The following is a 234,468-nucleotide window of genomic DNA, read 5'->3' as shown; positions in this document are numbered from 1 at the left end:
GGATTCACAAAGGGCAAGTCGTGCCTGACCAATCTGATTAGCTTCTATGAAGAGGTAACTGGCTCGGTGGACATGGGGAAGTCAGTGGATGTTATATACCTTAACTTTAGCAAGGCTTTTGATACGGTCTCCCATAATATTCTTGCCAGCAAGTTAAGGGATTGTGGATTGGATAAATGGACGGTAAGATGGATAGAAAGATGGCTAGAAGGCTGGGCCCAGCAGGTAGTGATCAATGGCTCGATGTCAGGATGGCAGTCGGTTTCTAGCGGAGTGCCCCAAGGTTCAGTTCTAGGACCAGTTTTGTTCAATATCTTTATTAATGATCTGGATGAGGGGATGGATTGCACCCTCAGCAAGTTTGCGGATGACACTAAGCTGGGGGGAGAGGTAGATACACTTAAGGGCAGAGATAGGGTACAGAATGCCTTAGACAAACTGGAGGATTGGGCCACAAGAAATCTGATGAAGTTCAACAAGGACAAGTGTAGAGTCCTGCACTTGGGATGGAAGAATCCCAAGCATTGTTACAAGCTGGGGACCAACCAGCTAAGTAGTAGTTCTGCAGAAAAGGACCTGGGGGTTACAGTGGATGAGAAGCTAGATATGAGTCAACAGTGTGCCCTTGTAGCCAAGAAGGCTGATGGCATATTAGGTTGCATTAAGAGGAGCATTGCCAGCAGATCCAGAGATGTCATCATTCCCCTTTATTCGGCTTTGGTGAGGCCGCATCTGGAGTATTGTGTCCAGTTCTGGGCCCCCCACTACAAAAAGGATGTGGACGCATTGGAGAGGGTCCAGCGGAGGGCAACCAAAATGATTAGGGGGCTGGAGCATATGACTTATGAAGAGAGGCTGAGGGACTTGGGTCTGTTTAGTCTGCAGAAGCAAAGAGTGAGGGGGGATTTGATAGCAGCCTTCAACTTCCTGAAGGGAGGTTCCAAAGAGGCTGGAGAGAGGCTGTTCTCAGTAGTTACAGATGGCAGAACAAGGAGCAATGGTCTCAAGTTGTGGTGGGAGAGGTCCAGGTTGGATATTAGGAAAAACTATTTCACTAGGTGTCAGCCGACGGTCAGGGCAGTAAGTCCCTTATGACCGGCTGAAGTTCTTTTAAATTGTGCTTGGTTCTGTTACAGCAACTGAAGGAGTCAGGTTAAAGCTTAAACAGTTACTATTTTATTGTTACAGGGTAAACTTAGTTGTTAAATGCTACTACTGTGTTACAGATAACACAGACACTACAAAGGACAGGACAGAAATTACACTAATAAGTCACTTACAGGTACCATGAAACCCTTTGGTTCTCTGAGCTCTTATTAAATGCATGCAAAATAGACACATAGCAGGTATATATTCTCACCCCTGCGTTCCAGACTTGGCGTGGCCAGCGTCTTTCTCTCAATCCCTCGGGAAGAAGTAGGGCGAGGTTGGGCGTCCCACAGACCTCGGGAGACAATCAATACCTGCCAGCAGGTATAGATGATTGGAGCTCCAATGGGGTGGGCTGCTGAACCTCTTTTATACCCCTTGGGTCATGTAGGCTTCTTCCTGGTTTCAAGTGGCCAATTAGGAAAAATGGCTTTGAACACCAAGTTTCCCACGAAGGGTGCAAAGCATAATTTACACCTGGGAAAAATGCAGACAATGGGCACCTCTGGTATGTGATGGGCGAAGATTCCTCTCCTGGGACAGTGCAGGCGTGTCAATTACTGGTACTAGCCATCAGGGCGACGGGAGGCCCCGGGTCGTCAGCTAGCCCATTTACTGTCTGGTTTCTGTTTATGGTAGAGTCAGGGACAGGCAGCACACCTGCGTTCCCAGGGCATCAAAGGCTGACTGCCTTTCTCTTGCTCTCTGGGGAGGGGGGGAACAAGATGGGGTTTGTGGAAAAACAAGATGGGGTTTGTGTCTGGCTACACTAGGAGGGTGGTGAAGCACTGGGATGGGTTACCTAGGGAAGTAGTGGAGTCTCCATCCCTAGAGGTGTTTAAGTCTCGGCTTGACAAAGCCCTGGCCGCGTTGATTTAGTTGGAATTGGTCCTGCCTAGAGCAGGGGGCTGGACTTGATGACCTTCTGAGGTCTCTTCCAGTTCTATGATTCTATGATACACTACTCCACCCTCACTTGTACGCCCATGAACGCCAAAGTCGGCCGACCCTGGAACTCAAGGCAAGTAAACGCCACCCCTAGGAGGGGCTATCCCCAAGGGGAGAGGACCCCATAACCCTGCCATAGACCTGATGGTGGGTCTGCTGAACCCCCCTGCTCGGCCGAGAGGGGGTGCTCGCACCCAGAAAACCCATCACAATGGCATATTTGTTCTGTTCTAAAAGCTTCTTCTGCAATCCTTGATAACGCCCTTACATGTTGGCAGCATTGTCATAAGACTGACCTCTGCATTTTGAGAAATCTATTTTGCAAACTTGGCACAGATAATGCAGTACTTGATTTGCCATTTCTTCACCCCTGTGGCTTTTCAAATTGAGGAATGTTATAAATTGGTCAACTGGTTTTCCATCTGTGGGAGACACATATCTTAGTACTCAATTGATCAATATGTGAAAGATCAGGTGTAGAGTGGACAGATAAACTGAAGTACCCAGCAGTACTTATTTCATCCACAATAGCTGAACGAAATTTGTCACTCATTAGACCAATGAGTTCATCACATACTGTCTTGGATAAGTATGATGGCTTATCTTTGCCAGCATTCCCATATTTTGAGATATAGCCCGCTAAAAATGGGTCAAACTGAGCCACAAGCTCCAACAATCCCAAGAACAGAAAAACGGGGGAAGAGTGTGTAGTGGAGCGTAAGGAAGTCTAACAAAGTTCTGATTTTTCCCATGATGACTACTTCGATCCTTTTTTTGAAATATCAAATACCACATTATTTCCCAAAAAACCCCGCATTAGTCTGCCTATTGGGTAATCCAGCCTTCGTGTCAGTATCTGTGAGTGTCTGTGTCCGGGGTGTCAGTGTCTGTGGGTGTCAGACCATGTCCGGGGATGTCAGTATCTTTGGGTGTCAGTCAGTCTGTGTCCAGGTGTGTCAGTGTCTGTGGGTGTCTGTGTCTGGGGTATTAGTGTGGGGGGGGTGTCAGTCCGTATCCGGGGGTGTCAGTGTCTGTCAGTCAGTCCATGTCCGGGTGTCAGTGTCTATGTGTGTGTGTCAGTCTGTATCCAGGGGTGCCTGTATCCAGGGGAGTCAGTGTCCGGGTGTGTCAGTGTCTGTGGGTGTGAGTGTCAGTGTCTGTCAGTCAGTCTGTATCTGGGTGTGTCAGTGTCTGTGGGTGTCAGCCTGTGTCTGGGAGTGTCAGTGTCTGTGGGTGTCAGTCAGTCTGTATCCGGGGGTGTCAGTGTCTGTCAGTCCACCCGTGTCCGGGTGTGTCAGTGTCTGTGGGTGCCAGTCAGTCTGTATCCGGGGGTGTCAGTGTCAGTGTCTGTCAGTCAGCCCGTGTCCGGGTGTGTCAGTGTCTGTGGGTGTCAGTCAGTCTGTAGCTGGGGGTGTCAGTGTCTGTCAGTCAGCCCGTGTCCGGGTGTCAGTGTCTGTGGGTGTCAGTCAGCCAGTGTCCGGGTGTGTCAGTGTCTGTGGGTGCCAGTCAGTCTGTATCCGGGGGTGTCAGTGTCAGTGTCTGTCAGTCAGCCCGTGTCCGGGTGTGTCAGTGTCTGTGGGTGCCAGTCAGTCTGTATCCGGGGGTGTCAGTGTCAGTGTCTGTCAGTCAGCCCATGTCCGGGTGTGTCAGTGTCTGTGGGTGCCAGTCAGTCTGTATCCGGGGGTGTCAGTGTCAATGTCTGTCAGTCAGCCCGTGTCCGGGTGTGTCAGTGTCTGTGGGTGCCAGTCAGTCTGTATCCGGGGGTGTCAGTGTCAGTGTCTGTCAGTCAGCCCGTGTCCAGGTGTGTCAGTGTCTGTGGGTGTCAGTCAGTCTGTATCCGGGGGTGTCAGTGTCAGTGTCTGTCAGTCAGCCCGTATCCGGGTGTCAGTGTCTGTGGGTGTCAGTCAGTCTGTATCCGGGGGTGTCAGTGTCCAGGTGTCGGTGTCAGTGTCTGTCAGTCAGCCCGTGTCCGGGTGTGTCAGTGTCTGTGGGTGCCAGTCAGTCTGTATCCGGGGGTGTCAGTGTCAGTGTCTGTCAGTCAGCCCGTGTCTGGGGGTGTCAGTGTCTGTGGGTGTCAGTCAGTCTGTATCCGGGGGTGTCAGTGTCAGTGTCTGTCAGTCAGCCCGTATCCGGGTGTCAGTGTCTGTGGGTGTCAGTCAGTCTGTATCCGGGGGTGTCAGTGTCTGTCAGTCAGCCTGTGTCCGGGTGTGTCAGTGTCTGTGGGTGCCAGTCAGTCTGTATCCGGGGGTGTCAGTGTCAGTGTCTGTCAGTCAGCCCGTGTCTGGGGGTGTCAGTGTCTGTGGGTGTCAGTCAGTCTGTATCCGGGGGTGTGAGTGTCCGGGTGTCAGTGTCTGTCAGTCAGCCTGTGTCTGGGGATGTCAGTGTCTGTGGGTGTCAGTCAGTCTGTATCCGGGGGTGTCAGTGTCTGGGTGTCAGTGTCTGTCAGTCAGCCCGTGTCTGGGGATGTCAGTGTCTGTGGGTGTCAGTCAGTCTGTATCTGGGGGTGTCAGTGTCTGGGTGTCAGTGTCTGTGGGTGTGAGTGTCAGTGTCAGTCAGCCCGTGTCCGGGTGTGTCAGTGTCTGTGGGTGCCAGTCAGTCTGTATCCGGGGGTGTCAGTGTCAGTGTCTGTCAGTCAGCCCGTGTCCGGGTGTGTCAGTGTCTGTGGGTGCCAGTCAGTCTGTATCCGGGGGTGTCAGTGTCAGTGTCTGTCAGTCAGCCCGTGTCTGGGGGTGTCAGTGTCTGTGGGTGTCAGTCAGTCTGTATCCGGGGGTGTGAGTGTCCGGGTGTCAGTGTCTGTCAGTCAGCCTGTGTCTGGGGATGTCAGTGTCTGTGGGTGTCAGTCAGTCTGTATCCGGGGGTGTCAGTGTCTGGGTGTCAGTGTCTGTGGGTGTGAGTGTCAGTGTCTGTCAGCCCGTGTCTGGGGGTGTCAGTGTCTGGGGGTGTCAGTGTCAGTGTCTGTCAGTCAGCCCGTGTCCGGGTGTGTCAGTGTCTGTGGGTGCCAGTCAGTCTGTATCCGGGGGTGTCAGTGTCAGTGTCTGTCAGTCAGCCCGTGTCCGGGTGTGTCAGTGTCTGTGGGTGCCAGTCAGTCTGTATCCGGGGGTGTCAGTGTCAGTGTCTGTCAGTCAGTCCGTGTCTGGGGGTGTCAGTGTCTGTGGGTGTCAGTCAGTCTGTATCCGGGCGTGTCAGTGTCTGGGTGTCAGTGTCTGTCAGTCAGCCCGTGTCTGGGGATGTCAGTGTCTGTGGGTGCCAGTCAGTCTGTATCCGGGGGTGTCAGTGTCAGTGTCTGTCAGTCAGCCCGTGTCCGGGTGTGTCAGTGTCTGTGGGTGCCAGTCAGTCTGTATCCGGGGGTGTCAGTGTCAGTGTCTGTCAGTCAGCCCGTATCCGGGTGTCAGTGTCTGTGGGTGTCAGTCAGTCTGTATCCGGGGGTGTCAGTGTCCGGGTGTCAGTGTCAGTGTCTGTCAGTCAGCCCTTGTCCGGGTGTATCAGTGTCTGTGGGTGCCAGTCAGTCTGTATCCGGGGGTGTCAGTGTCAGTGTCTGTCAGTCAGCCCGTGTCTGGGGGTGTCAGTGTCTGTGGGTGTCAGTCAGTCTGTCTCCGGGGGTGTGAGTGTCCGGGTGTCAGTGTCTGTCAGTCAGCCTGTGTCTGGGGATGTCAGTGTCTGTGGGTGTCAGTCAGTCTGTATCCGGGCGTGTCAGTGTCTGGGTGTCAGTGTCTGTCAGTCAGCCCGTGTCTGGGGATGTCAGTGTCTGTGGGTGTCAGTCAGTCTGTATCCGGGGGTGTCAGTGTCTGGGTGTCAGTGTCTGTGGGTGTGAGTGTCAGTGTCTGTCAGCCCCTGTCTGGGGGTGTCAGTGTCTGAGGGTGTCAGTGTCTGGGGGTGTCAGTCAGCCCGTGTCCGGGTGTGTCAGTGTCTGTGGGTGTCAGTCAGTCTGTATCCGGGGGTGTCAGTGTCAGTGTCTGTCAGTCAGCCCGTGTCCGGGTGTGTCAGTGTCTGTGGGTGCCAGTCAGTCTGTATCCGAGGGTGTCAGTGTCAGTGTCTGTCAGTCAGTCCGTGTCTGGGGGTGTCAGTGTCTGTGGGTGTCAGTCAGTCTGTATCCGGGGGTGTGAGTGTCCGGGTGTCAGTGTCTGTCAGTCAGCCTGTGTCTGGGGATGTCAGTGTCTGTGGGTGTCAGTCAGTCTGTATCCGGGGGTGTCAGTGTCTGGGTGTCAGTGTCTGTGGGTGTGAGTGTCAGTGTCTGTCAGCCCGTGTCTGGGGGTGTCAGTGTCTGGGGGTGTCAGTGTCAGTGTCTGTCAGTCAGCCCGTGTCCGGGTGTGTCAGTGTCTGTGGGTGCCAGTCAGTCTGTATCCGGGGGTGTCAGTGTCAGTGTCTGTCAGTCAGCCCGTGTCCGGGTGTGTCAGTGTCTGTGGGTGCCAGTCAGTCTGTATCCGGGGGTGTCAGTGTCAGTGTCTGTCAGTCAGTCCGTGTCTGGGGGTGTCAGTGTCTGTGGGTGTCAGTCAGTCTGTATCCGGGCGTGTCAGTGTCTGGGTGTCAGTGTCTGTCAGTCAGCCCGTGTCTGGGGATGTCAGTGTCTGTGGGTGCCAGTCAGTCTGTATCCGGGGGTGTCAGTGTCAGTGTCTGTCAGTCAGCCCGTGTCCGGGTGTGTCAGTGTCTGTGGGTGCCAGTCAGTCTGTATCCGGGGGTGTCAGTGTCAGTGTCTGTCAGTCAGCCCGTATCCGGGTGTCAGTGTCTGTGGGTGTCAGTCAGTCTGTATCCGGGGGTGTCAGTGTCCGGGTGTCAGTGTCAGTGTCTGTCAGTCAGCCCTTGTCCGGGTGTGTCAGTGTCTGTGGGTGCCAGTCAGTCTGTATCCGGGGGTGTCAGTGTCAGTGTCTGTCAGTCAGCCCGTGTCTGGGGGTGTCAGTGTCTGTGGGTGTCAGTCAGTCTGTCTCCGGGGGTGTGAGTGTCCGGGTGTCAGTGTCTGTCAGTCAGCCTGTGTCTGGGGATGTCAGTGTCTGTGGGTGTCAGTCAGTCTGTATCCGGGGGTGTCAGTGTCTGGGTGTCAGTGTCTGTCAGTCAGCCCGTGTCTGGGGATGTCAGTGTCTGTGGGTGTCAGTCAGTCTGTATCTGGGGGTGTCAGTGTCTGCGTGTCAGTGTCTGTGGGTGTGAGTGTCAGTGTCTGTCAGCCCGTGTCTGGGGGTGTCAGTGTCTGGGGGTGTCAGTGTCAGTGTCTGTCAGTCAGCCCGTGTCCGGGTGTGTCAGTGTCTGTGGGTGCCAGTCAGTCTGTATCCGGGGGTGTCAGTGTCAGTGTCTGTCAGTCATCCCGTGTCCGGGTGTGTCAGTGTCTGTGGGTGCCAGTCAGTCTGTATCCGGGGGTGTCAGTGTCAGTGTCTGTCAGTCAGTCCGTGTCTGGGGGTGTCAGTGTCTGTGGGTGTCAGTCAGTCTGTATCCGGGCGTGTCAGTGTCTGGGTGTCAGTGTCTGTCAGTCAGCCCGTGTCTGGGGATGTCAGTGTCTGTGGGTGTCAGTCAGTCTGTATCCGGGGGTGTCAGTGTCTGGGTGTCAGTGTCTGTGGGTGTGAGTGTCAGTGTCTGTCAGCCCCTGTCTGGGGGTGTCAGTGTCTGGGGGTGTCAGTGTCTGGGGGTGTCAGTCAGCCCGTGTCCGGGTGTGTCAGTGTCTGTGGGTGTCAGTCAGTCTGTATCCGGGGGTGTCAGTGTCAGTGTCTGTCAGTCAGCCCGTGTCCGGGTGTGTCAGTGTCTGTGGGTGCCAGTCAGTCTGTATCCGAGGGTGTCAGTGTCAGTGTCTGTCAGTCAGCCCGTGTCTGGGGATGTCAGTGTCTGTGGGTGCCAGTCAGTCTGTATCCGGGGGTGTCAGTGTCTGGGTGTCAGTGTCTGTGGGTGTGAGTGTCAGTGTCTGTCAGCCCGTGTCTGGGGGTGTCAGTGTCTGGGGGTGTCAGTCAGCCCGTGTCCGGGTGTGTCAGTGTCTGTGGGTGTCAGTCAGTCTGTATCCGGGGGTGTCAGTGTCAGTCTCTGTCAGTCAGCCCGTGTCCGGGTGTGTCAGTGTCTGTGGGTGCCAGTCAGTCTGTATCCGGGGGTGTCAGTGTCAGTGTCTGTCAGTCAGTCCGTGTCTGGGGGTGTCAGTGTCTGTGGGTGTCAGTCAGTCTGTATCCGGGCGTGTCAGTGTCTGGGTGTCAGTGTCTGTCAGTCAGCCGTGTCTGGGGATGTCAGTGTCTGTGGGTGCCAGTCAGTCTGTATCCGGGGGTGTCAGTGTCTGGGTGTCAGTGTCTGTGGGTGTGAGTGTCAGTGTCTGTCAGCCCGTGTCTGGGGGTGTCAGTGTCTGTGGGTGTCAGTCAGTCTGTATCCGGGGGTGTGAGTGTCCGGGTGTCAGTGTCTGTCAGTCAGCCCGTGTCCGGTGTCAGTGTCTGTGGGTGCCAGTCAGTCTGTAGCCGGGGGTGTCAGTGTCTGTCAGTCAGCCCGTGTCTGGTGTCAGTGTCTGTGGGTGCCAGTCAGTCTGTAGCCGGGGGTGTCAGTGTCTGTCAGTCAGCCCGTGCCCGGTGTCAGTGTCTGTGGGTGCCAGTCAGTCTGTAGCCGGGGGTGTCAGTGTCTGTCAGTCAGCCCGTGTCCGGTGTCAGTGTCTGTGGGTGCCAGTCAGTCTGTAGCCGGGGGTGTCAGTGTCTGTCAGTCAGCCCGTGTCCGGTGTCAGTGTCTGTGGGTGCCAGTCAGTCTGTAGCCGGGGGTGTCAGTGTCTGTCAGTCAGCCCGTGTCCGGTGTCAGTGTCTGTGGGTGCCAGTCAGTCTGTAGCCGGGGGTGTCAGTGTCTGTCAGTCAGCCCGTGTCCGGTGTCAGTGTCTGTGGGTGCCAGTCAGTCTGTAGCCGGGGGTGTCAGTGTCTGTCAGTCAGCCCGTGTCCGGTGTCAGTGTCTGTGGGTGCCAGTCAGTCTGTAGCCGGGGGTGTCAGTGTCTGTCAGTCAGCCCGTGCCCGGTGTCAGTGTCTGTGGGTGCCAGTCAGTCAGTAGCCGGGGGTGTCAGTGTCTGTCAGTCAGCCCGTGCCCGGTGTCAGTGTCTGTGGGTGCCAGTCAGTCTGTAGCCGGGGGTGTCAGTGTCTGTCAGTCAGCCCGTGTCCGGTGTCAGTGTCTGTGGGTGCCAGTCAGTCTGTAGCCGGGGGTGTCAGTGTCTGTCAGTCAGCCCGTGCCCGGGTGTCAGTGTCTGTGGGTGCCAGTCAGTCTGTAGCCGGGGGTGTCAGTGTCTGTCAGTCAGCCCGTGCCCGGGTGTCAGTGTCTGTGGGTGCCAGTCAGTCTGTAGCCGGGGGTGTCAGTGTCTGTCAGTCAGCCCGTGTCCGGGTGTCAGTGTCTGTGGGTGCCAGTCAGTCTGTAGCCGGGGCTGTCAGTGTCTGTCAGTCAGCCCGTGCCCGGGTGTCAGTGTCTGTGGGTGCCAGTCAGTCTGTAGCCGGGGGTGTCAGTGTCTGTCAGTCAGCCCGTGTCCGGGTGTCAGTGTCTGTGGGTGCCAGTCAGTCTGTAGCCGGGGCTGTCAGTGTCTGTCAGTCAGCCCATGCCCGGGTGTCAGTGTCTCTGGGTGCCAGTCAGTCTGTAGCCGGGGGTGTCAGTGTCTGTCAGTCAGCCCGTGTCCGGGTGTCAGTGTCTGTGGGTGCCAGTCAGTCTGTAGCCGGGGGTGTCAGTGTCTGTCAGTCAGCCCGTGCCGGGTGTCAGTGTCTGTGGGTGCCAGTCAGTCTGTAGCCGGGGGTGTCAGTGTCTGTCAGTCAGCCCGTGCCCGGTGTCAGTGTCTGTGGGTGCCAGTCAGTCTGTAGCCGGGGGTGTCAGTGTCTGTCAGTCAGCCCGTGCCGGGTGTCAGTGTCTGTGGGTGCCAGTCAGTCTGTAGCCGGGGGTGTCAGTGTCTGTCAGTCAGCCCGTGCCCGGTGTCAGTGTCTGTGGGTGCCAGTCAGTCTGTAGCCGGGGGTGTCAGTGTCTGTCAGTCAGCCCGTGTCCGGGTGTCAGTGTCTGTGGGTGCCAGTCAGTCTGTAGCCGGGGCTGTCAGTGTCTGTCAGTCAGCCCGTGCCTGGGTGTCAGTGTCTGTGGGTGCCAGTCAGTCTGTAGCCGGGGGTGTCAGTGTCTGTCAGTCAGCCCGTGTCCGGGTGTCAGTGTCTGTGGGTGCCAGTCAGTCTGTAGCCGGGGGTGTCAGTGTCTGTCAGTCAGCCCGTGCCGGGTGTCAGTATCTGTGGGTGCCAGTCAGTCTGTAGCCGGGGGTGTCAGTGTCTGTCAGTCAGCCCGTGCCCGGTGTCAGTGTCTGTGGGTGCCAGTCAGTCTGTAGCTGGGGGTGTCAGTGTCTGTCAGTCAGCCCGTGCCGGGTGTCAGTGTCTGTGGGTGCCAGTCAGTCTGTAGCCGGGGGTGTCAGTGTCTGTCAGTCAGCCCGTGCCGGGTGTCAGTGTCTGTGGGTGCCAGTCAGTCTGTAGCCGGGGGTGTCAGTGTCTGTCAGTCAGCCCGTGCCGGGTGTCAGTGTCTGTGGGTGCCAGTCAGTCTGTAGCCGGGGGTGTCAGTGTCTGTCAGTCAGCCCGTGCCGGGTGTCAGTGTCTGTGGGTGCCAGTCAGTCTGTAGCCGGGGGTGTCAGTGTCTGTCAGTCAGCCCGTTCCCGGTGTCAGTGTCTGTGGGTGCCAGTCAGTCTGTAGCCGGGGGTGTCAGTGTCTGTCAGTCAGCCCGTGCCGGGTGTCAGTGTCTGTGGGTGCCAGTCAGTCTGTAGCCGGGGGTGTCAGTGTCTGTCAGCCAGCCCGTGCCCGGTGTCAGTGTCTGTGGGTGCCAGTCAGTCTGTAGCCGGGGGTGTCAGTGTCTGTCAGTCAGCCCGTGTCCGGGTGTCAGTGTCTGTGGGTGCCAGTCAGTCTGTAGCCGGGGGTGTCAGTGTCTGTCAGTCAGCCCGTGCTCGGTGTCAGTGTCTGTGGGTGCCAGTCAGTCAGTAGCCGGGGGTGTCAGTGTCTGTCAGTCAGCCCGTGCCGGGTGTCAGTGTCTGTGGGTGCCAGTCAGTCTGTAGCCGGGGGTGTCAGTGTCTGTCAGTCAGCCCGTGCCCGGTGTCAGTGTCTGTGGGTGCCAGTCAGTCTGTAGCCGGGGGTGTCAGTGTCTGTCAGTCAGCCCGTGTCCGGGTGTCAGTGTCTGTGGGTGCCAGTCAGTCTGTAGCCGGGGGTGTCAGTGTCTGTCAGTCAGCCCGTGCTCGGTGTCAGTGTCTGTGGGTGCCAGTCAGTCAGTAGCCGGGGGTGTCAGTGTCTGTCAGTCAGCCCGTGCCCGGTGTCAGTGTCTGTGGGTGCCAGTCAGTCTGTAGCCGGGGGTGTCAGTGTCTGTCAGTCAGCCCGTGTCCGGGTGTCAGTGTCTGTGGGTGCCAGTCAGTCAGTAGCCGGGGGTGTCAGTGTCTGTCAGTCAGCCCGTGCCGGGTGTCAGTGTCTGTGGGTGCCAGTCAGTCTGTAGCCGGGGGTGTCAGTGTCTGTCAGTCAGCCCGTGCCCGGTGTCAGTGTCTGTGGGTGCCAGTCAGTCTGTAGCCGGGGGTGTCAGTGTCTGTCAGTCAGCCCGTGTCCGGGTGTCAGTGTCTGTGGGTGCCAGTCAGTCTGTAGCCGGGGGTGTCAGTGTCTGTCAGTCAGCCCGTGCTCGGTGTCAGTGTCTGTGGGTGCCAGTCAGTCAGTAGCCGGGGGTGTCAGTGTCTGTCAGTCAGCCCGTGCCGGGTGTCAGTGTCTGTGGGTGCCAGTCAGTCAGTAGCCGGGGGTGTCAGTGTCTGTCAGTCAGCCCGTGCTCGGTGTCAGTGTCTGTGGGTGCCAGTCAGTCAGTAGCCGGGGGTGTCAGTGTCTGTCAGTCAGCCCGTGCCGGGTGTCAGTGTCTGTGGGTGCCAGTCAGTCAGTAGCCGGGGGTGTCAGTGTCTGTCAGTCAGCCCGTGCCGGGTGTCAGTGTCTGTGGGTGCCAGTCAGTCTGTAGCCGGGGGTGTCAGTGTCTGTCAGTCAGCCCGTGTCCGGGTGTCAGTGTCTGTGGGTGCCAGTCAGTCTGGGTACGTCTACACTACAGCGCTAGTTCGAACTAACTTAGTTCGAATTAGTTAATTCGAACTAAGCTAGTTCGAACTAGCGCATCTAGAACTAAAAACTAGTTCGAACTAGCGTTTTGCTAGTTCGAACTAGCGCGTCCACACTGATTGGACGCAGGGGGGCATTTAAGGGCAGCTGAAACCGGTTCTGGCAGGGCATCAGGTCAGCAGTTGCTTTGTGTGGCTGCTGTCTGAGGCTATCTGAGGCTCGTGCTTAAAGGGACCCCCCCTGGACAGCCGGTTCTCAGCTTTTCCTGCTTGCTTGCCAACCTCGCCGAGGGACAGCAAAGCGTCGGTCTCTGTGCCCGTCTGTGTCGGTGCTTCCCTTCGGGGGGGACTGCCGCAGGTGGCAACATGGAGCCACGGCTCGCCCTGCACCTTCTGGTGCACGTTCTGGACTTGCTACTGCAAGCCTGCCAGCAATGGCTCGAGGCTGCCTGGCACCACCTGGGGAACGTCAGCCCCCTGCCTCTCCGCCTGGCCGCCCTGGGGGCCGTGGAGGAGCCGCGGCGGCGCCCCGGCACCGGCGTGCCCCGCCGCATCTGGCGTCTGGACACCAGCAGCGACTGGTGGGACCGCATCGTCCTGGAGCGCTGGGACGACCGACAGTGGACCCAGAACTTTAGGATGAGGAGGGACACCTTCCTGGAGCTCTGCGAGTGGCTCGCCCCTGCCCTGCAAAGAAGGGACACTCGCATGAGGCCCGCCATCCCCCTCCAGAAGCGGGTGGCCATCGCCCTCTGGAAGCTCTCCACGCCGGACAGCTACCGATCCGTCGGGAACCAGTTCGGCGTGGGGAGATCCACTGTCGGAGCAGTGCTCATGCAGGTACGGCGCTCGTCGGCCACCGAGCCGGGGGGGAGGGGGGCTGCGAGGAGGGGATGGGCCGCCCCAGGGACAAAGGGGGGGGCGGGAGGAGGCGAAGGCGCCCCGCACCGGAGGGGTCGGGCTGTCCCGGCCGTACTACACGCCGCCAGGGGGGTTGCTTCCGGGAGTGGGGCGCGGGGCACTGCCAGGGCATGAATGCTCCCAGCCACCCGGGCGCCCCACTGATTGACGCTTTGCTGTGTCTCTCTCCGCAGGTGGTCAAGGCCATCAACCGGGTGCTGCTCCGCAGGGTGGTCCGCCTCGCCGACCCGGATGCCGTCATCCGGGGATTCGGCGCCCTCGGCTTCCCCAACTGCGGGGGGGCCATCGACGGGACGCACATCCCCATCCGTGCCCCGGAACACCAGGCGTCCCGGTACGTGAACCGCAAGGGGTACTTCTCCGTCATCCTGCAGGCCGTGTGTGACCACCGGGGACAGTTCACGGACATAAATGTGGGCTGGTCCGGCAAAGCACACGACGCCCGGGTGTACCGGAACTCATCCGTGTGCCAGCGGCTGCAGGACGGGACCTTCTTCCCCGACCGCCACATCAGGGTCGGGGACGTGGACATGCCCGTCTGCCTGGTGGGGGATGCCGCCTACCCACTGCAGCCCTGGCTCATGAAGCCCTACACGGGGCACCTCAATCCCTCCCGCCAGGCCTTCAATAACAGGCTGAGCAGGGCCCGCATCGTGGTGGAGGGGGCCTTCGGGCGACTGAAAGCCCGCTTTCGATGCCTCCTCACCCGTCTGGACCTGGCCGAGCACAACATCCCTCCCGTGGTGGCGGCATGTTGTGTGCTCCACAATTTGTGTGAGCGGAAGGGGGAGGCTTTCTTGCCAGCCTGGATGGCTGAGGCTGACCGCATGGCTGGACACTACGGTCAGCCCCGCACCGCCGCCGTCCGGGAAGCCCAGCGGGGGGCCATCCGGATCCGGGAAGCCCTGCGGGAGAGCTTCCAGGTGGAGGAGGAGGAGGACTGACCTCTCCCTGCATGCCCCACCGGGGCCTTCTTCCACCCTACCCCCCCCTTCCCCTTTCCCCTCCCTATCTACTGTACAATAAAGACACCTGTTTTTCAAACAAAAACGTCTGTTTATTTCAGAGAACTGGGGTGGGGGAGGGAGGAATGAAGGTGGGAGAAGGGAGGGGGAAACCTGGGACGAGGGAGCTGGAAGGGGAGGGGAGGGAAGGGAGGAAGGGAAAGGAAAGCTCAGGGGTGGGAGTCTGGGTGCCTCTCCCGTCTCGCCACACTGCGGGTCCGGGGGCGTCGGTGGGGAATGGTTGTGGAGGGGGGGGCAGAGAGGACAGGGGGTGTGGAGGAAGCAGGAGCGGAAGCAGGAGCGGAAGCAGGAGGAACAGGAGGAGCAGGGGGAGCAGGGGGAGCAAGAGGGGGAGCAAGAGGGGGAGCAGGGGGAGCAAGAGGGGGAGCAAGAGGGGGAGCAGGGGGAGGAGGAAATGGAAAGCGGTCTAGCAGGCTCTGGAGGTGGCCTCGCAGGGCACGGCCCTGCTCCTCCAGGGCCTCCAGACTCCTCTGGCGCAGCCTGAGGTCCTCCTGGACCCAGTGGTCCTGGAGACGGAGCTGTCGGTCCAGGAACCGGAGATGCCGCCTCTGGTAGTCCTCCTGGTTCCTGGCTGTCCTGCTTGCCCGGGCGCGGGTGGCTGCTGCAGGCGGTGTGGTGCGCCCTGCAGTCCCCGGTGCTGCAGCTGTGGTGCAAGAAGACCAGCGGTCAATTACCCCAGGGGCCCAGGTGTGTGAAACCCAGCTCCCCTCTGCAAGGCCAGGGCCCCTGCAGGATCCCCAGCTGCTGCTCCGTAGTGGGCAAGGCCCAGGCGCACGGTCCCGGGGCTCCCTCTCGCCCCAGCCCCCCGTACACATAAGGGGAACACGAGGGTACTCACAGGTGGACGCCTCCCCGGCCTCTGATGATGCAGGCGAGCGGCTCTGTGGGGTGCCTCGGGGGTCCCGGGTCCTGGGAAGGCTGGCGGCAGGCTCCTGGCTCTCAGAGCCCTCTTCCTCCTCCTAGGTGTCCAGGAGCGGTCCCTCTGCCCCGGGGTCAATCACGTCCCGGGGGGCAGGGACGGCATGAGGCCCCAGGATGCGGTCCAGGGCATGGAAGTGGGGGCAGGCCTCCGGGTCAGCCTCTGGCAGGCAGGCCCGGGAGTAGGACTGCCGCAAGTCTTTAATCTTGCAGCGCACCTGCTCCCGGCTGCGCTGGTGGCCCCTGGCGGCCAGGCTGGCAGCCATGCGTCCATAGACGGCCGCGTTCCGGTGGCTAGTGCGGAGATCGTGGACATTTGAGGCTTCCCCCCAAACCTCGATGAGGTCCACGATCTCCGCACTTGACCAGGCGGGCGCCCGCCTTTTGCGCCCCCGGGCAGGCTCCCGGGAGCCGCCAGGCTGGTCGTGGGGAGCAGTGGAGGGCTGGGAGCCCTCGGATGGCTGGCTCATTGTGTGGCAGGTGCAGGCTGTGCAGGCACGGGTGCTGGCAGCCTTGCAACTGGCACAAAGTGAGTAGCCAGCCCGTGGCCCTTTAAGGGCTCCGGGGCCGGGAGGGGGGCAATAGAGTTTCCCTGGTGTTGGCCAGAGTGGCCACCAGGGAAACCTGGGAAGCCTTAGCCTCCCACTAGTTCGAACTAAAGGGCTACACAGCCCTTAGTTCGAACTAGCTAGTTCGAACTAGGCGTTAGTCCTCGTAAAATGAGGTTTACCTAGTTCGAACTAAGCGCTCCGTTAGTTCGAATTAAGTTCGAACTAACGGAGCGCTAGTGTAGCGCATAGGAAAGTTAGTTCGAACTAACGTCCGTTAGTTCGAACTAACTTTCTAGTGTAGACATACCCTCAGTAGCCGGGGGTGTCAGTGTCTGTCAGTCAGCCCGTGCCGGGTGTCAGTGTCTGTGGGTGCCAGTCAGTCTGTAGCCGGGGGTGTCAGTGTCTGTCAGTCAGCCCGTGCCCGGTGTCAGTGTCTGTGGGTGCCAGTCAGTCTGTAGCCGGGGGTGTCAGTGTCTGTCAGTCAGCCCGTGCCGGGTGTCAGTGTCTGTGGGTGCCAGTCAGTCTGTAGCCGGGGGTGTCAGTGTCTGTCAGTCAGCCCGTGCCCGGTGTCAGTGTCTGTGGGTGCCAGTCAGTCTGTAGCCGGGGGTGTCAGTGTCTGTCAGTCAGCCCGTGTCCGGGTGTCAGTGTCTGTGGGTGCCAGTCAGTCTGTAGCCGGGGCTGTCAGTGTCTGTCAGGGTACGTCTACACTACAGCGCTAGTTCGAACTAACTTAGTTCGAATTAGTTAATTCGAACTAAGCTAGTTCGAACTAACGCGTCTAGAACTAAAAACTAGTTCGAACTAGCGTTTTGCTAGTTCGAACTAGTAAGTCCACATTGAGTGGACTCTGAACAGGGCTTAAGGATGGCCGGAAGCAGTGCCGGCAGGGCATAAAAGGAGGACTTAGAGCATGGAGATGCTGTCTCAGGCTAGCCGAGGGCTGCGCTTAAAGGGTCCCGACCCCCACCCCGGACACACAGTTCTAAGGGGTGCCCCGCTTCCAAAGAAGTTCTGGCTTGGAGTGCCCACACTGGGCACATCACACCACTCGGCCATCAGCCCGGCTGCACTTGCCGCAGGCTGCCATCTGGGGAGAGGGAGTAATTGGGGGGCTGCAGGAGAGCTTCCACCCCCAGAAGCCCGCAGAGCCAGCCCAGTCCTCCCCATCGGGGGCTCGTACCCCATTCCTCCCTCACCTCCTTCCACTTGCCCTTCCCTAGCCCCCCTTCTTCTTGATGTACAAAATAAAGATAACGTTTCTTCCAACATTGACTCTGTCTTTATTGAAAAAAACTGGGGGAGACTGGGAAAAGGAGGTGGGAGAGGGGAAGAGAAAGGCTGGGAGAGGGGAGGGCAACTAACATGATCAGGGGTTGGGAACAGGTCCCAGATGAAGAGAGGCTACAGAGACTGGGACTGTTCAGCTTAGAAAAGAGGAGACGGAGGGGGGACAGGATAGAGGTCTGTAAAAGCAGGGGTTGGGTGGAGAGGGTGCATTCAGAAAAGTTCTTCATGAGTTCCCATAAAGAAGGACTAGAGGACACCAAAGGAAAGGAATGGGTAGCAGGCTTGAAACTAGTAAGAGAAAGTTGTTGTTGTTGACAAAGCAAATAGTTAACCTGTGGAACTCCTTGCTGCAGGAGGCTGTGAAGGCTACAACTAGAACAGAGTTTAAAGGGAAGTGAGATCAAGTCATGGAGGTTGGGTCCATGGAGTCCTATTAGCCAGAGGGTAGGAGTGGTGTCCCTGCCCAAAGTTTGTGGAAGGCTGGAGAGGGATGGCACGAGACAAATGGCTTGGTCATTGTCTTCGGTCCATCCCCTCCAGGGTCCCTAGGGTTGGCCGCTGTGGGCAGACAGGCTACTGGGCTAGATGGACCTTTGGTCTGACCCAGGACGGCCATTGTAAGCTCAGGGCTCAGTGTCGGGGGTCTCAGTGGACCCCCTTGATTTTCATGCACACCTGGTCCTGGGTGGCCAGGCTGGCAGCTCTCCTGCCCTAGACGGCCACTTTCCTGTGCCTAGTGCGGAGATCGTGGACGAGGTCCACGATGTCCACACTAGCCCAGGAAGGTGCCCGCCTCTTGCGGTCCAGGGCAAGCTCCCGGGAGCCGCCAGCCTGGTCCCGGCAAGAGGGGGTGGGCTGGGGGGCATCGGGTGGGTGGCTCTGTGCCGTGCCAGGTGCAGGGTCTGCTAGCTGGGTGCTGGCAGGCTTGCACCTGGCACGGGCACCGTAGCCAGCCCGAGCCCCTTTAAGGGGTCCGGGGCCGGGAGGGGGGCATAGAGTTTCCCTGGTGTTGGCCAGAGTGGCCACCAGGGAAACCTGGGGAGGGCTAGCCTCCCACTAGTTCGAACTAAAGGGCTACACAGCCCTTAGTTCGAACTAGCTAGTTCGAACTAGGCGTTAGTCCTCGTAAAATGAGGTTTACCTAGTTCGAACTAAGCGCTCCGCTAGTTCGATTCAAATTCGAACTAGCGGAGCGCTAGTGTAGCGCATAGGAAAGTTAGTTCGAACTAACGTCCGTTAGTTCGAACTAACTTTCTAGTGTAGACATACCCCCAGTCAGCCCGTGCCTGGGTGTCAGTGTCTGTGGGTGCCAGTCAGTCTGTAGCCGGGGGTGTCAGTGTCTGTCAGTCAGCCCGTGTCCGGGTGTCAGTGTCTGTGGGTGCCAGTCAGTCTGTAGCCGGGGGTGTCAGTGTCTGTCAGTCAGCCCGTGCCGGGTGTCAGTATCTGTGGGTGCCAGTCAGTCTGTAGCCGGGGGTGTCAGTGTCTGTCAGTCAGCCCGTGCCCGGTGTCAGTGTCTGTGGGTGCCAGTCAGTCTGTAGCTGGGGGTGTCAGTGTCTGTCAGTCAGCCCGTGTCCGGGTGTGTCAGTGTCTGTGGGTGCCAGTCAGTCTGTAGCCGGGGGTGTCAGTGTCTGTCAGTCAGCCCGTGCCGGGTGTCAGTGTCTGTGGGTGCCAGTCAGTCTGTAGCCGGGGGTGTCAGTGTCTGTCAGTCAGCCCGTGCCGGGTGTCAGTGTCTGTGGGTGCCAGTCAGTCTGTAGCCGGGGGTGTCAGTGTCTGTCAGTCAGCCCGTGCCGGGTGTCAGTGTCTGTGGGTGCCAGTCAGTCTGTAGCCGGGGGTGTCAGTGTCTGTCAGTCAGCCCGTGTCCGGTGTCAGTGTCTGTGGGTGCCAGTCAGTCTGTAGCCGGGGGTGTCAGTGTCTGTCAGTCAGCCCGTGCCGGGTGTCAGTGTCTGTGGGTGCCAGTCAGTCTGTAGCCGGGGGTGTCAGTGTCTGTCAGTCAGCCCGTGCCCGGTGTCAGTGTCTGTGGGTGCCAGTCAGTCTGTAGCCGGGGGTGTCAGTGTCTGTCAGTCAGCCCGTGTCCGGGTGTCAGTGTCTGTGGGTGCCAGTCAGTCTGTAGCCGGGGGTGTCAGTGTCTGTCAGTCAGCCCGTGCTCGGTGTCAGTGTCTGTGGGTGCCAGTCAGTCAGTAGCCGGGGGTGTCAGTGTCTGTCAGTCAGCCCGTGCCGGGTGTCAGTGTCTGTGGGTGCCAGTCAGTCTGTAGCCGGGGGTGTCAGTGTCTGTCAGTCAGCCCGTGCCCGGTGTCAGTGTCTGTGGGTGCCAGTCAGTCTGTAGCCGGGGGTGTCAGTGTCTGTCAGTCAGCCCGTGTCCGGGTGTCAGTGTCTGTGGGTGCCAGTCAGTCTGTAGCCGGGGGTGTCAGTGTCTGTCAGTCAGCCCGTGCTCGGTGTCAGTGTCTGTGGGTGCCAGTCAGTCAGTAGCCGGGGGTGTCAGTGTCTGTCAGTCAGCCCGTGCCCGGTGTCAGTGTCTGTGGGTGCCAGTCAGTCAGTAGCCGGGGGTGTCAGTGTCTGTCAGTCAGCCCGTGTCCGGGTGTCAGTGTCTGTGGGTGCCAGTCAGTCAGTAGCCGGGGGTGTCAGTGTCTGTCAGTCAGCCCGTGCCGGGTGTCAGTGTCTGTGGGTGCCAGTCAGTCTGTAGCTGGGGGTGTCAGTGTCTGTCAGTCAGCCCGTGTCCGGGTGTGTCAGTGTCTGTGGGTGCCAGTCAGTCTGTAGCCGGGGGTGTCAGTGTCTGTCAGTCAGCCCGTGCCGGGTGTCAGTGTCTGTGGGTGCCAGTCAGTCTGTAGCCGGGGGTGTCAGTGTCTGTCAGTCAGCCCGTGTCCGGGTGTCAGTGTCTGTGGGTGCCAGTCAGTCTGTAGCCGGGGGTGTCAGTGTCTGTCAGTCAGCCCGTGCTCGGTGTCAGTGTCTGTGGGTGCCAGTCAGTCAGTAGCCGGGGGTGTCAGTGTCTGTCAGTCAGCCCGTGCCGGGTGTCAGTGTCTGTGGGTGCCAGTCAGTCAGTAGCCGGGGGTGTCAGTGTCTGTCAGTCAGCCCGTGCCGGGTGTCAGTGTCTGTGGGTGCCAGTCAGTCAGTAGCCGGGGGTGTCAGTGTCTGTCAGTCAGCCCGTGCTCGGTGTCAGTGTCTGTGGGTGCCAGTCAGTCAGTAGCCGGGGGTGTCAGTGTCTGTCAGTCAGCCCGTGCCGGGTGTCAGTGTCTGTGGGTGCCAGTCAGTCTGTAGCCGGGGGTGTCAGTGTCTGTCAGTCAGCCCGTGCCCGGTGTCAGTGTCTGTGGGTGCCAATCAGTCTGTAGCCGGGGGTGTCAGTGTCTGTCAGTCAGCCCGTGTCCGGGTGTCAGTGTCTGTGGGTGCCAGTCAGTCTGTAGCCGGGGGTGTCAGTGTCTGTCAGTCAGCCCGTGCTCGGTGTCAGTGTCTGTGGGTGCCAGTCAGTCAGTAGCCGGGGGTGTCAGTGTCTGTCAGTCAGCCCGTGCCGGGTGTCAGTGTCTGTGGGTGCCAGTCAGTCAGTAGCCGGGGGTGTCAGTGTCTGTCAGTCAGCCCGTGCCGGGTGTCAGTGTCTGTGGGTGCCAGTCAGTCAGTAGCCGGGGGTGTCAGTGTCTGTCAGTCAGCCCGTGCTCGGTGTCAGTGTCTGTGGGTGCCAGTCAGTCAGTAGCCGGGGGTGTCAGTGTCTGTCAGTCAGCCCGTGCCGGGTGTCAGTGTCTGTGGGTGCCAGTCAGTCTGTAGCCGGGGGTGTCAGTGTCTGTCAGTCAGCCCGTGTCTGGGGGTGCCAGTCAGTCTGTAGCCGGGGGTGTCAGTGTCTGTCAGTCAGCCCGTGTCTGGGGGTGTCAGTGTCTGTGGGTGCCAGTCAGTCTGTAGCCGGGGGTGTCAGTGTCCGGGTGTCAGTGTCAGTGTCTGTCAGTCAGCCCGTGCCCGGTGTCAGTGTCTGGGGCCGGTCAGCCGCCAGGCCCCGCCCCGTCCCGCCCTCCCGGCCCGGCGCGAGGCGGCGCTGAGCGGGCGGAAGATGGCGGCGGCGGCGGCGGTGACTCTGGCCCGGCGGCTGCTCCGCTCAGGTGCGGCCCGGCCCGTTCCCGCCCCTCCCCCCTCGGGCCGGGCCGCCGCTGACTCGTGTGTGTCTTGCAGGGCCGCGTGCGGGGCTGCGCGGGGCCGGGGGCCGGGAGCCTGGGGCCGCCCCGCGCAGAGCGATCGGCCACGGCCGGGTGGCGGTGGAGCTGGACGGCAGCACCGGTGAGGGGGGCCTGCGTGCGCGTGTACAGCGTGTGTGTGTGTGTGTGTGTGTGTGCGCGCATGCGTGTACAGCGTGTGTGTACGTGTACAGTGTGTGCGCATGCGTGTACAGTGTGTGTGTACATGTACAGTGTGTGCGTACATGCATGTACAGCGTGTGTGTATGTGTACAGCATGTGCCGTGTGTGTGTGTACCGCGTGCCGTGTGTATGTGCACACCGTGTCACATGTGTGTACAATGTGATGTGTGTCACGTGTACAGCGTGTTGTGTGTGTACATTTACAGCATGTCACGTGTATGTACACAGCCTGCTGGTGTATGTACTACCTGCTGGTGTGTTTGTGTGTGTACAACATGCTGGGCTTTGTGTGTGTGTGACTGTGTACAGCATGCTAGTGTGTGTGTGTACATGTATGCTGCACGCCTGCCTGTGTGTGTGTATGTGTACATCATACTGGGCTCTGTGTGTGTATGTGTGCAGTGTATATATGTACAGCCTGCTGGCGTTGCATGTGTGTATACAGCATGCTGGGCTCTGTGTGTGTACAGCCGTGTGTATGGGGTATATACTGGGTGCAGGCTTTGTATGCATGTGTACAGTATTCTGCAGTGTGTGTATGTGCACAGCACACTGGGGGTGTAGAGATGTGTGTACAGTTTGTCATGTGTGTACAGTATATACAGCATCCTGCTGTGGGTGTATATACAGTGTGCTGGGCTCTGCGTGTATGTGTACTGTATGTGTGCATATCTGTGTCTGTATGGTATGCTAGGGTGTGCTTCTTTACATATATGGTACTGTGGGATATGGTTTTGTACATGTACAATACTGGGTTCTGTGTGTGTGTATGGCACGCAGGAGTGTGTGTATGTGTGCGCATGCATACAGTGCTCTGGGGTCTGTCTGTGTGTGTATACAGTGTGCTAGGGTTGGTGTTACAGAGCCATGCATGATACCTGCAGTAGAAGGTGGGGACACTTGGAAAAGCTGCTGTGATTGTTTTAACATTCATGTGACTTTGTCTCCTGCAGTGACTTAGGCCTAGAGGCTTCTGCATGAACACGTATCTGGTTGCAGGAATAGACCTTCAGTCCTATCACAGCTTGCCATAGTGGTCTTCACAAACACACCCCAAACAATCTAACGTACACAGTGCCTGTCCCTTCCCTATGTGCACACCACCAGTCCCACTCGGATACCTCTGTCAGTGGAATGGGACTGTGATCAAGGGAACAATATTTACAAGAAAAAGCTAGCCTCTCCGCTCCAGCCCCCGCCGGATCTGTGCTAGCCCTCTCGAATCAGCCACACCAGTCTCGGTGACATAGGGGCCTTGATCCTGCTCCCCGATTCCACTGATGTCAGTGGGGAGCTAGTGGTACAGGCAGAATATTCAGTAGGTGTTTTAGGGTGGGCTGTTGCTAGTTTCACCTGCTTGAAACAACAGGATGCACTGTTTACTCCTTTTGGCGGTAGCTGCCAGAGTATGAGCCATTTAAAAACACCCTATTTCTCCTCTTGTTAGTGTGATTCAGCTGTATTGCAGGGGGTTCTTCCAGAGGCAATCGGGAACAAGGTTTTGCCACACTGACTAGGGCTTTCTGTCTTTCTGTGTCCCAGCTCCCCATCTGCAGGCAGGGAACAATGTTTCACAGGGTGTTGGGAGGCTAAAATAATATTAGTGGCATGCACAGATCTTTACATGGAAGCAGCTAGAGGGATGCCAGATACCCTCACAGGCATGATGTGGATGGAGAAAATCCAGTGACGTAGTTACGTAAACTGGCATGGTCCAAGGTACAAAATGACTTTACAGCCAGAAGGGACCATCACAATCATCTAGCACCGCGATGGGCAACCTGGGCTAGTGAACGAGCCGCGTGGGTGGCCCTCCTTCATCTCAGTGGGCCCCAAGATTGTCATACCCAAGACAGTCTCTAGGGATGGAGTAGTTTTGCCAACTGTGCTGGTGTACCTAGAATTTGCAGGGTGTCTCGATTGAACTGTTAGCAGTGCTTTGACTGGATGCAGAGGGAGCGCATGGCTCTCTCAGTCAATGCTGTGTGCAATCACCATTCCACAGGCCCTGGCTTTACGTGTGTGTCACTTTAGCAATACCAGTAGGGAAAAAACTCGGCTGCCGGAAACCAGTGGAATTTGGCAACCCTGCACATGGGCAACAGGAAACAAAATGCCTCGCAGGCCACACACAGAACCCCGAGGGGGTTGCCCCAGAACCTCACCCACCCGCTCTGACAATAGATCCCTGAAGTCCTCAAATCAGACTTCAAATTCCAGAGAATCCACCATTCTCACTAACTGAAACCTGCAAGTGACCCAGGCTGCAGAGAAAGGCAAACCCCACACCCAAAGACTCAGCTAATCTGATGGGGGAAATTCCCACTCCAGCGTTGAGACCTGATCTAGTCTGGTCTCGGGAACGTTCCGAGATCTGGAGTGTGCTAATCAGCAGCCTGGCAGACACGGTCGGCTCGGGTGGGTTCTAACTCCTCTGCTTTCCACGGCGCAGGGGTGGCTGTGATGAAGATGGAGAACCCTCCTGTGAACAGCCTGAGCCTGGACTTCCTGACAGAGTTCGTAATCAGCCTGGAGAAACTGGAGAATGACCGAAGCTGCAGAGGCGTCATTTTGACGTCGGTATGTGTTGCACTGAAAGGAGGATACGTTTTACGGGGCTGTCTCGGGGGTGCAATGGATAGGCGGCGAGTGCTGGACCCGGTGTGTTCCTTTGCTGCATGCTTAGCCACACTGCTCTCTAGCAACCAGACCAGGGGGGATCAGAGCATGGCGTGGGGACACCCCCTCTCAGATCATTGCTACAGGGCCCTCAGGGATGGAAGGAAATATAACAGGCGCCAAAACCAGCTGATCTGGGAGGGGAATGTTCTTTCCTCTCTCTTGAGAAATCCCTTGGCATTTTCTGGCATCAAATTAGAAATAAGCCACAAGTGTTGCTAAGTAAAAAATAATGATTACAAAGAAATGCATTTCCTTTTCCTTTCCCCCTTTGTTGTTTTACTTGCTGGTAATAGCCTTTGAGTTATCCATTAACGTACCTCTTAGGACTTTTGTAAAAATATTTGCATGCACAGTCTTTACACACATGATCAGGTCAGGTTCTGCCTAACTAGCTGTTCTAGATTTGATCCTAACAAATAGGGAGGTACTAGTTGAGAATTTGAAAGTGGAAGGCAGCTTGGGTGAAAGTGATCATGAAATCATAGAGTTCACAATTCTAAGGAAGGGTAGAAAGGAGAACAGCATAATAGAGACAATGGATTTCAGGAAGGCAGATTTTGGTAAGCTCAGAGAGCTGATAGGTAAGGTCCCATGGGAATCGAGACCGAGGGGAAAAACAACTGAGGAGAGTTGGCAGTTTTTCAAAAGGACATTGTTAAGGGCCCAAAAACAAACTATTCCGCTGTGTCGGAAAGATAGAAAATATGGCAAAAGACCACCTTGGCTTAACCACGAGATCTTGCATGATCTAAAAATAAAAAAGGAGTCCTATAAAAAATGGAAAGTAGGACAAATTACAAAGGATGAATATAGGGAAACAGCACAGGAATGCAGGGGCAAGATTAGAAAGGCAAAGGCACAGAATGAGCTCAAACAAGCTACGGGAATAAAGGGAAACAAAAGAACAAAGAACAAATCATGTCAAACCAATCTGATAGCTTTCTTTAATAGGATAACGAGTCTTGTGGATAAAGGAGAAGCGGTGGATGACTTTAGTACCTAGACTTTAGTAAGGTGTTTGATACGGTCTCGCATGATATTCTTATCAATAAACTAGGTAATTACAACTTAGATGGGGCTACTATCAGGTGGTGCATAACTGGCTGGATAACCGTACTCAGAGAGTAGTTATTAATGGTTCACAGTCCTGCTGGAAAGGCATAACAAGTGGGGTTCCGCAGGGGTCTGTTTTGGGACCGGCTCTGTTCAATATCTTCATCAACGATTTAGATATTGGCATAGAAAGTACGCTTATTAAGTTTGCAGATGATACCAAGCTGGGAGGGGTTGCGACTAATCTGGAGGATAAGGTCATAATACAAAATGACCTGGACAAATTTGAGAAATGGTCTGAGGTAAATAGGATGAAGTTTAATAAAGACAAATGCAAAGTGCTCCACTTAGGAAGGAACAATCAGTTTCATACATACAGAATGAGAAGCGACTGTCTGGGAAGGAGTACGGCAGAAAGGGATCTAGGGGTCATAGTGGACCACAAGTTGAATATGAGTCAGCAGTGTGATGCTGTTGCTAAGAAAGCAAACATGATTCTGGGATGCATTAACAGGTGTGTTGTGAGCAAGACACGGGAAGTCATTCTTCTGCTCTACTCTGCACTGGTTAGGCTTCAATTGGAGTATTGTGTCCAGTTCTGGGCACCGCATTTCAAGAAAGATGTGGAGAAATTGGAGAAGGTCCAGAGAAGAGCAACGAGAATGATGAAAGGTCTAGAGAACATGACCTATGAGGGAAGGCTGAAAGAATTAGGTTTGTTTAGTTTAGAAAAGAGAAGATTGAGGGGGGACATGAGAGCTGTTTTCAGATATCTAAAAGGGTATCATAAGGAGGAGGGAGAAAACTTGTTCATCTTGGCCTCTGGGGATAGAACAAGAAGCAATGGGCTTAAACTGCAGCAAGGGAGGTTTAGGTTGGACATTAGGAAAAAGTTCCTAACTGTCAGGGTGGTCAAACACTGGAATAAATTGCCCAGGGAGGTTGTGGAATCCCCATCTCTGGAGATATTTAAGAGCAGGTTAGATAAATGTCTAGCAGGGATGGTCTGGACAGTAGTTGGTCCTGCCATGAGGGCAGGGGACTGGACTCGATGACCTCTCGAGGTCCCTTCCAGTCCTAGTATTCTATGATTCTATGACTATGTGGGTCACAGGTTGAAAGGTCAGTTGTTACATATTAATTGTCTATTCCCTCCCATCTTAGGGTGCCCCTAAAATCTTCTCAGCTGGTCTGGATATTATGGAGATGTACGGGAAGAGCACGGAGCACTATGCGGAGTTCTGGAGAGCTGTTCAGGAGATGTGGCTCAGGCTGTACCAATCCAACCTGGTGACAATAGCGGCTATCAATGCAAGTCAGCTTCATACCTGACTTCGTAGGAGGCTCTCGGTTGTCAGTCACTTCCCGGGGTACTGTGGGGGCAGGGACGAGACTGGAATAAGGTGTTGTGTGCAAACACTAGGATGAGTCCGGGGGGCGAGAGTGTATTTCAGTCTCCACACAAAAATGTGAAGGGGTCCCTAGTGAGATGTAGACTCACCTGATTGCCCATGCACCCCACTAGCCTTCTTAGCAGCCTCTTTATTTCAAGCTCCTTAGCAGCCTCGGTAGCTGGAGAGAATGAACTCAAGGGCAGGCGTTGTGGGGGGAAGAGAGCAGAAAGCCATCGCGTTAGACCCACAGCAGGGGCAGTTAAGATGTCTGCTAGTGTTGGCAGTAATTTATGCATAGGAATTGGCTGTTGTTTCTTGGCCCATCTGGTGATTCTTGGCCAAGGGGGAAATGCAGCCTGAATGTGTGTCATTGAACAGGCGATTTCTGTGTATTGGTTGGACACTCGCTTTGATTTGTCCACAAAAGAACTGCTGACACTGGCAGGAGCGCTCGACTTTCTGAGATTGAAGGTACGAGGAAAAGAGGCGGCTAGGACTTTTTAAAAGGGACACAGTTGGGTCAAGTATGTTCTCAAGGGCAGGTTTTACATATAGATTCCATTAGGAAAAACAGTTTGGGTTTAAAAACAACAACAACCCACCCCCCATGCAGAGTTTGTAACCCCAACAGGACAGCCTGGTTGGAGCTGGAGAAGCTGACAGTGACGCTGATGACGAAGAGGCATGAAATTGACCGGCCCACGCTGGGAAAGTTCAAACAGCATAAATGGAGTGAGGAGGAGGGAAGAATTGAAATGGAAGGAATTGTTTGAATGGCTTTTTCTCTGACCATGCTCCCTGACAATGTACAGGGACATGTCTTTAAAGCCGTATCCCCGATGCTGTTACCCATCTCCTCTCGCAGTATTTTAGAACTGGATGCACGTTGCGGAGACTTAGCTAGACCTGATCTCTTCCTTCCTGTGGCAGGGGTCCAGCCCGGCAGGGGGCTGTCTGATGGCCATGTCCTGTGACTACAGAATCTTGGCTGAGAACCCAAAGTACAGCATTGGTCTGAACGAAACCCAGCTGGGGATTGTTGCACCTTTCTGGTAAGCAGGTGGTTACGCTGTTATCAGACAGGTGTATCTGGGGGTGGAGGGAGCAATGCTGCTATGAAAGGTGTCTTCAGAGCCACTAGCGTCTCTGACAGGACAGAGTTCATGTGTGTGGGGGTAGCACCTGGAGGTCCCAGGCCCATTGTGTGAGGTGTTGTATGTACATGTAACAGACAGTCGCTGCCCTGCAGAGCATACAGTGAAAGTACAAGCTGAGAGAATGGGTGGCTATGGACAGTTGAACCACAAGGTGACACACAAGGTACCAGTCAATCTGCAAAGCAGCCCTGAGGCTTGCCTGCCAGTTGCAGAGCGGTCTGAAGGCGTCCCAGCGGAGGTGGGTTCTGAGAAGGGACTGGAAGGAGGACAGGGCCGTTCCTGGTCATCAGCTCTTTGCTTTGAGGTCTAAATGCTTCTCTCCACGCTGGCTGGTTGTTCAGCGTTTCCCCTGGCTGAGAGTTTCTCCTCTCCCATAGGTTTAAGGATACAATAGTGAACACAATTGGAAACCGGGCCACGGAGCGCTCCCTCCAGCTGGGGCTCTTGTACTCCCCAGCGGAGGCCCACAGAATAGGCCTGGTAGATCAGCTGGTACCGGAGGAGAAGATCCAGAGCACGGCTGCTGCCGTGATGTCTCAGTGGTTAGCTATTCCAGGTAAGAGATAACTGGCTGCGGGACGTTGCTGCTGCTCTCTGCGCCTGTCCAAGAGCAGGGAGCCCGTGGAGGGGAATGAGATGGAATCGGAGAGGGAGGCTTAACAGTCCCCTGTTCATCTGAACACCATGATGTGGATGCTAGATGGGTAAAAAATGAGGCCGAAGAGTATTGGACTAGATCCACTAGCATACCCTGGGGGGAGGGATAGCTCAGTGGTTTGAGCATGGGTTGTGAGTTCAATCCTTGAGTGGGCCACTTAGGGATCTGGGGCAGATCTGTCAGGGATGATACTTGGTCCTGCCGTGAGGGCAGGGGACTGGACGCGATGACCTCTCAAGGTCCCTTCCAGCTCTGTGAGATGGTATAGCTCCATATCTGGCAAAGAGATGCAGGGAATTGGCCTGTAATGCTTCACTGCAGCCCTGGGAGAATCCAGTGCCAAATACCCACAGGATTTGGCACTCGTGGGCCCCACCCCAAGTCTGTCTTTGGACCAAGCTCATGGCCTGAGCCAGCCCCCACTGAAATGAGTGGCAAAGCTGCTGTTGGCTCCCATGGGATCAGGAAGAAAGGCAGTGCAGGGGGCATATTGGGCTTGAGATGCCCCGGGTGGTGGCCAGCAGGCCATCTCCCCTGGCTAGCATGGGGTTCACACACGCAGCTGGCCCTGCCGCGAGGCCAGTGAGCCGCAGCCGGGCTAGGGCAGTGGGCGGGGGAGGGGGAAGAAATTCCAAGTGCTGTGTGACGGGGCGCGTGCGTTGGTGGCAGTTTGCAACTCAGCGCGTGGTGAGCCTGTGAGAGGAGCGTGTGCTGTGCTGTGGTGAGCCTGTGAGAGGAGCGTGTGCTGTGCTGTGGTGAGCCTGTGAGAGGAGCGTGTGCTGTGCTGTGGTGAGCCTGTGAGAGGAGCGTGTGCTGTGCTGTGGTGAGCCTGTGAGAGGAGCGTGTGCTGTGCTGTGGTGAGCCTGTGAGAGGAGCGTGTGCTGTGCTGTGGTGAGCCTGTGAGAGGAGCGTGTGCTGTGCAGTGGTGAGCCTGTGAGAGGAGCGTGTGCTGTGCTGTGGTGAGCCTGTGAGAGGAGCGTGTGCTGTGCTGTGGTGAGCCTGTGAGAGGAGCGTGTGCTGTGCAGTGGTGAGCCTGTGAGAGGAGCGTGTGCTGTGCTGTGGTGAGCCTGTGAGAGGAGCGTGTGCTGTGCTGTGGTGAGCCTGTGAGAGGAGCGTGTGCTGGGCTGTGGTGAGCCTGTGAGAGGAGCGTGTGCTGTGCTGTGGTGAGCCTGTGAGAGAAGCGTGTGCTGTGGTGAGCCTGTGAGAGGAGCGTGTGCTGTGCTGTGGTGAGCCTGTGAGAGAAGCGTGTGCTGTGGTGAGCCTGTGAGAGGAGCGTGTGCTGTGCTGTGGTGAGCCTGTGAGAGAAGCGTGTGCTGTGCTGTGGTGAGCCTGTGAGAGGAGCGTGTGCTGTGCTGTGGTGAGCCTGTGAGAGGAGCGTGTGCTGTGCTGTGGTGAGCCTGTGAGAGAAGCGTGTGCTGTGCTGTGGTGAGCCTGTGAGAGGAGCGTGTGCTGTGCTGTGGTGAGCCTGTGAGAGGAGCGTGTGCTGTGCTGTGGTGAGCCTGTGAGAGAAGCGTGTGCTGTGGTGAGCCTGTGAGAGGAGCGTGTGCTGTGCTGTGGTGAGCCTGTGAGAGGCGCGTGTGCTGTGCTGTGGTGAGCCTGTGAGAGGAGCGTGTGCTGTGGTGAGCCTGTGAGAGGAGCGTGTGCTGTGCTGTGGTGAGCCTGTGAGAGAAGCGTGTGCTGTGCTGTGGTGAGCCTGTGAGAGAAGCGTGTGCTGTGGTGAGCCTGTGAGAGGAGCGTGTGCTGTGCTGTGGTGAGCCTGTGAGAGGAGCGTGTGCTGTGCTGTGGTGAGCCTGTGAGAGGAGCGTGTGCTGTGCTGTGGTGAGCCTGTGAGAGGAGCGTGTGCTGTGCTGTGGTGAGCCTGTGAGAGGAGCGTGTGCTGTGCTGTGGTGAGCCTGTGAGAGGAGCGTGTGCTGTGCAGTGGTGAGCCTGTGAGAGGAGCGTGTGCTGTGCTGTGGTGAGCCTGTGAGAGGAGCGTGTGCTGTGCTGTGGTGAGCCTGTGAGAGGAGCGTGTGCTGTGCTGTGGTGAGCCTGTGAGAGGAGCGTGTGCTGTGCTGTGGTGAGCCTGTGAGAGGAGCGTGTGCTGTGCTGTGGTGAGCCTGTGAGAGGAGCGTGTGCTGTGCTGTGGTGAGCCTGTGAGAGGAGCGTGTGCTGTGCTGTCTTGGGTCTGAATGCTACGGTGGGGATTTGACACAGAGCTGAGCCCAGCCCCTGGGAGACGCGTGCTGCCTATGCCTGACACTTGGGAATGGGCTGAGAGAAACTAACCAAGGCTGGGCCCCTCAGCCCCTCTCCCCTTCCATGCAAGAGCTGGGTGTAACATACCGTTGGGTCTCACTTTCCATCCTCATTCCTTTGCCTGCTAGGACATTAGGACATTGCAATGTGGAACTGACAGGCAGGTTCCCTGGCCCCTTCACCCTGCACGCCCAGCGTGGGGAGGGTGTCGGGATGCCCATCAGTCCCCAGCCACTCATCCCAGAGAGGAGCAAGTCCCCAGGCCCCGTTTGTCTGGCTTCCTGGAGGCTCCTGTGCACATCTCACAGTCCCCACACGAGGGCACTGTCCCGGTACCCGCTCCGCACCTTGACATGCATGTGCGGGGTGGTGCTCAGCTGTCCACGGTCCCTTCAGGAGTTTGATTTGTACCCCCACACCCCAGTTTTGCCTTGCTTGAAAAAAGTTCTTGCTTACAAACGTGTGTCAGCCCACGACTACTGCAACGTTGCTCCTGCTCTCGTTTTTACCACGGAATAGAAACACTGCACCTACATGTCAGTGTGCAGCATCTACGGCGGTCGAAACAAGGCCTGGTCTATATGAAATTTCAGTGTGTACTGACTTTGCTGGGGCTTGTTTGGCGCCTGTTGTAAAAGCAGGCAGATATCTAGATGGGTTGATGTAATCCGGAAGACCACTGTGTACTAAGGTTCCCTCTAATCTTTTCCAGCCATGTGTGGATTTTTTCTGTTCACGTGCAGAATAAATGTTTATGTGCACCAAGGCATGTGGGCATGTGCACCACCAGTAGAAACACAAACCTGGCTTTGGGTGCCCTGCTAATCATCTGGGCAGCATTAGAATCTCTCTTGAGCGGTGGCACCAGTGCCCAGTTTATAGGGAACGCTGGCTGTCAGAACCTGTGCAATGGGATGTGCCTGGAATGGGACTGTGTCTCAAAATCAAGCAGATAAGAGAGAGATATCTAGATGGGTTGATGAAATCCGGAAGACCACTGTGTACTAAGGTTCCCTCTAATCTTTTCCATCCATGTGTGGATTTTTTCTATTCATGTGCAGAATAAATGTTTATGTGCACTAAGGCATGTGGGCATGTGCACCACCAGTAGAAACACAAACCTAGCTGTGGCCACCCTACTGATGAGCTGGGCAGCATTAGAATCTCTCTTGAGCGGCCACAGAAGTGTCCAGCTTACAGGGAACCCTACCCTACACCCCTCCCGGGTACACGTATCCCTATTGAGAACCACAGGCCTAGAGTATGTGCTACACAGGGGCACTGGTGGGTTATCACGTCTCCAGTGTAGGTGAGGGCAGCTGATCTGTTTCTTTTCCATTTTTGTTCTTGGACAAGCCCCTAGAAAATGAACCGCATGTTGCACAAATGCAATCTCTAGCCGACCACGCTAGAACGACGGTGCTTGCTCAGCTGGTCGAGCTAATTAGCATGGACTGACTTTAAGAGAACCATCAGACCCTTGTGCGAACACTGATTTCATTACCGTCTCCTAATTGCTGTGCATTCCCGCAGCCTGACACCGGGGCTGGGAAGGGGGACATTTGGGGAGGCGTAGCCAGTGCAGCACAAGCTAGTTCCACTCTGGTTTGGGGAGCCAATCGCGTTCCAGTCACGTCGGACCATAGGAGAGGGGTCAGTGCGGGGGAAGGCTGGCGGAAGAATGGCTTGGAAGCTTGAGCAGAATGTGGCGTCTAGAGGGCAGAGCAGGGAGGACAGAGGGGATGGGCCGCCATGTGGCCGCTGCTGCAGGGTTTGGTTTATGCACAGGTGGCAGGCAAGCTTTGCACTCTGACTGTTTGATCTCTGCCCCCCCGAGCGCTCACTCCCTCGCTCCATACTCCCGAGGATCTCCCCCGACCGGGATGTGGGCGGTAGCGTCGTGGTGAATGTCTGTGACCTGGGATCAGCTTCGGGGAGTTTCTGTGACTGTAACGACTTGTTCATTAGGGCTGTTCAAATGCGTGTAATTAAGATACAGTGTAACTGCTGAAAAATTCAGGGCAGGGCAGCAGTCGGCTCTCTGGGAGCTGGTGCGTGCGGGGAGCCTGTGTGAACGTTAACTGCCGAGCTCATGCCCATTGGTTAGCCGGTTACACTGTCACATCCCTAATGTTCCCAACAGCGCCTGCCAGCCCAGGTCTCACAGCGAGCATGGCAGCGGCTGATGCGAGAAACCGGCTGTGCTGGAAGGAGGTGTCCTTAGCGTGACAGGGACGGGCCTCGGACCTACATAATGGCATTCTCCGTGGTCGAAACCGCGTCCTCCCGCACCTGGTGCAGATGCCTTGACGTCCACGGAGCAGTGCTGACTTTCCCCAGCTGGGAAACTGGCTTGACCGCTGATCTGGAAGCAGATCCCGGAGACTGGCCCCTGGGGGTGGGGTAGTTAACGCTTGTTCTTGATGGTGCCACTTGGGTCAAATAGCGTTGACAGAGGGCATTGATTTTTAAGGCCGAAAGGGACCACTGTGATTGTCTAGGCTGATATCCTGTATGGAACAGGCCAGAGAATTTCACCCGGTTTCCCCTGCCCTGAGTCCGGCACGTGGTTGACAGAAGCGTCTCCCTGAAAGGACTCCAGCCCAGCGTCGGGGCACCGAGAGACAGAGAATCCACCACTTCTCTGGGGAGGCTGCCATGGGGCTTAGTCACCCTCACTGTTAAACATTTGTGCCTTGTTTCCATTTGCCTTTGTCTGGCTTCCGCTTCCAGCTATTAGTTCTTGTCCTGCCTTTCCCCATTAGAATCAAGAGGGTGATAGGACCCACTTTGTTTTTACCCAGGAAGGTAATTACGCCCGGGGGTCCTCTGGCTGACAGGCAGACCTCGGGCAGTAACGTACACTGACCCCCGCACGACCAACAGTCTAACTCTCTGTTTCACAGACCACGCCCGTCAGATCACCAAGTCCATGATGAGGAAGCCGACGGTGGACCGCCTGCTCGCCCACCGCGAATCTGACATTCAGAACTTTGTCAGTTTCATCTCCAAGGACTCTATTCAAAAGTCTCTCCAAATGTACATGGAGATGCTAAAACAGAGAAGAGGCTGAGGAAGCGGCCTGCCCCGCTATAGGTCGCTGGCCTAAAATATTGAAGAGCCATATGCGAATCTCTGATCACCCAGCAATAACTTTAGATTGTTAAGATGACATATTTTTCAGTGTAATTGATCTGATTTTTCCTCGCCATCCCCTTAGCCTTCTGTCTCTAGCTCTCTTGCACGAGTGCCCTGCCGTATGGTGCCTAATACTGATTCCTTCTTCCGGAGGGGCTGCAGGAAACGCTTGATTAGATGATCCAAGTAGATAAACGAGTGGTCAGCCTGTCGTTACTGTGAAATGTTGTCAGATGGCATGGCTAGGGCCTCTTGGCTCTTAGCTTCCGAAAAGAGTGACTGTTAAAAATGTGAATTGTCAATAAAATGCCTTGAAAGGAGGATGGTTGAGAAGGAAGCTTTGTTTTCCGTGTGGGCTGTGTCCCTCCACACCGAGCATTAACTAAACACTGCAGCTCCCCCAGGCCGAGGAGTGTGACTGTAACAGCCAGACAGCTACAGGCAAAGGGGTCACTTCCCTTCACTTGCCAACACGAATTACAGCGTTGACACAGTGATTTTGGATGAGGGCCACGTGGTCCCTTCCAGGCAGAACTGATAGGAACTCAAGTCGCAGTTGGAATCCAGCCCTGGTTCATGAAGGTCGTTATGCGCTGATAGAGGGAGGGGGCTGCTGAGGGTTGGTGTCCCGAAGGGCTGAATGAGCCTGGTAGATTGAAGCCCTCGGGCTGCCCCAGTGCCGGCTGTGATGGGTGGCAGATGACCCTGCCAGCTGCTGGTGCTGGCTGTCCCGTGGCTACGTGTGGCTCCCCAGACACCAGGGCGGACATGCCCGCGTCTTTCACCAACGTGTCATTGACTTACCCCGGCTGCATGAGCAGGGCTGGTTCGGCCAGGGCTGCTGTCCTGCGGGGATGGCAGATGCTGGTGCTGAGTGTTCTTTCAGGCGGAGGGTCACAGCTGGGGAGGCTGGGAGCCGGGTTCCACTGCTGCGGAGGGAGAGGGGTCTAAGCGGGTGTAGGTGAAGGCAGCCTGGAGCATCAGGGAGCCTTCAGGGTCACCTCCACGGGGAAATGGTCGCTGACAGCCAGGGCCTGCATGGGAACAGCAAGTGGGGACACAGTGTAACAGCTCTGCCAGAGGCCTGGTCCCCCTAGAATGCCTGTCCCCCGGGGAGGGAGTGTCAGCGGAAGGAAGAGCTCCGCTGTCTAAAGGAATTAAATATTTGCTCTCGGGGGCCTGGCCAACCGACCTCGTCTTCATCCAGCTTGAAAACGCGTTGGAAATTGTAGACAGTGGCCGACTTGGGCACGATGCTTTTCTTCAGCTTAGGGCCACACACCACAATCCTGCAACACAACAACCCCCCCTCGGGTCAAGGCCCTGCGCTTCCCAGGGGCTCTCGTTTCACAGTCAGACACAGCGAGGAACAGCCCCGACTCCAGGGAGCTGGGGATGGCGTCGGCAGGGCTGAGACACAGCGAGGTGCCAGGCTATCCTCCGCTCTTCTTCCTGGCCCCACGTACCGCCTGCTCTGGCCCGCCTCCGAGAGCGGCTCTCTGGTGAGAGGCTGGAGCTAAGACCTATGCCGAGAAGCCCCCTCCCCAGGCTCCCGCTGAGCTCTCCTGGCTCGGCCACGGGAGGGAACGCAGGCAGGGGCAGCCAGCAAAGGCTGAGTCCTGTCTGCGGAGCTGCTAGGTCAGAGGTGCTCAAACCGTGGCCTGTGGACCACCAGTGGTCTGCAAGCTCCAGTCAGGTGGTCCATGGAGCAGGCAGAGCTGCCCACGTAATTAGTGGCTCCCAGATGTGGCTCCACTAGTTAAGTTTCTGGACCCTCACATGTAAGGAGAGGGGGTGGCCTGGGGGAATAAGGGGTGGGTAGGAGGGGGCTGTGAGGTGAGGTGGGGGAAATAGAGGGAGGTGGGAGGGCAGTGGGGGCAAGAAGGGGGGATTTGGGAAGTGCAGGGCTGAGGCAGCCAGAGAAAGAGGTGACTCCCCCCATCTCCAGGGCTGTGAGTGGGGAGAGATGGCCTGTCCTGCCGAGCCCCAGTTCTGTGGCTGCTGTTGGGGAGAGAGACCCAATAGTAAAATATGAGCTTTTACTTGTAGGCCACAAAGGGGTTTTAGATGGCGTCTCCGTGCTGGGAGCCAGGCGGGAGGAACGTTAAGGCCCCCGGGCTGCGCGGAAAGGCGGCGTCTCACCTGTCGTAGGCGCAGTCCGACTTCCCGACCGTGGTGTCCATGGTGTCGGGGATGAGCCACTCAAACACCTCGCTGGTGCGCAGGCGGATAGACTCCCAGTCCCCTTTCCTGACGTAGGAGCAGTCGGCGTTGAAGTCTCCCAGGAATATGATGTTCTGTGGAAGAACAGCCTGAGTGGGCTGGGTGTTGGGTGCCGGCAGACACTGGGACAGGGCTGAGAGCTGGGCCGAGCTCCCTTACGCTTTCAGTGTCGGGGCCTGGGTGCTGGGCCCCCTGGTCTGCACCACGAGGGCTCGGTGAAAGGCAGAACTTCCCTCCCAGCGATTGGGTGGCCAGATGGTTTAACAAACGATACTGAACACCCCTCTGCCCCCCCCCCCCCCAAAAAAAAAACACTGGGAAAAAATTCTGTTGAGCGAAAAAAAAGGGGGCGGAAGACCAAAGTTGCTGAGAAAAAAGAAAGGGGGCGCTGCTCCTTTAAATGGCCCCACGCTCATCACGCCCCCGCCAGACACAGCAGGGGAAAATTGTCCCCGCCGGGCTTCCATCCGAGGGGAACAGGACATACCAGACATTTCACACGACCAGTATTTTCTGTTTTTTTATGGACAGGGAACCCGAATAATGGACAGTCCAGGCAAAAACCGGACACCTGGCAACCCTACCCAGGGAAGGGCCGAAATCCCATTGATTTTGTCTCGAATTGGGATGAAAAGTCAAAATGTCAAAGTTTAACCTGGAATGGAAAGTTTTGATTTGGAAAAGTCCATTTTGGGGGAGGGGAGGCAGATTTTAAAAGGCTGCCACAGTGCCTCATGGGAGCTGTAGTTCAGGTGCTTTTTCCCCCCTCCCGTACCCCCCCCCAGCCATCACATCATGGTTTGGCCAGAGGAGAGGCTGTGGTGTATCATGGGAGATGTAGTCCATCTGGAGATCCCCTCGGGGAGAATGCGTAATGAGGTACCGGAACTACCACTCCCATGAGGCACTGCAGCAGAGCCTGCAGATGCAGCTTCATGCCAAACCTCAAACTGAAACGTGTTGATGCCGTTTGACAGCCCAGACCCCTGCATTTCGGGCCAGCGGGATCCTGTATCAGCCAGTCCCTCTCTATTTTCCTGCAGGAGAGCCCATGTTTTTCCCACAAAGACTTCCCCTGAGGAAAATGTTGATTCAGAGAGGGGCTGCCGATACAGGCCAGGCCCTAAGCCCAGAGCTCGGCCATTGACAGGCTCTCCAGGTGGGATCCCGGGGCCCTTAGAGTCTGTATGTAAATGGCCCGGTCCGTGCCCCATGGAACCAGGCCTGCTGGAGACGGTAACGGCCGTGGTCTGCCTCAGAGAGACGGGTGCATTTTCTGGCATTTATCCGCCATGGAGCCGGACACGAGGAGGCCAGCGTGGTGGCCCAGAGGCAGCAGCTGATGGGACTCTGGGGGTTCCAGCCTAGCTCTAGGCAAGGGGGAGAGGGAGCGCCAGGCTTGGCCCAGGACCCTGGGGCTGGGTTCTCTGCCCTGGGCGATGCAGGACCTCAGATGAGAAGTTCGGAACAGCACTTCTGGCCTCATTAGCTGTGGATCTAAAGCCCCCTTGTACGTTCACACGGTGGTGGATTTGCACCGGATGCAGCGGCTTACGTCAGTCCCCCACTTGTTGATGACGGCCCGGTGGACATCGTAGAGGGCATCGATCTCGGCCACAGCCTCTTTGGGGGGCGTATGCAGGGGAACCAGCACGAACTCCCGCACCTCTGCCGGAGACACCAGGTAGGGTCATCCCACGGACACGTCCCCAGCCATCGCACGCATGCGTGCACACAGAAAGCCATCATGCTCATACAGAGCCAGCTCACTCACGGACTCATACCCGGCCATAGCACGCGTGCACACAGTGCCATATCGCACACATACAGAGCTAGCTCACTGAAACCGACACTTCCTCAGCCATCGCACACACATGAAGAGCTAGCTCACTGACATGGACACGTCCCCGGCCATCCCACGCGTGCACACAGAGAGCCATCGCACGCTCACGGAGAGTTAGCTCACTTGACATGGGCACGTCCCCGGCCATCGCACGTGTGCACACAGAGAGCCATCACGCACACACGCAGAGCTCACTCATGGACACATCCCTGACCATCGCACGCACGCATGCACACAGAAAGCCATTGCACACATACACAGAGACAGCTCACTGACACGTCCCCACCCATTGCATGCATGCACACAGAGCCATCGCACGCACACACCGACATTTCACACATGCACACCCAGAGCCATCACACACACACAGCCATCATGCACATGCATGTGAACACACGCCCAGCACCATAATATACACTCACACACACAGAGCCATCATACGTGTACATATGAACACGTGCTATCCTGTGCCATAAGGTTTGTGCACCAGCTCCAGTAACGCCCCCAACAGCGCTCCCCTAGGGTGTCCTGGCCTAGTGGGGACACTCCCGGCTTTCTCCTTTCGTCTACACCTGCAGGTGCCTGTCCCCTATTGGCCAACGCGGCCAGAGAGCTCCCCGCCCCAGCGGCTGGGCGAGAGCCGGAGCTGAGGTCCTGGCATCTCACGATGTCCCCCAGTGCCTCTCGCTCTGCAAATATGCCAGGTCGCAGCAGAACGTGACTGCAAGGTCCAGTCCTCTCCGTACCCGTGGCTGGGGGAGTGGACCCCCCGGCACATTTCCCAGCCCTGGAAGAGTCTCCCTGCCCTCCGGCAGCAGGGCTTGAGCCTCGAGGAGGCTTTACCCTCGAGGAGGCGGCCCGCCATCCTCGCTGGTGGTACAAACTGGGGGCTGGCCCCTGCGTGGGGCTGGGTCACCCCTGCCAGCGGGCTCAGCTTACTCGAGTACGGGGACGAGAACTTCACGATGAATGGCTCACGGCTGAAGGTGTCGTTTGGGTCTGGGTACTGGTACGTAGCCTCTACGGACACCGACAGCGTCCTGCATGGAAACGGGGAGGGGGAGATGAAGAGGGTGGGAAGGAGGCTCCAACTATTTGTGTCAGAGGGTTTGGCTTGTAGGGGCTCCCCACTACCCCTCAGTCCTGACTCCCAGCCCCCTGGCTCCCGCCACACCCGCTCTGCCAGCTAGGGTTGCCAGATGGTGGAAACAAAAATACTGAACATCCTTCCCTCCCGCTCCCCCAAAAAAAATGCCGGGAAAAAATTCGGTTGAAGAAAAAAAAGGGGGAGACCAAAGTTGTTGAGCAAAGAAAAAAAAGGACTCCAAGACTTATTAAGCAAAAAATATATATATTAAAATAAAACAGCATTAAAACAGCATGTCCCCTTTAAGAGTGAGTGCAGGGATAGGAACAGGGGAGCGGTTGAGCACTAAGACCCAGGGGAGTCATTGCTTCCCCTTGGTCTTTTTGCCAGGCTGCCATTTTGTGCCAGCAGCTTTGCGGACCCAAGTAAGCATGGAGACTGGGGTTGGGAGTGTTGGGGGCCAGAGGAGGCCAGGTGCTGAGTGTTTGTAGGGTTGCCAGGTGCCTGGCATTTTTGCCTCTTGGCCAGGGAAAAAAATCAGAAAATACTGGACATCTTAGGTGTCTGTTATTTTCTGATTTTTTTTTACCAGACAGGAGGTGAAAATACCAGACTGTCCGTGTGAATACCAGACACCTGGCAACCCTACTGCCAGCACCCCTCAGTCCTCCCGACCAGCCCCCTGATAGCCCAGCCTAGGGCTCCCCACCAGCACCCCTCAGTCCTCCCCACCAGCCCCCTGATAGCCCAGCCTAGGGCTCCCCACCAGCACCCCTCAGTCCTCCCCTCCAGCCCCCTGATAGCCCAGCCTAGGGCTCCCCACCAACACCCCTCAGTCCTCCCCACCAGCCCCCTGATAGCCCAGCCTAGGGCTCCCCACCAGCACCCCTCAGTCCTCCCCACCAGCCCCCTGATAGCCCAGCCTAGGGCTCCCCACCAACACCCCTCAGTCCTCCCCACCAGCCCATTCAGGGTGGACCCCTGAGGAGGGAGGTTGTGTGTTGCAGGTGCCAGCCTGGGAATGGCTGAGGTCCAGGTGGAGGCCCAGGAGGGGGAGAGCTGCGTGGGCTGAGGGGCCCAAATGCCACGGAGATGCCAGGGTTGCTGCGCCTGGGACAGGGTAGGAAGGGGCTCGGGGGCAGCTAGTGTGCTGGGTGGTGTCAGGTGTTTTGGACAGATGCTCTGCTGACCCAGCGGTGAGCAAGCTTGCCCTGAGCTGGGACCCAGTGGAGCAGGGAGGGACTGGACCCCCGGCCTGGCCACCCCCCAATGCTAGGGGGCGGGGAACTAATAACCCTCAGCCTGCCCCAAGAGCAGCTGGGACGTGCTTGTCCCATGACCCCCCGCCTCAGTGGCTGTTGCCCAGGCAGGAAATGCTGCGTCGGGGACACGCTGCCCAGCGCGAGTGTTCAGCCGCACAGAAACAGGCAGCAAAGGGCCTGAGCACTGACCCCCCAGCCCAGCCCGCCGATGGCGGGCACAACCAGACTCCAGCGGCCTTGTTCTCATGGAAATCAGGGCCCCTCTGCGCAGTACTGCCCGCTTGCAGGGGCCCAAAGGGAGCGCTGAGGGGACTGCTCTGTGTGGGGCCGGTCCCCCAGGTCCCAACTCCACAGACTCCCCCGGAGTCACTGCTGAGGTGGGCAGCGGGAGCCGGGCCTGGCTCCGGGCTGGCAGCTGCCGAGCCGGCTCTCCGGGAGCCCTGTTACCTGTAGATGAAGACATACATCTCCTTGTAGTTCTCCCGGCCCAGGGGCTCGCTGTTCTCGTAGCTGTACTCGTACTTCGACGCGCTGGGGGGACCCAAAGGAGAACAGCGCTGACCTCCCAGGCTGGCCTCAGCTCCAAGCCTCACACGCTCCGGGCATCAGTAGGGTGCCCCTGGCCATGCCAGGAGAGCCAAAGCCGTGGGTGCAGGCCTCAGACAAACCCTGCCAGTCCCCCACCAGCCATGCCCTGCCCCGTGCTCCTCGTGTGGGGCTGAGGAGGGGCCTGGCCCTAGGCACACAGATCTCCCTACGGACGCCAGCTAACTAGCCAGCCACAAAGCTCTTTCGCCCGTGCTCGCCCCTTTCACCTTCTGGTCTCAGCCTGCCCTGTCAGCTGGGCCTTCTGTGCCCCCCCAATGACCGCTGAAGGAGGGTCTCACTATTGGACCCGAGTCCCAGCCTGACTTGACCCACCCTCGGCAGGGATAGGCGGCCCGGATCCAGCCTCCCAGCCGCAGAGCCAGGTGGCTACTCGGTCTCTGCTTGTGTGGCCTTGTTAATCACTAATGGGGGCTGAGACGGGGGACCCCTCCCCCCCGCCCGCCGGCTGTTACCTGTTGAGCTGCTCCAGGAGGTTGTCCACGGCGCTGAGATCGGCGTCCCGCACCTCCTGCAGCAGGATGATGTCGTACCGCGACAGGATCTGCGGGGGCACGCGGGAGGCTGTCAGGGCGCGGGCGGCAGGGCCTTGGGAGGGCCGGCTGGGCTGGGGAACAGAGCGCTGGGCTCTGCAGCCGAGGGCGCCGGCCTGGTACATCGTGCAGCTCCCTGGCAGCCAAAGCGAGCGGGGGCAGCCCCAGAGAGGGGCGAAGGCGGCTCCTGCTCCATTCGAATCGCCCCGCCCAAGGAGGGAGCCCCACTGGGGATGGACTGAGCCCCCCGCTGCAGGCTACGGAGCTGAGGCAGTAGCCGGCGCCTGGGCCCTGCCGCTGGGGCATGGATGTCACCGCCGTAGCGGGGGAACCCCGGGGAGGGAAAGGGGCTTGCCAGGCCTCTCGGAGCAGCGAGGAGCCAGGCCGCCTGTCGCACAGCCCAGAGCCCTGGCCGTGCCCCCTCGGAGCTCAGACAAGGAGCCGCACCGAGCAGCAAACCGGGGCCTGCCCTGGGGCCCGTCCCTGCCTGGGTGGGCGCGCAGAGCACAGCAGTGAGGAGGCTGCGTCTGCCCAGCCCAGGCCCAGGTTTGGGTGGGGTTGGGCCCAGCTCTCTGGCTCCCCCTGCCTCTCTTCTGGCTCCAGGCTGCTTCCTTGCCTGTTCCTCTGCAGAGCGCCCAGTGGGCCGGCAGCCCGGGCACCTCCTGGCTCGGTGCTATTGGCTTGCCGGGGTCGCCTGGCGGGTGGGACCTGAGGGGACGTAGAGGGGCTGTGGCCGGGGCTGGGCTCAGCACCAGAGGAATGGCCGGGGCCAGACCCCACAGCTGTGGAGCTGTCTGAGCTGAGGGGCAATGGGGGAAGGGTGCGCTGGGCTCCAGGAGGTGCCAGTGTCCTTGGCTGTGGACCCCTGCTCCCCCAGCCCCTCCTCTTCCTGCCACTGGCCCCTCCCGAGGGAGGCTGGAGGGGCTGTCAGTGTGGGGCCTGGCTCTGCGGCTGGCGGGGTGACCCCAGGGATGGGTACGGCCCGGCCTTTCCCAGCCGTTTTCTGCCCACTGCCCTGGGAACCAAGCAAGGCCCTGGGACATCCGCACCCTGGCCTCAGCGGCCGCTCTGCCTCCCCCCCACATTGTCCACCAGCAGAGCCTGTCCAGAGTAGCTGGGGGGGCCCCTTGGCCTGGCCTGGCAGGGGGCGCCCCTTGTTCTCTAGCAGCGATAATAGCTGGTGTCAATGGCAACAAGCGGGGCAGGGCCGGGGCTGCCCGCTCCAGATACTAACCGAAATAACGTGTCCGCCCTGCGGCCCCCTGGCTACCGGAGAGGTTCCTGAGCTAGGCCTAGAGCCAGCGCCGCTCCGTCCCACTCTTGACCCCCGACAAGCCGGGATCTCGGGCAGCCTGGCGTACTCACTTTCACGATGATGCCCGCCGTGATCTCGTCGGACAGCTTTTTGTCTCCAAAGGCCCTGATGTTGAAAGCGCCGATTTTCAGGGTGGCAGCCGAGCCCAGCAGGTGGGCCACGGCCAGAAGGGCCAGTGCCGGACTCATGGCTCCCATCCTGCAGGCAAGAAGGGACACGGAGTCTAAATTACACTCCACCTATTACAGCTCTCCAGAAAAGCAGACCGTGACGTTATCCCTCATTTGCACAGAAGGAAACTGAGGCACGGTGCTGTCACCCAGTGGATCAGTGACAGAACTGGGAGAAAAACCCAGGAGTCCTGGCTTCTAGTCACCTGTTTTAGCCCCCAGGCAATAGTCTCAAAAGCTACCACGGGTATGGGGCGTCCTTTCTGTATGTCAGTGCTTATCTTGTGTGCAGACAGGGTTGTAAGAAGGGCGGGGCAAGCTGCGTGCTTGCCCCAGGCATATCATAATCCAAGGCGCAAAGACGCAATAAGTAAAAATAATAAGCTGCAAAAGTAAAAAGTGAACATGCTAACCTCAGGCGAGGGGGCGCAAAAATACCTCGTTCCGGACTGGCTACAGGTTCACACTAATCCTAAAGGTTGGGAACTCCCACTTCCTCCCCACCCAATGTTCTTGCTAATCTTGTACCATCCGTGTGTGGAATAAATTTTTCTATGTGCACCAAGTAATGTGCACCACCTGTAGAAACAAAAACCTAGCTGTGGGCACTGTCTGCTAGTAGGGTTGCCATAGTTATATGGCCCCGTGTGTATAGGATTAATTGCTAAACCGTGAGGGGAGGGAGAGAATTTGACAGTAAAGACAAGGGTACTCATATTATAAATGAGAAAATGTATTGCTTTTTCCTCTAACCCCTCTGTTTTAATGAGAAAATTAGATACAGAGTTTTCCCCAAGCTTTTTAGAGTGAAGGTGTATGCTGTACCTGTGACATTGTGTACCCCGTGTTCCTCATTTATATAGAACCGTGTCAGTGCATCCAAAGCAGGGCATATGTGGTGTCGGGACAGGTTATGAGCCGCTGAAAGTCGCTGTTCTCCCTGGAGCTGGATCACGCTAGTGCACGTGAAGTTCTGAGAATGTGTTGTCAGGTTGTCACTTAAATGTGCTGTGGGTTTGGGATGCGCCCTGACACGAGCTCTCCAGAGACGGTGACCAGGGAGGTACCCAAGGCCTGCGGGAGGGTGCCGAACAGGCATTGCCAGCTGTTGTCCAGCACAGGCGTTACAGTCAGTGACTCACTCCCAGCAGGGTGTTGCTGCGTCCCAAAGTGAAGCCATGCCCAGTCCCACCAGACAGGCCTGGACGTGTGCTCCCCAAGCACTGGACTAAGGCAATAAAACAACACACGGGCCCATGCCTGGCCCTTCCTCTTGCCCCCACCTATGCTGCAAGCAACAAGGACGCTCGGAAAACCTGAACAGCGGTGACTGGCCCCGGTTTCAAGGGTGAATCCTGGGTACTATGAACTGCAGTAGCCAGTGGGGGAGGCAAACGGTTTGCTCAGGCTAAAGGCTGAGTGGTTAGGGTGAGTGCTTATGTTTTATTTTGGTGACCACTGTGACTTTTTGTCCATGCGTTACAATCACTGCATAGCTGTCTTTGGTTCAGCCGTTTCTTTCCCCCGTGAGTTTGACTGACGTGGTTGGTACATCGGCTCAGGCTACAAAGGCTGGTACATGCCCACTTTCCGTTGACGAGAGGGGGCAGCAATTAAAGCAGGTGCCTTATTGAAGTGCAAGGCTGGGAGGATTTGGCTGGTGCCTTTTCTCCCTGTGATTCAGGAGAGGCGTCGGGAGCAGGCCTCCACTTTCGCTGGGCGTGGGGCTCCCTGTGAGGTTGTGCTGAGTGATCGCAACGCCTGGAGGGGTTTGCTGCTTGTCACTAGCCAAACATTGTGGGAAACAGTCTGGACTGGAGAATTGGGGGCGGGGGGCACAGCGGTCCCGTAGTCCCAGGCTACACCCTGGGGGTCCCATCACAATGCCAGGCAAACTTTTGCCAGTGTTGAAACACAACAGGCTTTCTAATGGCCAGCACATTTTAAGCACAGCAGAGAGGGAAATAATATAAAATAGAGCCCCCTTGAGTTTATAGAAACCCGCTGCGGATAATACACGTGTAATGACAGCGTATCCTAGGGAGATACAGGCAGAAACCTTTTGAATGTTTGGGGTTTTTTTCAGCCGTGGAAGAAAACATTGTCCTCACTCTGCATTTGTAAGCAACAAGTAGCCAGAGGCAGTTTTATTACGAGCTGCAGCAAGGGAAAAACTGATTCGGATGGAGGGGGGAGCCCCCCCGAGGCAGATCTTCAAATACAAGCAGCTATGAAGCAGTTTATATACTGTCCATTAAATAAAATAACAAAAAATTAGTCTCCTTCCCATGACAAACGCCAGTGGCTAAAGCAAAATGCCAGTGGCTAAGTTATTTTAAGTCCACCCAGATGCTCCTTATCCCAAGGTCCCTGCCAGAGTCAGCGTTCTATCCTTATCTCCGTATGGAGGCGAGAGGTGAAGGCAGCGTCTTATCGTCTTACTACAGCTCTCGCGTTGGCAAGAATCAGAATTGGCCTTGCTCTCTTGCTAACAAGACTAAGATGACTGCACACAAATTCCCTTCTTCCCTTTTTCCTGCCTCCACTTAGCTTTAACACTTTGCAACATTGTTTCAGGTCTGAGGTTTGCCCACAATAAAGGAGGAGCAGGCCTGTGCCTCTCAAGAGACACAGGATCCAAGGACACTCAGGTGTAGAAAGGGATTTCTGCATTCAGCCAGGTCTGATTGGTGTATGGATGCTTAGGTCCTGGAACAGTAACCATGCCAGGCGTTCTTTTGCAGTCAGGCTGAGGCTCTTGCTGCAACCCCAGCTTGCACAATATCCCGAAAAGAGTGAGTTTCATAAAGACCTGACACATGATAATGGGCAGGCTTTTTAACTGCTGCAAGCACATGGCAATCGGTTATTGCTCCAGGTTCCCTGCCGAGAGACTGTCCACTGGCTGCACACAGAACAGTGAGCTAACTTAACCCTGCTGCACTAGTAGACTGTACAGTCAGACCCCAGCACAGTCGGTGGTTGTGATAACAGGTTTTCACAAAGCAGTGTGCAAAGTCCCCGTTCCTAGGAACGCTGGCAGCAGATCAGAAAAGGGAAGAGGATTACTTACAAAAGTTTCAGAAGAGAGGTGGGGAGAAAGGAGAGTTGTCTTCACAGCAGATAAAAATAACAACTCCTGTATCTGTTCACTTATTAAACCAACAGCCTGTAGTGAGTAACCCATATGACTAATATGCAAGCAACAAAGTATTCTAGACATATTCCGAACACTTCAATTCACTTCCATTTACTTTTTCTCCTTCCCTGCCCTCCCTGCACTTATTTTGCAGGTTTGAAGGGTGGCGAGTAGAGTTTGTTTCCACCTAATTGAATTTACTAACTTCATTTTGACACATCAGGCCTTGCCTTGTGTAAAGGGGCATCTGTTTCAAAGGCAGGGTGTCATCGACATGTGAGCGAGTAGGTTTTATCCACAAAAGCTCCTGATCCTATTGTTAGTCTCAGGTGCCATAGGACTAGTCATTGTTTTTTATTAGTTACTTTGGTTTCCAAGATCCATTGCTTAAATATAAAACAAAAGTTTGAGGACTTCAGAAATGAATGGCTTTGGTTTATATTTGTCATGTTTTAGGAATGGCGTCTGTGTATAACAAGTCTTAATGCCCATTAGAGTGAACCCTGGGTTAAAACCAATTCTGTTTGTCTAGATTTTTTTTTCCCACAGACAAAACCATTTAACGGTGCCTCCCAAGAAAGGCCAGTCCTCTTTATCTTCCTACAACATGTTGGCTGCTGTCCCCAAAGTCCCAGTGATGCTGCTGCCTTTTGCTTTCCAGAGTCCCTTGTCAGCTTTCTTTCTTGGAACCAAAATTCACACAAGAATCGCAACTTAAAGACACCTCAACAATTGAGGCCTTTAACCATAAATTAAGGTACTACCCTGGGAATTGCTTGAATAATACTTTAACGAGGCTAACTTGTCTCATCTATACCATTGCATCTTCAAAATAAAAAAAGTTAGCACTTTAATTATTGAAGAAAGTTGATTTGTAGCAGAATTCTTTGAAAGCCAATTTACTTAGCACACAAAATGCACATGCACCTTCCTTTTTAAATAGAGCTATATGATCAGGGAGGCTTCATTTCGGTCCTTTAAATCTTTCACAATTGTGCAACTTTATTGCCTCCTTTTGATTAAAATCTGAATTAATTAATGGAGCCTTTTGTTCCCCCCATGCCTTTATTTCAGGCTTGTGATTCCATGAACATGCACACCCATGGCTTCAGGGTGTGGGGCGAGGGGCATGAATCACGCTAATATACCAATTTCCAAAACCATTTGATGGCAAAATCAATTTTCCAAGCCATATAGTTGCCCACCAGGAATTTCTACCTGCTTTGCAGCCAATAGCAAATATATCTTTTGCGTCAGTCTAAGAATGTGCTAAGATCATAGAGCTTTTCTTTTTAAGCTAGTCATTTTGGTTGGTTTAGGGTTTCCTTTTAGGGGTGTTTGTCGGGATCCATCCATGATTTGATCTTTATTTCAAGCTGGTAGAAATGACCAAACTGGTTTAAAAAAAAAACAAGATGGAGACAGTACCAGGTAGGTGGTTCTTTCTCAATTTCTCCTTCATGACAGCTACCCAGAGTTACCTTGTAGATCACTGGTGTTTCTTGGAGTTGCATAACTGCATTTTCTTTCTTCCAACGAGCTCCTAAGAGTCTATGGTTATGTAAGTGGGGTCAGGGTAAACTCTGGTGGTGAACTGTGACAAGTGGTGCAGAGACTTCAGGGGCTGATCCCAATTTGCATAGACACACCCACCCTGTCTAGTATGTGCTCACAGCAGCCCAAATGGTCCCTTTGGCCACTGTGGGATCCCCAGTCTCTCTGTTACTGAGGCAGGGGGGATAAAATCTTGTTACCCTGATTATGCGAATCAAGGACAATGGAATGGTGGAACTGTTTATGACAGAGGGATTTGCCATAAACTAAGTAGCACTCGCTAGACAAGGCTCACGGGTTCCAAGCTCAGGAAAGGTCTTTGTACCTGGGGGTAGGGCCCTGTCTAAGGGCCTAAACAACACCAATTGCATTCCCTTCTCTCTCTCCACTGTGGAATATCAGAATTAATTTGTGATAGAAATGTAGCCATGTTAGCCTGTTGTAGCTGAAACAAAATACAGGATTATATAGCACTTTAAAGATTAACAAGATGGTTCATTACAGTGGTCTCCAACCTTTTTACACCCAAGATCACTTTTTAAATCTCAGAACAGGTGAAGATCTACTGCCCCGCCTCTTCCTTGAAGCCCTGCCCTCTCTATTCTCCTCCTGTCCATCACTTGCTCTCCCCAGCCCTTACTTACACACTCTGATAAACAGTTTATTTTTAAATTATGCGATACATACAATTAAAATCAGGTGTTTATAGTTATGAAATAAATGGTCTGTTTTTTATTCATGCTACTTAAATCTAAATAAAGCATTTACAATTATACATTTTGTGGGGACAGAGTTCTGCGGCGGGGGGCAGGGAAGAGGGAACAGGGTGCTGGGAGGGCAGAAGACAAGGTTCTGCAGCAGGGGACAGAGTGCCAGTGGGGACAGAGTTCGGGGAGTGGGGACGGGAATGGGGACAGAGTTCTGTGGCTGGGGCCATGGGTGTGGGGACAGCGTTCTGTGGCTGGGGACTGGGGTGCCAGTGGAGGGGAGAGTCCCCTGCATCTCCCTCCTCCCAGGATTCTCCCCTCCCCCCAGGGAAACCAGCCCGTGCCTACCCTGGGGACGCGCAGGGATGCCCCCCCTGAATAGGGAAGCCCTCCCCCCCCCACATAGGGAAGCCCCGCGCCCATGCCTGCCCCAGGGCCAACCCCTCCCCACACGCGCACCGGGAAACCCCCTGCGTGCCTCCCACAGGGCTGACTAACCCCTCCTTGAGGTAAGTAGTGGGGCTTCTCGGGGGTGGGAGGGAAATGGGGGCGGGGCAGACAGGATGCCTCGCGAGCGACTGGTCGAGGCCTCGCGATCGACCTGTTGGTGACCACGGGTTTATTAGATGCTGAGCTTTTGTGGACCAGACCCACTGCCTCAGATCAAATAGTGGAAGAAAATTGTCACAACCATATATACCAAAGGATACAGTTAAAAAAATGATGATCACATATGACAAGAACAAATCAAATTTCAGAACAGGAGGGGGGATGCGGGGGGGGGGGGAGGTAGATGTCTGTGAGTTAATGGTATTAGAGGTATCACTCTGCTGATACCCTTATTGGACCTAACCAAGTGAGTTATAAGATCAAGAACACATATTCCTGCGCATCCAGAAATATAATTTATGCTATCATGTGCCGAAAGTGTCCGTCTGCTTCGTATATTGGACAAATGTCTCAGACATTTCGCCAAAGGATCAATGCCCACAAAACAGATATTAGACAGGCTCACAAAGAAAAAACAGTTTCTTGCCATTTCAACCAGAAAGGACACTCTCTCAACGACTTAATCACCTGCATCCTGCTTCAAAAGCCTTTTAAATCTGCACTTGAAAGGGAATCCTCTGAACTGTCATTCATGCTAAAATTTGACACTCTACGCTTGAGTCTCAACAAAGACTCTGGCTATCTCACCCAAAGACTCTGGCTATCTCACCCAAAGACTCTGGCTATCTCACCCATTACGAAGATAGCTTCCGCAATTTTCACCTCTAATACCATTAACTCACAGACATTTACCTGTGCGGGCAGACAGCAGAGCGGCTGGCGGGGACGACCTGCGGGTGCGGGCAGACAGCAGAGCGGCTGGCGGGGACGACCTGCGGGTGCGGGCAGACAGCAGAGCGGCTGGCGGGGACGACCTGCGGCTGATAGGAGCGGCAGCAGACAGCCGGTGGAGCAGCGGCAGGAGCAGCCAGCTGGCAGCCAGGGGCGTGGACCGAGACGGCTGGCGGAGCCGGACAGTGGAGGCGGCTCACTGGATGACAGGTGGACTGTGGCAGAGTGACTCTCGGCGGCGGTGGCAGTAGAACCCCACGGAGAGGCGGAGTCATCGGCAGACCATGTAAGGTGCATCGATCCCCGCCCCTCCAGGTTGGGATGGTGAAACCCCGCCGGGTGAACTTTTGAACCCTGGGACGGCACTGACCCGGGGCAGAGACTTTTGGGCTGTGTCTACATTCCTGATTTTAAGAGGAATAAGGGATCTTCCAGAAAAGCCTTTATTTTCCGAAAGATCCCGTCTAGACTAGCGCTTTTCTCCGGCAAAGCCCCGAGCCGGAAAAAAGCGGCAGCCATGTTCATGCAAATGCCGCGGGGGATATTTAAATCCCCCGCAGCATTTGCAATTCTGACTTGTCTCATTAGCATCCCTTTTCCGGAAAAGGGTGCCAATGTAGACACAGCCTTGGGGTGTTGGACTTTTGGGACTTTGGGGGCATTTGTGGCTGGGGAGAGGGCCTTTGCTCATGTTTGGTCTGTAAATCCGAGTTGTGGTGTGTTCCCAATTTAATGCTGATGTCGGTTACCTCATGTTATTAAAAGTTTGCTGCTATACTGAAGCTCTGTGCTTGCGAGAGGGGAAGAATTGCCTCTTTGAGGCACCCAGAGGTGTATGTAAGATTTCCCAGGTCACTGGTTGGGGGCTCGAGCCGGTGTTGTATTACCTTGTTGGGAGGAGACCCCTAGATTCTGAACCTGGCCCTTGCTGCTATTTACTCGGCCTGGCAGAAGGGTTACAGTTAATTCCTGTGTCTTTTCCCTCCCTTGATCATTGAATTTTCTCTGCTTTCTACACTCTTCAGCTCTCTCGCTTAACACTGCAGGTTATCCCCTTCCATCGCAAACCTCTCCTCTCAACTCCTCAGGTTCCTCCCAGCACTTAACACACTTCCCCTGCTCGGGCACCCTGCTTTGCCACCGTTAATTGCTCTTGCAAAAGCTGGTGCAAAGACCCGACCTTCCTTCCCTTTTGCTCACTGACATTCCGAGAGCCGTCCTCGCGGCTGTGCTGAGCCAGAGTCTCAATTCAGCAACTCCTGTTCTCAAGTGGCATTTTCTGTTCCTTGTTTTTTGCCTCCTTTCCAACTGCTTAATCTTAGGTGTCTTCTCAGAAAGCCATGAACACACCCACACACACCCACACACACACACACACACCCACACACACACACACGGAACGGTCTTTAAGAATACAAGAAGGGCCATACGGGGTCAGACCAAAGGTCCATCCAGCCCATTATCCTGTCTGCCAACGGTGGCCAAAGCCAGGTGCTCCAGAGGGAGGGATCACAACAGGTAATCCTCACGCAATCCCTCCCCTGTCACCCATTTCCAGAGAAACAGAGGTCAGGGACACCATTCCTACCCATCCTAGCTAATAGCCATTGATGACCCTAACCTCCATCTTTTTTGAACCCTGTTAAAGTGCTAGCCTTCACCACATCCTCTGGCAAGGAGTTCCACAGGTCGACTGTGCGCTCAGTGAAGAAAAACTTCCTTTTGTTCGTTTTAAACCTGCTGCCTGTTCATTTCATTGGGTGACCCCTAGTTTTTATATTGTGGGAATAAGTAAATTACTTTTCCTTATTCACTTTTTCCACACCAGGCATGATTTTATAATCAGATCAGATTAGGTGTGCCACTCATCAGAACCAGGCATTCTGTTGTCTCTGTGCTGCTAGGCTGGCAACCCTGATTTGTCAGACCAAACCCTGCTGCCTACCAAGGTGCCCATACAGGCCCCCTGTTCATTACCAACAATGGGGTTAGTAAGATTTGAATTTATTCTGTGATTAAAGAGACCTCCACATGAGTCGGGTCAGCTCAATCAGGTTTATTACGTAATTCGCTAACTAGACTGTTCCACTCTGTCCAGCTTATCACCTTTGTTGGGGCTCATGTTGCCTTCAGCACCCGCCTGCCTCATCTCCGTTCACCCTTGGCATCCCCCAGAGCTCTGCGCCAGGCAGCCCTGCCCAGCTGTGGAGGGCTAGGCCTGGTCCCCTTCCTCCCCCTCCCCCCAGAGCACCGGCTTAGCGTGGGCCCTTCCTTCGACACATGGTACCTACACAAAGATGCCCTGCACAGCTACGCTACTCGGGGCATAATGCTAATGATGCGACCACGTGCTTCCTCTGCATCCGGCAAGATCCGAGGCGACCTCTCTCTCTGCTCTTGGGTTTTACTCTCAGCCAGTCTGTCTGCAGCAGGGACATGGGAAGGGGACCTCTAGGCAGCTTCTGTCTTCTCTCTTGCTAATGTCTCCAGCTGCATCTGTCTTAGCTCCCAATGCTGCCACATTTTAAGTTTATGATCCCAACTCCCACCTGTGGGTTGGTTTTTGAAAGTCGGTTTTTTGGTTTTTTGAGTGATTATTTCAAATCCCACTGCTTGGGTCTCAGCCTTAATCTAGAGTAATTCTGCCTCGCTTGTATCTCCCCCCAAACTTTCATCCTCTCCGACTCCAAATCTTTTCTAGCTGATCCCTCCCAGCACTTGCTGGCCCTGCCGTGAGGCCAGTGAGCTGTGGGCAGCGGGGGGGAAGAAATTCCAAACTCTGTGTGACGTGGCGTTTGCGTTGGTGGCAGTTTGCAACTCAGCGCATGGTGAGCCTGTGAGAGGAGCGTGTGCTGTGCTGTCTTGGGTCTGAACGCCATGGTGGGGATTTGACACAGAGCTGAGCCCAGCCCCTGGGAGATGCGCTCTGCATGGGCCTGACACTCGGGAATGGGCCGAGAGAAACTAAGCAAGGCTGGGCCCCTCTCCCCTTCCATGCAAGAGCTGGGTGTAATGTACCGTTGGGTCTCACTTTCCATCCTCATTCCTTTGCCTGCAAGGACGTTGCAATGTGGGTGGGACTGGGACTGACAGGCAGGTCCCCCAGCACCTTCACCCTGCACGCCCAGCGTGGGGAGGGTGTCGGGATGCCCATCAGTCCCCAGCCACTCATCCCAGAGAGGAGCAAGTCCCCAGGCCCCGTTTGTCTGGCTTCCTGGAGGCTCCGGTGCACATCTCACAGTCCCCACACGAGGGCACTGTCCCGGTACCCGCTCCGCTCCTTGACATGCAGGCCGAGGAGTGTGACTGTAACAGCCAGACAGCTACAGGCAAAGGGGTCACTTCCCTTCGCTTGCCACCACGAATTACAGCGTTGACACAGTGATTTTGGATGAGGGCCACGTGGTCCCTTCCAGGCAGAACTGATAGGAACTCAAGTCGCAGTTGGAATCCAGCCCTGGTTCATGAAGGTCATTATGCGCTGATAGAGGGAGGGGGCTGCTGAGGGTTGGTGTCCCGAAGGGCTGAATGAGCCCGGTAGATTGAAGCCCTCGGGCTGCCCCAGAGCCGGCTGTGATGGGTGGCAGATGACCCTGCCAGCTGCTGGTGCTGGCTGTCCCGTGGCTACGTGTGGCTCCCCAGACACCAGGGCGGACATGCCCGCGTCTTTCACCAACGTGTCATTGACTTACCCCGGCTGCATGAGCAGGGCTGGTTCGGCCAGGGCTGCTGTCCTGCGGGGATGGCAGATGCTGGTGCTGAGTGTTCTTTCAGGCGGAGGGTCACAGCTGGGGAGGCTGGGAGCCGGGTTCCACTGCTGCGGAGGGAGAGGGGTCCAAGCGGGTGTAGGTGAAGGCAGCCTGGAGCGTCAGGGAGCCTTCAGGGTCACCTCCACGGGGAAATGGTCGCTGACAGCCAGGGCCTGCATGGGAACAGCAAGTGGGGACACAGTGTAACAGCTCTGCCAGCTTAGCTCCACCTGGGGCTATTCAGCAGCGTGTAGCAGGCACCTCTCCCTTCTCCAGCCTCGAGACTGGCAGACAGGGCTGTAAAATCCTGTTAAACATTAGAGTTACCGGCTTAAACGGGGTCCCACGGGCAGGGGCAGTTCCAGCCTGGCCAGGCTGCTAGGTAACCGGTAATCGATAAGCATCACACGATACGGCTGATGCTTGCCGGTTAACCGCTGACATCCTCACGGCCAGCACCCCCGGCTGGGCCTCATTCATGGTGAAGATCTCCTAGCTGCTGAGAATTCCCAAGCAGCGGTTCCCGGGGGAGCCCTGACGCCCCGGCTTTCAAGCTGTTGGTTTCGAGGTAGAGAAGGTTCTAAATGCACTAGTCAGTGCTGGGTCTCTTGGTCCTCACCGGGCCTGTCACTGCTGCAGCACCCGGCATTGGCCACTGTCGGCAGACAGGACACGGGGCTGGACGGACCTTTGGGCTGACCCCGCCTGATGTTTTCCTTTTCCTTGGGGTCCTGCAGAGTCAGAGACTCCTGGCCACTAGAGACACCTGGTTTTACCCCTGCAAAAGGACATGAAAAATAGTCTCCCCCCATCCCCCCCACACACAGACATCTGCCACCCTTAGATGCTGCCGGCCTAGCGTGTGTCACACACAGAGAACAGGCGGGGAGCTGGGGTGGACAGAGGTCATTGGTGACCTGCAGGCATCTGAAACTCCCCGTGATGAAGCCCCGAGACTCCCCCTTTCCCGGGAGCGGCGGACATCCCTGTCCTTCCAAAATGTTGTCTAAACAAGAACACATGGGCCTGGCCAGAGGCCGGGTCCCCCTAGAATGCCTGTCCCCCGGGGAGGGAGCGTCAGCGGAAGGAAGAGCTCCGCTGTCTAAAGGAATTAAATATTTGCTCTCGGGGGCCTGGCCAACCGACCTCGTCTTCATCCAGCTTGAAAACGCGTTGGAAATTGTAGACAGCGGCCGACTTGGGCACGATGCTTTTCTTCAGCTTAGGGCCACACACCACAATCCTGCAACACAACAACCCCCCCTCGGGTCAAGGCCCTGCGCTTCCCAGGGGCTCTCGTTTCACAGTCGGACACAGCGAGGAACAGCCCCGACTCCAGTGAGCTGGGGATGGCGTCGGCAGGGCTGAGACACAGCGAGGTGCCAGGCTATCCTCCGCTCTTCTTCCTGGCCCCACGTGCCGCCTGCTCTGGCCCGCCTCCGAGAGCGGCTCTCTGGTGAGAGGCTGGAGCTAAGACCTATGCCGAGAAACCCCCTCCCCAGGCTCCCGCTGAGCTCTCCTGGCTCGGCCACGGGAGGGAACGCAGGCAGGGGCAGCCAGCAAAGGCTGAGTCCTCTCTGCGGAGCTGCTAGGTCAAAGGTGCTCAGACCGTGGCCTGTGGACCACCAGTGGTCTGCAAGCTCCAGTCAGGTGGTCCATGGACCAGGCAGAGCTGCCCACGTAATTAGTGGCTCCCAGATGTGGCTCCACTAGTTAAGTTTCTGGACCCTCACATGTAAGGAGAGGGGGTGGCCTGGGGGAATAAGGGGAGGATGGAAGGGGGCTGTGAGGTGAGGTGGGGGAAATAGAGGGAGGTGGGAGGGCAGTGGGGGCAAGAAGGGGGGATTTGGGAAGTGCAGGGCTGCGGCAGCCAGAGAAAGAGGTGACTCCCCCCATCTCCAGGGCTGTGAGTGGGGAGAGATGGCCTGTCCTGCCGAGCCCCAGTTCTGTGGCTGCTGTTGGGGAGAGAGACTCCTCCTGATAGTAAAATATGAGCTTTTATTTGTAGGCCACAAAGGGGTTTTAGATGGCGTCTCCGTGCTGGGAGCCAGGCGGGAGGAACGTTAAGGCCCCCGGGCTGCGCGGAAAGGCGGCGTCTCACCTGTCGTAGGCGCAGTCCGACTTCCCGACCGTGGTGTCCATGGTGTCGGGGATGAGCCACTCAAACACCTCGCTGGTGCGCAGGCGGATAGACTCCCAGTCCCCTTTCCTGACGTAGGAGCAGTCGGCGTTGAAGTCTCCCAGGAATATGATGTTCTGTGGAAGAACAGCCTGAGTGGGCTGGGTGTTGGGTGCCGGCAGACACTGGGACAGGGCTGAGAGCTGGGCCGAGCTCCCTTACGCTTTCAGTGTCGGGGCCTGGGTGCTGGGCCCTCTGGTCTGCACCACGAGGGCTCGGTGAAAGGCAGAACTTCCCTCCCAGCGATTGGGTGGCCAGATGGTTTAACAAACGATACTGAACACCCCTCTGCCCCCCCCCCCCCAAAAAAAAAAACCACTGGGAAAAAATTCTGTTGAGCGAAAAAAAAGGGGGCGGAAGACCAAAGTTGCTGAGAAAAAAGAAAGGGGGCGCTGCTCCTTTAAATGGCCCCACGCTCATCACGCCCCCGCCAGACACGGCAGGGGAAAATTGTCCCCGCCGGGCTTCCATCCTAGGGGAACAGGACATACCAGACATTTCACACGACCAGTATTTTCTGTTTTTTTACTGGACTGGGAACCCGAATAATGGACAATCCAGGCAAAAACCGGACACCTGGCAACCCTACCCAGGGAAGGGCCGAAATCCCATTGATTTTGTCTCGAATTGGGATGAAAAGTCAAAATGTCAAAGTTTTACCTGGAATGGAAAGTTTTGATTTGGAAAAGTCCATTTTGGGGGAGGGGAGGCAGATTTTAAAAGGCTGCCACAGTGCCTCATGGGAGCTGTAGTTCAGGTGCTTTTTCCCCCCTCCCGTACCCTCCCAGCCATCACATCATGGTTTGGCCAGAGGAGAGGCTGTGGTGTATCATGGGAGATGTAGTCCATCTGGAGATCCCCTCGGGGAGAATTGGTAATGAGGTACCGGAACTACCACTCCCATGAGGCACTGCAGCAGAGCCTGCAGATGCAGCTTCATGCCAAACCTCAAACTGAAACGTGTTGATGCCGTTCGACAGCCCAGACCCCTGCATTTCGGGCCAGCGGGATCCTGTATCAGCCAGTCCCTCTCCATTTTCCTGCAGGAGAGCCCATGTTTTTCCCACAAAGACTTCCCCTGAGGAAAATGTTGATTCAGAGAGGGGCTGCCGATACAGGCCAGGCCCTAAGCCCAGAGCTCGGCCATTGACAGGCTCTCCAGGCGGGATCCCGGGGCCCTTAGAGTCTGTATGTAAATGGCCCGGTCCGTGCCCCACGGAACCAGGCCTGCTGGAGATGGGAACGGCCGTGGTCTGCCTCAGAGAGACGGGTGCATTTTCTGGCATTTATGCGCCATGGAGCCGGACACGAGGAGGCTGTTTCCATGGGGGGCGAGTCACCCTGCCGCTGTCAGGCCATGCGGCATGAGGGCCAGCTCCTCTGGGAACCAGATCTCGCTTGAGCACGGCGGGCTCGTTCCTCGCCAGCGTGGTGGCCCAGAGGCAGCAGCTGATGGGACTCTGGGGGTTCCAGCCTAGCTCTAGGCAAGGGGGAGAGGGAGCGCCAGGCTTGGCCCAGGACCCTGGGGCTGGGTTCTCTGCCCTGGGCAATGCAGGACCTCAGATGAGAAGTTCGGAACAGCACTTCTGGCCTCATTAGCTGTGGATCTAAAGCCCCCTTGTACGTTCACACGGTGGTGGATTTGCACCGGATGCAGCAGCTTACGTCAGTCCCCCACTTGTTGATGACGTCCAGGTAGACATCGTAGAGGGCGTCGATCTCGGCCACAGCCTCTTTGGGGGGCGTGTGCAGGGGAACCAGCACGAACTCCCGCACCTCTGCCGGAGACATCAGGTAGGGTCATCCCACGGACACATCCCCAGCCATCGCACGCATGCGTGCACACAGAAAGCCATCATGCTCATACAGAGCCAGCTCACTCACGGACTCATACCCGGCCATAGCACGCGTGCACACAGTGCCATATCGCACACATACAGAGCTAGCTCACTGAAACCGACACTTCCTCAGCCATCGCACACACATGAAGAGCTAGCTCACTGACATGGACACGTCCCCGGCCATCGCACGCGTGCACACAGAGAGCCATCGCACGCTCATGGAGAGTTAGCTCACTTGACATGGGCACGTCCCCGGCCATCGCACGTGTGCACACAGAGAGCCATCGCACGCTCACGGAGAGTTAGCTCACTTGACATGGGCACGTCCCCGGCCATCGCACGTGTGCACACAGAGAGCCATCACGCACACACGCAGAGCTCACTCATGGACACATCCCTGACCATCGCACGCACGCATGCACACAGAAAGTCATTTCACACATACACAGAGACAGCTCACTGACACATCCCCACCCATTGCATGCATGCACACAGAGCCATCGCGCACACACACCGACATTTCACACATGCACAGACAGAGCCATCACACACACACACAGCCATCATGCACATGCATGTGAACACACGCCCAGCATCATAATATACACTCACACACACAGAGCCATCATACGTGTACATATGAACACATGCTATCCTGTGCCATAAGGTTTGTGCACCAGCTCCAGTAACGCCCCCAACAGCGCTCCCCCAGGGTGTCCTGGCCTAGTGGGGACACTCCCGGCTTTCTCCCTTCGTCTACACCTGCAAGTGCCCTGTCCCCTATTGGCCAACGCGGCCAGAGAGCTCCCCGCCCCAGCGGCTGGGCGAGAGCCGGAGCTGAGGTCCAGCCATTTCACGATGTCCCCCAGTGCCTCTCGCTCTGCAAATATGCCAAATCGCAGCAGAACGTGACTGCAAGGTCCAGTCCTCTCTGTACCCGTGGCTGGGGGAGTGGACCCCCCGGCACATTTCCCAGCCCTGGAAGAGTCTCCCTGCCCTCCGGCAGCAGGGCTTGAGCCTGGAGCAGGGGCCCTGGGGCCCTCCCTGCGGGAGGCCATGACAATGCACCTGTCCTGGGGTCATTCATCTGCCACCCCCTCAGCTCCATGTCTGAGCCAGTGCATGGCTCCCCTCAAGGAGGCGGCCTGTCAGCCTGGCTAGTGGTACAAACTGGGGGACGGGCCCTGCGTGGGGCTGGGCAGAGCTGGGTCGCCCCTGCCAGCAGGCTCAGCTTACTTGAGTTGGGGGACGAGAACTTCACGATGAACGGCTCCCGGCTGAAGCTGTTGCTTGGGTCTGGGTACTGGTACGTAGCCACTACAGACACCGACTGCGTCCTGCATGGAAACGGGGAGGGGAAGATGAAGAGGGTGGGAAGGGGGCTCCAACTATTTGTGTCAGAGGGTTTGGCTTGTAGGGGCTCCCCACTACCCCTCAGTCCTGACTCCAGCCCCCTGGCTCCCGCCACACCCGCTCTGCCAGCTAGGGTTGCCAGAAGGTTGAAACAAAAATACTGAACATCCTTCCCTCCCCCTCCCCCAAAAAAAACACCGGAAAAAAATTGTTGAAGAAAAAAAAGGGGGAGACCAAAGTTGTTGAGCAAAAAAAAAAGGACTCTAAGACTTATTAAGCAAAATATATATATATTAAAATAAAACAGCATTAAAACAGCATGTCCCCTTTAAGAGTGAGTGCAGGGATAGGCAAGGAGAGTGGTTGAGCACTAAGACCCAGGGGAGTCATTGCTTCCCCTTGGTCTTTTTGCCGGCTGCCATTTTGTGCCAGCAGCTTTGCGGAACCAGGTAAGCATGGGGCCTGGGGTTGGGGGCCAGGGGAAGCCAGGCGCTGAGTGTTTGTAGGGTTGCAAGGTGCCCGGCATTTTTGCCTCCTGGCCAGGGAAAAATCAGAAAATACTGGACATCTTAGGTGTCTGGTATTTTCTGAATTTTTTTACCAGACAGAAGGTGAAAATACCAGACTGTCCGTGTGAATACCAGACACCTGGCAACCCTACTGCCAGCACCCCTCAGTCCTCCCGACCAGCCCCCTGATAGCCCAACCTAGGGCTCCCCACCAGCACCCCTCAGTCCTCTTCACCAGCCCCCTGATAGCCCAACCTAGGGCTCCCAACCAGCACCCCTCAGTCCTCCCTACCAGCCCCCCGCTAGCCCAGCCCGGGGCTCCCCTCGCAGCTCTGCTCCCCCACTGTCAGCAGCGTTGCTCCCATTAACACCGGCTCCGGGCTGGCAGCTGCCGAGCCGGCTCTCCGGGAGCCCTGTTACCTGTAGATGAAGAGGTACATCTCCTTGTAGTTCTCCGGGCCCAGGGGCTCGCTGTTCTTGTAGCTGTACTCGTACTTCGACGCGCTGGGGGGACGCAAAGGAGAACAGCGCTGACCTCCCAGGCTGGCCTCGGCTCCAAGCCTCACGCACTCCCGGCGTCAATGTGGTGCCCCTGGCCATGCCAGGAGAGCCAAGGCTGTGGGTGCAGGCCTCAGACAAACCCTGCCAGTCCCCTGCCAGCCATGCTCTGCCCCGTGCTCCTCGTGTGGGGCTGAGGAGCGGCCTGGCCCTAGGCACGCAGATCTCCCTTCGGACACCAGCTAACTAGCCAGCCACAAAGCTCTTTTGCCCGCGTTTGCCCCTTTCACCTGCTGGTCTCAGCCTGCCCTGTCAGCTGGGCCTTCTGTGCCCCCCCAATGACTGCGGGGGCTGAAGGAGGGTCTCACTATTGGACCCGAGTCCCAGCCTGACTTGACCCACCCTCGGCAGGGATAGGCGGCCCTGATCCAGCCTCCCAGCTGCAGAGCCAGGTGGCTACTCGGTCTCTGCTTGTGCGGCCTTGTTAATCACTAATGGGGGCTGAGACGGGGGACCCCTCCCCCCCGCCCGCCGGCTGTTACCTGTTGAGCTGCTCCAGGAGGTTGTCCACGGCGCTGAGATCGGTGTCCCGCACCTCCTGCACCAGGATGATGTCGTACCGCGACAGGATCTGCGGGAGCACGTGGGCGTCTGTCAGGGCACGGGCGGCAGGGCCTAGGGAGGGCCGGCTGTGGCCGGGGAACAGAGCGCTGGGCTCTGCGGCCGAGGACGCCGGCCTGGTACATCGTGCAGCTCCCTGGCAGGCTACGGAGCTGAGGCAGTAGCCGGCGCCTGGGCCCTGCCGCTGGGGCATGGATGTCACCGCCGTGGCGGGGGAGCCCCGGGGAGGGGAAGGGGTTTGCCAGGCCTCTCGGAGCAGCGAGGAGCCAGGCCGCCTGTCGCAAAGCCCAGAGCCCTGGCCGTGCCCCCTTGGAGCTCAGACAAGGAGCCGCACCGAGCAGCAAACCGGGGCCTGCCCTGGGGCCCGTCCCTGCCTGGATGGGTGCGCAGAGCACAGCAGTGAGGAGGCTGCTTCTGCCCAGCCGAGGCCCAGGTTTGGGTGGGGTTGGGCCCAGCTCTCTGGCTCCCCCTGCCTCTCTTCTGGCTCTGCGCTGCTCCCTTGCCTGTTCCACTGCAGAGCGCCCAGCGGGCCGGCAGCCCGGGCACCTCCTGGCTCGGTGCTATTGGCTTGCCGGGGGTCAGAGCCGGGGTCGCCTGGCGGGTGGGACCTGAGGGGACGCAGAGGGGCTGTGGCCGGGGCTGGGCTCAGCACCAGAGGAATGGCCGGGGCCAGACCCCACAGCTGCGGAGCTGTCTGGGCTGAGGGGAAATGGGGGAGGGGTGCGCTGGGCTCCAGGAGGTGCCAGTGTCCATGGCTGTGGACCCCTGCTCCCCCAGCCCCTCCTCTTCCTGCCACTGGCCCCTCCCAAGGGAGGCTGGAGGGGCTGTCAGTGTGGGGCCTGGCTCTGCGGCTGGCGGGGTGACCCCAGGGATGGGTACGGCCCGGCCTTTCCCAGCCGTTTTCTGCCCACTGCCCTGGGAACCAAGCAAGGCCCTGGGACATCCGCTCCCTGGCTGCCTCCAGCAGGACACCCTGGCCTCAGCGGCCGCTCTGCCTCCCCCCCACATTGTCCACCAGCAGAGCCTGTCCAGAGTAGCTGGGGGGGCCCCTTGGCCTGGCCTGGCAGGGGGCGCCCCTTGTTCCCTAGCAGCGATAATAGCTGGTGTCAATGGCAACAAGCGGGGCAGGGCCGGGGCTGCCCGCTCCAGATACTAACCGAAATAACGTGTCCTCCCTGCGGCCCCCTGGCTACCGGAGAGTTTCCTGAGCTAGGCCTAGAGCCAGCGCTGCTCCGTCCCAGTCTTGACCCCCGACAAGCCGGGATCTCGGGCAGCCTGGCATACTCACTTTCACAATGATGCCCGCTGTGGTCTCGTCGGACAGCTTTTTGTCTCCAAAGGCCCTGATGTTGAAAGCGCCGATTTTCAGGGTGGCAGCCGAGCCCAGCAGGTGGGCCAGGGCCAGAAGGGCCAGCGCCGGACTCATGGCTCCCATCCTGCAGGCAAGAAGGGACACAGAGTCTAAATTACACTCCACCTATTACAGCTCTCCAGAAAAGCAGACCGTGACGTTATCCCTCATTTGTACAGAAGGAAACTGAGGCACGGTGCTGTCACCCAGTGGATCAGTGACAGAACTGGGAGAAAAACCCAGGAGTCCTGGATTCTAGTCACCTGTTTTAGCCCCCAGGCAATAGTCTCAAAAGCTACCACGGGTATGGGGCGTCCTTTCTGTATGTCAGTGTTTACCTTGGCTGCAGACAGGGTTGTAACAAGGGCGGGGCAAGCTGCGTGCTTGCCCCAGGCATATCATAATCCAAGGTGCAAAGACTCAATAAGTAAAAATAATAAGCTGCAAAAGTAAAAAGTGAACATGCTAACCTCAGGCGAGGGGGCGCAAAAATACCTCGTTCTGGACTGGCTACAGGTTCACACTAATCCTAAAGGTTGGGAACTCCCACTTCCTCCCCACTCAATGTTCTTGCTAATCTTGTACCATCCATGTTCGGAATAAATTTTTCTATGTGCACCACGTAATGTGCACCACCTGTAGAAACAAAAACCTAGCTGTGGGCACTGTCTGCTAGTAGGGTTGCCATGGTTATATGGCCCCATGTGTATAGGATTAATTGCTAAACCGTGAGGGGAGGGAGAGAATTTGACAGTAAAGACAAGGGTACTCATATTATAAATGAGAAAATGTATTGCTTTTTCCTCTAACCCCTGTTTTAATGAGAAAATTAGTTACAGAGTTTTCCCCAAGCTTTTTAGAGTGAAGGTGTATGCTGTACCTGTGACATTGTGTACCCCGTGTTCCTCATTTATATAGAACCGTGTCAGTGCATCCAAAGCAGGGCATATGTTGTGTCGGGACAGGTTATGAGCTGCTGTAAGTTGCTGTTCTCCCTGGCGCTGGATCACGCTAGTGCACGTGAAGTTCTGAGAATGTGTTGTCAGGTTGTCACTTAAAGGTGCTGTGGGTTTGGGATGCGCCCTGACACGAGCTCTCCAGAGACGGTGACCAGGGAGGTACCCAAGACCTGCGGGGGGGTGCCGAACAGGCATTGCCAGCGGTTGTCCAGCACAGGCGTTGCAGTCAGTGACTCACTCCCAGTAGGGTGTTGCTGAGTCCCAAAGTGAAGCCATGCCCAGTCCCACCAGACAGGCCTGGACGTGTGCTCCCCAAGCACTGGACTAAGGCAATAAAACAACACACAGGCCCATGCCTGGCCCTTCCTCTTGCCCCCACCTATGCTGCAAGCAACAAGGACGCTCGGAAAACCTGAACAGCGGTGACTGGCCCCGGTTTCAAGGGTGAATCCTGGGTACTATGAACTGCAGTAGCCAGTGGGGGAGGCAAACGGTTTGCTCAGGCTAAAGGCTGAGTGGTTAGGGTGAGTGCTTATGTTTTATTCTGGTGACCACTGTGACTTTTTGTCCATGCGTTACAATCACTGCATAGCTGTCTTTGGTTCAGCCGTTTCTTTCCCCCGTGAGTTTGACTGACGTGGTTGGTACATCGGCTCAGGCTACAAAGGCTGGTACATGCCCACTTTCCGTTGACGAGAGGGGGCAGCAATTAAAGCAGGTGCCTTATTGAAGTGCAAGGCTGGGAGGGTTTGGCTGGTGCCTTTTCTCCCTGTGATTCAGGAGAGGCGTCGGGAGCAGGCCTCCACTTTCGCTGGGCGTGGGGCTCCCTGTGAGGTTGTGCTGAGTGATCGCAACGCCTGGAGGGGTTTGCTGCTTGTCACTAGCCAAACATTGTGGGAAACAGTCTGGACTGGAGAATTGGGGGCGGGGGGCACAGCGGTCCCGTAATCTCAGGCTACACCCTGGGGATCCCATCACAATGCCAGGCAAACTTTTGCCAGTGTTGAAACACAACAGGCTTTCTAATGGCCAGCACATTTTAAGCACAGCAGAGAGGGAAATAATATAAAATAGAGCCCCCTTGAGTTTATAGAAACCCGCTGCAGATAATACACGTGTAATGACAGCGTATCCTAGGGAGATACAGGCAGAAACCTTTTGAATGTTTGGGGTTTTTTTCAGCCTTGGAAGAAAACATTGTCCTCACTCTGCATTTGTAAGCAACAAGTAGCCAGAGGCAGTTTTATTACGAGCTGCAGCAAGGGAAAAACTGGTTCGGATGGAGGGGGGAGCCCCCCCGAGGCAGATCTTCAAATACAAGCAGCTATGAAGCAGTTTATATACTGTCCATTAAATAAAATAATAATAAAAATTAGTCTCCTTCCCATTACAAACACCAATGGCTAACAGTGATAGAGATGCAGCCGTGTTAGTCTGGTGTAGCTGAAACAAAATGCAGGACTATGTAGCACTTTAAAGACTAACAAGATGGTTTATTAGATGATGAGCTTTCGTGGGCCAGACCCACTTCCTCAGATCCAATAGTGGAAGAAAATAGTCACAACCATATATACCAATGGCTAACAGTTATTTTAGTTCCACCCAGATGCTCCTTATCCCAAGGTCCCTGCCAGAGTCAGCGTTCTATCCTTATCTCCGTATGGAGGCGAGAGGTGAAGGCAGCGTCTTATCGTCTTCTTACAGCTCTCGCGTTGGCAAGAATCAGAATTGGCCTTGCTCTCTTGCTAACAAGACTAAGATGACTGCACACAAATTCCCTTCTTCCCTTTTTCTTGCCTCCACTTAGCTTTAACACTTTGCAACATTGTTTCAGGTCTGGGGTATGCCCACAATAAAGGAGGGGCAGGCCTCTGTGTCTCAAGAGACACAGGATCCAAGGACACTCAGGTGTAGAAAGGGATTTCTGCATTCAGCCAGGTCTGATTGGTGTATGGATGCTTAGGTCCTGGAACAGTAACCATGCCAGGCGTTCTTTTGCAGTCAGGCTGAGGCTCTTGCTGCAACCCTAACTTGCACAATATCCCGAAAAGGGTGAGTTTCATAAAGACCTGACACATGATAATGGGCAGGCTTTTTAACTGCTGCAAGCACATGGCAATCGGTTATTGCTCCAGGTTCCCTGCCGAGAGACTGTCCACTGGCTGCACACAGAACAGTGAGCTAACTTAACCCTGCTGCACTAGTGGACTGTACAGTCGGACCCCAGCACAGTCGATGGTTGTGATAACAGGTTTGCACAAAGCAGTGTGCAAAGTCCCCGTTCCTAGGAACGCTGGCAGCAGATCAGAAAAGGGAAGAGGATTACTTACAAAAGTTTCAGAAATGTTTTCCGGAGAGGTGGGGAGAAAGGAGAGTTGTCTTCACAGCAGATAAAAATAACAACTCCTGTATCTGTTCACTTATTAAACCAACAGCCTGTAGTGAGTAACCCATATGAGTAATATGCAAGCAACAAAGTATTCTAGACATATTCCGAACACTTCAATTCACTTCCATTTACTTTTTCTCCTTCCTGCCCTCCCTGCACTTATTTTGCAGGTTTGAAGGGTGGCGAGTAGAGTTTGTTTCCACCTAATTGAATTTACTAACTTCATTTTGACACATCAGGCCTTGCTTTGTGTAAAAGGGCATCTGTTTCAAAGGCAGGCTGTCATTGACATGTGAGCGAGTAGGTTTTATCCACAAAAGCTCCTGATCCTATTGTTAGTCTCAGGTGCCATAGGACTAGTCATTGTTTTTTATTAGTTACTTTGGTTTCCAAGATCCATTGCTTAAATATAAAACAAAAGTTTGAGGACTTCAGAAATGAATGGCTTTGGTTTATATTTGTCATGTTTTAGGAATGGCGTCTGTGTATAACAAGTCTTAATGCCCATTAGAGCGAACCCTGTTTGTCTAGATTTTTTTTCCCACAGACAAAACCATTTAACGGTGCCTCCCAAGAAAGGCCAGTCCTCTTTATCTTCCTACAACATGTTGGCTGCTGTCCCCAAAGTCCAAGTGATGCTGCTGCCTTTTGCTTTCCAGAGTCCCTTGTCAGCTTTCTTTCTTGGAACCAAAATTCACACAAGAATCGCAACTTAAAGATATCTCAACAACTGAGGCCTTTCACCTTAAATTAAAGTACTACCCTGGGAATTGCTTGAATAATACTTTAACGAGGCTAACTTGTCTCATCTATACCATTGCATCTTCAAAATAAAAAATGTTAGCTCCTTAATTATTAAAGAAAGTTGATTTGTAGCAGAATTCTTTGAAAGCCAATTTACTTGGCACACAAAATGCACATGCACCTTCCTTTTTAAATAGAGCTATATGATCAGGGAGGCTTCATTTCGGTCCTTTAAATCTTTCACAATTGTGCAACTTTATTGCCTCCTTTTGATTAAAATCTGAATTAATTAATGGAGCCTTTTGTTCCCCCCACGCCCTTATTTCAGGCTTGTGATTCCATGAACACGCACACCCATGGCCTCAGGGTGTGGGGCGAGGGGCATGAATCACGCCAATATACCAGTTTCCAAAACCATTTGATGGCAAAATCAATTTTCCAAGCCATATAGTTGCCTACCAGGAATTTCTACCTGCTTTGCAGCCAATAGCCAAATATATCTTTCGGGTCGGTCTAAAAATGTGCTAACATCATAGAGCTTTTCTTTTTAAGCTAGTCATTTTGGTTGGTTTAGGGTTTCCTTTTAGGGGTGTTTGTCGGGATCCATCATCAGGCTGATTTGATCTTTATTTCAAGCTGGTAGAAATGACCAAACTGGTTTTAAAAAAAAACAAGATGGAGACAGTACCAGGTAGGTGGTTCTTTCTCAATTTCTCCTTCATGACAGCTACCCAGAGTTACCTTGTAGATCACTGGTGTTTCTTGGAGTTGCATAACTGCATTTTCTTTCTTCTAAGGAGCTCCTGAGAGTCTATGGTTAATTCCTGTGTCTTTTCCCTCCCTTGATCATTGAATTTTCTCTGCTTTCTACACTGTTCAGCTCTCTCGCTTAACACTGCAGGTTATCCCCTTCCATCACAAACCTCTCCTCTCAAATCCTCAGGTTCCTTCCAGCACTTAACACACTTCCCCTGCTCGGGCACCCTGCTTTGCCACCGTTAGTTGCTCTTGCAAAAGCTGGTGCAAAGACCCGACCTTCCTTTTCTTCCGCTCACTGACATTCTGTGAACCGTCCTCGCAGCTGTGCTGAGCCTGAGTCTCAATTCAGCAACTCCTGTTCTCAAGTGGCATTTTTTGTTCCTCGTTTTTTGCTCCCTCTCTTAACTGCTTAATCTTAGGTGTCTTCTCAGCAAGCCATGAACACACACACACACACACACACACACACACACACACACACACACACACACACGGAACAGACTTTAAGAACACAAGAAGGGCCATATTGGGTCAGACCAAAGGTCCATCCACCCCAGTATCCTGTCTGCCAATGGTGGCCAAAGCCAGGTGCTCCAGAGGGAGGGATCACAACAGGTAATCCTCACGTGATCCCTCCCCTGTCACCCATTTCCAGAGAAACAGAGATCAGGGACACCATTCCTATCCATCCTAGCTAATAGCCATTGATGGACCTAACCTCCATCTTTTTTGAACCCTGTTAAAGTCCTAGCCTTCACCACATCCTCTGGCAAGGAGTTCCACAGGTCGACTGTGCGCTCAGTGAAGAAAAACTTCCTTTTGTTCGTTTTAAACCTGCTGCCTGTTCATTTCATTTGGTGACCCCTAGTTTTTATATTGTGGGAATAAGTAAATTACTTTTCCTTATTCACTTTTTCCACACCAGGCATGATTTTATAATCAGATCAGATTATACCAGACATTCTGTTGTCTCTGTGCTGCTAGGCTGGCAACCCTGATTTGTCAGACCAAACTCTGCTGCCTACCAAGGTGCCCATACAGGCCCCCTGTTCATTACCAACAATAGGGTTAGTAAGATTTGAATTTATTCTGTGATTAAAGAGACCTCCGCATGGGTCGGGTCAGCTCAATCAGATTTATTACATAATTAGCTAACTAGAAGGGTATAGTTACCACAAGTCTGTGAGCCCGATGCTACAGCCGCCAACAGGTACCTCGCCCTCTGGGTCTGGGTCTGCGCGGTGCTTATGCCTGACTTGTACTTCTAGGCCGGCTGTTTATAATTCTCTTGGTTCCCCTTTTCATAGGAAACCACATTTTGTTTCTGGGACATTGCACAAAGTTCCGAGCACCTGATGTGGACACCTGCCCCTTCCCGCCCGCCAAGGGCATTTACGGTATAGACGGTACTGCTGGCGGTGGGGAAACCCTGCTTGCGAAATCAAGCCTGCAGCCTCTTTCTCCTCTTTTCAGCCAGCTGGTCTTTTCCCTCCTCAGGAGTGTAGCTCTCGAGGCGCCGGGGGAGGGTAACCTCAGCCCAGCAACCGGCCCAGTTCACTGGCCAGCGGGCAGGATGCTTGTGTGCACTTGCTCCCAGAATGGAAAGTGAAACTGGGACGGGAGCAAAGCTGCCCGGTTCCAGGCAGGCCCCTGGACCAAACTCTGCATGGCTGAGCGTCGCAGCCTGGACTCATCTCCACAGCCTGCCCTGGTCCAGCTAGTCACCTTTGTTGGGGTTCATGTTGCCTTCAGCACCCGCCTGCCTCATCTCCGTTCACCCTTGGCATCCCCCAGAGCTCTGCGCCAGGCAGCCCTGCCCAGCTGCGGAGGGCTAGGCCTGGTCCCCTTCCTCCCCCTCTCCCCAGAGCACCGGCTTAGCATGGGCCCTTCCTTCGACACATGGTACCTACACAAAGATGCCCTGCACAGCTACGCTACTCTGGGCATAATGCTAATGATGCGACCACGTGCTTCCTCTGCAACCGGCAAGATCCAAGGCGACCTCTCTCTCTGCTCTTGGGTTTTACTCTCAGCCAGTCTGTTTGCAGCAGGGACATGGGAAGGGGACCTCTGGGCAGCTTCTGTCTCCTCTCTTGCTAATTTCTCCAGCTGCATCTGTCTTAGCTCCCAATGCTGCCACATTTTAAGTTTATGATCCCAACTCCCATCTGTGGGTTGGTTTTTCAAAAGTTGGTTTTTTGGGTTTTTGAGTGATTATTTCAAATCCCACAGCTTGGGTCTCACCCTTAATCTAGAGTAATTCTGCCTCGCTTGTATCTCCCCCCAAACTTTCATCCTCTCCGACGCCAAATCTTTTCTAGCTGATCCCTCCCAGCACTTGCTCCAGGCTCATTTCTCGCATATCTGTCCTTGCCCACCTGGATTCAGTCCCGGCCCAAGCTGACATGTAGAAGCCAACCTTCCGTCTAGATATTTCCATTTCTTCCAGCGGCTCAGCAGGTCTGTCTAGCTGCTGCGAAAACACCTGCCCTTCAAGAGCGCAGCCAAACCTCTGCATTCATAACAGCCCAGCCTAAAGCTACAGAGACCCCGGGACCTGCGAAAAGGAAAAAGATGCTGCAAGCGAGAGGCTAGCGCTTACTGTGTATGCAGCTCCCAGGCGTGGATCTGGAGGGAGAATTAGCAGGAAGCCGCTCAGCTGATCACAGACAGCCCACAATCTACTGCCCAGACGGTAGAACGAGACAGAAACTTCAGTGCACCGCTGGGTGTCTGACTGATGCTTCTGGCGACAGGGAAGACAACACTCATCCCTGGGAAGGCGGAGCTGCTGGAATGAGTTTTCTCTGACAATAGAATGAAATGAAGAAGCGCTGAAGGGGAAAGCCCGATGGATTGCCTCATCGGGAGCAGCTCATGGAGTGCCGGGCCGGCCCGGAACCACGAGAGCAACGCAAGACACGCACGGCAGGACCATCCCTGCGAGGCAGAGAGGGAAACCTGCTTGCTCATGGTGTTTGTCATCGTGTCGTGGGAACGCTCCTTCCCTGCGAGCGAGGCAGCGGGGGAGACCTGTCATAGTATCATGCGTGGCCAGCCTTCTGGGATCAAAGGGAAGGGGTTGTTGGCTCCTGCCTGGCAGAAATTAGCCAGAGAGAAGACAGGGGAACCTAAGGCCCGGAGGCCGGGTGTGGCCCCTGGCTTGCCTGGATCCGGTCCCCGAGACTCAAGGCTCCCCCCTCAGCATTGGGGAACCCACGCTGGTGCTCCAGCCCTCCTGCCCCCCCCCCCCCCCACGGGGCTGGAACACACAAAATCTACTAGCCGGGCCCCCCAGGCTCTGGTATGTGAGGGGAATGTGGGGCGCGTCTTTCTCCTCACTTGTATGAGGCCCCCAATTGATTTTTCAGGGGAATCTAGAGCCTGGAGGCTGCGCCCCTGAAACCTACGAGCACAGGGGCAAATTGTAAAGGTTTTACTCAGTGTTTACTCCGCCCAGTGGCAGCAAAGTCGCCCTGCATCATAGGGCGGGAGCGAAACGGGCAGGGGCCGTGGGCTTTGGCCCTCTTGGGGAGAACGAGCTGCCATAGGGAAGCAGGAGACGGGGTCGTTCTGAGACGCCCGGCGGAGGAGGACCGATGGATGGGTGCACCCAGGCATGGCGGGCCAGGGACTAGGGACAAGGAGGAGGATCTGGAAGGACACGGCGATTGGGTTGGGGTGGGGTGGGGTCGGTGGAAGCTGGGCTTGTCTCTCTTCGCTAGGGCATCCGTGGGGTCGGATCAATATAGAAGTACAGCGGGGTAGCTTGCCCATGGGGTGCAGAGTCTGGGGTTAAGTTGGCCCTGAGTCCCACACCCTAACCCCCGCCCCAGTCCTGAGCCCATACTCTCAGCTGATGCCCACCCCCCCCAACCCCCCAACCCTCTGCTCTCAGCCCAGTGAAAGAGAGTGAAGGTGGGGAGGGAGAGTGGCAGGGGGGGCCTTTGAGAAGGGGCAGGGCAAAAGGGTTTGGTTTTGTGTGATTACAAAACTGGCAATTCAGAAAGGCGAGGAGGTGCCCAGATTCAGCCTGGGGGGAGGGGGGAGGCTACATGGTCATTTGTGTTTGCTTTCAGAACTGTGTGAAGTTACCAAAAACCCAGCCCCAAGCCAGGCTGGGGCCGGCAGGACTGTTTAGAGTTGGTGGGAAAAGGTGGCAGAAGGGGGAAATGGGGGCAGGGCACTGCAGAGAGCCCCCCTACCCCAGCTCGAGGGGCCACCCGGGGGGTGGCCGGCCCTGTTACAGGCAGAAACAAGAGGGGACTCGGGGGGCAGTGCCAGAGGGCTGTGCCGGAGTGAAATTCTCCGGGCGAAGACACAAAGAGTGGAAACCTCAGGGACCGCAGGCCCAGGCCAGAGGAGAGTGAGCAGGAAACCATCTGGGAGTGGCCAAACCACAAGAGCCTACCATGCATTGGTGACTGCTGGGGAGGGATATGAGGGGGGCACCAGCCAGGTGAGCACCCCCCGTATGACTCCTCCCTGCACCACTCCATCCCTAGGAGTGTGTGTGGCCTGCGACATCCCCCCCCCGTCCCAGGCCCTTTCTCTTTGTGCCCTCCCCCCATCCCTGCCCTGCCCTCCAGAGCGACAAGGCTGGGAGCTGGGGGAGCAGAGCAGGGTGGGGATGGGTTGTTCTGCTTCCCACCACTGCTAAGTGTGGGGATGGGCCCAACCTCTGTTGCCAGCAGTAGGTGCCCTGGGCCCTCCTAGAATCCCCCCCAAAGCATGGGGTTGCCCCAAATCTTCCAAGACAGAGGATTGTTCTGGGTGCTGACCCTTTGCCCCTCCCCCCATGACATTTGGGGGGGCACATGACCCTCCATGCACTCCCCATGCATCCCCCTCACTACCATGGGGGTATCAGCTACCCTCCAACCTGCTGGAACAATTCCAGCTGAGCACAGGTCTCCAGGGCCGGGCCGAGCCTCCGAGAAGATAAGACGACACTCCCTCACACAGCAGTGCCGTAGCTCTCCTCTCAGTGAGGAGATGCTGCCAGTTTGGCCTCACTGCAGCATTCGACTGGGTTGTGTTGCCCCTTCCGAGTGGCTTTCCAAAGGCCACCCCCATCCGTGTGGGTCTCCTTCTTCATCTTGGCCTCTCCTGCCAGGCTGGCAGTCCTCATGACTTGGCTTGTCTCTGACAGTTTCAAAGCCAGGAGGCGAATTCTCCAGCTTGGCCAGGGCCACTCGGCCAATGGCAGAGTAACTAGCAAAGGCACATGATCCCTGAAAAGGTGCTAAGAGTCTGGAATCAAAGGGCAGTGAGCTTGTTAAAGGTGATTCAGTCCCGGAAGGTCCCTTTCAAAGCCCAGGGTGATGCTCAGGGAAGAGAAGCCATATGGGGCATGGCTCTGCCGAAACGAGCTTCACACTCAGTAAAAGGTGCGGAGAATAGTTTATTAGCAATGCTGCAGCATAGCGAGAACCCACCGAAGTGTGTTGTGTTCTAGAATACAATTACAACTTCTTTTATGGTAGCAAGCTTCACAACCAACGATCATTCGGTGCAGGCGTGTTACTGGGCAGGCTTTCAGTTACTGGCAAACTTTCAGCCTATCTACATTCTTCTTACGGTAGAAGTTTCACTTTCTCACACTTTCAAATTATGTGACCTTCAAACTTGCATGAAATGGCAGCTACTTTACAAGATGGATTCCACAGTTCTTTCGTCAGCATTAGTCAGGCTGAGTGTCTGTGTTCTGGTTACCCCGCTCAGAAATGACTCATCAGGAACCTGGCTCACAAGCCCCCAAAACACCGACTGTGCTCAGATCCTGCCCTCAACAGCTCCGTCATGGCAGAGAGATGTCACCCACCCTGAGCCACGCTCCCTGGCCAGAACACGGCAATGCTGATGCTGATGCTGAAATTCCTCTCCTACCTTGAGACCTCGATCATGTTCTGGCGAGTCCATGTTCCATAAACGAAATATGCCAAGGCCTTGGGGCTCCATCCATGTTGATATGGGATCATGACTGAAGGAGAGCTAATGTGACACCAATTTTTAAAAAGTATAAAAAGCAAGATCAAAGTGATTGCAAAGTGAAAACAGACAGATCAAAGTAAGTTACTCAGCCAAAATAAACACAGAACGCCAGCTAATCCTAACACACTAAGGAACTTGTTACATGTAAATTCTTACCCTAATAGTTGTTCCACTCATCTCTTTCACAAGTGAGGCAGCCTCCTAGGTCAGGCCCAACCCTTCCCTCTGTTCAGTCTTAGATTTTTCTAGCAGGCATCTTGGGTGGTAAGTGGAGGTCTCTTGGTGTCTGGCAACTGTGCCTATTGTTTGGTTTCCCATCTTTATATCCCTTTTGCCTGAGGCAGGAATTCTCTGTGCTCAGTTCAAACATTTCTTACCTTGAATTGAAAAGTACCAGATCCAAAATGGGTTCCGACATCTGGTGACCTGGTCACAGGTCTTTGTAGGACCGGCCACAGTTTGGGCTAACAGGAAAAACAAACCCATTCACAGATCATTGTCTTGCGCACCAGGCCATTAAGTTTCTGGAGTATCAGAAAACACCCCCTTAAGTAGCACATTTAGAATTATAAACAGTGCTACACCTCATATTTCTCACTTCACAGGAAAGAATGACATGTGCACAAAAATAGAATGTACACTTTCAGCAGGTCCTAACAAAAAATGATATTACATGATGTATTTTGCCTACACTATATTCAGGTTATTCATATTCATAAGCCAATTTTCATAAAGCATGGGGGCGTGATAGGGGATATAGTGTACTTCAATTTCCAGAAAGCCTTTGACAAGGTCTCTCACCAAAGGCTTGTAAGCAAAGTAAGCTGTCATGGGATAAGAAGGAAGGTCTTCTCATGGACTGATAATTGATAAGGCAGGAAACAAAGGGTACCACTTAAGAGATCTTGGAATCATGGTGGCTAGTTCTTTGAAAACACCCACTCAGAGTGCAGTGGCTGTCAAAAAAGCAAACCGATTGTCTCCTTGTTTTCATGCTAGGAGTCAGGAGAACAGAAGGGCCCCATCCCTTGGCTGTTGGCCAGATAATATTAGACAGTTATCATCTCCTCTCTTATCTCTTCTGTACTCTGGCGGGCTATCCCCTCATGCCTTGCTTTCTGAATGGCCCATCATGGTGGCCTTTCTCTTTCAGCCACACAGAGAACAGTACATTCTGGAACACGGACAGGTTTTGCACCACCCCTGCTTTAGCCTCACAAAGTAGAGGAATCAGGCTCCTTAATCTCCTCTAACCAGCCAGTCTGCCCCTCCTAGGCCTAGTCTAACTAGAAAATTAGATCAGTTTAACAACATCCGTCAGGGGTGTGAAAATCTCTCCCGCAGCTGGATTATCTAGCTGCCAGGAGAACTGCTCCGTCAGTATAGGGCGTGTCTACATGGAAGCTGCAGCATGTGAAGAGCAGTCACGCCCAGTGTTGGCAGTTTCTCTATAGGTACGGGCCACTCCCTGGAGAAACCGCACCCTGGTCGCTATTTATTGTCACAGCTCCATGAAAAGGGGCTCGTTAAAACAAAAATCACAGCCTTGTACAGAGGCGTTTTCTTGGCACGGAGCAAATATCCAGGCAGGTGTCTGTGTCCAAAGGGCTGGCGTACTCCAGCAGACAATTACTCTCTGCTAATTAGCCACCCTGCTGTCAGACTACCTGCCCCTCCCGGACTGCTCCAAAGGGGGGCTAGCAGGGAAGAGTGTGCAGCTGGCTTGGAGGGGCCAGCACCGTCAGCACTGGAGGTGCAAACCCCTGGGAGAAAGCCCCTCCCTGACACGCTCATCCGAAGACCCCACAGCCATGTGCACGCTCCTTTGGTCAGACACGTGCCCAGGTCGCCTGTGCCAAGCACCATGGGCAGCTGGTAATGCAGGCAAGGGAAGGCTCAGCCTTCCCAGAATTGCCTGCATGCCCTGCCCACCAGGAAGGCTGGGGCCGCAGCTCAGCAGCCCGGCTTTCCCAGCCACCAGGGAGAGCAGGAGGCGGGACTGTGGTGCAGCAGCCTGGCTCCCCAGCTGCCAGGAAGGGCTGGTGCCAGGGTTGCAGTAAGGAAGCCCCAGCCCTCCAGGTGGCCAGGAAAGATCAGGCTGGGGTGGGCGGGGCTTGGCTTCAGAGGCGGGGCCTCGGGTGGAAGGAGCTGGCCTGGAGCTTGCCTTCCCCAGCTGGGCCTTTACCCACTGCCCATGCCAAGCACCACCTCCCCTGGGGACTCCGCGGACCTTGGACAATCAGCTGTGAATGGGGCGCACCAGAGGGAAAGCCAAATGATGTGAAAGCGACAAGGAGACAGGTGGCACCTGCCCTAATGAATAGGTTAGTCTTTAAGGTGCCACTGGACTCCTTGTCTTTGCTGAAACCAACCCACAGGGCTACCTCTCGGGAAGGGAGTGCTCTGGATATATGCCCGAGGTGCTGGTTGGGGAGGAAGTGGGGGCAGGAGCCCCTGGAGTTTCATACAGGAGGTGTGTGAGCTCCCAGGTGGAGTCCTGAACTACCCCCCTTCGCGGGCCATGTACACCCTGCAGAGGAGAAGGCCTCTCCGGGACAGGCATAAGGATCTTGCGCAAAACGGGGGTTTTGCACAAAACGGAAGCGGCTACACTGCTTCTTTTTGCACAAAAACCCCTTGCGCAAAAAGAAACGGCAGAAAATATGCTAATGAGATCACGACTTATGCTAATGAGTCCCTCATTAGTGTATTTTCTGCCGCAAAAACTCACGTGTGTCTAGACTGGCAAGATTTTGTGCAAAAGCATTTGCTTTTGCGCAAAATCTTGCCAGCTGTCTACACTGGCCGCTTGAATTTGTGCAAGAGCACTGACTTTGTAATGCACAAAATCGGTGCTTCTTGTGCAAATACTTTCACGCTCCCGCTCGGGAAAAAGCCCTCTTGTGAAAGAATACTTGTGCAAGAGGGCCAGTGTAGACAGGGAAGAACTGTTTTGTGCAAAAAAGCCCCGATGGCTTAAATGGTGATCTGGGCTTTCTTGTGCAAAATCGCGTCTAGACTGGTCATGGATGCTTTTGCGCAAAAGCACTTTTTGCACAAAAGCATCTGTGCCAATCTTGACGCGCTTTTACAGAAATACTTTTAACAGAAAAACTTTTCCGTTAAAAGTATTTCCGCAAAATCATGCCAGTCTAGACGCAGCCACAGTGTAGACGCAGCCTAGATGTTTAAATCTAACCAGTGGCTCTTATGTGACTTCACACAAACTGTGAGAACATGTGAGTACTGGAGCTGAGCGGCGTCTAAGCTGTATTACCAGCTCTTTTCTAAGTCATTATCGGCAAAAAGAAAAAACAAACAAACAAACAAAACCCCCAAAGTTTTCAGGTGCGGAAATAGTCCCTGGAATTACAGTTAAAGTTGCTTCCAGGCCTGATTCTGAAAGGTGGCCTCTGCCGGACTTCCACAGGGCCAGGTAACAAGCGGAGACCAAGGACACTGCAGGATGGGGGGTTAGTGACTGTTTGCACCCTTGACTCATTGTTGTGGGGTTTTCCCAATTTCACCACCTAGTACAAGGGTTACCTGCATGGGCCCTACTCAGCCACGTGCAAACAGACTCCACTGCCACCTAGTGGGCCAAGGGAGATGTCAGGAAACTTGTTCTTCCAGCAACAAGGATTCTGGGAGTGGTAGAGAAGAAATGACCAGGGAGCCTCACTTTTCCTGTCACAAGGTGTAAAGTGAAATAGGAACAGCCACGCGGGGGCAGACCAATGGTCCCTGGAGCCTGGTCTCTGGTCGGCCGACAGCGGCCAGTGCCAGGTGCCCCAGAGGGAGTGAGCAGAACAGGGAGTCAGCACGTGACCCCTCCCCCGTCGCCCGTTCCCAGCTTTGGGCAGAGGTGAGAGACACTCGGAGCAGGGGGTCACATCCCTGCCCATTGTGACTAAGTAGGATATTTGGCTGCCTGAGGTAATAAATCAGAAGAATAATTAGTCATGATTTAATTTGTTCTAAAAGAGCAAAACATTGTAACACAGCAGCAAAACCTTAGCAGGCATGTGGACACACACACACACACACACACACACACACACACACACACACACACACCATCCCCCTCCTCTCTCGTGCACTCCAGCTCCCCCAGCACCCAGAAGGGTGGTCACAGTCGCCTAGAAGGTCACAGAACCGGTGGTCACAGAGCTGGTGGTCACAGTCGCCTAGAAGGAGGCCAGCTTCATTCACTCAGGGCTGCTGCTGAACTGTCCCAATGCATTGTGGGAACTGAGTGATGCAGAAGCAGTCCCACCACATGCCCAGTGATCCACATCCCACCCCCATCCCGAATCCTGTCCTGTTCCCATGGCCACAGTCCCTTCCCGTGTGGAGCTGAGCTGCAGTCTTGCTGCTACAGTGGCGTTTGTTGAATCGGGACCCTGCCGGGGACAAAGAAATGCCCCTTGTTACAGCATCTGGAAACTCAGGAGGCCTTCAGAAACATAAGTGACCCCCCAACCACTCTGAACCAGATGCAGATGGACCCATTTGGTGACATACTGATTGCATGTAATTGTACCCAACGGCAGCTGACTGGCGCGGCCCATGCTCCATACATTGTGTCATGCGTGCAGGTGGGTATAAAGACAAGCCGTGTTAGGTGCAGAATAGACTCTCTGCCCCAAAGAGCTGATAGGGGAATGCCCAGAGTGGGGAAGGGCCCCACGGTGCAGGCTGGATGCCATCCAGTAGGGAATGACTCCATGCCGGGACAGTTACAAGAACAGTCATATTCATGGAGTTCCATGGCTGTAGGTCACGGACAGTGTTCCCTCTAACAGCAGCACAGCATGACAGGTGGTTAATCAGCCCCGCCCCGTCAGGGGCTCAGGACTGCCTGCAGGGAGCTGACTGACTGGGCTGTGCTGATTAACCACCTGTGAAGCTCTGGAGGGAACACTGGATGCAACCCCCAGTTCCGGGTGTCCCTAAACCTCCAACACTCAGATGCTGGGACTGGACAACAGGAGCAGGATCACTCGCTAATTGCCCTGTTCTGATCATTCCCTCTGAACCAGCAGGCACCAGCCACGGTCTGATGACAGGATCCTGAGCTAGACAGACTCCCTGTCTCTCTTCTTCTGCACCGTGTGACGTGCTTCTGAGCCAGGCCCGCAGAATCATGAGACTGGCTTAAAAATGGTAAGAGATCAAAAATAATCCACGGCAGGGTCTGTTTATTGGCCTGGTGGGAGTTGAGCGCTGGCCACGTGACTCTATTAATACAGCCGACACCCTCCTACCGTCACATGACTGCAAGAGGCGGGGCTTTACAACAAACCCCGGCTCTCATGTGACTCGAGACCCGGCATCTAGCCAATCATCAAACACTTATAAAATGGCCTTCCATCGTTCCACATTAATTGCACCCAATCGTAGGCCATCAGGTCAGCTCCCCCAGCCCGAAGGCCAGCAAAGCATTCTGGGATGCCCTGAGACCAAAGATTTCCAAGGGCTCTCCCAGTGCCATGGCGCGGATGTGCCACTGCTCCAGGTGCCTGGTCGATGATGCCGGTGGGCCAGCTGAGGCAGCACTGAGGGAGGTGGGTTTGGGAGCAGCCAGGAGGGTCTGCCACAAGCTGAGGGTAGATGCCAGGAGGCTAAGGAGCAGCCGTGGAAGCGTGTCTGGAGGAAATCCGCCTGCGGTCCAGGTTCTCTGCTGGTGGCTCTGGTGCTGGGCTTAGCAGGGGATGGAGCAAGGCGAGGCTCAGCGGGCTCTCAGAGTGACTTCCACCGGGAAATGGTCGCTCACGGCGAGGGCCTGGGCACCGAGGGGAGAAATCACAGAGCCGAAGTTATGGGGGCCCTCAGCAGGCATCAGATGCAGCTTGTACGTCCCCTGGGGTTACTGCTCCCATCCTCACATGGAGCCTGGCAATTCCTCCGGTGCAGCAGGAAGCAGAATGGGCTAATGGGCCGAGCCTTCATCAAGAGCTGCTCCCTGATACTGACTCATTGCATGGCCCTGGGCAAGTCACCCAACTGCTCTTTGCCTCAGTTTCCCTTTCTGTACAATGGGAACAATAGTGATGTCCCCCATCAGGAGGTGCTGCCAGGGTGAGTCAATGCATATGAACAAGCCGGTCTGAGCGCCGCCTATGCAAAGTAACTTGTTATCAAAGGCAGGAGTCCCCGTAGCTCCCTGCCTTTGGGGAGCAGAGCGCCCTCGGGGTCTGCATCGTTTAGCTCCCAGGCTGCATTCCCATCAGGACTGTGAGTCCCCCAGCTCTTCTGATGAGCTCAGAGCCCTTTCAGAGGGGAAACGGAGGCACTGAGCAGTGGGGAGAACTGGCCACGAAGTTCAAGCTGCAGGTTTAACCCTCTCCTGCCCTGTGCCTTGAGGAATCGTTCAAAGACTGTGTAAAATCTCCCACCACGTCACCGTCCCTTCCCACGGCTTTCACCAGCCACACATGGGGAAGGGCCTGATCCTTGGCCTCTCGCCTCCCCTTCCTGCATGCTACCCACTGGGCCACGCTGCCCACATAGCGCCACCAAGAGCGTTTCCTCCTTCATGCAGTCCACATGCCTGTGAACCACAGCCACAGAGCCCACTGGGGAGACTGCGTCCCGGGGAGCTCTGCACAGCTGGTCACCCATGGATGCCTGAGTGGCGGTGACCCCAACATCTTGGACCCACCGTCTGCTCTTTGGGCACAGCTACACACACACTCACACATCGACAAGAGATGCTCTGCTTGTAACTACAGCTGTAACAAATTGCACACACACACACACAGACACACACTCACACACACATATCCACAGGAGGGGCTCTGCCTGTAACTACAGCTATAACAAATTGCACACACACACACAGACACACTCACACACACACATCCACAGGTGGGGCTCTGCCTTTAACTACAGCTGTAACAAATCGCGCGCGCGCGCACACACACACACAGACACACTCACACTCACATATCCACAGAAGGGACTCTGCCTGAAACTACAGCTGTAACAAATTGCGCACACACACACACACACAGACACACACTCACCCACACATATCCACAGGCGAGGCTCTGCTTGTAACTACAGCTGTAACAAATCGCACGCACACACAGACACACACTCACACACACAGATCCACAGGAGTGGCTCTGCCTGTAACTACAGCTGTAACAAATTGCACACACACACACACACACACAGACACACACTCACACACACATATCCACAGGCGGGGCTCTGCCTGTAACTACAGTTGTAACAAATCGCACACACACACAGACACACAGACACACACTCACACACACACAACCACAGGCGGGGCTCTGCCTGTAACTACAGCTGTAACAAATCGCACCCGCACCCACCCCCACCCTGCTAGAGCAGGACAATCCCTATGTGTAGAGCAGGCCTTAGTTTAGCTGAGCTGCTCTAGTCTTCTGACTTGGGCCCGGTCCTGCCCAGCTGTCGTGGTCCCCTGGCTCCGTCCCTGCTCACAGCACGTGCAGGCCGCCAGCCGGCGTCACTTACGTCCTTGAGCTGCAGGCGGAAGGCCTCGGGGAAGTTGTTGACCTTGGCAGAGCCGGTCACCACAGAGCGCTGCAGCTTGGAGCCGCTCGCCACGATGCTGTGACAGGGCGTGAGGGGCGAGGGTTAAACGCTGCCACAGGGCCACACCCCACAGGGAATCCTCTGGCCCGCTCCAGGGCCAGGCGGGATCCCCGGGCCAGGGGTTCCTCCGGCTTCCCTGAGCAGTGCAGTCAGGGACAATGTGACCTGGGGAGCACAGCCCTGGGGGAACAATTCCTCCGCCCATCCCAACAGCCAGACCCCCGGCCCAGCGACTGCTGGCTCTCAGCCACCGCCAGCCGGGGCAGGACCTGTGCTCAGCGCAGGCAGGTGACAGCTGCCAATTTCCAGCCAGAGACACACTGGCCCTGCCCGCCCCGCTGGAGACACCCGGCTGGTGTGTCACACCCGGGTACGCGAGGAACGCAGGCCCAGCAGCCTGGCCCAGAGCAGGCAGGGTCACAGAGCATCCGACCTGGACTACAGCCAGTCCTGGAACCTGTCAGGTTTGCCCTGCTGCAGGGCTCGCTCCCAGACGTGAGCCTGGGCGATGGCCACATGCGCTAGGCCCCTCCTGCCTGCCATGCTCCCCTGTCCCTTTGCATCCCCTCCCCGGCGTCGGCCGCACTGGGCTGTCTCTTGATGCTGCCGCCCTTCCTGGAGTTGATGCGCCCTGCGGCTCACCCGCCTGCTTACCAGCTGACTGCCTTGCAGAGGGGCTGAAACCCACTCCTGATGGGTGAGACAGGCGGGCGCCCCCTTCCCGCCTGTCTGTCTCAGCCCCGACACCCGCAGGCCATGGAGACCAGCGGCCGGCCGGGGCCCAGCGGCGGCGCGGGGGACGATCCGCGCTGCTCACCGGTCGTAGGCGCAGTCCGTGTACGACACGGTGGTGTCGGCGCTGTCGGGGATGAGCCAGTGGAAGGCGTCGCTGGTGCGCAGGCGGATGGCCGGCCAGTCCTGCAGCCTGACGTAGGAGCAGTCAGCGTTGAAATCTCCCAGGAAGAGGATGTTCTGCCAAACAGATGCCGTGTCAGTGAGGGGGGGGCCAGCCAGCCCCACACCTGGCCCCCGGGCAAGGCCAGACCCCGACACACAGCAGGCCCCCCACACCCTTTGCTGGGGGCACCGGGGCAGCCCTGCCAGGAGCGGAGATCTCGCTGGCGAACAGCTGCTGGCCTGGTGGGAGACCTGCCTGGCACTGGCACAGGACAGCCTGTGGGGGCCATCAGTCCCTCTCACTGCTCGGCTGGCTCCCCCTCTGCCCCGGGGTCGGCTCCAGGAGGGTTTCCTTGCACTCAGATGCCCCATCAGGTCCCCATCAGGTCCTGGCACTGCAGGGTGGGCCGCAGAACCCCCCTTCACTGGCACTGCGCCTCGAGGCCCCGGCAGGGGGTGGGAGGAAGCCGGGGCTCTCTGCCCATGGGGCAGCTGAAGCCAGGCAAACAGTGGCCACGGGGAGATGAGGGTCACGTCCTGGGGGCAGGCACATGGCTCTGAGGTCTACAGGTCGAGGCACCACCAAGGGGCCTTTCGCTCCATCGCTGCCTTCCACGCACAGCGGCTGCACGCGGGATTCGCATCCCCAGAGGCAAACCCTGCAGGTTACCCAGCCAGCCTGGCTCCTCCCCCGTGACCTGCGCCCGCCCAGGCAGGCAGCGCGGCCGGCGGGGCTCTGCGCAGGAAGCCCCAGTAACTGACGAGTCAGGGCCTGGTACAGCCAAGTCGGCCACGTTCCGGCAGCGACAGCCAGAGGCGAGCAGGGGGCAGGGGTGAGTGGCTCCCGCCGGGCCAGCTGTGCACTCAGCGGCTTACGTCAGTCGCCCACTTGTCGATGACGTCCAGGTAGACATCGTAGAGAGCGTCGATCTCGGCCACAGCCTCTTTGGGGGGCGTGTGCAGGGGCACCAGCACGAACTCCCGCACCTCTGCCGGAGACATGAGTCCCGCCTGCAGCTGGTTTCCGTGTACGCACAACACTCCCCCCCGCCCCACACACACACCTGGGGCTGTTCCACACCGCCGGTCCCAGTCCCAGCTCTCCATGTGAGCGCTTCCCCGCCCGCTCCAAATCAAGCAGCACGTGGACTCGAACCTGGGTCTCCCCTGCTCTGTCCCTGTCGTCCCCTGGTAGGCCTGCAGTGCTAACGCTCCCCACCCGCTGGGCTGACAGATACTGGGGTTCAGGATCAGTGTCCAAGATCAGCGCGCGGCAGGGGCCTGTGCCGTGAAACCCGGCCCCAGACACACACTGCCCAAACCAGCATCCAGCCCCACCCGCCAGGTCCTCCTGGCACGTAGGGACCAGCCAGCGTCTGTGTCCGGCTAGGAGCTGGGGACCCGGCGCAGAACTCCAGCTGGCAGGTTGCTGGGGCCCTCGCTGCTTCACAGCGGCTGTACAAACCCAGCACAGGAACGGGAAGCTGCCCGTGGGACTTTGATCCCCCTGCCCTGGGCTGCTTCCCTGCCAGACCTGCTAATGGGTCCTGGTAACCTGGCCCTGCCAGACACTGCACCTGGGTTTGCCCTCTGGCCTGGCTGGGTGCTGCCCTCCTGGCATCACACTGCGCCTGATTCCTGGTGCCTGCTCCGACCACTAGGGAAGGCTGCTCATGTACCCACGGGAACCACTTCCTGGGCCCGGATCCAGCCCCACTCTTTGGATCGAGGCCTGTCTCTGAGCTGATGCACCATTCCCTAATGGTGTCGATATCTCCACGGTAACGCCTGTGGTCCCTGGCGGGAAGGGTCAGCGTGTGGGGGAGCAGGGGTTACTCCAGTGAGGTGCAGGAGGGACCAGAAGCTGGTGTGCCCAGTGCCCTGGGGCAGACATCCCCCCAGCCCCACTGACCCGTCTGAGGGGAGGAGAACTTCACGATGAAGGGCTCCCTGCTGAAGGTGTCGTTCCCGCAGGGCTCACAGCCGTCGTCGTAGTAGTAACTGTCCACCACTGACACCGCGCCCGTCCTGCCGGCAGGAGGGCACACAGTCAGGGGCTCCCCTCTTGGAAGGCCCCGGTGCGCCCCAGGGGCTGCACACAGAGAGCTGCGGTGGCTGGGCAGGAGGAGCTAGAGATTGGGGACCTCACCAGAGGTGAAAACTGGCTCAGCAGAGGCTCCCCGGCCTACAGCTCAGCTCCCCCGCTGGACCTGACAGGGTGGGGACCCAGCTGGCCTGGCCCCAGGCCTCATGAGCACACCAGCACATTCTGCACCTTCCCAACAGGGCTGGGCTCCTTCGCCCACCCCTGGCCAGCGCCCCCACCTAGTACTGTCACTAGCTCTGGCAGGTCGCTGGGGCCTTACCTGTAGACAAAGAGGTACTGCTCCTTGTAGGAGCCCCGGCCCAGGGGTGCACTGACCACAAAGCTGTACTGATGTGCAGACGCCCTAGAAAGGGGCAGCAGAGAAGCCAGCCGTGAGGCCCGGGCCAGGGCAGGGAGGGCCGGCATGCACCCAGCACATCTCCCTGCTCCTGCACCACCTCGCACCATGCCTGTTCCACCCCCAGCCCGCTAAGGAGTGACACAGACGGCCTTACGGTGTCTCGTGCCTTGCAGACTCCTCCTCGGTCTGCCCCAGGAATACAAACGCGGAGCATTATTCTCCTGCGGCCCCTTGTATACGTAGGCTGCCTTGACATGACTGTCTGTGCTAGCGACATTAAGGGGGGACCCCCAGGGAACTGCTCACAAGGGGCAAGCTAATAATGGAGAAGCTAAGTGAGCTGAGGCAAAGAGAAAGTCATGCACAGGCAGTCTCAGAGGGGTTGCCGGGTTAGTCTGTAACTTTAAAAACACTGGGTAGTCCTGTGGCACCTTAGAGACTAACAACAATATATCATGAGCTTTCATGGGCAAAACCCACTACCTCAGATGAGTTGGCATGGAAAAATCAGGAATCCAGAATTTATAACAGAAAAAGAAGGGGGGAAAAAGTACTTGGTGTATTTTTGTAAGTAACCATTGGAATGTGTGTAGGGGGGTCTGGTGTGATCATCACCCCTTGTGTCTGGTGGGCTCAGCTTGTCACTGCATCACACAGGTGGTATGTGTGTCACACCTCACTCCCCACCCCTCTGGTGAGGTCATTTTTCTCCTGCAAAGTGGGTAGCTCACAGGGTTGCTGACTGCCTCTGGGGAGCCCCCTGCATGTTACAAAAGGGGGGTGGTAGCTAAAAATCTTCCCCAGGTGCCTTTGCCAGCTAGACGCCTAGGTAGTGCCGGAGTCAGTGGTGTAAACTAGAGCAGCCACAAAGCTGCTGTAACCCCAGAAGAAAGCTGCCACCCAGAGACCCGACTCAATCCCTGTTTCTACCCAGGCTTTGCTCCGTGTCTGCACGTGGCAGATGTCCTCAGGGAGTCCCGTGCTCCTCTGCTTGTGCTGCCTTTTGTATACAAGACAGTTGCCATGAAATGTGTCACCCTGGTACCACTGTATGCTTGTGTCATGCTCATTTTGTGTGCCTGGTGGCGCACAGTGCCAGGCTCCTTCTCACGTGTTGGTGAAAAGCTCCAAAGGCCCACCAGGGTGTCTGCGATGGGACACTTGCCCCACACTGGCCAGTAAGGGGTTAATAAAGTCCTAGAAAGGCTATGTGAAAAATAGCCAATAGGAGAGGGGCTGTGAGAGGTGGCCAATCAGGGCCCAGTAAACCCATACAAAAAGAGACTCAGGGCAGAGCAGGGTCAGTAGCTGCCTGGAACCTGAGGAGGGAGAACTGTGGAGTAGGCTGCAACCCTGCAGCAGCCCTGGCACAGCAGTGCAGGCAGGAACCCAGGGGGAGAATGGGGCTCCAGACAGGCTGCTGAGACTGAGGAGGGTGCTGAAGCTGCAGAGGAGTGGCCCTGGGAAATGCAGCGATAACAGAGGCAAAGGCGCACGGTGAGTGTGATTCAGAGGGTTCCTGGGCTGAGATCAGGAGCAGTGGGTCAGCCTGGGTCCCCCCCTTCACCACTGGGGAAATGGCAGGAGCTAACCTTCCCCCAGAGGGCTGAGCCATGAAGGATGCGGCAGTTTCTGTCGTTGTGGGAGGGGCTACAGGCAGATGAAGAGGGACCGAGTGTAGACCGCGGATGAGGGCATCCGCCTTGAGCTATTCCCCCAACTGACCAGGAGGGGGCGCCAGAGCGGCGGTGAGTGACATGCCCTGTGACGGTGTCACAGAGTCCATGATGCCAGAACCACCGATGGCGCCCCGCTCCAGCACTCCCTGCATCAGAGGTGCTGTTCCTTCCCCTCCGGCTGCCCACGACGTGCCCGGCTACTCCGGTGACCTGGGCACCTCCCCATCTGCACGGTTTGGGAAGCACCTGTTGAGCTGGTCCAGCAGTTTCCTGACGGCGCTCAGATCAGTGTCACGGACCTCCTGCACCACAGCGATGTCGTACGCCTGCACGATCTGGGGGGGACACAATGCGCCGCGCGGGGAAGCTGAGCCTGGGCCCGGGCGGCTCTGAACACCCGTCGCCTTGCTCCCCAGCTTCCCTTAGGGGCTCACAAACGCAAGGAAAATTGTCCAGAACACCCAGTGAAAGCAGAGGCTGCAGCCCCCAGGACCAACAGGCCCCCTCGCCAGCGGAGCCGGATGTTTACCTCTCTTCTGCTGCAGAGCACAAGCTGGGGCGCGGAGCTGAGCCCTAGGGGGGCTTAGGTGGGGAAACAGAGAACAGGAAACAGCAGCATCCAGACTGCAGCTGTTCCAGAGGAGTTTGATACCAGCCCAAGGGATCCCAACAGAGCAGGGACCAATACGGCAGTGATGGGTCAGTGCGCAGCGGGAGATGCACTGCATGGGGATGTCTGGCCCGGCTCCCAAGGCTACCCTCCGTCTGTCTCTGGAAATGCTAGAATCTGGAGTGGTGATTAGACAGATAATCGATGCCCATACGGAACCATCTATCGCTTGGACCTCGGTTTCACTTCTCAGCCCTGGTCTCCCCTAGGGAGTTATGTTGAAATAACCCCCCTTATTTTGAAATAATAAGCGGAGCGTCCACACAACCAAGCCCGTTATGTCGAAAGAACGGGCTGGTTGTTTTGAAATCTGTGCGCCTGCTTTCCTTGAGGAATAACACTTCTTTCAAAATAGCGGCAGTGCGGATGCTCCGCTGCTGGATTTCGAAATAACGACTCCCCAGAGTCATTCGAAGTCATTGCTCTCTAGCGCTTCCTGGGGCTCTACGTCGAGGTAGCGCGTCCACGGTAACGGAGCCTGCCTCGGACGGATTTCGAGGCTCCCCGTAGTGGGGACATGCTACTTCAGTTTTGTTATTTCAGGAGTTTTTATTTCGAATGTAGCAAAATACAGGACTATGTAGCACTTTAAAGACTAACAAGATGGTTTATTAGGTGATGAGCTTTCGTGGGCCAGACCCACTTCCTCAGATCAAATAGTGGAAGAAAATAGTCACAACCATACATACCAAAGGATACAGTTAAAAAAATGAACACATATGAAAAGGACAAATCACATTTCAGAACAGGAGGGGGATGCAGTCTTTAAAGTGCTACATTGTCCTGCATTTTGCTTCAGCTACCCCAGACTAACACGGCTACATTTCTATCACTATTTCGAATGTAGTTAGTCTGAAATAATTTCCGAGTGTCGACAGGCCCTCCGTGTTCTGGGGGACAACGTGGCTGCTAGAAACTGAAACTCGATAATTGCCCTGTTCTGTTCAGTACCATGGCATCGGCCACTATTGAAAAACAGGACGCTGGGCTAGATGGACCATTGGTCCGACCCAGCGTGGCCATTCTTAGGTCCTGATCACTCATCTGTGCCCAGGCATAACCATCCCTTGAGCTACCCTCTCCTCGACAGCTTCACTTCTCAGTGGGACACGGGGAAGGCTGGAAAGCGTCTCTCCGCAGCGATTCCCAGGCAGGCCTCGGCCTGTCTCAGTAAGCGGGAGGACTGGGCGGAGCCACCATGGAGGTATTAGGCGGTATCCAGCCCTTAGCCAATCAGGGTGGAGCAAGCACAGAAACAACCCAGCACTAGGCCCTTGCTCGCGCCCTTTGAGCCAGGTTGCTATGGAGCCTTCTGCCAAGTGATGGCAACCTCCAGGCCCACAGAAGACGCCCTTCCGAGAGCTCCAGGACCAGCTGCTTGATGGAGTCCAGGGCACCTGCTGCTCCTGAGAGTTGCTGGGATGTGGCACCCCCCCACACACACACACACTTACATCCACGATGATGCCCGCGATGGTCTCGTTGGACAGCTTGCTGTCTCCAAAGGCCTTGATGTTGAACGCGCTGATTCTCAGGGCGGTGGCCGTGCCCAGCAGGTGGGCCAGGGCCAGCAGGGCCAGCGCCGGCTTCATGGCTCCCACCCTGTAGGCAGGAAGGGACACAGAATCTGTAGGGGTCTGCAGGGAGGTTAGTCGCCTTAGAACCTTGCACGGCGGAGAAGGGGCCTGGCCTGCCTCTAGTCCCCAAGCAGTCAGGAGGGCTGAGCGCCAGCCAGGAGCAGAGACGGGGGGTCAGGGGGACGCAGCCTGTGCATCTGTTAGGGGCTGGTGTGATCTCCCTGGGGTCAGTGCATTGCTCCTTTTGGCGTCATTACGGGCTGGTCCTGGAGGGAGCAATGCAGCTAACGCAGCCCCTGCTCCCAACGGTTCTCCGCTCCCTCACCCTGCGTTGCTTCTAGCCAGCTCCCCCCACATCCCGACAGCAGCAGCCTGACCGGCCACCCTGTGCCTAGGTTCCTGGGGGCAGCGCCGTCTGCAGCACTTGCAGTGGCACTAAGTGCTCCTCCCCGGGGCACTCGCGGCTGGGATCTGTGTCCGCGAAGGGATCCAAAGAGCAAGGGCTGAATTCTTCTGGCAGCGTCCCAGCCCGGTGTCAATCCGGAGTCATGCTGCCGAAGCCCAGAAGAGACCCGGATTTACCCGTGTGTGTCTGAGAACCAGGCATGGGCCGATGCCGGGGTGGCTGAGGTGGACTGGGCCCACCTCAGCGGCTGGAGGGCTCTGGAGCGTCCCTCTGGACAGGCTGCTGGTCCTGCCAATCCCAGCCTTTGTGACTCCGAGCGCAAGGCTCCCGCATCGGCGGTGCTAGCCCGGCCCAAAGGGACAGGCGGGGGATCTGCCTCCATATCTCCTGGGGGCAGAGGGAGCACCTTGTGACCCAGCTCCCACCCCCACTGGGGCAGCCCATGCAGGCCAGCTGGCACCCTGCCGTCTCGCCCAAAGAGCTGGTCCAGATCTGGCCCCACACAGAGCCCCTGAGACTCAGAGCTCCCCCTCCAGCACCGGTGCTCCACACTCCCAGCCCTGCCGCTGTCCCCTCTGTGGGGCTGGAGCACACAAAATCTGCCAGCCCGGGCCCCCCTAGGCTCTGGTGTGTGAGGGGAAAGTGGGGAGTGTTTTTCTCCTCAGTCAGGAGGCATGTCAAGGAGGTGTTTTGGGGGGGTTTGTTGCTTCGCTTCTCACTTGTGTGCAGCCCCCAACTGATTTTTTTTATGGGTCAGTGGCCCCCGACCCAAAAAAAGTTCCCCCACCCTTTCCCTAGGGGTTTTACCTGCTTCATAGTGGCTCGTCCGACTTCTCCCGCTAATTGCTTTTCTCTACCTCAGCAGGCAGGCCCTAATGAGGCTACTGGGACCTTGTGTCTGACCCTATCTCCCTCCATGGAAAACTGTCCAGCGCTTGGATGATTGAGGGGCTCCCATACAGCTCAAGTCCGACCCCCCCTACATGGCCCGTAGAGAGCTCCAGTGTCCTGGATATCTGAGCCTTTGACTTGCCCTCTGTGTTGCACACCTGCACCTTGTGCACCTGCAGCTGCTGGGGTGATATTACCTGGCACAGGTTACAGTCCTGAAGCAGTCTCTGAGATGCCCCTTCCTTGGAGTTCACCCTCCCCGACATTCGCCCTTGGGACTCCCTGGATTCATCTGCCCAACGTCACTCGGCCTGAGACAAAGGCTCCGTTGTTTGGTGTGGGGAGGGGAGTGCAGGCTGATGCTGCAGGATCCTTCCCCGGGACTGCTCAGATTTCCATGCAATTCTCAGTTCTCACCTGTGGCCCTGCATTAACACAGGGCCATTTGCTGAGCATCTGATACAGGTGACATGACATGGAAATTCATGGACTCAATCCTGATGTGTCTACTCCAGTAACCCCAGCAATGCCCCCGGCACCCTGTGCCAGCATGTCACTGCTACCAGCACAGTCAGAGGAATGATTTCCAGTGCTCTTGTGAAAATATCTCCCATGCTGGTTCAAAAGTTCATAGCTTTCAACGCCTTTCCAGGCTGTTCCCGTTATACATTCCAAAAAACATGGATGTACAGCGAAACAACGTAAAGCGGGAATGTCTTTGACTTGCATTCAAGTAGCTGGCTTTCGTTTGAGTGAATTTATCAATTTTTTTGAGCGATGTAAGATCGGGGAATGGGAGGACTTACAACGAAACAGTTCATAAATTTATCAAGGATGTTAGTGCTGAACTGACGTATACCAGGGCGACCTACAACAGGGATGGGCTGTATAAGAGACGTCCCTTCTTGAGCACCCTTCTGTGCAGAGCAGTGCTCTGAGGACAATTATATTGTATCTTCAGTAGATGTTCACTCCTGTTATACCACCGCCTTGGACTGGCCCTTGGATTGGTGACCTAAGTAACTAGACTGTACACGCAGCACTTATATATAAAGGGTGACATCTTAGATCCATTGAATTGATGGGAATGTCACACTCCCTAGTGTCGTAACTAAGGCGCCCTAAGTTCTCAGTGCACAATGTCCACTGAAGTAAGGAGGTCAGGATCAGGCAGGGAAGTATTATAATCCAGAGAATGTATAGCTCCGCATCTCCTGTTAATTGGCTGGTTTACTCCAGCTGAAGATCTGGCCTTAGACAAAGGCCGGTGGAGAAAAATCTGATCTCTAGAAAATGGGTCAGAACAGCCAAAGTCCACATCTCTAAGAAGGAAACGAAAGTGCGACTTACCTTTGATGTCGTGCCATGTGCTCTACAGAGAGCAGAGGTTCCTTGGCCCCTATTTATGAAAGTTTGTGCAGCCCTGACTGTGCCAACGGGGGATTCCGCTGTGTGCTCAAGGCCCTGGTATAGGCTCCATCTGGTCATTTTCAGGAAAGCAAAGGTTTGGGCAGTGAAAAAATAGTTCTTCCTATCGGAGTTGATAATGATATCGCCAGCTGGACGGTGGGAGTGCGGGGTGGAAGGCAACATAGCTCTAGGAAAAGTTGCTAATCAATAACTGAGCAATAATGTATTCTGTACAAAATGGGGAATCACAAACTCTGAGAAAAGCCATAAAGCAAAATCATGGATCAAGCAAACAGCCCATGGGAGTTCTGAGGGCATGATGGGGATGGCGGGGGGGAAATTCAGTGCTGTCAGTGAAACATTTCCCAGGAGACAAAATTGTTCATGACAGTCTCTGTGTATAGCAGAATTTTCTGGGGAAATTGTCATTTTGTTCCGAAAGCCCTTTTTGGTCAAAAACCTCTTTTTTGCAAGCCAATGTTTACAAGGCCTGGGAGGTAGCACAGCTGGGAGGTAGCAGGTACTACTAGGCTACAGCCTAAAGCTGGCTTATGCTGCATTTCCCATGGTCCACGTTGGACACTGACCAAGGGAAGTTCCGCCCCCAGAGTCTGACAGACAGCAGCATGCTGACTCCTGATTGGCTGTCCACCCTCTATAAATGCAGCGTGGCGGTCCTGTAGCTCCCATGACTGTCCCTGAGCTTGAACTCTTGGCTTTACCTCAGCTTGATTAGGACGTTGCCCCATGACTCAGATTCTGACCCTTGGTATTGACCCCAGCCTGGAACCTGATTACGGATTCCCCTGCTACTCCCAGCCTCAGGTTTGCCCTTGGCCCTGGCTGCCCTTTTAGGGAGCCTGACAGCCCCGACTCATCTCCAGGTAATGGTCACTATCACAGCTGTGATGCAAAGCCTGTCATTCACCAGGGTGACTTTGAGGCAGGGACGTGGCACTTTAGTCCTGCTTGAACCTGTAAGTGGGGCCTAGGTCTTGTTCCGGCTTTCTGCTCTGGGTGAATTGGGGAGCTCTTTCCTCAGACCAACACACCTTTCTGTCTACACGGGTGAGGCCCTTTTGCGCAAAAGTTTTTCGGAAAAAGACTTTTGCCCGAACAGGAGCAGCATAGTATTTCCGCAAAAGCACTGACAATCTTACATGAGATCATCAGTGCTTTTGCGGAAATTCAAGTGGCCAGTGTAGACAGCTGGCAAGTTTTTCCGGAAAAGCAATGGCTTTTCCGGAAAAAGTGGCCAGTCTAGACACAGCCTAGGTGTTTTTGGAGTAGAACCCAGAGAGTCTTCAAACTGGTTTGTCTTGTTTTGTGGCAACCTCTCCTCCCAAAAAAACTAGACCACCCCAGGAAGGGGCTACTGGCCTCCTAAAGTGGCTTCAGCCAGATGCAAAGCAAGTGGTATGTTAAACAGTATGGTTGGGAGGGGTTGGCTGGCCAGCCAGTGCTCCTGTTTAAGGGACAGGAAGCGGCAGCTGGGGAGGGATTATTCATCGCCTTTGTCTTCTGCACAGAATACGGGACAAACGCCCATTGGATCTACCACTCCCTTGTCATGGTGCCCGATCGCCCCAGTCTGCCCCCACACCTGTGACACCTCTGCCTGCACTAGAGTGCAGCCACCCCTTTGGGATTGTCCTGGAATCTCCAGGAATGAACGATGAATCTCTAATTAAAGGCTATCATATGTGATGAAATCTTCAGGAATACACCCAACCCAAATTGGCAACTCTAGACTAGTTACACCCCACTCCTGGCCAGGACCCTCTTACTTCCCCAGTCGGTGGCTTGGCCCCAAATGCCTCTTTAAATGACGCTGGGAGACCCCAGCCTCTATGGCCCATTTCTAAATCTTCCTCCTGAGAGGATGGTCAGGAAAGAGCCCGTCTCAGAGGACATGTCCGCCTCAATTTAAATGCTGGGTAGTGGCAATCCCTGAATTTCCTTTCTCTCCCTGTTCTCATGCACACCAATGCGACTGGGAGAATGCAAGGCCCAGACCTTCCTGCATGGTGCTGTTCCTCACGGCCCACCACCCCAGGAGCAGGAGATGTCTCCATGGCTGGATCACCCCCAATTCAGAGCATCTCTGAGGTAAGAAACTGTGGAGGCTGTTCTAGGGCGGGTGAGTCAGTTATGCAACATAATGGGAGCTCCTCTGCCCTGGGCTCTGCTTGGTGCTTCTCAGCACCACTCCCAGCCCCATCACAGGGCAGCTCTCCCCGTGTTCCCTCTCCTTGGGCCGTTGTGAGCACCGCTCGGGCAGGGGCAGCTGCTTTTATTTACATCCCTTTCTCTGCCAAGAGCGTTTATCCTTGAGATGCAGCTGGCGAGTTTCTCACAGGGCTTGGCTACTCCCAGGGAGGGGACTGGCAGCAGAGTAGAGCCAACGCCAGCGGCCAGAGGTGGCAAAGCTGCCCTTTGCAGCCTCCGGGCGCCCTTTCTAGTTCCACAGGTAGAATTCTGGCTGGGTCATGGAAACTCCCCCAGCCGGCAGCGTGTGTTTCTAGCGGTGGTGCATCTGCACCTTCTACAGTGCACATAACATGTTAGAGGGAACATGGCCCTCTTCCCCTGGGGACTGGCCCCCCACCTCTCTCTCCCCATGGACACCAGCCCCCCACACTCCTCTCCCTACGGTCATCAGCCCCCCCACCTCTCTCTCCCCATGGACACCAGCCCCCCACACTCCTCTCCCTACGGTCATCAGCCCCCCCACCTCTCTCTCCCCATGGACACCAGCCCCCCACACTCCTCTCCCTACGGTCATCAGCCCCCCCCACACTCCTCTCCCTACGGTCATCAGCCCCCCCCTCTCTCCCCATGGACACCAGCCCCCCACACTCCTCTCCCTACGGTCATCAGCCCCCCCCCACCTCTCTCTCCTCATGGACACCAGCCCCCCACACTCCTCTCCCTACGGTCATCAGCCCCCCCACCTCTCTCTCCCCATGTACACCAGCCCCCCACACTCCTCTCCCTACGGTCATCAGCCCCCCCCCACCTCTCTCTCCCCATGGACACCAGCCCCCCCACTCCTCTCCCTACGGTCATCAGCCCCCCCACCTCTCTCTCCCCATGGACACCAGCCCCCCACACTCCTCTCCCTACGGTCATCAGCCCCCCCCCCCACCTCTCTCTCCCCATGGACACCAGCTCCCCACACTCCTCTCCCTACGGTCATCAGCCCCCCCCCTACCTCTCTCTCCCCATGGACACCAGCCCCCCACACTCCTCTCCCTACGGTCATCAGCCCCCCCCCACCTCTCTCTCCCCATGGACACCAGCCCCCCACACTCCTCTCCCTACGGTCATCAGCCCCCCCCCCACCTCTCTCTCCCCATGGACACCAGCCCCCCACACTCCTCTCCCTACGGTCATCAGCCCCCCCCCCCACCTCTCTCTCCCCATGGACACCAGCCCCCCCACTCCTCTCCCTACGGTCATCAGGCCCCCACATCCGCACACTCCTCCCCCCATCTCCTCCCCTGCCCCCCCCCCCCGGCGAGTAGCGCGGCGCGGCCGGCAGGTGGCGCTGTGGGCGGATGGCTGCGCCCCGTCCTGCTTTTTGGCCCGTCGCGGCCACCGTGCCGCCCGCCCGCGCTGCGCTGCCCTGGGCCGCGGAAGGCCCCGCCGCTTCCCCTCGCCTCAGCCCGGCCCCGCCGCCGGACATGCCCGCCTGAGCGGGCCCCGCAGCAGGTGCGGCCGGGAGCGCCCAGCCAGGCCCGGCCCGAGCCCGGCGGGGGGAGGGGCCTGAGCCGGGCCGGGGCCCTGTGGCTTCCCGGGGGACCTGGGACGGGGGGAGGTTTGAGGGCAGGGGCTGTGGGGGAGGGGCAGGTGCCCCGTTCTCCCGGCACGTGAGGGCATCACTCGGCCTGAGCCTGGCGCTGCCTCCGCCGCTCGCGGGCCGCCCGGGCGCGTGCAGCAGCAGCGGCCGTGTCGGTTGCCAGCGGCCCCCCCCCTCCCGGGTGCATGGCGCGCCGGTGGCATCGGGCGGGGCTCCGGGGGGGCTGCCCGCGCTGAAGCGACCCTGACTGGTCCGTTTCGCTGGGGCAGCCCGAAGCTCGCAGCAGCTCGGGAGAATGCGGAGCTGCGGGGCCACTGGCCCTGCTCGTCTCTTCTCCCCCACGTGCGGAACCGCCTTCAGGCCGATCAGCCCTTCGGGTGGCTCCATGGCTGCAGAGCTAGGGTGAGGTTTTAGTGCTCGCAATGAAGGGTTTTCACTCGTCCCACTCTCGCACATTGGCTGTGTTCCGGGCACATTGACATCAGTGTCTGTGCGCTGCCTCTGTGCTGTGGCCCTGTCTTTGTGACAGCAACACAGTGATTCCTTCCGCATCCTGCAAGGGTTGCTCCTTGTTTTCTCTAGCGTCTAAGCACGTTCAGGAGCCAGTGCCATTAATGCTTTCAGTATGAGAAACACTTTTGTGCTCCCTGGCTTTGCTTGTTTGCTTAAATAAAAGTAGGGTGAGGTATGGGCCACAGAAAATATAAATCTCGGGCTTTTTGGGAAAGGGCATCAGATCCCTGCATTCCAAGTCCCCACTGTTCCTGCTCACAAGTCCTTAAATGTAAATACAAGAGAACTGCTGCATAAAAAGCAGAATCCTCTCCTTTCCTCAAGGTGGAAGAACTGAGACTGATGCTACTGTTGTTGATGTTATTGAGGTTTACTCATCACTTTTTTTGTGACTTCTATGGCAGGAGCATAATGAGTGACATTCGCCATTCCCTGCTCCGCCGGGATGCCCTGAGTGCTGCCAAAGAAGTGCTGTATCACTTGGACATCTACTTCAGCAGTCAGCTCCAAAATGCCCCTCTTCCCATTGTGGACAAAGGCCCAATTGAGTTGCTGGAAGAGTTCATATTTCAGGTTCCCAAAGAGCGCAACTCCCAGCCTAAAGTAGGTAACAGATCCTCTGAGCAAAAATGCAGCTGTGTTTGAGCTGACTAGTAATGTCTTGATGTGGCCTTGCACTTACAATCTAGGACCTGTGCCTGCAATCAAATCCATACTGAGCCTCCCTGGCTAAATTGGGGCTACATGTAGGTGCAAGAGTCCATCCATGTAGATCTGGGTGCAGGTTCAGGGCTTAGAAAGTTAAGAGGCACTGGAAGAACAAGGAAAAAAAGAGACACTTTTAGACCTTTTTTGTATTTTTAGATTAGTTTCTCCGGTCCTGTCTAGACTTTGTAATATTTTTGCCTTGACAAGAAACTCCATGCAGTTACCCTGCAAATAATACCCTTTTAGCTTGGGAAGTACGTGTAATGTTTGTCTCGAAACCAAGCATGTGTATGCTCTATCAGAGAAGAAGCAAGAACTGAAAGGTGATAAGGCAGGCTACACAGAGTAGGCTATGAGATCTGGGAAGCCAGAAGTTCTGTTACTGCTCAGAAGCCCTTAGACCAGAGCTACTCAACTTTGGAAGCCCCGGGGGCCACAATGATACTCGCATCACATGCCGAGGGCTGCAACTTAAGTGTAGTTGCGTAGACATGCAAATATATATATGCAAATGGCTTCTTTCTCACAATGCCCCGGAGCTCCCAGCACCTCCTCCCTGGGGGAGCTTGCGTCTTTCAGTGCTCACCCTGGCTGGGAGACGTCTCGCCGTGGTGGAGCGTGTTTCTAATGGAGGCCATGTTCAAAGGATCCCACCCAAGGGCTGCATTTTGAGCCCTGCGTAAACCCAAATCGCACGGCAGGCTGCAAACAAATGGTCTGCAGGCTGAGTGTTGAGTAGCTCTGCCTTAGACTCTACAACTGCTGTTTGATCTTTCAGCAACGGAAAGTATGTGGTCCCTGAAATAGCTGGTCAGTGTATGTACCCTGTTCTACAGGCAGCTCATGAAGAAGTATGGCCAGGTTTGCCCAGAAGCAGGAAATTGAAGTGCAATGGGGAAAGGAGGAGGAGGCATGGTCTCATAATGCTTCCTTCTGTTTCTGGACATGCTACCTTGAGATTTACTCTGTTGTTTTCTGGTGGTGTTTTTTAGAGGTTGAATTCACTTCAGGAGCTTCAACTTCTTGAGATCATGTGCAGCTATTTTCAAGAGCAAACCAAGGATTCAGTCCGGCAGATCATTTTCTCAGCCCTTTTCAGCCCGCAAGGAAACAAAGCAGATGATGGCAGGATGGCCTTGCTAGGAAAACTGGTTTCCATGGCGGTAGCTGTGTGCAGAGTTCCTGTTCTGGAGTGTGCTGCATCATGGCTGCAGGTAAACTGGTGCATGGATGGAATGGTCCCTAAGAGCTGGTCAGGTGAACTTGGGGTGCAGGTGGGTGAGCTAAAGAAAAGGGCTGCCTAGTGGCAATGCAGGGTTAGGGCTGAGAGGTGGGCTCTAGAATTCAGTTCACAGAACCTGCTCCCTGCAGCCATGGACCCTCCACTTGCAGACCCCCATGCAGCTTACACAAGTTGACAGGGCGGTGCAGCCAGGGTCGTTCTTCCTACTGAGGTCTGTGAAGGGAATAACTTTTGCTGCTCTCCAAGCCCCTGTAGCACCCGTGCCCCTGCGGGTCTCTGCTTTATGGGACCCTCCACCCTGATGTGCTACCTAAGGTCTGTAAGAGTTGAGCTTTCATTCCTGCACCCTTCAGGAGATGTGCAGAAGAAGGTTGTTTTCAGACCGGAGGGATGGGAGGGACAGAGAAGGGCAGCAGAGGGAGCCCCTTCCCCCCCCCCACTTCTCTAAGGTCTGCAGTACAGGTGTTTCTTCACATAGGCCTCTTGAAGGCTGCAGGCACAGAAAGGGTACATCTAAACTACAAAGATTTTTCGAAAGAGGATCTGAAAATTCTGCTGGAATTTATGTATTTTCCGATCACGTTTTCAAAAGAGAATCTTTCAAAAATTAAAGTAGTCAGGACAAGGTTTTTTCGGGGGGGGAAAAAAATCCGCTCTTCCTTTAAAAAAAAAAAAAAAAAAAAAAGGAGGTTTACGTATTTTTTTTCTAAAAAGTCCGTCCATCCCCGTCCCTGAAAAAAAACTCGTCCAGACTCCATTAATTTTCGAAAGAGCCTCTTTCAAAAATGCAATCGGAGGAAGATATGCAAATTCCGCAGGAATTCTTTGTAGTTTAGACATAGCCAAAGGGGTGTAACGTAGGTGGCAGGACACTGAGGGGATGGCTTATTGTGGTGCAGTCACCTTCAGCTCACTTAAGTACATAGAAGTTTCCATGTTAAAATCTTGGTACTTAAAAAGAAATTGCAGGGACAGCACTGTCCTGGTGAACCACACTCATATTTCGCACACGTCTCCCACTCACTCATTTCCCTGAGAACCTCGGTCAGGGGACCCCAATCCTGATGCTTCCCCGAAATCCCAGGTAGAGTGGCTTTCTTCCTCTGGGACAGTGGGGACTGTGGTTATGAGGACTTGGACAGCAGTGGCCCGAGGATACTGCTGTGCTCAGTTCATGAAATTGGAACACTTTCCCGTGAAGAGGAAAGATCACACTCTGTCAGACACATGTCACTTTGGCCAGCTGTAGAAATTCTTGCAAAGCTTTTACCCTTCAATAACTGACTTGCACCCTAGATCTTAAATAGTTTTGGTCAGGGAATGGTCACTTTACAGGTAGGTCTTTCATATAGTAATAAGTGAGAAAACATTTAAAAAAATAGAGAAACATAATAATTGAAATCACAAAAACTGGCAAGGGGTATGGGTGAGTGTCGTGTCTGAAACACCTTTTAAATCATGTTTGACTAGATAGCAGATTTCAAGTTGAGGTTGTCTCTTGACTATTGTTTTTTGAAACAGAATTATTATTATGGCCTGCTGCAGTAACGCTAGAAAACGGCTTATAGATGGGTTTGTAATATGTGACAGTTATGGTAAAAAGTGATCATCTAGTTCCAAAGTGGTGATTTGTGTCCCTTGCTCCAGATGATGTTAATTACTAAAAGACAGTTTCTTCTTTGCAGAATAACTTTCACTTGGGATCTGATAAGCTTAGTGAAGCTAGTATAATGAGGGCTAGCCACAGCCACCAGAAGCTAAAGCTCAGACACTTAGTGTTTTACCTACATCAAACAAAAATTTTAAAGTTCGCAAGAAGATGTAGTAACAACCAATTGGTAGTTGCATGTAACAGAGCCTTAGTGAAATCCTGTGCATCTCCCTATGGAGAATTTCTTATGTACTGGTTTGACGTACCTGTCACCACTTGGTACTGCAAATCTCTTTCAGCGAACACCTGCAATCTACTCAGTGACATTAGCCCGCACCTTAGTGGACGACTACTGCTGTCTGGTGCCAGGTTCCATTCAGATATTGAAACAAATATTCAGCGCTAGTCCTCGCTTCTGCTGCCAGTTCATAACGTCAGTTACCACGCTCTACGACCTTTCTTCAGGTAAGCTGTCAGTAGGCAGCAGCCTCCTCAAAATGAATGCTACAGTGCTGTGCCCACTGGCTGTTATCAGCACGTTTGTGCTCTCAGCTCCCTATTGGCATTGTAATGACGCTCAGCATCACAGTTTTGCTAAACACAGTGCTGGGTGCAGCATCTTGCTTTGCAGTGAGGGGAAAGCTGAGAAGCACAACATAGCGGTGAGTGACCTCAGTCCAGTTTGTAACGGATGATTGGTCCTATTGCTGACCCTCTTGACAAAGGGCAGGGACTGAGGGAGTCTTCTAAAAATGGGTTCAGATGTGGTTACAAAGCCAGCGAAAGGACTGGAGCTTGTGATAATTTGGTCCAGATTTCCTGGAGTGAAGAATCTGACTGTAGCATTCTGAGGATTTTAGAGAGCTGGGGTTTAGGAAGACAAAAGAAGAGTTGCAATGGTTGTAACAGGAAGAGAGTGATGCATGAATGAGGATTTTAGTGGAGACTGGACCCAGACTTACAGATAGAATAGAATACTAGGACTGGAAGGGACCTGGAGAGGTCATCGAGTCCAGTCCCCTGCCCTCATGGCAGGACCAAATACTGTCTAGACCATCCCTGATAGACATTTATCTAACCTACTCTTAAATATCTCCAGAGATGGAAATTCCACAACCTCCCTGGGCAATTTATTCCAGTGTTTCACCACCCTGACAGTTAGGAACTTTTACCTAATGTCCAACCTAAACCACCCTTGCTGCAGTTTAAGCCCATTGCTTCATTCTTCTATCCCTAGAGGCCAAGATGAACAAGTTTTCTCCCTCCTCATGATACCCTTTTAGATACCTGAAAACAGCTCTCATGTCCCCCCTCAATCTTCTCTTTTCTAAACCACATCCACCTCTTCTTCCTTATCCACAAGACTCGTTATCCTATCAAAGAAAGCTATCAGATTGGTTGACATGATTTGTTCTTTACAAATCCATTCTGGCTGTTCCCTATCACCTTGCCACCTTCCAAGTGTTTACAGGTGATTTCCTTAATTACTTGCTCCATTATCTTCCCTGGCACAGAAGTTAAACTAACCGGTCTGTAGTTTCCTGGGTTGTTCTTATTTCCCTTTTTATAAATGGGCACTATATTTGCCCTTTTCCAGTCTTCTGGAATCTCTCTTGTCTCCCATGATTTTCCAAAGATGCTAGCTAGAGGCTCAGATACCTCCTCTATCAGCTCCTTGAATATTCTAGGATGCATTTCTAGGTGATTTTTAACTTGTTCTTTTTTTTATTTTATCTTCTAAACCTACCCCTTTCCCACTAGCATTCACTATGTTAGGCATTCCTTCATCATCAGACTTTTTGGTGAAGACCGAAACAAAAGTCATTAAGCATCTCTGCCATTTCCAAGTTTCCTGTTACTGTTTCTCCCTCCTCACTGACCAGTGGGCCTACCCTGTCCTTGGTCTTCCTCTTGCTTCTAATGTATTTATAAACAGTCTTCTTGTTTCCCTTTATTCCTGTAGCTAGTCTGAGCTCATGTTGTGCCTTTGCCTTTCTAATCTTGCCCCTGCATTCCTGTGTAGTTTGCCTGTATTCATCCTTTGTAATTTGTCTTACTTTCCATTTTTTATATGACTCCCTTTTTATTTTTAGATCATGCAAGATCTTGTGGTTAAGCCAAGGTGGTCTTTTGCCATATTTTCTATCTTTCCGACACAGCGGAATAACTTGCTTTTGGGCCCTTAATAATGTCCCTTTGAAAAACTGCCAACTCCCCTCAGTCTTGATTCCCATGGGACCTTACCTATCCGCTCTCTGAGCTTACCAAAATCCACCTTCCTGAAATCCATTGTCTCTCTTTTGCTGTTCTCCCTTCTACCCTTCCGTAGGATTGTGAACTCTATGATTTCATGATCACTTTCACCCAAGCTGCCTTCCACTTTCAAATTCTCAACCAGTTCCTCCCTATTTGTTAGGATCAAATCTAGAACAGCTTCCCCCCGATAGCTTTTTCAGCCTTCTGAAATAAAAAGTTGTCTCCAGTGCAGTCCAAGTACTTATTGGATAGTCTGTGCCCCCACTGTGTTATTTTCCCAACATTTATCTGGATAGTTGAAGTCCGCCATCACCACCAAATCTTGGGCTTTGGATGATATTGTTAGTTGTTTAAAAAAAGCCTCATCCACTTCTTCCACCTGGGTAAGTGGCCTGTAGTAGACTCCTCGCATGACATCACCCTTGTTTTTAACCCCTTTTAGCCTAACCCAGAGACTCTCAGCACTTCCGTCTCCTATGTCCATCTCCACCTCACTCCCAAGTGTATTCATTTTTAATATATAAGGCAACACCTCTTCCCTTTTTTCCCTGTCTGTCCTTCCTGAGCAAGCTGTACCCTTCTATACAAACATTCCAATCGTGTATTATCCCACCACATTTCTGTGATGCCAACAATATCATAATTGTACTTATTTATTAGCACCTCGAGTTCTTCCTGCTTATTACCCATACTTCTTGCGTTTGTATATAGATGAAGGATGGGGGAGGAGAATGAAATTGCTGTCCCTGTGCCAAAAAAGGGGACTTGCTGAGCAGTGTCTCATCCTTCTTCCAGATGATCTCATTCCCCCTTCGGACTTGCTCGAGATGGTTGTCTCCTGGATCTTTGAGGACCCCCGGTTGATACTCATCACCTTTTTAAACACCCCTATTGCAGCCAACCTGCCAATAGGATTTTTAGAGCTCACCCCCCTCACCGGACTGATCCGCTGGTGTGTGAAGGCCCCTCTGGCCTACAAAAGGAAAAAGAAGGCTTCTCTCTCAAATGGTCACCTCGCCAATAAAATTGCCAAGGACTCAGCTGCTGGCGCTGACAAAGACTGCCACTTGCTATATTCCAAACTGCATCTCAGTGTCCTACAGGTTCTCATGATGCTTCAGGGGCACTTAACAGAGAAGAACCTCTATGGCCGGCTGGGGCTAGTGCCCTTTGACCATGTGGTTACACTTGTCGAGGAAATTAACAGACTGTCGGATGAACTCAATCCACTGAATGCTTCCAAAGAGATTGAACTGGCTCTGGACAGATTGGCTCAGGCTCTGCAGGTGGCCATGGCATCAGGAGCATTTCTGTGCACTAGAGGTATGTTGGTGAAGTGCCTGGCGTGGGATCAGTTTTCTCTAGTATGTGGGCAGGCTGTCCCTGGGTGAAGGGGGGTAATACATGGGGAAATGCATTAATAGCATAAATATTCCACAAGTCTTAGGAAATAAGATTGTTAGAGCTACACGGTAGATGTAACAAACCGCTCATGAAGTAGGAAAAGAAAGACCACTGATAAAAAATAAGTGTTATGGATTATAAAGAAAGATTGTTGCTTTGCAGATCTGGGAGGGAACCTTCCGTTCAGACTTTCTGCTGCCAGGATGTATTTGGTGGTTGGTAGTTTGTTTTTTCAAACGGAAATATGCTCTCTTTTGGGCCAGTAACCAGAGTCTTCACCATACAGTTGGCATCAAAACGCTCCAAAAAGAATGGATCTGTAGCCTGCTTTAGATCAGATGCAGTCAGGTAATTGTGGTTCCAGCTACATTTCTTTAAACCCTGTTGCCTAAACTGGTTTAAAACCGTTGCATTAAAGAAATAAGTGCAGCCATCCATTGTGCATTAATAAATGTTTGCATAAGATCATTGACCTGAAGTGGTCTGACAAGGTTACAAACATTAGCTTATGGGAAAGAGCAGGGCAATGCCCAATAGAGCAAGAGATTTTGAGAAGGTGATGGCGATGGATCGGCCATACACTGAGGAAACCACCAACTAGCATTACCAGACAATCCCTATCCTGGAACCCACAGGGGAAAAGGGGGAAGAGGAAGGCAAAACAATAGTTGGAGAAGAGACCTGAATGTGAATGTAAGGAAAATGGGCAAAAGTTGGAGAGGATTAGAAAAGGTGGCACAAGACAGAAAGGCTTGGAAAGAAATTGTTGATGGCCTATGCTCCCATACGAGCTAAGGGCAGAGAGAGAGAGAGAGATTCATTGTGCATCCTCGCAGCATAGGTTAGAGAAGGATTCAGAATATGATTCTACTTTGAAAAATGATACAGTAAAATGAGAGAGACAAGGTGAGGGAGGGTAATATCTTACTGGCGAGGGAGACAGGCTTTCAAGCTATGCAGAGCTCTTCTTTGGGTCTGGGAAAGAGACTCCAAGTCACAACTAATTACAAGGTGGAACAGATTGTTTAGCAGAAGTAGTTAATACATTTCATGGTGTGTAGTGTTATTTTAGCTTCATTGGTCTCAGGATATTGGAGCCACTCACACAGAGCTGCTCTTCAGTTCAGAAGATGAATTCTGTGTAAGCCCAAAGGCTTGTCCCTCTCATCAACAGAAGATGGTACAGTAAAAGATAATCTCTCTCACCTTGTGTCTCATGCATTTCAAAGGACAATTCAAGGTGAAGTGAGCCCCCCTCTCCAGTCATGCGGGGGAGAGATTGGAGGGGAGGGGATTGGATTAGTGAGTTACAGACTGAATTTCTAGTTCATTACAACAGTGTCTCATTTTATGGGGAGGAGTGGCTGTGTGTGTGTAAATGTTGCCCCAATTACACCAGAGCAAATTTACCCTTTACATATATTGTGCCAGACCTGCAAATACTGTGGAATGTGAAATCTGATCCAAGTTCTTGTGGGCATGTGGATCACATGTAACAAAAATGTTGTCCTCAGTTGCATTGTCTAGCCCATGCCTCCGAAGAGGGTGTACTGGTATAACTGACTGGCAGAGTTTTGTGTTACAATCAGAAGTTAGTAAACAAGTCTGATTCATGAGCCAGAGTAATTCGGTTGGCTTTTTGTAGGTCTCTTGGTTGTGCAGTTTAATAAGAAATCAAGTCTTTCTTTAGCATATTTGACTCTGGGTACTAGGGATGTTAAAATGATGGAAATTCCATCGACTACTCGATTAGTCAATAGGCACTTCGGCATTCCTCCTTTGAAATATACAGGCGTCCCCCGACTTGCGACGCGATCGGTTCCCCGGGAAGTGTTGCAAGTTGGGAGCGTTGTAACTTGAACCCTCATTTACGAGAGGTGATGGGTCCCGTCGTAAATGCAGTCCGAGGACGTAAGTCCGGAGTTTTCAGCCCCTTCCACACTTACAAAAATGGTGGTAAGTGCAGGGGGTTGTAACTCAGGTGGTCGGAGGTTGGGGTTTTCCTGTACAAGAGCCTGCTGACTCTGGGCTAGTCATGAGTGCCTGCTTTGAAATGTACAAGAGACCCCAGCGTGGCATTTCAGCGGAACCTGGGATCAGCTGAGGACTCCCCAGCTGGAGTCTTGGGAAATGCCGCGCGGAGCCCGGGATTAATTGGCTCCCCAGTTGACCCCGGTTCTACATGGCATTTCCCCAAAACCTGGATTCTGGGGAAATGCTGCTTGGAACCTGGGGTTAGCTAGGAAGTCCCCAGCTAACCCCAGGCTCCACAGAGCTTCAGCGTTTTAATGGGGCTGCCCCTTTGAAACACTGCTTTAGGGTTTCAAAGCGTCAGCGTCACACAGCTGATCCCTGGCTCAGCTGTGTGGTGCTGCTGCTTTGAAGTACCCCTCCCCCTGTCCCCTTTGCTGCCTCTATCTCACAGAGGCAGCAAAGCGGGGAGGGATCGACTAGTCCTTAACATCCCTACTGGGTACAGGGAGACACATTTTCATGACATTTCAGAATAGGAAAAAAACCTAGTTTGTGGCTGTGTGTGGAAGTGGGGCCCTTATGACAGAGAAGAAATATGAGTTTGCCCCCTGCATAATCCCCAGCAGGATCACCGTTCTCTAAAGGATGCACAGGGAAGGACGCACTTTCAGTTCTTTGCAAGGAAATACCATCTTGTTTGTTCAACTTGATAGTTTCTCTGCACTGGCTGAGAGCCCATGAACTACAGCATAGGGCAGTGGTGAGCAACATGGGGCCATTGTGGTTCTGTGTGAGGCTCACAAGTTGTTTTATTTACCATTGCCCACACACAGGATTGACAGGTTCCACCAGTTTCCATCCAGGAGGGTTTTTTCCTACCAGTATCACTAAAGTGACATGCACATAAAGCCAGGGCACCCAACATTGATGATGAGAGCCCTGCACTCCCTCTGCATCCAATCAAAGCACTGTTGTTGTCGTTTAATTGGCACAGCCCGCAAATTCTAGGCACACAAGCGCAGTTAGCAAAATTACCCTATCATGGGAGCCCATCTTGGTTATAACAGTCTCATGAACCAATGAGGTGGAGGGCCACTGGTGGGGCCCGCTTGCTAGCCTAGCTTATTTATTGCTGGCATAGGGTATAAACATGACATAGATAAAACCACTACCTGGATTATTGTCCTAAACATTTCTAAAGCCTGTGTTTCGGGTCTTTTTCATCACCGAAGAAGCAAAATTTGTTTGAGTTTTTGTTTCTGACCAGTAATTAAAGTACCATGTACAAGATCAAACACTTATTTCATTAGCTAATTGGATCATCATCAGTCTAAGGTGTGTTAATGAATCTTGGTGGATTTATTAGAGAAACCAGTTTGAAAATCCAGACAATTTCTAAAAGCTGTATTAAAGTCCCTCAACCAATTTGTATGGCCCAAAAATGTTGCATGAAAGACCACACAAACAAAAAGCAGAGGTAACTCAACCCAAACACACAATTATACCATTTTCTCAAAGCAAACTTTGTGACTCAATAACAGAACATCTATTAACAAAGCGCCAGAAATTTAAGCAACTTCTCCCTGATCAGGGCTATTCATTCAGACCCGGAGCCTAGAGTTCAGAGACAAGCCTTTATTCCTAGGCAGGTGATCTCTGAGGCACAGAAGTGAGCCTGAATCTGCTCTTCTTAGCACCTGTTATGTTGACTGCACATACTATTATCAAGTGCAAAGAGCTAACTGAAAATCATGTTTTTCTCTAATTTTTTGTTTGTTTTGTAACAGTAGCAAGCCAAAAAGAGAGTTTTTTTAAAAAGCTGTCCCTTTAAACTTCCTTATTTCCTAACTGCTTATACAGCCCGGTTTGGGGGGGGGAGGGGGTTGCTATAGCAGAAGAGAAAGGGAATTCAGTATAAATACCTGCTAATCACATTTTTGGGCATTCAGTTGTTTTGGAATTGGGAAGAATTTGTTTAAACCAGTATTAAAAGGATCCTCCTGACTGTATGTTCTTTAGAGTAGGATTCTTGTTAAATCATTTGGAAAATGTTTCTCTACTAAAGCGAGTGTCCCAATTGCCTTTATCAGAGTCTCTTAACACAAATCTGAAAATTCCTTGTCTTGCTCAAGATGGAGTATTGTATGCGGGGATATGTAGTCTCCAGGCTTCCTGTTTTTAAGGTGACTTCAAGTCTAAGGATGACCGTAGCAGTCTTCTCTTATCGGAACTAAGTACTGCTTCTCTGGCTACTGGCCCAGGAGAGCAAAGTTCTGTTTAATCTGCTGAGAATTTTGTGCTAGAGTTCAATTGCAGATGGATGACATGTGAAACAGTTTGAGATGTAACCGTTATAGGAAAATGTTCTTTATACATATTTTATGCATGAAAGGATGAAATTGTGGGTCTCTCCTAGTATTTTATGAAATCTGAATAAAACTTCCCAGTGGGAAGAGTAGAGGGGAAAATTCTGTTTTACTTTATCCATCCTGTTTTCTATCCTCTTGAATTTCAGATGACTTGAGGACAGTGTGTGCTCGGCTACCACACAACAAGTAAGGGGCCTTTCTAAAATTCTGTTTATTTTAATGTATATTTCAAGGCATTTCCTAGATGTTTGTTGAGGCAAGCCTCTGCCCCCAAAGAACTTTTAATGTAAGTGCTTGTTTTGGAAGGTGTACTTTAGTTAAACACTAGTTTTGGGGATCAGCAGAGAGGCAGTTGGGTGAAATTTCAAAGATTTATACCTTCATAGATTCGGGTCCAGAAGGAACTTTGTGATCATGTATAACACAGGCCAGAGAGCTAACCCCAAAATAATTTCTAGAGCATGTATTTTAGAAAAATATCTAATCTTGGTCTAAAAATTGTCATGGATGGCAAGTCCATCATGACATTGGTAAATTGTTCCAATGTTGAATTACCTTCACTGTGAAAAAGGTTACTTGTTTCTAGACTAAATTTGTTTAGCTTTGTTACCCCTTTCTCTGCTACAAAAATGAGCCCTTTATTAAATATACTTCCCATGTAGGTACTTCTAGACTGTTATCCCTTAACCTTTTCTTTGTTAAACTAAATAGATTCCAGGAGCTCAGTCACTATAAGCCGTGTTTTTTCTAATCTGTTAATCATGCTCATGGCTCTCCTGTGAACCCTCTCCAATTTATGAACAACCTTCTTGCATTTGCGAGCACTTTTAAAAAATTGGCAAGCATTGACTTTCTTCCAGTCCTCTGGAACTTACTCAGTGAATCAAGAGTTATTGAAAATCAACAGTAGTATTTCAGTGAGCTCATCAGGGTGCTCTTTTAAAACTCTTGGATGCAAATTAAGTGGATCTGTTAATTTAAAAATGTCTGACTTGACAAGTTTCTGTGAAGTTCCTTCAGAGATAGTGGAATGGAGTGTTATCACCATATGTATTGTATCATCTATGTTTCCCCAAATACAGAGCAGAAATATTTATTGAAGATGTCTGTCTTTTCTACCTTATTATTGATAATTCCACCACTTCTATCTAGTAATGGACCAATACCATTTTGTTCTTAACTTTTTTCTTTAAAAGGTTAACTGGTAACTTTGCAGGCCACAGATTTCCCTATGTTCCTTTGTTTCCCTTAAATTTTTTCTACAATTCCTAATTTCTCATTTGTATTCATTACTATCAAGCTCCCCTTTATTTTTATGTAGTAATTAATATACCGTATATTCCGGCGTACAAGACGACCTCTGATGTTAAAAAACATCCCCCAAAAATCGGGGGTCGTCTTGTACGCCGGATGCCCCGCCGCCGGAGCCCCTCCGCGGCTTTGAAAGCCTCGGGGGAAGCAGGCGGCGGGGCATCCCAGGCGCGCATGGGCTGCCCCCCCGCCGGCTTCCCCCGAGGCTTTCAAAGCCGCGGAGGGGCTCCGGCGGGGGGGCAGCCCATGCGCGCCTGGGATGCCCCGCCGCCGGCTTCCCCCGAGGCTTTCAAAGCCGCGGAGTGGCTCCGGCGGGGGGGGGGGGCAGCCCAGGCGCTCCTGGCGGCTTTGCTCCTGGTGCCTCTGGTCTGCTGGGGACCATCTCCAGCAGACCAGGGACACCGGGAGCAAAGGAGGCGGAGGGGCGCTGGGGTATAAGATGAAACCCTATCTTTTAATTAAAAAGATAGGGGGTCGTCTTATACACCCAGTCGCCCTATACGCCGGAAAATACGGTAGCTGCCTTCACGTCCGCTCTAAATCAGGAAGGTCTTCTTCCTCAATTGGCTTTTGGGGCGGTGTTCTTAATCATTCTCAACTATCATTAAAGATACTTTATGATTTCAGGTATATAAGTGGTCATGCAAAATGATTTAATTGTTCTTTCTGGCCTTAAAATCTGTATAAATCCCTAAGCCAGGGGGACCCCGTTAAAGTAGGAATGTGAAAGATTAACTGGTTACTTGATAAGCATCAGCCTTAATGGATACTTACTGGTTCCGGTTAACTGGTGGGGACTGGAGTAGCTCCCTTCCTGCCATGGGCAGAGGGCTTATCCAGGCTTGTGGGGGTCCCACCTCCAACGGGGCTGCTGTGGACACTGGATGTGTAGAGCAGCCCCTCTCCGCAGCACACCCCAGGGAGCCACGGGTAGGGACTGTTCCGAATGGACTGGAGCAGCTCCTGTCTGCAATTGGGGGCCACTTCATCCTAGCTAGGTTGGAGCAGGCCCCCTCTCCATTGGTTAACTGGTTAAACTTCACATTTAACTGGTTAACCAATTAAATGGGATTTTACATCCCGACATTAAAGTCAGTGAGGCTCCTCCTTGCTGGATCCACATAGATCAGCTTGCAGGATAAGGGCGTGGATTAAGGCAATTAGGCAAACAACAAGGGGAAAGTGAAATGGAATTTTTAAAAATTACCTCTGCCCCATTGCTGATCCCCCCCCCCCCATTTTACTTAATCCATGCTTAACTGTGTATCTTTTTAATATTAGTCAGAATATTTAAATCCAGGAGTCTAAAAGTAAGCTTCTGTATCTGAAAATCAGGCCATTTCTATTTAGGTTTCTAAATGTGGGTTAAGTCTAACTTTCGGCGCATGGGGTAGAAAATGTTGGCCTTACCATTTTGCTTGTTCTTTAAAATATGAACCATTGCCAATTTTGGGTATTTAACCCTAGCTTATATAAAGCTTGGATGGTCTTGCCTCTTTTTATCCTCCCTCTGAAACTGTCCTGCATCCTGGCTGAAGAGCTTCACCGAGCATTGCCCTTCTGGGAGAGTTAACCACAACCTCCTCTTTCTTGGCAAGCTAGTTGTTCAGTAGGCTTGCTAAAAATACTTAACTCTGTTATTTGTCATGGACAGTCCTCCTTTGAAAAATAGCACTGTGCGCATACCATGCACCATACACATCAGTCTGCGGGATGTCATAAGCATAATTGCCACATTTTCTCCCTACCATGCTTTCTGATATTTGAGCCTATGAATGATGCTAAGCATTGGTAAGGCTTTTAAGTCCTTCTTGTCATGGAACAGGCCTTCTGTCAAACTGCTCCTTATTTGGACAGTTTATTAGTTGAATAATACTTACATCTGTCTGGCGCTTCTTTTCACAGCCTACTTCAACTGGTGATTTCAGGTCCAGTGCAACAACCAACCCATGCTGCTTTGCCACCAGGATTTTATCCTCATATCCACACCCCTCCGCTGGGCTATCCTGCCCATGCAGCACACCCTGCGTTGCCTGCACATCCGGCTCATCCAGCACTCCCAGCCCATCCGGTGCAGACATTCATACCAGGCATGACTTTCCCATACAGGCCTATTCGCTAAGAAACCTAGCTTACACTGCACAATGTGCCCCTGTTTTCCCCACCCGGGGAAGCATTGCAGAGGAAAGCAGACATTTATGGAACCACACTTTTCCTCTTTAATCTTGTGCTATGTGATGTCTACAAGGAGGAGTTTCTTCAGGAGAAGGGGCAAATGCTAGGCTGCACTAGCCCTAAACATGGACAATTTCTTACTCATCCAAATTGCATGGATGAAAGGAAAAAAAAGCCTTCTGGAATGTATGGGGTTTTTTTTAATGTCAACTCTGACTCATCTAATGAGCAGTACCATTGTATTTCTTAGTCTGGTGTTTCTCACAGGTACACATTTGTCTGACCTGGTAGTGAGACCAGCTATTCTCTTGCTCCTTATTTATGAGGGACAGTAGGAAAACCATACCAAGACTTGTAAGTTCGCCCCATGCCCCTGTCCTTTCTCTTTGTAAACATTTGTGCCCATACCAACGGAGTGTCGCACACTGTATGATTTGGGCATTGTGAATGTTTGCTTCAGAAGTGCAAAGTAGGAGAAACTGTGAGAGGAAACCACTAAAGAAAGAGTGATCGCTTGCCTCTCTTTTATCTCTTAAATGGTGTTCAGCATATCCAGTTATTGTTAGGCCTCTGCCAGGAAGGAACTTCCTTCCTTGGTGATTGCAATATCCTTGGGGTTCTGGTAGGTCTCTGCAATATCCTTTTCTCATGGTCTACACGTTTGTTAGTTTGAAATTAGAGACCTCATCTGGTATCACTAATGCTGGTTGGCAAAAACAGATCAGCATCTTAATGCATCAAACTAGGTACTGATGTTAAGCAATTTAACCTTTTTACTGCAATTAATTTGCAGCCAAAAACAAAAAAAAACCCAGATTGTTCCAGAGAAGGTAGGTTCCCAGTACCACAGGCTTTTAATTGGAAATGGGGTACTTTATGGAAACACGTTCTAGTCATGATAAGTTTGTCTTCGGTATCACTGCAGAGAAGTACATAATGCATCCCTGCTGAGAACTGGGGGTGGTTTTCTAGCACAGTGACAATAATGTAGTTCTCTAAGCCACTTTATTGGCTTTAGGGGGAAGCAAGGGCAAGCTTTTCCCAGGAGTCAATCACTTTATTTCTTTATGCACATTTCAGATGTCATGCTATTGGCAGAGACATGTGGCAGCAATAGTTATCCAATTGCACACTAAAATCAGAGGACAGAGAGATGGAAGGGGTGTGTGGCATTTGTAAGTCATTCAATACATTACAACTGGAGAGTAATCCTGATGTTTATCTGCTTCTCTTTCACTGGAAAGATTAAATTCATCACTTTGTAGAACTCCAACACAATGAAAAGATCTTGAAACTATGAACTACTGAACATTAAGAGAGATAAAGTTATTTATCAGTACCCATTGTACCATATCTCCTTTGAAAGGTTACTTGAAAGGGGGAAGTGGAGTTGGCAATAACCCTGATGTGTAACAGCCATGTTTATTTTGTTTTTATCTGTAGCTACTTGATTTTAAATTGTCTGCAGCCTGTTTTCCAAAATTTACGCTGGGGGGGAGCTCCATGTTTTTTTTTCTTGAATTAAAAGTCTTGCATTTCTTTCTTGTTTGTATCTCTGACCTATTCCAGCCACTTACATTAAAAACCTTGATTTAGAATTTTCTGTCGTCATGGTGTTGAAGGATTATCGTTTCAAATTAAATGATGTCATTAGCAGACAACCTACAAAACAAATGGGGACTTCTGTTATGGTGTAGGAACCATCTAACCGCTACCTTTTCATGAGTTGAGTTTGAGAGAGGCTGTCCTGGCAGGGGTCTGGGGCTTGTATGGGTCTATTAGCAGGTTTTGGGGGGCCCTCAGAATAAACCAGAGAGCAGTAACAACATTAGACTCATTGGGGCCCCAGGGCAAAAAGCTGAAGTCTGAGCCTGGGACTGATGCTCAAGACTGATCAAGTTAGCTTTGTGAGGAGCTCAAGGCTGCATTGGCTTATCTCCCTGCAAAAGGTTGTATATTAGTTTTATGATTGTAATAAATTCTTCCAAGGTACATTTACAAAGTTCCAAGGGTACAGCTCTTTGACTAGAGCAGTTCTGTCAGGCTGTATTTTCCCTGTGCATGAAGGTGAGACTTTCATTGTAAAACTCTAGATAAATGCATGATTTTGGCTCTGGATGTAGAGAGAAATCTGAATTATGCATGAGCTACATTAGTGTAGGAGGGGTAGCCATCCATGTTAATCTGTATCTTCAAAAATGAGTACGATGGCCCCTTAAATAATAAATGTGTTAGTCTTCAATGTGCCCCAAGATTCCTTGTTTCTACATGAAAGCCTCCTGGGTCTGGCACCTATGAATCTGATAGGTCCCAGATGAGGGATATTGTGGGACTAAGGGAGGTCATTTGTGGCTCCCCTGCTGCTCCACCAGGCTTCACCCTTCTCTTCCCCTCTGAACCACAAACCAGGCTTTCCAGAGCCGGGCCTCCCCACAGTCCAGCTGGGCTGCACTCCAGGCTCCTGCCCCTGCCTGGCACAAGACTGATCCTGAAATCGATGTGGTCCTACCCGAGGCGAGTCCCGGTTTATAGAGGTGCAACCCTGACTCCTTTCCCAGTGGCTTTCAGAGGGGGGAAAACTGCCCGGCATTTCCCCCCAGCCGAGCGGGAAACCCTCCTGTGCACGCGGGCCCCCGAGACAGCGCTCTGCCCGCGAGCCCTGCTCCATGGGGGGCAGGGGCCGGGACCAGACGCTGCCCAGGCACCAGCTGGTGCTGCGCAGGCGCGAGCCGAGTTCCGGCTCCGCGTGTCACGTGGGGCCGGGCAGCCTATCGGGCGGCTTGCCGCGGGGTCGCGGGAGGGGGAGGGGGTCTGGCCGCGGCTCGCGCTGGTTGCTGAGAGGCGGCCCCGCCGGCCCGGAATGCGCTGAGCGACGCCCCCGCGCGCCGCGCCCCCGCCGCCCGAGGCAGCCGCCGCCCGCCCGAGGTGAGTGACGCGCGGCGGGAGCGCGGCCCCCCCGCCAGGCCCGGGGCCCCCGGCGAGCCCGTCAGACCGCCCCCCCCCCCGCCGGGCTGCCCCCGGGGCGACCCCTGACCCACTTCGCGTGCGGGCCCGCGTCGCCGCGGGGCGGGGAGAGCCAATCCGGAGTCGCGCCGTGTGCACGCGCGCGCTCCGCTTTGGCTCCGAGCGCGCGCCAGGGAGCGGTCACGGAGCGGGGCCTCGCCCCCGCCCCCCCGCGCAGTCCCGCCCCCCGGGGCCCGGTGGGGAGGACGCGGGGCTCCCCCCCTGCCTGGGGCCCGCTCCTCCCCGGGCAATTCCTGCCGCGGGAGCGTCCTGGGACCTGGCGTCGGTGACAGACTCGGGCCGGGGAAGGTCGGAGCTGCCCGGGGTCCGGCCCCGCGCTCCTGAGCCTGCCAGCGCCCTAGGAAACCCGGCTAATCGCTCCTGGGCGCCTGCCCGCCTCTGGACAGTGCTGATGCCACTTCCCTGCCAGACGGGGGGCGTGTCTGCGGAGTGGCTGCGATCTCGTGTGGGGGGAGTGTTCTGCTTACTCTGGTTTTGTTTCAGGATTGATCAGCCATCTGGTACGAGTGTGAAACTTCAACGCCCATTGGCTAATACGTATTTTAGAGCGAGAACTAGAACAGGTTTATACAAGTGTAAAGGGCATTACAGTTTATTTCATGGCTAATGGCCCAGGCAAAAGCGGGCGAGGTTTCTTGGGAGAAATATAGTTAATAGAAAGGCTTTCAGAAATTGAGCTTTTTTTAGTTAACTGAGTTTCTGAATCATCATGCTGTCTCTTGTATGGTGACTCTTAGACGGTGATTCCTGCTTGGAGGTGCAGTTTGCTGCTCTAGACTAATAAGCTTTGATTTGGTAGCTACTGTAAGTTGCAACTTTTTAGCTATAATATTGGGAAGGGAAAACTTGCTTTTAACATGAGATTAGGCAGTGGCTACAAAATGTAAAATGTACTCTAATTCTGAAAAGCTTACTCCACACACATTGTGATGCTGAGGTTGTTTTAGTTAGTCCATTGTCTTTCATTCTAAAGAATTACATCAAATTTTACAGTTTTTCAGATGTTGCTGCTGCATTTGTTCTGTTTTTTAGAATAAGTGGGGGGGGGGGTTCTGGTTTTTTGTACATCTACATACACAATAATTGTTTTCATTCTCTACTGAAATACAGCCATCTGGGTTACTTTTGCCACATTTGTAATGGTGCACAGCAATGCTACATCAGATTAGGAAAAGGACCGAACAATATTATGTCCATTGAAATTGCAGGTTGGAGGCGTCAATTGGGAGAGCGTAGTCATGCAACTTGAAATTTTTTAGCAGGATGCCAGGAGAACACCACATTCTTTCATAATGTGTCATGAGATCTGTTGTGATTAATTTCAGTTTTGAGTTTGATCTGAAAGATTGCACTTCAGCATAGTGCCCACTAGCACTGGCCTGGAGGAACGGGGGAATGCTTCAATATTTGACTTAGAAAGCAGAGTGCCATATTCAGAATCACTGACACCTTTCTCCTCTTGGAGTTGAGAGCAACCTGTTAAGTTAAGCTTGGCTTCAGTGCAACATAAAATAAAATATTGCTGTTCTGAAGAGTTTACAATCTAACTTGCCTGTTGCATATACTTTCCCATTTCTTATAGCATTGGAATGATAGATTGTCAGCTTTTCTTTTAGCAGTGAATTGTACAGTGGTTTGACTTGTTTTCCTTTTGTTGAACAACACAGCAGATGGCTTGTGCATAGACATCTGCAGGCTGTCTTTAATTAAAAAAGGCTTCTGCGAGTACACTATTTCTGTACGAGCATCCAGTTTCATCTCCATATACTCAGCCCACTTCCAAGATTTCCAATACACATCTTTGCTTTCCTGTGTAGAGTTGAGTGGCTTCATGTCTCATGTTTTAATACCAGAATGGATCTAGTCAGACCTGCATCTTGCAGGCTGTAGTTTTGACAGTGATTCATTTACCCAGCCTAACAACTTGTTGAACTGGAGTGTATCTTTCAGAAAAACATCCTGTCTTGATCTGTAGACTCCAAGTGATGGGAAGTTTACCACATTCCTTGGTAAGCTATTCCCATGATTAATTACCTTCATTGTTAAAATGCACATCCTGTTTCTAGTTTGAATGTTACAGACTTGACTTTTAACTACTGGATCTCATTTGACTTTTACCCACTAGATTAAAGAGCCCTCTGGTATGGAATAGCTTATCCCAATGTATTTACTTATGGACTGATCAAATCTCTTACCCTCGTCTTCCCTGTAAGAGCCCTGATGATTCCTCAGTGCTGCCACAAGGCTGGGTTCCAAAATAATATTTTAAGTAAATGGTTTTAGTTACTCTTGGTCAGATAATTTGTTGTCTTGCTTGCAAGCCGCTGATTTAACTCGAGCAGTCAGTAGGTGGACTCTGGGCCAAACCTGGACTACCAGATGCTTTTGAACAGACTGTGAAATCTTTTTATTTATTTATTATGGCTTTTGTTCTTCTTTGGCATTTGCACCTTGACTATAGACCTTCATCAAGAAATGTGGACCTTGACAAAAAATTGATTACTCCCGATTTCTTTATCTGACTGGTAATTAATAAAGAATTGTATTGTGGTACATTAAATATGACTCAGGTATCCTGTTCGAATGCCCTTTTGAGTGGCTATTTTCTACCTTTAGATGAGGCTACTTCTTACTAAAAAGGAAAACTTTTTTTATTGTGTGACATTACTTTCTAAATTGTACCTGATGTCAGCTGAGATCTTGCAGAGAATCTGAAAATGGTTTTCTGTTAATGCCACTTTGAAGATTCGGAGTTCCTCATCCTGATATCTTTATACTGAGAAGCATTATTGTCTCCTCTATGGAAGTCTGAGTCTAGATTATACTGCTCAGATGTTGCAAACTGAAAGGAACCATGACTGTGGACAATTGCCCATGTTTGTTTTTGTATCAGGCAGCAGGTCAGCTGTTCTGTTACACCTACTGTTAGTTCTTTGGGGGCAAGGATTGTCTTTACTTCTGGGTTTTCTTCAGTCCTAAGAATACTTGATTGGTGCTGCACAAATAAATATACTTAGACCCAGTCTGGCAGTATCCTGTGCATGCTGTTGGGAATCTGCAAAGCAGCCCACATAAGTCTCTAGACATGCAGGTTTTAGTGCTTCTAACCTGTAGCATCCATAGGGTTACCATTTGTACTTTACATTTATGATGCTTAGGACATCCTAAAGAAGAGAGAATGAAGAAACTTGTTAAGTTTATTTTCTGGCGTTCTTCTCTCTCATTCCAGACACTTCTTCTGCAAAGATCAAAGTTTAGCACAGTCTAAAATCATCTTTAAATTATGTGCATCATTCCTGGTGATACTTGGAGCACACCTTCCTGTGATGCCTTAAATACAAAGAATTGTGAAAAGGCTTCTGGGATTTGATTTAATAGAATATATCTTTGATTCCTCTGAAAAGGTAGGAAATACTAAGATAATCCAAGTTTTAAAAGTTTATTGCCATTCCGTTTTGAATTCCTCCCCTCGCCTGGTAATTGGGGGCACTAGCACAAATCTGTACCAGAGACTTTGAAACCTTACTGTGTTGAAAGAGCTGCACAGTCTCTGAGCCATGCTTACATCACTGATGTTGGAAAACTCCATCGGGGAAGAAATCAGAGAAGCCGTTTTAGTAGGTACTGTATTTGAAATGCAAGATCTGGGAGAAGACTGTGTTTGCCAATGGAGGTGGGGCATGGAATATTCTCTGTAAGCCTGTTGGAGGCTATTGCAAAAAGTATTTAAAAAAAACCTATAACCAGATACTTGGTAGTGTTCCTCTACAATGGTATGCATCAGTTAATAAAATTCACTTGACGGGTAGTGCTCCAGAACTACCAATATGAATACCTGCCTAGGAACTTAAATCTTGGATTTGTAGTAGGAATGTTAGCGTATAGCTGTTTAAACGATTAACCGATAAACCCAGGCTTATTGATTAATGCTAAGGAATACACATACACACACCCCTTGCTGCCTCAGAGGCAGCAAAGGTTGGGGAGGTGGAAGCCAGTGCCCTTTGGAAGGGGGCTTTTAAACCAGCTGCCTGCATAGCCCCTCCCCCATACCCCCCCCACCTCCCACAGAGGCAGCAGCGTGTGGGGCAGGTGAGAGCCAGTGAGCACCAGATCCCACAGAGCTCCCCCCCCCCCCCCCCCCCACACACACATACACGCTGCTGCCTCCGGTAGAGACGCAGCAGCACAAAGGGTGAAAGGGGCAGGAGGGAGCCAGTACACGCGGGAAGTTGGCTTTCAAACCAGCTCCCCACGCATATAAGCTCCTGCAGAGCTGCTCTCTGCCCTGCACTGCTGTCTCTGTGGGGCAGGACAGGCAGGAGCAAACCAGCTCCCTGAGAGGTGCCCTCCCCCAACATGTAACTGCTAAAAATTCAAGCAGTTACATGTTTGCTTACTAACCTGATAGTTAACATCCCTAATCTGTCAATCCTGTTCAATTAGACAGACACGAAGTTCTAACTTTCCAGTGCGTACACTGTTAACTAGAGTGAGACTGGCGGGGCTTTTTTTTAGTTGGTGCCTGTTCTAATTTTGCAATACCAGCATGCCCAGCATACATGGTGAATGGCTTGGATTAGGAGGAGGAGCAGCTGCTTATTGGAAAATTGCCTTATTGAGTGTTGGCAGATCATCTGCCGTAAACTTGGCTTTAATCTGACCCTCTTGTGTCATCCCCCATTAATGCTGTTGTCACAAAGTAAGTTTCTTTTCCATATCTAGCCAAAATAGCTTTAATAGCAAAACCTTCTCAGTGACTCTTGCTCACCATTCCCCGAGGGAATCGCTGTATCCAGGACAACAGAGCTATGCCACTTGCAGTCTGCTTTTGAAGATACTCAGCGCAATCTACCACTTGAGTAGTGTAGCTTCAGATTGTAGCTAGAGAGCAAAAGAGCTGGTGAAGTCTTGGTTTAAAGACAGGAAGATAATTTATATTGTCAGTGACATTGATATTTTTGCTTCATTGAAAGCAGGATGTGAACAGGTAACTGGTTCCCCAGTCTAAATAAGCTTTATACTGCAGAGCCACTGCCAGGGAGGAGGCTAGAAGTTCAGATCAGGGAGTTGTGCTTACACTTTGTTAGCTTGTATGCTTCTCACATCTCCAGACACTCCCAACCCTCCGCTCTGGCTTGTTTACCTTCCTCTTCACTGATAATGATGGTCTGGTTGATAAAGATAATAGTATTGACCTAATATCCCTAGATTTCTGTAAGGTGTTTGACTTGGTATGGTGAGTAATTAAAAAAAATCCAGAACGATATAAACGTAACAGGACACTTTAAAAGGATTGAAAGCTGGCTTAAATGATAGGTCTCAAAATATAATTGTAACTGGGGAATCTTTTCTAATAGGCTTCCATGGGGATTGGTTCTCGGCCCTATGCTATTTTTTTAATTTATTTAATGACGTGGAAGAAAACAGTCATACTGGAATGCTTGTCTTTAGTTGCTTCTCACAGTAACATGATCTGTTTGTTTATCCCCCTTGTTGGCAATAGCTCTCCTTGAGTATACTTTCCTCTGAATTTCCAGATCTATCACCAGCAGAAACAATTCTTCTTCTTTCTAGTTACACACCCTTGGAGAACACTGAAACCCTTCCCAGCTGCTGTAGAAGGAGCTTGAGAGTTTCATACAAATCAAACCAAACCCAGCTTGAAGCATTCCCAGGAGGCGAGATACACTGGGAACAATTACACAAGCAGAGCACAGACCAAAAGGTGTAGTAATAAGATACAAGTACTGTGTTTCCGTTGGAGACTGTTGCTGAATGTTGTGATATGATGTAACTGGATGTTTATGTCCTTGCTTGTTTTGGCTTAATCTCTTGCACCTTTGGTATCTTGGCTCAGAGACAAGTTAGGCTGTCATCTTTCAGAATGCAGAGGAGTTGCCAGATCGGAAAGGACTAGTGATCCTTCTAGTCAAATGTCCCTTCTGTGAGAATAGCGATATGGGGAGTAGATGTAAAGCCCTTCAAAGTACCGAATTGTGAATACAACTGGCAGTCTGCTGATGTCTGAGGATTTGATGGGTCTGGTGGCTGCTGGTCTGACTCGTATCACTGCTATGCTGTTCATGCTCATATGTGATCAATCATTTTTTGAAACTTACTGTTGTTTCCTTTAATAGCCTAAGGTTTATAATTATAGGCTGCATAAAAAAAGTTTCTGATCTGTTTAAACGTGTGTTTTGATTTCTCCTGTCCTCTTATTCTTAAGGCAGTGGACTGAATGCAAGGGAGTGCCCCGTTGGGCTCTTCTGTGCCGCTTTTCACTGGTTTCATACCTTGTTAGCAGTGGTGTGTCATGGACTGAAAGGTCTGTCAAGTGTTGATATGTTGATGTGTAGCCGGGGCCTCGGGCACAGGGCCAAACTGGATGGTGCTTACTCCCCATCCCCCATGAGGACTACTGGGCTGAGCCCCAAATGAGTGTGCCCCACAGTTTGGGGGCCTCTACCTTATGCACTGGGAGCTGCAGATTTTCAGCACCTTTGAAAATCAGGCCACTAATTTAGTAAGTGGGAGTGACGGGAAAGTCTGACTGAGCATGTTTTTAAAAATAAGCTAGGCAAAACCCCATCAATGTATTTAAACAAAAGAACTGGTAGACCCATACCAAGCAGATAATTGACATGCCTGGCTGCTTCCATAAAAGAGCTGGGACTGTTGAGCATTTCAGTCTGCTCTGTGGGCAGAGGAGGAGACCCCAACACTGAAAAGGAAACTTTCCCCCTCCCAAAGACAAGACTTCAGTAGTATGGCAGTTCCACTGCCGCAGGTGGGTGAACCTCTCCTTCTCTGGCTTCATTCTCATAAGCAGGTGAGGGACTGAAACTGTGAATGCAGCTCAGTATTACTCCAGGATACCACAAAAGAAAGTTAAGGATGTATCTTCATTGGAAGAAAAAGGTGTGTGTTTACACAGACAGCTCTCTCCAGGTGAAATCCTACGACAGAAAAGACACTATAGTTCTTACCTCATTGTAACTAGAAAAGCCTTTTTCCAAGTGTGTGTGGGGAGGGGAGGGGAGGGATATGGTGTTGATGCTACAAGCTACATTGATGTAAAAGCTGCCTTGTTTCTACTACAGGTTGAACCTGCCTAGTCTGGTGCCTTCAGGACTTGACTGGTGCCGGACCATGGGAGGTCAATATTGTCTAGTAGCATTGCCAACACTTCCCCTGCATACTTGGCTCTTAGAAGACATTTGGGGGTAAATTAGAGCTAAATAACAGCACAGAACACTGAGAGTCAGGACTGGTGGCTGTAAACAAACTTTTTGGGATTGCAGGGAACTTGGCCATATGCATAAATGGACATCCAGTTAACTACCACGGATACTGCCAGACTGGAGAGATTCAGCCTGTGCAATTTTCCATGAGAATCGATATATCTACGTAAAAACACCTTTTCATGCAGTGGTGTGTTCTTGCACTGGCTTAAGTGAGAGGGGGATCCCACTGCAAACCAAAGGCTGGCTGGCTGAGCAGATCTCCCTTGAGGAATCCAGTGGTCAAAAACTTCTGAGAGCTGCCCTCACATCCTTTCTTTGGCTTGTGCGTAAATAAGGAAGTAAACATGGAGTTGTGTTAGTCTCTGTTCTGTTAAAACCCAGGCAAGGTTTTGAAAGTTGGTGTTAACCAGAGAACTGTTGGTGTTCTCAGGGAACACAAAGCTCTGCAGGAATGATAAAACACATGAGGAAAGGTAGATACTGCACCACAGTTCAAACATCCCCTAGCCCCGAGCATTAAATGATTGCCGTGGGCTGGCTGCTTGGTGCTGCAGGTATGAAAAAAGTTGATGAATCTGCATCCAGCTGTAAGAGGGGCACAAACCATCATAGTTGGCCCCTAGTGCAGAGCCCAAAGACTCAGTCATCTGTGAAGATGGAATGAACATCTAATCCCTACAGGTAGTTCCTCCGGTTAGTGCTCAAGCACACTGATAGATCATCACTGCTGAATCTTTTCTGGCGCTTCTTTGTGGCCTCCAGCGCTGGGAAGCCACTTTCACCAAGATGAAAGTCTGTTGTTTACAGCAGGCTTTCTTTTGTAACAGCACTGCAGTAAACCTGACTGGGAGAACTGTTCAGCAAAGTAAACAAGCACAGTTCCAGAAGATACCCTTCATGTTGATAGCTGTACTTCTAATATTAGAGTACTTCATGCATGTGAGCAAATGCCCTAGATTAGTAGAGAGCCCTCCCACCCCCACTCGTGCTTTGCAGAACAAAATATTTCAAGAACTCTAAGCAAGGGGGGACTGGGAGAGGAGGGCTCAGTTGAACTGCTCTGTAACTGGTAAAGGTGGGAGAATCCTTTACTACATCATTTGAAAGAGTCTCCCTGCAACAGTGGCTCCCAAATTTAAGACAATCTACCAACTGCATTTTATTTGGGGGGGGGGGGGGTGGGCGTGTGTGTGTGTGTATAAACTATTTTAATTTTTTTAATTAAAACACACAAAAAGACACAATTATGTGTATTCTACACTGCGAGTAGCTCAGCTCCCCCTCGTGTCCCCAGTTTGCTGTGGAGGCCCTGGGGGGGTAGAAGGGAAGGCAGCAGCTCCTTTTCCATGCGGTTTGGTGGGCCGTCTGTTCCCACCATTGTGAACTAGTGTGTAGGATTGCAGTGCTACTCAGGTTCAGCCTAGCCTCGCCTCCATCTTGATGGAGCAGCCGCTGGGCCAAACCTGAATAGCTCTGCCACCCTGTGTACCATGTCACAATTAGGGATGTGAAAGGTTGACTGGTAAGCATCTCCTTAATGGATGATGCTTACCGGTTCCGGCTAACTGTTAACCAGTGGGGGCTGGAGCAGCTACCAGCCTGCGTGGGCAGTAGGCTGCACTAACCCTGCGGGGGCACACCACAGACAGGGGCTAACAAGCATTAGCAAAGTCTTGTTCTTGAAAGTGGGAGAACTGCTGAAAACACTAATAATAATGCTCTGTAGTTTGGTGTGGTGCTTTCCATCCTTTGATCTCACAGGTGTTTTAAAGGCTAGGAATGTACATTTATCCCTGTTGTACACTGGGTTATCTGAGGCTCAGAGAGATGTTGCTACTTTTTCAGGGTCTCACACTGAGCCTGTGGTTGAACTCCTGGTTCCCAGCATATGCTCAGTCCGCTAGGCTACAGCAGCCTCCTATTATTGTGAGAATGGGGTATATTCAGCTGCTCCAAGTACTCTTCCACTGCATTTCTGCAGCCCATAGGCACCTTTCTGGAAGAATGCTGGGATCCAATCTCATGGCTGGAGGCTGTTCGCATTAGTATCACTGTATCCCTTACTCAAGAGTTTCACCGTATTCCAAGGGCCAAGAATCCTGGGAATCTTTTAGCCTTGGACGGAAATATTCTGTGTTGTGACAGTATCTGTTGTCTTGAAGTGATCCAAAAGCTCTTCAGCAGAGAATGGAATTAAAAGCATATTCGGTACAGCCGTAACTTGTAAAAATGTTTTCTCATAACTGTTCCCAAGGACTTCTAGGAATGTGATGTTGTTCTCAGCTCCCTGGAGGATTGGTCAGCACTGAATGTGCTGTCCAAGCAGCTCAAATCTAAATCATTGCTGCAGTTGCTTGCTACTGCTTCTTATTTGAGAGCCCTAACGAGCTCCATGAAACTGAAATGATTTTGTAATTGTGACACTGTCTTAAATCACACACCCCGCAAAGTCATAGCATGGACTGGAATCGAATTTGTTCCGCCTCAGAGTACTAGGATCAAAGGTTTACTAAAGCACCTGTAAATTGGTCAGAGCCCCCATCTCAGCAGTAAGGGATTATGCACATGCTTTCACATGCTGCTTTTCCCAGGATCCCCAACCATTCCAAAATCATGAGTTAGGCCTCCAAAAATTAGAAGACTGGGTTTACATTTTTTAATGGATTCTCTCTCCCCCCCCCTCCCCTTTCTAAGCATTACACACTCTAGTCATGTTCTCTATGGATATGAGAGCTAGAAGCTTTTTTTTAAGTAGAGATTTTTGGTTATATGAACCTGGGAACTGAAGCTTTAAGAAACACCAAGTATTGTGAAATTTGCAGTAAAACTATCTGAGTTAGTAACCACACCTCCCGTGGCAGTAAAACTGACCAAGCTTACGCAGTGGCCTGTGTGAAATGAATTTTTGGCCTCACTCTACTTCCAGTGGAACTGGTATGTGCGTTACAAAAAACCCACACTTACAGTTAGCTTTAACTAGCCCACTCTGAGCAGAGGCATCAAGAATGAATGAACCATAGACCATGTACTGCCCTCTGCCTAAAAGATGAGACCTCCAGGTAAGGGTTGAGCTGTGGTTGGGGGCACTTGGTGCTTCTGCTCTGTCTGGGTAGGGCTGAGAGACAGTCACCTCTTGTCTGCAATGAATTTGTTTAGAAACATGCACCCTCTGAAACATGACCAGATGGTGGAATCGTGTCTGCTCACACTGGCCCAGCTGGGGACATCTTGAGAGCATGTCAGTGCAGTCATAGCCTTATGCTTTGGGAGTTCCCTCAGTGGGATGTCACCAGGATTATCCAGCGGTCCCCTCTGACTGTAAAAATCTATGAATGTGAGAGCATGATCCTCCTGGGATTCCCACAGGTTCAGTAACTCCCTTGGTTCTTAGTACTAGTTAGTTTTGTTGACTGTCTCCCTGTTTGCACTAACTACCATGTGCTGTGGACCGGCCCAATTCAAGGAGGTCATTGGCGGTCCTTCTATTTCTAGCTAAACAAAATGCAGGCTGCATGATGCATTGCCTCTTGGGTACCTTATTCTAATCCTGTACTTTCTGATCCATGCTTTCTAAAGGTGACAGCCTTTTCCTCTGTACCATTATCTGTGGTAATGTACCTGTAAGCAGTAGGGGTGAGCAAAGCCATGAGACACAAGGAAAAAGGCTTTTGTCTTGCAATTGGCATCTTTGATCTTAACGCTGTCACTGGGTTCAAACCAAAGGGGTGACTGCTGATGGGTGAGTGGCTTGTCTGCATCCTATCTCATCGCTCATTCTGACTGTGCATGCTGTAGGTCAATGAAATCCACAATACAGGGTCCATGTCTTAACACAGATACTCTGGGGCATGCCACCCACCCAGTTCTATACCTTCCTGGGGGCAGCATCACTAGATCAGGATAAGAGAGAGCAGATGAAAATAAACTCACCGCAATGTGATGGGTATGGTTGCTTGGCTATTTCCCTGTGTTTTGTGCATAAGTTTGGCTCTAGGATTTTACCCATGTTGGCTGCAGCCCCCTTTATGCCCTTCACTGCGTTCCCTTCCAGTTCTGGTGTTCAGAGACTTGCTCCAAAGGAGGTGGTGTTGATTTTGAGTATTCATCATACAAGCACTTGAAAATCCTGAGCCCTGAATTGGGTTAGAGCTCCACAGATTCTCATCTGAGAGTTGCTGTAATAGGGGGAAACTCTGAAGCTGTAGGACACCGGAGGGGGAGGGACCCACGGAGGTACTGATAACTGAAGGTGGCTTGTAGGGATTCAGGCTGAGCGGCTGCTTTTCATTCACCTGTTACTGCCCTGGCTCTGCAGAACAGGTTTATTACTCTAGGCCACCTGCCACATGGCAGCTTGCAGAGAACACTTGTTCTGAGTAGTGCTGTAACCTGGCTCTGTGCTTCCTTTGTGCATACCGAGGTGTATGTTCGCTCTGCCACCTATTGGCTGCTTTCTTCCCTAGCACTTAATACATTTGACACCATTGTAAGAGAGAACTTTCATTTTAGCGTTGCTATAATTGCACTGATCTGGGGGTGGGAGGAAATGGTGCCAAGGCTTGTACTGGACAGTCCCTGCAGGGTGGACCAATTTATATCAGTGACTGAAATCCTGATTTAAATCAATGCTTCTGTTTGTACTTTATCTTCTAAGGAAAGGTGTTTTTCATTGGTTGAGAACTACTTTTTTTTGGCCCTCTAGGAGGTTACGTTGTTACTAGAGTACATTTCCATGATGGGTGGAGTCATAAATACTAATAATTTGAGATCTGAGCCAATCACGGTTCTGGTATGAAGAAGTTTGAGGGAGGGTCATGAATTCAGCATGTTTATTTTTTTTTTCCACGTATTTTGTACTAACTTCAGAATCCATTCTTTTAAACCATGCTTGTTATCTCCCTGTGGGGTGCACAGCTCGGCTTGGCCTAAGCATGACTTGCTTGGCAGTGAAGACTCCCCCTAGCCCCGATCTGGCCTTCCAGACCGGTTAGTATTTGGAATGAACCTGAAGCTTTCAGGTGCACCCTTTCTAATGTTTCCTTCTCCCTTGCAGGCGTGAATGACAGAGGAGGTGCCCCCAACTGCAGTTAGTGACATAAACCTGCGTCTTCTCTGCCACGATGACATAGATGTAGTGAAACAGCTCTGCGGCGACTGGTTCCCAATTGAGTATGTGACATTCCCTGGTGGAGGGGGGGCGCTCCGAGAGACTATAAACTGTTGGTGTGTAAGTGCAGAGCTGTGAGCACAGGCAAGCTCTGGGACACTGTCCCATATGCTGATGCACTTCAATCCTGCCCATTACCCACTGCCAGTCCAACCTTACATCACTTGTACCGCACTGCCAGAGGCCCCTCAGTATTCAGAGGGGCTGGAGAGAATAAACAGCAGGAGCAGATAAACTCTCATGTTCCGTCAGTATCACACCCCAAAGCCCTCACAAAGGAAGCTGTGTACATTTTACAAAGAGGGAAATCTTGAAGAGAGCTGCTTCTTTTTTTCCCAGTAAGAGCTTACTTTTGGGGAGGCAAGAGTCATGTTTCCGCAAGTAAGGATGAAATCCTCATCGGACAGGTTGCTGGTGGCATAAAATGAAATTAGCCAAGATGGGATGTGGCCCAGACACTTGGGTTAAAACTCACATCCTTACAAACTAGGAATGTAATAGTGTAGACGATTATCCAATAGGCAAAAGCTTATCAGTTAATGCTATCGACTACACACATTCTTTTCTCCGCCTGCCCCTGCCAGTACACTTTTTAGAGGGCTGGCCAGCAGCATCGCTCAGTTCCAGCTGGCACCATGTCCCGGGAGCTACCCTGCTGCAGCTCTGCAGCGAAAGTTATTTAGGAGCCCGGTGGACAGGCACCCCAGCTTGCACAGGATCCCAGGAGCTATCAGCTCTGCATGAAAAGTAATTTAGGAGCTGAGGATAGCTCCCAGAACTAACCTGGGCTGCCTGTCTGTCCTGCTCCTAAATTACTTTTCATGCAGAGCCACAGTGGGGGTAGTTGCCAGCACACATCGGGACTGAGTGCTATCCTTATCAATTAATCGTGTAGTCAACAACATTTTTGTCAACTACACAATTAACAAATTACACACTTCTTAACAACCTTATTACAAACGGTGCCATCAGATCATTAGTGATCACATGTGTAGGCCTCAGTTCTAACTTCATCCAAAACAGAGTCCTTCCAGTGCCAAAGCTTCTTAGCTTGGCTATCTACTGATTCTTGTAGAAGGGTGCCATTTACTAGGCTGCCAACACTACTTCCTTCACCATCTGAGTGTTTATTGCAGCTCTCCCACTGCAGTTTTATTCTGGTCCAGCTTATACTAGAACCCTGCCAGATTCCAGCGAGCGGTCTGACTGCAGGATCCTGGCTCCATTTGAAATGCTGTGTGTCCCAAAGCATTCCAGGGTATTGCTCTTTGTCTTCCCAGGTACCCAGACTCATGGTATCAGGACATCACTTCCAACAAGAAGTTCTTTTCCCTCGGAGCCACTTACAGAGGCACCATCGTGGGAATGATAGTAGCTGAGATAAAGAGCAGGACAAAAGTGCATAAAGAGGTAGGCAAACCATAGTTTAAGATGAGCTGTGCTGTACCCCCAGATGATTGCCTGCTCTGGGGCCCATTTCTCTCCTTGCCTGGCTACTCAGGTGAACAGTCCAAAGACTATATGAACATAGAGACTTTCCAAGGGGGCGGGAAGGGTGCTGATGAGAGATTGAGGAAACAGACAGGTGCGCATTAGCTCAGATGATACTTCCTAATGTTCAGCTGTGTATTGTTGCATGGAAGCAGTGGGCTGCTAGAAATTGGAGACTTCAGTACTGCTTCTGCCATAAGTCATTGGCAGTTGTGGGTGCCTATTCCTTCGCAGGAGGTTCTTCCTGCTATGCAAGGTCAGGCTCTACACATTTCCTGAGCATAGCTAGGATGTGTGCTGTGAGCAAGTTTCTGGGAGGACCTCCTGGCTTTGCCTCTCCTGACCTTAGTGTTGCGTGCAGATCTACTCTAACCTGTAAGCGTCACCTTCTCATCCCGCTCCCTCTGTGTAGTCTGCATCATCAGTGTTCATGCTGGTGTCTTAACTGAATCTTCGCTGTTTGTAGCCCAGGAGCTCTAGGAGAACGAGCTAGATTCTGTTCCTTTTTGTGCAAGGCTTGAAAAATTGGCACTTGCCTGTTGCAAGCGCTGTTAACTCCTGCAGAACCAAAGCTTTCTTCTTTTGCCAGGGCAGTGCTATTTTCCTAGTTCTGCAGAGGGCTCTGGTGCCATTCAGAAGGGACATGGAGAGGAGGTGGGGAAGGGGAAGGGAGCTTATGAAAGGGCAGAAAAATGAAAGCAGATACACCAGAATCTATTGCAGAGGAGAAGCTGAGTCCATATAAAATCACAGGGGCTACAATAAAGTTGACAGTGAAGCTAACTACAATACACTAACCCAGAGGGGTAGCCATGTTAGTCTGTAACTTAGTGGGTTGTGCCCACGAAAGCTCATGATTCTGTCTAATTTGTTAGGCTCTAAGGTGCTACTGGACCCCTCGGTTTTTTATAGTAACCTAGTTCACAGCTATTCTTATCCTTCTGTATATCTGGGAGCATATGGCTTAGTCCTTGGGCAAGGAGATGCAAGCTTCATTTTTCAAGACCTTTTATTGTGCACTGCCAGTAAGGATGTAACATGCTTAACCATTTACTTGATAAGCATTGCCTTACTGCCGTACCTGCTGGGGTAACTGGTTAACTGGCTCTCAGCCAGGCCAGAGCAGCCCCCTGCCTATGATGCAGTTAACTGGTTAAACATTTAAGCAGGATTTTGCATCTGTAACCATCAACAGTTCATTTTACTAAGCCCCAGTTGGTTACATTGAAGGCTGCGATGTTGCTGGAGGCATAACATGGCCTGGAGAACATTGTAATACAGTTGACTTGTAAGAGGATCCCAGCTTATCTGAAAGCCTAGAGTCCATTTGAATAAGTGGGGAGTGGATGACACCACGGTCAGAAGACGGGATACTGGGCTAGATGGTCCATTGGTCTGATGCAGGATGGCCGTGCTTATGCAGGGTTGGTAGGAAAAAAGCATATTCTAGCTGGTAAAAGGCTGATGATTGATCTGGACACTCAAACATGGAATGCCACAGTGCTGTTCAGTGCCTTTCAGTAAACAACGAAACAGTGAACAGATGTTCCATTAACAGATAACTGTGTAAGACCGTAAAGAAACTAAATGATTACTATCCCCTAGCTGGCAAGAAATATGAAAATAGCAGAACTCCCTTCCTCAGCCCAAATGGGATCTTTCCTTTTCCTCCATTTCAGAGGCTGTGTCTTATCTCCCCATTTCCAACAGCTCCATAAAGACAGCTAGGATAAGAAAATGCTTCTGTGAATAGTTGCTTGCTTTGTTTTGACATTATACACTGAGCTATACCGAGATTCACACATGTACTCTACTAAATGTCTGTCGTGTTCTCTATTCAGGATGGAGATATCCTAGCTTCCAACTTTCCGGTCGATACTCAAGTTGCTTACATTTTAAGTCTAGGAGTGGTGAAAGAATTTAGAAAACATGGAATAGGTAAGAACATTCTAAATAGCTTCTGTGTCTATTGCTGAGCACCAGTCCACTGTGTGGGTTATTTACTCCTTGTGACTAGCCTTTGGTGTACGGGTGAAGGTTACAGAACTGAATGCCTTGACTCTGCCCACCGCAGAGCAGGGATGTGAGCGACTAGTCGAATACCTGATAAGCCTCGACATATCAGGTAGTCAAGTCACTGCTTGACTAGTCGCTTCCCCTGCTTGCTGCCTCTGCATCAGAGGCACCAAGGGGGGGAGCCAGCTTAAAAACACCATCTCCGCAGAGGGGGGCAGGAGAGGCAGAGGTGCAGCGGGGGAAACGGCGCGAGCAGGGACCAAAGCAGTCCCTGCTCACGCCGGGTCCAGACTGCTGCCTCTCTCCCATTGAAATGTACAAGAGCTGTAGGCGGCTCTTGTACATTTCAAAGGAAGAGGTACAGCGGGGACCAAAGCAGACGGCCCTGGCTGACCTGGGATGGGAGGGACTAAACAGAGATGGAACTCCTCAGCTCCATCTAGCTGGTCCCCCCAGGACAGGGTTAGGACATGCTGATATTGATGGAAGGCAGAGCAGGCAATGCTGTTGCTCAGACTGTGCTTGCGTTGTGCTGTGGGGAAGAACCACAGGCCTCAGAGGCTGCAAACGTCTGACACCTTCTCCAGCTCTTTCAAAAATGGGGGGAGGGAACAAGGAGGAATCAAGAAATAGTCTATTTATGTGGATCAGAGTCAGTTTCCCTCTAACTTTTTCCCCACCCCTGAACAGAGTTGATTGCTTGTGCACCAGTACGTGAGTGACACATCAACTCAAATGAGTGCCCATGACAAAAATGCAAGGGTTATTGTCCACACAGGACTTGACGTTTATGTGCGGAGTCAGGGAATTGAAAGCTTGAGGCACCAGTTGGCTAGCTCTACTGTCCCAAGTCACAGGGAAAAGCCTGCTCGTTCTCACAGAGCAATGGGCGTGTTCTACCTCAGCAGCCTGGGAAGAGGCAAGTCAGCTGCCCGCATGAAGGTCACTTACAACTCCCCAGGAGCTGTCTTTCTGTCCAGATGTAGCCAGTTTGTTTTCCAGCTGCAGACAGGTAGACTTGTTTGCAGTGAGAACAGACAGGAAGTGCCGGCAGGGTCCTGGACACTTTCCTGTTGCCCTGGACAGGCAAGTTCCTGGATGCTCTCCCACTGCTTCACAGAGCGTTGATAAAAATCAGATTGGATCATGCCCAGCTTGTGCCTGTAGCTCCCTTTCCATGACAGCCCTGACGTAGGGTCTCAAGATCATGGTCACCTGTTTCATGAACTGTCTGCCAGTTTGTGAAACAGCCTTGATGTTCCATCGTTAGACTCTAGGGAGGAGGAGTGTTCAAGAGGTTCAGGATGTGCTTTTCAATAATAGGAAACTACCTACTAGATCTAGTTACTTCTTGAAGTGGAACCATTTTTCTCTGGTCTTGCCGATCTAGAATTTGCCCGAAGTCCAGCATATCTTGGCATATCTGTAGCTAACACAGCGGGAGTTGCCTGTTAGTTTCATCAGAGTCCACCTAGAAGCACGCTCTCCTTTCCTCTGTCAGGCTGCTGAGCGCTTGGTTTTTCTAGTAAAGCTATCAGTAAGATTTTTGAGAGGCTTGGAACAGTTGTATCCTCATATACAAGAGCCCGTTTCACCATGGGACTTAAAGCGTACGTCTACGCTTCAGGGTTTTTCCGGGATACCAGAGGTGTCCCAGAAAAAAACTGCCGCGTCCAGGGAACACATTTGCTCTTCTGCTTTTTTTTGCGGAAGAGCAAACATGCTCTTTTGGGGAGCTCTGTATACCTCATTCTACGGGGAGTGCCATTTATGGAGGAAAAGCCTCTTCGGGAAAAGCAATCGGGAAAAAGCTACGCAAATTGTGGAGAGCTTTTTCCAAAAAACCCCTAGGCTATGTCTCCACTCGCAGCTTCTTGCACGAGAAATATGCAAATGAGGCTTTGTGGACGATCACCGAGCCTCATTTGCGTAGCTAATGAGCCGCCATTTTGCAGAAGAGGTTCTTGTGCCAGAAGGAGCTGTCTACACTGCCCCTTCCTGCGCAAGAAAAACCCTCTTGCTCAATGCCGTTATTCCTGAAAATAATCGGCGTAACGGCATTGCGCAAGAGGGTTTTTCGTGCGTAAGGGGCAGTGTAGACAGCTCCTTCTGGTGCAAGAGCTTCTTCTGCAAAAATGGCAGCTCATTAGGTATGCAAATGAGGCTCAGCGATATTCCACGTGAGTGCAGACCTAGCGAAACTTGGTGCTGCCAGGACTTATGGGACCTCCTTTTGAGCCTTTAGTTGCCTGCTGCTTAGTGTACCTTTCAATGAAGGTGGCGTCTTCTGCCAGGAGGGTGGGTGAATTACAGGTGTAGATGTCTGACCTTCATTATGGTCCTACAGATTCCTACCATAAGCCCGTGGCTGTTGGGAGGAGCTGCTCCAACCCACTACAGCCTTGAGTTTTCCAAAGCCCAGCACTGGAGAGAGGCAAGAGTCTCTTCAGACCGACCAACCCAGGGCCTGCTGGCTGTTCTGAAGAGAGTGAATGACAATGAGGAAAGCTCCAGGAGCGTTGTCCACAGGCTGAGATGACCGGTGCACGGGGTTAGGGCTCCCAGCTGCCCAACCCTCATTGCCCGTCAGAGGGGTCGGGAGCTGCTCTGTGTAATGCTGCTCTTCCTTCCTTTGACAGGCTCCCTCTTACTTGAAAGCCTGAAGGATCATATCTCGACAACTGCCCAAGACCACTGCAAAGCCATTTACTTGCATGTCCTCACCACCAACAACACGGCAATTAACTTCTACGAAAATAGAGACTTTAGACAGCACCACTACCTGCCCTATTATTACTCCATCAGAGGGGTCCTCAAAGACGGCTTCACCTACGTTCTCTACATCAATGGTGGACACCCTCCGTGGACAATCTTATATCCTTTACCTTGGAAACGCATGGTATTTGGGTAAAGCACGTGCTGCAAAGCAAGTCCGGTGTCATTTGGTGATTGGTCCCACCTTAAGGATGGGTGTGTCTCACCTGGATTCCTTACTTTCCAAAGGAGATCTGGTTTGGTCTCTGGCATGTTCGTGCCTGACTTCCTGGGCCGTTCAGAAGAGCAGTGCGTCTCTTGTGGGGGATGGGTTGCAGATCTGGTCTAGATTGGGGACTGATGCTAGTGAAGCTGTTTAGGTAAGACCAGGTGTGGTGTGAACGGGCACTGTGTGGAGTGTCTCAGCACAGCTCAGCTGACTCCCCTTAGGCAAGACGTGCGGCTCCAGCCCTAAACTCCCCACATGGCTCTGTCAGTGCTGGCTCAGGGCTCGTGGACCTTACAGCTGCTTTGCTGGCATAGCTGTGCCCACAGAGCCCACGCGTGGAGAAGGAGCCCAGACTTGAAGCTGTCAGCAGAGCTCATGTTGTTCGAGGAGCTGGGAATAGCGATACCGACAGAAGCACCCTTCAGGCAGCATAGCTGTGTCTACACTGGGGGCCGGGGGGCTGTGCTGGCTAGAGGTGTGATTTCCCACCCCCACACTCCTAGCTGACACAGCTGGGCTAGCGACTCTTAGTATCCAAAGCCATAATCCCAACCTACAGCAACACCTGACCCGGTCTGGGCTGCAGGTTGAACAGACTGCTCTGCTGTGCCATGGTTTGACCGGTGCCTTCCTAACGATTCAGTTACTGACGTGATTGGGGACATGATGTCAGGCCGTCGTGTTAAGGGGCTAGTGAGCTCTTCTGTCCAGAGAAGACAGGCAGTGTCTGCCCTATTGCTGGGTGTATCCCAAACCTGCTAAAGGTTGTGGTCATGCAGAGTGGCGCCTTCTCACCACTGATGGTGTGCTGGACTCCAAATGCAGCTAGAAGCCTGCTGCTGAAAGAGATTTTATTGAACTCTTCTGAATGGCTCGAGGGATTCACGCTCTCCCCCGAGGCAGGGCGGATACAGAACCGGGATGACAAACTACTTTATTGGATGTACTTTGAGGGGAGAGCTTAAAGTCCCTTCGCCTCCGCAGCCAGCTGGGCCATGGCTCCAGCAGCTGGAATGCTGGGACTGAAAGGGACAGGAGTGGTTATTTGGCTAACACATTTCCTGGGCAAATTGCAGAGAATGTTCCCAAAGTGCCGTTGTCCTCTTGCTGTGCGGTACAGCCCTGCACCGTTGTCCCTGCGCCCATTGCTGCTTGGCCTGGCCTAGCTCCGGTTGCTTAGTACTGTCCTGCTACAGCTGCTCTCAGGGCAGTGTTCTAAGTGGCTTTACCTTTCACTGTAAATGTCCTTGTTGTCCTTAACTGAGGCTCACTGACTACCTACAGCACATTGGCTCAACGCTCGCCAGCCTGAGCCCCTGCTCGATCCCTCACCGGATATACCGCCAAGCCCAGAGCCTGCTCCGCAGCCTGCTGCCATGGCCTGGCATTTCCGCAAAGAGCGGCATTGAATACAGCCGGGCAACGTGACCCAGCAGAGGGTGTCGGCAAAGTGAGAGGTAGGCAGCGGTGGGAGTGGTGTTTACCTTCTCTCTGGAGCCCTGCACTGCAGCAAGATGCTGGCACAAAGCCCCACGGTAGCATGTGAGGCAGGAGGCTAAAGCTAGAGCCCAAGTAACACAGGCCGTGTGGCTCAGTGTGCATTCAGCCTCTTGGAAACCGCTAGAGCCCAGGTTCCGAGAGAGCTGCACCCTGGGAGCCCTCTGTGCAGGGCTGTACACAGGCAACTTGCCTCTCTTGTTACAGTTGATGGCAGAATGCCTCCTGGCTTGAGGCCCCGATTCCCCCACCCCCACCCACCCATCAGGGCTCCAGAGCCGGGGCTCCCACTCTGCTCTGCAAAGCACAGCGGCTGTCCTGTCTGTGCAGATACTCAGCCCTTCCGTGGTTTTCCGACAGCTGTTCTCTTGTCTTCAATAGGATCATTCTTCCCTTTACCTCCTGACTCATCTGGCTCCGCACTGATTCTTGTGATGCTGGTTTCCCATCAACCACCCAGCCTCTTCAAATTGACCACTCGTCTGTGGATTGACTGAGATTTGGCAGACATAGGCTTGACCTGCTGCAGCCCTGATTTGTCATCTTGGCCCAGGGTGCCAAGGACTCCTGTGTGGCTTAACAGCTGTTGCCCACTCATAAGGGGTGTGACATGCTATGGGCAGGAACCCCTTCCCGTGGTGGCCCTGTGCGCATGGTATACCTCCTCTCTCCTCCCTTGCCCTTTGCTGTTGGCCAGCTCTCACCTAGATGCCCACAGGTGTGTGGGATGCGATTGTCTGCTTTGCCGTAGCAGAGGCAGGGCCGGGAATAAGGCAATCAGCATGCACTGAGCACTATGTTAGAGGCCACAACACACCAGAGGGCCAGGGCCGTGTCCTCTCAGTCCAGGGGCAGGTGGGAATGGGGCACATTTCTGTTGGGCTCCCAGACTCCTGCTGCAGAGTCTGTGTTGCTGCTGGTAACACTCCTGCCCACACACAGGAAGGAAACTGCTGCTGAGATGCACAGGGATCGTCACCAACCCCTGACTTAAAAAGAAGCATCCGATTCACGATGCGCTACAGTAGAAGACAGGGATTGAAATTGCTGTTTCATAGTGAAATGTAGATTGTCTAGATCCTAGCGCTCCCCAGGAGCGCTGTGGGGAGATGTACAGTTATTCCTAGAGAGGGGAGCGAGCCACCTCCATTCCCTTCCACTGTGCTGCTCTGGGAGCCTCAGTTATCCTCCTGCAGGATGTTTGGGAGCAAGGTTCGTGCACAGATCGCTGCTCGTGCTGAAAATTAGCTGCTGTCCCAGTTGTTTGTAGAGATTGTGGGCCCCGAGAGAAATGGAGGGGGTTACGCCACGGGACAGCCTCCCTGGGGCCCTGGCATGAGTCTGGGATCAAAGGCCGGGTGGAGACTGCAATGGGATTGTCAGCAGTGAAATGCTTGCTTTGTTTGCACAAGACTTGTGCAGGGCACTTCTCACCATGTGGCGCTTCCAACCATTGACCTTCCCAAAGGGCAGCAGGCCTCAGCCTCCCGTATTGCATTAGCGACCTCAGGGCCACAGGGCTACATGCTAACAGGACATTGAAATACACAGCTGAGACAGCTGCACTATCCTGAGAGCAAAGCACCCACTGTGGTCAGTGCCTGGCCCCCTCTCAGCCCTCCTTTGCCCCTCAGCTCTGTATCCCAATCCCCACTGTTCATGTGCCTGCTTCAAAACTGGGCCTTGGCCAAGGAAGTGTGGAACAAAAGCTGCTGTGTTGTCTCTGCTGCTGGAGTGGGAGGGGGGAAGTTACTGTGGAGACGGGCCGGCGGGCTCTTAAATCCGTTCTCCACAAGTCAAAGGGGCGCTGTAGAGGGTATTAGGTAGGAATCATGTCCTCCCACTCAGGGCCTCTGCCAGTGTCCTAGCTCCAGGGCTCTCCCAAACCCAATCCCGAATGGGAGCTGAGCAGAGTAGTGCTGTCCGTGCGGTGCGGCACCAAGCCCAGGGTGCTCCAGTGGGTGTGGCTGAGAGGCAGCAGGGGGAGTCCTTGGGGCAGGTGCTGTTGCCTCATTCCCAGTGAGGGGGCCTGTGGATCTCACCAGGTGCTGGGACGGTTAAGCAGCTTAGAAGTGGGTTTTTTAAAGGGCTCTGCTGAGCCAAGCCTGTTTCCTGGGGCTGGACCAACAGCCCCCAAACAGAACTTCTCAGACTGGTCCATCCACCTCCTTGTGTTTCTTGCTGCCCTGGTCCTGATACTGGTGTGCTCTGTATGCGGGAGGGGATTACGCTGGTTCCCCGTTTGCTGGAGCGCTCTTGGGGGAGAGGCGGCCGCTCACCCCTGCTCCAACTGTCTAGCCTGGTTGCTATGTGGAGAATGGGGCTGGACCCCAGCCAGCAGTGCTGGCCTGGTTGAGTGGCTTAAGGCAGCATTTACTCTGCGTGGGGGGAGGGGGTCCTGAAAGCAGTTGCTCCCAGCACTGACCACAGTGAAGTGAGTAGTGGGCCTTATATTCATGATGCGCTGGGCCTGTTGAGATCTGCACAGAGAGGGCAGCCTCCCTCTGCCCGACTTACAGCAGCCTGAGCTTTCCTCTCCCCTGTGTTGCAGCCAGGGAAGGCCACCTTACTGCCTGGGTGGGGGCTAAGAGGGGGAGGAGACGTCGAAGGGCTGAACATGCACCTCACTGGCACCCTGCTGTCCCTGCAGCTAGGAGTGGGGGACATGCCACGTCCTGACTGCTATGAGCTCTGGCCTGCCCCTGGGTGGGCAGACTGGCATTGCTCTAGCCCCGGAGTGGGCTGGGCATCCTAAGACTGATGGGCTTTCCCTGGGGAGGGGAATTTTGCTCCCTGCCCTATCCCCATGCACATACTGCATTTTTAATAGGGATGTGCTCATGAAGTGGAGGGCCTGGCTGAGTTAGCCTGCTCTGATGCACAGGTATCAAAAGGGGAGGGGTGCAGCTGCCCTATGCCTCTGTGCTGCAGAGGAACAGGTTCTTTCAGTTGTGGGGCTGCCATAGGGGCACAGCAAGACACCTGGCCTGAGGGGAAAGGCCTTGCCCATCACAGCCCTTGCGTAATGGGTGGCTGGCAGCTTGCTTCTGGGGGGGCTTTTGATTTCTTCCCACTGTACGGCTACGTCTAGACTGGCATGATTGGCACGGATGCTTTTCTGCAAAAGCACTTTTGTGGAAAAGCGTCTGTGCCAATCTAGACGCGCTTTTGCACAAGAAAGCCCCAATCACCATTTTTGTGATCGGGGCTTTTTTGCACAAAACAGTACTGTGCTGTCTACACTGGCCCTCTTGCGCAAAAGCATTGGCGCAAGAGGGCTTTTGCTCGAACGGGAGCAGCAGAGCATTTCCGCAAGAACACTGACAATCTTACATGAGATCGTCAGTGTTCTTGCGGAAATTCAAGTGGCCAGTGTAGACAGCTGGCAAGTTTTTCCACAAAAGCACCTGCTTTTGTGGAAAAACTTGCCAGTCTAGATGCAGCCTACCTGTGCTGAGTCCCTGAGCTCTCCCTTCTGCACCTGAGATCTTCCCAGGCCCCTGGAAGAATGGCTTGTGGGGTAGGAGTTGCCAGTTGGAACTAGTCCTGGTCATGCTGCCTGGAGGCTGCCCTCTAATGTTAATTATAGGGGCACCAATCCAAGGCCAGCTCCCTGCCTCAGCAGACTTAGCCAGCTGCTCTGTTTGAGCTCTCAATCATGTCTCCTCCCCTACAGTATTTTTGGACCATGAATATACCAATGTAAATTACTCTTGATCTAGTGGCTCCAGCCAGATTCCGTTCTAAGTTGCAGTAACTGGTTTTGTATTTTCTTACCTAGTTCAGTTTTTAAAAACTGTGTACTTGTGCATGAAGGTTTACTTAGTTGCTAAAGCTGCTTTGGTGTGCATTGGGTTTGCCTGGCACTTGAATGTCTTTCTGAAACAGCTGTACAATAAGGAAGCTGTTTCTTCCCTGTTTGCCTGGGTCTTGTACCCCGGGCTGTTGCACATTCTAACCTTCAACACTCCAGCACAAGAGCATGGCCAGAGATGAGCAACTTGTCCTATCTACCATGCCCCTCAGCTGTTGCACAGGCTTGTCAGTCACACACCACCCTATTGCTACCCTACTGCACCGTTATTTATTGAAGAGCATATTGCTGCCACAGTCAGCCTGTCTCTCTAAATGTCTTCAATTAAAAGGGTCTTTTCTTTTGTGATTCTCCTGCTTGCTGTCAATCCTCAGCTTGGATTGAAACTGCTCATCAATGGCAAGTGCACAGTGGTGCACTCCATAAACACAGATGCTATAAAGGCAGCTGTTCGCTTTTGGCACTGGGCCAGCTAACTGGGCTATCTGCCCAGACAAAGTTTGTCCCTACCAACTGCAGCAGGGAGCATTGCTGAAGGGCTTTGCCTGTGACACTTGGGATCACCAATGGGCCTTCTGTGTCAATGGAATGGCAGTGGTAGGAGTTAATCCCATCAGTCTGTCCTTGTAATGTATTGTTGTAGCACATTGGGATGATAGATCCACTGCAGGGACACACTGATATTCCTTAAAACCAAGGGCTACGTCTACATTAGCACGATCTTGCGCAAATACTCTTAATGCAAGAACTCTTGTGTAGGCGCAAGAGCGTCTACACTGGCATGTGCCTTTGCTCAAGAGCATCTGTGTCAGTGTAGACGCTCTCGCACGCAAGAACGCTCCAATGGCCATTTTAGCCATCAGGCTTTCTTGCCGAAGAAATTCATGTTTCCACTGGCCTCTTGCGCAAGAACAGTTGCCCAAGAGGGCTTATTCCTGAGCGGGAGCATCACAGTTCTTGCACAAGCAGCACTGATTTCACACATTAGAATGTCAGTGTTTTTGCACAAAAGTGGCTGCTTTGGTGCAAGATTGCGCCAATGTAGACACAGCCAAGGACTAGGAATATAAAACCTCAGTTAACTGCTGAAGCATCAGGTTAAACATTTAACCAGTTAACTGACTAAAATGGGGTCCCAGCTGGGCCTGGCTCTGCTGGTTCTTAGAGCAGCCCCCACCAGTCACCCTGAAAGCATTAAGGGGGAGAGAGCAAGAGAATGGCCACTGCTGGGTTTGAGGCCAGTCTTGGAAGCAAAGCACTTTGCCAAGCATCAAGGAATCTACTCCAGCCTCTTACAGCAGTTTGAGCTGTCAGAGAGGGGCCCAAGGGAGGGAACTATTCTGTTTAGAGAACTCCGTTGGCCCAGAGTGATTGTTCCATGACCAAAGCAAGGGGCTTGGTAGAAGTACCTAAACAGATAAGGCAGCATCGGGCTCCAGCCTAGGACCCAGGGAGAGCAAGATCTGCTGGAAGCTGGTGCAGAGACAACTGAAGTGACCCCACCTGTTGAGTGTGCAGAGCCTTGTAAATGAATGGCAACAGCATGCCTGACCATAGGAGCAGGGAGCCATCAGTTTGGTTCCCAGGTGGGCAGGATGTGACTCATGCCATCAGCAAGGTGCTGCAGCAGATTATGCAGAAGGAATTGCCACCTTCACAAGACACTGACAATGGTTGAGGCACTCCAGTCAACCCCACTGGAGACACGGGTGTATCTGGCCAGCTGGGTTTGGCTGTAGCCAGTGCCTGAGAAGGGTCCCGGGAATAGTTTCCAATCATATTGGGGAAGCAAGTCCAGGAGTGGCTAGTCCAGATGTGGCAATCTCCCACTAAGAACTGTCCCAGTTCCACTTTAGTGTTTGGAAGTGACTAAGGTTGTGGGTGAGGGTGGACTGAAGGACAAGGGGCGAGACAGTTAAACTGAAAACAGCAATCGAGGAGAGAGGTGCCATTTAAGAGCCATTGCCCTAGTCAGAAGGGGCTAAGTCCAGGACAACAGCCATTAGTCTCCTATCTCAGCAAAGAGAAGCTGCCAGCAGTCAAGTCCCTGCAGACAGCCCCACTCCGCATGCGAGTGCCTAGCACCGAGTACTATGACTGCACACTCACATCACGTCCCTGACGCTCGCCAGTGTTCATGGGAAGACAGCAAACGAGTACAGCAAAGCCATTTATTTCATTCTCCTGCACCCCCAACTCTCCAGATGCAAAGCCACACACGCATCCCACCTTTCTGCACCCCACGGGGGCTCAGCCTAAGCCACCTGGGAGCCGACACCAGCCAGCTAAGCTTCCACCTTAGCTTCCATGGGTCCCAAAGTAACCTGGGAACACTAGGAGCACTCTTAGACTAGGCCCACTGGAGGCCAGCCACTTCATTTCTGCACATGGCATGGAGCTAGAGCTGGCAGACTTGTCTCTTTTCAATCAGGTTTGTTTACCCATCCCCAAACACAGCTGTGACTGGGTTCACAATACTGCTGCTGGGGGCTAAAAACTCACTGTCTCAATTTAAAAAGGAACATTTCTGTTCATTAAAACAATACCTAAGCTGGGTGTGGGCTGAGCATCCCTGGAAGTTAAAGCATTCTAAGAGTCCTGTAAGCACACAGACCGCGGAGGGGCTGCTAGGAGATCTGGAAAGCTTGCTATTATTTATGGGCCTTACAAAATACAGCGTTCCATTGCCTCAGGCAAATGAATCCCGCCCCACCTGACCAGCGCGGTGGTGGAGTCGAGCGGATGGCCTTTGCAGCCAGTGACAGGAACGTCTCTAGTCTCTTTACCCATTTTAAAGAAGTTGACACAGAACAATCCATCACTCAGCCATAGCCTCAACCGCTGGCTCAGCCTTGGGCTCCGCTGCTGGCTCTGCCACAGACTCATTCATGGGCTCAGCTACCGGCTCAGCTGCAGACTCAGCCTTGGGCTCAGCTACCGGCTTGGCCGCAGGCCCTATCACAGACTCTGCTGCTTGCTTAGCCGCTGGCTCAGCCACTGATACAGCTGGAGGCTGACGTGCAGATGCATTTTCTGGTTTAGCCACTGGTGGATTGGCTGTCGCAGCTACCGTTGCATTGGCCGTTGCAGCGGCCGTCGCAGCGGCTGTCACATTGGCTGGCGCAGCTGCCTTCACGTTGCCAGTCACGGCTGCCGGCTCTTTTTGCTTCTGGGTGGCAGCCACAGCCTCTACCAGCTTCTCTTCAGGAACCATATTCAAGACCTTCAGGGCAAAGAGCAGCTGGAATTTAGCAGTCCCGATGAAGGAGTTCCCCAGGAAGTTCGGCAGCCCACCCATGCGGTCCTTCTGGGTGTACAAGGGAACACGGACCATTCCCATTACCTGCAACAGCACACACAATTGAGCAACACCAAAAGGCACTGTCAGCCCACCCCCGTGCAAGCCCCCCGACCCACATGGGGTGAGCACCAGCTTCCCAGCAGGCCCTGCCTCCCCAGACCATGCACCTCTCCCATTCACCCAGGATGAGCAGAGCCACATCCACCCCCCCCCCCCCGCGCCCCAACTCCCAGCAGGAATACCACACCTCTGCCCATTACTCCAAACCAAGCCTAGGCAACACCCCACATACCCGCCACGTAAGCACCCTGGCCCCAGTCTGCCTCCCCCATCAATCTCCCCCCACATGTGCACCGTACCTTCCCCCCAGCAGACCACCCCTTACCCTGTTTCAGCCCATCCTCTACCATCCCTCAGAATGAGCACCACAGCTTACCATCCCCCCACGTCCCCTACCACTCCCTGCTACCCCCATATCCCAGGTGTACCACCACCTGCCCCAGGGATGACCTACATTCTAGGTCTCTGCTTTGCCCTTCATAGCACTCTGCAAGAATGCTGTAACTCACTTCCAGGTCCCCCTCAACAGGTGCCGCCACCACCCAGGGTCACATTTAGTGCACATGCAGCATCGCTCCTGGCAGATCGCAGCATCCTGCCCAGGATGCACCAAACGTCCTCCACCAGCTGTGTTCTACATCAGGGATATTAGATGACCTGGCACAAGCTCACCAACCCAGTCAGAGTCCCTGTAGCTCCAGATTTCCCAGAAAAACTCATGTCTCTCTGGCTGACTTCTTACCGCTTATGTGCCATCCAATCAGGGCCCAATACCTTGTTGATTAAAGCATTGCAGGGCCACACAAAGATCACAGTTTCAGTCAGACAACACACCCAGCCCTTGCTTGCTGCCCGCCAGACGGAGTGACGAGTTCACCGAACCTTCGGGTCAGAGGCATTCTCTTTGACTATCCCTTTTAGCCCTCCCTACGCTACCATGGCCCTGCCATCTTCCCCAGGGAAGGCCAGGACTTACAACTAACTCAGGACAGCAACGTGGCAGTGCCTAGTACTCGCCAGTCACCACTAGAAGCTGTTAAATGCGGTGCATTCCCCTGCCCAGCTGCAGTGGATAGCAGCCCAGCAGGACTAGTCTGGGAAGCTTCATTCCCCACAGTCTCAGAGCTTCCAGACACTCCCTTGAATACCCCACCTCCAGCCCGTGGTCTCGGGAATGCACCGCGCAGATCTCGATGGTGTGCAGCTCCTCCAGGGTCAGCTGCCTGGCGTAGAAGTGGGCCACCACGCGATGTGGCCCCTCTGTCAGGTGCGAGCACAGATAATCAGCTTCCGTCAGGCGCACACAGCCCAAACCCAAGCCCAGCACCCGATTCAGACCATCCTCCAGGGACCAGTAACGGCGATCCACGAACCCCCCGGGAAAGCCCAGTAGTCCGTCAAATCGCATCTGCATCTGCAATAGAGGCGCATCACATTAATGGGGCACAGTACATAGCCCCAGGGACCCTGTGGGAGAGGAGAGGGTACCCCCAGCCAAGAGCTGGACACCCACCACACAGGAAACCTCTCCAAGACAAAGGGGTCAAAACAAGCAAGGCACAAGACAGTCTGTACCCTAATCAGAGAGGTCTGAAGCTTCACTGTACCCCTCTTCCATACCCCATTAGCTTCAGCACAATCTTAGCTTCTTTTTCTTTACAAAGGCAATTAAAAAAACCTAGAACATGACCCCATTCAAAACTGACCCAATTTTTGCACCTGGGTGGTATGAACTCACTAGGAAATAAGTGCAGTCCACTGCAATCATTTTTATCAGAAAATCCTGCTGCCCTTAGTATTTGAACAGTCTGATACCATCAGTTTTGCCAACCCCCTCTAGTTTTTGCCTAGTGGTACCGCCTGGAAGCCCAGACCTACTTCTCTGCAGGATGAAGCTGAGCCTCAAGTTGGTTGCCTTCTGGAGAGAGACCCATAGAATGAGTATACAGCAGTGGGAAATGCTGATACCTCAATACCATGCCATATGGAGAACCCATCAGACTGTTGGAGGGTGGTGACTTGCAAGCAGTCTTGACAAGTGCACCGGACACACAGCAGCTAAGCACCAAGCCTACCAACCAGAGATGCACAGAAAAGACAGCCACTGGTGAGTTCAAGGGGGAATGTTTAGTCCCCTCCCGCTCCTAACTAGTCTCTAGGAGTCAGTGTCAGGTTCAGAGCTGCATGTTTTGGATTCGCCTCAGCTAGTGGATGGCTGAAAAATCTGAAGCTCCATCCTCTCGCCTCCTGGAAAGATTTTTTCCTGCTGCTCTGCCCCTCCCTTATATTTGGACGTGCACCCTTCCCAGTGATTAGCTCCAGGCTCTGCTCAGCTCTCTCTCAAGGTGCAGCAGAATGAAACAGACGCAACTCGTCACTTTAACACACACCCCAACCTACAGGGCAGTGTAGAGCAGCAACAAACCTGCCAGTCTTGTTCAGCACAGCCCTGTAGGACCAGGGAGACAATGGAACACCCCATCTTCAAACTCAGGCAGAATTGTGGAGGTCCATGTTATGAAGCCTGCCTCAAAGCCATAAGGGCTGGAAGCAACATGCATGTAACTATACACAGACAGACAGACACACACACACACACACACCCCACGCCCTCTTGCTATGGGCTAAAGGGTCTCTTCTGCAGCAGCTGCCAGCAAAGAATCCACTGGCCCAGGGTGACCCTCCTAAGTGCACAACATGAGCTGGGAGAACTAGTGGTGTGCACGGGACGGGGCCTAGCTCCTGCGGGTAGCTCATGGCCTGCTAGGGTGGCCTGGCAGGTAGACGTAGCAGAGCTGTGCCTGGACAGCGGCAGGCAGCCGCCGCAGTGAGTTAGTGCAGCGGCAGGGGAAGACTCCAGGCTCAGCCCTAGGTGGGGGTCCCAGCTCTCCAGCCCACCGAGGAGACCCACGGCCTTCCCGCACCCCCAAGGCCCGCTCCCCACCCCAGACCCCAGCCACCACCCGGCCCCGCCCCAATCCCGATCTCTGGCCCGTCCCCCAGCCTAGGCCTCAATCACCCCCCGCCCAACCAGACCCGCCCCCAGGCCCCGCCCCTGCCCGAATCCCCCGCCCCCTCCCCGAGGCCCGCGCGCGCCCCCGCCCCCTCCCCGAGGCCCGCGCGCGCCCCCGCCCCCCTCCCCGAGGCCCGCTCCGAGGCCCGCGCGCGCCCCCGCCCCCCTCCCCGAGGCCCGCCCCGAGGCCCGCGCGCCCCCCCCCCCCGAGGCCCCCCCCCCCCGAGGCCCCCCCCGCTGACCAGCACGGCGTAGCGCAGCGGGATGCGGCCGAAGAGCATGCCCGGGTTGGGCGCGTACAACATGGCGTGGCACGAGTGGCTCCAGCCGGGCCCGAGCCGCATGGCCTCGTAGCGGCTCAGCGGCTTCAGCTCGGTCACGCCCGGCACCGAGAGCGGGGGGAACAGCCCCGCCGCGCCCGCGGTCCCCGTCAGCGCCGCCATCGCCACACCGAGCCGCCACCACAGAGAGGCCGCCCCCCCGCCGCGTGCGCTGACCTATCGCCGCGCTGCCGGGGCGGGCCGCGCCTGCAACAGCCAATCGCCGCGCCCGCTGGCCGCGTCCCGCCAATCGCAGCACGGCGTGTGACACCAATGCAACCGCCCGCACCCAATCCGCCAACTCCAACCCCGGGGGGCGGGCACGGTGCGCCATCGCCGTCGCCCAATCGGATCAAAGCTCTGGGTAGCGAGGCGCGGCCGCAAGGCATGCTGGGAAGGGATCTGCGGAGGCTCAGTGTCCCCTAGCGAGCGGGCCCGGGATGGCAGGGGCTCTTCCTTCCCTGACCGCGGGTGGGGTGGGCAGAGAGCAGAAGGGGCGGGGCTCCCTCGCTCCGCCCCCCTCGCGCCCAAAGGCCGTTACTAACCGTCGCGATTGGCGGCTGGGAGCGAGAGGCGGGGCTGTGAGGAAAGCAGCCAATCAGAAGGGGTGTTTGCTTCATAATGGCAGGAGCCTCGCTCCCTGCTGGGCCAGCCACGTGTCCCCGGATCAGCTGGCGCGTTGTCTCCCCTTGGGGCTGGGGAAGGAGCCTGCTCTGCCCACGCTGAGATGAGGCTCCTGCCGCCTGCCCAGGGAGGCGCTGGCCGCGGGGCAGGGTGCTGCAGTGACGCCCTCCCCTGACAGCCCCGGGGCCACTCGCAGGATGTGACCAGCCGCCGGCACCTGCTGCCAAGGCTTTGGGCTTCCTGGGAAGGGATGACGCAAGGTCACCACGGGCCCTCTGATCAGGAATGTGAGGCTGTACTTGGAGGGCACCCCCGGGGTGAAGGTGGGCCTGTCCCAGGCACCCCCCGGCTGTCGGTCTGAGGAAAGTGGCAGCCCCCTTCCAGGTGCGAAGCCGTCTAAAAGCAGCAAACCGACCCACGCTGGAGCCCACGGAGTCCAAGCTACCCCAGCAGTTCCCGGAGAGGGGAGAGGGCAGTGGTCTCTGGGAAGGGAGTCTGGCTCCGGGGCTCCTCCTGTCCCAAGGCCCCGGGCTGAGAGGCCTGTGTTCCAAATAAAAGGATGATCCCTCTGGTTCAGGTGATGCAGGCAGCAGAGGCTCTTCAGCCACCCTGGTCAAGGAGCTCTGCTCTCTGAGTGCCACCCTGCAGGGGTCTTGGATCATCCCTTCTAAAGGGCCACCCCTTGGCAAGTTTGATAGGCTTCCCTGCTGTGCCAGGTTGGAACTGAGTGTGCCCCGTACAGCTCTGTAACCCCACCCTGTCCCACCCCCAGGCTAGCAGCTCCCAGGCAGCTGGCACCCAGAGCATTCCTGCGGCTGGTTGGGTGGCCAGGAAGATCCCTTTCTTTTCTCCCTCCCCCCAGGTAGGAGCAGAAGCACTTTCCTCACCCTCTCCACCTCCCAAGCGGGGGAGTGTTCTTAGGCACTGAAGCTGTCCCCATTGAAAAGGGCCTCCCTGGGCCTACCAAAGCCAGGAATGAAACAGGGACCTCTAGGCAGTCACTCTACATTTTCCAGAGGACCCTGGAGTGCTGGACTTTGGCTTTTTCTCTCAGGGGAAGGGCCTGGGAGCCATGAAGATTCAGTGCAAAACGTGCTTGAGCCCTTCTCAGAAGTGCTGTGCAGTGCAGGTTCTGCCAGCAGCTCTCACACCCAGAATCAGAGCCTGGGATCCACAGCCGCTGCTTCCCGGAATGCTGGAGAGGAATGTGAGACCCACGCGCTGCAGGTATTTCAGAACTGGGCAGATGCGCTCCCCAGGAATTTACCATCCCCCTTCTCCACAGGCCAGCATGTCTCCCGAGACCAGCACGGCCTGGGCAAGCCCCGTGAGTCTGGATTTCTGAACACAGGAAATGCCTTTATGTTTGCAAGCTCTTTTGGGGCCCCCCCAGTCTGTGCCTTGTACAGAGGGATTGGTCGGCTAATCACCTGGATGCAGGTGCTGGATTCTGCACAGAGCTCTCTCCAGTCATGGCTCTTTGCCTCCCACTCAGACCTGGATCTTATTCACCCCAAACCCCCAGTGCAATCTGACCTCGGCCCCCTGTAACTTGGATGTTCAGAGGTGTCTGCCAGCCTGTAGGGCAACGGAGGGGGTGGCATGTTAACAGGCGGCAGCAATCAGAGCATTGTGTTGGCACATGGGTGAGAGGACATACACCCCACTGCTCCTGTGCATGGAATTAATTTGTGGCTGCAGAAAGAGCCCCAAGATGCTGTGGCAAAGCTTTGGCATGAGAAATTATTGAGGATCCCTAACTTCTGAGCAGACTGAGTGCCACCCTCCAGGCATCATTGGCCAGAAGGCACCAGGGACGCCAGACACCAGCAGCCAATGAGACGCCCAGGATCTGTTTAAAGGGCTGTTCTCCCGCCCCCTTCCAACCCTACAAAAGGTGACACGCAGGTGCCCCCAGCAATCTCCCTGCCAGGCCAGCTGGGTGGATGGGGCTGTAACAGGAGGTGCGGCTGTGTCTGCACCAATCCAATTCAGACAGGTGCCCCCAAGGGACACCCCCCCAGCTCTGCAACAGGTAAGAGCTCTGCTGTCCCTGCCAAGCGCCTCGCTGTCTTCCCTGCCTGCCCCTCGCCGCGCCGTCCCAGGACGAATCCCCCGCAGTTCAACACTGCGCTTGGCACGTGTGAGGAACGGAGGCCCCCTCGGACAGCGCTCTCCCTGCGTGGGCACGGCGCCAAGAGGCTGCTGTTCCCAGCGCCGGGTTAAGCCTGAACGTGGCTCCTTGCCTGACTGGCCCCTGCGGGCTGGTGAGTGCTCACCAAGGGGGCTGGCTCTGTCAGGAGCTGTGGGTCTGATCGGACCCACAGGCGTCAGTGCCTCCAACCTCACTGCATTGTGTTCATTCGTGGGTGGAGGCAGGCGGGGTCTCTCGGATGTTAGGCACTGCGGTGGCTTCATCCCTTTGGGGTGGGGGGGGGAGATTACCTTTGGTACAGGGTCTGTGGCTTGGCTGGGAATGCTCGTCTCCAGTGCTAGCTCTGCCAGCGTCTTGCTGGTGGCCTGCAGAGACTAGCTCTGTGCCTCAGTTTCCCCATGAAAGGCTATGCTTGGCCTTGGGCTGCCCCCCACCCGCCAGGGCAACAATAATCCCTTACTGCAGTGGGTCTGGCTGTATCAGGCTCAGCATCGAATGCCCCAGATTGGCTCCGAGCCGCCAGGCTGCTGTGAGGATGCTGAGTGGCCCAGGAGCTGTTGAGCGAGAGGGGACTTTTTGAGCTGCCCCATCCCACCAGGCGGCTACCGATGGGTCTGGTTGCCCAGGCTCTCTGCCCCACATGTGGCTGCTGTTCCATTCTCAAGCCCAGGCGTCCCGAGCCACCCGCCCCGGTGCCAGTGTGTTCCCTGGGTGCTGGGCAGCGCGCCTGGGCTGTCGGCGCACCACCATAATGAGCAGCACCAGCACCACCTGGCCACTGCAGTAACCAGAGAAGGCCTCCCTGGAGGCCTCCTCAGCACTTTTGTTTTCGGTGTGACAGGTCCCCAGCAAGCCCGGCAGAGCTAGGTGCCAGCGTCACTCATCTCACAGCCGGTGGGTCCTGGCAGGTTGGCAGGCGCTTGGCCTTTGGCTCCGTGCTGGCTGCCTGGCTCCATCCAGCACCCATGGGGCAGGAAGCAGGAGATGCCAGGCCCTGTGCTCAGTGGGAACGTGCTCTGTGCTGCCTCAGTTTCCCATGTGTAACTGCAGATGGTGACACCGGGTTGGAAGGTGCTTTGTGGTCCCCGCTGGCAGGTGCCACAAATACGCCTGTCATTCATGCTGGACCCTTCTCCAGCAAGCTCGGGGGGCTGCAGGGCCTGTATTCCCCTGAACACCCCCACTCCACCTAGGTGCGTGCGGGCAGAGCTGTGCTGCCCCAGTGGTCCGTTCGGGCTGGTGCTGGGTCACAAATCCCGTTCGTGCTGGCTGCGGGGATCATGCGATGTTGCTGTACGAGTGAAGGGCAGCAGGACTGTGCTTCACCCAGGCTGATGCAGGGAGCTAAGTGGGGGTTTCAGAGGCCAGTGGGGAGGAATTTGTCCTGGGAGGTGTTGGTGCTGCCTCATTGTTCCAGGCCCCCTTTGGCCTGCTCATCCCTGCTGTTTGAAGACAGCGGATTAGGCGTCCCTGGGGTGTGACCACTAGAGCTGGAACTGAGCGGCTGGTGCCTGCAGGGGAAACTGCCCAGCCTGCAGCAGGGAGGTGCCCTGCTGAGAGGCAGGTCCCAGTAGGCACCAGGGAGGCGAGCAGTAGCTCTAGGAATGGGTGAAGGCGCCTCTGAACTCCAGCTCTCCACCTGCTGAGGGCAGCAGCTGTGGATGAGGTGTGGGGGCATTACAGGGACCTGCACAGTACCAGGCACGAGAGGGAGGCGCAGGGCCTTGCCTGTTCTCCAGGGCAGGAGGCAGCGGGGGTGGGGGGCTACGGCTGATGTTTCTGCCCTGCCCCGCCCCGCAGTGGGAGTCCCCGGAGGATGCCCGTCCTCGCCTCGCCCGACATCACTGCCCGCTTCAAGGAGAAGTGGCTGCTGCTGCCCCCAGAGGACCAAGGCAATGAGGGCGGGACCACGCCCCTGGACGACAGCCTCACCAGCCTGCAGTGGCTGCAAGACTTCTCCATCGTCACGGTTGATCCGGAGAGGCCACCCGCCCCCAGCCACCCTCTCCACCAGCAGCTCTTCCCAGAGGCCGAGGCCCCGGCCAGCCCACCAGCAGGAGACACCGCAGCCACTGGGATGCCCCTGAGCCTGGGCAAACCCACCTCCGCCGCCACCTCGCCTGGCACCAGCTACCCGCCTGGCCTTGGCACCGCCGAGCAGATCGATTACAGGAGCAACCCTGGGGTGAAGCCCCCTTACTCCTACGCCACCCTCATCTGCATGGCTCTGCAGGCCAGCCAGCAGGCCAAGGTCACCTTGTCAGCCATCTACAGCTGGATTGCGGAGAACTTCTGCTACTACCGGCACGCCGAGCCCAGCTGGCAGGTGAGTCGGCCGCCTGAATAATTAACCACCCTGTGGAGGCGACGGACAATGGAGGCCTGTGTCTGTCACCGCGAGGGCCGGGGTGCCGCAGGCTGATAAACGAGCCGCGGTATTTGATTCCTTCGGCCTCACTCGCCCCCCACGGAGGATGCAGGGGTTGGAGGGGGATGCGCAGGGCCCGTTTTCTCTTTCTCTGAGCAGCTGCTCCTCCACCAGGTGGGGCTGTCTGTGCCCTTGGGGGGCAGGGCTGCCTCAGCCCCCCGCAAGCTGATGGGGATCTTCACTGCGCTTGGCCTGCAGCTGCTTGTCGGGGCAGGACAGGGCACAGTATCTGGGCCTGGAGGCAGAGGGACACCCTGCCCGGTGGAGGGCGCTTCAGCTCCAGGCCGGCCCCCGAAGCAAAGGGATGTGGTGTGGAAAGGCCATAGGGCGTTCCCTGCTTGGGGCACCAGGATCAGACCCAGGCAGGCAACCTGTGTTGGTCGCCCTCTGGGAGCATTTCACCCCGGGCAGGAGGGCTGCAGAGGGACTTAGCTAAGACTGAAGTGGAGATTCTGCCTGTGCATGAGGCCTTCCCCTGGCCTGTAGCACCAGGATCTCCTGTCCCCAGCCCCAAGCCCCGGACGTAGTGACTCACACGTGTTGTGCTGCCGTGCGGGGGATGGGGCTGAGAGTCAGGCGGCCTGGCTGGTCCCACGTCCCAGAGGAATCACTTAGGCCCAGATCCACAAAGATCTTGAGGTACCTAACTCCCACGATCCTTAACATCCTGTGCCTCAGTTTCCCCCTCTTCCACTGAGGTTAGTGCTGCGCAGCATGTGTCACACGCTGGCTCTCTAGGCACTGGGGAGGGGGGCACTGCTGGCCCCGCCCTGCCGCTGTGTCCTTCATGGGCCTGTCCCTCCTTATCTTGGCTGCAGAACTCCATCCGGCACAACCTGTCCTTGAACAAATGCTTCCGGAAGGTGCCGCGGCAGAAGGACGAGCCGGGCAAGGGGGGCTTCTGGCAGATCGACCCGCAGTACGCCCACATGTTCGTCAACGGCGTCTTCAAGCGGCGACGCGCCCCCGCGGTGCCGCCCGGCCCGGCCCGCCAGCGCCCCAGCGTGCCCGCCCTGGAGGCTGCCCCCAGGGGCCTCTTGCCCCCTCTGCCCTGCCTGGGGAATGGGCAGCCAGGCCCCTCCCCTCACCACGCCACCTGCCCCCCTCCGCACCCGCAGGGCCAAGGCTGCCTGCTGCTGGATGATGCCCCCAGCCCACCCAAGCAGCCTCTGCCGAAGCCGGGCCACGCGGCAGCCGGAACTGCCCTGTCCCCCCTGCTGCCCGCCAGCAGCCGACCCACAGAGGCCCCGCGGGGCGGGTTCGACTGGGCCGACGCCTTCGACGACGTCCTCCAGGGAAGCAGCAGCAATTTCGAGGACCTGGATATTAACACGGCGCTCAGCTCGCTGGCCACGGAGGCGGACCTCGCCGCCCAGCCCCCTGGCAGGTACCTCCCTCCTCCTGCCACGTGGGGCTCGCCGGCGACCGATCAGCCCAGCCCTGCTCCGCACTGGGAGGATTTCGCCCCCTTCGCCGAGGCCCCACAGCAGGCCTGGGAGGAGCAGAGGGCCGAGGCGCTGGCCAGTCCCTGGGGCTTTGAGCCGGGCTTCAACCTCTGTGATGGCTTCCTCAGCGAGACGCAGCCCTGGGCCAAGGCCGACGCCTTCCTGTGATCCCCTCCCTCCCCTGGCGCCCGTGGGCTGCAGCGCCGGGAGTCCTGGCCCCCGACACTCGCTCTTCTCTGACTGCCCCTCGCCTGGGGGGCGCACCGCCCCCCGCCCCTCTCCCGGCCCCCGCAGGAAGGCAGGCCCTGCCCAGCACTCCTGTCCTTCCAGCCCCAGGCCTTGCCCATGCAAGGGGGGGTCGCATTGAGCGCTGCCCCTCCCCTGACCAGCTGTCACGCCTCAGGCCGACGACTCGGCCGTGCAGTGACCGTCACAGGGCAGGCTGGGCCCTGCCCCCAAGCCCAGCGTGGCCCCAGTGTCAAAGGCCAAGGGGCAGGAGCTGTGGGATGGGGCCACAGGGAGTCTCTTGAGGGAGCTGCTGTGAATCGCTTGGGGCCTCAGACACGCCAGGCGGGCCTAGGGCAGGAGGAGAGAGACGGCACCAGCATCCTCGGGCTGAGGGGCCTCGCTGGGCATTGCCCCAGCCTGGGCAGGGTGAGAGGCTAGGCGGGAGCAGCCGGTGCCATGGCACGAGCCCGTCGGCAGGGCCTGGGAGACGCCAGCCGCAGGGGCCTGGATGTGGGCTGGCGTAGGAGGCGCCTGGTTCTGCAGCAGGGCGGGGAGCCCCAGAAGAGCCACCAGCTGTGGGGAGGCCCTGACAGCTGCCTGGCGTATTAGCCACATGTGAACCATGTGGGCCCAGGAGAACACCTGCCTCCCCCACCCTCTCCCCTGCACCTGCCTCAGTGGGGCCACCCACTGGCATCCAAAGAGGCTGCTCCCAGCTTAGCTTTCTCAGGCACCCACAGCCAGCCTGCCCCCTCAGGCCGGGAAAGGCCAGAGCCACACCTTGGAGGCAACTCCGGCTCTTGCTGCTGCGGGTCCCCTCTCCACCTGCTGAGCCGGTCACAGGCCGGGAAGGGGGCAGGGTGCTCACAGGTGACCCAGGGGTGGGGGCGGGGGGGTGTCTGAGGGCTTGGCCCTGCTGGTGCCAGCTCCTGGGGCTTACCCCGGACCTGCCTGCCATGAGGCCACAGCAGGGGCTGGTCCCACCTAGTAGCTGCTGTGGGACCCATCAGGGCCCTGTGGGGGAGGTGTGAACTGGGCTCTGCGCTGTTGTAGCCTTAGATCAGCAATGGCATTAAGAGGAAACAGAAGCCGTGGGGGGAGGGTGCTGTATGGGGGAGGGGGTGTCCCCTGCAGGGATTCAACTGGCAGCCCAGCTCTGCAGGGCCAAGCCACAGCAGCCTTGGAGAGAAAACAAAGCACAAACTCTCACAGGGCCGTCGGCATCCATGTGGGTCAGAGCCTGTGCACCTGGAGGGCACATGAGCCTGGCTGGGGTACACTGCTCTAGCCTGAGTGCCCTGGGTGTGCAGTGCCCTGGCAGCCTGGCTGCAGTTGTGCCCACACACATATACGCCTGTCAGGGGAATCTGACTTACACGTCCCACTTGCACCCGCGGCCCCCGCCCTTCCCCGGCCTCGGAGCCTCTTCCCCCCCGACAGTCGTACAAAGGGCCGCTGATGTCACGGTGATGAATAACCCAACAGCAGCCCAGTGCACGAAGCAGCCTGTGTCCCCGCTGCCACCTGCCCTGCGCTGCCCACAAGCGGGGCCGGCAGGCTGTGCGGCACGGAGGCTCCGGGGAGAAGCCGCACTCTGACGCCCCTGGTGCACATGGTGGTTGGCTTGGATTCTCTCGGGCTTTGGGTTGAGAATTTTTATTGTAAAAGAGAAAAACGAATAAAAATCCGCTCCTCCGACAGTGTGGTGCTCCGTTCTGGGGCGCCCCCAGCGGCGTGGCTGGGCAGGGTGGAAGAGGGAGGGCAGGCGAGTGGGGTGATTCCCGCTGGGCCGGCTCACACAGGCAATGCAGGGCTCCCGCACAGAGTTCCCTCCTTCCAGGGGTGAATGCGCCAGGAGAATTGCCCAGGGCTGCCAGGCCTCGCTCTGCCGGAACCATCTGGGTAGCAGTTGGGCCCCGCACTGCCCCACTCACTTCACTTCTGCCCGGCCCTCTCCATCGCTCAGCCCCTTTCCTCCCCACCCAGCCCAGCCGAGCCAGGCCTAGCCAGGTGGATGCTGGCTCCCCATGGTCGCCCAGCCCCCCCTCGTCTCTGTAGCACTAGGCTGGGCCCTTCAAGCAGAGCTGAGCTGCTGCTCCAGCACAGGGCCCGAGTGGCCCCACTCCTGCCCCCCCCCCCCCCAGCCTTCCCACTGCCGGCCCCTCACAGGCCCTGCATCCCTCCTGCCTGCACAGCATGGGCCTCTCCAACCTGCTGCGGGCGTCAGTCCTGCCTGGAGCCAGGCAGGCAGGTGCGAGTGCCAGGCCCTGGGGTCCTCATCGAACTTGCCAGGGCACTTGCCCCTTCGGTACAAGGGGGAAAGCCGCTGTCCATTTGCAACCCAGCCAGGTGTCTTGTTGGGGCCCTGCCCTGCACCCTTGTCCCCTGCCCCCAGCTCTCTAGGGAGCCGTGGCCAGCAAGGGGCATGCTGCAGGGGAAGGGCTTGTCACTGCCCAGGCCAGTGTGGGGCCCAAGGCCTGTCACCGTCCCAAGGTTTTGCTAGGGTCAGCGCCACAGCACAGGGCAGCTGGGAGCAGGCAGCGGGTTCCGGGGGCCTGGCCCTTTTCTCCATCTCAAGCCATTCCTGGCTGAGGGAAAAGATGCAGAGCACCCGCCGTGTGGGGCGTCAGGCTGAAATCTGGCTGGGGCCGCCTCAGCCCAGTGTGCGCTGCCCTCCCAGAGCAAAGGCTGTGGGGCGGGGGGGGGGGCATGTCCTGGTATGTGTGAGCGCCTCGTCTCTGGCCCCGCACAGCCGCGCACACGTCTGCCGTGGGGCTGTGCGCTGGCAAAGGCAATAGGCGCAGAGGGGAAGCCAGGCCCCAGCCACACCCCTTGGCCTCGGAGCTGCAGCTGCACCCGGGCCCGCGGCCCATTCTGGTGTCTGGTACCAATGCTGCAGACAGAGCTCTGGGGCTGCTGCCCAGTCCTGGCCCCCCCCCCCCCCACTCCCCATGGCACGGTTTGGCCTACCCTGCTCAGAGTTAGCAGGAGCCAGACCCAGCGTGCCCTGGCACCCACAGAGCCCCAGCGGGTGCGGCCTTTTGAAGCTGGGCGCCCTAGCTGAAAGCAGGGGGATGAATGGCATGAGCAGGAACTGGCTCCAACGCCCACCCAGGACAGCCAGCAGGTCCCCGAGCCGGGTGCTAAGGCAGCTGCCTTTCACCATTGGGAAGCGCTGCCTCCCCCCCAACCTCCTCCCTGGGGCTGCTCAGCTTGAAGGGTCAGCACGTAGGCTATTGCTGAGGGGGGCCCCCCAGAGCCAGGCTAGGCCTGGCACGTGGGGCTCTGGCAGGGGGCAGGGGTGCTGCCAGGACTCAGCCTGCCAGGGAGCCCAATGGCCTAGATCAGCTCATGGGCTGCAGTAACTGACAATAACTCACACTGCTGGGCGCTCCTGAGACACACTGACCACAAGCCTGGCTCCTGACTTCCTGAGGGCTGTGCCTCATTAGCCTGGGCTAGTTGCCCCCTTCTTATCCCCCTGCCAGGTACCCCATGGAATTGCATTTTGAGCAGCGCCACTTTTCGGTCAATCCTTTAATGAGCTGATTTACATATTTAAAAGAATAGCCACGTAGCCACACCCACCGCGGCAGCTGGCCAGGGCATGGGTGACAGCCTTGGTAACCTGCCCCTCCCCCCTGCCAGCCTGGCACAAGCTGGTCTGAAAAATCTGGGGGCAGTGGGGCATCCGTTCTGTCCCTTTTCGACCTTGGCCCCAATTGCCCCGTCTTTGCTGCCACCTCTTCTCTGACAACAGCCCTAGACCTACAAACCATGGGGCGGGATGTGCCGCTGCCCACCCCAGAGCTGGGCGCATGTTGTGACTGGGCTGCAGCAGGGTTGGTTTGGCTGCCACACAAATCAGGCCATGTGAGATGCTGGGTCCTTGGTAGCCCTGGGCATGTGAGGTGCTGGCATCCCTCTGCCTCACCCAGGGTGCTGGCATCAGCAACCACCACCCCCGAGGCTCAGGGTCAGGCCTCCACACTGGGAGGGGCTCATGCCAGGGCAGCTCTGGTTTCAGTACCAATTGAGAGCCAGGCCAGGCTGGGGGCCCCCACGGGTTCCAAGCCCAGGACCTAACACTGGGCACAGATCCCCGTTGGCACACACAGCCCTGGGCACTGTGGAGAGGCCTGTGGGGCCCAACCGGCTACCTTGTTGAATCCTCTGCGCTCCCCACACCCAGTGGTTCGAACCCGCATCTGGCTGGGTCTCCCCACACACATCTCTACCGGGCATGGGGGTGTGCAAACCTGCGAGGGGGGCAAGTCACCTGAGCTGTTCACGAGTCACCAGCGCCAGCGAGATCAAGGCCCTGAGACTAGCCAGGCTGCACCCTGCAGTTCCCTCAGGCCGCTCTGAGCAGCTGTGTTCCCTTGGAGAGAGGGGCACTGGGGACCCAAAGGTGGGGGATGGGGTGATGCCTGGTCCCCTTTCTGCCAAAATCTGGGCCTGTGTGCCCCATATGGTGCCTCCCCAGCTCTCTAAAGCCTTTCCTCTGTCCTCCATGAGGGTGGCTCTCCGGTTGGACCCACTGCGTGGGGCTGCCAGGTGGAATGCAGGCGGCTTGTTTGCACTCAGCCGTAACTGTCAATGTCACGCACGAGCGCCCGGGGCTGCATGGCGCGGGCAGCGGGCGGGAACAGAGCCCTGCTGGCGGGTTCTGCCCAGCGCTGGGGTGGGAGGGGAGGACCTGCACTGAGCCTGGGCACACAATAGCCCATTAACCCCTGGCTGCTGAGCTGGGGGACACGGCAGAAGACGGGCACTTGGTCCTGCCAGGAGGGGGTTGGGATCTGGTGAACCCTCAAGGTCCCTTCCAGCTTTAGAATTCAGTGATTCTGGTCCAGGGCTGGCAAGGGGCTGCCTGTCTTGGCTGAGAGGTAGCAGCTGGGCTGTATGTGTGGGGAGCCCTGGGCTGGGCTAGCAGGGGGCTGTAGGCGAGGGGCACTGGCAGAGCAGTGGGCCACCTAGGGCTGGACTAGCAGGCGGCTGTGAGGGTGGGGAAGCTCCATTCAGGACAGGAGAATGCAACTCTCTGGACTGAACCCGAACCTCTTCAGAGACAGGGCCCAGGGATTCAGCACCTGATACAGCCTCAGAGAGCAAGCTGTGGGCTAATGGGATACATCAGGGCCCCTCCATCACTCAGGAGTCTCAGCCCTGGGGCATTTCACGGCTCAGGTGCAGGAGCTACCCTAGCTGGGGGCGGGTGCAGGGAGAAGCGCCCAGTATGCCACTGTCCTTTTCATGCGGGAGGTCACAGTAACATGGGGTGCACTGGACTCTGGGTATTGGGGGGCACTAATGGGTCAGGGTGGGGTATTAGTGTAAGTCCCCCACCCTGCCCTCTGCTAGGCAGAGACCATGGGAGGGTTGCAGCTGAGAAGGGAAAGTGCCCCAGCAGCTGAAGGCAAGCTGCTCCCCCAAACCCACAGACTGGCAGCACACTGCCCTGCTAGAGCGCCCCCCATCTCCTTTCCCTTCCCTGTGCACCCCCCTTCTTCTGTGTGTGCCTCCCCATTTGCTGTGTGTGGGGGGGGCCCTCCATACGCCCCTCAGTGCATGCACAGCCCCCCTCAGTATGTGTGCCTTCCCCTCCCCCCGAGGTGTGTGCTTCCTCCCCATCCACCCCTCCACTCAGTGTGTGCATCTGCCTTCCTGCTTCTATTCTTTCCTCCCCGCTGTGTGTGCACCCCCTGGTCTATGCCCGTCCCCCACTTTGTACGCGAGCAGCCGCCTCCCCCCTCAGTGCGAGCAGCCGCCTCCCCCCTCAGTGCATGCTCCCCCCCCCCCGCGGTGCGTGTCTGGACTCGCCCGGCAGCGCGCGCCGGGTCTCAGCAGAGCGGCGCGTGGCAGGGCGCGCGGGAGCGGGCGGCGCGCGCTGTGCCAGGGCGGGAAGCCGGGCGAGGGGCGCTCGGTGCGAGGCGGGAAATGGGACGTCCCCTCAGCACGTGGCTCGCGAGGGGTCATTGGCCCAGCCCGCGCGGGGGGAGGGGCGGCTCCAAAGGGGGCCCGCGAAAAGCCCCCCCCCCCACGCACACACACACACACACGGTCCCGAGCAAATGGCCGAACGTTTTGTGACTTTTTTTTCCATTAAAAAGTGTTTTCCCCAGACACGCGCCGCCTTTCACTGTGGCAGGGGTGGCTTGCCTGGACCCGCCCCGAGCTCAGCCCCCTCCCCCCACACACACGGGTCTGGAGCACACACACTCTACTAGGGGCAAGCGGGGCGGGGCGGGTCTTTCTCAGGCCCAGGGGTTGATTTTTTTGCTTCTCACTTGTGCAGCCCCTGACCGATTTGCCCAGGGCTCTGTGGCCACAACCCAAGCAAACCCCCCCCCCCCCACTAAGGGTTCCCAGCAGATAGAGCAGGGGAGGCAGGAACTGTCCCACAATGAGGAACAGAACGGATGTCCAAAGGGCGGCGTTTTGGGCACAGAGTGTGCTCTGCCGCTGGCTCTCCCTCCCGCCTGTGCCTCTCCCCTTCCCCTCCCTCCGGCTGCCCTGGGGAGACAACATTCTGCCTTTCTCCCTGCTCTGCACCCTTGGCTGGTGCTGCTGGGCAGCCGTAAACGGCTGCCCGGCTCCGCCCCAGAGGTGGCTGCAGCTCCGTGGTGGGCAAACTGGTTTCTGCAGCAATTGCGGGTAAAGCGCTTTGGGGGATCTCAGGCCTAGAGAGGAACCTGAAGCAAAATCCTGGCTCGGAAAAGGCCCTTCGCTCTGGTCAGGGAGCAGCTGTTTCCTTCCTCTTGCTCCGCCATCCCAGCGTGCAGAGAAAGGAGCAGGAGCAATGGCCCGGGGAGGGGGCAGCCCACAGGGAGTCCCTCGGAGCCCCAGGAGGGCTAATTGCACGTTACCAGGCTGGTCATGTCAAGGACCAGCTGCTTGGGTTGCACCCATGTCAGCTCTCTGACCATATACTAGGGCTGCTGCTGCTGCCTGGCCCTGCGGGGTGTGGGAGTTAGTTACCCCAGCCTGGGAAGTGCTGGGAGCCCGGGGCTGGGGAAGGAGCATGCTCAGAGTGTGTCCGTAGCATGGCCGCAGTGCCCTGAGGACAGTGTGCTCACCCCAGCCCCACTGGGGACCCTGCCAGGCCCAGGGCAGAGCCCCTGAACTCAGCATGGGCTCCCCACACAGTCCCTCTTGGAGGGAGGGCTGGCCAGGAGATCCCCTGCCCTGTGGCCTTCCAGCTTCCAGGGGACATACAGTCTTGTCTGCCCAGGCTTGGCTGGGAGCCGGACTGCGCACTGCATGTTCCACTCTGGGTCCAGACCACCTTGATGCTCTAGGGAGCCCGAGAACTGCTACAGCCTCTCCCCAGGCGTCCAGAGCTGAGGCCTGGGTCCAGCTGCTCCCCACATGTTCTGATCCGGGTCCTGGGACCAGCCACTCCCCACGTGTTCTGATCCGGGGCCTGTGTTAATAGTTGGGCCATGGGCTGCCCTAGCACAAAACCACCCCGGATAGCTCTGGGAGTAGCTGGGATTTAATGAGGAGCTGATACAAGGCTGGATTGCCCCAGACATTGGCTTTCAGGGTCATCGTCCCTTTGAGTTCCCTGGGATTAATGAGCCAGGCAGCTGGCTTTTGGGTGTGATTTGGACAGGAGAGCGCCGCCCCCTGCCCGGGGAGAACAGGCCCCCCAAAAGCAGGGCTGGTTTTGATGAAAATAAACTGGTGAGTTAACAGGGAGCAAAATATGGGAAGAGAAAGAAGGAAGCAAAACCAAACTGGGCTTGTTTCCACCAGAGAAAAACATGTAGGAGAGGTGGGCAAGCACCTCTCAAGCACCGCCCCTGAGAGCGGGCAGAGGCGCAGGCCTAATGAGCACGGGGCTAACGAGCACCCTGCCAGCACCTTCTGCAGAGGAGTTGCTTGGAGAACAAGGCTCAGTAGCCCGTGTGCCTAACTAGCAGGGAGGGCCCAATGCAAGGGCCAGCTAGGCCCGCTGTCATGTGCCCGTCCAGCCAGCACAGGGGCCAAACCAGAGCTGCAGTAATGAGCGGCAGCTCTCTGGGCTTAGCAGACACCTGCTGACTTTGGGCCATGTCTGGCTTGTCCCCTCCTGGCTCTAGGCTGGGGGGCAGAGAAAGGCCCTGGGGCGCCCAGAGGCCCAGTTCCCCTCTCCCTACCCTTCCAGCCCCAGCAGGGCAGGTGAGAGTTGTAGGGAAAGTGCCGGGGCTGTCCATGCCCACTGGACCCTGACAGGTGGCCAGTCTGGCTCATCTCTGCCACCCCAGGGGAGGGGCAGGAGTGGCCCTGCCTGGCTGTTGTTAGGTGGCTTGTTTGGAGGCCTCCCTCCACCCCCACCTCCTCCTTCCCCTCTGGCTGGGGGCTTGGAGAGCAGGGGCCTTGCTCCCAGTGTCTCTTCCCTTCCAGCCCAGCCTTGGGGCAACTGGGGGGAGAAGCCCATGCACCAGCTGCATTGTGGCACCCAAGCCCCAGCTGGGCTCAGCCGCAGCAAAGGCGGCTGAGCCTGTGGGAGGGAGAATGGGGTCCCTGCCTATGCTGGGCCGGGGAGGCTGCAGGGAAACCAGATCCCTCCGGCTGCCTCTCCCTGCCCATTGTCCCTGGGCCAGGGGCTGAGACGCTTAGCACTGGGCAGGCTGGGGCTTGCCGCGCCCGCCCGGCTCCGCATTCCAGCCGCCTGGCAATTGCTCAGTGGGCGGCTCGTCACCTGGGCTCCGTGCCCCACACACGGGTCCCAGCAGCAGGGACAGGGCCGGGGGAGACGGCCTGAGGGGAAAGCTGGAGGCCCATTCCCCTGCCCATGGCTGAATCTTGCCTCATTCTCTGTCCTGGGGCTAGTTCAGGGCCCGCGGGGTCCCTGGGGAAGCTGGCTCCGAGGCCCCGGCCGGGGATGGGGGTTGTGGCAGGGTAGGAGAGGCAGTAGGATGCCACGGGCCAAGTGAGGACCCCCAGCTCTGGGTTGCTGAGGGAGCGATGCTGCTCGACAGGGATGCGGTGGAGCTGTGGCCCCCAGCCCTATCCCCCCACGTCCTCTCTGCTGTTTTCCCCTCCCACCTGCAGGGAAAGGGCCTTGTACAGAGCCCCCCCCCCCCCCCCAGCCAGTGCCGCCCACCTCGGCCCAGCCGCAGGGCCCACATGCGCCTTGCGGGGAGAAGGGCTCCCTTGGTGGGAGGGCGCTCAGACACATCAGCCAGCATACCTGGCAGAGCAAAGGGCTACAGGGCAGAAGGGCGACATGATCTCCACTTGTCCTCCAGCTGTCCATGAGGTGCCCCTCGCTGGCGTGAGACACCGGTGCCTGGTGCTCATCAGCATGGATGGTGGGTGAACCGTGGGCTTGGGGAGGCTAATTCCTGGCCTGTCCCTCCTGTCCCCTTCTCTGCTGAAGCCCAGAGCTCCTGCCTCTCCCCCCCCAACACTGGGCCACCTGAGTGTCTCCAGCCCCAGAGTGTCAAGCAGCATATTCGCCCGAGCACGGGGTGGTGTGCCCCCCCCAGCTCCAGAGCACTGGGTGGGCAGCATGAGCCACTGGCCACCCCACTAACCCCAGCCCCGGCCAAGGGGGAAGCACCACAGCAGGAAGCAGCCTGGGGGTGGAGCGTGGTGGGGGCCACGCAGGACTGTTTGGGGAAGCAGTCTCTCTTGGGGTTCCCCTCCCACAGCCCGTGTGCACGAGATGCGACCCCATGCTGTTTGACACAGGCTGCAGGGTGGCAGCCATGCCAGTTGGAAATCCATAAGGGACGTTGCACCTGGAGCATGGAGGGGCACGTGCCCAGCCGTGGCAGAGAAGAGGTGGGGGCTCTGCGGTGATGGGCAGCAGGAGCCACGGGGAGCCCCAGGGCAGCAGCAAATATTTAAACTTGGAAGGCCGGAGCAGAGAAGAGCAGCTAGGCCGGTCAGTCCCGAGACAGGCCAGCACCATTCCGAAGGGCCGGGTGACGGCCACCGTCCTTGGGTGTGGCTGGCACCGAGCAGTTGCAGGCACAGGGAACTCCAACAACTGAATTCACACAAAGGCCCGTGGGGGGCACTGGTGTAAGGTCCCTGCTTGCAAAATGGCAACGTGAAGCCACACCCGGAAGCACAGACACAGGCTTGGCACAGCCTGACTCCAGCCTCCTGCCCTGCAGAAGTGCAGGCCTTTTAGAGCCAAACCCCATGGGGCAGGGGCCTGCTTGAGCTCCAGGTGCTGCCAATGTCGCTACCTTGCCACCAGCGCTAGCAACTTGTGCATTTCCCCAGTGAGAAAACTTGTCAAAGGGACTGGTGACAAACCTGGCGCCTTTCCCAGCCAATTTCAGCAAGTCAGAGACAGTCGCCCACGTGTTCAGTCACAAAATCATTAAGCTGCTCAACAGTGTGAATCGAACGCATGCCGGGCTCTTCTTACTGCTGCCTGGTGCACGCCCAGTCCCCACCGTCACCTCAACTGAGCATGAGCAGGGAACGGATTCCAGTAACGCGGTTGTTGAGCTGCTTGTGACTGTACTTGCCTGGTGGGGGTGTATCTGACTCCTTTGGAGTGCGCAAATAGCTACCTCTAGCGACATTTCAAGGTTTGTCTGTGACTCCCTGGTATGTGGAGCTGGCAACAGGTGCACTGGGACCATGCCGGGTGCTGCCACTGGCCAGCTACACCCCCACAGTGCCAGTCAGTGCAACCTTCACCACTACCACCCCTTGCCTGTTTGTGACCTTCAGTGCCAGCTTCCCCCACGCCAGTGGCTCACTGCACCATCTCCACACCACCCTCCACCCTCTGTTGCCTCGCCTCCCAAGGTCCTCCATTCTGCCCTTCCCGCCAGACCCAATGTACTTTGTGCCCACACAGAGCCCCAGCATTAGTGCGGCTTCAGTCAGGCCTAAAAGACTGGGGGGGAGGGGGGGCGCAGCGGCAAAGCATGGCTGGGCAATGGCCTGGTGCCAAGGGTATGTTATCTGGGCGCACATGGAGAAAGCTGCTGCCAGATCCCTCCTAAACCTCAGCCAAGGGCCAGCATGTCTAGTGGGAAGTTGCTGTGGTGGCCAGTGTCCATTTCAGAGCCACTCAGTCCCCAGCTGGCACAGGCCACCCCCAGCCCTGCAAGAGCCCCATACCCCCACCACGATGCCAGTGTTCAAAGGGATGGGTATAACCTGGGCAGGAGGGTAGTGGTGGCACCAGCAGGGCTTCCGGCAGCCTTGGGTGCAGCCGCCGTGACGTCTCCGCAGGCGGGAGAAGAGCGAGGTGGGCACAGGGCGGGCAGCGGCTCGGCGGCAGGTGGGCGCTGACACGACGGGCACCAGAAGCAGTTTCCTGAGGTCAGTGGGGGATGCTCTGGCTGCTCCTTTCTTCTCATGAAGCACCACCCGGGCCAGGCCCACAAGCTAGTCCAGCAGTGTTAAGTGTGGGGCCTGGGCCAACATGGCGGGCGGGGGCAGCCACCTCGTGCCAGCTGGAACAAGCCCGCTGCCTGGGCGGCAGGGACAGCTCCCTACCACCACGGGGCAAGCTGGCCTGAGGGGAGAGCGAGGGCCATGACTGATGGCCCACGCCCCACAGATGTAGGTCCTGCACACCCAGGCATATAGGGACAGCGGCTTGATGAGACAGGTGCTGTGTTCAGAGAGCGACAGTGGCAGGATGATGACCCCTTGGCATCCCTCAGCCTACTGCCACCCCCAGGCCACCCCGCAAGCTCCTAGCCCCCAGTGAGCACTGCCAGGGTGCGAATGCCGTGGGGCACGAAGCCGGTCCTCTGCCGACGGGGCAGTGGCTACCTGGGATGCAGCAGGGCTGGGAAGGGCTCAGAGCAGAGTGGGCTCGCTTTGCCAAGATGCCACAAACCCAAAGCTCGGGGCAGGCAATCACGCCAGGCAGAGGCTATGGCTCCACGGATTTATTACTATAAACAGGAACAAAGGGAGGAGCTGGCGGCACCGCGCCTGGCTCAGAAACCGGGGGGCTGCCTGACGGCGCTACACAGGAGCAGAAAACAGAGGGCGCAGCGGCCAACTGAAGCCGCTGGCAGCGCCCAGCAGCCATGCGCACAACCTTGCCTGCGGGGCGGCCTCGGGGGTAGCGCGCCCAGCCGAGACAGAAGACGCCCCACAGGGTCTGGCCAGCCCCATGGTGGGGGAATTCCCCACAGCACAGAAAGCAGGCACAAGGCACACGGCAAGGTCACTGCACTGAGCGACACGGATCAAGGCGGGCACAGGGGGCACCATGGTTACAGGCTATGTACACTAGGGGAACATGGGCCCTGCTTCAGGGCTTGAGTGCAGAGCATGGGTCTCCCGCATCCCCCACGCCGCCAGCCCAGACTGGAACCCTGCCCAAGGACCGGACCATGGCATCTCCCTCTGCCACATCAGGGCCTGCTCTGGGGAGGGGCCATCCCAGGAACACGAAGGGAGACTGGCCCAAAAACAGAGTTGCCCAAAGGCAGCAGAGCTGCATGGGGAACCAGGGCTGGTCTCTGGCCTGAGTTGGCTGCTACTCACAGGAGCCGAGGATTACAGGGAGGTTGCTGCTAGAGGCCTCTCATGCCAGAAATCCCACTCTGGGGGCAGGAGCCGTCCCAGCCACCCTGGGCGTTGCAGCATATGGAGTGGCTGGGCTCAAGAGACGCCAGGCCCCAATGCCACAGAGCCAAGCATTGAACTCAGCGCCTGCCCCCGCGAGCGGGAGAGAAGGGGGCCCCACAGCCTGGCGGTCAAACACCCCCCCCCCCCCCCCCCGGCAGGGCGCTTGTGCCTCAGGAGCTGCCGCCTGCAGGCGCTGACCGAGCAGGGTCCGCAGGGTGGCCGGCGGGCGTTGGCCAGGGCAGGGCAGGATGGGTGCTGGGTCCAACCTGGCACAGAAGCAGGGCACAGTAACAGCTGGCGGCTGAGCCAGGAGCCTTGTGGAGGGACAGGGAGGAAAGCGATATGCCCTGAGGCCCCTGCTGGAGATTTGGGGTCCACTGTCCTGTGGCCCCAGAGGGCCCCCCCACCCGAGAACAGCCAGGGCCCGGTCCCTCTGAAGGGCAGGGTGTGAACGCAGCCTCCCTGCTCTGCCCACACAAGGCTGCAGGGGAGCAAGCGCTGGCTGCAAACAATCAGGGGCCACAAACAGGCCAGGCTGCAATGCCACATGGGGCGGGGAGACAGGGGCTGACGGCGAGGGGCTACGAGGCCCACGTGAGCCTGGACCCCCGCAGGAGAAAGCTGAGCAGAGCCTGGCTGGCCGGGGCGTATTCACATGGGAGCACCTGGCTGGGAGCAGGCGTGTGTATAAAATATACAGGGGAGTGTCCTTCATTTGCACCCCCACCAGCTCCTCTGGGGCTGAGGGGTTAGAACAGGAAGCATCAAAACATCGTTAAAAACCAACCTGTGCCGGTTGGTGGGAGCGGCCAGTCCCTAGAGGGAAGTGGGCGGCAGGGCCCCTGGCCCCACCTTCCTCGTGCCCCGTGGACCGACGTGCAGAACACACGCAGGCCGGGGTCAGAGTGCCCGGTGGGGGCTCCGCGGAGAGAGGAGAGCTTGTGCATGCGGCGTGGACCGCAGCGGAGGCCCCCGCAGGCCTGGGTGGAGGGAGAGGCTGGGCGTGTCCGCCGGGCAGAGCCGGGGCTGCTCGAAGAGGAGAGGCTGAGTGGGGCTGTTGGCGCCATGGCTTGGAAGGGTCTCGGAGTCGGACGACCCTGAGGGGGGGGAAGAGAGACGCGTCACAGCCCTGGCTGGCCCTGCTGCCCGATGGCCTGGCTGGCTCCCAGGAGAGAGGGGATAGGACCCATGAGGGTTTCCTGCTCCTGCTTCTTGGCTTTGCTGATGAGCACACAAGCCCAGCCCTCTGCCCCAGCTCAGCAGCACGTGGCCCCAGAAGGCAGTGGGGCCCCCCAGCCCGTGGGAAAGCCCTGCACAGCATGAGCAGAAGCCAAGCTCTGATCTAGGGGGAGGAGGGGGATCCACTTGGGCCTGGCCACTCCTGCTACCAGGCTGAGCAGCCCACATGCTGACAAGCCACTCCCTGCGGGAGCATGTGGCAAGGGGCATGGGGCTCAGCGGGGTAGGGACGGGGACTCCTCTGATCCTGCTCCAGCCGCGGTGGCTGGAGGTGCCGGAGTCGCAGGGAGCCGGGGGCTGGCTCCACCTCGCTCTCTGGGGGAAGAGGTACACGGGTCCTCGCCTCGGAGCCTGGCAGGGGCTGGGGAAAGGAGACTTGGGCAGGACACAAAGGAGGCACAAGCTGAGCAGTCCGGAGAGAGAAGCCCTGAACATCAGGCCCCTTAGTGTATGGGGTCTGCCAGGCCCTGCTCTGGGGCCCGCTACCGCCACCCTGTGGCGAGGGGCAGCCACTGCACCCCCTGCCACCCCCCCCTCCCCAGCAGGGATGGAAGAAGGGGCCAACCTGACTGACACATGCAGCTAGTCCATGCCCCTCGCCCCCCATGCAGGCCTCCTGCTGCCCCATACAGTGCCCTGCGCGCACCAGGAGACACGTACCAGCTTACTCCTCTATCCCGATAGAGCAGGAGTCGGGGCCCAGCGCTGCCCAGGGCGGCAGGAGGGAGGCAGACAGAAGGAAGGAGACATTAGAGAGATGCTCAGAACAGACCATGACTCCACGGGAGAAAACAGGCTGCAACACCCACAGTGGAGGGGGCTCTGTTGGGAGCAGCTCCGCCCCGCGGCCCCTCCAGCACAGCGAGGGCACCCGGCCTGCCTGGAGAAGAGCCCCTGCCCCGCACAGGGCAAGCTGGTTCTGGGACGGGCCCAGCACAGGAGCCCTGCCTCACAGGACTCCCTGCTCAGCGGCCCCAGCATGGCGGGCCCCGCCTCGTCCTCCCGATGGAGGCACGGAGCAATCAAGCAAGAGTCTCTGGGCGTGCCCAGGGCCTGCTGCAGTGGTGGGAGCTCACAGCTGGAGCACCAGGGCCCGTGGTCAGATGCAGCCAGCACTAGAGGGGCGGGGGGCTCGGCCCGTGCAATGCCCCTCGCCGTTGGGCTGCCCCCCAAAGAGCCGAAAGGAGGGAAGGGGGCTGGAAGCAGCAAGACAAAAGGGTGAGGGAGGAGGGGGGCAAAGGGAGAGGGGGGAGGGGGATCTAGGGCATTACCTCTCAGGAGCCCCGCTCACCCCCTGGCTCTGTGGGCTCATGGCAAGTGGGGGGGGCTCTTGGGGGACTCTGGCTCTCCACTGAGGAGGAGCTGCCTGAGGCACGGATCCTGGTGAGCAAGCTGCAAGCGGGGTGGTTGGTGGCGGCAAGGCCGCTCAGCCGGTCCCCTGGCCAAGCCGTGGCAGAGCAGCGGCCCCAACGAGCACAGGGATACCCCATGCCGGGCCGTTACCTGGCAGGTACACGTCCGCCGGGGGCTCGCTCTCCGACGGCGTCAGGCGCGGGTGCTGGCTGCAGCTGCTCTCTGGCAGGATGTCGTCCACGGAGGGCGAGCGGCTTCCTGGAATGAGCAGTGAGGGCAGACCGCTCAGAGCCAACGCTGCGTGCGGGGAAGGGACGGGGGCCCTGTGCTGCCCTCCCTTCTCGGTGCCCCACATGGCCCCTGCTGCACCGGGCCTGGAGCACCCACCCCGGGCTCTCCTCCCGCCCCAGCGAACGAGATCTGGGCTCTTAGCTGCAAATCCCCCACCCAGTGTTTGGGACGGAGGGGGTGCTGCCTGGCAACCAAGCGCCTCTGCCTCCCGCCTGCCAGGCAGCCAGAGCGGCAAAGGCCCAGCCTGAGCAGAATAGGGGAGACGTTTCAGTCATCACCAGCTCCCAACCGACGCCGCTCCGCCCACAGCACCTGCCGGGCAAAGGCAGGTCTTAAACGCGCCCAGGAGCAGCGGAGCCCGGACAGCTCTTCCCACGAGAATGTCCACAATGTGCCCAGGGCAGGAACCCCAGCGGGGACCGGCCAGGTGCTGTGCCTGGCACAAGCACCAGGGGGCGCTCTGGCGCCAAGACCATCTCATGGAGCAAAGCCTGGGGTTGTGTAGACTCGGCGGCGTGTGGGCAGCGGTGCGCCAGGCTGTAGGGCGCTAGCCTGGCTAGCCGGCCATGCTCCCTCGTGCAGGGTCACGGGCGTCCTGCCTGCGTGGGGGAGGGTGATTCCTGGCTCCGGTGAGCGTGTCGCCGGCGACTCAGAGCAGCCGCTTGCGCGGGTCCCCGGGCTCCAGAAGCTACCCCGGCGCCGCTCGTTTTAGCTCCATCTGCACGTCCTGGCCACCACGGCTGCCCGCTCGAATGGGCCCAGCCGCCAGGCCCGTGGGGGCAGCCGGTACGCAGCAGGCCAGCACGCTGCACGTTTCCCCGGCTTGCCGCCCACGTGGGCCCTCGGCCGGGGGGAGTCCAGCTCGTTAGCCGTCACCTGACTCACGTTCCAAGGGGAACGGGGAACCCCGAACCCGGCAGAGGATCGAGTCCGGCCTGTGACCTCAGGCTGAGTCCGCGCCCCGGAGCACTGTGCCGAGGGATTAGAAGGGCAGTGCCAAGAGGCGAGCGAGGTCACTTCTCGCCCCAAACTCCCGCTCTAGGCTAACACGCCCCTGCTGAGGGCAGCACGTACCTTGGTGCAGGGACGATACCTCCTCCATTTCTTCAGCCGCCAAGCTCTGGAACAGAACAATCTGCTTAGGCCGACTCTGCCCCTCAGACTCCGTGTCCCGCCGGGCTGTGCCCGGGGTGAGGGGCTGCCTGGCTGACACCCCAATACAGCGTGCCCAGCATCACCTCCACTCTAGAACTGACTGGCATGCGGAAGGGGGTGCCCGCCTGCCCAGGCACCCAACGCCCTGCTGGAACTCCCTCGGGCCAGAGGATGACGGGTCCATCAGGCAGGCCCAGGCGGGGGCTCAGGGCTAAGAAGCTGCGGAGCCAATTGAGGAACTAGCCTAGATCTCACAAATGGTGCCACCCAGGAACCTTTTTGCAGTGGCTGGAGCGTCCCAGGCTAACAAAGCCCTTTTGGTGCCAGGCCCAGGGGGCTAACCCCTCCCCCCGTGGTAATTCGGGGTAGTGGTCCCCACAGTGCCGAGCGGGGAGGGGTGGGCAACATGGGAAACCCAAGGCACTGGGGTGGGCGTGAGAGCTGTGAGGCTAAGGGGGGGGGGGTGCGGGTTGGGGCTCCCTGGGAGCGGATTGTGGGCTCCACCCCAGCATGCACTGCAGCTTGCCTGAAATCCCCCCCGCCAGCCCCGCAGCGGATGCCAGGGACTGGCTAGTGCCGAGCAGCATGTGGGGTGGGACTTACTCCAGGCGAGCTGCTCTCCCGCAGCACCAGCTCAGCCCCGCTCAGCGCCGGCTGCGAGTCCGAGTCCTCCGAGAGCTTCTCCTCGTCCTCTTCGTGGATGGGCGAGGAAGGGGATCGCAGCGCACTGGGGGGGGGGGGGGGGGGGGGGGGGGGGGGGGGGGAAGAGGGGGAGTCACGTTGCCACAAATGCAGAAACTTCCCTTCCTGTGGCACTTCCTGGCCGGCAGACGCGCAGGAGTGCGGGCCAGGGAACGTGCCAGCAGGAGCTTCCCTCACGCAAAGAGCCACAGGGGCCTAAGCAGCCGCTGCGAGTGCTCCGAACCCGGGTGCGTCCCATCTGAGTCCCACGCCACTCGTCACCGGCACAGACCCCGCGCCGCAGGGCGATCCAACCCCGCATTCCCAAGAGCCCCAGCCGCCTCTCGCAGGGCCTGGCAGGGCCCCGCTTCCCCAGCCGGCCTCCACGTGTGGAGGGGAGGTTCAACTACAGCCCTGGGCTTGGAGGGTCACAAAGGACGCGTGGGCAGGAACTGGGGGTGCAGGCCAGGCCGGAGGCGAGAGCACGGATGCAAACCCAGCTGGAAAACCAGCGATCCCAGCCCCCCCAGGGCACAGGGACACCCGGCAGCCTGTGACGCGCGGCAGGAAGGCTCCTCCCCAAGACAGCGTGTTTATGGACCACGGCGGTGGCCCCCCCCAGTGGCGCGTGCTGCAGCCCAAGGAGACGGAGGCGGAAGGCCCTCACCTCGAGGAGGTGTGTAGAAGGCCCATGCAGGGAAGAAGCCCTGGGGGAGGGACGTTTCCAAAACAAGCAGCTGCCACCAGAGCCAAGCCACGTGCTATGGGTGGGGGGCCGTGGAGCAGTGGCAGCGACGACAGTGACGTGAACATGCGGAGGCCGTGTGGCCAAGAGCCCGCTGGAGAGTCAAATGCCCTCCCCTGGGGATGCTCCAAAAGGGATTCAGAGCAGGTCATGCATCTTCTGACGGGCACGGGCCGTGTCCAACCCGCCTGGCACGCTGCCTCGCACACCGCCCAAGAACTGGGCTCCATGATGCCTTGGCTGCACTCGACGTGGCAAACAAGGCGACGGTGAACCACCACGGCCCACAGAGCTCCCAGGAGAGGAGACAAGGGCTAAGGAGAGAGGGGCACAGAGCCGCCAGCGAACCCGCTCTGGTCCCAGTCTGGCACCGGCTGGGCGCAGGACCCTGCACAAACCCTGGCAGAGGTGACCCATGGAGGGAAAAGACCTGCCCCTTTGCTGCTACATGCTGGGAAGGACCCAAAGGGCCCCCCGGGAGGAGCAGGCCCTGCTGCTGGGGCTGACCTGTCTGGAGATTTGCTCCGCTTGCTCTTTGCAGGGCCGCTCTCCACGGCTCTGTCGATCCCGGCCAGCGGCCGGCCGGCCGGGGGCAGCCCGTCCACCACCCCGCTGTAGCTGATTTCTTCGTACAGAGGAGCGGAGGGGATGGCCGGGGAGATGGAGCGGAGGCCGTTCAGCGCTTCCAGCAGCGAGATGGGCTCGTAGCCGGGAGGGATGTTGTCCGTGCTCTGCAGGGGAGGGCAGCAGGGCTGATGTCAGGCCCAGCGTGAACCCGGGAGCCCAGCTTCATTCCCCACACAGATCAACGAAGGGTTCATTCAAAGGCGCCAGCGCGGCAGCTGGGGGAGGGTGCTTTGGGCACGAGGAGACCGCGAAGCCCTGCAGGTTCACACGCCCTCGCCCGCAGCGCGCTTGGACATGCTCCTGAGTCCTGGTGAGTAACGTGATCAAACCCGCTCATGCTTCCCCTCGCTCCCTTCCTGCTGGGGAGGAGACAGGGCTCACTCTGGGGGGCTCCCAGGGACATTCACGATCGTATTTGAAACGAGAATTTTCCTTCCCCGCATCACTCCCAGCCGAGCCTGTTCCCATGGGCAGAGCGATCGAACCTCACCGCCTCGCTCGGTGTGGGGCTGCGTGTCTGCCTGACGCAGCCGCGCTGGCTGCCTCGGCACTTCTCCCAGGCTGCCGGGGACGGCTGGGGGAGAGCCAGTTGTAGCGGAACTTTTACAGCCCCCCCCCCCCCCCACGAATGTTCCTGTCACAGCTGGGGAAACAACTGGCCACGAAATCCCAGCTTGGCTGCTCCCCGGTGTCCCAGTGCACTGCCTGCCCTTCCAAGGAGCAGCGACTGGCCGAACAAACCTGCTCTTTGCCACGCTGGGCAGGAAGGGTCCTGCCCCCTCACCCTTCGCCGGGCAAAGCGTCGGGTCCTCGCTTTGGGCTGGGAATCGGCCTCAAGACCTTTTTTTCAACTGACACTTGCTCAGTTGAGGGCAGGGAGCGACTCGGCCCCAATTCTGCCTCCTGCCGCCCACTTCTGTAGTGCCCGGCCCTCGCCAGCAATGCCCAGGCTGGGGGCTTCCATTTTAGAGTCAGCAAAGGGGTGGGCCAGGAGGCTGGGAACCGTGTTTACACCTGCGGGCCCCGGGAGCTTGGTGCCCACCATGAGCAGGCATCGCAATACTGAGAACCAGGGAGCAGCTCTGAGGAGCGCACTGGAATCACCTCCGGCTCCGTCCCTGGTGGGCTCAGCGGGCACAGCCGGCAACGCTGCACAGGACAAGCCCCCAACGGGGCCGGGAGATCGCGCATCCCACCCGTGCGCTAGCCCTGGTAGGGAGGGGAGCTTCCCGGGAGAGGGTCATGTCCAGGGTAATTACCCTGCACCTGGGCACACCTGAGGGGAGTCCGGCGGCCAACGGCCTCCCCACAACACGAGCTGGGGATGCGGATTTACCCCCGCGCTCACACTGCACCACTCCCCTGCCGGACGGGCGCTGCATCCCACGTGGGCCAAGGGAGCCTCGTCCCGCTGCGGCCCAGGGTGGCAGTGCCTAGCTAACAAAGGAGCAGAGACCCGGCCTGGAATGGCTGCAGAGCCCTGGCGCGAGAGGCAGCAGCCATGGGGAGGGCTGCTCCCAGCTAACGAAGGACTCAGCAAGAGCAGGTTTGATCCAAGGCTCTCTCCCAATGCAGCTCAAGGGGCCAACAGCCCCAGGCCAGGCGAGACGGAGACCCGCCCGATCGCCGCTCCCAGGGCCTGCAGCCAGCCAATGGGCGCAGTACGTACCGAGTGCTCATCGTGGTCCATGCTCTGGGCCAGGACGGGGCTGAACGAGACGGGGGACAGAGCCCCGGGCTTCTTCCTCACGGCGCGGATCTGCAGCAGGGCGCGGAAGGCTGGGGTGAACAGCACACGGGTGAGTAGCCAGCCAAAGCAGCCTGTCAGACCCCTTCAGGTCCCACCGGCTGAGGGGAAAGCTCAGCCTCCAAATTACTGCCCCACAGCAAGTTTCCATCCATGTGCAGAATAAATTTTGTTCTGTGCACTGAGGCATGTGCAGCTGTGCACCACCCACAGACACACATGCTGCCAGCTGTGGGCGCTCTGCCAATCGGCTGGGCGACACCTGAATCTCTCCTGAGCAGCCACCCAAGCGCTCAGCTCACAGGCACCGCTGCAGCCCACCCACGATCCCAGGCTCAGACCAGTGTTTCGTGCTGCTGGCAGGCCAAGCCACCCTGGCCCAGTGAGCCCCGCCCACCCCCAGGCCTACTCACGCAGCCGGCAGATGGGGCAGTTGTTGGCCTGGTAGCGCAGGGTGTCGGCGCAGGAGTTGCACAGGCAGAGGTGCCGGCAGGGCAGGATGAGGGTGTCGCGCAGGTCGGACAGGCACACCACACACTCGTTGCTGTTGTCGCTGTTCTCGTCGTCCGAGGGCTGTAGCGAGGGGAGGGGCAGCACAGGTGACTGCGGGGGAGGAAGGGCCCTGGCAGCGCCGAGAGGGGAGCCGGCTCAAGGGGCCGCAGTCCCCGCACCAGCAGCTCCATCGGTTTCACTCCCCCGGGTGGTGCGGAGAGGCTAGGACGGACGCCTGACCTGAGCCAACGGTCGCAGGCTGAAACTGGGCACATTCGGCTGGGAAGCCTGCCAGACGGTTTCCAGCCACTGGGCCAATTTAGCAAAGGTGGTGCCGGATTCCCTAATGCCCAGGCCAGACGCTCTGGGAAGGATTTGGGGGCCTGCATCACACAGGAGGGGACCCCAAAGCTCCTGTCCAGTCTTGGAATCAAGGGGGGCAGCCTCTCTGCAGCTTTGGGGAGCACCTGCCTGCAGCAGGCACGGGCCAACACAGCTGGTGCCTATGCCCCACGTGCAGCCTGCTCGCCCCGCCCCAGGGCAGAGAACCAGGGAGCTCGAGCCGGTTTTATTCCCAGCCTCTCTTTTCCCTCATCCTCTGCCAGGAGCTCCCCACGGCTCCCGCAGCGCCTGTCCTGCTCTGCTGGGTCTGCAGGGACACGTCCTGGGGAGGGAAGGGGCAGCCCCAGGCTGCAAGGGGAGTGGGGAGGCAGTGAGACCCACCATGGCCTCTTGCTGATTCACACACGCTAGTTCCCAAGCCTGCAGGTAGCCCAGGGAGCACAGTGCATCAGAACCCAGCCCTTAGCAGCCACCCCCCAGGGACGCAATGCAGATCCCCCAGGGCCTCAGGCTGCTGCAGGGAGTCCCCAGCCACGTGTGGGGAGGGGGCCTCACCCGGCCCCTGGGGGTAAAACTGCTGGACTCGGGGCTCTGTTCTACAGCTCCCAGTGACCCTGGGGGAGGCCATCCAGCCCAGCGGCCCCAGGCCCTCCCCTTGCTGTGGCGGCCGCGAGGGATGGGACCCTGCCCCGTACACGGCGTGTAAGCCAAGGAGAAGCCAAGGCAGGGGGCAGCGCGGCCGTGCCCCACGGGGCCCCGCACACTGGAGACGGGGCTCTAGGCGCCGGTACCTTTGTCTCCTGGTTGTTTTTATTCTCGATGCCGTAAATCTCCTGCAGCAGGTAGCTCACCCGATCCACCTGGGGGAAAGGGACAGCGCTTAGCGTGGCAGCTCCATCCTCAGTGGTTCCAGGTTAGACTCTGAGCCAAGGGAGACAACGGGCTGGCCCCGGCGCCATGCCACAGCTGGGGGGAGAATGATGCCTGGGCAGCGCTGAAGGGGCACCGATCTACACAAAGTCTGGGGGGGCCAGAGCCCAGGAGAGCCCCCCCTTCACACTGGGGGGGCTTCAGAGAGGGGGGTCCGGAAAAGGGGGGCCCAGGGGTCCATGGCCCCACCACATTTAAAGGCAGTGAAGCCATTCCCAGCAGAAAGGGCAAGTGATGTGGGGGGTTGGGCATACGGGGAAGGGGCGGGGCCACGGTCCCTGTGCTGGTGACCCCCTCTGCTTATCTCCTTGGCTTCAGCACTGGCTGAGAGGCAGAGCCGGGCCAGCGGGCCCGTCAAACACAGCTGACACTGCACTTCAAACGGCACTTGGTGCCTGCAATGGACGCTGCAGGTCTGGGCCCCCCTCAGGATCAGGCACTCCTTGGCGGCTTGGCTCTCAGCCTGGGCGGCCCTGCTGAAATTCAGAGCGTCCGTCCCGACGGTGCCCAGGAACGGCTGGCCCAGCACAGCAGCAGGCGGCCGCGCCTCCACGTTGCGAGAGCCAGGTGCCCCCACGCCCGTTCCTGGCCTGGGTGTTCTGCCTGCAGACACACGTCGGCAGAGGCTGAGAAACGGGGCTGCACAGAAAGTGACCTTGGGCTGCTGCGCAGCGCTCCCCGTGCCCTGAGAACGCGCCTACCCAGGCGCTCAACTCCTTGTGCATCTCCACCAGCAGGGCCGGGACTGGGTGACTGCTGGGAAGTCGCCGTAGCTGGGATGGAAGCGCTGCAGCTGCCGCGCACCCCAGGCCTCGCCGCGTGCCCAGCCTAGCGCCCCTCCCCATGAAAACCCCCGGAGGAGGATCAGCTTGTGCTGGGAGAGGGCCCGTGTGCACTAGGTCACAGGTTCTGGCCCACCTCGGGGAAGGTCTGAGGCTGTCCATTCCCTCACCGGGGAATTGTGGGGGGCACCATCGGGCAGCTGCAGGGAGGGGGCAGAAGAAAGGCTCGGTGCTGAGAGCCATGGGAGGACCTGCCAGGCGGGGCTTCTCCCGAGAAGGCCTGGGGCAGCCCAGGCCTGTGCAGTGTCATCTCACCGCTATGCTCCAAAGCACCACAGTAACGGACACACCCGCCTACCCCTGCTCGGTGGCTCCTCCGAAAAGCAACTCTCCTGGCTCCCCGCTGAAGAGCCAGAAGGCTTGGACTCCGCCGCCCGCTGCCCAGGTGAATTTTGCACCTCCAGCCGCTAACAAGAACTCGGTTGTTTGAAGGGCGGTGTCAGACGCGGCGCAGCGGGAAGCAGCCCATGTGGGCTGCGCAGATCAAGGCTCCGTCCAGCTGGACAGTTTAAAATGCGCCGACTCACGGCCAGCAGCCCCCTCCCCGCTGCGTTTCAGGGCAGTGAGGTGGAGTCTGGGGTGTAAAACCCGCCCCAGTGGCTCCCAGCCCGCGGCTGGAGAATTTTAGAATCACTGCGCGGGAGCCGAGCGCTTCACAGTTCAAAGAGGCCTTGTTCCATCCTCCCGACTCCTTGGGCGGAGGGTGCCGGTGGATGGAGGCGCGGGCACTGGACTTCGAACAGGGGGATGTGGTCCCTATCTTGAGAGGTCTCTAAAATGCAACGGGGGACCACAGACCAGTTAGAAATAGGAGGCCCATTCAATTGGGAAATCCCCTCTCCAGCAAGGCAGAAAGCAACTCTTGCTGGAGAGACCTTTTGCAGTAATTAGTACCCTGCCTCCAATCTAGAAACTCAGCTCAGATCATGAGCTGCAGCCCCTCCATCGCAAAGGGCTTACAGAAAATCCATCTCTCTCTCTCTCATATATTTCCCTCCACTACTTTTCAGCTCATTCTATGCACCTGGGGATCAGGCCAGCACCTGTCTAGTTTCTGCGCGACTGTTCTCTCGTAGGAATAGCTTACGGGTCTATTTTCAAAGCCCGGGAACCCGGCGGGAGGAATGCGTAACTCCTAGCTGTTACGAGCTGGGGAGGAGGGGCCAATTCAGAAGGCAGAGAAGTGTGTGAGCAAGGAGAGAAAGACAAACACACTATTCCCCAGCAGGACTGGGCTGTGGTAGGCCAAGAACTGCCCTGCCAGCCAGTTACAAGGAAACAGCCTCCATTTCAGCAGGCTACAGCACTGAGGGAGAACCACACGTGGCCTGCAGGTCTGAGAGGTCACCAGCTCGGTGCCACGCAGGCCAATTCTCCTCTTGCCGAGTTCATGGCTGGGCGAACAGGCTGCGTTTGTCAGCCTGTCAATGCGGCATTTCTTCCTGCTTACCCAGAACCCTACAGAACCAACCCAAAGAGACGCTGCAGATTTCACTGGGCCTGCTGCTTCCCAGGCCGAGGGCAGGCTCCGAGATGGCCATCTCCTCTCCTCCCCACACGACGCTGCCTAGGAGTCCAACGCAGAACAGTGAGGGCAGAGATAAACCCTTTCTGGGCCTTACTTGACACACCAGGGATGCAAAATCCCATTTAAAATGTGAACCAGTTAAACCATATATTTAATCGGTTACCCATCTCGCCATGTCACGCCGCAGGTGGGGGGGGCTACTCCAGCCAGGTCAGGCCAACTCTGCCACGCCATGCCTCGGGCAGGGGGCTGCTTTGCCCAGGCCGGGCCCACCGTACCGCACTACAGGTGGTGGCTGCTCCAGCCAAAATGGGTGCCAGTTAACCAGTTACCCCTTGACATCCCTATTACACAGGCAACTTTGTTTTCTGGGTTGAATTCACTATGTATCTTAAACCTATTAATGGGAGCTCCGTGGCCGGAGAGGAAACTGAGTTTTAATACAGCTACATGCAAAGGTAAACCTCTAGCCACGAGGCACATAGGCCATGCCTTGGGAACGGGGGACTGTGGAAAGCGGGGGCTGTGAAAAGGATTCAGGGGTCGGAATGGACAAGCAATTGAATGTGAAGACCCAGTGCGAGTCTGCAGCAAAAAGAGCTAATGTGAGCACATTGGATGTGCAGACAGAGAACAGCGAGTGCAAGGAGGCGGCGATTTTACCTCTGAGTATGGCCCTGGTGAGATCAGTGCTGCATTACTGTGCCCAGGCCTGGTCTCTGTATTTTGGAAGGCTGTTGGAAAGCTGGCAAGGGTACACAGTGATTTGGGGAATGCAGAACATGCCTTACAGGGAGCGACAGAGTTCAGCTTAGCCAAAAGAAGATGAAGAGGTGACTATTACATGGTCTAAGGACCTTCACTGGGAGAAAATACCAGGCCCCAAAGGGCTCTTGAATCTAGCAGAGAACAGCAGGATAAGGCCCAGTGGTTGGAAGCTGGAGCCAGATGAATTCCATGAGAAACATGGCACACGTTTGTAAAAATGCAGGTGATCAACCTTTGGAACAAACTACCCAGGTGAGTGGTGGATTCCCCATCTCCTGATATCTTTAGTCCCCACTGGCTGCCTCGCTGGAAATGCGTTAGCCAGACAAGTCTCAGAGGGGGAGCTGCGTTAGTCTGTAACTTTAAAAAAAAAAGAGTGGTGCTGTAACATCTTAGATGAACCAAACATGTAGATGGTATCATGAGCTTTCGTGGGCACAGCCCACTTCTTCAGAGGAGTGGAGCAAAAGGGAAAGCAACCCCAAATTTGAAGCACAAATAGAAGGGAGAAGGGGAGAGAAAAAACCCACCTTGTCAATTATAGCACCTATGCTAAATGAGACTAATAGAGTGACTTCCCCCAAAGTTTTGGCCTAAAGAGAAATGTGATGTTCTACATTAGAGAGAGATTCTGATCCATTTCCTGCTTTGTGCAAAACTTGTTGAAGTAACTGGGAGCCAACCCAGCCCAGACAGGCTGCCGAGAGCGAATACAGACAAGAGCCCCAGCTGTGTCAGAAGTGCCACGGTAAGAACAATATTTACTGAGCACAAAGGTGGGGGGCAGAAATTGGATCACTAGCCAGGTCGCTGGCTGCAGAAACGAGCCAGCAAGGCGAGCTACAGTTTGCATAGTGCTGGGAAGATGTCCCAGGTGAAGTATTATGATTATCACAGATCAAAGACGGGCCACTTCTGACGACTACCCAGAACAGCAGCATATTAACAACAGTCACATCAGACCAAGGCATCATCTCATTGGCTCACATTTTAGGGGCTTTTTACTTTGCTATTTTCCTCTGCCAAAAAGCGCTTGCTGCACAGAAGCCTGGTTTTAAACCTCCTTCGCCCACTGAGTTCTGTCCGTCCATCAGGACTCAAGGAGCATGCACGCTCGCTCTGGGAAAACGCCATTTCATTTGAAAATGGAATAGTCACACTAGAAAGAAGGCACAGATCTGCCAGGGAAGAGGAAAGCCCAGCAGGCAGCCAAGCGAGATGCAGAGAAGAGGGAAACATGATTAAAGTGGTGGTGGTGGGGGAGATGGGCAGGTGCACGGTGGATGGAATGGAACAGGGGAGAGGAGAGAAACGGGTGGGTGCAGACGTCTTTGCTCTGTGTATATTCAGCACCTGACGCCATGACCTGAACTGCCAGGCACTCCGCAACACACACAAAGCCAAAGGGGCCGTTGCGCGGGGTACCAGAGCACAGATGAATTTGGTAGAGGGGAAAGAGGAAGGAACAAGTTTCCAAATACGCAATAGTGGGATTTAGGAAGGGCCTGGATGGGAAGAGAAAACCCCTCAGACCCGACTCCAACGTTGCAAGCTTTGGCCCTGGGAAGGGAAGCGAGGCTGCCAATGGAGACATGGAGGGGAGGAAGAATACTGGGCTGGGTTTTTGCCACACTGCCAGTCCTGTAGCTGTGTGGCAAAGGAGTCCAAGTGCCAACCTGCTGCTCTTTTTAAACATCCCTGGCCCCCATCCCTGGTTCCCAGCACGAGGTCTGCTGGACTAACTGCTCCCCACTGAGCCGACCTGTGGAGAGCACACACGGTGCCACGGGGAACGAGGCCAACTTGCCACAGGTAAAAGGTGCCACCTCAGAGCATCATGTAACCAGCTGAGAGTCGTCCTCCACCCAGGGGCATGCCTGGATCAGCCTCACTAGCCACTGCCCTCGCCACAGCTCGCTCTGCGGTGTCCCGCTGCCTCGGCTGGACAACTGCGTGTGGCGTCTTCCTCCGGCCCTGCGCGGCAGCCACCTCCCGCCTCCGCGCCTGACTCCTGCCCAGCCGCACCCCCAATGTCTGAACGCCCTGGGGACCTGGCCTAGCAAGTCCACTTGGAATTCTGGGATGAATCCAGCGTGGATCAGGCTGGCAGGAAGAGGGACGAGGTGAGCTCACGGCTCTTCTGTCGCTGCTTCCCTGCAGATGTGCCCAGGTTGCCCCGTGGAGCAAGCACCCTCCGTGTTGAGCTTCTTGGACTGCTCCTGCCACTCCAGCTGCTCCTAGGGTATCACCAGCCAAACACTTGCCTTGGCCAGCAGACGAGACGCCCCTTCCCCTGCGATGTGCCAGACACCCCAAGGTGCCAGGGAAAGCGCCAGCCGTTGGCTGAAAGCAGTCCACCCCGCTAGACTTCTAGCCCCTCCTCAGCGCACAGAGCGGCCGGGGCCGGGAGCAGGTCCGTAGGTGAACATCCAGCCACGATGCGATTCATGGCTCTCGTCATTGCAGGTCGATACAGCTCAGTGCAGACATCAGGAGAGTGGCTATGTCGAGGGCACTTGCCACGCCGGCATGCCCGATCCGGAGACACCAGCCCACAGGACGACCGATGCTGATCTAAACCCAACACACCCACCGCTCAAGCCACTACCGAGCCAGTGACACGAAAGGTCCCACAATGCAAGGCTGGCTGCCCAGGCACCACCTCCACAATAAAACAGGGGAAGGCTCCATTCTCCCGCTTCATCCAGACAAATCGGGGGCAGCCTGTGGGCACCAGACAGTCTGCCAGTGCAGCTGCCCACGGGGCACGTGGGGCAAACATCTTTACCCAGCACATTTTTTCTGTCAATGATACAAACGGGGGCCATAGACTTACAATCTGCTTCTGTTTTAAAGGCTTCACAGAGAAGCTGCCGTCCACGTGCTGTGGGGGGAAAAGAGAGAGAGGGGGTTAGACCAACTCGGTGGAAACAGCCACCACCACCACCACCACGCAAAGAACTCGGTGCAGAGCAGCCTGCTCACCCCAGCTCCCGGGTGCGGCTTCCCCGGGGAGACAGCCTGTCAGTGCTGCACAGGACGGGTCCTCTGTCACCGTCACTGTGCGCACTACAGGAACATGAGCCTCATCCCACAAGGACGCCGAGCTCTGCTTTTCCCAGCACTTGCCAGGCACCCGGAGCACGTGGCTGGGAGTCAGACCGGACTTGCAGATGGTCCCCACCTGCTCCCGCGAACGTGACTGCAAACCTAGTTCCTGCTGCTGCGCCAACAGGCCGCACTGGCCTGACTGCAAATCCCAGACCAGAACAGCGTCACCTGCAGCCACGCAGCACATGACCGCTCAGCCACCGCTGGGCTCAGCGCTCGGATTGCGTCATCGAGGCCACGTGTGTTCCAAAGCTACCATCCACCAGGGTGGGGAGGGGAGATGCAGCCTTTCCTGTGGGGAAGCAGCCATGGTGGGGAAGGGCTGTCTGGGAGTTTGCCCTCCGAGGATAAAGTTCCGCGGGCTGAGAACACAAGCCAAAGGGTTGCTGTGAAGTCAGGAGGGGTCTGCTGGTGGGAGCGTAGCCTTACCCAGGGCCTGGGTTATTGCAAGTACAGCGTCCTGCAGTGTGTGGCGGGAGTAAGAGTCTCCAGAGCCCTAGCGACAAGAGGAAATACACCCCCCCCTTCCCTGCGGAGCTTCCCACAGCTTGTGTGGTCTCTTCACAGACCTACAGGGGAGGAAGCAATCCAAGCGAACAGGGACCATTGACGCTGGCACTCCCCAAAGCAGGACGCCGGAAGCACTGGCAGTAACTCCCGTCCTGCTGTGGGGAAGCGCAGCACAGAAAAGGGGCTGTGATTACCAGGGGAGGACGGCTCCCTCCACTGAAAAGCGGAAGCCAATGAAACAACCCCGAGATTGTGTTTTTTAACCAAAGTTGTTTTCACATTGGCCTGTTGCCTCACAAGCAAACCACAGCAGTAATGCAGTGAGATGGACTCTTCTTTTCAACCAAGACCCTGAAAACCAGCCACTCCTCTGGGCCTCCAGCAGCAAGCTCTGGGTATCAACTGCATATTGATGAGACCCGGACACAGGAAGGTGCAGGGGCCAGAGAATGAGAAACCCGTCACGGACCGCCATGCCTTGCTGGGGGCTACCCCCGCACAAGTGGCTGTTCTCGTGTGATTCCTACACCGCGCCTGTAGCGCCAGGAGAGACATCCCGCTACTGGGGTCGTATCCAAAATGGGATGTTGGCCTAGTGATGTCTCTCTAACAGGTGATTTCCTGGTTTTTTAAGCTGCCGCTACATTGCAGCAGCTACTGCCTTATGCGTGTTGTATTGCACCACAGTCCATGAAAGCTTATGCCCAAATAAATCTCAGTGGGGTTGCCGGGTTAGTCTGTAACTTTAAAAACTAGTAGTCATCAAGTGGCACCTTAGAGACTAACAAAATATATAGACTCTTGAGCTTTCCTGGGTAAAACCCATTTCAGAGGAAATGGAGCGGAAATAACAGAAACCAAGGTATAGAACTAACAGCAGAAGTACCTATCAATTGTAAGACCCGTGTTAATGAGGCTAATTAAGAGGGCTGGATGTGTCCCATTCATAGCTTTTGATGCAAAAATAAGGAGGTTAAAGGAAGGAGAAATGGCACTGAACAACAATTTTGCCAATTTCTCCTGCCTGTAACACCCGCATTTTCATATAAAAAGTTATGAATGGAACACATCCAGCCCGCTTAGTTAGCCTCATTAACACAGGTCCTACAATTGACAGGCACTTCTGCACTGTGTGTTTTACATAAAAAAAACCAAACTCTTGGTTTCTGTTATTTTCACTCCAAGTCATCTGATGAAGTGGATTTTACCCAGGAAAGCTCATGATTCTATATATTTTTGTTAGTCTCTAAGATCCCAAACAAATCTGTTAGCCTTTAAGGTGTCCAAGGACTCCTTGTTGCTTCTGCAGATACAGACTAACACAGCTCCCCCTCTGATACTGTAATGCATGGAAACTAACCCAAGACACAGGGGGCACCTGTCCCTGGGATTAGACTCAGACCAGAGGCAGGGTTCTCTCGGCAGTGCCTTTGCTGTCCCTGATCTCCCTAGCAGTTTGTCAGGGCTTGCTGGGCTGCAGGAATGCCTCTAGCAGGCTCTCCATGCAGAATGTTTGCAACCCTGTGGCTCCCCCACAACACGACACTGGGGTCTGACTACCCTACAGGATGACTCTGCTGTTCTGTGTTCGCATGAACAGTCAGATGCTACAAAGATGGGCCCCATCTAGGAACTGGCCTGTCGAGAAAGGAGCTAAAAAGTCCTGCAAACCCAAGCGTGTCCTACTTGGTAATTCAGACATTTCACCAGTTTCTATCCTGCCACTTAACGACACCCGAGCCCCATCCGTTTAGGAGGCTGTGTCTGATTTCTGGCAGCGTCTCTCTCAATGCTCGGTTGAGAAGGCGCTCACCTCCCGTCACCCGACAGCCCCCCACCTCTGCTACCACCTCAGTGCCTGGGCGTGTGAGATTCAATGCAACCTGCTGAGTGAGCTTGGAAGTAGGAGCTTTTTAAAAACCTGCAAAACAATTAACAGCTCGACAAGTACATTTCCGGACGCAGAAGCAAAAGGTGAGAAAATCAGTGCGGGCTGGCAAGAAGAATGGATGTGAATGGGCGAACGTACCAGGGGTATGGCAGCAGGAGGGGAGCCCATGCAGTGGGTCCAGATTCCCTATCCTCCTGGGTCTCCACCCTCCGTCCCACACTGGGCTCTGTGCTGAAGGCAGGGGCTGCGGTGCAGCCAGGAGACAGCCAAGTCTGGCAGTCAGGACCTGCCAAGGAAATCTGCCCATGCCCAGGAGCGGGCTGCATCCGGGGGGAGGGGGGGGGAGGGGGGGAGAGGGGAGGAGGACACATGGCTGGCAAGCACAGAGCAGGTGGTGAATGGAGAGGACACTCAGTCCTTGTGCTCAACCATGCGTCAGTGGCCCAGGCCCAGGTGGGATTCTGAGATCTGTCAGCCACCTTGCTCAGCTCTGGGAATGTCAGGGAGCCGGGTGTCTCCAGCTGGCAGGCAGGCGTGGCATGCTTCCCCGGCAGCTGAAGCCCCCTGGACCACCACCCTTACAATAGCTGGAGATCGTGGAGAATGACGAGTTCAGACCCCCCCCAGAGTCATCAAGACATAAGAACCGCCAGGCTGGGTCAGACCAAAGGTCCGTCTAGCCCAGGAGCCTGGTTCCCCACCGTGATCAATGCCGGGGCCCTGAGGGAGTGAACACAACAGGGAGCCATCAAGCGGCTCCCAGTCCCAGCTGCTGGCAAACAGCCTAGACCAGTGGTTCCCAGCCTGGGGTCCGCAGACCCCCGGTGGCTCGCGACGGTACTGCAGGGGGTCCGTGGAAAGTTTAAAATAAAGATCGGGCCCACTCTAGTGAGCCGATCCTCCTTTTTCTTTCCTTTTCTCCCCCCCAGGAGGGAGCGGGGGGTCTGTGAAATTTTAACAGATTGAACAGGAGCCCGTATGCTCGAAAAGGTGGGGAACCACTGGCCTAGGGACACCGTTCCTGCCCATCCTGGCTAATCGCCATTGATGGACCTGTGCTCCCTGTATTCATCTAGCTCCATATCTACCCTGTGCTCCGTGTATTCATCTAGCTCCGTATCTACCCTGTGCTCCGTGTATTCATCTAGCTCCGTATCTACCCTGTGCTCCGTGTATTCATCTACCCTGGTATAGTCTTGGCCTTCACAACATCCTCTGGCAGGCAGTTTAGCCCTTGTTTTCCGGAAGCAGGAGGCCTCAGAACCCTGAGATCCTTTCTGCCTCGGATGGAGCATGGGCAGCCCCTGGGCCGCTTTCTGGGGAGAGAAGATCATGGCTAAATTTCTGCTCCCCCCCATGGTGCACGGGGGCTTGCTGCTGCCTCTCCCCAGTCTGTGTCACTGAGCACGCGGCGCTTTGAGCTCGCAGGCACAGACGGGGCGCTGGAAGCGGAAGCTGGTTTCTCACAGAGCTAAGAGGCCCCGTGGAACGTCGCACCTCCTGGGATCAGCCCCAGCCGAGGTGCCAACTCTCACAGCTCAGCCCCAGCAATGCGGGGACCAGATTCCTGTAAGAAGGGCTCATTATGAAAACTGGCCACATGTTGCTACGTTCGGTGCCAGGAATGCAGAGCCAGGTTCATTTCAGGACTCCGGCTCGGGAAGCACAGGAGGCCGGGCGCCCTGCCTTGGGCTGCCCACACGGACAGCGACGAGACACGGCCCACCCCTCCACTGGCCTGCGTACAACGACACCAGCAGCGGAATGAAGGCAGCAGCATGGGGAGTAGCAAAGGGCCTTTGGGGGGCAGGGGATGGGCAATGCTCCTGCACCGTGCCAAGTCACTCGCATGGAACAAGGACCTGATCCTTCCCATATTCTCACCACAGTCCCAAAGAGTCTGCTAGGGAACCTGCCCTCCACCACCAAACAGCCTGGCTCTGACCCCGCCACAGGCTCCAGTGCTGGTCCTGCTCTCTCCTGAGTAACAGCCAGGGAGGGGCAGATCTCCGGGGTGAGAGCTAGTTTGCTCTTCCTGCCTCCAGCGGAATGTCGTTTCCCTTGTCCTAGTGCCAGAGGGCACCCCAGTCGGGCTCTCACTCCCTCACCTCCCCAGCAGGTCAAAGAGAGACTTTTCAGCCATATCCACGGTCAGCAAACACCATATAGGAATAAGCTGCCAAACAGAGGTTTCCCCCAGCCCCACTGATTAGCCCCCACCCCTCCCTTTGAGGAAGATGGGAAATCTGGGGCAGGAAGGTCATGCGACTTGGGCAAGGTCCCCGCAAGCCCTGAGCAGCACCAGGCTTAGCCCACCGACCTTGCTGCACTCGGGGCACTAGTCCGTGGCAGCGAAGAAATGCTGCCCCTGAATCGCTCCCCCAGCCCAGCTCGCACCACCCAGACAACTGCCCTTCCTGAGGAACCTTTGGGCAGTCCCTCCACACCGCCACCCCAACAGCTGCAGCATGGAGCTGCTCTGCCGGCTGCAGCAGCTGCAATTAATGCAAGGGCCTGTCCCTGCAGCAGAATTCCCTGCTTCACGGGACTGGAACTGAACCTGGGTTAGGCCTGCCCTGTGGGCGGGACCAAGCTCCTATCATCATGTTTCCAAACTCAGCGAGCGCCCAGTCTTCGCGTACCCCCGGCTCCAGTCTGCACACGATCTGGTCTCAGCCACACAGCTGAGATCAAACCGTCACACAGCAGAGGCCGCGCTGCGGACACACTGTCAGGCTCTGACCATTCTACCAGACAGCCTGCCTGTGTATAACCACCACACTTACACACTCCGGAGGCTGGAAAGTTTCCAGTCCAGGAGCCTGCAAGTGGCTGCTTGACCACCGCAAGGCTGAGTCCCGAATACAACTGGGGGGGTAGGGAGGGATGGACGGATGTTGCCTATTAGGGTAGCACTGGAGAGTCCCAGTCGGGGACCAGGAGCTGGCAGTGCTAGGAGCTGTACAAGCGATGGACTTCCTGTCCAGGGGGCTGCGTGGACACAGAAGAAAGGGCAGGGCTCATTTACCTTTTCAAATGCAGCCAGGAGAACGTGAGCGTGGCCCGTAACTTCAACCACTACTGGAAGGAGAGAACAACACGGGTTAAAACCTCGAACGAGGCCGGCACTTCCCAGCCCCTCCTCCCCCCAGAGGGAACAGAATGGGGGTTATGCGCCTCCCTGCCATTGGGGGGGGACGGGAGGGAGCCATGAAATCTCTCCTATTGCCCCGTGAGGCCAATCGTCTTGGCTTGGCGTGTGCTGGGGAGGAGGGATTCAGCATGAGGAACGAGACAGCTCAGGTTATGACTGGGAATCCAGCTGTTGACAATCCCATCCCATTTCCCACTTTCATTGGCTCGTGCTGCATTTTAATCCCACTCTGCAGCGCCTACGAGCTCTCCCAGCGACGCTGCCCAGGGATTCAATCAGTGGCTGCGCCCTGGGGCCGCTGGAGGATGGTTTCGTTCCCTGGTCCCATCTCTCCTCTTGCCCCAAAACAGGTATCAGGTTTGGCCCCATCCCACCTGGAAGCCTCCTCATTTTTCCAGGAGTAACCAGCTTAGCTTCCTGCCCTGCACACGTGGCTCCTCCGACGCTCAGGAGCCAGGCAAAACCAGTGTGTTTTAGGAATCAGGCTCACGATTCCAGCACTGACACGGATTCCCGTAACCTCTTCACCTTGACGCCTGGGTTTTCCCCAATGACAACTGGGGAGAATGCAGCCCGGCCAAGCAATCAAGGCACGTGGAGGAGCCGCGAGGTCAAGTGTTTATCGGCCTTTGGTTCCACACGTTGGCTGGCTAGGGACGCCGGGAAGGCTTTGAATGACCAGTCAGCTCCCAGGGCAGCCATGGCCAAAAGAAATGACTCCCTCAGCTCACAGGGAAGGGAGCTTTGTACTTCCTGTGCCGCCCCATTGGTCGGATTCTGGCATAAAAGGGTCACCCGCGAGGAGGGAACCTGTGGACTCTGTCAGAGTGACCCCGGGCAGGCACCAAATGCTCCCAAAGCGTCTTCGCAGGCAAAGTACAGCCAGCAAATGTAAGAGCGTGAGGGAGACCAAGGGGCTCAGCCCCTCCCTGCCCTCAGGGCGGGGGAAACGAGTCCCAGGGGACTCTCCTGCCAACAGGCCAGTGTAAATTAGGATCTGGGCTGAAGTTAACGCCATTGCTCTCAGCAGCCGTTCAAACACCAAGATAGAGACACAAGGACCCAAAGGGGAATGAGGCCTGTTCGTTCAGGCAGCTGGCATGGCCAGAACTAGACGGTCACATTTTGCACAGACTTGCCCCTCCCTGAACGCTTTTAAACTGGGATGGACCTGGACCTGCTCTGTATTCTCAGCTCTGCACAGAAAGCTCGCACCGTCGGGCAGCTCTCGGACTGACGGCACTTCTCATCTGCTGTTACATTTCATTGAATGCGCTTGCCTGCAACTGCGCAGGCGATCAGAACGCTTATGGCTGGCTCTCTCCCGTTAAAAGGAAAGAGACGGGCCCATCAGCGTCTCTCAGATCCCGCTGAAGTATCAGCTACTTGTGTGCGTTGATATTTTTGCCAGGAAGGGATTTAAAAGCAATCGCTCATCTAGGTTATTAGGACTAGGGATGCAAATGGTTAACTAATACCCATCATTCTGACGGGGTGATGCACACGGTTAACCAGTGGGGGCCACTCCAGGCTGACTTGGACCAGTCTGGGCCGGACAGGGGGGCCTTTCCAACCCAGCCACGACCGGGAGGGCCCTGCCCACCCGTTTAATGTGTTAACCCTGTGTTTCTCAAACTGTTGGTCATGACCCCACTCCCCTGGGGGAGGTCGTAAGCAACTTAGAGGGGGTTGCAGTATCACAAAGTTTGAGAACCCCTAGGTTAGCCAATTAAACAGGACTTTACATCCTTAATCAGGACGGATTTACAGAGTTTATTAAATCAACGGGAGTGCAGCACAGAAGTCTATTCTCAAAGCAAACCCCAGACATAATGAGACACTTTTACATCAAAGAAAATCAAATTTCTTTACGCGTCTCACGAACAGCACCTGAGATTACAGCAACGGCCAACATTTTACAATGCCTTTTCTTCATGCCGCATTATGCCTTATCGCTCAACTTGACGTTGGTTCATTATCTTGGGATTTTTCTCCCCTCGTTTTCCTTGCCATCAATTTCTAGGCAGTTTCCCATTTGGGGCTGTCATGCCCTAGCACAATGCTACAATGTTTGGGCTAGAAATAGAGTAATGCTCAATAATCAGTTGGTCTCCAGCTTTGGAAGAGTTTCCAAACAAGCTATGGTGAAATCGTGGCCCCACTGATTAACAGGGAAAGGACTGGCTGAGGGGAAAGTTGACCTAAGTGTGTCCATTAACGGCTGGCATTCAGAAGGACGGAGACAGACACACACAGCGTGCAGAGAAACAAACCTCTGCAGTAGGAATGGCAGTCTAGATACTATATCCGTTAGCCAGCCCTGCTTTAAAAAGAAAAGCAACGGATGTTTTTAAATGGCTGAATGTATGAAAATTCAATAGAGAAGAAACCGTTCTGGCAGATCGTCCAGTAGAGCCGAGATAAAGCAGCTCTCTGAACTAATCAGGGGTTTTCAACATTCAAAAGTTGGATTTCATGGTAAAAACAAATTTGATTTCACAGTGATTTGAACAGCGTGGGAGTATTAGTTATCACCTAAAGGTCTCACCCAGCTCAGGGCCTGCCTGTATTAGGCACTGCCACTCAGAGGCGGAAGAATTACTATCCCCATTTTACAGATGGGAATGGAGGTGCGGCGAGGCGAAGGAACTTGCCCCAGGTCACACTAGCAGTCTGTGGCAGAGCCAGGGGCTGAACCAAGCTCCAGCCTAGACTCTCTCTCAAAATGAAATCTGAGCATAAAAGCCAGATCTGACTCTACCTGGATCCCTTTCCCATGGAGGCTCAAGTCACATTCCTGGAACATTTGAAACACAAGGAGTCTTTAAGCTCCACCCTTAGGTGTTTGGCAGTAGCCCCCCTATGGCTATGTCCACACTGCAAGCCAGGGGCATGAGTCCCATGCCTGCATACACGACCTCATGCCTGAGCCAAGAAGGGTACAAATAGCAGGGTAGCGACAGCAGAGGCATGTCGGTGTTGTGAACCCTCCTGACCCTGGTGGGTACGTCCTTGGCACAGCTCAGCCATGCGCCTGCCGAAACCGCCCATGCTACTGTGGCCACACTGCTCTTCATGCTCGCGGTAGCTCGCAGAGAGCTAGCATCTGCGACAGGGACTCAGCCCGAGCTCACAATACAGACAAGGCCTCTCAGGAGCATGGCAAAACAATGGATGAAAACACATCTAGCTTACCGTCCCCTTCATCCACTACGGCTTGGATCACCACAGGGAACACACCACGGTCCAAATCGAAGTTCAGCTGAGAGGAAAGAAAACAGGGTTTCAACACGGCCTACGTCACACCAGCATCCAAACAGGTGTAAAAGAAAGGCTCCGGGATGGGGGCAGGCCCCGGGATAGCGGCTGAATCCATCCGCCCACCAGAGAAAACGTGTGTCTTCCAGAGGGAAGCAATATCATGGAGGTGGTGATTACACAGGAAAAAACAGCGAGCAGACCAAGGAACCACAGCAATTTGGATTCACACAGTATTCGCTTCCTGCCAATTCACATATCCAAAGGAGCCCGTGTGTGATTTCCAGCTGCACAGTGTACCTCATGCTACTAGTGCTGCATCGGAACGGGAGGCTACTGTAGTAGTATTCTGTATGTAGTGTGGCAGATTTTGCTTCCTACTTTTTTTTCTTCACTCAGCGCACAACCTGTGGAACTCCTTGCCAAAGGATGTGGTGAAGGCTAGGACTTGAACAGGATTAAAAAAAAGAGCTAGATAGATTCATGGAAGTTAGGTCCATCAATGGCTATTAGCCAGGTTGGGTAGGAATGGTGTCCATAGCCTGTTTGTCTGGAAATGGGTGACAGGGTTGGGATCACGTGAGGATTCCCTATTGTGTTCCCTTCCACTGGGGCAGTGGTCACCAACCAGTAGATCCGGAATTGTGGGCGGGGGGTGGAGGGAGTTTGCTGGCTGCTTTTAGAAGCGATGCACCTGCCTTAGCCCCACTGCAGCCACCACCCAGAAGCCACCTGAGATAAGCAGTGTCTAGCTGGAGCCAGCTCCGAGCCCCTGACCCAGTCATGTACCCCTCCTGCATCCCCTGCCCCAGCCCTGAGCCCCTTGAACCCAAACTCCCTTACAGAGCCTGTACCCCGACCCCCCTCCTGTACCCCAACTCCCTGCCCCAGGCTCAGCTCCGAGCTCCCTCACACTCCAAATCCCTCAGCCCAAGACCAGAGCCTGTGCCCTGATCCTCTGCCCCTGCCTGGTGAAAGGAGGGAGGATGGAGTGAGCAGGGCAGGACCTCAGAGAAGAGGTACGAAGGAGGTGGGGCGAGGGTATTTGGGTCTGAGGTAGGTCCTGGATTGCACTTCAATTGAAAAAGCGATCTTGTACTTAAAAAGGTTGAGACCCCTGCTCCAGGGCACCTGGCATTGGCCACTGTCGGCAGACAGGACACTGGGCTGGACGGGCCTTTGGTCGGACCCCATCTGGCCGCTCTTGTGTTTCTACAAACTAAGAATCACAAACTAAAATGAGTCAAAAGCGAAAGGCTCTTGCAAAACTAGCAAACGTCATTCGGGGACGTATTGGCGGGCGTGTTGCGAGCAGGACGTGAGATGTCATTCCTCCACTCTACTCCGTGCTCCGCTGGAGGACGGCGTCCAGTCCTGGGCACTGCGCTTCAGGAAAGATGGGGACAAATGGAGGGGAATCCAGAGGAGCGAGCCAACAATCATTCAAAGGCTAGAAAACGTGAGGTGCGAAGAGCAATTGAAAAAACAGGGCTTGTTTAGTCTGGGGAAGGCAGGGAAGGGAGACAGAACCGTTTTCAGTAACAGGAAAGTGAAATTATTATTTTTGTCCACCGAGGACAGGACAAGCCATGGGCTTAAAATGCAGCCAGGGAGGTTTGGGTTGGCCTTTAGGAAAAACTTCCTGCCTGCCAGGGCAGTTAAGCACTGGAACAAAACGCCTAAGGAGGTTGTGGAATTTCAGTCAGTGGAGGTTTTTAAGAACAATTAGACAAACACCTGTTAGGGATGGGCTATCATGGGTTCCCAAACGGGGGCGTGAAGAAATTCCGGGGAGGGGGGGGCCGCGAGGCAACCCAGCCATCCCCCCCCCCCGTCAATCTCACCCCAACTTTTGCTGCTATTTTTTGGGTTTCTCAAAAATCAAAAGGGGGGGTGTGACGCCAAAACGTTTGGAAATAACCCTTAGTCCTGCCTCAGAGAGCGCCTATGGAAGCCCTTCCAGTCCTGCAGTTCTGTGATTGGCTGACCGCAGGGAGGCCCTACGTGTAGCGTACAGCTTTTGCTCCCTGCTTTGTACCTCAGCACAGTAACGGCAGGCTACGGCCTTTTAAAAGCGTGTACTTCGGCTGGGAACGAACCACCCTGCCCATGCCACAAGAGTAACTCGCGGGGCCACACGCAGGACGTGACAGCGGATTAGCTCACAGCAGCAGCTCAGTAAAATGGCAAGCTGGCATAGCCCTTCCGCCTGAACGCAGCGCCCCCCGGGAACACAGCGCATGGGTTTTCCTCTCCTGCCATGTGGGAGCAGAGAAGGGTCAGAAACATGAATTTCAAAGCAACAGCAGGCAGGGGCAATTGCAAGTCTCACGTGGACGCGCATGGCGTAGGCCCCAAAGCTCCTATTGCCTGAATGCCACATCGCACTTTACGAATCTCGTCAATCACAGACAACAGACCCTTAGAGGATTATCAGCTGCCAGGAGTGGCGGTGGCTCAGGATTCTTTTCCGGAGTCACCTGGAACTCCTGCCTCGGTTTCCCTGCTACAACGTGCGAACACGGCTAAAGAACTCCACTGGCTACGGAGCTCTATGTAGCCGCAGGCAGACACTAAACCGCGGCGTCTCTCGTGCTCAGCACCAGCTCCAAGGAGCTGTGCAGCGTGAGAAGGCACCTGCCTGGGGGAGGGCAAGAAACCCAGCCCCTGCGGTTCTCCAGGCTGGGGTGCCCCACGTGCTACCTCTGGGCTCCTCATGGGCAAGAAAGAAGAGCCCATTGGCTAAAGATGGGGCTTCGTGAGGAACAGGAGATTGAGTTTAGGGATGTAAAATCCCATTTCATCAGTTTGCTGCTTGAACATTATCTTTAACTGGTTAACCGCTTAAACGGGGGGCAGATGGGAGCACCCACCTTGGTGCTCCAGCTGGGCCTGCCACAGGTGGGGGGCTGTTCCAGCCCCTGCTGGTAACCGTAACCAGGAAGCACCAGCCGGTTAACCATTCACATCCCTAATTTATTTCAAGCTGAACAAGAGCTCATCGTAGGTCAGACTCTCAGGAATGCCACATCCAAGGCCTCTTCCTGCGCTGAGCCTTCCACAGTTCAGAAGACGTCAGCCCCCATCTCGTCCTACTGCCCAAGCACTGACTGGCCAGCCCTCTCTCGCCCGGAAGGCAGAGTCACAGCCTGACGTGCACCGCGGCTCTGACCCAGCCACCCGAGCAAGGCTCGCAGGCACACCGTAGAACGCCGCCACCATGTTCCCATTGGCAGACCAAGAGTTCTTCCCTGCACATCAGGATAATCGCCACTGTTCTACAGAACAGCCCCCGCGTTCCCTTGGCCCCCTCTGGGGCAGTCTGAGAAAAGGAGGTCCAACGGGTGACAGGCTGCATTTGCTGGGAGAAAGGATACACGGCTTAGCACCAAGAGCTGCTGACCCAGGCCTGTGAGGTATCTGAGTCCTCCAACACCAACCACATTAACAGAACAAAGCCCCAGATTCCTAAGGAAAAACACATATGCAAAACATTCCCTTTAGGCCACCTTTCTACCTCCGAAAGCAGCAAAACAGCCTCACATGCAAACACCCTTCCTCTTTGCAGTCCCTTTGGAAAGCCGCGACGCCACCCACATGCCACGGGCCAGGAGCCCCTACTCCTGTGTATCACCCCAGACAGACCATTTGACGCTCCCTAGCGACTCATCGACTTTGCCTGCAAACAGAACCAGAAAGGACTGGGGTGGGCAATACGCTGCTTTCAGACATCACCGCGAGCTGGGAGTTGTCTGTAGGGTCCTCAACATTAGAGCTGTTTGTTGCATCTGAAAGGACTAAAGGAACCAGCCTTCTGCTCTTGCTGGCAGTTGCAAGCAGCGCTGCGGGTGACGTTACACCGTGAGCCCAGGGTGCAATTCCCTGCCCCTGCTAGCTAGATCTGTAGCCTGGGCAGAGGCCGCAGAGCGATGGCTGAGCCCTACTGAGTACCCACCCCCGGTTTCACACAAGTCTGCTTCTGTGGGGCCTCCCCAGCTGCGCTGCTCTTGATACTAGCACTAGCCCGATAAGCACTGGTGTGAGCGGGGGAACCATACCCCTAGCTCGCAGTGTGACACACACACACACACACACTTTTGGACATTAGCAACAGAGATGTTCCAGTGTAGCAAATTAACAAAACTGGCACGAAGGTGACTGGGCAGAGGAGGGGGGTGTCTGCTGGTTCAGATGAGCGGGGCTGGGAAACAGCGCACACAGGGGAAACGGGTACGCATGAGTCTCAATTAACATCTGCCCAGTTTTTCCAATAGGGTAGAAATGGGCTTGGAACAACTCTCTGCACCCTGCTGAATAATGTAGTCAAGACACGCCTTGAACGCAGACCCTATAGCTCCTCTGCCCAGGGAAGCAGACAGGGCCCCTGGGTAGAGGTGGAGGGGGCCAGCTCAGCACTCCCAAAAGGGGCGGGGCCTCAGGCAGAAGGGGTGGGGCCAGAGAGAGCCCCCTCCGTGCACCCATACTGTATGCTGCCCAGGGCTCGGATGGCAATTTAAAGGGCCCAAGACTCTGGCTGCTGCCACTACCACAGTAGCAGCCAGGAGCCCCGGACTTTTGCCAGCCCCATCGGCGGGCCTGCCTATGCCTTTAATGCCATGGGAATAGAGACCAGAGACAGCAGCACAAGCTCTGCATTTTCTAACCTCGCCACTAGAGTCTTCCCGCAGCTTCTTGGCAAGTGGCTGACGGTGCAGCTAATAACGTGAAAAAAATACCTCCAGCCTGCCCCATTCTTCAATAAGTCCTAGGCCTCAGTTTGCCAGGCCAGGGCAATATCACAGGCTTTAATGGTAATCTATTCACGCCAGCTAGATTGGCATCAATTTCAGCCTGTCCTCCCCACCGCCCACGAACCAGGAGATCGGTTGAACCGCAGGCAAGAGCAAACAAGGCACCAGTATTGACACACACGAGTTCGAGCTCAGACAGCAGTAACTGCCAGGAGGGGTTTACATTGGCGATGCCTGCTGAAGAGGAACACATGCCAGGTGGAGTATTAAAGGAGGCGGCCAAACGAATGGGCCAGCGTTTGTTCAAGCAGAACCGTCCCCCAATCTTGGTTAACATTGACGAGATGACCCATGGGGCATTGGGTACAGTAAGCAGCACAGAATTTGGACTCATCTTAAAAAAAATATATCGCAAGGCAAATCCCCCAAACACTGGAAGTGTGAAGGTTGCTAAAACACCCTCCACTCTGTCCATTGCAGGGCACGAGTCAAGGAAGCTGAGCGGGAAGAGGAGACCAGAAGTCCTGCTGACTGCAGCCAGTCTGGGCTCGCTGGGATTTATGAAATAGGGATGTAATAGTGTAGTCGATTAACTGATAAGCAAAAGCTTATAGGTTAATGCTACAGACTACACATTCCCCCCCCCCTCCACTCAGACCATGCAGTACATTTTTTAGCAGGCTGGCCAGCAGCCCAACCTTGCACTGGGTCTGGGACCTACCGCTGCTGTGGACACTGCATTTAAAGTGTACTAGGAGCCAGGCAGCCTGGGTTCAGTTCCAGCTCGTGCCGGGTCTAGGAGCTTAGCCCCTCCCCCTGGACAGGGGCTGCTGCCTCTATATCAGAGGCAGCAGTGCAGGGCGATAGGCAGCCAGTCCACTAGGGGAGCTGCTTTTTAAATGGGCTCCCTTTGAGGACCAGCTCCCACCTGGCATCCCGCACTGCTTTCTCTGATACAGAGGCAGCAGCATGGAGTGGCAGGGGGCTCCTCGGGAGTGGGGTCGGAGCACACTGGCTTCTGGTCCCACCCCCAGGGACTACAGAGTAGTCGACTAACCGATAGGAATTCAGGAGGTTAATCGACTATTCAATTAACCGATATTTAACATCTTTATTATGAACCAGGCTCTGAGAAGGCGTATTGAAATGTTCAGCCACTAGGTGGCACTGGCTGTCACATCGCTTGCCTTGGCTGGTGACAGCCACAACTGGCAGTACACAAAAGCCTCTTAAGGAGATTACATCTTCTCTCCCCATGCTGAAAGCTCTGTGGCCTGTCCAAACCTGGTACTAAAGCTAGACCTACCAGTAGCCGCCCTGCAGTGCAGCACATGACATTGAGGCAAGGACCTTATGAGGACCTTGAGGTACAGACTCCCCACCCCAGGCCTTCCTAACAACTATCAGCTTTTCCTTCCTCTGTCTAGGGGGACCAGATGTCCCGATTTTATAGGGACAGTCCCAATATCTGGAGCTGTGTTTTATACAGGTGCCTGTTATCCCTAAACCGGTCCCGATTTCACACACTTGCTGTCTGGTTCCCCTGCTCAGATACTTTATCCTGCAATGAAGTCACTACCCATCCGCAGCACTGTGGGATATTTGTATCAGCGTCAAGGCCGTTAAAGACAGGAGGTTCATTTAAATATGGAAACAAATGAGCCAACTGGCACTTTGAGCGAGTGGTTACAAACCTCCAATTTAACAACATCTGCAACAGGCTGCAGAACGTACTGAAGCCCCAAGTCCATCGCAAACGTGGGAACGAGGGGAAGAGGATTATGCCTGCTGGGGCTTCATGTATCTGGGATGCTGGCAGAACCATTAGCCCTCACTGTAGTTAATCCACCTTCCCAAGAGGTGGATGATAGGTCAACCGAAGAATTCTTCCACCAACTGACTGCTGTCAACACCAGGTTAGATTCGCTTAAACCTCACACCCTGAATGATGTGGTTTTCACACTCCTGAGCCACGTAGTTGGATCAACTTTTCCAATACAGACTTGGCCTTACTCCAAATTTCCACTACAAATGCATAGAGCCACTGTAGTTGGTACATTGCTCGTGCGTGTGCATACTTGTACCCTAGTGGTGGCAATGGGCGTACACGGCAAGATACTTGTACCGACGCAGAATGTGGTGCACCATGGGTAGACATCTCACTGTCCAACTCACCACCATCTAGCACACTGTATTTTGGGAAGTCTCGGCAATGCACGAGGGGGTCAAGACAAGCAGCACAGGAGCGACTGGGAGCCCAGGGTCAACTTCCTAGTTGGCAGCTGTCTCCATTCTAGAACCTTATCCGTATCCCAACATTTTTGCACCTTTTTTTTGAAATTCCACAAGTCCACACGGCCCTCGTTGCTGTCCACTACTCCGGTCAGAAGCATGGCACCTGAACTATTGTCACAGGCACCGCAAAGGACGCCAGATCCTGCAGAGTTTGTAGAGATGCAAGAACTACTGAAGGACCCTGGACAGCAGATCTGCGTGGGCCACGGCAAGAACCAAGTCGAGTTTGTTGGTGGCATTTGTGGAGCAGCTGCAGGAGGTGGAGAGCTGCTGTGGGCCCTGAGAAACAAGCACTGTCTGGTGGGACTGCAATGGCGGCAGAACTTTCAGATGTGCGAGGCCACATTAATGGATCGGAGCGCTGAGCTTGTCCCAGCCTTCCATTATAGGGACACCAACAGGAGAGCCGCCCTGGTGCCAGAGAAGCAAGTGACGAGCACAGTGCAGAAACTTACGAATGCCAAATTTCAATCTGGAGTCAGGAAATCCACTGGCAAGATTTCTGCTGCTGGTTCGGGGCTGAGCCCCCAGGCCCAGGAGATGCAGTGTATCAGGCAGGAGTGTGTCGCTGGCCTGGGCAGCTGTATTCAGCCATGGAGAGCTGTACGGTGCAGTTGCTAAGATAGGCAATCAGGAAAAGGAATTGCAAAAACGTGCTGGGCTTTGAAAGGAGGCTTCTGGTGTCCAGGACACCTGGGAGTTGACAATGATGACCAATCAGCCAGGGTGGGGTATTGGACAGTTGCTGGAGTACCGTGAAGGTCGACATAAGTAACACCATGTCTACACTCGCGCTGCATTGATCTAAGTACAATAACCCTGGCTCTACGCTGCTCAGGGAAGTGGTGTTACGCTCTTGGCATCCCGGGATACTTACAGTGGTGGGAGACAAAGTTAAGCCCAGACACATGCCCAACTAGATCCAGGTATGTTGCCTTGCATCACTAGCTCTGCAGTGTAAACCAGGCCTTAGTTATTTTGCGGGAGAACAGAAAATTGGGAAGCTACAACTCTTCTGTTGCTAGTTTCAGTCTAATCACTGCAGAGGCCAAATGTCCCAGGAAATATTTATCTACAGACTTCCGAGAAAAACTTTCAGATCTCAACTACATAACGACACTATTGTGTATCCCCTCAGAGCAGCTGCTAATAAAGGGCTTGTGACTGCTACCACTTCCTGCCTCAGCTCACTTTCAAAACACTGAGATCATCCACAGGGAAACGCTGCATCTCTCGCTAGCCATTTGCAGACCACGTTTTCAAACTACCATGGTCGGTGCCAAACAGTCCTAACTTATTACTGATCGTTGGCTAAGGGGTTGCTGAAAGCAGCTCTTAGGTTCCTGCTTTGCTTCCTGCTCCAATCTATTTCAGCAAGAGCAGCGATACCATTTGGCACATTTAGTGGAGAAAGCACGGCCCAGAACCACGGTTGTTTTGGAATCGGGATCGGCACACTGTCTGAATTGTCCCCCAAAGATGGTACTTCACGTTCCCGCGTGACTCTGTAGAAGACACTTTCAGCTCTGCAAGCCTCTTCCTACAGTCTGCCAATGAATCAACACACGTGAAGACAACATGGACTTCGTCAAGTTCATCCTACCAACCAGCCCAGGCGATACTGCTTTCCATTCCGTTGTCTGGAAGCGGGGCTAGGTCCCATACAAGTGTTACATTGGGCAAAAGCACGCCCACCTTTTTTTTCCTGACAAACCAATAGCGAAGCTGGCAAGCAGCCTACAGGGCTTAAGCGTATGCAGCTACACAGCAACGCACCGACGACGGACAGAGGACCAGTTAGGAACATCAGCCACACATGTTCTTGGGTACGAAGAGGAGAAGGGAACACCTGGAAATCCCCCTCTGAGCCATGCTGCCGGTGCGGCACTGGTTCCCAAGCAGCGCTCCCTACTACGAAGCCAGCTGCAGACCTGCCAGATGACACCGCTGCCCACGCAACACAGCAGCAGAGTGGAGCAGCAAAATTTGGTGTGCAGAAGGGATGGGAAGGGGGTTTACAGCATAGTGCTTCTATAGCACCAAACGGCTCTGAAGGCTTGCCCCACAGATGTGCAGTACATCATTCGCCCCCACCTCTGCGGGCACACAGCTGTTTAAAGATGAGCTGCAAAACTTTTGCTAAGAGTTAAAAACCTGTTTGCACAATTATAAGTGGCTCTGGCTGGTCCAAGACGCCAGTAGCAGAGGAGTCGAACACATTTGCTTTTCTAAGAGGCTGAGGAGCGTCTGGGCTGCCAACATCCTGCTTGGTTCGGCAGAGCGAGCAATGAAGGGAGCGAAAAGCAGGGCTGGGAGCGGGACAGGGCTTTCAGGCCGCAGCAGGCGTACTTGGGAGGTCATTTAGTGGTAGAGAAGCCGGGACGCCTGAGCCCAGACTAACATTCTATTTGCTTTTTTGACTGTCGCTGCACACGGAGTGGATGTTTCAGAGAACTAGCCACAATGACTCCAAGATCTCTCGAGAGTACTTGTAGCTAAATTAGTCTCCATCATATTGTATATATAGTTGGGATTATTTTTTCCAGTGTGCATTACTTCACATTTATCAACATGAAATTTCATTTGCCATTTTCTTGCCCAATCACTCAGTTTGGTGAGATCTTTTTGAAGCTCTAGACAGTCTGCTTTGGTCTGAACTCTCTTGAGCAGTTTGGCATCATCTGCAAATTTAGCCACCTCACTGTTTACCCCTTTCTCTAGATCATTTCTCAAGGATACTTTCATTTCCTCGTAAGAATCTTCTTATCCATTCAATCCCAAGCAAAGCTTCCTGAAGGCTAGTCATAAATGCTCACTTTCCCAACCAACACAGCTTCAGTCAAAAGGAAACATGAGTTCTTTGACACCCCTGAATGAGCCCAGATATGCTTTACAGCATCAATGACCTCGGCAGCGTCTGTCCAAAGGGCTGTAGTGAATTTTTAAATCAAGATCTGGGGGATGCTTGTGTAAAATATCTGCTCTAGTGTAAATAGGAACAACTGTGGGGCAGTTCTCTGGCTTGTTTTACTACATGATCGCAGTGGCCCGCTGTCCCTTACGGCTTTGGAGTCAATGAAGACATATGCACCCACATCACTACTCTAACACACACAGACTAGGGGAAAAAACCACACACAAACACCCCGATTCCCCAATAGGGCCCCATGAGAAATGGAGTACTAATCCTAATGCACAGCCCACCACGCAAACCAGAATTGCTCTTTTCTCTAGAGAAGATGAGCATTTATTTTCCAAGCGACCACATTCGTATATGGCCGATTCTGACTTCCTTTGATGGGGCACAGAAAAGGCCAGTATTGTAACTGGAAACGCTCTCTTAAAGACAGGTGCATGCCAATCGTGTGGTTTAATAGGTTTGCTATGGAAAGTGGACACCCACTTTTCCGTAGGCTCTGTGTAACCAGACAGGTTACGAGGCCATAAATGCCTCTCTAAAGGGGATTTACGTCCCTGTGCGCCCCCAGTGTCCTGATAACCTGGGAGAGCATGAAGACTGGCTACAAAACAAGCAGCTTCCTTTGCAGTGGGCCCAGCGTCATGCACCCAGAGCTGGAGACGAGTCTCGGTCTGCTCCACGTCGCTAAGATCCTGTCAGGCAGGCCCGTTATGTTTTGCTTAACGCACCTCCCCAACAGTTGTCCTGCATGTTTCAGGACAATTTTTCCCAGGGCCCTTCACCCCACGCTGACTGATTATGCCATGGCAGCTGGGACTGGTCATTTTCCAGCTACCCTCAGGAAGTTAAACAGAGCCCAGTGTTTCAAGAACAATAGGGTTTTGGAGACGAGGGAAATCCAAGGAGAGCGTTACCTCATCGTCTTTCCAGTCTGAGAAATCAATCTTGAAGGAAGGCAGGGAGAATTGCTGGCTCACCCCTCTCTTGTAATGGACCGTCTCCGACTGGAGAGAAGGATTCTTTGTGCTGTATCTGGAGAGGGGGTGAAAAAGAAGACTCAGGGTAACAAGTGATCGCTCTGTGCTGATGGGAGGCAAGGCATTCCTGCCTGGAATCGCAAGGGGCTGCTCTGAGAAGCGGAGCTGGCCGGGGCTGGCAGCCATTCGCTCTGCACACACAAAGGGGGGAGGAGGGGAAGGGAGCTCAGGAGAGGGAGACAGCGCAGGTAGGCAGCCCTGGTCGGAGTTCCAGCTGACCAGTTCCACGGTGGCCTGGCTGGGGATGTTGGCGAATGGGGCAGCCCACAGCACTGCAGACAAGGGGCCCCCTATTGAGCCCAGGCAGACCCCATAGAGCGGGAGCACTGGCACTGCTGGCACATTGTTTAGCAGGCTCGGGTCTTTGGTTGGGAGGCAGAAGCCTGGGCCCCTTCACATGCACAGCGGAGAGCCTGCACGGTGATCTAACCGTGATCAATCGCTCCTCACGTGTGGACAGGACACCGGGGCCCCACCTAAGGGATGGCGTTTAGCACCTGCTAGCGGCTGCCAAGGCAGCTCGGCATCGGACCAGCACGTGGGCCAAGCAGCAGGGACTACGTTGGACACCCTCCTTCTTGCCCCCGTGTCTCCAAGCCACGTGCCCCGTTCTCTTGCGGGGAGAGACACGCATCCTTGCTCTGCAGGCAGTATGACTCCAATAGCTCAAGAGCCCCCCACCAGCTGCACCGATATCAGGCCCAGGGGTGCTGGCCCTACCTACGGTAGCACCTAAGGCGCTTCTATTGCATAGGACCTTATTCTGAAACCAAGGCATCACCTGGAGCGGTAGGGCCAGCTGCACCCTCCAGGCCTTTGACACTTGTCACCAGCTGGGGTCTCTCCCTTAACCCAGGTGAGAAATCATTTCCACCTGGTGCCACTATTTACCACGTCCAGGGTGCAGGGAGGTCTTACAAGCCACAGAGGAAGCAAACGTCCCTGGCACAAGCTAACGCAGAAACAACCATCTTTGGGGGGGTTAGAGTTCAAAGCCAGGCCCGAGAGCACAGACCTGTGCGTGCAGAGCGTTAGCTGGCCCAGGAACAGGCTGTTATTCACTGTATAGACTAGCCTCTGGAGGGGGAAACTCGCTTTGCCAGTGCTTGGCACAAACACATTGTAAGAGAGGCAGCAGGGCTGACAGGATTGTCAGGCCCTGGGACAATGCAGGAGGGGGCCCCCCCCATGCTCCCGGAAGGGGCGGAGCCTTGTGCAGAAGGGGCAGGGCTGGGGACGGCCAGCCCTCAGCGCCGCCCGGACCACTCCCTCCCTCGGCCCTCAAAACTGTACAGAGCGCTCTGGCAGCGATTCTAAAGGGCCCGGGATCCAGGTGCCACCGCTGGCCCTGGCCCTGACTCACTGGGGAAACTGTCCTCTTTGCCCCCATCCCACCGGTGGCCTGGGGAGAGGAGCGGCAGCAGCTCTGAAAGGCCGTGGTTTGAAAGAGCGGCTGGGCCTGTTCCGAGCACAGGGGAAGGAGAGACCTAGCAAGGGAAGTGAGGAGGGGAGGAGCGCGCCCGAGGCGAAGGTGGACGACAGGACAGAGGTGTGTGGTGGGTATGGCTCGCGGAGGAGAAGCCTCGCGAGGAGATCTGGATTCAGCATCTTAAAGGGGCTGGCTGGCCATTCTGCGATACAGACGTGGCACTCACAGCCAGTCAGGAACGAACGGGCCAGCCGTGGCTGGGCAGCACGCTTGCGTGTTCCACACGGCGATCTTCCAACTGTCTCTGCACCAACGAATAAAGGGGCACAAGTCGGGCATCAAGAATGGGAACATCCAACAACCCGGAGGAGAGCCCGTCGGACACCCAGGAACGGCTTCCAAAGCCGCCTTGCTAGAGTAACACACCATCAGGCCCAGGCGGCGGCGTGAAATGGCAGAGCTGGAATTCGTACGCTACTTGACACTGCCAGAAGGGGTCTGAATAGGGCCTGGGAATGGCTCGCTCACTGCAGTACGGCAGTTCCCCTTCAGGTCCTCTCACCGTAACCGCTGTTGGAAGTGGGTCACATCCACCCTGGCTGAATTACCCTCATTGGCTCTGAGCTTCCACACAGTAACGTGCACATGTGGATATCAATTCCAGCCACACTGAAGCTTCCACTTCATATGAAGCCCATGAAAGCTTGTACCCTAATCGATCTGTTAGTCCTTCCGGTGCCACAGGACTCCTCGTTGGTTTAGCTGACAGCGCCACCCCCCGACATGTGGCCCAGGTACTGAATGCCCAGCATGCTGGAAAGGGATGACAAGGCTCCGGAGAACACGACAGCCACCCCCAGCTCCTGTGGAACCAGGCGCCCTGCCTCTGCTCCAGCCAGGAGCATGACGCATCCCCCACATATTTACACAACAGCAGTCACCTGCCTCGTGCTTTCTGTCTCGCCTTCAGAGCAGAAAGCTTCCCGGATCGCCATAGCAATGCCTGCGTTGCCATGGCTGCGTGGTACCGTTGGCTGCTCCTTCGATGCAATTTTCGCTAGCTAACCATTCGGTTCCAATGTTGGGGGGGTGTACAAAGGAGGGGATGTTCTCCCCCGAGTCCACAGCAGGACAACTACACCGCTCACCCACTGAGCACCCACGAGGGTTCATGCTGTTCTGACACGTGACCAATCCTAAGCTAGCCACGGCACACCTACCATTAAAGGGCACCCCCCCAGGGACAGTATCTGCTCATCTGCCCTTACCCTCAGTCAGGCCTATACTTTCAAACCTGGGGGTCTAAAGTTAGGCTCCTATCTCCGCAGTCAGGTCCTTTGGACTTAGGCGCCTGATTGTCAGAGAAGCCGAGCACCTACACAGCCTGCTCCTGCCAGTGGGAGCAGTAAGCTTGATGAAGAAATCACTTCTGTTTTGGGCCTCCCCGGTTGGGAAGTTTGGCCTCTGCTCTCCTGGGGGTGAGCACAACATAAACGCCTGGGGAAGAACAAACTGAGGATGGCTTACCCACCTGGCCCAAGCCCAAAATTACATGCCCCAGGCAAGTGGGCGCGCTGGCGTAGTTCCACTGGCAATCCATTACCAGACGCTAACCCCAGCTAGGAGAATTTTGCCAGGCTGATCAGGCAGCCAGCAGAGCCAGTCGTGTATGTGCGTTTGCAAGACTGAGTGTGCAAATAAAAAAACAAGCCGGGGCACTGCATTCAAATGTGCTTTGTTTCTTCTTGCTGGAGTAGTTTCATTGTAACGATTTATGACAATACTTCACAATGTGATAGAAAAACACTTGGAACAGTACAGCATAAAAATAACAGCGCCCGTAATGGGAGATCTCACTGCCACCTCTGTTATTAAAGTGCGGTGGGGAGGTGGGAAGTGACAGATTCTTTGTGTATGAATTATAGGGTACGCAGGTGAGTGTGGTTTTACTTACCAGAGTCAAGTCAGCTACAGCCAGCACACGGTGTCTCTGCCTGATCCTTTCCATCAACAATGTCAAAGAATCAACTCCACTGCCAGCTAAGTGTTAACCGCCCCATCAGGCAGATGAGGAAATTGACGCACACAGAAGGAAAGGAGGTTTGCCCAAGGTCACAGCCTCCTGGGAGCAGCTCTGGAAATGAAACAAATGCTTCGAATTCCAGACCCCATCCCCAGAGTTAATCGCCAGCCAACTCTTAAGATGAGATAGAGGAGGAGACGGGCGACCCCAGCCATGCGACCGTTTGTCCTTGTTGCTTGCACAGCATTTGGAGCACCTCAGACGAGACCTGCTAGAGAAGGCCGGCCGTTCTCAATATCGCAGCTAGGAAGACGTTTTATCGATGGGCACAGGTACCTCCGCATCGACTGCCAGCCAAGTTAGCATTCCGCACCAGTCCCACACTTAGAATGATCCTGCTTCCAAAGCCTCCCCGTACTGCCCCCAGGCCGCCTGCGGCTACAAGGAGCACCTCCAAAGACAACGTCCGAGTGTGGGGCTGCCCCCTTTGGATTTGGAACTTCAGCTCCACTTGTAAACCTCATTGTAGGCCACTTGCACTGTGGCCTGGGCACTCGTGGATTTTCATGCTGCGAGAGGCAAGAGATGGGAGAGGCAATAGTGCTTTGCTGGTGTTCTGAGCCCCAAGAGTGGGCATGGATCTGACACCCCTTCCCCCACCTGCACTGTCTCCTTTCCCTTCGGAAAGGGATCTGCGGTCACCTTTCCCTTTCGGATGTCAGCGTCCCGCATCAGGCATAGGCATCGCTTCAGTGAGATTTTATGGGAAGAATAAGCTAGACAAGTGTTGTAATCAGCTGAGTATGAAAAGCCAGACCCTCCAGGTCTCTGTCAGAGGCAGGCAAGACCCTTGCAGGACAGGGTGTCAGTGTTTGGGGTTTGATCCCGTTCCCATTTCTTGGCCACGCCTGACCAGGCGACAGGTTGCCACATCGTGCGCTAGCATCACTCGCCTTCCTCCGAGGAAGAGGCATCGCTTGTCCACCCACCTCCGAGGAAGCCTCCCCGTTTCAGAGATCCACATCCACTTACAAGGAGAAAGTGACTGGTTTTCAAAGATCTTGCTCTCCCCTGAACTACATAAAAATGGGTCAGACCAAAGGTCCATGTAGCCCAGTGTTCTGTCTTCTGACCATGGCCAATGCCAGGTGCCCCAGAGGGAATGAACAGAACAGGGAATCACCAAGTGATCCATCCTGTCACCCATTCCCAGCTTCTGACAGAGGCTAGGGACACTATTCCTGCCCGTCCTGGCTATTAAGCATGGAATGACCTATCCTCCATGAATCTATCTAGTTCTTTTTTTAACCCTGTTAAAGACCTGGTCTTCACAGCATCCTCTGGCAAGGAGTTCCACAGGTTGACTGTGCACTGACTGAAGAAATACTTACGTTTGTTTGTTTCAAACTTGCTACCTATTCATTTCGTGACCCCCTAGTTCTTATGTTATGGGAACAAGTAAATAACTTTTCCTTATTCACTTTCTCCATGCCAGTTGTGATTTTATAGACCTCTATCACATCCCCCCCCCACTAGTCTCCTCTTTTCTAAGCTGAAAAGCCCCAGTCTTTTTCATCTCTCTTCATATGGTAGCTGTTCTAAAAGTGTTGGGCATATTGGTCTGAAGCAGGGGCTGAGTCTAAAACACAGAATAGCTGCCCACACTGGCCCTTCAGTTTAGATGGTAGCACCCAAAGCAATGGGGATAAAGTATCCTCAGTGATCGTACCCTCCAGCTACTGCCCTAAAATGCAGCTCTCCACTTTGAGGTGTCATAAAAATGCAGCCGAGATTTGGGTTGTATCCGCCAGAACTCGAAGAGAATAAATCAAAATAATTACAGGGTTTGCCCTTACAGAACTGCTTGGCAAAGCTAAACTCAGGGCTTCAAAAGAAGGTTTTTAGTAGCAGTGTGCTAAATCCACAGAAGCAGAAACACCCACTTTAGGCAGCTGCACTAGCCCCAACACGTGCTTACAGAGCCGCCGCCACCATCGCATGGGAAAACATCTTGGGTTCAATTAAAGCCGTTCATAAAGTCGATATTTGCAGCTCTCTTCTCCAGATCCCTGCTCTCTATCACATCCGCAGGATGTCAGGATCTTGGCTTCGGAGGAGTCCACCAGCTTCTGGTGCAACCAGAAATAACCACTACCACCTCTCGCAGGCCCTCATTATTGTCCTTGTAGGGATGGGGAAACTGAGGCACAGCTGATTTGCCCAAGGGTCCGTGAGAGGCAGGAACAGAACCTAGCTGTGCAGGACTTTATGAGGGAAGCTGGCCCTGCTGCACCAGTCTTAGCGACACAGGACTTCAAGCACCCAGCCTGTCGAGCCAAGATCTTTGCTAGCCCTATAGTCACAGACTAGCCAGGATTTCGAGGAGTCTGCCTATATCCTGCCCTGCTCAGGAGAAACTGGGGCTGAAGAGATGGGTTTTCAAAGCTTCCCCAGAGGTGCCACAGCTCTCTAACAGGAGCTAATTTATTACTTTGCACAAAGAGTGAAGACAGCTGCAGGCTTCGACAAAACTAGAGAGAGTCTAGACCAAAATCCCAACTCTGGCCACCCTCCAAGGGCGGAGGAATTCACATCTGGATAGGAACATGCAGCCTTTGGCCCCATTTCTAAAAATAACGCTCATTGATCATGAGCAGGATGTTTATACTGTGCCTAAAGCATAAGCAAGTCTTTGAACATGAATTCTGTTTGGGTTTTTTTTTTTCTTTAAACATCAGTAGATCACTTATCTGACATTACACAAGTTTCCTCTGAAACCCAGGAGGCTGCAGAACACAATTGCAGAAGCCCTGAATGCTAACTGCAGAAGCATGTCAGACATCAGTCAGGGATCTACATGAAGCTTCTCCAGCCTGCAGATTTCAGTTTGCAACTAAAGATCCTGAGCTATTTAAACAGAGGGGTCCTAAAACGAATGCCATCCGGGGCACTTCAGCAGCAAGTCACCAGACCCCTGAGTATGTACTTAAATTGCATGAGAAGGAAGAAAATTACAGGCAGCGGAGGTCTTTAAACATGAAGTGAGTCCCTGGAGACTAACACATGCCAAAATCTAAAACTCCACCTTGATCAGACACAGCCTAGACAGATTTCGATTCAGCACTGCATTCTGGGACTTGGAGTCTCCACAGCTCTATTATACGGACGAGACAAGCCACACTAAAATTCCATTGGCCACTCTCCCCCCACGCCACCCCAAACAGCCAACTGTGGGAGCGTGCGCCAGCTGGAAACACACAACAGCATTACTGCCTAAAACACAGCAGAGCCCCTTCAGCAGGATTAATTTTATAAGGTGGTCACTTTCGCCGCCGCCACTGGGGTTGACGGCTCAATGCCTCGTACATTTTTCCAGCTCACAACCCTTAACTGGCACTCGTTTTCACTGCACCGACTTCAATGACCTCCATGTCCCAATGAGAAGGGACATCCCCTTGAAATCTAGTCCATCACAAAATATGAGGTTACACCTTCAGGAGCTACACTTCGCATCTCCCTGACAAACTGTAAGGCGGTGTTTCTGAAACTGTGTTCTGCAGCACACCAGTGTGCCACGAGGCAGTCGGAGGTGTGCCGCGGAGAACAACAGAATTAAAAATGGCCAACTTTAAAGGGGCAGGTGACTTTTTTGCTCAATAACTTCCCCCCCCCTCCCGACCCTTCTCTCCTCCCAGACCCTTCTCCCTCCCTCCCCCCAACAAAATCCTTGGTGCTCCCCATTAAAAAAAAATATTGTTTGGTGTTCCTTGGTCTTAAAAAGTTTCAGAAACACTGCTATAGGGCTTTCGTTTACTATTCCCTACTGTGCATGGAAAACTAACGCAACCAGCTGACAGGGGAAACTACTAAGATACACAGGAAGAAACTAGAAAGGAGAAACCTTGCTCTCGCTCTCTTCTGCCTCTCTGTGTATGAGGAGAGACATTTCAGACAGACTTGTGACCTGTAAGTTGCCAGTGCCCCTTTAAATCTCTGGTTTCCTATTACTTACACTGCCATGCCACTGATGAATTCCTCTGTAGCCTGGCAATAGATTGTGATAGCCACACGGGCATCGGCATCAAAGGTGAATTCTAGGCTGTACAGGACTTTCTGCTTCCCGCTCTCCTCAGTAGGACTGTCTAGGTCGTCTTTATACCTGCAAGAGAAAGCCAAAGAGTCAGGACAGACATTACGGATGGAAGAGACATACTGTCTCACCTGCTTCATCCCAGAGGCATGTTAAGTTTTGCCCAGGACAACATCAACAACTCAAGCAACGGCTTATGTGTCACTGCCGAGACCCACTGATCCAGCAGAGCTCACGGTCTGGAAAGTTTCTCTGCTATTCAGTCTAAAGTTCCTTGTTATCTGCCTCCATTCAAGATACAACCCATCCAGTCACCCTTTTCTTGGGAGTAATCCCTAATGGCTTACACCCCACTGAGATGAACATTTTAAGCCAAGATGAGGAGATCTGGCCTCAGAAAGCAGATGAATCTCATCCAGAGGTTATCTAATGACAAAACGCCTGCTTAGGGATGTTACATTTAGATTAATGGGCTAATTGAACAGTTGATGCAATTTGCTTCAACTATTCGATTAGTTGAAAAGGGAGCCTCTGCCTTTGAAAAGGGAGCCTCATCTTCAAAGGCGAAAGCGCTGCAGGGAGCACAGGGCCAGCAGAGGACTCAAGCAGTCCCCAGCTGGCTCCGGGCTGCACATGGCATCTCAAAGCGGCAGCGCCACAGGATCTGGTCCCGGGCTCCACACGGCGCTGCCACTTCGAAGCACCCCTTCTTCCCCGCCACCCTTGCTGCCTCTTTCCGATAGAGGCAGCAAAGTGGGGGGAAGCGACTAGTCAACTATCTGATAAGCATTTGCAGGTTATTGACATCTGTCAGCTGACTAGGCAGTCAGTCTATTCAGTCCCGGGGCATGAATAGAAGCAAAATGAAGTTATTTGCACTGTGGGTAAAGGACAACACCAAGGCCGTGTGGAAGATTTGGTGACAAAAGTACCGTTGACATTCATAAGTCGCCAAATCACATTTACACTGCCCCCCTCCATTGACATGTCGTGGCCCTGTTAACTTCCCCGTCAACAGGAAGAGCAAAGCACTGTGGGTAAGCCATTGAGATGCATCGAGTGCCTGAGTTCCTTACGTGCCTGGGGAAAAGTTTCTTCTGCGGATCAGTTTTGACGGGGTTGCCTTTTAAATGCCAATAATGATCCTGAGCTTGCTGCCCAATCCTGGCCTCTAGCATCCTACCAGTAGCACTGTGGGTGGGAGGCGGCTTGGCTAGGACAGCCTGGTGGACAAACCATTCAAGAAGGGTTGGCTAGCAAATGGGTTTTTGCCCAGAATCCTTACGGCTCCATAGCACCTGTAGATCTTCTCACAAACAGCCCCAGAGGGAGCGCCCTGAGGCTAACCAGAATACACTGGAGATGGAGCTAGATGCTACTTAAGCAGGATGTCTCCAGAGGAATCCACTGAGATCAACGACTGCTGCTTTCTCCAGACAATATCAACAGAGCCAATTCCTTCTCCCTGCCAGGCAGAGCCTCTGGGCCGAATCCGGTCCTGGCTTGTCTTGATCAAGGAGAGACTGGGGCTCTCCCCTCCAACGCAGGAGCTGGCGCTGGCAGTCCAACCACAGTGCCCCCTTGTGGCTGACATGCTAGCAGGGGTTTGTCCCACTGGATGAGAAGGGCGAACCCCAAGTCTCGCAGGCCAGATCAAGGCAAGCCGCGGACCAGAACCGGCTTGCCTTGCTTTAAGGCATCAATTATTTAATATACAAACTGCCAAATAAAGATGAAGTGTCGTCAACCAAGCAGTGCAGGGACAGGCTAGAGCAGTGCAGGGAAAGGCTAGAGCACTTTGTATTTCTTAAGTGCTCCGCTATCGGGGCGATTCTATAGAAATCAAGCAGGAAATGACTGAGCTTTCTCCGGGGGTCGCCTAGGTCAAGCCAGGAACTTCCCATTCGCTAGAATAAAAAGGACCAAATCAGGAAATAGCTGCCATTGCGAATCCAGAGCTGCTGCAACGTACATAAGGCATCCAAAGGAGAGCGAGGCCAGGCAGCGTTTGCACCTGCAAAGGTGGACGCAATGTTAAATGCTGGAGGACAACATGGTCCTACACAACTACTTGGACTGCTGGTTAAGCTGTGCCCATTCAAACAAACGACGATCATACAGCCAGACGCACAAGTACGTACCTGGGAGCAAGGGATGCAGGCACGGTACCCAGGATGTGGGGGTTAAGAACGGGATTTAGGGATTGGAGTGGACAAGCTGGAATACGCGCTCCTGGTAGGATGCGGTGGCCAAAAGGGCCACTGTGAACTCGGGATGGAGGAATGGGGAGTGGCGAGAAGGAACAGAGAGCATTTGCATGGCACCAGAGGGCTGGTGCTAGAATGTGACCACCAGGTCTGGCACCTGCATTTTAAAAAGAACGTGGAGGAAAGTGGAGAGGGCGCAGAAAGGAGCCCCACAAATGATTCCAAGACTGGAGAAAGTGCCCTATAGTAAGAGTTAAAACACTCCTCCTGTTTAGCATTTCAGAAAGATTGAGGGGTGAACTGGGATCTCCCTAGTAAGAAAACACTGAGTACCAGCGAGCTCTTCAATCCAGCTGAGACAGGCAGAGCAAGAACCAACAACTCAAAGCTTAAGCCAGACATCTCCAATGGAAATAGTTTATTATTAAATGTGTGACCTATCTAGCTCTTAGAGATCTTCTTTGATTAGTAAATTGCAATGTGTTTCACAATGTCTCTTGAGGGGGAGAAACATCAGCATCCCCATTTACAGATGAGAAACAGAGGCACCGAGACTTGCCACAGGCCACATATTGAGAGCAAAGCAGGTCCCCCCACATCCTGTTCACCATCACCCTGACATTGGATTGCCTCCAGTGAGGACAATTAACCACTGCAACAAACGCCCAAAGGAAGTGGTAGATTTTCCATCTCCTGATGTCTTCAAACCCAATCTGGCTGCCTCTCTGGAAAATGCTTTAGTAAAAAAAACTGGGCTCAACACAAGGGTAACTGGGTGAAATGTGGCCTATCGCACACAGGTCAGACAAGAGGATCTGACGGTCCCTTCTGATCCCTGCCCCAAGGAGTTTACCATCAGATTCCAGAAGTGATACAAGCGAGAGAGAGTATCATACGCCATGTGTATGTGATGAAGGGAGGAGAGAAGAGGACTGTGTTGTAGGGTTGTCCGGTGTCCAGTATTGACCCGGACAGTCCGGTATTTGTCTGGTACCGTATTTTCCGGCTTATAAGACGACTTTTGATGTTAAAAAACATCCCCCCAAAATTGGGGGTCGTCTTATACGCCGGGTATGCGGCTTTGGAAAGCCTCGGGGGAAGCCGGCGGCGGGGCATCCCAGGCGCTCCTGAGCTCCGCGGAGGGGCTCCGGCGGCGGGGCAGCCCAGGCGCGCCGGGGCTGTCCCGCTGCCGGTGCGCCCTCAGAGGCTTTGCTCCCGGTGTCCCTGGTCTGCTGGAGACGGTCCCCAGCAGACCAGAGGCACCAGGAGCAAAGCCTCAGAGGCGCGGGACCCCGCCGCTGCTGCGGCTTCGCTCCCGGTGCCTCTAGTCTGCTGGGGACCGTCTCCAGCAGACCAGGGACACCGGGAGCAAAGGAGGCGGAGGGGCGCTGGGGTATAAGACGAAACCCTATTTTTTAACTAAAAAATTAGGGGGCCGTCTTATACGCCCAGTCGCCTTATACGCTGGAAAATACGGTATTTTCTTATTTTTTTTCCCAGCCAGGGGCAAAAATACCAGACTGTCCAGGTCAATACCGGACACCTGGCAACCCTACAACACAGTCAGCAATTGGGCCCAGCCCTCCCATCCTCTGCCGCTTACCTGGTTCTGCAGGGGAGCTGTCTGGCCCAGAGTAGGGAGGCAGGCAAGATGGCCACCAGCTGCCAGTTAGGAGAGGCAGAGCTCAACCCCTCCTGTTTTTAAAGGGGCCATGCTGGTTTTTAATTTTTTATTTTTTTTTTGCTTAATAATTCACTGGGTCTTGTGTGTGTGTTCAACAACTTTGGTCCTCCCCCCCTTTTTTCCATCTGGCAACCCTACTTGTGGCCCCCAGAACAACCTTGGCCACGTTGAAGGAAGTCACGTGGGGAGGAAATAGCTCTGCAGCTCCCAGCGATGCCAATGAGAGACACGTGGCAGCTGATTTTCTGCTGGGCACCTCCAAGTGCCAGGGCGGCTTTGATGCAAACTACGTCCCGGCCACGTGGGTCCCTAGGTTTGTCTCTCTTCTCTGAGCTCCTCTCTTGGAGGCAGCAGGGCTTTTACTTGTGATCCCTTGGCCTGCCAGTTCGCAGCCTGAGCTGGCAAACCAAGCAGGAGCCAAGTTACGGGAGCAGGACAATGCAACAAAGGCGCAGGCATCAATTCCAAACAAACAGCTGCTCGGTGCCTCCATGTGCCAGTGACTGGCTCTGGGCAGACTCCCAAACCACAGGCATTCCCACTCAGCTTCCCTTTGCCCCCATAAGTTGGGCAAGTCCCAAGAAAGCAGCAGAGGGCAACACGAGCCCACCAGGAGATGGGACCCTTCCGCACACACCCTCCGCCGCATGACAATCTCCCTCAGAGCTGGAGCTGCCGTCCAGGTCTGGTGCTGCTGGCCTAAGCGGGCTTGACACTGTCACGCTAATTCTCAGCACAAGGAGGAGAAGGGGCTTTGCATGGTGACAACCTGCTTGCAGCTGCTCTCTCTCCTGGGGGGGAGCTGCCTGGAGCTCACAGTCCGGTTACGAAGAGGCAAAGCAGGCAAGAATTGAAGCCTTCGGTGTTACAGTCTCCAAGAGAGACCAGCCCTGCCCCTGCTGAAGTTCGGACAGGGAGTCGAGGCCTGGCAGGAAATAGGAGCTCGCACAAGACCGCGGTTCAGCAGGAACACTCGAGAGGGGGCTTTGCCCATGCTCAGAGCTTTGCCCACCAGCCACACAGGGCCAGGAGCTGGACAGAAGTTTCCTCAAACCCTCCCCAAGGCTCTGACCTGTCATCTAGAAGGAACCTCTCCACACCCTGACGGGTGACAATCCAGCTAACAATCAGGAGCCAGGGAACACCCAAGAGCTGGTGGGAGTTTTAGTCACATCGCACCCCAAAGTGAGCCAAATTCAACCGCACGTCACAGGTCCAGGAGAGAGAAGAGGAGACTCTCCAGAGCAGAGGAACCAGCTGTTGGTCCCTGTTCGGGATCACAAAGAAGGCCCCGAGGGGCTCTCGCAAGTCCAGTGGGCAGCACCACACAAACGGAGACAGTTCCCTCGAGAGAGAGGCCACTCGCCTCGCGCGCAGGGCCATTTACTGGGCGATTCCTGAAGCACCTGGGGCACTAGTACGCCGAAAGCGACCACTCACGAGGAAAGAAAATGGCGCGGTGCTGACCATGCGCTGGCACTGACCCAGCCCTGGTGAGACCGGCTGCCGCATGGGACGCCAGCTCTGGAAAGCAAATAACACTACCTACCACCAGCATCCACACGGGCTCCTCACTGCACACCACAAAGCCTCTGAGGAACAGATGCAACCTCTACTCCCCGGAAAGGCAGGCCGTGCTCATTCTCCCCTCTCGAGAGATAGGGAAAGTCTGTCGCAAAGCAGGGAGGAGACTTGTCCATCAGCAGCCAGCGACACAGCTAAGATTAGCATCTGATTCCCGCATTAGCAGCAGGGTCTTTCACAGCTGCAGGACTCAGCAGTGCAGACGTGCTCCCGAGACGCTATGCCCTGTTTCCACAGCGAGTGCCGGTCCGATGCACACAGACAGACCCTGTGGCTGGAAGAGCCAAGCTATCTTCAGAACATGGACGTTTACAAAAGATCACTACCTGCGTGGGCGCTTCTTCCTCCTCCACCTCTCCAGCTCATTCTAAGACTACCCCTTTCCGGTTTTTGACCAAAGAGACAAACCAGAGTTTGGAAAGAAACATGTTGATCAGTTTCAAGAGCAGTTTGCGTTCGTCTTACCCCTTTCTACCGAGAGGGGCAAGGTGGGCGAGGTGAAGCCTAATCCGAACTAGCTAGTCCGTGCCGCGTGTAGCCGCGCGGCACGGGGTCCGAACTAGCCGGCATTTAAAAATGGCGCCGGCCGGCTTTATGCAAATGAAGCCCGGGAAATTCAAATCCCGGGCTTCATTTGCAACTCCGTATGACTACATTACCCCCCCTAGTTCGAACTAGGGGGGTAGTGTAGACATACCCTACCAAAGTAATAAATTCAAGTTCCCAGCAGCTACCACTACACTGCATACAGTATATACCAAGGCACCCAAACCTTGCTCAACGAGGACCTGGAACGGGCAATCTGCCAGGAAGGCAGACATTTCCAGAAAGTGACAGAGTGTCCGAGGGCTCTATATGAAACACTCCGTCCAGCAGCCAGTCTGCGTGCTGAGACCTACCTCTACCTCCTCCAGGCTCTATACCTGTATTAAACGAGCACGCTGCAAGCGGACTGTCAAACGCCACAGCTGGGCTTCATCCACAGACCAAACTCCAGCTATTGCTGCAGTCAAGCCAACTGCAGCGCAGTGAGAGAGAGTCCGGTTAGACCATCCAGCCTGTCTCCCTACAAATGCAGGATACGGTCACCTGAAAGCATGCGCTCAAGTAAGACTATTTTGTATCTTAGCCAGCAAGAAAAATCTCATTTCTTCACTACTCAGCCCCCCTGGCCTGGGCCTTGCATTAGGGATGTTAAATATCGGTTAACCGAATAGTCAATTAACCTCATTAATTCTTATTGGTTACTTGACTGTTCTATAGTCCCCAGGGGTGGGGCCGGCAGCCAGCCAGTGCGCTCTGGCCCCACTCCTGAGGAGCCGCCTGCCACATCACGCTGCTGCCTGTATCAGAGGCAGCAGTGCAGGGTGCTAGGCAGGGGCTGGGCCGCGAGGGAAGCCTGTTTAAAAACTAGCTCCGCGCGGACCAGCTGCCTGTCGCTCTGCACGGATACAGAGGCAGCAGAGTGTGGTGGTAGCAGCCCCTGTCCCAGGGGTGGGGTGGGCTGAGCTCCCAGACCCGGCGCGAGCTGGAACTGAGCCAGGCTGCCTGTCTGCCCGGCTCCGAATACAGAGCTGAAGTGGGGATAGGTCCTGGACCTGGCAGGAGCCAGGACTGAATCAGGCTGCTGGCCAGCCTGCTAAAAAATGTACTGGCAGAGGTGGGGGCGGATGCGTGTAGTCTACAGCATGAACCTATTACATCCCTACCTTGCACCAAGAACAACTTCTAACCCAAAAGTTCAGAAAGAAATCGCTCTGCAGGTTTCGCCACACGACTGATGTTTTCCATCTGGGTTAATGCTCCCAAGTGAGGCCAAAGCGTCACTGCTTCCTACATCGTAGCATCGGTCCTACTCAGCCTCTGGAGAAAGATGCCTTCCTTGTGCTGGTGGGAAACGCTGATTGCCTGACCGCCCCGTGCACGCGTGAACCCGAACATTCTGAACACACGGGGGAGTGGCACTGTGCACTGAAGAGGAGGCGTCCCATGTAGGTGGGCCTCCCCCTCTGCCTTCAGAACCACCGTTTGGTCAGTAAAGGTACCTCACAAGACGGAGAGAGTCTTTGCGGATATTCACCAAACTCCTCAGCGTCTTCACAGGCTCGTGCGGGGCTGGTGTGACGTAGGGAAACTAGAAGGAGAGGCAAAGAATCGCTTTGTTAATATACCAGCATGGGAGTTAACTCTTTCAGCAAGATGCAACCTACCTAGACACATGCACGCTGTCGGAGACTGTGCCCGTGTCAGCGCTGGCAGCCAACCGCAGCCGGCACTAACCAGCGCTCCCCTGGGAGACTCAAGCTGAATAGGCTGTAGCAGCGGTTCCCAACCTTTCCCAGATGGGGACCCATTTGGACAATTCAGGAAGACTTGGTGACCCAAGGCAACTCAAAAACGGGGGGAGGGAGGGAAGAGCCACCCAGGAGACACTTGGCGACCCTTTTGAAATGGAATGGTGACCCATACTTGGGTCCCGACCCATAGGTTGGGAAATCGTGGGCTATAGAGACTAAACCGTCCTCTTCAGCTCAGCAGCAGTGCCCACAGCAGAGCGTTTACACATGGCAGGAAACAGAACAGAACCCACCCTGAAGCTGCCTGAGCTGTCCCTGCTCGGGGTTGCGGGGGGGGAGGAGGAGGGAGAGGGAGAGGGAGAGGCGGCCTTCTATTTCCAGAGCTGTCAATGCAGCACTTCTCGCCACAACCAGGCATCCAAATACCTCCTAGCTCCTGCACGTCTCCTCTTAAATTGTCTGTCCCAGGCAGGAGCAGACACCTCTTCATGCTTGTGCTTTTTGCTCCCACCCTGGAAAGTCTGGAATTGGTTCAGTCTAACACAGCTCTCCACCCTTTATTTGCTCAGAAAGAATTCCACACTCTCCTAAGTGCTACAGCACACACTCAGCCAGCTGAGCTCTGGGCCTGCTCAAAACAGGGATTTCAGAAGGAGAGACCCTGGGGGAAATCTAGGGTTCACGGCAGGCCAGTCAGAGCCGATAGCCTCAGAGGTACATGCAGAGAGGAAAAGGCAAAAGGGGGTATGTCTACACTTGCACCCTCCTTCGAGAGAGGGATGCAAATGAAGACATTCGAAATTGTAAATGAAGCCGGGATTTAAATATCCCACGCTTCATTTGCATATTCGCATTATGGCGCCATTTTGAAATAACAGACACTGTTAAGACGCAGTTATTTCGAGAGAAAACCCTTCTCTCGATATAACCCTTATTCCTCATACCATGGGGTTTACCAGTTATGTCAAGAGAAGGGTTTTCTCTCAAAATAACCGCGTCTTAACAGTGTCTGTTATTTCGAAATAGCACCATAACGCAAATATGCAAATGAATCACAGGATATTTAAATCCCAGCTTCCTTTGCATTTTCAAATGTCTTCATTTGCATCCCTCTCTCGAAAGAGGGTGCAAGTGTAGACATACCCAGGTTGTGGACAGGGTCTTGAGCCATCAGGGAGTTAGCAGAAAGCCTGCACTGAATTGATCCCCAGGTCTAAAACCAGCAGGATCCCCCAGGAGGTCACAGCAGTGCAATCTGTTTACAAGGGACTCCAAGGGAACAAACTGGAATCCCGAGCGTGGACATTGTGTCAGAACCACACAGCTCCACAGTCCTGTGCTCTGGCAGCCTGTTCAGCAGTCAGATTCTCTGTTAAAAAACCCAGGGCCAAATAGGTAATTGACATCAAGGCTGTTCATAAGGCTTGAAGTCTGTAGAGACTCATATTTGCCAAGCTTGAGAATCTGGAGTTTCCATCCATGACGAACTGAACCATGCAGCATGGTCAATTGCTGTTCATACCAAAGCAACCAGGGCAGGGAAATCCCTCTCCAAACAGAGCATTCTGCGATTCCATACGGCCGGCCGTGGCAGGACCGCTCAGCTCCTCACTGCCTTGTCAGACACTTGAGAGGCGGGCATTATCCCCACCACGCATACCGGGAAACAGCAGCAGAGACAGGCGGATGTGCTGCAGCGGGGCCGGCTCGTGGCCAGCACACTGCCAAGTCGCTGGCAGAGACAGCAAAGGAACATAGGAACACGCTGGCAGCCCTGTCCAGCTCCAAGACACCACTCAGGCTATGTCTACACTGAGTTTTCTCGGTAAAAAATATGCTGAGGGACTCATTTGCATGAGTTGCAATCTCATTTCTGCCGATCCGTTTTGTGCTGGGCTTTTGCACAAAAACAAGCAGTGTGGACGTTTTCTTTTGGCGCAAAAACCCCTTTTCCCACAAGATCTGTAAATCTTGTGGGAAAAGGGGGTTTTGCGCAAAAAGAAAACGTCCACACTGCTTGTTTTTGCACAAAAACAGACTGGCAGAAAATATGCAAATGAGATCGTGACTCATGCAAATGAGTCCCTCGTGAGCATATTTGTTGCGAAGAAAACTTGTAGTGTAGACACCCTCCTACAGGAGGAGACTGAGGCTAACTGGTAAGCCTAACCCTTAACAGGTGGGAATTTCCGGTTATGGTTAACTGGTGGAGCTGGAGCAAACCCCCGCCTACGTTGGGCAAGGGGCTGCTCCTGCCCTGTGAGGCCTGTCTCGGGGAGGGGGGGTGCTCCAGCCCAGCCAGAGCAGCCCCCCATCTATGGCTACTTGCATCCCTACCCTCCCGTGGAAGTATCAAGGCTGGATTTCCGACTGACAGACACACGCAGGTGCGAAATGAACAGCACACATGGACTTGCCTGAACAGGTCTGTTCCCCAGGAAGTTTAAATCCATGTTCTCCCCGAAGAGGTAACCCTCAGGATGCGGCGTATCGAACTTCTCGCCTCCCATGAAAAAGTGACTTGCAAAGTAGTTCCCTGGAAAGACACAAAACGAACACATTCGGGGGGGTTCGTTCCTGGAGCGGGGCAGACACATGCAGCTCTTGGCGGGGGAGCACACCACGCGGGCAAGGCTGGTTTTTAGGCGATGGCCACACACGGCAAAGCAACAGCTCCTGGCCACACTGCATCACACAGAGTCAGCGCCAACAGCACTGAGCAAGGAGACACCAGAACCCTACAGAAGACAAGTCACTGAAGGGCTTTTTTGTAATATGCTCTGTTCAAACAGGACTTATCGCAGGGACATTTTCTGTGCCAAACAGGCAAGCAGCTCAGGTGATCACACTAGGCCTCCAAGCCCTATAATCTATGCATTACAATGCTGCTAACCCTAGGGTAAGTTTCTTCCCCAAGGAGGGACGGGAGCAGGTTCCTCACAACACTGCCAAATTCTGGGAATTCTCTCCCACATGCCACACGCTCGTTTGCAAGGTCTGTCGCCTGCCTGGGAATGGACACGTTCCCTTTCACAACCCACGAACGGAGCTCCTCCTACAGCCAGAGGAGAGATGGTTTAGCAACACTCAGTTCTCCTCCCCTCCCCTAGGGAAAAATCATGTTAAGTCTTCCCTGTGGGCGCTAGCGGTGATCCACAGGGATGCTCGCCTTGATGAAAGAGATGGTTCTAACTACAGAACACACCCATCGGTACGAGATGTACCCCGAGACTGATCAAACAACAATCTCATTCAAGTTCAAGGGGGAGCGCAAAGTGTGGGTCTAAGTGGATCACTGAATTACACACAATGCTAAACTCAATCTCTACACTTCCAGGAAAGAGCCCAGGAAGCAGCTACCTGCCAGGGAGCAACGGCCGCTCCCAACGAGAAAGGAAATGGAACGAATACAGTGTCGCTGTCTCAGCTCGGTGTAACAGACGAGAGTTCGGGGCCCTTCAAGAAAGCACTACCCAGAGCCGAGAAGGGTGTGGAGAGAAAGAGGAGGAATTCAATGGGTGGGTTTCTCCATCCGGCTAGCACTGCTGGCAAGTGGCTCTCTTCAACACAAGAGGGATTTCATGAAAGGTTTCTGCTTTTTCGTTTCTTCCTCTTTGCTCCAGGAAAGGCAATTTGTCTCACCCAGCACAGCTGGTACCACTTGAACAACAAGCTCAGCTACTGCTGAGCTCAGCTAATAAGCTCACAGGCCTCCAGATGTTTCTGGTTTAAAAACAAGCCTGCTGCCTGGATACACCAACCACAAGCTTTGCCCGATTCCTGAATCTAGCTGGTACCAAGACTGCTGCAGCAGCATGGCAGTACTGAGGTATCCCAAACCACAGAGCCCCAGGCAAGCAGGAGCAAAAGGAACAGCTAATCCGGTTACAAATCCAAGCCAGATTTTCGGGGCAATACACCCACCCTGCCAAGGTGCACGGTGATATTTGCGCTTGCGCTGTGGCCAGTGAAAGCAGGATTGAGGAATCAATTTTACATTGTATGTAGGTCACACAGGATGATGTTTTGAGGCATCTGATCTGGCTAACTCCAAGGAGCTCAAACTATGGACCAGCCCGGCAGAGAGCTGCTCGTGAGTGAGGTTTGTCGGAGCTGGTGCCATTCCCACATGGGTCACATCTCCCACCACTAATGCAGCCCCAGCAGCCGCTGAACAGGGCACAGCGGCTGTGCTACGTGGGACAGAGCAGCATATCCATCTGGAACCCCGGGGGGAGGGGTTAGGAAGGTGGAACAGGCCATCGCAGCGTTTTCACTCTCCTGAAAGGGCTCTTAGGGTCTTTAATGTCCACAGACAATCAGGAACTCTGGGTGAGTTCTCATCTAGAAGACAGCCCACCTAGCAACACGGCACCCTCCCTCTGCGAGCTACAGCGTCTGTTCGGTACTCAGTCAAGAATCTCTCCCCTGCCCACAGAGCAGCAGACTCTGCTGGGCTGACACAGCCCTCTCCCCTCCTCCCTCCCCCCAATGTTGAGTGGGGAGCTACTCCAGCCAGGCTACCAGTTAACTGGTTAACCATGGACATCTCTACCTTGAAGGTGCACAGACAATGTCTCAGATTTCCAGAGAGGGCCACAAATCTCCACTCAAAAGCTTTTAGGGGTCTGCAAATGACAAACAGTGGAAAACCACTGTCCTAAAGGCCTCTCACTTGTAAGTACTGCCAAGGCAAGACCTCTCTTAGTTTGCAAAGACATCTGACAATCACAGCCCGACCTCAGCAGGAGGTTGGCAGAACGATGAATGTGAATGAGGCATTCAGTGCTATGGAAAAGTCTATAAATAACCCTGGCCATACTGAAGGAAGGCTGCATATATAGAGAGAGGACCACAAGCTAAATATGAGTCAACTGTGTGATGCTGTTGCAAAAAAAAGCAAACATCATTCTGGGATGCAGTAACAGGAGTGTTGAGAGCCAGACACGAGAAGGCATTCTTCCGCTCTACTCTGCGCTGATTAGGCCTCAGTTGGAGTCTTGTGTCCCAGTTCTGGGCACCGCATTTCAGGAAAACTGTGGAGAAATTGGAGAAGGTCCAGAGAAGAGCAACAAGAATGATGAAAGGTCTAGAGCAGTGTTTCTCAAACTGTGCTCCGCAGAGCCCCAGGGCTCCACGAGACATCTCCAGGGGCTCGGTGATGTTGACAAACTGGAAACATCGATAGGTACAACACATACAATCAGTGGATCGCTGGGGCGCTGCATAAATTTTTACACATGTAAAGAGTTCTGGAGCCCAAAAAGTTTGAGAACCACGGGTCTAGAGAACATGACCTATGAAGGAAGACTGAAAGAACTGGGCTTGTTTAGTTTGGAAAGAAGACTGAGAAGGAACAGGATAGCTGTTTTCAGGTATCTAAAAGGATGTCACAAAGGGGAGAGAGAAAAATTGTTCTCTTTGGCCTCTAAGAATAGGACTAGAAGCAATGGGCTTAAACTGCAGCAAGGGAGGTTTAAGGTTGGACATTAGGAAAAACTTCCTGTCGGGGTGGTTAAACACTGGAATGAGTTACCTAGGGAGGTTGTGGAATCTCTATCTCTAGAGATATTTAAGAGTAGGTTAGACAGACACCTATCAGGGATGGTGATGGTACTTGGTCCTGCTGTGAGCGCAGAGGACTGGATCTGATGACCTCTCAAGGTCTCTTCCAGTTCTAGTGCTCTATGATTCTATGCTATCCTGTCCAAAGCTGGATTCTATGCTATCCTGTCCAAAGCTGGGGAGGGCTTCCAAGTCAACATGTGAATTCTTGCTCTACAGACGGCCCCTCTGCCCTAAAGCAGTAAGAGTCTGCCTCAAGCCAGAGGGGCATCGTCCAGTGGACAGCCAGTCCAGAACCACAAACGTTATTTCTTCCACTTCTCCTTGAGGGCAACCACTAGATACAAGGCTTGTCCTACACTACTTGGTTTTGTCCAGCGCACGCACGTTGCAGTATGACTTTGGTCAGGAAAACGTTTGCCCAGTTTCAGCAATAAAAAGAACTGATAGGAGGCAGTAGTGGGGAGGGCTGCCTGTAACCTCTAGGATTAATCAGTGAGCTACTCGTGGAAACAGCTAAACGTTCACATCCCTAGTTCTGACAGGTCACTTGCAGCTGCGTTTGCACCGATTCTTCACCCCATACATTGATAAGATCCAAACGCCCCAAGCAGGACAGTGTCCTGAGTAACAGCCACCCATGTCCCTGAGAAGACGCCACAAGGAGCCATAAGCAATGAGCCAGATACCAGAAAATGGATTTTAAAGTCCCTGGGGTTTATTGATGGGATGGGCGCATCAGTTCACCTGTTTATGTAGATGTAGAGCAGCGGAGTTCAACGCGTTGGCCAGAGTGGCTACTTGGGCATTGTGGGAAACATGCTGGAATTCACTGAATGTGAAAAAAAACTAATGTAGTACACACTGCATGATCACTGACAGTAAAGAGAGGGGGGAGAGAGAAAAATTCCTTGTGGGGCTGGAAGTTTTTTGTCACTGAAGCGGAGAGCTTGTTGCAACTTCTGTGGCTTTGCAATATGAACACTTTCCAGGTTGTGTTGCTCAAAAAGGTTTTTTGGCAACAAAACTTGCCAGAGTGGACAAATCCTTAGAGACATGTATAAATGGTAATTGGGGCCATTATGGTAGTTAGGAAAGAACTTTGAAGTCAGAGGTAATACCAATTGTATGTGTTTACTTATCATAGAATCATAGGACCGGAAGGGACCTCGAGAGGTCATTGAGTCCAGCCCCCCACCCTCAAGGCAGGACCAAGCTCTGTCTACACCATCCCTGACAGATGTCTATCTAACCTGTTCTTAAATATCTCCAGAGAGGGAGATTCCACCACCTCCCTTGGCAATTTATTCCAATATTTGACCACCCTGACAGTTAGGAATTTTTTCCTAATGTCCAATCTAAACCTCCCCTGCTGCACTTTAAGCCCATTACTCCTTGTTCTGTCCTCAGAAACCAAGAGGAACAAATTTTCTCCTTCCTCCTTGTGACACCCTTTTAGATATTTGAAAACCGCTATCATATCCCCCCTTAATCTTCTTTTTTCCAAACTAAACAAGCCCAGTTCATGAAGCCTGGCTTCATAGGTCATGTTCTCTAAACCTTTAATCATTCTTGTCGCTCTTCTCTGTACCCTTTCCAATTTCTCCACATCTTTCTTGAAATGTGGCGCCCAGAACTGGACACAGTACTCCAGCTGAGGCCAAACTAGTGCAGAGTAGAGCAGCAGAATGACTTCACGAGTTTTGCTTACAACACACCTGTTGATACAACCTAGAATCATATTTGCTTTTTTTGCAACAGCATCACACTGTTGACTCATATTCAACTTGTGGTCCACTATGACCCCTAGATCCCTTTCCGCCATGCTCCTTCCTAGACAGTCGCTTCCCATCTTGTATGTATGGAACTGATTGTTCCTTCCTAAGTGGAGCACTTTGCATTTCTCTTTATTAAACCTCATCCTGTTTACCTCTGACCATTTCTCTAACTTGCTAAGGTCATTTTGAATTATGTCCCTATCCTCCAAAGAAGTTGCAACCCCACCCAGTTTGGTATCATCTTATATCTTGTTATGTCAGTCATATAGACAGACAGTTCATGTCTGTCACGATAGCTATTTGATTCAAGGATCAAAAGGAAATATTAACATGTAAATGAATCTTGAGTGAATAATTCCATTGTCTATATATCTCCTTAAAGTTTGTGATATACTGCTTCATGGATAAATGACCTTATACTCCAATTAATTACAGTTGATTACCATGATGTTTGGGAAATTGAAAGTTACTCCAAAACCTACTGTCACTCCAATCATCTGAAGAAGTGGGCTGTTCCCACAAAAGCTCACGATATCATCTACATGTTTTGTTAGTCTAAAAAGTGCTACCAGACTATTTGTTGTTTTTTCTGCTCACCCAAGACTAAATTCAAGAGGCTGCTAGGAAACTGTATAAAAGACTCTTTGGACCTGATCCTTTTTATCTCAGATCTGCTTAAAATTCATCAGAGGAAGCTGGAGTCACAAGATTAAGATCTTAAACTGGATTCACCCTGAATACAGACACTGGACTAAATCTGAAAGAACTCTTGGCAACTACAAAGTTCACCATCTCTACTATGACTCTGATCTTGGAAATGTATTCACGTCTCTCTCTCTTTTTCCTTTTTTTAAAATACATTTTAGTTTAGGTCATAAAAATTGGCTATGAGTGTATATTTGGGATCAGATCTGAAATAGTCATTGACCTGGGAGGTAACATGCCCAGCCCTTTGGGACTGGAAGGACTTCCTTATATGACTAATAAGATCTTTAGTGATCCTCATCATATTTGACTGGAGTGTCTGGGTGGAGGCCTAAAGTTGATTTGTTGTTGGTTTCTGGGCAACCAGTACAGTATTCTAGAGGCTGTTTTGTACTGGCTTGTACCGGAATATCCACTGTTTTGAGGGATTTCCTGCCCCATTCTTTGCAGTTAGGCACTATTTCAGTAAACTCAGTTGGCTCCCCTGGGATTCTGATCACCAGGACTCCCAGTTTTTTTTTCCCCCAGAGTCACCCACCAGGTAAGTATGGCCTACAGTCCTTATTCCTACAGCCATATTTCTTTACTTACACCCAGCTTCCCAAGCAACCCAGAAAGCTCTCTCCCAGTGACCTCTCCTTTTCCTTTACCACTCCCCCAATTCAGCATCAAACTTGTATGTGTTTTATACTAAAAGTAAAATCACCTTTTCAATGAGTTCCTTTCCTTGGACAGTGAATCAGAAAAGCTCATCTGTCCCCTCTGAGACACAGAGGCACCTAAACAGACCTTATAAAATTAGCTGGCCTGGTCTTAAAGCACTCAGACTTGTGGCTGATTTTCCAAGTTAGGCAACAGTGACTGGTTTTTGCTTTGGAGTCTAAAAGCCTAGGAAACAATTGCAGAAATATGGCCCCTCTGAGAAAGGTTTCCACATAACCGCTGATCAATCATAAGTACATTAAAATTCATGTGCAGATCTTCTCTTTCCACCTCAGATGGCTATATAGTAAAGTCAGGGGGATAGTTTTGACCGTAATTAGTTCTCTTCCTTAAATCTGCCCAGACATTTGTAAATGGACAAAGTATTCAAGCTGTTTGCAGAATATTCAGCTCCACCCAAAGAAGGGAAGAGCAGAATTTTCAAGCAAGGTTCTCAGGTACCACAGAGACAAGGGCAGAAGAAACAATTTAAAAGCAAGTTCTGCCAACATTAATCGGCATATCGGCAATTTGTTCTAATCCAAATTGTGCAAAGGAAACGTATCGATTTTTTGTTGTTGTTGACACCTTCCAAGAGTCAGCTAACCAGAGTTCCGTAATGGGGCTGCCATTTGTGGAAGCTTCTTTGGAAGTAGATAAGTAATCAGAGCTTTTCTGTTATGGACCCAAACAAAAAACAAAACAAAACCTCCCTGGTGCCTGAAGCCATCTCCTGACTACAGTGTAAAAGGCGTAGTAGTGAGTGTCAGCTAACACCTTCTAACAACACACCTTCAGATTCTAGTGAAGATACAGCTAGAAGCAAGAAGACTGTTTCAGAGAAGCCATGCTAGTTCCTCTCCCCCTCCCTCCGATAGTTATGCATGCACTGGGAACGCGCTGGGAGTACGAAGTACAGCATAGGGATGTGAAGAACTAGTCGACTAGACGACTGTCCGATAAGCAAATGCTTATAAGCAAATGCATTTGCTTATCAGATAGTTGACACGCTAATCGGCTAGTCACCCCCCTCTCCCCCCGCTGCCTCTATCAGAAAGCGGCAGCGGGGGGGAGAGGAAGGGGTGTTTCAAAGCGGAAATTCCACGTGGAGCCTGGGGTCTGCAGCTCTGAAACGCCATGTGTAGCCTGGGGTCCTCCGCTGGCCCCGGGCTGCCCATGGCATTTCAAAGTGGCAGCCCCACGTGGCGCCCAGGGTCAGCTGGAGAGTCTCCTGCTGACCTCGGGCTCCATGCGGCGCTGCCGCTTTGAAACACCACGTGGAGCCTAACGCCGGGCTCCCCACAATGTTTCAAAGTGGCAGCACCACATGGAGCCCGGGGTCACAGTCGCTTTGAAACCCCACAGGGAGCACGGGGCCCACGGGGGACTGCTTGTTCCCCTGCTGGCCCCGTGCTCCCTGCAGTGCTTTTGCCTTTGAAGTGTACCAACAGCCCTGGGGCTGTATTCACCAGGTGTGCACTGGGAGTAAGTGGCAGCACATGCAGTTAGCACTATCTAAAATCCTACACAAGTTGAACAGGAAGTCAAGTGCAACCCTCAGCTCTCAGGAAGCTGCTAGTGAGACCCATGGCACCAGCCATGTTTTGTCTCAACAGCCCTGCCCACATTCAGATCACAGAGAACCAAAGGAGTTTGTACAGATCTGACAATCCAATTACTAGACTTCACTGCCAAGACATAGGTATTAGGGATGTTAACAGGCTTACTGGTTACCCAGTAAGCATCACATTTGATGGGTGATGCTTGCCAGGTAACAGTTATCCTGTATTTGGGGAGCAGCCCTGCCAGCCCCCCCCCCCCCCCCCCCGCAGGGCTGCCGGCTCCCAGCCCGCATAGGATCAGGAGTGGCCCTGCTGGGCTGGAGTGATTAAACCCGAGGGGGGGCAGTTAACCAGTTAAACGTAATGCTTAAGCAGTTAAGGATGCAAGATCCCATTTAATCAGTTAACAGGTATTCCACAGCAGTGCATGAAACCCCAGGACGTGTTCAGCATTCCATAGGACTGTTGTATCAAAATGAACCCAAGTCAGCTGAGAGTTAAGTCACAACCTCTGTCCCCCTCAGTGGCAGTTCAGGACTGTCCCCAAGAAACACAGTTTAGCACGTCCGAAGAGTTTCTAGTGCAGAATCCCCAAGCCCCAAGGGACACTGACTAGATAATATCTTCCTGTATTTTTCTGGCAGGGAGAACATGGCGAGACACCTCATAGGGCTCTGAAACATGCGAGGAAGCCAACTTCTGGCTCAGGGACTTGTGCAGTGTCATACCCGCAGCCCTAAAGAAAGAACTGGCCTTTGCAGAGTCGTCTAGCCTGCTCTGGCATGTAGTCCGTTCAGGAAGAAAGAGCATTTGAGCTTACTGTAGGGGGAAAATAAATCAATCCCTTTAAAGGAGTGAGGTCAGCCAGCCTGAGAAACGGCTGCAGAGCCTGTCAAACTCATCACCCTCTTGCAAATTGTGCCACTGAACCATTAGTGTCGAAGGGGATGGAATCCTGGTCTAAGCATCAAAGTCAAAGCATATAGTCTTCCTGGACCTAGCCAAACACTCCACCTTCCTCACCCACCACCAGCTGATACGGGTGAGGGGCTGTGTGTAACTGGGAAGACTAACCAATGAGCCCAGCCTCGTGGGTTAACCATTAACAAGTTTACACTATCACATCCAAGATGATACCAAGCTGGGAGGGGTTGCAAGAGCTTTGGAGGACAGGGTCATAATTCAAAACCATCTGGATAAATTGGAGAAATGGTCTGAGGTAAACAGGATGAAGTTCAATAAGGACAAATGCAAAGGGCACCACTTAGCGAGGAACAATCTGTCTCACACATACAGAATGGGAAGCGACTGTCTAGGAAGGAGCACTGCTGAAAGGGATTTAGGGGTCATAGTGGACCACAAGCTAAATATGAGTCAACAGTGTGACACCACTGTAAAAAAAGCAAACGTGATTCTGGGATGCATTAACAGGAGTGTTGAGAGCAAGATACAAGGAGTAATTCTTCCACTCTACTCTGTGCTGATAAGGATTCAACTGGAATACTGTGTCCAGTTCTGGGCACCACATTTCAGGAAAGATGTGGAGAAACTGGAGAAGATCCAGAGAAGAACAACAGAAATGATGAAAGATCTAGAAAACATGACCTATGAGGGAAGACTAAAAGAACTGGGTTTGTTTGGTTTGGAAAAGAGAAGACGGAGAGGGGACATGATAGCAGCTTTCAAGTACCTAAAAGTGTGTTACACAGAGGAGGGAAAAACATTGTTCTCCTTAACCTCTGATGAGAAGACAAGAAGCAATGGGCTTAAATTGCAGCAAGGGAGGTTTAGGTTGGACATCACTGTCAGGGTGGTTAAGCACTGGAATAAATTACCTAGGGAGATTGTGGAACCTCCATCATTGGAAATATTTAATAATGTTTTTCTAACCTGCTAACAGGGATGATTTAGATAAGGGGCAGGGAACCTCTTTCGGGTTGCAGGTACTGACCCACAGAAAAGTCGTGGAAGCAAGTGAGAAGCAAAAAAAACCCAAACAACCCAACACCCCCAAATCTTCACTGACATAGCCTGCAGGGGGACAGAGAGGAGCTGGAGTGCCAGCCCAGGCTTCCCAATGCTGAGGGGGAGCTCCAAGCCACAGGGGCTGGATTCAGGTAGGCCAGGGGCCGCATCCAGCCCCCGGGCCTTAAGTTCCCCAGTCCGATCTAGATGGTGCTTGGTCCTGCCGTGAGGGCAGGAGACTGGACTTGATGGCCTTTCAAGGCCCCTTCCAGTCCTAATACTCTACAATTCTATGATGGAAAAAATCAGCATGTGGATGGAAAATATCAGCGGGAACACTGACCAACAGGGGTACGATCAGGAACTAACATTTGAGAAAAAAATCCATACGAATTTAAAAAGCACAAAAGAGGTCTCCACCCAAGGGAACTGAAGGATACCTCATGGCTTGAGACTGTTACAACTCAAAGCAGACAAAGCACAATGCACCACAGGGAAACAACCTTGCACTGGTCTCTGGAAAGTTGAGTGGCTGATCCAATAGGTTCTTTCCATCTCTAGCCTTCCTGATTCTAGCCAAACTAGTTTTTCCTGCCCATGGTTGATTTTCTTGGGGGGGAGAAAGGGGGTATCAGTCCATAAAGTTCAGAGAGCAGCAGGCTGCTACACGCTTTCTAACGTGCCAGTCATTCCAGGCTCTAGATGTGGCATTAATTTTCAGTGGAGTACATGATTTATATTTGTACTGCAAAAACAACACCACATATATAGTATTTCATTTTTGTTAGTCTCTAAGGTGCTACAGGACTACTCGTTTTTAAAGCTACAGACTAACACGGTGACCCCCTCAGACATTTGTACGGCAGTAACACTTTAAGGCAGGGCTACTCAACTTTGGAAGCCCTGGGGGCCATAATAATAATCTCAGCACGTGCCGAGGGCCGCAACTTAAGTGTGGTAGCATAGACATGCAAATATAAGCAAATAGATTCTCACACTAACAGGCATGAATACCAAGATGAAGGCAAGACTACACAACACACAGGCCCCAATTGAAGTCAGTTCTGCTGGTATTAATAAAATGCAATACTTACCCGATTTCCAACCATATGACAGCACTTTTAATGAGCAATGACAGTCCAGGAATTTAACTGCTAAAACGCATAGCAACTGAAGACCATTATATTGACTACTTTTTTGTTTTGGCTCCCACCTGCAGGTCACGTGTTGAGCCCCATGTAAACCCAAACAGCATTGCGAGCCGCAAACAAACGGGCTGCAGGCCGCATGCGGCCCAGGGGCTGCGTGTTGAGTAGCCCTGCTTTAAGGCATCAACAAATTGTGGGCCCTGCTGCACTTGGCACTCTACACAGGGAGAGAAAGTCCCTGGCCGGAAAGAGCGCACATACCTCCTCATACTGGAATATGCATCTCTGGGACTACTCAGCAGCGGCTGGAAAAATAAGTCTTAGTTCTGAGCTGTGAACTGGCTGCCCTCAGGCTAAGATGTTTACCTTCCAGAGCCAATACGGAGACCCCAAATTATACTAGTGAACTTCAGGAACTTAATGAGTTACTCAAAGAATGCAAAGTTATTTTCAGCCCTAAAGACACCAAATGGAGTAGCCAGGAAACCTTCACATCTGTCCTTGCTCACCATTAGCCTAGGCACCTTCATTCAAGGGCTCTGATTATTCAAGGCCTAACAGATAAACCACTCGGAGGCCATTCTAGAGTACAAAATGGGGGTGACCTAGCTTACAACATACAGCCACCGCAGTTATTGCTTATGTCCACACACTTGGCTTCTTGTGTCAGCAGTGCGCATCCTCACCAGGAGCACTTGTGTCGACTGCAACTGTCAATGTGGCACAGAGATCTAGTCTACACTAGGCCTCCCACTGATCTAAGATATGCAACTTCAACTGTGAGTCGACACACTTACGGCAGTGCCTTCTATGCGGTAAGCTCGGCGAGATCTGCTCTCACATCAACTCTACTTATTCTTCTCGCCCTGGTGGAGTATTGGAGTCAACTGGAGAGTGCTTAGAGGTCAATTTATCGCATCTAAGCAGACACAATAACTCAGCCACGGCGGATCGATCGCTGCAGTGTCGTGTAGTGAAAACAAGCCCAAACCCCGAAACCCAGTAAGAGCTGAGATAAGCAAGGCAGTGTCTACACTGACACTGTCTACCTAATGACGTTGACTGTGGCGTTACTAAAGTGGTTGGTGGGAGGCCAAGATGGGTTCAGAGCTAGGTCAATGCAAGGCAGTTTCCTAACCATGTACCGTAGCCTGAGTTTCAAGTCTTTCAAGGCAGGGCCAGGATTGTGCACACCTTTAGAAAGCAGGCCCATCCCCAGGGAAACCAATGCTAAAAGTGACTGTCCATCTCCGGAAATTCAGGGTCAGGAGTTTAGTACCTACTGTGGGAAACAGGGACCAATCACTGACTATCCCCAAGAGCTGCAACGACCGAGAAATGTCTCACCAACAACATCTGCTGCCCACACATCTGCCGAGCCTCTTAAAAGAAGATGAATTTGTTCATCACTCTCTTTGAAGAAATGTCCCCAGGTGACAGGCTCTAAATGCAAGGGTGACTGATGAATCACAACCATCAGGAGCCTACATCTAGAACTTCCGTGATGACCGGCCTTACTGTCCAATTGCGCGGGGCAGCACCATCAGAGCCCCTACACGTTCCAAGTCACCCCACAACCACCAACACCTTCCTTTCCTTTCCCCCTCATCGGGCCCTTTAGGGAGTCTATTGACATGGGGGTGACAGGTGCTGACATAATGGTGAACGGCACCTCAGGTGTGTTGACCGCAGCTGCCTCTCCCCGGGACCAGCACAAGGGCATCTGCTTAAGAAGCTCTTGCGAAAAGATGCCAGAACGCTCTTTGGCAGCCATCTCTTAGGAAGTGGAACAAACACTTCTGCCCGCACTCAAAGCATCTCCACTGAGTCTAATTTAACCCACATCTCTACCGTTCCTTGGCATCTGGATGCCAATTCATTACCCAGGGGAGGGTAAGAGACAAAGGATAAAAAAATTACATGACTTTGGCAACACAGAAGAGTGTGTGTTTGGCACTGGGAGGGGAGCCTGATAAACATATGTTATATTAACAGATAAGTTATCGCACCTAGGGCCACCAATGGGGGGAGGGAAAAGAGAGGCGTTGCCTCGGGGCCCAAAGATTTAAAAGGGCCCTGGGTCGCCACCAACATAGCAACAGTTGGATCCCCAGACCCTTTAAATTGCAGCCAGAGCCCTCGCAGTGAGGTCCAGGTGGCACTGCGGAGAGGTTGGGCATGCATGGTGCAGTCAGGACAGCTCTGAGGGCTGGTTATCCCTAGCCCCAACCCTTCCACCTGAGACCCCACCTCTTTTGCAGGACCCAGAGCCAATCACACCGCCCATATACTGCCCAGAGCCCAGCAAAGTCTGTAGCCAACCCTGATCCTATCAGCCTGGTTCCTATTTTCCCTTGCAAGCCAATACTTCAGAGCAACTTTTAGATTAACCTAGTCTTGAAGGCTGGGGATTCAGGTCTTGATGTCCCTCTCAACTCTCTTTAACAATGGCATGTGTATCAGAGGCAGCAGCGTGGGGGGGCAGCCAGCTCCCTGGTCGCAGGGCAGTAGCCTGCGTGTAACCGTTCACGGTAACCGATAAGCCCAGACTTATCAGTTAATTGTGTAAACAATTATCCTATTATATCCCAAGTTCAGATTTATGCAAACGTCTGGCTGGAGCTTGGAAGTCACGTTCTGGGGTCTCCGGACCTCAGTCTGAGCAACTCCCCAATCAGCAGAGCCAAATGACCATACGCCGTGGACTACAGACACTGTACAAGGAGGAAGTTAAATGCAGAGACAAGGAAGCAGAGAGCAGCCCTTACCCTGTGAAAAAGTCAGATGCTCTGAGTTTTAGCAGAGCAGGGCTAGGCCCGGGCAGCCCAGGAGGGAGGAAAGACGCTCTGAAGTCTCCACTTGCCAGCCACACCCACTCTTTTCCAGGGGAGCTTCCCCCCCTGCCCTAGAGCACAACCCAGAGGAGTCCAGTCAGGCATTACCACTGACTCATCATGTGGGTTCCATAAGCAAAGGTCTCGCTAAGCTCCATGATGGAGAAGAGTCGTCCCATGATTGGTGGGTGGGGGAGGAGGGCTAAGTCTTAGTCTGCATGACAATTCCCCCGGCCCGTGTGCAACCCAAACTCTGAACCCTTGTGCTGGTTCAGGGTCCCAAAAGAGGGACCGGCCAGCTGCATGCCAAACTAATCTCCAGATAGCTGCAGTTAAATCTGTACCTGAGGCCCAGCAAGCTCTGTCTGATGTAACAACTCCACTTTCAATAACAAGGTGCATGTGTTGGGGGGGGGGGGGGGAGGGTGTTAACCAGTTAGTGCCCCTTGGGGTTGCTCTGCTCATACCTACACAGCTGCATCGCACTCTGACCTTTGTTCAGGCTGGGGGGCTGTGGTGGCTGCTATGGGTCGGCTGAGGATGGAGGCCCAGGAGGGTGCTGCAGAGATCCTGAGGGGGATGAGTGGGTCTTGGAGGCCATTTACTCCCCCAGCTGGGGGCAGGTGGGGGGGACGGGGCATGGGTTGAGGCCCAGAGGGAGTTGGATGGGCACCAAGGGCCCGGTCTGCTCCCAGCCAGGGGCACAGTGGGGGGCCAAGGCATAGGGGCAGTATGGAGACCAGGGGGCTGTGAGGAGGGCAAAGGGTCCACAGCGCTGTGGGGGGCAGGGACAGGAGGACACGGAGGGAGCTGGGGGGGCACTATGGGGCTGGACGCGAAGGGAGTTGGGGGGCGCTATGGGGCCGGGGGCGTTGGGGGGCCGGACACAGGGGGTGCTGGGGGGGCGCCATGGGGCCGGGGGCGTTGGAGGGCCGGACACAGGGGGGGGGCTATGGGGCCGGGGGCGTTGGAGGGCCAGACACAGGGGGGGGGGGGGCGCTATGGGGCCGGGGGCGTTGGAGGGCCGGACACTGGGGGGGCGCTATGGGGCCGGGGGCGTTGGAGGGCCGGACACTGGGGGGGCGCTATGGGGCCGGGGGCGTTGGAGGGCCGGACACTGGGGGGGCGCTATGGGGCCGGGGGCGTTGGAGGGCCGGACACTGGGGGGGCGCTATGGGGCCGGGGGCGTTGGAGGGCCGGACACTGGGGGGGCGCTATGGGGCCGGGGGCGTTGGAGGGCCGGACACTGGGGGGGCGCTATGGGGCCGGGGGCGTTGGAGGGCCGGACACTGGGGGGGCGCTATGGGGCCGGGGGCGTTGGAGGGCCGGACACTGGGGGGGCGCTATGGGGCCGGGGGCGTTGGAGGGCCGGACACTGGGGGGGCGCTATGGGGCCGGGGGCGTTGGAGGGCCGGACACTGGGGGGGCGCTATGGGGCCGGGGGCGTTGGAGGGCCGGACACTGGGGGGGCGCTATGGGGCCGGGGGCGTTGGAGGGCCGGACACTGGGGGGGCGCTATGGGGCCGGGGGCGTTGGAGGGCCGGACACTGGGGGGGCGCTATGGGGCCGGGGGCGTTGGAGGGCCGGACACTGGGGGGGCGCTATGGGGCCGGGGGCGTTGGAGGGCCGGACACTGGGGGGGCGCTATGGGGCCGGGGGCGTTGGAGGGCCGGACACTGGGGGGGCGCTATGGGGCCGGGGGCGTTGGAGGGCCGGACACTGGGGGGGCGCTATGGGGCCGGGGGCGTTGGAGGGCCGGACACTGGGGGGGCGCTATGGGGCCGGGGGCGTTGGAGGGCCGGACACTGGGGGGGCGCTATGGGGCCGGGGGCGTTGGAGGGCCGGACACTGGGGGGGCGCTATGGGGCCGGGGGCGTTGGAGGGCCGGACACTGGGGGGGCGCTATGGGGCCGGGGGCGTTGGAGGGCCGGACACTGGGGGGGCGCTATGGGGCCGGGGGCGTTGGAGGGCCGGACACAGGGGGTGCTGGGGGGGCGCTATGGGGCCGGGGGCGTTGGAGGGCCGGACACTGGGGGGGCGCTATGGGGCCGGGGGCGTTGGAGGGCCGGACACTGGGGGGGCGCTATGGGGCCGGGGGCGTTGGAGGGCCGGACACTGGGGGGGCGCTATGGGGCCGGGGGCGTTGGAGGGCCGGACACTGGGGGGGCGCTATGGGGCCGGGGGCGTTGGAGGGCCGGACACTGGGGGGGCGCTATGGGGCCGGGGGCGTTGGAGGGCCGGACACTGGGGGGGCGCTATGGGGCGGGGGGCGCTATGGGGCCGGGCCGCCCTTACCGGACTTGGGCGGGTAGCGGTAGGCCGAGTTGGCCTGGATGTCGATGTCCTCCACGCCCGCGATGCGCCGGCTCAGCAGGGAGCCCATGGCGGGACCGCCCAGCCCGGGACCCGGCAGCGGCGGCGGCGAGCAGCGAGCGACCCGGACCCAGCGACTCGCAAACACAACCCGCCGCGGGGCAGCTTGGGAAAGCGAGTCCGGCCGCCTACAACTCCCAAGAGCCACGCGCCGGGTCCTACACACCGACGGCTCGGCCGGGCCGTACCAACCGCGTGCGCGGGCCTGTACCCCCTCACTCAGTGGACTCTTCCGGGAGTGCGCTGTGGGGGGGTGGGGCTGTAACGCGCGCAGCCGCCAGCAGAGGGCGCCGACCAGCCTCCTGCCGAGCCAATGAGGGCTCTCTGAGTGTGGCCAGAGCACCCCCCCAGTGATGAGGGATTCCCTTAGCATGGCCAGACCACCCCCGCCCCGCATGGTGGGGCAGCGTGGCAGGAGTCCCTCCCCCCGCGCAGGCTGGGGCAGCAGAGACAGGCCTAGCAGCTAGGGTGAGGGATGGGTCCCTGCACTGCGCTTTGCCTGCATCCGGGGCCCAGGCCCTCAGTGCACATCCAGGCATGCGTCTGGGAGGAATGGGTAACAGGCAGATCAGGGCATGTCCTGGCTGGGCGATGGCTCGGGCTGGGAGGCCTTCAGGACAGTTGTCACTAGAGCAGGTGAAGCCCTGGCAGATGTGCAGGTGGCAATGGAAGGAGGAGGCTGAAGGGCGATCCCAGCTCTGCTGCGGACAGGCCATGGCTGTTGCTGCTTCTCTGTGGTGTGGCCTGCGGAGGTGATTGGTTTCACTCTGTGAACAGCAGGTGATGCTCCACCATGGTCCAGGCAGTTGATTGGGGTGCTGTGGGTAGCTCGGATCCTGGTAGGCCCTGCCTTGGATCCTGCTGGGGCACCTAATCTCCAGAGAGCCCGGCTGTGACTTGAATACAATGCTCCAGGTTCATGCTAACTACAAAAAAAAATACCACCTCAGGAACAGGCAGGTCATGTGACTTTTACTGCCTCATACAAGGTTCTCAGGGCTGCACATCCGCCCAGGGTGGGTCCTGATGGTGGACTTTGATCTGCGGTTTGTTACATGGAGGAAACCTGTCCAAGCAGCCTCTGTCTGCCCTGGGGAGAACTTTGACTCACAACACCCTTCTGCGGGCCTGATCCTGCAAAGGGCTGAGTGCCCTCCGCTCCTATAGTCATGGGAAGAGGAGCAAGCTCAGCATCTAACAGGATCTGGCTCTGTGTGAAGGCAGCATCAGCAGGACGTATGAGAAAGTCATGAGTCTCTCTCACCTCCCAAACAGATGTGTTTCAATACATTAAATTGGGATGTGTTATCCAAGCTGCAGCTAACCTTCAAAGAAACCAGAGATTCCCCAGTTCAGAATTCTCATCAGCCTGCCAGGCGGCCCAGCTGGGTTCACTCCATAGAGCTCCATTGAAGTCAATGAGCTACAGTGATTTATCCCAGCACAAGAGATGACCCTCCATAGAAAGGGGTCCAGACCAGAGTTCCCTGTAAGCTGTGTGCTCAGGCGGCCGCCCAGGAGGCCGTCCAGCTGATTAGCAGAGCACCCACAGCCGGCAGGATGTTTCTACTGTTGGTGCACATCTGCACATGCCTCAGTGCACATAACAACATTAATTCCACACATGGATAGAAAAAAATTGAGGAAACATTGGTCCAGACTTAAGGCATGGAAGGACTGGCCTGTGAAGAAAGGCTGAAGTTTGGGATTGTTCTCTTAGAATGGAGACAGAGGAAGAGAAGGGACAAACTATATCAAATACCAACAGCTCTGGAGATTTAGCAGCAGGAATCTCTGGTCTCCCTGCCTCATAACATAGGAACAGGGGCACAGCTGATCAGATGAAAAGCTGGCAAATTCACAAGAAAAGCATATCATTAGACTGTGGAACTTATTGCCACTGGAAGTCGAGGACGCCAAGTGTCAAAGAGGGACTGGACATTTATATGAATAACGAAACTATCCAGAATTGTCATTGTAAATACTATTGCCATTTTGAAAAAAACAAGGAGAGAGAACTAAGCCAATCTCTAGTGGGAACTGGGAAGGGATTTCCTGGGACAGATGATCCTACATCTGCTTCCTGATCTAGTGGGTTTCATGCACCTTCCTTGGAAGCATCCAGTGCTGGTCACTGTCAGAGATAGGCAATGGGGCCAAATGGACCTTGGTCTGATACAGTCCGACAATTCCAGTGTCCAGTGCAAATGGCGAGGCCATTGATGTGCTGAGACCCTGCCCTTCTTGCTGATTGGCATTGCCCCACTGTATCCTGTTGCTTCCCCCTCTGTCTTCCCCACCTGTTGTCTCTTGCCTTATACCTAGATTGTGAGCTTTGTGG

General features: G+C 54.8%; 9 protein-coding genes across 26 annotated transcripts; 4 read left to right on the top strand and 5 right to left on the bottom strand.

The window, feature by feature from the left end:
• The first annotated feature begins 20,737 nt into the window (after positions 1 to 20,737).
• Positions 20,738 to 33,768, top strand: ECI1 (enoyl-CoA delta isomerase 1). Of its 2 annotated transcripts, none has more exons than XM_075899139.2 (7): positions 20,738 to 20,875; positions 20,946 to 21,050; positions 23,583 to 23,710; positions 26,030 to 26,176; positions 27,190 to 27,311; positions 27,794 to 27,972; positions 32,453 to 32,689. In XM_075899139.2, exons 1-7 carry the CDS (start codon positions 20,827 to 20,829, stop codon positions 32,536 to 32,538), a joined length of 816 nt encoding a protein of 271 aa, XP_075755254.2. In that variant the 5' UTR covers positions 20,738 to 20,826; the 3' UTR covers positions 32,539 to 32,689. The 2 variants fall into 2 exon arrangements, with proteins under 2 accessions (XP_075755254.2, XP_075755253.2); XM_075899138.2 differs by lacking the exon at positions 32,453 to 32,689 and adding an exon at positions 33,216 to 33,768 and having other exon boundaries at positions 20,739 to 20,875.
• A 149-nt stretch (positions 33,769 to 33,917) lies between these two features.
• Positions 33,918 to 53,044, bottom strand: LOC142818570 (deoxyribonuclease-1-like 2). Of its 3 annotated transcripts, none has more exons than XM_089782224.1 (9): positions 52,920 to 53,044; positions 42,367 to 42,514; positions 40,924 to 41,012; positions 40,310 to 40,393; positions 38,453 to 38,553; positions 37,226 to 37,338; positions 35,590 to 35,744; positions 34,640 to 34,736; positions 33,918 to 34,481 (listed from the first exon to the last, which is right to left on the bottom strand). In XM_089782224.1, the coding sequence occupies exons 1-9, from the start codon at positions 52,928 to 52,930 to the stop codon at positions 34,428 to 34,430; spliced, it is 852 nt and encodes a 283-aa protein (XP_089638350.1). In that variant the 5' UTR covers positions 52,931 to 53,044; the 3' UTR covers positions 33,918 to 34,427. The 3 variants fall into 3 exon arrangements, with proteins under 3 accessions (XP_089638350.1, XP_089638352.1, XP_089638351.1); XM_089782226.1 differs by having other exon boundaries at positions 40,328 to 40,393; XM_089782225.1 differs by lacking the exon at positions 52,920 to 53,044 and adding an exon at positions 42,693 to 42,927.
• On the bottom strand, positions 53,010 to 68,955 carry LOC102443598 (deoxyribonuclease 1 like 2). 3 transcript variants are annotated; one of them, XM_075899142.2, is made up of 9 exons: positions 68,782 to 68,955; positions 61,266 to 61,413; positions 59,899 to 59,987; positions 59,279 to 59,362; positions 58,233 to 58,333; positions 56,821 to 56,933; positions 55,078 to 55,232; positions 54,123 to 54,219; positions 53,010 to 53,149 (listed from the first exon to the last, which is right to left on the bottom strand). In XM_075899142.2, the coding sequence occupies exons 2-9, from the start codon at positions 61,410 to 61,412 to the stop codon at positions 53,096 to 53,098; spliced, it is 840 nt and encodes a 279-aa protein (XP_075755257.2). In that variant the 5' UTR covers position 61,413; positions 68,782 to 68,955; the 3' UTR covers positions 53,010 to 53,095. The 3 variants fall into 3 exon arrangements, with proteins under 3 accessions (XP_075755257.2, XP_075755258.2, XP_075755259.2); XM_075899143.2 differs by lacking the exon at positions 68,782 to 68,955 and adding an exon at positions 67,353 to 67,467; XM_075899144.2 differs by lacking the exon at positions 68,782 to 68,955 and adding an exon at positions 61,592 to 61,736.
• A 7,313-nt stretch (positions 68,956 to 76,268) lies between these two features.
• LOC102449226 (deoxyribonuclease-1-like) lies at positions 76,269 to 89,809 on the bottom strand. The gene is made up of 9 exons (XM_075899137.2): positions 89,681 to 89,809; positions 86,911 to 87,058; positions 85,033 to 85,121; positions 83,027 to 83,110; positions 82,573 to 82,688; positions 81,537 to 81,649; positions 80,581 to 80,735; positions 79,683 to 79,779; positions 76,269 to 77,958 (listed from the first exon to the last, which is right to left on the bottom strand). Exons 1-9 carry the CDS (start codon positions 89,695 to 89,697, stop codon positions 77,905 to 77,907), a joined length of 873 nt encoding a protein of 290 aa, XP_075755252.2. The 5' UTR covers positions 89,698 to 89,809; the 3' UTR covers positions 76,269 to 77,904.
• A 3,503-nt stretch (positions 89,810 to 93,312) lies between these two features.
• INTS15 (integrator complex subunit 15) lies at positions 93,313 to 110,744 on the top strand. 3 transcript variants are annotated; one of them, XR_016350701.1, is made up of 8 exons: positions 93,784 to 93,944; positions 94,460 to 94,658; positions 95,756 to 95,977; positions 97,957 to 98,122; positions 100,709 to 101,236; positions 101,480 to 101,665; positions 105,807 to 105,846; positions 108,877 to 108,972. XR_016350701.1 is itself a non-coding variant. In XM_075899125.2 (7 exons), the coding sequence occupies exons 2-7, from the start codon at positions 94,467 to 94,469 to the stop codon at positions 109,091 to 109,093; spliced, it is 1,365 nt and encodes a 454-aa protein (XP_075755240.1). In that variant the 5' UTR covers positions 93,313 to 93,454; positions 94,460 to 94,466; the 3' UTR covers positions 109,094 to 110,744. The 3 variants fall into 3 exon arrangements, 2 of the variants coding, with proteins under 2 accessions (XP_075755240.1, XP_089638349.1); XM_075899125.2 differs by lacking the exons at positions 93,784 to 93,944; positions 101,480 to 101,665 and adding an exon at positions 93,313 to 93,454 and having other exon boundaries at positions 108,877 to 110,744; XM_089782223.1 differs by lacking the exon at positions 101,480 to 101,665 and having other exon boundaries at positions 93,796 to 93,944; positions 108,877 to 110,744.
• Positions 110,745 to 111,933: 1,189 nt separating this feature from the next.
• NAA60 (N-alpha-acetyltransferase 60, NatF catalytic subunit) lies at positions 111,934 to 136,733 on the top strand. 6 transcript variants are annotated; one of them, XM_075899130.2, is made up of 10 exons: positions 112,137 to 112,670; positions 114,121 to 114,179; positions 115,400 to 115,574; positions 117,748 to 117,898; positions 124,471 to 124,586; positions 125,865 to 125,994; positions 127,917 to 128,013; positions 130,731 to 130,965; positions 132,346 to 132,531; positions 132,953 to 136,733. In XM_075899130.2, the coding sequence occupies exons 5-9, from the start codon at positions 124,477 to 124,479 to the stop codon at positions 132,500 to 132,502; spliced, it is 729 nt and encodes a 242-aa protein (XP_075755245.1). In that variant the 5' UTR covers positions 112,137 to 112,670; positions 114,121 to 114,179; positions 115,400 to 115,574; positions 117,748 to 117,898; positions 124,471 to 124,476; the 3' UTR covers positions 132,503 to 132,531; positions 132,953 to 136,733. The 6 variants fall into 6 exon arrangements, with proteins under 6 accessions (XP_075755249.1, XP_075755250.1, XP_075755245.1 ...); XM_075899132.2 differs by lacking the exon at positions 114,121 to 114,179; XM_006130591.5 differs by having other exon boundaries at positions 112,137 to 114,179.
• A 1,809-nt stretch (positions 136,734 to 138,542) lies between these two features.
• On the bottom strand, positions 138,543 to 143,249 carry NUDT16L1 (nudix hydrolase 16 like 1). Of its 2 annotated transcripts, none has more exons than XM_075899127.1 (3): positions 143,002 to 143,249; positions 140,900 to 141,160; positions 138,543 to 139,728 (listed from the first exon to the last, which is right to left on the bottom strand). In XM_075899127.1, exons 1-3 carry the CDS (start codon positions 143,200 to 143,202, stop codon positions 139,204 to 139,206), a joined length of 987 nt encoding a protein of 328 aa, XP_075755242.1. In that variant the 5' UTR covers positions 143,203 to 143,249; the 3' UTR covers positions 138,543 to 139,203. The 2 variants fall into 2 exon arrangements, with proteins under 2 accessions (XP_075755242.1, XP_075755243.1); XM_075899128.2 differs by lacking the exon at positions 143,002 to 143,249 and adding an exon at positions 142,172 to 142,697.
• A 928-nt stretch (positions 143,250 to 144,177) lies between these two features.
• LOC102449464 (forkhead box protein J1-B-like) lies at positions 144,178 to 151,657 on the top strand. 2 transcript variants are annotated; one of them, XM_075899124.2, is made up of 3 exons: positions 144,178 to 144,930; positions 147,659 to 148,184; positions 149,105 to 151,657. In XM_075899124.2, the coding sequence occupies exons 1-3, from the start codon at positions 144,776 to 144,778 to the stop codon at positions 149,897 to 149,899; spliced, it is 1,476 nt and encodes a 491-aa protein (XP_075755239.2). In that variant the 5' UTR covers positions 144,178 to 144,775; the 3' UTR covers positions 149,900 to 151,657. The 2 variants fall into 2 exon arrangements, with proteins under 2 accessions (XP_075755239.2, XP_014432724.3); XM_014577238.4 differs by lacking the exon at positions 144,178 to 144,930 and adding an exon at positions 145,302 to 145,738.
• Positions 151,658 to 161,808: 10,151 nt separating this feature from the next.
• Positions 161,809 to 232,268, bottom strand: MGRN1 (mahogunin ring finger 1). Of its 4 annotated transcripts, none has more exons than XM_075899123.2 (17): positions 232,050 to 232,266; positions 215,913 to 216,031; positions 213,244 to 213,332; positions 205,646 to 205,792; positions 198,059 to 198,176; positions 187,116 to 187,182; positions 183,795 to 183,844; positions 178,091 to 178,138; positions 171,978 to 172,046; positions 170,766 to 170,925; positions 170,275 to 170,384; positions 168,486 to 168,709; positions 167,156 to 167,279; positions 166,472 to 166,517; positions 165,257 to 165,364; positions 164,414 to 164,458; positions 163,471 to 163,611 (listed from the first exon to the last, which is right to left on the bottom strand). In XM_075899123.2, exons 1-16 carry the CDS (start codon positions 232,135 to 232,137, stop codon positions 164,418 to 164,420), a joined length of 1,608 nt encoding a protein of 535 aa, XP_075755238.1. In that variant the 5' UTR covers positions 232,138 to 232,266; the 3' UTR covers positions 163,471 to 163,611; positions 164,414 to 164,417. The 4 variants fall into 4 exon arrangements, with proteins under 4 accessions (XP_075755236.1, XP_075755235.1, XP_075755238.1 ...); XM_075899122.2 differs by having other exon boundaries at positions 183,795 to 183,847; positions 232,050 to 232,265; XM_075899121.2 differs by lacking the exon at positions 164,414 to 164,458 and having other exon boundaries at positions 161,809 to 163,611; positions 232,050 to 232,268.
• Between the last annotated feature and the right edge of the window lie 2,200 nt (positions 232,269 to 234,468).

The sequence above is a fragment of the Pelodiscus sinensis genome, chromosome 15 (assembly GCF_052426305.1).
Source record: "Pelodiscus sinensis isolate ZL-2025 chromosome 15, ASM5242630v1, whole genome shotgun sequence".
Lineage (NCBI taxonomy): Eukaryota > Metazoa > Chordata > Testudines > Trionychidae > Pelodiscus > Pelodiscus sinensis.
Note: the sequence above shows the minus strand (reverse complement) of the source record. Positions and strands in the feature narration are given on the sequence as shown.

What these genes read in the sequence shown, in the direction of transcription:
- ECI1 (XM_075899138.2), top strand. Translation starts at nt 20,827, where the DNA reads ATGGCGGCGGCGGCGGCGGTGACTCTGGCCCGGCGGCTGCTCCGCTCA. An exon ending in CCGGCGGCTGCTCCGCTCAG is followed by an intron (nt 20,876 to 20,945) that starts GTGCGGCCCGGC and finishes TGTGTCTTGCAG; the next exon opens with GGCCGCGTGCGGGGCTGCGC. An exon ending in GAGGCGTCATTTTGACGTCG is followed by an intron (nt 23,711 to 26,029) that starts GTATGTGTTGCA and finishes CTCCCATCTTAG; the next exon opens with GGTGCCCCTAAAATCTTCTC.
- LOC142818570 (XM_089782224.1), bottom strand. An exon ending in TCGGACTGCGCCTACGACAG is followed by an intron (nt 34,737 to 35,589) that starts GTGAGACGCCGC and finishes GTTGTGTTGCAG; the next exon opens with GATTGTGGTGTGTGGCCCTA. An exon ending in TCAAGCTGGATGAAGACGAG is followed by an intron (nt 34,482 to 34,639) that starts GTCGGTTGGCCA and finishes GTTCCCATGCAG; the next exon opens with GCCCTGGCTGTCAGCGACCA.
- LOC102443598 (XM_075899142.2), bottom strand. Translation starts at nt 61,412, where the DNA reads ATGGGAGCCATGAGTCCGGCGCTGGCCCTTCTGGCCCTGGCCCACCTG. An exon ending in ATGTACCTCTTCATCTACAG is followed by an intron (nt 58,334 to 59,278) that starts GTAACAGGGCTC and finishes GTTTCCATGCAG; the next exon opens with GACGCAGTCGGTGTCTGTAG. An exon ending in GTTCTCGTCCCCCAACTCAA is followed by an intron (nt 56,934 to 58,232) that starts GTAAGCTGAGCC and finishes TGTCTCCGGCAG; the next exon opens with AGGTGCGGGAGTTCGTGCTG.
- LOC102449226 (XM_075899137.2), bottom strand. An exon ending in TCGCGGGCATCATCGTGGAT is followed by an intron (nt 85,122 to 86,910) that starts GTAAGTGTGTGT and finishes TGTCCCCCCCAG; the next exon opens with ATCGTGCAGGCGTACGACAT. An exon ending in TCGACAAGTGGGCGACTGAC is followed by an intron (nt 80,736 to 81,536) that starts GTAAGCCGCTGA and finishes TCTGTTTGGCAG; the next exon opens with AACATCCTCTTCCTGGGAGA.
- INTS15 (XM_089782223.1), top strand. Translation starts at nt 93,838, where the DNA reads ATGCGGAGCTGCGGGGCCACTGGCCCTGCTCGTCTCTTCTCCCCCACG. An exon ending in GTGCTGCATCATGGCTGCAG is followed by an intron (nt 95,978 to 97,956) that starts GTAAACTGGTGC and finishes AATCTCTTTCAG; the next exon opens with CGAACACCTGCAATCTACTC. An exon ending in GCTCTACGACCTTTCTTCAG is followed by an intron (nt 98,123 to 100,708) that starts GTAAGCTGTCAG and finishes TCCTTCTTCCAG; the next exon opens with ATGATCTCATTCCCCCTTCG.
- NAA60 (XM_075899134.2), top strand. Translation starts at nt 124,477, where the DNA reads ATGACAGAGGAGGTGCCCCCAACTGCAGTTAGTGACATAAACCTGCGT. An exon ending in GGCGACTGGTTCCCAATTGA is followed by an intron (nt 124,587 to 125,864) that starts GTATGTGACATT and finishes TTGTCTTCCCAG; the next exon opens with GTACCCAGACTCATGGTATC. An exon ending in ATTTAGAAAACATGGAATAG is followed by an intron (nt 128,014 to 130,730) that starts GTAAGAACATTC and finishes TTCCTTTGACAG; the next exon opens with GCTCCCTCTTACTTGAAAGC.
- NUDT16L1 (XM_075899127.1), bottom strand. Translation starts at nt 143,202, where the DNA reads ATGGCGGCGCTGACGGGGACCGCGGGCGCGGCGGGGCTGTTCCCCCCG. An exon ending in CGCTGCGCTACGCCGTGCTG is followed by an intron (nt 141,161 to 143,001) that starts GTCAGCGGGGGG and finishes CCTCTATTGCAG; the next exon opens with ATGCAGATGCGATTTGACGG. An exon ending in CCCGAGACCACGGGCTGGAG is followed by an intron (nt 139,729 to 140,899) that starts GTGGGGTATTCA and finishes GTGCTGTTGCAG; the next exon opens with GTAATGGGAATGGTCCGTGT.
- LOC102449464 (XM_075899124.2), top strand. Translation starts at nt 144,776, where the DNA reads ATGAAGATTCAGTGCAAAACGTGCTTGAGCCCTTCTCAGAAGTGCTGT. An exon ending in GTGAGACCCACGCGCTGCAG is followed by an intron (nt 144,931 to 147,658) that starts GTATTTCAGAAC and finishes CCCGCCCCGCAG; the next exon opens with TGGGAGTCCCCGGAGGATGC. An exon ending in ACGCCGAGCCCAGCTGGCAG is followed by an intron (nt 148,185 to 149,104) that starts GTGAGTCGGCCG and finishes TCTTGGCTGCAG; the next exon opens with AACTCCATCCGGCACAACCT.
- MGRN1 (XM_075899120.2), bottom strand. Translation starts at nt 232,137, where the DNA reads ATGGGCTCCCTGCTGAGCCGGCGCATCGCGGGCGTGGAGGACATCGAC. An exon ending in CAGACTGGAAAGACGATGAG is followed by an intron (nt 187,183 to 198,058) that starts GTAACGCTCTCC and finishes CTTTCCTCTCAG; the next exon opens with CTGAACTTCGATTTGGACCG. An exon ending in CGGAGCAAATCTCCAGACAG is followed by an intron (nt 167,280 to 168,485) that starts GTCAGCCCCAGC and finishes CCCCCCCCCCAG; the next exon opens with TGCGCTGCGATCCCCTTCCT.